Source organism: Eulemur rufifrons, chromosome 19 (genome assembly GCF_041146395.1).
Source record: "Eulemur rufifrons isolate Redbay chromosome 19, OSU_ERuf_1, whole genome shotgun sequence".
NCBI classification, from domain to species: Eukaryota; Metazoa; Chordata; class Mammalia; order Primates; family Lemuridae; genus Eulemur; species Eulemur rufifrons.
In genome coordinates this window covers 84,613,681-84,821,076 of record NC_091001.1, presented here as the reverse complement: position 1 = coordinate 84,821,076, position 207,396 = coordinate 84,613,681, and the positions used below count along the sequence as shown (strand labels likewise).

Here is a 207,396-nt window from a genome sequence, read left to right as displayed (position 1 = left end):
AAAAGAAAGTCTAGTAAAAATTTCCTTCACTCCCAATGCAAACACAAGGTACCATTAATATTTTGGTGTATTTAGTTTTCTATTTATCTGAAAATTCTGATTTTTTATTAATTATATTAATTATTATAACTATATTTAATTAATAATTATAATTTTTGCTTGATATGATTTCAAATTTACAGAATATTTACAAGAAGAGTATATAAATTTCCTGATACTTTTAGCCCAAATGTGCCAACTTAAATATTTCCCATTTGCTATGTCCCTCTCACTCTCCTTTTCTCTTCATACATACGCATGTAAGCACACAATCACAGGCATGTATCTATTTATACATAAATATTTATAATCACACACATGAACATTTTTTTCTGAACCCATTTTATAGCCAGACATATCCTGTCTTTACCTCCAAATGTCTATAAAAATCAAACACTTGAACTCTGTAACAATACATTATCTAACTCATAGCTCATATTTAAATTTTTCCAGTTGTCCCAGTAATGCATTTCATAGTTATTTTTTCCCAGTACAGCATCTAATCTAGATCACAGGTTGCATTTACATATGTTTATTTATTCTTCATCAATCTCAGCTTTTCTTTGTCTTTCTTGACCTTGACGTTTATTAAGAGAACAGGTCTATTATTTTGTAGAATGTCCCTCAGTTTGAGTTTGTCTTATGTTTTATAATGGTTTGGTTTGGGTTCAAAAATACCACAGAAATTATGCCGTGCCCTTCTCACTTCTCACAGCAGAAGGCACATAGTGTCAATTTGTTTCAACGTCAGTACTATAAACTTTGGTCTCCTGGTCAGGTAATGTCTGCAAAGATTCTCCACTCTAGATTATTGTTATGTTTATAATTAATCTGTAATTTATAGGTAGATACTTTTAGACAATATAAATATTAAATATCTTATTCATCATCAAACTTTCATCCATAGATTTTAGCAAATATTAATGATTTTAACTCTATTATTTCTTCTAAAATAATAATATAGTAATCTTTTTTTTTTTTTTTTTTCTGAGGCAGAGTTCTGCTCTGTCCCCTTGGCTAGAGTGCCGTGGCATCAGCCTAGCTCACAGCAACTGCAAACTCCTAGGTTCAAGCAATCCTTCTGCCTCAGCCTCCCAAGTAGCTGGGACTACAGGCATGCGCCACCATGTCCGGCTAATTTTTTCTATATATTTTTAGTTGTCCAGCTAATTTATTTCTATTTTTTAGTAGATATGGGGTCTCGCTCTTGCTCAGGCTGGTCTTGAACTCCTGGGCTCAAACGATCCTCCCGCCTCGGCCTCCCAAAGTGCTAGGATTACAGGCGTGAGCCACCACGCCAGGTGAAAATAATAATACAGTAATCTATTGGTAGAGATTTCTTGTCTTCCCTGTTTATTATGGATTCGTTCATTTATTTACTTGTATTCATATAGACTCATAGATTTCTATTTTATTCATGGAGTTATAATTCATTATTATCAATATTGTTATCATTGTGATGCTCAAGATGCATCAGATTTGGCCAGTGGAAACCTTTGCAATCTTTTTGACTCATTCCCATAATTAGTTGAGGGTGCAAAAATATTCCAGACCCAAGTTGAATTTTCTCTTCCCTAGATTTGGTATCTGTCTTTACTTCCGTGAGTCCTGGGTCCTTTTACTAGAGTAGGGTATTTAAAAACCACAATCTGGAAGGAAAAAATGGCGGATTAGTGGTGACCTGGCTCTCTGCTCCCAGAGTAGGAGCTGAAGAACGCGGACAGCTACACACGAGTGGATCGCTCTCCCACAAGAACAGCATCGTGAATCTGCAGAGAAGCAGCGCGGGACAAGCAGAGCTGGAAATAAAAAAAGGTGAATTGGAGAATAGACCACAAAGTCTGGAGAGTGCGAGATACACAGTAGGGGACAGAGTGAGGGACAGCCGCGCCCATCGGCCGGCCAGGGCACTGCGATCTGACCCACAGGAGGACGACCCTTTCTCCACCGACCTCCACGTCCACTCAGGCAGGGAAGCGCCTGAAGTCAGTGCGAAGTCGTGGCAAGGGATGACAGGCTGTGTGGAGAAGCGACAATAGCGGGAAACATTTTGAACTCTCCAGTGCTCTGTGCTAGGTCCGCACTGGGAGGGGAAGGGGCTGGTCGGAGTGGACACTTCCGCGGTCCACGGGAGGGAGTTTGGAGACAGGCACCGCGCCTCAGGCGGTCACCGGGACCAGAACAAGGGAGGTGAACCATGAAAGGGAGGCTCTGCCCCCGGAAACCACCGAAGATTCGGCTGGCGCAGGGTGGGACGGAGAGTGCAGGACCCTCCACTGGGCTGACGTAAGACTGTGGGTCAGGGAAGCAGGGGGACAACCGGCAGCTCGTTGAGACAGCCTGCCAAACCCAGCACCTGTGGCCCATGAACAGTGGCCTCCACTGCTGGCTCTCTGTGGGTGGGCTGCCACCATTCTGGGGGTCTACAGCCTAGAAACGCTGTGGAGCGTTGCGGTTCTGGGCACCGCCCCTTGCCCAGCCCCGCAGAGCAAGCTCAGGCGAAGTCTCAGGCAACGCTCCTGCCCGGCCTGACAGAGCAGGCCCAGCCCTTTGAGAAGGGGAGAAATGAGAGAAGCCACTTTCTGAACATTCCACCCCTAATCCAGCCGCTTGCCTTTTCACAATGGCAGCACTAACCCTGCCCCTGGAGGTGTGGAGTGAGGAAAGAGGCCACTTTTTGGGCTGAGTCATGCGGGAGCCTCATGCGGCGCCCCTCCCCCCGCAGCCGGGCCACTTGTATTTCCCGCCAAAAGGATAAGCCCCGCCCTTAGGGGAGGGGAGAAACTAAAGAAGACATTTTCTGGGCTGGGGCGTATGGGGGTCTCAGGCAACGCCCCTCTCCCAGCCCTGGGGCAAACTCTGCCCTTGGAGGCAGGGAGAAAGGACAAAAGTCGTTTTCTCTGTGTGACTGGCATGAATCTGTGGGACCTTGGAACTAAGCAAAAGAGGGCAGACTGTTGATTCGGTCCAGCCAGTTGGTTTTGATCATCTGATAAGAACATAACACTAAGGCTCGCCCTTGGCACCCAGGCCGCTGCCAGCTTTGGGGCTTGTGGCCTGGGAAGGAAAATCCTGGCCAGAGTCCTCAGCAATTGCCAATTGACACCCCCCACCTGGAGTTGCCTCGAAAGTATGGTGAAAGAGCCCTGAATAACATACTAGCAGCTCTCCCCTAGCAGCGGATCAAGCAACCACGGAAGGACACGCTCTCAGGCTTGCAGGTACCTGTTTCCCTTATCCCACCTAAAGTGGCAGCAGGGCTTAAGTGACCCTTGGGAATGACAAGACATTTCCCAAAGATGGGGGCCCTTGTATACCTGATTTAGGGGTTTAGAGCCCAGCACAAAGGCATCAGAATACCTTGATAATCGACTTCTCCATGCAAACTACAAGCAACAACAGAGAGGGTAACCCCATAGCTCTGCACAGTGCCTTCCATCTCAAACTATTGGAGGGCAGCGGAGTCACACACACGAGTGATTCACCAACTGGGAGCTTAAGCAAGGGGTCCAAACTCACTAATCTCCTTTGGCAAGAGGTGAAGACAACAGGTCAGAGATAACCCAACAGGCTAAAACACCTCTAAGGCACTACAAGACCAGAGCGCATGTCCCCAGCACTGTCAAGGAACGTCCCTTTGGGGACTTGGAGATAAGGCCTAACCAGCCCCAGCACCCCGAGTTCTCAAACAAATTTGACCTGATCAAATTAAAAAGGAACATGAGGGTTGAGGCTGGCAGAAAGGGTTTTTTTTTGTTGGATAAGAGAGAAACTTTCCTGAGAAATCCATATGTCCCTCCCAGGTTCCCCAGGTAAGAAAGAGGTAAAGAACCTAAAAGTATGAGACATGGACTTGTGTGAAGTTTGTATGTTTTGAATTATCAGTACATGTTTTCCATGACTATTAACATTTATATGGACTCTTCGTAAAAGTACATCTGATTCAGGAACCCTTAGAAGAATTTTTCCTAAATTATGAAGCTGCTCCCCGCCAATATATTTCTATATATTTAATATCTCTATATCTCTGCCTCTATCTATCTATTTGTTGGTTTGCTTTTTTTACGCTGCTGCTATAGTAATAAATTGCTACTTTGAGCTACAATAATATTTTGGGAGCTGAAGAACAGGGGGAACATCAAAAGAACTGATTAAAGCAAACTAAGTGATCACCCTTATGCTTTGGCTTACTTCCCTAGTCTAAATACAGAAAGCAAGTCCTTTAAAGGATGAGAAGTAAAAATATTATGACGAGAGGAAACTTTCCATAGACTCTCTTATCAGCCACATTTTATCTGTTGACTATTTATATCTGTACCCCTTGTAGCATCAAGAAGCTACAGCTTGGGAAAATGAATCCTTTAAAATGTATTTGGATCTGCGAAAAATGATTTTGGTATTTTAATAGGGATTGCATTGAGTCTGCACATCACTTTGGGTAGTACAGATATTTTAGCAATATTGATTCTGCTGACCCATGAGCATGGTATGGTTTTCCACCTGTTTACATTCTCTGCTATTTCCTTTCTCAGTGTTTCATAGTTTTCACTGTAGAGGTCTTTCACCTCCTTAGTTAAATATATTCCTAGGTATTTTATTTTCTTTGTTGCTATTGTGAAGGGTATTGAGTCTTTGATTTGGTTCTCAGTTTGACTGTTGTTGGCGTATAGGAATGCTACTGATTTCTGTACATTGATTTTGTAACCTGAGACTTTGCTGAATTTGTTTATCAATTCCAGTAGTCTCATAGCATAATCTTTGGGGTTCTCCAGATATATGATCATATCGTCAGCAAAGAGTGATAGTTTGACCTCTTCTGCCCTCATTTGGATGCCCTTGATTTGCTTCTCTTGTTTGATTGCTCTGGCTAGGACGTCCAGCTCTATGTTGAATAGAATGAATAGAAACGGTGATAGAGGGCAACCTTGTCTGGTTCCAGTTCTAAACAGGAATACTTTCAAATTTTCCCCATTTAGTATGATTTTGGCTGTGGGTTTGTTATATATGGCTTTAATCATTTTTAGGCAAGTTCTGTTTATGCCTATTTTTTTAAGCATTCTTATCATAAAACAGTGCTGAATTTTGTTGAATGCTTTATCTGCATCTATTGAGAAGGTCATATGGTCTTTGTTTTTGCTTCTATTTATGTGATGAATTACATTTATAGATTTGCTTATGTTGAACCATCCCTGCATAATCGTGATGGATTATTGTTTTGATAAGCACTAGAATTCAGTTTGCTAGGATTTTGTTGAGAATTTTTGCATTTATATTCATAAGGGACATTCGTCTCTAGTTTTCTTTTTTTGTTGCTTCCTTGCCTGGTTTTGGTATCAGAGTGATGTTGGCTTCATAAATCATGTTTGGGAGAATTCCTTCCTTCTTGATACTGTGGAATAATTTCTGCAGGATAGGCCCCAGTTCTTCTTTGTAGGTCTGGTAAAATTTGGGTGTGAAAGAAGGTCTGGGACTATTCTTTTTAGGAAGATTTTTCATTCTACACTTTGTATGGAATCAGAGAAGACCCACATAGCAAAAGCAATCTTAAGCAAAAATAACAAATTGGAAGGCATCAATTTACCAGACTTCAAGCTATACTATAAGGCTAGAGTAACTAAAAAAGCATGGTACTGGTACAAGAATAGAGACATAAACCAATGGAACAGAACTGAGAACCCAGATATAAAATCATCCTCACATAGCCATCTAATCGTAGACAAAGCAGACAAAAACATATAATGGGGAAAAGAATCCTTATTCAATAAATCGTGCTGGGAAAACTGCATAGCCACATGTAGAAGACTGAAACAGGATCCGCATCTCTCACCTCTCACAAAAATCAACTCACGGTGGATAACAGACTTAAACCTAAGGCACGAAACTATAAGAATGCTAGAAGAAAGTGTTGGAAAAACTCTTATAGACATTGGCTTGGGGAAAGAATTTATGAACAAGACCCCAAAGACAATCACAGCAACAACATAATTAAATAAATTGGACCTGATCAAATTAAAAAGCTTCTGCACAGCCAAGCAAACTATCATGAGAGGAAACAGACAACCTACAGAGTGGGAGAAAATACTCACATGCTACACATCTGATAAAGGGCTGATAATTAGTATCTATCTAGAACTAAGGAAAATTAGCAAGAAAAAATCAAACAACTCCATTAAAAAGTGGGCAAAGAACATGAACAGAAACTTTTCAAAAGATGACAGACTAATGGCCAACAAACATATGAAAAAATGCTCAACATCGCTAATCATTAGGGAAATGCAAATCAAAACCACAGTCAGAATGGCTTTTATTCAAAAAGTCCCAAAACAATAAATTTTGGCATGGATGTGGGGAGATATGAACACTCATACACTGCTGGTGGGACTCCAAACTAGCACAACCTCTGTGGAAAGTAATGTGGAGATACCTCAAAGAGCTACAAGTAGAAGTACCATTTGACCCAGCAATCCCATTACTGGGCATCTACCCAAAGGAACAAAAGACATTCTGTATAAAAGACATCTACGCTTGAATGTTTATAGCAGCACATTCACAATTTCAAAGATGTGGAAACAACCCAAGTGTCCATCAATACATGAGAGGATTAATAAAACGTGGTATATGTATACCATGGAGTTCTACTCAAACACAAAAACAATGGTGATCTAGCACCTCTTTTATTATACTGAATAGAGCTCGAGCCCATTCTACTAAGTGAAGTATCACAAGAATTGAAAAACAAGCACCACATGTACTCACCATCAAATCGGTATTAACTGATCAACTCATGTGTTGATCAGTTTGTATACAGTAGTAACACACATATAATGGTAACATTGGGTGTGGAGCAAGTGGGAGTGGGGAGGAGGGGAATGGGTATATTCAAACCTAATGGGTGTGATGCACACCCTCTGGGGGATGGACACACTTGAAGCTCTGATTTGGGGAGGGCAAAGACAATATATGTAACCTAAACCTTTGTACCACTGTAATATGCTGAAATAAAAAAATAAATAAAATAAAATGCATTTGGGGTTTACTCCAACTTGATTTTACACATGGAAACATAGGGAAATTTATCAGGTACAGGCAAAGTAATACCACTACCAAAGTCATAAAAACAACATCTTGCCACAAATGATGAAATATATTTCCCATTTTTATAAAAATATGGTATTACTTATAAATCTTAGTTGTGTCTGGAAAAGAACATTGGGAATAACTCTTTGAGTTTGGATTTTTCTCTGGTCAGAGATGTGAAGTTTCCAATCTGTGTCGACTTTCTCTGAGTCATTATGGTTATACCTGCCATTCGTTATTGTATGCCTGCTAAATTCTCTGCGAGGAACTTAGGAGCAAGTGCTTGTCAGGAGAGTATGCATAGGAGTGATGGAAAAGAAAGATAAAGGAAAGGGAAAAAGAGAAAGGTGGTGGAAGAACAAAATCTATGCCTCCTATATTCTTGATGCTATTTTATTGGAATGATTTTTCATAAAATTTTTTCCATTAATATAAAAATGGAACTGTCCCTAATATGTACAGGCAAAAGGAAGGAACATAGTTTTATTTTATTGTTTTTAGTTAGTCTAAATTTTCCTGGGAGGAATTTTAAACAATTTATGAATATGATTGATAATTTAAAATATTTTTTTAGAAAAGGCAATATTTAAATAGACTAATTTTTTTGTTGTTGAGTTTATAGTTCCTATTTATCATCTGTGTGTTTTACTTTAGCAGAAGTAAAATTGTACTTTTAAAGTCATCCAACACAAGTGTCTATTTACTCTTTGGTTCCCTTCGTTGCTCAAGAAGGGTACTCATTTAGATTCTCTTTTCTTCTTTTCCCACTGCATTTAGAAATTGGCTGGAGTTCTAGCAGGGGAACACCAAAGACTAGGAGATGCTTGGATAATCCTGCAGCTGCAGCTCTGGCATACACCAGGCTGTCTGTCCTTTGAGAATACCTCATTCATATAGAAACGTAGGGGCTTAATAAGACTGACTAAAAGCATGTGGTACAAGGTATAGGGCATTCTGATTCCAGGAGAAAACTAATGTGCTTTATAATAAGGCAACAAAATGCATGCAGAAGAATCTTTAGGTTGTATTTCTATAATAGCTGCTAGGTATCCATTACAGCCAAATGACAAGAGAACAGGTAAAATTCTATGTCATCACTGTCAGTTGTCTCGTATATTAAAAATGAATATAGATCTCAAAGAAGAGAAACTATGACCCCCTCTACTCATAAACCTTAATTGTAGACACCCTTCAATAAGTGTGGTTTAAAAACAGGCGGTATCTCCAGTTTTGGTCATACAATTGAAAGCTTAAAAGAGAGGGACAGAGAAATAGAGAGAGAGAGAGATGAAAAAAGAGAATGAGTTCATAGACAGCTGAGAAACATGAAAGAATAGTTTCTATTAATTACTTAATTTTATACTGAGTAGAAATAAAGGCATTTTACTGAAATTTTTTTTTAACTCATGTCTATCTCTTAGCCTTCTGAGAATTTCACCTTCATTGTCTTAGAAAAAGAACCCGTCAGTTAATTTGGGATCTACTAAGGAGAAGAATTCCCTGAAAAATAGGCCTAAATGTATGCCTTCATTAGAAAGTGGTCTTATTTGAAAATGCCATCCTCACCATCTTTATGATGGGAACCTAAGGAAGAGAAAGGAATAATGAGAATAATCTCAGCAAGATTAGCTGATTGCTTGAAATAACTTTTGTTGCAAATAGCATATTTTTATATCCTCACCAGTCTGTTTTTGTTATTTCTTCAAAATAACAAAAATCTTATTTTCTGAAACGTGAATACCAGATTTCGAAAGTAAAAAGGGGAGAAAATTGTTCAGAAAAAAATGTTACCTTTCCTATACAAATATCTATCTTTCAGCATATCATAAAAAGAATTAAATTTTTGAATATCAAGGAAAAGCAATTAAAAAAAAACATTTTCTCCTTGATTGAAAGCAAGATATTATAAGCAAGTACATTTTACTTCTCCAATGTATAAGAAACACTTTTGTTTTCTGGCATGCCAAAACTCCATTTGTGTATGAATATATAAAATACAAGCATCTAATAAACTCAAGTAACTATCAACAACTTATTAGGAAGGACTTCTTGCTTATATATTTCAAATATGAATTTGTAATTTCCCATATTTCATTATCTTATAACCCAGATTTTCAACTAATCATTTCTGTTAGCTTTCTATCCTTTTTCTTTTTAAAAACTTAACAGATTATTTGAGACAGCAGAACAACGACCATCATAACAGAACTGCTCATAAACAATTATAACACAATGGAGCATTTTTTATATGTTTGCTGGCCGTTATTCTGTCTTCTTCTGAGAAGTTTCTGTTCATGTCCTTTGCCCATTTAATGCACAACATCTCTAATCATTAGAAAAATGCAAATCAAAACCATGATGAGATATCACTTAACTCCAGTGAGATTGGCCTTTATCAAAAAGTCCCAAAACAACAAATGCTGATGAGGATGTGGAGAGATTGGAACACTCTTACACTGCTGGTGGGACTGCAAGTTAGTACAACCCCTGTGGAAAATAATTTCGAGATACCTCAAAGAGCTACAAGTAGAACTACCATTTAATCCAGCAATACCACTATTAGGAATCTACCCAAAGGAACAAAAGTCATTCTATAATAAAGACATCTGCACTCGAATGTTTATGGCAGCACGTTTCACTATAGCAAGGACGTCGAAACAACCCAAGTGTCCATCAATCCATGAGTGGATTAATAAAATATGGTATATGTATACCATGGAATACTACTCAATTACAAAAAACAATGGTGATCTAGCACCTCTTATATTATCCTGGATAGAGCTTGAGTCCATCCTTCAGAGTGAGATATCACAAGAATGGAAAAATAAGTACCACATGTACTCGCCATCAAATTGGCACTTAACTGATCAACACTAAGGTGCTCACACGGTAGTAATATTCACTGGGAGTTGGGGGAGTGGGGGTGGATAAACTCATAACTAATGGATGTGATGAGCATTGTATGGGGGAAGGGCATGCCTCTAATCCTGGCTTGGGTGAGGCAAAATCATAACTTGTAACCAAAACGTTTGTAACCCCATAATATCCTGAAGTTAAAAAAAGACAAAAAAAAAAAAACCCAATTATAGCACAATAGAGACTGTAGTGTATTTTTGAAATATGATTGTGGAAAATGGAATGTACTTCTGCAAAATAAACAGAAGACTATGTGAAAAGGCTGGAAAAAACAGACAGCCTTAGGAATCTTATACAAAAGTAAACGTTTACTCTATGTGGGTGACACAGAAAGACTTCACTTTTACTGACAGCTGTGACAGTGAGATGCTCTATATGCTGCTTGAAGTTTCGAGATCCTGTGATTTTCTAGTGGAAAAGTCCAGAAACTCTTAAGATGGTACCTTTACAATGTGGGGGTGGCAGGTAAAAAGGTGAAAGAAAAAATAGAGAGAGAGGAAAGACCAGTGTATATTTCCACTAAAATTTATGTAAACCCAACTCTGAAGCAGACCAATCCTTAAACATGTGGATTTTATTTTATAATGATGCAAAATCTGCATAGTTGAGGCCCTTGATCACTCACGTATGTAAACCACTTGAAAGGAACCAGTTTTGGACTTTCTCTTGATTTCTTCATTGGGCTTTGTTGTCTTACAGGCAAGGCAGTCGGATGTCACCATGAAAATAACGAAAATAATCTACTGTACCTATCTTTCATGGATGGCTCCTTGTGTCTAAGTTCCAGGGCATGACTGTATTATGAAAGGCCCATTATTTTATAAAGTGCCTGATCAAACTTGTTCCCAAAGGTAGCATCCTTGCATCTAGAAAGGTGTTATAAGTTAGGCTTAGAGTGAGTCAAAGACATTGCTGCGACCTCTAGGCAGACGTAGTCTGTAACAAGAAACATGTTAACTATGAATTTTCTTTATTTAAAAGTGGCATAATTTGAACTTTGTACTTTGTTCCTCAAAGATTAACAGATGAGGTGGCAAATGAATGACCTTGAAAAATGTGTCTCGACTTAGGGGAGTATGCAGTGGACACGTGCAAGAGATAGATGTAGAACGGTTAACATTCAAAGTTTAGATGGATGGCATAACACGTGCCATGAAGAAAGGGAGGCATTGATTTAATGACCACATCCTGGTTCTTATCTATTTCCCTCTGAGTCCTGTGATTAATTAAGGGACCACAACCTGATGAACATTAGTCGAGGTTTTCTCTGACTGATTACTTGAACTTTTTCAACTTTAACAGGTCTTTTCCCCTTACTGATGCTAGGAACATTATTGGGTATGCTTGAGCGTAGAAATGTCTATTTATTACTAAATATGTTAAAGACTATTATAAAGATGAGTGAGAAAAGGAAAAACCTTCAGTGTTCAGCAGTGGTAGTTGTCTTTAAGAATGGCAGATTTTCCCTTAGGAAAGAACTTCACTTTTATTTAGGAAAATGCCTTTTGGAATATGGAAAAGTTGTGCCTTAGGGAATTGTGTAGAGAAAAAAAAAAGAAGAAGAAAAAGAAAGAAAAGAAAAGAAAGGAGAAAGAAAGACCTTGCTCTGCAAAAGCAGGAAATAGTTTGCAGGTTTTGGATATTAGGCCAAAGGATTGGAGGATTTAGGAACTGGAATGAGGAGGATTGGATGAATGGTCTAAAACAGTAATTTTCTACTAGATGCACATTGGAATTAACAAAGGGAACTTAAAAAAATTCATTTCTTGGTTTCATTTCCCAGAGATTCTAATTTATTTAGTCGGAGTGGAGCCTGGATGACATTTTATTTTATTTTATTTTATTTTATTTTTTTATTTCAGGATATTATGGGGGTACAAACATTTTGGTTACAAGTTATGACTTTGCCTCACCTAAGCCAGGATTAGAGTTGTACCCTTCCCCCATACAATGCTCATCACATCCATTTGTTGTGAGTTTATCCACCCCCACCCCCCCAACTCCCAATGAATATTACTACCGTGCGAGCACCTTAGTGTTGATCAGTTAGTGCCAATTTGATGGCAAGTACATGTGATACTTATTTTTCCATTCTTGTGATACCTCACTTCAGAGGATAGGCTCAAGCTCTATCCAGGAAAACATAAGAGGTGCTAGATCACCACTGTTTTTTTGTAATTGAGTAGTATTCCATGGTATACATATACTATATTTTATTAATCCACTCATGGATTGATGGGCACTTGGGTTGTTTCCACATCCTTGCAATAGTGAATTGTGCTGCCGTAAACATTTGAGTGCAGATCATTCTTTACAGATCTAGAAAAAATAATTCTACGCTTTGTATGGAGCCAGAGAAGATCTTGCATAGCCAAAGAAATCTTAAGCAAAAAGAACAAACTGGGAGGTATCAGTCTACCAGACTTCAAGCTTTACTGCAAGGCTATAGTAACTAAAACATCATGGCCCTGACACAAGAACAGAGATGTAGACTTTTGGAACGGGACTGAAAACCCAGAAATGAAACCATCTGCATATTGTCATCTAATCTTTGACAAAGCAAAGATCTGCTTTGTCAATCTTTAACTTGGTAAAATAATCTCTTTTCAATAAATGGTGCTGGGAAAACTGGATAACTACATGCCAAAGATTGAAACTGGATCCTCACCTCTCACCTCTTACAAAAATCAATTCACAATGGATAACAAACTTAAACCTAAGGCATGACACCTTAAGAATCCTAGAAGAAAATGTGGGGAGGACTCTTTCAGACGTTGGCCTAGGCAGAGAATTTATGAAGAAGACCCCCAAAGCAATCACAGACCCAACAAAAATAAATAAATGGATAACAACATATTAAAAAGCATCTCCAGTGACTTCAATTCTCAGCCAGAAGAGAGAATCACTGGAGTGAAGGTGACCATGTCCCCAGATGGGGCTTATGGGTTAAGATAAACAGCAGAAAATTCCCAACATGGGAATAGGAGCTTGATAATATTTAATCATAAATCATTTGCTGTTCTTACTATTCCATCCTAATGTCCTATCTTTGGTGAGTTGTGTTACGTGCAATGATCTTGTATTGATGGGGTTTTGAGGGATGAGAATGAGGGTCCAGTTGTGGTTAGAAGTGGTGCCATAAAGGAGTAGCAACTACCAAGGTGGAAACAATGAACTCCGCAGTAGTCATCATCTATTAGGAACAAGAGCTAATCAGAAGAAGGAAGGATGCTTGATAGGCCTCAGAAATATTGTTAGGGTTCTGAGCTTTCTGACAAATGTAGCATGAGATCTTCGCATTCATTATTTGGAAGTAATTATCTCAAGGGGCCAGAGGATTTGGAGTTAATACCATCAAGAGTCATGGTATTGTACACGTCAAAATTTGTTAAGAGAGGAGATCTCATGTCAAGTGTCCTTACCCTCCACACACATGCAGTCACACACGCACTCCAAAAACAAAAGCAAAGGAACACAAGGAAATTTCGGGAAGTGTTAGATTTGTCTATTACCTTGATTGTGGTGATGGTATCATGAATGTTTGCTTATGTCCAAATTCATCAAATTAAATTTTAAATATTACAGTTCTGTGAATATAAATTATACCTCAATAAAGCTTTTAATATAAGAAGACTCACTTTGTGTTTAATACAATTTTTATGTACCTGTTAGATGTTATCAGCAACCACCTTAACAAATCCTTGTTTGAATCCAGACTTCCACCCTTTTAATAGCTGTGTGATCTCGAGCAGTGAAATTCTCAGTTTTTTCATGTGTAATGTGGGGATAAATTGTGCACTTCAAAAGATTAGACATGATGTCTGCAGGACCAGCATGCTTCTGAGATTAAAATCTGGGCCAGCAGTTTTCCCTTTAAAATTTATCCTGGGGAAATAAACCCATAGGTATGCAAAGGCATATACATAATAAAGTTTTTGGTTCATTGTTTTTAACAGCAACAAATAAGTATTTTAAGTGTTCAATAATAGGAGATATGTTAAATAAATTGTAGGTCAAGCATATGAAGAACTGCTCTGTATTTATTATGAATGATTATGGATACTCATAGTTACTGACAAAATTTCCGTACTGTTTTCCATTTTAGTTTTACATGAAAAAAATTTATGAAACAGTTTAATCCCTTTGTGTGTATCTCTGTGTGTACACATATCTAAAAAATGGAGGATATATGCATAAATGAAAACCTAATAATTTGTCAGTTTTATATCATTTTTCTTTTTTAATTTAATAGGTTAAGGAAGCAGAACAACAAACCTGCAACAAATCATTTGGATATAATTATAACACAATAAATATGGCAGCATATTTTATGAAATGTAATTGGGGAAGATGTCAGTTTCTCTTGGTGATAAAACTTTGATGGGCTTATTTTTTTCTTCTTTTTTTCTATATTTTCTATTTTTAAAAAGAGTGAACATGACTCTGTAGTATTTGCATAAGCAGAAGAAACATTGAAGTATTTGAATTTTTAAAAATAAAATATAAGTTCAATACCTAGCAAGACACCAGACCTCTCAACATATATTTATTGTTCTAATTGCCATAGCTAATTAGTGAGTATGAGGTAATTTACCATCTTGACCAACAGTCTATAGAAGCAATGATGCTGACTTGGCTCATGGATTTTAAGGGTGTGCTAGCAAACTTGTATTACAGCCATAAAATTTGCATTTGCATTTCCTTTGTCTAGAAAAATCATATAAAAAATTTATTGTCCCTGTACTGAAAGCTGTGTAGTTATGATACTTTCCAAATCATCCTCATATTTTTCTATAAGTTATAGATTTTCATGAGGAATCATAATGATATAATTTTCTGACAGGATTGTAAAGGTTGGTATAGTGGGTACAATGCTCTTGGCCATATGGTAATTCATGATCACAGCTCTTTGCCATATCTACTTTGAGAATGAAGCAATTCTCAGTAATCAAGCTGTCAACATTCCAGAAAATGTCAACATCACCCTGAAGGGATGCCCAGTTATCGGGAAGGGCTCCAGAACAACCGTGCAGAGGAGACTTCACCCACATCAAGGTAGAACTCAGTCTCCTTGGAAAGAAAAAGAGGCTTTGGATTGACAAATTGTGGGGGAATAGAAAGTGACTGGCTACTGCTACCACTATTTGTAGTCATGCACAGAATAGGATCAAGGATGTTACACTGGGCTTCCATTACAAGATGAGGTCTGGGTATGCTCACTTACCCATCAAGGTTGTTATCCAGGAGAATAGATCTTTTGTCGAAATATGAAATTTCATGGAAGAAACATATACCTGCAGGGTTCGGATGAGGCCAGGTGTTGATTGTTCAATATCTCAAGCCCAGAAAGATGAGTTCATCCTTGAAGAAAATGACATTGAACTTGTTTCAAATTCAGCTGCTTTGATTCAGCCAGCCACAAGGGTTAAAAATAAAGATATTAGAAGATGTTTGGACATTATCTATGTCTCTGCAAAAGAAACAGTTCAGCAGGCTGATGAGTAAGATCGAAGAATTGTCCAGCTACAGAAACAAGATGCTGCATGATTCCTAAGACCTATTTGTGATATTGAACTGATGCAGTTAAAGACTTCTATTAAAAAAATAATAATAATTCACGATTACAGGTGCCGCATACAGTGTCTGTAGTGCCTGGGTGACATTTTTATGTTTGAGCTGCATGTGTACCCACTGAAGAAACCAGTCTACCAGTCTGCTAAAAATAAATGGAGCCCTTCTCTGCTTATCAGATGGTTGCCACACTCTTCAGAAAATGCATGGGAGAGACAGGAGGCATACTGTCTTTCTTCACTGTAAGGCTAAGGCTTAAGAGGTATAATCTCAGAGAAAGTTGCTGGTTGCTTATTCATCGAGAAAGGGTCTTTTCAGATGTCTGGGCTTGAAGTAGAGGCTCTGCAGTCATAGACAACTTTTCTCAAAACTGCCTCTCTGGGCAGGAGGCCCAATGGCTGATTCATCCTGCATTCATCAAAACAGTAGGGAACCAGAAAAACTCACAACACGGAACCTGTGTCTGAGCCCACATGCTATTTGGGGGTTCAGAGAACACATAGATTCGGGGCTCTGTGTGGGAGCATTTGTTCTGGGGTGGATGATGCACTGACTTCACAATTTCTGGGTTTTCTCGCCTTGAAATAACCAATTGAAAGCTCACTGGGGTAATTCAAAGGATATAAATGAGGAGTCTTCAAATTTGATTGCAAATAATTATCATATGGGAAGCTTTCAAAAGTACAGATTTTACAACTCTAAACGTTGATTTCAGGGCTCAGTGAAGCCTCCCTGAATCCGGTTCTCCTGGGATGGGGCCCAGAGATAATTGTTTTTAATAAGATATCCTACTAATTCTAAGATACACTGAGGTTTGGAAATCATTTCTTAATTTCTTACATAAGTAAGTTAAACATCAATAGAAGAATAAGACAGAAGGGGATGGAGAAACTGAAAAAGAGGGTGTAAGGAGGAGAATAGGAAAAAACATTGCAAAAATAATAACAAGAAAAAGAGACAAATTTTAGACAGAAGGAAACATTGAGCACTGCAGCAAGCAGCTGCCAACTGCGATTTGTACTGGTCTTGAAGAAAGGAACCAGGAGAACAATGTTTCCTAATCCACAGGGGCTGCAATTACTCTTGCATTCGTCATTTGTATACTAAAAGTAAATTAATTGTAATAAGACATTGTCACTGAACAAATGTCTCCTGCTTGGAAAATCAGTGCTTCCGCTCTGTCCCTGCCTTTATGTTCCAGCAGGAGAGCTGAACATTACCGTGGGACAATGCACTATTCTACTGACATTATCTTTTAATTATATCTCCATCACACACAACTTCCAAAGCTTTTCATGAAATATTTCCTAAAAATGTTTGCCTTTAAGAGGAACATGTAAACTTGAAGAGCAGAAATGTTTCAAATCTATGTGACGCAAAGCATCATCTTTATGTCACTAGACTCCCACAGAGGACAGCCAAAGTCATCATTGTGATTTCTATTGAACACAATTGGGTTATAGTACAAAAATACTGGGGAAGAAAAAAAGTGTTTTTGGTATAAAATATATAAGGTATAGAATATAAGATATAGATGTATTCTCAGGTTAAATGTCAAAATGAGAAAAAATATAAGCTGAGCTAAAAATTACTTTTCTAAATATGAGTAGGTAACTCTTTTATAAGACAGAAAATGGATCTATTTTGACGTTCAAATGTTCATTTCTGCTGCAGAAATTTTTATTTTCTTGTACATAAAAACTCTAATTTAAAATCTAGGGCTAACACTGCAAACAACTCTGCCTTTGTTCCTTTCCAAAGAAACAAAACCTTCTGTCCTCTGGGCTTAATAGTCTCTAAGATAAGACAGCAGTGTAGACTTTCCTCATCTATAAAATGGACAAATAATCCCATATATTTAATACCATGAGAGGGATGAGTAAGTTAATATGTATGAAGCATTTGAAGCAATATCTGGCTCTTTTTAAATATTGTACAAGTGTTTATTCTGACTATTATAAAGGATAAGATTCTCCTGAAGCTTTTGAAGCTCCACAATTTTTTTCTCTATATATATTTCCATATTTCTTCCTATAACATTGATTGCCTTGCAGCAGCACATTTTAAGTGACCTAACAGTCTATATAGTAATAGTTAACCATTTGTGTGTCAGAGGTAGTTCCAGAGATCAACAGTCTCTTGTTCTTAATGTCTCCTGGTTCATTTATGCGAAAAGTTGTCAAGTAGAAATCCGGTCATGTCCTTCAGTACGAGAGAAGATTAAAGATAAAAAGGGAAAGCCAAGAGAAGGAGAAAATGGTTTGGGAGGAACACAAAGAAAATGTAGCTCTGCTAAAAGAATAGCTCCCCCATGCTAAGGTTGAGACATCATAGAGTCTCATAGAGGGAGAAGGGGCTTCTCATGCACATCAGTGAAACCAACCATGTCAGCAATGCCAAGACAGTGACAAGATATTGCAACCAAACTACTTTCCTCTCTTAGAGGTTGTAGAATTTCTTTGGCTCTTTCATCATCCTTCACCTGTGCTTTTTTCTTCATTATTGTCCCCTACGTACTGCCCCCAACACCACCCTTTTGACAATATTATCTTACTATCTATAGTACCCATAGACTTTTCTTTTCTTAAGCTGTAGATATATTGTCTAGGCTGAGCCCCTTCCCCTAATTAATTAAACTTGCTGTTTTGTGGCACCAGAGAGTGTCCAGAATACCCATGATTGTGTGTCCCAAATACAACATGAAGAAGGCTGTGTTTCTGGATGACACCTAGTTGTTTCCAAATAATGTATACCTAGCTTCTTTCTGTTTTACCTTAAAAAAAAAGTTAGCATTCTACTGTGATTGATGTTCTATTTCCTTTTGCCATGGCTTCCTTCTCCCATCTGACTTATAAAATTTATGTTAGTTTTATCTCTACCATTTTAAATGTCAGTTGTCTTCTCAAAGAGCATCCTCTTTACTTAATGGCATCAATTATAAGAAAGAAATTTAAGTAATACATATGCATCACAGAGACAGATGCAGAATGAAAGGGAGATAATATATTATTTCAAAGGAGTGATTGCAACTGAACTGAAAGCTTGCTACGTTTTCTTGAAAAGAAGTTACATGAAGAATAATGATAGCACCAAATACGACTTTTATTTTAGCATCTGTTTATTTAAAGTCACCATGTTAATTATAAGGCAGGGGAGCTCCTTCCAGATATTTTATGAAACAAATAAAATGAACAAAGTGCTCAAAGCATCCAGGGAAAGAAAGCTTTATGCTATGTGAAGAAGAATCTGCCAAAGCCCTTGGTCAATCTTTACCATGACATTAAGGTCAGAATTCATTTACAACGTATTATATGAAAGCCACCTCTTGATTTCGCCCACTGTGTCGTACCACCTGATAATCAGTAGGGTCAGAATTCATATCCTGGATCTATTTGTGTATAATTTCCTTTCCATCTGTGTATTACTTAATACTTCCAACTGATCACAATCCTTTTCTGTTTTGAAGTCAATCAGGATTGACAAGCTTTATCTTCTGTTAGTCAAAATAACAGGAAACTAATATAAGGTACACAAAGAAATACATGATTCCCAATGGAAATAACAATGAGCCAAAAATCTGGAGCTAAAATTCAATTTTGACTATGCAAAAATACACATTTGTACACTGTCCAAACAGCCTATTAAAAGGGGATTATGCTGATTATCACCTGATTTCCTGGTCTACACAAATTTAATCTTGATATTTAGACTGTCCTGTTTGTGGCATTTCATAAACCCATGTTTTTTGATTATATATTTAGTGTGGGTTTATGTACAAAACTGTTGTTGAATCCTCTGTGTTGTATATTATCTAAGGTTTATTATCTAAAAACCACATGATTAATGATTTAAACCACTTATTCATTTATTATTCATTCAAGGAACAAATATTTGAAAGCCTAGGTGGTACGTGTCTTTTGGATAGCGGGAAACTAGCTAATAAGAGAGGCAGATCAATCTCATATTTTAGTGAGAAAGGGAATCAACACACTAGTGAACAAATATATAATAGCAGTAAAAATATTTATCTTACTTGATGTCCTGTTAAGCTTCTCTTTCATCAGGTAGTAAGGATTACATGGATTATTGTATTATTAATTTAACTTGATTTTATATTTAATATAATTTATATTTAATTTTATATAATTTAATATTATTCAATATTATAATTATATTAGTTTAAAACTTTTAAGAGGAAGGATGAGATATAAAGAGATAAGGTAGGAAATCAAGAGATCTGAGTTTAACTCTTACTTCTTCAGCTTTTTAATTGTGAGATCTTGTGTTAAACCTCTGTTTTCTCTCTCCATATAAAATTAACTAATACTTGCCTTTTATGTTTCACTGTTTTCAGAAACCAATGAGACCATGTATATGAAGGTTAACATATGTAATTGCTATGGTCTGAATGTTTGTGTCCTCCCATACCTAATCTCCGATGTGAGGGTATTTGGAGAGGAGGCCTCTGGGAGGGGACTAGGTCATCAGAGTGGAGCCCTCATGAGTGGAATTAGTGCCTTTTTAAAAGAAGCCTCAGAAAGATCCCTTTTACCACATGAAGAGATACCCAGAAAATTCAGTCCATGAATCAGAAAGTAACCCCTCACCAGACAGCAAATCTGTCAGCACCTTGATTTCAAACTTCCCAGCCTCCAGAAAGGTGAGAAATAAATTTCTGATGTTTATAAGCCACGAAGTTTACGGTATCTTGTTAAAGCAGTCCAGATAGTCCAAGACAGTAATCTATAAACATGAGACATTAAGGAATCATTGAAATAAATTGAATTAGATTGATTTTATCCCTTATAGCTATGACACATACTTTCCTGGATATATAAGAGCAAATATATTTTATATGTCCTTTATATATATTTTATTCTTTTATAGATATTTTAAAGTGTCACTAAATCTTTTAAAAATAGAATATTAAATTCTAGGATTGGTAAAAAGCTTAAAGATTGTCTACTCTGACACCCAACATCTAAAATCTTATCCATAACTTCCACATAATATATGGCAAGGCTTCAATACCTCCAGTGATGAGGAACTTATAATTTACTAGAATAGTTTATTCTGACCATTACAAACTATGTTAAAATGTCTTCCTAATTTGGAGCTGGAATGTCTCCCAATAACTTCTGACAAATGGATCTAACTTGAAAAGACATGGGGTATGTATGTCTAGGCTGTGCATGAGGGCACTGACTGATGAACAGGGCATTGCTCTGACTATAAACATCAACTATTTGTATGTTTGTTCTGACAATTTTTCTGCCAATGGAAGTAAAATAAATTAAGAAATGCCTTTTTGACATTTTTGGGAAGGTCTGTTTGAGCTATCAGTAACCTTAATTTATCACTTGTAGTCAGCCAGATAAAAGCCCATCGCTCCTCCCTGTGATGACTTTTCAGATATTTTATTCTGTTTAATATAGTTCCAAGAGCCTATATAGATTCTCTCTCTGAAAGGGACTCAGGTTTTATATCTCTCAATCACAAGTTACCCATGTTGGTCAACATAAAAATAAATGTAATAATTGCTAAAAGCATCTAATTGCTTATACAACATTCAGTATCTCCTTTCTGCCATTCTCTTGACTGTGGACCTGCATTGACATTGTAACATGATATTTTGAAGACTTGGATATCAATAAAACACATTAAAATGTAACAGTTTCTTATAAAACTTTTGGTATTACCCAGTTGACACATAAAGGCACTTATAACACTCCTATGTCATCCCCTATAATTTCATGGGTGCTTCCATTGTCTCTTAAGAAATCCAAAATCTTACCTCCTGAAAAATATTTGTATCCAGTGTGTGTATTTGATGTAACTTAGTTCAGTCATATCTTTGAGAAAACTATTGTTTATTAAAACTCAACCTTTCTATACATCTGATTTTAAACAGATGGCTAATGTGGCAAAGTAACGGATTTTTATCTAAAACTTGTAGCATAAATGGAGGAGAGATGGAGCCAGAATAACTAAAAGGTATGGTCATTAACAAATATTTTATTGCTCTCTGCATATCTGTCTTTAACCAATCCAGCTCTAATTTTTGTATCTCTCACCTAGTAATTTCTGAACTTTTTTCTAGTATAGGAGTCATCACTTATAAAACACTTTATGTGTTTGTTAAATAAAGAAATAAGAAAAATAATGTAGTTTTCCCTGCAAACCTTAAAGTAGTTCCAAAATATGTTAATTAAAAGTACAAGTTCACCTTCTTGCCAGACCAATTTCCCGGGGCCAATCACAAATCTTTCGTTTTTCTCTTAAGCCAATCTGGGGCCTAGTCAAGAACCATATTTGGACACATTAACATTTTTAAAATACAAATGGAATTTGTTAATTTACTCAACAAATATTAAGTCTACTCTTTCTAAGTAGGGTTGGTTCCTACATTTGGGAATAGGTAGATAATAAAGCAGAAGAAGAAAATATCAGTTATATAATGGCAGTAGGAAAAATAAAACAGGAAAGTGTGGCAGGGATGGAAGTGATGGTGTTGCATTAAATGGGTGGCCAGGGAAGTTCTCTCTGAGGGGGGCATTTCAAGTGGTTCCCTAAAAGACCCAAAAGACTGTACAGAGTATTCTGGGACCATGAAACAGCTGAAGCACATGAACTGAGAAAAGTAGTCAGTCTCTGTGGGTTCTTCTAGGTGAGGGTGGGGAGGCTGGATTTTATTTATAAATGTGATATGAATTTGTTGGAGCATTTTAAGAGAAAAATTACCTGATCTTATTTTTATTCTAAAAACATTACTCTGGCCACGATGTGATTTTAGATGATGGATAGAGGCAGATAGGAGGTTATGGTAGCAGGGTAGTGGTGCTGGCACTATGAATGGTGGAAAAGAGAGAGCAGAAATAGGGAGGCAAGTTTGGAAGAGATTGTGGGTGTCTGAAATCTAATCTAATGGTGATTGTTCAAGATAGAATTGGACAGAATGAGGGTAAGTTTTAAGGGAAGAGTCAGCAGGGAGTGTGGTGAGGTGAAGAAACGAATAGAATGCTTTAAGTATAAATCCTAGAACTTTGACTTGGGCAAATGAGCAAATACTTGGCCTGGGCAAATGGTGTATTTGATAGGGTTGACAAAGACTGGGAAGGGGGCACGTGTTGGCATGTTAAGTTGAAGCTATCCCTAAGTGATGCAGACAAAACATCCAGTTGATAGTTGGCTATAAGAAACTAGAGTTGAAGGACATTCAGTGAGGAAGACTAGAGGCATAACTTTGAGAGTCACCATCATGGATGAGATTTAATGTCAAGAAAGTGACCAATGAGTCATAGCATATATTTTAATTTTAATGCATCTTTTGCTTTTTATCTTTTGCTCTGTGGTTCTTATTTTATTCCCTCTTCACCCTTTCCTATTTGCTATCTTTTTGAAAAGTTGAGTCTTGACATATTTTTTATTTTGATTTTTTAAAATTTGTAAATAAGATATATATATATACACATATATATATATGGTAAAACAAATGTTTTCATATGAGTGAAAATGCACATGGAGTGAAAAGTAAGTCCCTTTCCTTACCCTGTCCCCTAGTCACTCACTTCCTCTCAGGAAAAGCAATACATTCTCTAGCTTTTGATATTCAATAGGAATGTATTAAATATATTCTGCTATTCCTTTTTTGTTTCACTGGAAAGTAGATTGAAACATTTTCTGCATAGTTCTTATTCTGTGTTGTGCCATTATTTATTTAACTAGTCAATTGAAAGATTTTGTGCTATTTGTATTCTTTTGTTATTCTCCCATTTCTTACATTGTCAGTCTTTTCCTTCTTTATTCTTTCTTTACCTCTAGCTACAATTCCATTTTTTTGGTTCCATTTTATAGCAAACCCCTTTGGAGTTTACTGATCATGATCACTAAAATTCTTTTTCCTTTTCTGTCTCTGTCTTGCTATATTTTATGTGTTTTTGGTTCATTTCTATAATGATTTTATTGCTATCTTCAAGTTTTTTCTGATCCCTATCAACTCAGACGCCTTTGGCTTGCTATGTTCCTTTTCTCTTGTTTGCTTTACAACTCTGCATACATCCCTTTTGCAATCCTTCATGAGCATTATTCACATGTGAATGGAGGCCATCCTATTCTGGCCTGCCTTTGCACATGTAATGGACAGAGAGAGCCAATAGCTTCTAATTGGGCATGTTTTATCAGAACATTTTCTAAATATGTATGCTTGGTCCCCTGCCCTGGAGGCACACACCCCTCTGTCTTTCCTCCAAAAAGAGCATATACCCTAGATGCCAGGTCAACATGTGTTGTATGTCTCATCTGAGTTTCTCAGGGTGACATGTTAGGAGGGGGCTTCAAACAGTTCATAGAAAATGCATACTATGAAAAAACTATGCATGGATTTCAAAATTTTTTACACCAAAATTAACCCATATTACCTTATTATAACATGTCTGAAGAGGATCTAGTTTGAGGCACTAAGCAGGATAAGACATCAGTTTGAAAAAAGCTCCTATCAGGACAACATGAATTCTGCTAAAATTGAGTCAAGAGCAAACATCAAATTTATGGTGAAACTCGGGTGGAAGAATGATGAAATCATTGGTGCTGTATGAAAAATGTACAGAACAACAAATGCCCCTATGAAATCAAAAGTCTACAAATGGATAACTTGTTTTAAGAAGGAAAGAGATGTTGTTGAAGATGAAGCCTACAATTGCTGACCCTCCACATTTCTTTGTAAGGAAATAATTAATCCTGTTTGGGACCTAATTGAATAGGACAATGATTAACAACACAAACATAGTCAACATCATAGACATCTCAATTAGTTAAGCTTACATAATTCTGAGTGAAAAATTAAAGTTGAGCAAACTTTCCACTCGGTGGGTGCCAAAACTCTTTTACATAGATCAGCTGCAGACAACAGCAGAGCTTTCAATGGAAATTTTAAACAAGTGAGATCAAGACCTGGAAGTATTTCTTCAAAGAATTGAAACAGGGCTTTCCCAGTATGATTCTGAAGACAAAACACAATCAAAGCAATGGCTACAAAGAGGTGGAAGTGGTCCAGTCAAAGCAAAAGTGCAACAGTCAAAGAGCAAAGGTTATGGCAACAGCTTTTTAGGATGCTCAAGGCATTTTGCTTATTGACTTCCTGGAGAGCCAAAGAATGACAACACCTGCTTATTATGAGAATGTTTTGAAAAAGATAGCCAAAGCTTTAGCAGAAAAATTCCCAGGAAAGCTTCACCAGATAGTTATTCTTCCATAGGATCTTGCTCTTACTCATTCCTCTTATCAATCAAGGACAATTCTGCAACAGTTTCGATAGGAAATCATTAGGCATCTGCCTTTCAGTACTGATTTGGCTCCTTCTGACTTCTTTTGTTTCCTAATCTTAAAAAGATCTTTAAAGGGCACCCATTTGTCTGCAGTTAATAATGTAAAAAAGACTGCATTGACATGGATAAATTACCAGGGCCCCTCAATTATTTAGGGATGGACTAAATGGCTGGCATCATCACTTACAAAAGTGTCTTGAACATGAGGAAGCTTATGTTGAGAAATAAAGTTTATATTTTTTATTTTTATCTTTTGGTTACATTTTCCATGAACTTTTTGAAGTCCCCTCGAATTTATCTAGATTCAGTTGAATTTTGCTAGTGGATGCAATTTGATTTTTGCTTTTCCTCTCCACCCTGTCTCATCTACAAATTATTTCTTATGCTAGGAGTCATGGCTGGGAACATAAATGAGACATGTTTGGCATTATTTCTTACTCTTCTACTCCCCTGATGCTGCATGATGTAAAATCAAATTTCCAAGTCATTCTTCTGGTCAGCACACATGCTCAAGCTTCAGGATGCTACCATTATTTTTAGAGAAACAAGCACTCTATTTGAGATCTGGAGACACGTTACAGGCTTTTGGTAGCCTTCCTAGATTTAAATGAACTTTGGCAGATAATATTCTTACCTTAGCTCTTTTCTACTTGTTTATTAAAGAGATTTTTAAAAATTTTTGGTTTTATGCTAATATTAGTTATTTTCATAAAAGGAAGAGAATAAAAACTTTTTTCTCTTCAGACTTTTGCTAGTTTTTAATAATCCAGTAACTCTTCAGGAATCCAGATATTGTTTCTCAGCAAATACTCATTTTCTACCGAGCAGAGGAAACACATCAATTTGCTGATTTACTACCTATATAAGTGTACATACTTGCCTCTTCTACAGAATCTATGCTAACATTTTACATGTATCATTTTATTTAATCATTACCTCTTGTAGTGGGGATTGTTATTACTATTATACAAATGAAGAAACTGAGGCTCAAATAAATTAAGTATTCTGAAGTTAGTGAGTGATGGAGCAGTAAGTTGAGCCCAGAATTGACTCAAAATACTATGCTGTATGCACCATTAAATCTTACAAATAAAATTGTATTTTATTGACATTTTATTATTCAATTGATTATTATACAGACAGTTTTCTACTTATTGGTACCTAACACTGGGAAATATTTACATAACATGGTGTATTAAGAAAAATTTTGGCTTTTATTATTATATAAAAAAACTTGTTTGCTTTCATGTAGAGTGATTTGAGAACTGAATAACAAATTTGTGAAAGTGTTTAATTGTGTATTGTATGAAATTATAGTAAGTGTTCAGTAAATATTGATGAGGTTTCTCTTATCAAAATCATTTCAAAAACCATTAATCAAACAAAAATTATCAATTGATTAACTCAGGGTTTTAATAAACACTTTTTAACTGTACTAACAGTGTAGATATCCACCCAGTTTTCCACAAGGGGAAATTTAAAATTGTTTTGACATTTTAAAGTCTTCTCTTTACTTTCTCACATTTCTGCAACACAATCCAAAGTTGCCAAGTCATCTGTTGAGGATAGGAAGCATACCTGGATTTTCAAAATCAGCATGGCATTATAATAGGGATCTTGGGGTTGGATACATGTGGGGCTCAATTCCACATTTGGCATTTATTAATCATTTAAATAAAAAAATACTTCATTTCTTGGAGCTCATTGTAAATAGAAAATTTAAAAATAACTCACAAGATTGATATGAGAATTATATAAAGTGAGGGAAAGTATTTTGCACAAAGTAAGCATTCAACCAGTTTGTACTTCATTTCTATATGCTCACATTTAATCTTTTGCTATACAAACCAATGTTTGTTCTTTTATTAATACTCAATAAACCAATATAATATTTGGGATTTTGCTGTCATGAAATAATAGAACAGGGAATCCTAAAAACTGAGAAAATGTGATACAAGAAACATTTTACTCTGTAAGATATGTCCCAAACACTGTGCATTGTGTATAGAGATTTTGAAACCCTTTGATAAAAATGCAAAGTAAGGAGGCACATATTCAAATACCAATACTTTTCACATACCTATATATTAACCTAGCTAATAATTCAACTGAATTGTCCAATAAGAGATTTCTGAAAGCAGAAGAGAAAAAGAAGATAGCATTAGAAATACTTTTTCTAGAAAAATACAAAATTTACCTAAAACCTTTGAAAGGGCAAATATGAGAACCCTTATCAAACGAAAGTCATTTCACTGCTTGAAGAATTTGTTAATAGGCTTAGCCAAGGAGAAATGAAAGGAAGTATTAATACATATGGGCTTGAAAGAAAACCTGGGAGATAAAGAATGTTTCAATTTTTAATTTAATATTTAAGTAGAAATGATGTCATATTCATAACCCTGGTATGAGAGAAATAAATAATTTCTCAGCTAGCAGAGAATTCTGCAATTTGGGGTTTTGCATTTATAGGTAGTTCAGACGAGAAATGTATAGGGCACAGAGTGACAACATTTAGTCTGCAGGCGTTCCAGTTCTCTTAGCACAAATCCCACATGGATATTGGAGAAAACACCTCCGTTGGATCACCCAGGCAGCTCATACCATTTCTGCACCGGAAAGCCCCTGAGCCACAGTATAGCAGAGGAAAGTTGTATTACATGCAAAGGTTAGCACACTGAAGACATTCCTCATCAAGCAAAAATGCATTTCAATTGCTCAATTACTCATGTTAAAAATCCCCTAATACCATGGATACCTCTCTTGCTGGCATCCTCCATCTGTGGGGTCCATAATATTTGTTACCAGGCTCTTTCTTGCATGTGTCCAGAGCTCATCTCAAGCCTGGATGCAGGACTAGTGTGTTCAGTCACATTGGCCTCCGCTAATGCATCTGCATAGCTCCTGCTCCAGTGTTTCCTCCTAAGTTCAACCTAAGTTCCTTTTCAGCTATCCCGGAAGCCCAGAAATTTCTCTGAGTTATATATTTGCAAGAGAAATATTTACTATCTCATCTGTGATCTGGCTAGGGATGTATAGTTAATGAGAAAATCACTGGGCTTTGAAACCCAACACCTGTCTTTGAGTCCTGACTTTGCTTCTTGCTGCTGTGTGGCCTTGGACAAAACAGCCTTTCTGAACTTGTTTCCTCATCTGAGAAGAGTGTGATTATGCCTATCCTGTAGAATGCTTATGATGACTAAATCAAACAATGCATATGAATGCATTGTGTAGACTACGTATTGTGATATATAAATCAGTTTTCAGGGTTATCATCAGCATAGTTCTTTCAGTGGCCCAAGCCAGGAGGTCCTACCCAATCATCCAGTATCTCCTTTTGAAATTTATTCTATTTGCAATTTAGCCACCTCTGTACACATGAGATTTACTCACTCAAATTTTTTCTTCTTTAGAGCTTTTTAGTGAACTCGGAAGTACCAACTATTAGCAGATAATGAGAGTGAAATTTTGCTCCAGCCCTGGGGTCTTGGTTACTTAGTAGAAAAAATGAGACCAAAAAACTCTTAAATGACTCTTAAATGACTCCTTCTATATCTGAGTCAAACAATACCTATGGGACATTTTTTCCACTTGACTGCTTATGGGTACACATAGTCTCATTTGTTTATGCTACTATGACATCTACCACATGCTATGTCATCACTTTAAGGAAGATTTCAAACCAGGGAGGTCCTATTTCAGGTAAGGCAGTTTGGGTGAAGAAAGGAAAAATCAAGCTGAACTGGAAAGATTAAATACTCAAAGATTAGTTGGCCACTTGGAAGAAGAACCAGGGGTTTGGGAGTGACTACACAAATAAGAACCATAACTGGGAAGTAGTATATTTTACTTTATGTCTCATTCAATATACTTAGAATGGCAATGAATAGAGAGGAAAGAAAAGCTATGGTTTTTATAACTGGATTAGAAAGACTATCGCTCCTTTCAGTCCTCACTATTGTTTGAAGAGGGAAAAATTACATTTGAAGCCTCTTTCTATTTTCGCATCCAAAAATTAACCTACATCCTTTCTTTTATCTTCCCAAATAGATTAGCTTCTATTATTTTTTGTCTTCTACAGTTCTCAGTTTCCAAGTCACAATTCCCATTTTCATATGGTTATATTATATGTTGTTAGATAGAATGAGCTAAATTGGGGCTTTGATTTGGCTTAAGGGCTCACAGAGTAATTCCATTTTATGCTTTTCTTTGTTTAGAGTCCTAAGCCCTGCTGCTTCAGCTCCAGTTGTTTCTCATCATATCCCTGATGTCAATTTGCCATCACTGTCTGAGATGCAAAAGGCTTATTCAGATCCTTATGAAAATTTAAATATTGCTTGTTCTTCTCACCAATTACGATATTCATAATCCCATCTAAAGAGCAATTAAATTTTGTGTAAACTCTGTGTTACAATTTCAGTAACTGTCTGTGAGATGTTTTGTTTTTAGTTTTGTTAGAATTTTGTGTTTTGCTTTTGAGAATTTCCAGGAGCCTTGGCATGCTGCTTCATTTCTCTTTTAGTCCACATATTTAGGTTTCCTTAGTTGCAGAGGGAGTTACAATTATATTATTTAGTATGTTTTTTACACTTTTATGGCTTAATCCAGTCAATTCTTCAGGAATAAAGGTCATATATCCCATTTGTTGTTTTGCCTCAATGACCCAGGTAGTTATAAGCAGCTCTAAAAATCTAGTGGTGTGCAGCCCTTCTGGGAGGTGCTTTTCTAGTGAGGAATACTACCTCAAAGTAAGAACATTCAGACAGCACTGTGCTTATTGGGACATTTAGAGAAATATGAGAAAAAGAAGATCAATATACAAAAGATCAAAACAAACACATTTTTTGGTGAAATATACAAGCACACACACACACATTATTTTCACATCTTTCATTTAGTTGCATCTCTTCTTGATAACCCTGGAAGTCCATTGATTAATTATTTTAATGTTGGACTAGATGTAACCGGTTTGTGATTTTGGCTTAATTTAAATTGACTTGAAAACATACTCTAGAACACTCTTAAACCAATATGTGAAATCATCATAGCACAGTGGTTAAAGTGTAGAGACTGATGGTAGTTCCTCCCCACCTCCTATTTAACTGCTTAATCACTTTTTATCTCGGACAAGTTCTTTAAATGTCTGTGTTTCACTTTCCTCTAACAGTTAGAAAAACACTGGGCACATAGTAAGTGCTCAATAAATATTGGCTGATATCATTATAACAGCAGTTTAATTTCACGTCATTTTTCCTCATGTATGTAACTGTGACTTCATTGTGGCTATGCAATAAAACTATATGCACGAATAATAATCAAATGAAGCACTAAAACTGTTCTTAAGCCTTCTTTAATGACATAAAATTAAATTTTAAACTACTGGTATGTTATCACTCCATGAGAAGGGGGTATTTAGGTTTTTGTGAAAAAAAAATGGGCCACTTAAACTATACAAAGTTAGCTATGGGGTTCTTTAGACATTTCAGTTATATGATGTCTACTTTTGGAATAGTTGAAAGCGAGGTCCGTCAAGATGCCATTTATACAGAAAGATATGCACTAGAATGTAAACGCTAAGGTTAGGGTTCTTGACCCTATTTTTCACTGTCCTATATCAATGACTATAAAATTTCCTGGTACACAAGTGCACATAAACAGGTATTGTGTAACAATACACAGTATCATTAAGACTGTGTACTGGAAAGACCATCAGTGGTTTAAAATATGAGCCACAGATCAAAGTCTTACAGTCAGATGCTCTGCTTTTGAAATCTGCTTCTCAAAGGACCAATTCTAAGTGAAGCACATTCCAAGTGGAGTTTCAGTGGGTGCCCCTAGACAATTGTTAAGTAATGTTTTAACCGCACGTCACTATTTACAAACGACATAACTCTAAAGAATTGATAGCAGTGCCTGGACTTTTTAGCAAGGTCAGGAAAGGAAAATAAATGTCCTCACATTCTAAGAAATAGAATAATAAAAACTAAGGAATGTGGCTATTTTGAGACAGGAAAATAGGAGTGCAAATTGGGAGGAAGGTGTTTACACCAAAAGAAGAAAAAGCAATCAAAGTAGGGGTGGGCATCACAGTAATGGGGTTTCCTGTTGCATGACCACCTTCTTTCAGCCTTTCTCCTCTTGAAATCTGGCTTTCTGCTGTAGAAAAACAAAAGTGTAGAAAATAAGAACCTTAAAAACTTTCCACTGTGTTCTTTTTAGATATGCAATCAAAGGTACAAACAATCTTGGGCAGCAAAATTTCATTAATACTTTTCGTATGGATTTGTAAATACTAATATTTTCTCATTGTCATCTTTTATTTTCCTTTCTGTTCATTACCAAATCCAATCAATCAATAAATTTACCTTAATAGAAAAAAGGGCTTAAAACAAACTTTTTATAGAGAGCCCCAAAACATGTTAAAAAAACCTTATCACTATCACAAATAAGAAGATAAATATATGGAAAAATCATGTTTCTTGTTTATAAAAATAACAAATGTTAAGGAAATATTTCATGTTAATGAGGAAAATATTTAATGTAATTATACATACTGTTTAGAAATCAATTTGAGGATGTGTATGAAAGTCTGAAAAACTACCCTTCTTTTCATTCAGGAAATTCATTTATATTTATCCACATACTAAGGAAATAATCAGGAATGATATCAAAATTTCTTGCACAAAGATAACCATGTTAACCTTATGTTGGCAAATGTTTGAACATAATCTATAACAATTAAATGTATTTATTGGTGGGGCGCGGTGGCTCACGCCTGTTCCTAGCACTCTGGGAGGCCGAGGCGGGTGGGTCGTTTGAGCTCAGGAGTTCGAGACCAGCCTGAGCAAGACCGAGACCTTGTCTCTACTAACAAAAATAGAAAGAAATTATCTGGACAACTAAAATATATATATAAAAAATTAGCCAGGCATGGTGGCGCATGCTTATAGTCCCAGCTACTCAGGAGGCTGAGGCAGTAGGATTGCTTGAGTCCAGGAGTTTGAGGTTGCTGTGAGCTAGGCTAACGCCAGGAAACTCTAGTCAAATTTGTATGCACTTATCTTGAAAATGCTTTTCTTGTTAACTGGAAACACCAGAAATCATAGTTCAGTGTATTATTAGTTGCATTGAAAAAATAGGTAGAAAAAAAATAATAGGCGAGAAATAAATTCTGGAATGTAAAAGCTGTTGACTTCGGGTGACAAGATTAGGAATGATCCACATCTTTGCAATTGTGAATTGTGCTGAGGAGATGGGTAAACTCACACCTAATGGGTGGGGGATGGACACGCTTGAAGCTCTGTCTTGGGTGGGACAAACGCAATATATATAACCTAAATATTTGTGCCCCCGTAATATGCTGAAATAATAATAAAAAAAAAGATTAGGAATGATCATCAAGAGACCACTCCACACAAAAACAGTATAATATGCATTATGTATAATTTTAATGGAATCTTTGCCAAAATGGACCTTATTTTTGGACTGCAAAATAAACCTAAATTTTAAATTATTTAAGTTGTAAAAAAATAACATGTAAAAACTGTTAAATAATAAAATGGAATAAAATTAAAATCAACAGTAGAAATATATCTAGAAAATTTAGAAATATTAGAAACATAATATGCTGAAATAAAAAAAGGAAACAAATAATATATTTGTAAAAAAATTTATAGTTCCAGGAGAAAATAAAAGGGAAAATTAGAGAATATTTGGGACCGGACACAAAAACTCAACTTATCAAAATTTTTGGTATATCGGTAAAGCAGTTATTAAAGGGAAATTTATAGAACATAATGCCTATATTGAAAACCAGGAAATGTTTCAAGTCAATTTTCCAAAGATCTGCCTTAATAAACTAGTTAAAGAAGCTGAATAAAATGCAACATGAGCAGAAGAAAGGATATAATAAAGCTCAGAGTGGAAATTAATGATCTATGAAGCAGAAAAACAATAAAGAATATCTATGAAGCCAAAAGGTGTTCCTTTTTTGCGAAGACCAATAAAATTAATAAACCTCCAGCCAGAGTAATCAGAAGGAAGAAAGAGAGAGAACATAAATTACCAAGATTAAGATTAAGAGAAGTGACATAATTATAGATTCTGCAGATATTTAAAGAAAGACCCAATTAAATGGAGAGATACAGTATGTTCATGGCTCACAAAATTTAACTTACCTGGGCTGTTAAGTCTCCTCAAATGACCAGTAGATTCAATGCAATCCTAATCAAATCAAAGCAAGATTTTTTTTTGTATGAATTAATATGCTGATTCTAAAATTAATATGGAAATGCAAAGTACTTAGCATAATCAAACATTTTAGATAAAAAAAAGTTTGGAGGATTTACAATATCTGATTTCAATCTTCATTATAAAAGTAGAGCAATCAATACAGTATGGTATCAAGATATACACGTAGATCAATTGAGATAAATAGAGATTCCAGAATCATAAAACATCAATTTTTTTTAAGGAGACTGAGTCTTGCTCTGTCACCCAGGCTGGAAGGCAGTGGCACAATCACAGCTCACTGCAACTTCAAGTTCCTAGACTCAAGGTATTCTCCTGCCTCAGCCTCCCAAGAAGCTCAGACTACAGGCATACGCTAGCATGCCCAACTAATTTAAAAAAAAAAAAATTTTATAGAGATGGGGTCTTGCTATGCTGCCTAGACTATTTTTTTTCAATAAAGATGCAAAGGCATTTGGTGGAAAAAGGACAATCTACCTGAAAAGAAGTGAGCACTTATATATTATATTTTGTACTGTATAAAATTATTAACTAAAATAAATCACAGACCTACATGTGAAAGCTAAAATTATAAAACATATTAAAGAAAATAAAGGATATAATATCTGTGACCTTGAATTATGCAAAGATTTCTTAGGCACTAAAAACATGACACATAAATGGCAAAAGTTATACATTAGATTTCATCAAAATAAGAACTTCTGCTCTTCAAAAAAATTCTGCTAAAATAATGAAAAGACAAGCCACAGACCAGAAGTAAATATTTATAAATCATGTATCTGATAAAGAATTTGTATGAAGAATATATATTTTAAAAAATCTCAAAACTTAGTAAGAGGATAAACAATTCAATTTATGAAGTATGTGAAAGATTTGAATGGATACTTCACCAAAGTAGTTACATGGATGGCAAGTAAGCCAAGAAAAGATGCTCAACATCATTAGTCATTTGAAAAATGCAAACTAACATCACGAGATACTACTACACATCCATTTGAATGTCTAAGAAAGATTGACCAAATGTTGCTGAGGATGTGAAGCAACTGGAACTCTCTTTCATTTCTTACGGGACTATAAAATAGCAAAACCACTTTGGGACACATTTGACAGACTTTTACAAAGTTAAATATATCCTCATTTTATTATCCAGTTATTTCACTGTTTAGTATTTACTCAAAAGAAATTAAATATACATCCATGCAGAACAGAAACTTATACTTGAATGTTTATAGCAGCTTTGATTGCAATAGGCAAATATTCAAAAAAATAAAAATGCTCATCAACGAATGAGTAGCAAATTGTGGAACATACATTGAAATAGTATTCTACAATAAAAAGAAATGACCATTTATACATACAACAACATGGATGAATCTCAGAATAATTATAATGATTGAACAAAGCCAGGCAAAAATAGTACATACTATATGAATCCATTTGTATAAAATTCTATAAAATGCAAATTAATTTATATTGATTGAATACAGATGACTGGTTGCCTGCAGATGGAGAGCACGGGGAGGGAAGAGAGAGAGAGATTACAAATGGGCACAAAGAAACTCTCTTGTGTGATGAACACATTCTTTATCTTGATTTGTTATGTTTTTACAGCTGTTTACACATGTTGATCTTATCAAATTGACACTTTAATTAGGAGCAGTATATTGTAATTGAATTATGCCTCAATAAATCTATTTTTTTAAAGAAGACATAATATTCTTGGAAAAGAACAGAGTGAGCTTGTGCTATTCAGACTTTTTATAATGTTACTCTAAATAAAATAGTGTGATATTCCTGTAAAGATAGACAAATAGAGAAGTAGAATAAAATAGAGATCCCAGAAAAAGACCTGAGCATATGTGGAGTCTTCGTTTATAAAAAGAGTGCTACTCCAAAGCTGGGGAAGGAAAGTATTATTCAATAAATCATGATGGGACATTTTATATACATAAAAATAAAAATGAAATTTGGCTCCTATTTCATGTCATACACAAAACTGTCTTTTAAGTAGACCATAAATCAAAACATGAAAGACAAAATAATAGAGTATCTAGAGGATGATACAGGAAAATACCTTCATGACATAAAATAACTAAAATAGCTAGCACATAAGCAAAAACACCAATCAAGATGTTAAGATGAATGAGTTTGCCTATATTAAGATTTTTCATCAAAAGACTCCCTTAAAAGAGTGACAGGGCAAGCTACAGTCTTGGTGAAGAAATTTCAGCACATAAAACATAGATATGTCTAAAAGTAGCTGCAATCTAAAATCAGTAGGAAAAAATAGACAACTATGCAGAAAATGGACAATGACTTGAAGAGGGGCAAGAATAATGAAAAGATGGTCAAGCTCATTGGTAATCAGGGAAATGGAAAATAAAACCACAGTGAGATACCACAAATGCCCCCTAGAATGACTGAAATTTAATAGTAAACACACAATGGGAACTTTCATAAACTGCTGGAAGGGGTGTAAATTGGTACTATTACTTTGGAAAACTAGTTGGCATTTTCTACTGCAGTTGATTATGAATATACTCTATAATTCAGCAATTCCATTTCATAAGGTTTGTGGTCTGCTCAGATCACCTCGTACTGGCTCATGAGAGCCAGCTGTTAAATTTTCAGAAACCTTGCAACCTGACGCTTGGACCAGTGGTGGCTTGAAACTGGTCATAGTGACAGAATTTACATTAGAATTTTGTCGAATGCTGTGAACGAGGGCTCTTCCTCTGCCCCTGGAAAACCAGTGTTTAATATGTGCGCTGAAATACACTTAAAGCGATGTTTGTAGTTGTATTATTTGCAATAGCCTTAACCTGGAAACCACCCAAATGTACATCTAAGACAAAACTGATAAATTGTGGTATATACATACACTGGAATATATTATGGAAATAAAAATGATGAACTACATCTACATTTGGCTTAATAATGATATGATAAAGAGCTGATAATATATCTTAATATGTGCCAGGCTATCTCTTTGTCTCTCTGTCTTTGTCTCTCTCTTTGTCTCTGTCTCTCTCTCCCACTCCTTTCTCTTTTTTAATTCATACTTATGTATGTGTATCTTTAGAAAAAACAATTTAAGATTACATACTAAAACTAACATTATCTTTGTGCGATGGCATATATTATTATTTCCTTTGTTCTTTATACCTTATTTTTTATACCGAAAAAATATTCCTTTATAATCAAGAAAAGAAATAAGATTTTCTTTGTTTTAAAAATAAAAGTAGGGGATGGGGGTCATGGTGGTAGGGACATAATTTTTTTAATTGCTCTATGATATTGATGTAGCTGCTGGATTCAGATGGACTGGATTTGAAATCTGGTGTATGTCTTACAAGATGAGTGATTCTGTACAAGTTATTTTACCTTAATCAGGTTTGTTTCCTCTGTAAAATTGGAATAATGATATCACCTATTTCATAGTTTAAGTGTAAAGATAAAAAAGAGATACACATGTCTAGAATGGTTATCAACCTAGAGTAGGAATACAATATGTTTTATTGGCATGCTTGTGTGTGTTTATTGCCAGCTATTTTAAACAGTTTTTAATGTAATAGAAGGTCCTCTAAAATCTTTTTTGGGGTGTGTGTGTGAAATAAATATGGAACACCTTTGTAATTAATAAGATATCATTGTCATATAGCTAATGGACAATATTAATGAAAATTCAGCTTCAGGATTTGAGGGTTAAAAAAATAGGAGGGTTTATTTGATTAATTTGTATTTGAATTTTTTCAGAGCATTTTCCACCATTTTGTGTCTTTAATTTATTTACCTGCTTTAAATCCTCCAAATGTGTGGCATCATGTTCACTGACACTTACACAGAACTCTCAGAGAAAGAACTGAGACATGTTTTTCTATTAGCTTGGCCACCTTGGATAATTCTCTCCTTTTTCTTTATTTTCTATGGTTTTCTATTCTGAACAGGCACAGCCTGTTGAGTGAGTTTACTATGAAGGGAAACTTACTCATTACCATGTGTGCAATTTAGGTACTATAAGCATAAGTTCTGACTCATTAAATGCCACATCCACGTTTTAACCGAGACAGTGCATTTAACTTTGATTTAGTCAAGCAGTTGTTAATTAAACCTCCTTGATCTTTGTCATAGACACCTCCGACCGGGGGGGATAAATTCTTTGTCATAGAAAGACACCAGGGGGTGCAAGTATTTTTATTATTTTGAAGGATTTACAATTCTTAAATTATGTATAGCACTCCACTAATCACAGTAAAAGAGAAAAAAGCGCTCTAAAATTGTATATGTTTACCTATCCATGTATACCTACCATCAAAATTGGAATTTTGAAATGCTGGCATAGAAGCAGATTTTGGGGGATTAGTGCAGAAAATATGGTTTGAGTTTTTGTTTTATTTTGATTTGCTTTCTGATAACTTGTTTTTGCCCTTAAAAGCAATTAGAGCTTCAGCTACTATGTATATTTTTTCCATTTCAGAGTATTACAGGGGTACAAATGCTTTGGTTACATAAACTGCCTTTGATAGCCACAGATAGCATGCACCACAACCGTTAGGTGTGGATTTACCCATTCCCTCCTCCCCTCTCCCACCTGCCCGACACTGATGAATGTTGCTTCCCATATGTGCACGTCATCAATTAGGACAAATTTAATGGTGAGTACATGTCGTATTTGTTCTTCCATGCTTGTGATACTTCACTTAGAAGAATGGGCTCCAGATGCATCGAGGATAATATAATAGTTCATCTTTTTTATGGTATACATATACCACACTTTGTTAATCCACTCATGTATTGATGGACACTTGGGTTGTAGCCACATCTTTGCAATTGTGAATTGTGCTGCTATAAACATTCACATTCAAATGTGTTTTTTATAGAATGTCTTTTTTTCCTTTGGGTCAATACCCTGTAGTGGGATTGTTGGATTAAATGATAGTTCTACTTTTAGTTCTTTGACATATCTCCATACTACTTTCCATAGAGGTTGTACTAGTTTGCAGTCCCACCAACAGTGTATGACTGTTCCTATCTCTCCACATCCACGCCAACATTTATTGTTTTGGGACTTTTTGACAAAAGCTATTCTCACTGGAGTTAAGTGATAATTTCATTGTGGTTTTGATTTGCATTTCCCTGATGACTAGAGATGTTGAGCATTTTTGCATGTTTCTTGGCCATTAGTTTATCTTCTTTCAACTACTATATTTTAGAGAGTGCAAAATTTCAGAGGATATTCTGATAATAAATTTTTAAAAGAATGAGGTGAGGATGTAAAGAAATTGGAGCCCTCACACACTGTTGGTGGAATGTAAAATTGTTCCACTATTGTGGAAAATAGTTTATGACACATCCAAAGTTAAATAAAGTTACGATGTGATCCTGCAATTCTACTCTAAGACATATACCAAAAAAAAATGAAAACAGATACTCAAAAAAGTACACATGTACATACATCCATAGCAACAGTCTTCACAATAGTCAAGATATGGAATCAACCTAAGTGTCCCTCAACAGATGAATAGATAAAGAATATGTGGTATATATACACAAGGGACTACTATTCAGCCATAAAAAGAACAAAATCCTGTCACTTGTGACAACATGGATAAACCTGAAAGACATGTTAAATGAAATAAGCCAGGCACAGAAAGTCAAAGCGATTTTGCATTTAGCAGTCTAGATTTTTGAACATTTTACTGTTATATATTATTTAAAGACTATCTAGGTATAATCATTTCTGTTTAACCATTTTGTTTAAATTACTACTTGAAGAGTCATGAGAGTACAGTGTTGATCATTTATTTTTCTTTTATTATTCAAATTATTTTAATGCAGAGAATTAGTACAGTTTAATGATTATAAGGCTAGCCTCATGTTCCGGTATATCTGTTCAAATTGAAGTTCTACATCTTATAAGCAGAGTGACTTAGATCAAGTTACTTCAGTTCTTTGTGCCTCAGTTACTCATAAGTAAAATTAAATAATAGTTATATTTATTATAGGGTTGTGATGATTGAATATATATATATATATATAAAGCATTTAGCACAAACAAAAGAACATATATATGAAGGTTAAAAGGAATAATAAAATAAACTGGTTTTGAACAACAAACTGAAAAATAGAGTATTATTAATTTGACATTCCATGTATTAACATTGTCTCACTGCAACACGAGTGTAACTATAACCCCAATTCTGTGTTTTTCTTAATTTTTATTTTAGTTTTGCTAAGGAACACTAGTTTTTTTAAAATTTCAGAATATTCCAGGGGTACTAATGTTTTGATTACATGTTTTGCTTTTGTGAAGTTTGAGTCAAAGTTATGTGTGCCCATCACCAAGGTAGCGTGCATCGTACGTGTTGGGTGTAAATTTACCCATCTGCTCCTCCCTCCCACCTATCTGATTTCCATTGAATTTTATTACCATATGTGCACGTGGGTGTTGATTGATTAGTTCCAATTTAATAGTGAGTACATATGGTGTTTGTTTTTCCATTCTTATGATGCTTTGCTTAGAAGAATGTCTCTAGTTCACAACCCCATAAAAAAGTGGGCAAAGGCATGAACAGAAGCTTTTCAAAAGTAGGCTACTGGCCAATAAACAGGAAAAATGCTCAACGTCTTTAATCCTCAGGGACAGGAACTTTAGTTTTAATTGACCTTTACTATTTAGCTTGTGTATTTGTGAATTGTGTATAAATGGAATACCTCTCTGAGTAATCCTGTCTTGCTTTTGATATCCAATGATATGTTTCTGATGTTCATTCATATTGATGTCTATAGTAGAAAGTTAATTTTCATTGTGTAGTATTTCATTGTGTGCATACACCAAAACCTATTTATCTATTCCCATGTTTATGGTCATTTTGGGTTTTTGTAATTTTGTGTTCAGCAATTCCATAAATAATTTTTACAGATCTCCTGGCAAACATGATTAAGAATTCTCTAAGTTATTTACCTAGAAATAGATTCTGAGTCTTGAATTTGCACATACTTAGCTCCACAAGATAATGGTAAATTATATTTTCCAAATACTATATTAATTTACTCTCCCACCAGCTATATGACAGTTCTTGTTGCTCCACCTCCTAGCTAACATGTGGTATTATCAGACCTTCTTTTCTTTCTTTTATTTTCAAACTGGTTAGTGCAAAATGTCATTTCATTATGACTGAAATTTACATTTCGCAGATTACTAATAAGACAGAACTTTTTTCTCCCATTTTTGCATTGCCCCTGAATATTTCTTCTTCTGCAAACTATTATCTATGTGAAATCAGCATAAAGTTTATATTTGGTCTCCTCTGTTCTTTTAGGTTATATTGATATGTTATAATTTAAGGGGGAACCAAAATAAGAAATTTCTAAGTTACAAAGCAAAGAATAAATTACAAATTTTCCTAAAAACATGCGAAATTTGGATGTGTTGTGGTTATTTTTATTACTGAAGGACTTTTAACTTATGAATAATTTTAGGCATCGGTTTATAGTGTTGAGTTATGACTACCTTATAGTCAGGTGATTATTTGCAGACAAGCTTCTTGAATTGATCATACTTTAATCAACTCTGAATTCTCACAGAGACTGACACATAGCAGCTCAATATAAATATTTTTAAATAAACCAATTGATTCTCTTAATGTAAAAAATGAAGTGCTATGAAAGAATAAACATAAATGAAGTTAAAGTTAAACATTCTTACATAACATCCATCAGTGGGACAGTATTTTTCAAGTTATATAAACACTGCATTTAGAGGGAAGAGCTAATATTACATAATATATGATACCCTGATGAAATATCTTTGTTCAGGAATTTAGATGGATCATTTAACAGTGAATAAAAGACGTAGCTTTTTTCTGGCTTCTCATCATGCCCATTGCAGAATATTTTCTGTGCTGAAAGTAGACAAGAACTTGACTTTAAATAGCACTTTCTATTTTCTAGTATTGTTAAGTACATCCTGAGCAGTGACTTACTGTGATGAGCTTAGAATGACTAGGCAAACAATGAGAGAAGAGACTATTACTTATTTGTACACTAAAATCATTTTATTGAAAGATAGAAAAATGTTAGAACACCAAAATTCATATTTATAGAGCATCCAATTCGCATATTCTCAAGTTTTCTTCTACATGGCATTAATCAACACATAGTAGTATTTGGTTATATTAAAGTCCATCTTTAAAAGTTTCATATTTAAGCAGTATATTAACTATAGTCCATCATTTGATGAAATACAGTTGTTTCTTTATAATTTGATATACTCATCACTCAGAAAAGAGATCTTAGTAATATGCCTTAGCATACAGATCATAGTCATAAATTACAATTTTTTCTACATCTGTTGAAACAATTTCTTTCCAGTATGTTTTATTTCTAGTTTGACAATGACAATTGTGTTTGGTGATTTAGCAAAACACATCAGTTGAATTATCACTTTATATCACCGAAATTCTGAATTGATATTTGATGAATCAATTTTTATATCCTTGCTTTAGTTCCCACAGCTGTATTATGGAAATAATATTAGTTATCTCATAACTTTTTTGAGATGTTTGGAGGATATACACATTAATATTCTTTAAGTATCTGGGAGCTAGGTGTGCAATTCAAGTTCATATAATAAAAGTAAGACAGATTATACTGTTAAAAGCTACAACAAACTGCCAGTGGCTTTTAAACTTGCTGTCACTTCTCAGAAAATTTAAACTGGCGACAAAGAATTTCTTGGCAACTTATAAAGGGAAAACTAATCTTAATGTTTTTCTTCATGAAGGTAGTATTCAATAATAAAAACCAGGCGTTAACCAAACTTTTCCACCATGCTCTAACTGCCAGGAAATAGCTTAAGTGAGGTTTTGCTCTGTTAGTTCTTTTAGAAGACATGAATTTGCTTATAGTTCTGTGGGAACCTTTTTGAGTATAGCCTCTTGCCGGAAGCTCAAAATTATTTAGTGCTGACTGTAATTGCATCTTGGAGGAGGTAACTGACAGCATGTTGACTCGCATTGCCAAAAATAAAGCTTTTAGGTTTCCTGCGAGCACATTTAAATATACTGGTTTTTGCTTGAAGATTATCTAGCCTGCCAAAGAATCCCTTGGTTTTTTAAATAGAAAAATATATTTATAAGTGTGAGGTATTGAAATCTTAAAAAGATTTCCAATAACCTGAAAGCTAGAAAATTAGAAGAATAATAGTTTATAGTAATTCAAAAAGTTTTGATAATGCTAAGATGTTAATTTCCTTTTAGCATCATTCATGACAAATTCTTGTGCAAACAAAAAGTGAAAATTGTCAGAATATTCAGATCTATTCAAATATAAAAATTATGCCAACTTCTTATTTTTGGCACATTACATCCAATATTAATTCCTGCATATTACTAAAAATTATAATGAATTATTTTTCTGGTAACTGATACATTTTTGTCTCCAGAAGTCTATTACTGGTTTATGTAATATCTCTTTGTTATGTTTTGCACTTCATACTACATAGGGAAAAATTAGCATAATTCTTCAGAGTATAGAGCAATGAATTTGTTGTTTTTTATCTTTATTAACAAGGCCAATTGCACCCTAGGAACTGGTAGGAAAATGAATCATCTGTCATCATCACTTTCATGCAAAAGAGTGTATTTCCATCTTAAATTCATTTGTTCAGTCTAGCTATGAGTCATTCCTGGTAATTTTTTGGTGGGTAAGAAGTCACAGGGATAACCTAAGCTTGGAAGCACAATTTTTTCTATAAACCCAGGTCCAGAACTGGAAGATAATCATAAGAGAGCTATGCAGTATTTCTGTACTTTAGATTTATATCAGAACATGAAATTTTAAAATTTTATTTTACTATGTTGGTTCTCTTTACTATCTCAGTGCTATACATAACTTGTGTATAATTGACTACCATAAATAAGTAGAAAACTTTGACATTATGTATTTCCAAATTTTCAAAAAGTATTTCACGAAGTCATCACTAAATTATGCATGGGTTACTTACAAAATAATTTAACCCCATTGTATTGTGTTGTTGTGTGTGTAATTATTCTTTTCTATTGTCCATCAGCCCATTAACTATTCCTACTGTCCATCTGCATGTGATTAAGAAATTTAGTAGCAGAGGCCGGGCGCGGTGGCTCACGCCTGTAATCCTAGCACTCTGGGAGGCCGAGGTGGGCGGATCGTTTGAGCTCAGGAGTTCGAGACCAGCCTGAGCAAGAGCGAGACCCCACCTCTACTAAAAATAGAAAGAAATTATATGGACAGCTAAAAAATATATATAGAAAAAATTAGCCGGGCATGGTGGTGCATGCCTGTAGTCCCAGCTACTCGGGAGGCTGAGACAGGAGGATCACTTGAGCTCAGGAGTTTGAGGTTGCTGTGAGCTAGGCTGACGCCACGGCACTCACTCTAGCCTGGGCAACAGAGTGAGACTCTGTCTCAAAAAAAAAAAAAAAAAGAAATTTAGTAGCAGAAATACTGATAGAATAGCAAGAAAAGCTACAGCAAATAAATTAGTAATACAATCCTAAAGACAAAAGAAATACTATGTATACATTCCTGGCTCTCATCATTTAAAAAATGTGTTGATAATTTTAATTTTAATATTAGTGGAAAATGCCACATGTATGCTCAAAGGAAAACATTACTACTTGATATCAAATCTTTACCCAAACTACAGTGTGGAAATTACTGTTTCAGTGATAATGACTCTAGAAAAAAGTTTGCAAATGAGCATCTGGGTTTTTTCACTTGTAATTAGAATCATTTGGCATCACATTGACACTGCTACATTTTGAGTTTGAGAAACCACGTGACTTGGTGCCTCATAAACTACCTCTGCTGTATGAGTATAAACCAATGATCCCTAACTAGATAGGAATTATAATAAAATGGAAAAAATTATGTTCAAGAATGCAAATAAAATTGGCCCTCCATATGGAAGGTTCTGCATCCAGGCATTCAACCAACCATAGGTAGATCTAAAATATTAGGAAAAATAAACAGATACAAAATAACAATACAGCAATGAAAGTAACACATAATAAAGCAATATAGTATAAAAACTGTTTACATAGCATTTACAGTGTATTAGGTGCTTCAAGTATTCTAGAGATTATATAAAGTATACAGGAAGATGTGTGTAGGTTATATGTAAATAGTAGGCCATTTTATATAAGGGACTTGAACACCTGTGGAGGGTAGCCACAAGGGGCCTGGAACCAATCCCTCAAGGTTATGAGGGAGGTAGGATTACAGTCCTTTTCAGAGGAGAAGCATGATTTAAAATAAAGCTGGTATTATTCTCACTCACTCCTGGTTTCCTAACTTTCCTTCCCTTTACTAAGCAATGTGTCTCAGTGGTTTCAGTTGAGATTCAAAATTATAATCTTCTCCTTGAGGTGAATGATTCAAACTAAGAATATAATTAATTAAATTCATTCATGATCTATTTGGTTCTAACATTCTCCTAAACCTAGTTATTTATTTTTAAGGACATTATTTAAAATGCTTCCAACGATATCAAAAAAATTGAAGGTATCAATACAAAACAGAATCCTCTTGAAAGGTTCAAATAAACAGGGTCATTACATATCATGTTAATCTGACCGTTGCTTATTTTCTGGTGTAATTGCGTGATTTGTAGCCAAAAGTCGTTTTCTATTAGGTATAAACTAAGAAATCACTGGGGTGTATTTTACTAGACTTGCCTTTCTAGAAGAATTGTGAATGATGGTATGTATAATCTAGGCACATAAGCCAGTGAGGAAGTTAACCACACTTAGCTGTTCTTTGCTTTTTCCCCCTAAACAGCTGAAAGAGTATAGACTCTAAGTTCCTGACTACATTTAGTACTGTGTTCATTAATTTTTGTTAAATATATCAATAATTGATATATTTTTATATATCTTTGTGTATATTTACATATATTTAATTATATATATCACATATATAACTATAAAAAGTACTTAAATATTACAAATAAAACTAAAGTCCTCTTTGTCCTGGCATAAAACCCAGTCTTCTTTCATGAGATAAGCACTGTTTGGTTGATATGATATCCTTTCTTACTTCATTTTTTAAAAAATAAATGGTGTCATTCTGTATGTATAATTGGCAGCCTGTATTTTTCACTGAAAAACATCTGTCAGACCTTTATGTAAGAACATGTAAATTGTTCTCATTCTCTTTAAGTATTAATACCAAATAGTATCTGATGGAATAATTTTACTACATTTAACAATTGCTATCTCTGTGGGCAATTTTATTTCTGGTATAAATAACAATGCAATAGATATTCTTGTACATGGGTCATAATTTATGCATATTATTTGTTTTGTTTTCCAAAATGCTACCAAATTGCCTGCCTATTTTTCCTTCATCATGTATCTTGACTACAGCAGTATATGTGAGGATTCTTTCTCCACATATTCACCAACACTTCATATTATTTAACATTTATGTTTGAAAAAATCAAATGAGTGAAAAATGCTAAGAATAACTAATTTGTATTCTCAGTTACTAATGAGATGGAATTTTCCCGACATGTTTATGTCTATGAGTTCTTACCGTTCTGTGAATTGCATTGTCTTTTCTTATTTTAACATTTCTCTTTGATGTTCTGCAGCCTTAATATCATGTGTCTAGTGAAGATTTACTTTTATTTATCATCCTTGATATATTTGGTGCATTTTTAAAATCCAAAGACTATTTCTTACTTTAGTTCTGTACTGTTCCTAATTCTTTTGTCTTCAAACATGTCTTCAACACATGCCCACTTTTCTATTTTTCCAAAACCCCGTTAGAATTATTTTGTAGCTTCAGTTCATCTGCATGTTCCTTACAGGCTCTTTCAAATTTTTATCTCTGTGTTTTTTCTATATAGAATTTTAGGTGACTTCTTCAGAACTGCCTTCTAATTACTAATTCTCTCTTTTTGCTTAGACTATTATTGAATTTAGAAGTGTTTTATTTTTTAAAAATATTTTAAGTTCATAACTTCTAATTGGGTGTTATACATCTCTAATTGATCCTAGTTTTTGTCTTTCTGTGTTTGTACCATACCTTTGCCTGCTTTTGGATGAATATCACTCTTTCATTTATCTCTTATAGCACCTACAAGAAGCCTATTTTAAATTTTTTTTCAAATTGTTCCATAAATATACTTTAATCTGAAGTGAAATTGTGACTCATTTGACATGTTTTTGTGTTTACATTATTTTTTGTACTTCTTTTAATTTATTATACAGTAATTGAATAAAAAACAGATGTACATTCAAAGAATATTTATAAAGCAAATACCCATAAAACCACCACTAAATAAAAAGAAACAGAACTTTAATATCTCTTCCTTTAAATCAGAGTGGAAAAGAAATTTTTTCAAAGTATGTGCAATTATAAAAATGATTTTATATGAATTTGGGATTTTTTTCAAAGCCTGATAAAAAATAATCTTGAAAAATCTTTCACATATGCTTCAGAAAAATAGGTTATCCAGTTCTATGTATGTTTTTAAATTAAACTTTATTAATCTTATTCTTATAAGTCTCTGTCTCTGTCTCTCTCTTTCTCTGCTCTGTTTCTTGCACACTTATCCTCTGACTCTCCCTCTCAAGTTGCTGCTGGTTTTAATCTAAGCCTGTGCCTACTTTAGGATATATTGGTAGACCTAAAGGTTTAGGCAAAAGTTCTTGTTCGACAGATTGTAACCACAGGTTGAAGAACAAGGGTGTCCTAAGGGGAATGTAAGGTAACTTATAAAGTACGGGCTGGACATTCATCACAGATAATATCATAAGGAAATTATGTGGAATAAACTCTGCTGCTTGCATCTGACTGTGGCTTCAGACTTCCATCAGTTGCATTTGTTTATGCCCTCCAGATCCACGGCTAGCTGGGGTAGGGTGGTGCTGAGCCCATACAGACTTGAGGTGGAGCAGGTCATTTGTGATGAGTTTAGCTGAGCCACAAACCTATAACACGTCTCTTACTTTGCACTGTTGCACTATCCTACCTTTTATGCTGCTGGTGATTCATATGAAAACTGCTCCAAGACCTTTAATTGTTAAGGATTAATTTTCCTTGACTCCCTTCTGGTTATCTTAGAGATCTGTTTATTTATTTATTAATTTTTCTACAACTGCAATTTGGAGACCATGGTATGATGCAATTCCACTGCCCAAGAGTACAAAGAGAAGAATTGCACATCTTGGCTGGGGCTGTGGGTAATCGTGGTTGGAGATATCCTTCTTTTTTGTTAATTCATGGTAATTATAATTTTACTTTAAAAAAAATTTGAGGTAAACTCTGTGATTTCGCTTTACTTGGTTATGTGGATGCATCAATGTGCATCCAATTTGTGCATCCACAAAATGAGTGAACTTTTAAAAATCTGCTTTTGTGGCATTCAGTATAAATGTCTGACAATTTCATCTAAATTCTAAAAGGCATGTTGCAAACAGACTTCCAAGAAAGACCTTCAATAACTCTTGCCCTTATATAATTCCCTCATGTGTGATCTGATGGGACATCTCTCCTATGACTACCTCGCATGGCAGGAGGGAGTTTGCAAATGTAAACAAGGTTACTAATCAGTTGACCCAGGCTCTTTAAGATATTGAGGTTATCTGGGTTCAACAAGCCCAAATCGGTGAGTCCTTTAAAAGCCGAAAGTTTTCTGTAGCTGGTGGCAGAAGAGGAAGTCAGAGAGATTCAGGTCATGAAGAACACTTGATGGGGCATTGCTGCTTGAAAGATGGAGGGGCCACATGAGAAGGAATGCAGGTGACACCTAGGAGCCAAAAGTGGCTCCCAACTGGCAATCAGCAAGGAAAAAGGGACCTCAGACCTTCAGCCACAATAAACTCTATTCTCTCAACAGTATGAATAAGCCAGAAATAATTTTTTCCCCAGAGCCTCCAGATAAGAGCCCAGTCTGGCCACGACTTTGATAATGACCTTGTGAAACCCTAAGCAGGGAGCTTTTGAACTGAAGAATTGTGAACTAATAAATGTTTTTTCTTTTTTTTAAGCTGCTAAATTTGTGGTAATTTTTTTTACGAAACAGTGGAAAATGAATACAAGGCACATTCGAGGCAGTCTTCTTGGAAACTTGGAAAGCACACACCTATCCCTGTAGAATTATTTTCATGTCAGAAAGATGCCATGTAGCAGCTCCCCTTTCCACAGTGATCCCATTTACCTCTACTGTTTTCTAATTTCTAATCCCTTTATTGAATCTGTCGAGAACTTCTCTGCCACGTAGCTCTTACTGTCTCCTGTCCTGATCCGCCAACCTCAATTTCCATTAACCATCTGATCAGATTTGCAGCTCACCAGGACCTGGCCCATCATCTTTCTCCTCCCCTTTCCAGACCTGCCCATCACTCTCTCTTGTTTTTTTTTTTTTTTTTTTTCCCCTGTTATCTTACCTCTGCTGAATAAAGGGAACTACTCAGTTTATCTTGTCACATTTCCATAAGTTTCATTTATTTTAGAAATAATCTACTATAATATATACAACACAGCTATAGATATTTAAAGATAATTGCACTGAAGCCCAGCACATATTACTTCTATAAACAAGGCAGAACTTTTAGTTTAAAATAAAACATCTCTAGTGATAAATATATATAGTAAATGTTATTCAATGACAAAACATTTAAATTGTCCAAATTGCTATTTAAAATGCTCCATGAGACACATGCCACCATCATTCCCTATGTCTGTGTTATTTCATTCCATAGTTTTTTTTTTTTTAAATGAAGCAAACATCATATTCTGTGAAAATGTTTCTAAGTGGGAAGACAGTGTAATTAAAGTAAAGCAAGAAAATAGTAATTTAACACATCTATGAACTCTTTCTTTCCCTTTCCTCCAATAAAATCTAGATCATTGTTTAAACAGGAAATACAGATTTATAAAGATCACAAACAGACATATGGGAAAGGAAGAAAAGAAGTTTAGAGAAGAAAATATTTTTCTTTACTATCAAAAACTTGTCTTGCCAAGTCTGGAGCATTAATTCTTAAAGGAAACAATAAAATGTTTGATGAATAAACAGGTATATGGAAAAAGTGACTTTTCTGACAGCGAACTCATTTTTAAAATATTTGTATAAATGTGGACACAATATACACCATTCTGGTGATGGGTACACTAAAAGTCCTGATTTCAGCATTAAACAATTCATCCATGTTACACAAAATATTTGTAACCCCTAAATCTATGGAAATAAAAACATTTATGAGTAACAAGGTTTATTTCATGCATCTTTGATTCTTTAAAATTGATTCAATCTTATTCACACTCGGGTAAGTGTGGAAATGTGGCTCATTTAAAGTACAGTAAGGCATAACTATGTTACACAAATAATATCCATTTATTCTCTGTTTTCCATGATGATAATATTGTTGGAGTCCCAGAATAGTACAGATGAGACACTAGTAGAAATATTTCATAGGAATGCACACTACCATTCTAATTTCTCTCCAATATGTCCTGTACTGTCCCAGCACCAATCTGCAATAAAAATTTACAAGGACAGACTGTGTTGCCAGAATGGTACTTGGGAAGGAAATTTAGACATATGAAGCACAATGTGTTTGGAACAAAGATATTTTGCAAAATCATTTTAGTTGGTATCAGAAATGAGACAAATTGACAAACTTATTAGAAAGCTTTCCATCTTAGAACTATTGATTATTGAAGTTGGAGACTTTAAAATCATTAAGATGTCACCTCCCGTATGGAAGGCAATCTAAATTACACACAGCAGACCTACAAGACAAATTCTTCAAGTTCAAACTAATGTATCATTTCATACATACCGAAATAGCTTTGTAATATATGTTAACAGTTTTTTTCAAAATAATAAGCACATTCTCCTAAGCCAGGCAACATTAATGAGAAAAGTTTGGTGTGCCTACAACTGCATAAAAATGGAGCAGAAGCCATCTAGAAATCTATAAAAACTAAATTATGTATTAACTGCATTTATTCAGCATGTCATCAGGCACCCAGGAGATTACATGGGTAGTTCTGTCACCATGAATTTAAAAATTTCACATAACGTGAATGTGTGTTTTATTTTCCCCTTAGATTAAAAACTCATGAGAACAAAGGTCAGTTGATTCAGTTTTGTTTGGACACAAAACTCAAGGGCTGTGTGTGTGTGTGTTTATGTTACTTTTGTAGATCTTTAATTATTTGATAAGTTTTTTACCATAAGTTATGAATATGATTGGAATGTATTTCTGTAATTCTCTTGGTGTAGTCTCAGGATGAAATGAAAGCCCAGTAAGTAATTTTATTGTTATATGTGCTATTGTTTTTGTTGTTAGTTGTAGTTTTAGAGGCTGAAAAATAATATTAATTAATAAAAGTTTGCCATTCTTTATGTTTGGGCAACAGTCAAGCTTTTACATAGAAAGTAGTCTAACTGAATAAATTTATTGGGGATTTTCCTGTTTATTGACACATGCATAGCAACTTTTCTAAAATCTATTTGTGTCTCTTCTTTAGCCACATCTGATGTTGATAGACATAGGGATAGTTTCCTCAATTCAGGGCTAATTTATTTCTCTTTTAATTAGAAGTGAATAAAAGTAAATAGAAGATTTCTGTTCCTAAGGAGTTTATAGTCCAGTGGAAAAGACAAATAATTTAATGTATTATTAAGCAAAAAATGAACATTTACCTTGGGGCCCTTTAATTTTAGTGCATGGTGGCTAAAATTTGAGTCTGAGTTTTGGGTAAAAGAAATAATTTTCTACATGGTTAAATATTATTGCACTAATTTTATAATTCTTCATTGTTATTTCTTTTTTATCTAGGAACCTTTCCTTGATAAATTGAGAATAAATATCTTTACCTCTTTTAGACTTTGCATTCACTTTTAAAGTGCATCAAACTTCTTTTAGCAAAAACTGTCTAATTTTTAGGAAGATGATGGCATTTAATGATAAACTCCTAATATATCACCAATTATTCTAAAGGAAATGCTACTGGAAGAAATTTTGATTCAAATTAAGAAAAGAACATTTTTATCATTAGAGCTATTCAACAATAAAGTTAACTGTCTTAAGTTTATAATCCCATAGGTAAGTGTATTCAAATATAGGCTAGATGATTTCTGCCAAGGGGAAAAAATATCAAGAAAAAAGGAGTGGTCAACTGTCAAATATTTCAGATAGTTTAAGTAAGACAATAACAGGAAATGGTCTTTTGTATATAGGAACCTAGAGGTCATTGCACATTTTTCTTAGGGCCATTTCAGTGAAGAGGTTATATAATTTTAATGAAAGTACTGAAACTGAACATTGGTCAGTATGAACTAATTTATGTATCCATCTTCAATTCACTTTGAATAAAGTGTACTTTAAAACAAAGTTTGCTCTGTAGCTCAAGAATTGGCTGGCAAAATACCTCAAATAATGCAGTTTACCACATAGGGAACACTGTTAACATACCAATAGTCTACTGTTTACACTACATTTATACCATTAGTCAAGAGTTTGCTTATATGAAACTAAAAGTTACTGAATCTCTACCTTTAATATAGGATGGCAATATCTGCCATTTTAGAGTTATAAAAATTAAGTGACTTATCAAAGGTCAAATAATACTAGCCTACTAATACTAGTAGCATTTCCCTTCAATTAAGTAGGACAATTAAGCACTCCTTTTTAAAATTTCTATTACTTTATTTTATTTATATATATTTTTTTTCTTTCAGGATACTATGGGAGTATAAATATTTTGGTTACATAAATTGCTCTAGTACTGGTTGAGTCAAAGTTATAAGTGTGTCTATCACCCAGATAGTGTGCATTGTACCCTCCCTCTCCCACCCGCTTGATTTCCGATGAATGCTATTTCCATATGTGCACATAAGTGTTAATCGATTAGTGCCGATTTAATGGTGAGTACATGTGGTGTTTGTTTTTTCATTCTTGTGATACTTTGCTTAGAAGGATGGTCTCCAGTTCCATCCAGGTTAATACAAGAGGTATTAATTAACCATTTTTAATAGCTGAGTAGTACTTCATGGTATGCATACACGACATTTTATTAATCCACTCATGTACTGATGGACACTTGGGTTATTTACACTTCTTTGCAATTCCAAAATGTGCTGCTGTAAACATTCGAATGCAGGTGTCTTTTTATAGAATATCTTTTTTTCCTTTGGGTAAATACCCAGTAATGGGATTGCTGGATCAAGCAGTAGTTCTACTTTTAGTTTTTTGAGGTATCTCCATACTACTGTCCATAGTAGTTATACTAGTTTGTAGTCCCACCAGCAGTGTATGAGTGTTCCTTCCTATCTCTTCACATACATGCCAGAATTTGTTGTTTTGGAACTTTTGATAAAAGCCATTCTCACTGGAGTTGAGTGATATCACATTGTGGTTTTGATTTGCATGTCCCTGATGATTAGAGATGTAAGCATTTTTTCATGATAGTTTCTTTGGCTGTGTAGAAGCTTTTTAATTTGATCAGGTCCCATTTGTTTATTTTTGGTGCAGCTGTGATTGCTTTGGGGGTCTTCTGCATAAATTATTTTCTTAGACCAATGTCTATAATAGTTTTTCCAATATTTTCTTCTAGAATTCTTGTAGTTTTATGCCTTAGATTTAAGTCTGTTATCCATTGTGAGTTGATTTTTGTAAGAGGTGAGAGGTGTGGATCCTGTTTCAATCTTCTACATGTGGCTATCCAATTTTCCCAGCACCATTTATTAAATAGGGAATCCTTTCCCTAATGTATATTTTTGTCTGCTTTGTCAAAGATCAGATGGCAGTATGATGATTGTTTTATATCTACATAGAGAACTATGAAACACTGAGGAAGGAAATAGCAGAGGATATAAAGATGTGGAAAAGCATACCATGCTCATGAATCAGCAGAATCAACATTGTTAAAATGTCTACCTCCCAAAAATAATCTACAGATTCAATACAATCCCTATTAAAATAGCAACATCATTTTTTACAGATCTAGGAAAAATAATTCTACACTTCATATGAAATCAGAGAAGACCCTGTATAGACAAAACAACCTTAAGCAAAGAACATATTGGGAAGCATCAATTTACCAGACTTCAAGCTATACTGCAAGACTATAGTAATCAAAACAGTATGGTTCTGGCACAAGAACAGAGACATAGACCAATGGATCAGAACAGAGAACCCAGATATAAAATACCCCCTTAAATAAATTACTTGAAATATACTTCCCTCATTCACTAAACACGTATTGAGTATACAGTATATGCCACATACACAGTTCACTTTTCTATAATACAAGGTAAACCACCACTTCTTTCAACATTTCTTCTTAATTCTTGGTTTCCACCCATGGTCATCCACCTTTGGATGACAAATTCCAATTCTCAATACTTGTGGTCCCATGTTCCAAAATCATTTAAACATAAGAATGGGGATTATTTTCCAGAGTTGGAACAAGATAGGTAATGGCCAAAGCTTCTGTAGAAGATTCTATTGGATCACATAATCTTAAATTTCTGTTGAATGAAATATAGGAGTATTTTCTTTGTGGTAGGAACAAATAGACTGCATGTATGTCTCAGGAATCCAAAATCCATCTCTCTAAATGGCAAGGTGTGCTGATATAACTTCTCCTCAAAACTAATGGTGTAAAATGAAGGACAAAAAGCCCACCATGCTGAGGTCCTCTGATCTAGCAGATTATCTTTTACACAAAGGGAATGCATGTGTGTGTTTCCATGAAGAACAGGGAAACAATGGGATGCTGCATCCACTAGCTTGTTTTCTTTCATCTCTTTTATGTCCTCTGCATTGCTTATTTGTTGAATCAGTTTTAATTGAGTCTGGAGTCATCCTTGCACTCTTCCCACCAGAACGAGACTTTGCAGTCTAACCTAACTCATATCCATAAGATAAAGTGAAGATGTGTTTTCTAAAATTACTAGGCTAATATGTCAACTTGCACTAGGTTAACTTTTTTCTTTGAGCCAAAGTTTCTCACTGTTAAAGACGCTATTTTAGGAGAAGAGAATGCATTGTCAGCATCAACTAGAACACTCCTTATGTTGGCATCCTATTTTTCTTTTAATAAGAATTTAAAGCAGTTGAGTCCCCAATGCCAATCTCAAAGTTGGTGAAGCACAAAGAACAGAAAATTTGAGTGCCTTATGTTGAGCCTTATGGCAACATCTTAGCGATCAGGTTAACTAAGATTTTCAAATTTGTCTCAATCATCCATTCTCATAAACCACTAGGGACTAATGCAAACTGAAGAGGCAGTTGTGGAAGTTTCTGAGGACAATGGCTTCATCTGTCAAGCAACACATAGTTGGTCCACAAATAACAGAGCTCTGTATCAACATCTGTTTTTTTTCCCCCAAATGTTATAAACAATTAGCAAAGACAGCAGGTAGCACTCTTTATCACTGTCATAGTTGTTGAAAGTAAGATAGTATGAATTGATATTAGAGTAAATGTCATTGAGATAGAAAAGGAATAGCTGTGTCATTATAGGAGATTTCAGAGAATAGAGCTTGGGTTCATGGATAGAAATTGTGAGAAGACATATTTCAGTTCAGTGTAGAACATACTTTCTGTGAGATCAGGATCTTGCTACATAAGGGCATGCTTTAAGTATGAGCTTGGTCACCACTGTGATTTATAGAGAGATTTCTGTAGTGTATTAAAGGTTGAAATACAAAATCTTGCAAGGAACTTTCAACTCTAGAATTTAAGGAGTTTATGCCTGTCATTTAATTTATTAATACTATACGAATAAAATTAAGAGCTAACATTGTATATCTGGCATCTTTAAATGCTCAACTTCTAAATAGACCAGATACTCAAAGGAGGTAAAAGATAAAGTCCCATCTATGCCAATTAACATAAAATATTCTTTTATTAATTGTAATGTTTTTTGTATATTGGTTGTGTTTTTACTAGAGAGTCACGAGTTTTCTATTAAAAATGTGTGTGTATTTGTGTATATGTAAGTGGTTTTGGAAAAAAGCTGGTTTAATTTTTTTCTTTTTTTATGGTTTATTATACTTATTTTCCTTGACATTACTTTTGCTGAAATATCTAAGAAAATATTAAATAATAGTTACAAGAAGGAATTATCCTTGCTTAATTCCTGATTTTAAATAGAAGTATTTTTGTGCCTCATCATCAATGTGTAATATTTATTATATTTTAATAAGTAGTTTTGTCATATTTATATAGTTTCCTTCTTTTTTATTTTTATTAGGAATTATTGCTGGATTTTAACAAATTATTTTTTTGCATCCATTTGCATGATTGTATTTTTTCTCTTATTTTGCATGATATATTTAATAAATTGTATTTATCAATTTTTTGTTATTTCACTCATTCACATTCCTGGAGTTAATGCTCCCTATCCGTTATTGTAGAGATCTGTGGATACTTTGCAGGTCTCTATTTGAAGTTCTTAAAAATAATTTCTGCATCTTTATTCATAAAAGGTTAGTATATAGCATTATTTTTACTGTAATAGATTTTATTTATAAATATATATTGGCATTATGAAATAAACTGGGAAGGTTTCATTTGCCTTTGACTAGAAGAGTTTGGAAAATTTGGGGATTATCTGTTATTTAAAAGTCAACTAAAAATTCAGTTGTGAACATATCTGGTCCTCATCTCTTTTCCAATGTTTAGAACTTTGATTCTCTCTCCAAATTTTTCAGGTAAATTGTCATAGTCAAGCTTTTTCACTTCCTGAGTTAATTTTGATAATGTATATGTTGCTAGGAAATTATCTATTTTCTTAATATTTTCAAATAGATGTGTAGGTAATGTTTTCCTCTAGTACTATTAATTTTGCCAGTATCTGTTATGCCTTTAAAACATATTTACAGACTTGCCTATTTGGCTGTCTATTTCCTTAATCAGTTCTTTAGGAGGTTTGTATATTTAACATATTTAATTCAAATATTCAAAGATCCAGTTTTTAATTTACTTGCCCTTTTTCTATTTATTTTAGTTCTTATCTATAAATTTCCTCTTGTTAATTTATTTTGACTTTTAGATATTATTTTTTTATTTTTCCTTGCTACTAAAGGAAACCTCTGTAGATGAAGCATGAGCCATGATTTATTCTTTTAATTAATTTATAGATACTTTAAAATTTCACATTTGATTTGACTCAAAGGTTATCAAAATATTTCTCAATTTCTAAGTAGTTAAGACTTTAATACTTTAAAAATTATTTACTTTGTTTCTATTTTGTTCTACAGTGTAAAAAGAGAAAGTCTGTCAGGAAACTAGAAATGAAAATATGAGTCTTGTTTAACTATAGAACAAAATGGAAACAATTTCATCTGCAAAAGTGCGATGTTTAGTGTGTTCCTGATAGTACAGCATTTTATTTACTTCTGAGAAAGACTCATGGAGGCATGAAACAATGTGGAAGTCAGCATATTCATGCCACCACCCCCCACTTATATCCTCATGGATGCTACATTTCCTCATTTTATTGAAACCTTTTGGTCTGTTTGTATAGTTGTTTGTTTTTTCTTTTCACCTGTGTATTTGGTAAAGGACTTATGGGCGTGGGAGTGGGTAAATGAATCACAAATGTAATGACAACCTTAAGTCTTCAATATATGGAAAATTACAAATATGATTAAAGTTCCTTTTAACCATATCTCACTATATTATACTTTCAAACACAAGAAAAATGCTAATTGTTCTCATGGGTATATATGATGTAGATTTTCCGAGTGTTATTAATATACCTCTCCCAGTTCAATTACTAACTCAAATTGTGCACATTCTTTTTCTAGTCACTTACTCTTCCCTGTGGGAGGGCCTGGTTATTTGTAGAATACAGATAGAAAACAGTAGAATACAGTGCTATTTTTCCTAACTCAAAGGTATTCAAGTCCCAATCCATTTAAGGAATTAGAAAAATAAATCCTATGCATGAAATAGTAAAAAATCGTTTACTTTGAATTTATTTTATTGGATTATAAGAAGGCAAAATGCTCTATAAAATCTTTACTTAAAGTTTATCAAGATTTAATCTCCACATAAAATTCTTTTTTTATTTTATATATATATATATTTTAAATTTCAGAATATTACAGGGGTACAGATATTTAGGTTACATATATTGCCTTTGCCCCGCCTGAGTCAGAGCTACAAGCGCGTCCATCCCCCAGACAGACAGTGCGCACAGCACCCAATATTTGCATGCTGCACATCCAATAAAGGGCTGATAACTAGAATCTACGTAGAAGTCAGGAAAATCCACCTAAAATTCTTGTTTCTCAAAGTACCGGTCTTGCTTACAGGAGCCCGTGTCCACCACATGAGGTCATTCAGAACGGTAGACTGAGCGCATATCTTTGATTTGTTGAAGGAGTAAGATCCACCTTGCTTCTGGCTTTCTGTTCCTGAAAATCACTCCGCTGATTTCCTGCTAAAACTTAGTTTAAAATTCCAACACTCTTTTAGAATCTACAGTGATCCAAACTCTGTCTATTGCTGGATTTTTGCACATTTCCACATCTTTTGACAAGTTGCTTTATCTTTCTGTGGCTGACAGAGAGATGGGTTTTTCATCAGTAGACCTACTTCATTCAGTAGGCCAGTCCTGTAGTGAGGCCTAAGCACGTGTGTAGCATCTGTTACTAGGAGGATCCTTTCTGGAAGAGAAAGGAAACATTTCTTTGTACCTATTTTGGTAATTGTTTATTTTCTTCATTCTTGGCTATCAATCTTCTCAGTTTGTGGTGATATTGAAGCGAGATGCAATTAACTGGAAATTTTTATTATACTCTCAGACAAGTCTCTTTCTGAACTCAATTTTTTTCCAGGCAGATGTTGATTTTACTATCTCTGTACTTCATGAGTCTGTGATTTTGATAAATGAGGTGGAAAAAAACTCATAAGCAAAATAAATTTCCTTATTATTATATCATGTTTCATCATAAGGCCAAAAAATACACAAAAACTTAAGGGTTTCTTTTGCCTTAAGATTTTAAACATGGACACAGTTCCCTTGAGAATAAGTGATTTTGATGGGATTCTATTTTTTCTTATATCTGTGTTTTTTAAATCCTGTGGATCCAGTAATTACTTTTTGAAGAAGAAAGGTTATTTCAGATGTTACTTTTTTAAACCACTTTTGCACTGTATATTTCGTATATAATGCTTTATTTTTAAAAATTTTTCAAAATATCAAATATTTGGCCCAGTTCATGTACATTCTGACTCAGAAGACCTTGCCCTGTGACAATAATAAACTGCATTGATAAAAGGACTTGCAGCAAGCTTAAAAAAACACTGCCATGTGGTTAACCTGACCTGGTTTTATTTGATCTGAGGTTTCCCAAAGTAATACAATACATGTTTTGATATGATTAAGAGAGAATAAAGGCTTATTCCTGATTTAGATCCAGATCATGTGGAAGACTTAAAATTAGGGGAGGTGGACAGATAAGCCATGTTCTGGGAGACCATAATAAAATCTTTGAAATCTTTGGATTCTGGCATCATAATTTTCCATCTTTTTGCCTAGTTTTCTGAGATTTTCTTTTCTGAGATTTTCTTTTTTTTTTTTTTTTTTTTTTTTTTTTGAGACAGAGTCTCACTCTGTTGCCCAGGCTAGAGTGAGTGCCGTGGCGTCAGCCTAGCTCACAGCAACCTCAAACTCCTGAGCTCAAGCGATCCTCCTGTCTCAGCCTCCCGAGTAGCTGGGACTACAGGCATGTGCCACCATGCCCGGCTAATTTTTTTTTATATATATTTTTAGCTGTCCATATAATTTCTTTCTATTTTTAGTAGAGATGGGGTCTCGCTCTTGCTCAGGCTGATCTCGAACTCCTGAGCTCAAACGATCCGCCCACCTCGGCCTCCCAGAGTGCTAGGATTACAGGCGTGAGCCACCGCGCCCGGCCCTGAGATTTTCAAAAGTAGCTGCTCTTGTATTACAATTATGCAGCTTCCTTCCACTTCTGTAATTCTCATTAGCAAATTCCTTTACAGTTTGCATCTGTAAATAACCTACATAGCCAATTAAATAGTGATATATTTATATAATGAGTGCTATAATGATTAAAATTATTACATCTCTATCTTAAGATTATAGATTATTATTTTATTCATTGTAAATGTTTATATTTCTCAAATTCTTGAAAAACAGCACGTACTATTTTTGTGATCAGAAAAACATGGCATTTTGAAATGCACTTCCTGAGAAAGATAGAACTTAACTTGTTTCCAAATATTCATATTTTCAAATGGTATTTAAAGGAATATATGAGAAAATAATTTGCAATTAATAAGTTAAAAAGTAATTTAATTGGCTTATAAATTATTCTGAAGCTAGTTTCAAAAAGTAATTATTAAGTATATATGTATGTAAACAATTTTTCTTAACATTACAGGAATAATCTAATATTTTCCAAAGAAAATTGTATAAATCTTTTTCAAAAACAAAGTATTATCATAAAATCTTCATAAAGCAGCATGTTTATAAGCAGAACCAATCCTATCTGCACTTGTTTCAAAATCATGTATCCTCATTGGTTAAAAAATAACAGTCCATGCCATTTGTTATCTATCTGTACCTAAATTATGTTTCCACAGTACTATCATCTCAAATGGTCTCCTGCCACTGCCTTTCAATCCTATCACATTTCCCAGTCAATTCACTCCAGGATCATAATCCAATAAATTAGATACCAATAATATAGAAGATACCATTTCTTACCTTCTTATCTCTCCTTAAAATGCTAACACTTCCAGCCTCTCTCCTCATTCTTACACAATGACTTATTTCATTGAGCAAATAGAAGCTATAGGAAGACAATTTCTTGGCCGGGCGCGGTGGCTCACGCCTGTAATCCTAGCACTCTGGGAGGCCGAGGCGGGTGGATTGCTCAAGGTCAGGAGTTCGAGACCAGCCTGAGCGAGACCCCATCTCTACTAAAAATAGAAAGACATTATATGGACAACTAAAAATCTATATAGACAAAATTAGCCGGGCATAGTGGCGCATGCCTGTAGTCCCAGCTACTCGGGAGGCTGAGGCAGTAGGATCGCTTAAGCCGAGGAGTCTGAGGTTGCTGTGAGCTAAGCTGACGCCACGGCACTCACTCTAGCCTTGGCAACAAAAGTGAGACGCTGTCTCAACAAAAAAAAAAAAAAAAGGAAGACAATTTCTTGTTCTTACTACTACCAAATCCTTTTGTGGTCTGCATTGTCATTCTCTATTTTCCTTCTCTAATAATATTAATAGAATCATCTGTAGCAGATGTGTAAACAAAAAAAAACAAAAAACAAAACAAAAAAATATTAATAGATACATTCTCTTTCCTCCTTTCTACTTATCACCTATTGGATCCCATCTTTTTGGATACACAAATATTTCTTTTGCAATTATTCATTCCCTTTCCATACAAATCATGATTACTCCCTCTTTGCAGGATTGTTTTCATTAAAAACAATCAGGAATGATTTTCATCTTTATATGCCTGGAGGACAAATTTCCAGGAAAACTACCCCATTTCTCTCTGGAAGAGAAAAAATAGTTTATGTAACTAAAGTACAGGTTAAATGCTTTATTCACTTCATGCACATCGGAGAGCATCTGGAGATCAGGTAAGTCCCTGAGTCAAAGCCAGATTTTACAAGGGGTAGATAAGAGAGGGGGATACGTGAATTGGCTCAGGTAGCAGTTTTCAACTCTTATTGTTACGAAACTTGCTATTGGGAGGGTAGAGGGTGTTCTAGTTTTTCATTCCTCCTTCTTGGGATTGTTGGCGCATTGACATCCCAATAACTGTCAGAACAATTTTTTCTAAGAGCTGTTTTGATAAGCCTGTAGTTGGCTGTTCAGACAAGGTCCAAGGTAAAAATAGCAAAAATGGTGGAAAGGGAACACAAAACAAACCAGGGCATGAGATCCAGGGTTGAAGCAAGGAAAACTGGGAACACTTTATCATGTCTGTTTTAATCCTTTATGCTCTTTTTCCCTTTATAGAAAAATTCCATGAATTCATTTTTCTTACTCTTTATTGTCTTTACTGTCTCATCTCCCATTTTTATTAAATTAATCAAGTTTTCTTCCCCAATAGTCCAGTGAAAACCCTCTTACTAATGTCTTCAGTGAAGACCATCTTATTAAATCCAACGTGAAACACAGAGTTTTTATCGTACCAAAGTTTTCAACATCACCTAATGGGGTACAATTTCTGAGTTGTTAAAAGAGTAAGATCTCTCTGACAGGTGATTTTAGTTCAATTTAAATAGACACAATGAACCAAAATACATCTTTAAGTCACTAATAATCTCATTATTGCTAAATTCAATGGTGAATTCTCAGTCCTCATCTCACTTGATGTACTTAATACTTGCTACACTTACTCAGTTGATCACAATCTGCTTCTTGAAATACTTTTTCCATCTGTTTTCCAAAACTCCTCACCATCATGGTTTTCCTGACTATTTCCTGGACTGACTAACCAGCTATTTTTTCTCATTTCTTTTAGCATCTCTACCTTTTCTTTCTGACCTTTACATGTTGTAGAGCTCCAAGGCTCAAATTTTTTCTTCTTAATCTCCTGTTTTCTCTCACTTCCTAGATGATCTTGCCAAGTGCTATGGTTTTAAATAAAAATCTATGTGCTCATGACTCAGTTATATCCCTAGTCCCCAAATTGACCTTGATTCCAGACACAAGACTTTCTCCTCTTCTTCAGAGGGTAGGGGCTCTATCTGCTGCACAGCTATGTTTTCAATGTCTGGAATAGTGCCTGGTATAAGGTATGTGTTCTATAAATTTTTGTTAAATAAATTATGGAATGAATCTTCTGTTATTTCTCCAGCACACAACCTATTATCCATTCATAACAGTTTAATTGTGAAGTGTTCTACCTCTTACTCCAGGATAATAATTCTCAACTATTTCTTCTGAGAAGTCTTCTGCATCCTTCTCCAAACATGGGTCAAAATTAACTGATCATTCTTCTGCCATTCCACACTACTTTGCATATATCCATGATATAATAATTAGATTGAACAACTTTATACTAGTCACTGGTGTATATATATTTCATGTACCTTTTTATTTTTCCTACCACCTAACACTGTGCTTGGCATGTTGTAGATGCAATACCATTTTTGTTAAGTGATAAATACCATTTTCTTCAGTTTGCATGATCAGAACTGAAATCTGTTTTAAAATTTCTTAAAGTTTCTTCTTTTCCTGGTTTATCATTGCACTGATCTAGTTCTCTCTGCAGATCCCACAGCCGATTATTTTAAATTTATTTTATAAGACATTTGTAATATCATCCTATTGGCCATAAGAGTCCTGCAACAGCCATTTATATCTTTTAGTAAGAGAAGAATAACATATTTGTCTTGGGTTCAATCCTGATTTCAAGGCTTTTTAGGTAGTAGTAATCACAGATATCAAAATCCAATATAAATGTAAGTTTGGAGGTTTTACTTCTTTGTAAATACAAATTAATTTTTTTTTTTTTTTTGGTTGCATGGTGTATTATTCGGTAGCAAGTGTTGTCTCCCTTCTGGAAACAGATAAAATAGTATAAAATAGGATATACCTTGAATGGGAGATGGTTTAAAATTTTGGGCAAATGGGACATAATGTATTATATGGGAAAATGCTCATAAACAAAGCTAAAGAAAAAAATACATACATAAAATTATTTTTCCAGTATCAATTCAATCATATTTATGTGTTTGTACATATGTAGAAATATATGGATTGGTCCTGGGAAGTGATTTTTATTTTTATATATTTTTCTATATTTTTTCTTTTTTTGTATTTTCACATTTCATCTAATCTTATTATATGTTTTCTTATAAAATATATTAATCTAAAACAAAATAGGAAATACAGAGTTTCCAAATCTTTAAGACAACTATTAATATTAATTGTTTGATTTTATTATTAAAGTTTGCATTTTCATTTAGCAACTTTTCTCCTGCTTCTGAAAAGCAGTATAAATAACAGAGCATAGTAATTGAAGCAATACCTAACAGAAAATCCACTGAATCAGATGACCTGATTTTGGTCCTCACCCTGTCACACATTATGTAATTTAGAAGGGACTAGGCCGGGCGTGGTGGCTCACGCCTGTAATCCTAGCACTCTGGGAGGCCGAGGTGGGCGGATCGTTTGAGCTCAGGAGTTCGAGACCAGCCTGAGCAAGAGCGAGACCCCACCTCTACTAAAAATAGAAAGAAATTATATGGACAGCTAAAAATATATATAGAAAAAATTAGCCGGGCATGGTGGCGCATGCCTGTAGTCCCAGCTACTCGGGAGGCTGAGACAGGAGGATCGCTTGAGCTCAGGAGTTTGAGGTTGCTGTGAGCCAGGCTGACGCCACGGCACTCACTCTAGCCTGGGCAACAGAGTGAGACTCTGTCTCAAAAAAAAAAAAAAAAAAAAAAAAAGAAGGGACTTCACCTTTCTGGTTATCATTTTCTTCATCTCAGAACTGAGAAGGTTGGGGCCGATGACCTAAAAATCCTGTTCTCAGGGACCTAGGAATTCATTATGTAAAGGCTGATCTGAGAACTATTGTACCAAGTGGTTGACACACATAAAAAAAAAAAAGACTAATTTCATGTATTTCTGGGTGCCGTTTGAAAGAATCCTCTCAAATCTCTGAAATTTAGAAGATATCTAATTCTACAAACTGCAGTGTGATAAACATGGCAGAGCTCCATATCGATTTTGAATCTTTTGTGGGGGATTTCTCATTTCAGAGTTTCTTGCGAGAACCAACTCCTATTGGCATATCTTTCCTATACCCATATATGCTTCAATTATTATTCTGAGTGTTCCTAGGTGCAAGCTACAATTAAAATATGTGTGGGAGGACATTAAATTTTGGACACCAAAAAAAATGTAATTTCAAACGCTTTTCTTAAAAGAGAGAAAGAAAAGAATCCTAAAACATTTTTATAAAATGGGTTGCCTTGGGAATGTGGAAGTCGCACAATGTGCCAAATTGTGTGTGAATACAGTAAGACAGGACACAATGGATAAGTGCTCATCTTAAGAGGCAGCTGGAGGAATTGTGAGAGTGCCCGAGGAAGATGTAAACCTCTAGGCAGCTGACACCTTTGGACAAATACAGTGTGTGGGAGAGATGTACATTAATGAATGTGTGTGCAAGGCAGACTCTGTAAAAAGCTATTTTATCATGGGCTAAATCCAGCTATTTTTACTAAAATTGCTACTTTGATTTGTTCTTCTGAGATTTTTCTGCCTGATTATCTCCTCCTCTGGGAATTTACCTTCTGAGAGAAGAAGGGAGGGTAAGCTCTTTGAGAAAGCAAAGAGACAGAAAACAATAGAACTGAGATTCAGTGCGTGGAGAAAGGAAGAGGATGCTAAGTACCTCTGGTAGGGCGGTGAAGTAGGCTGCTGCCCACCCACTGCCTCCAGAAACACATCAGCTAAAACCAGGGCTCAGCTTTAATAATAGCTTTAATAATAATAGTATTTATAAAACATATCTCCCTAAAGAACTCAAAGTGCTTCCCACTCACAATCTTATTGTGCCCAGCTACTCTACCGCGGTCAGGCAGAAAGCCTAACTAAGAGAGTTTCAGCTTTGAGAACCATTGTTCATTTATTGCTGTAGAGCGAGAAGCACAGAGATGCAGGGAGCACACAGAAGAGTTTTAACACCTTCCTCCCCTCAATGAACTTGTTTCCTTACAGCTTGCCATTTTTCCTCCCCTCATGTGCAAAAGCAAACAAAACTCCACAAATCCTTTCTAAAATTTTGTACTAATTTTGCAACTTTGAAACCAAGTTTTAGTTGTTTCTCAGTCTTTTTTCTCCCCTTTTCAATGTAACTTCTTCTTTTCCTGGGTGTAATTATCCACTTACCTTTTATTTTTTTATTTTTTTTATTTCAGCTTATTATGGGGGATACAAAAGTTCAGGTTACATACGTTGCCCATGTACTGCCTGTCCCCCCAAGTCAAAGCTCCAGGCGTGTCCGTTCTCCAGACAGTGCGCATTGCACTCACCATGTAGGTATATACCCTTGCCTTTTAAATGGCCTTTGATACACAACTGTGCTCTACAGACTCTGTGTTTAAAAAAATCACTCAGATTTTAATTTTAGTTTTAAATATCATGATTCTCATCTATCCTATGCCATATAGACCACCTTTCAAGCATGAGGGATGGATAGAATCAAAGAAAAAAATTAATCTTGAAAAATTTCATAATAACCATGAGCAGTACCAATAATTCAGGTATGAGCATGACCTTTGAGTTCTTTTTCAATATTCACACAATATTAAAAATAGTCCCATATATATATTTTTGCTATCCATCCTCTGATAGTCATTATCATGCTGCAATATTTCTTTGAAATTCAACTTAAATCTGCTTATTTTCTCCTACTGAAGTGTACTTTCCCTCTTTTGTCTGCCAACCTTGGAAGTGTGAAATTTAGGACTACCAAAGATAAGAATTAGTTCAGTGACTCATTTTCCAAGTTTTCCAAATATGCAGCCAGGCATGAATACATTCAATGAAGATAGTTGACTAATAGGTTATGAGTATAAGGTGATTTACTCTTTTTTTTTTAATTTAGCATGTATATGCATTTTAATGAGGGGGGTACTAACAATGGGTGGTTTGGAAAAGAATCATGACACTATGGGACACTTGCTAATAGTTTTATTTGTTTTGAGCTTTCATTTGTTCACAAGGAGATGAAACATGGAAGAACATGTTGACTAAACCAGATTTGAAAATTTGTCCACTCACAAATAGCTAGTGCCTGTTACCTGTTTTCGAATTATGTATTTTTCTACAAATATGATTTGTTTATATCAAAATGCAAATACTATCTGTCTAAATAAAGGAAACGTCATTTTGGAATTAGAAAAGGTTTTGAAGAGCTCATCAAATGGCCTAATTTTATGGAAATTTAAATGCTTTGCACAGAAAATTACTTTTGTGATAGAAATTTCTACCTTACCACATGCCCAGCTTCCCTACCCCCTCAATATTCTGTCGTTCACACAACCACAGGAATGTTGGTGTGTAAACATACAGTTACATAACATATCACGCCCTATGACATCCTTGGAAATTTTATAACACACCCAGTATTTGTTTCTGCACATTTTCTTGGATGCTTTTCAGAAGTCGCTGCTAGAGCCAAAGTTGTCCTTGTCTTCAGAAAGACCTCGATCTGTGTTCAATAAATACTCATCTAAATGTGAGCATGATTTTTTTTATTCTAATACCCATTTCCTTGAATCAATCTGGATGGAAAAGAAAAGTGAACAAAATTGTTCCAATATGTATAAACACTGTCAACTTCATGTGGAAAATCTTATTTAAAAACCCTGAAGCCATATTTTTGGTGAAAAAAAAGAGGGAGCAGATGTATCAAAATTCTTTCATCTTGATTATTATGTTAGAAAATATCAGTAGCTTATTTTTTAACTAGAGCTTTGAATCATGATTATTTACTTGGGATTAGAAGACTATATTTTCAGAGTTTCAGAAAGAAAAATAGTTGTTTCTTTTCTTGAATATGATACACGATATTCAATGTGATTTTCCAAACAAGATCACAATAATTTCTTGGCTTTCATCACATTAATATGTCTATATCAATAATAACAGGTTGTTTCCAGAAAGTGTTTTTCAAAACAGCAGGGCTTTTTTTAAATACTTGCTTTGCTAATAACTTAAGATAATACCTATATTACCACTGCTTTCTTTTTTTTTTATTTCAGAATATTATGGGAGTACAAAACATTTTGGTTATGTATAATGCCTTAGCCTCACCCAAGCCAGGGCTACAAGTGTGCCCTTCCCCCAAACCTTGTAGAAAGTAATTTGGAGATATTTCAAAGAGCTAAAAATAGAAATACCATTTGATCCAGCAATGCCACTACTAGACATCTACCCAAAGTGAAAAAAGACATTCTATAATAAAGACATCTGCACTCGAATGTTTATGGCGGCACAATTCACAATTGCAAAGTTGTGGAAACAACCCAAGTGCCCATCAATACATGAGTGGATTAATAAAATGTGGTATATGTATACCATGGAGTTCTACTCATCCACAAAAAACAATGGTGAACTAGCACCCCTTATACTACCACTACTTTCTTATCTACTTTCCCCCCTTTTTCATGGATTCATGACATACAGCAAGATGAAATTTTTATTAATCATTTTTTCACTGTCGCTGTATCTCTGTCACTTTCTCTTTTCATATATATGTATAATGTATGCATTATATGCAGATATACCTATAATTGTTTAATTACATTATATCTTAAATATATTTATTGTATCATATTATTGAATTATTCAAGAATAATAAAAATAATTTTAATTTTCTTGTCCAAAAAGAACCACCTCTTTTCAAATTATGACCACTTTGGGGATAAAAGATTGTAAGAAACTTCTATGGGGACAATGTTTATTGATAGAACCTCTTAATTATAATTAAAAAAATTAGAGAAGGAGTGATTCATTCACCATAACTTGGATCATATATTCCAGTATTTCTGTAAGTGGCAGATATTTGATAAGTTATATTTGATGGAATTAGAAAATAATTTTAATCAAACTTTACCTACCACTAAATCACTGATTGTACTGCTATTTTCTTGTAATGAATATAAAATTTTTTGCACTATTTAAGTATTTTATTGCATTATTTGGATGTGTATTTAAGAAATTATAGTTTTAAAAACTCCATGTGCCTTTGGTGATCTGTTGCACATCACGTTGCATGTCTGACAATATTAGTAAGAGGAATATTTATTGAGAGCATTTTAAATCAGAGCACTGTAGGTCCTCTAAACTGATACAGAACTAAAGGATTATCAAGTCCAACATTTTCAATTTAAAGATAAGAAAACTGAGATCAACAGAGGCATGCAGGCAATAAGTGATAGAACAAGACCTAGAATTAAGGTCTTCAGAATAGAAATTAAGAACATTGATCTGATTATTAAAAAAGTGAAGTACTTATCATGTTATCAAAAAAACTCTTAGTTTTTCTTCATTTTGGGGCTAATCTAGATTTCACATAAGTGTATGGTATCTGTTTTTAAGGACTTATGGTTTTATCAGAAATTGTTAAAGATGTTAAAAATAAAAACACACAAAACTGTCAAATTGAATAGTAACACTCTGAACCTGTACACACAATTTTCCACCATTTCACCTTCTTAGTTATTCTTGTAGAAATTTATACATGTACATACCACCACATATTTTGTATGTTGTTCTTTTTTTTTTTTTTACTTAGTATCATTTAAAATACAATGATTTGTGTGGATATATTATTACATATACTTTATTGTACATTTGTTCAGAATGGAATTCTAGGCTTATTCATAATGGTTCTCCTAATATTTTTAGTATAGTATTCTTTGTAAATTATTTGTGCAATAGGTTCCATAAAATTAAGAAGTAGACTGATGAGATGCTTATGAACCAGATGAATGAAGTTGGAATTCAAGGCAACTGGGGGGAATAGTTGGAACTGTTAAATCAAGGTAGTAGGATCCAAAATATCTTCAGTGGGCCAGACAAATGTCAATTTTCATTGTCTGAAATGAGTGAATACATGAGAGATGCATCTCTGGCAGCACCATGGAGAGCTCTATGGTTTGCCCAGGCTTCCGCTGCATACATTTGGGTTAACTTCACCCTTCTAAAATTAGACTCCACAGATTTAAAGGTTCTCCAGCAAAATAATGGAATTACTGGGTCTACTGAAAAAGGTAACAAATCCAGGAGTCTTTTCTTAAACTTTAGGGATTGCTCTGGAAATCACTCATGTTTGAAGAATTCATGTAAAATCTTTTAGGGAGATGGAGAGAGGCATTAGGATGTAAGTAAACCTATTTAAAGCCTTAAGACTCTGTGTGTATGTGTGAGCATGTGTGCATGCGTGTGGGTGTGTATGTGTACACGTAGTTTTTATTTAGACAGAACATTCAAACAGCCCATAATATACTAAATAGCAACTTATATATCTAAATATACAAAATTGAGTAGTATAAAGTTGATGTTACATATTGCTTGTTAAGATTTTTAAGTACGCTTTTTTTTTTAGTTTGAAAGCGATGAGTTAAATTTATTTTGTACTGTTGGAAAAAATTTATGTTATGAGATATTTGTATGTGTGCCAGATCTTCGATACGCCTTACAGGTAGCTACACCTCCTACCTTACATGGAGCTACACTCCCCTTTGGTCCCCAAAAAAGCAGAGAATTTTTGCTAGAAAAAGCTCTGCACAACTTTTTAAAAAACATATCTCCACTTGCACCAGAAATAATTCTTACTTCTCCCTTTCTGTTACGGAGATATATACCATGCCAGAAAACATAAAGAACTTGAAGAATGTGGATGTCAGCTTTCGTTACACATGACCTTCATTCCTGGGTGCTCAGTAAATGACTTGCTCAAACTTTCAATGCACAGAATATTTAGTGAGAATCTGCTGTAATAATATTTGGGAATAACACACCAATCTTCTAGCTGGGGGTGACAATTATATTAAATATAATTTAATTATATTTAATATAATATATTTATTATATTATATTAAATATTTATTGTGTACTAGGCACTGTACAAGACATGCTCACTTTATTACAACCTTGTGAGTATTGAACTTTATTCAAAGTGTGATGAAAGCCATTGAAGAATTTTAAGAAGGAGAATAATATGATTAGAAGTTGTTAGTTTAGTGCTTAATGGTATGAGACCTAGAGTTAGAAGTACTGGTTGTTTAATTTGGGTAGCTACTTGGTTCAGCTTTTACATGGTTCAGCTTCCACGTGTGTAAAATGGTATCTAATAATAATGTTGTTCTGAGGAATAATTTTAAAAAGTACAATACATGCAACATTATTTCTCACATAATAAACTCTACACAAGTATTTACTATCAGAATATAATCTAAATTTTAATATATAATTTGGACAGCAATGTAGAACGTAGATTGCATAGGAAAGAGTGAAGCAGACAGACCAGTTAGAAAACCATTGTAGTAGCTCAATTCCAGATGATGGTAACTTGGAAGCATAGGAAGGAGAGAAAAATTGAACAGACTGCAAATACATTTTGAATGATAGTCCACAGAGCTTGCTTATAAATTAGGGGTTAAGGGAAGAAAAGAGAGGAATCCAGGTTGACTACTACATTTTTGGCTGCAGAAACTGTGAATACTGGCATCATTCTCTGAGATAGGAAGGACTGAAGAAAGAAAAGATTTTAGGGAGAAATAAAACTTCCTTTTGGACATAATAATGTTGATATGCCCATTAGGCATCCAAAAGGAGTTAAAACCACCACACAGAGATTTCAATTGTGAAAATACAGGTTCACTGAACAAAAGCATTGAATGTGTTCAGATTTCAGAAAAAAATGTTAGAAGTCACTTTTAAAAATTTTTATCTCTGTGTGTACTTACAAGTTTTTGCAGTGGGATAAAAAAATGAGAATGTTTACTTAACCTCATAATTAAAAATAATATTTATAGTTTTTAAAAACAGTGTGCCTCTATAAAAAGCTTAGTAAGAATCATTTACATCAGCTACTATTTTCTGACCTTAATTAATTTTCACAGGAATAATTGTTTCATGATTTAGTGACTATTTAATGAATGTATGAAGCAAATAAATAATATGAAAGGTCTTAATGCATATAAAAGAATATATACTACCAATTTATTACTGATGGAGGAATTACTGTCTTATTCTCTTTGGTTTTCGGGAGTGTAAGAACAATAAGAACAAGAGAAAAAAGGCTGACTTCCATTCTTAAAGGCAACATTAACATTCTGATATTATTATATTTTCTTTCTCAAGAGGAACTTACATGCTTCTTTTTTTTTTTTGGAAAATGGGATATAGAAATAGGATAGAAAGATTATGATTGTGCTAATACTAATCATAAAGTCATGTACTAAGCACCTTTATAATTTATAATTTGAATTCTCCCAATTACTTAAATACTTTTATTTTCCCCCATTTTATAGCTAAGAGAACTGTGGCTCAAATACCTTGATGGAATTGTGTAAGACTAGTAACATTAGCGATTCAAACCAAGGACTCTTGGACTCTAAGACTTGAGGTCTCCCTTACTAATCCTAACAATTTATTTTTGTCTTAGAACCTGTTGTTTTAGAAGATCAGGTGTGTTGTTCCTGGTTCTTCCTTCAAGATCAGTTCTCCCAAAAAGTTTCTTTGCTCAACTCATATCATTTTATCTCGTTGGCCTACCTACAACAGAATACAACCACTAGTTCTTCATTTATTCAAAAGTTTCTGTTCATTATGGAGGGGCTGATTTTATTCTTAAAACTTGATATGCAAAGAGACTTTAAAAATACCTCCAAATATCATCTTTATAAAGTTTTTAATATTTGGAAAATTTTTAAATTCCCTATATATTTCAATATATCAATATTTCCTTTGTGGAAGGCCATGAGACAAGAATAAATGTGGGTGTGTGGATCTGCGTTTCAGCAAGACGATGGGTAATAAGGTGAAACCTTGAGTTTTGATATGCTCCTGCTCCCAGCCACTCACCTCAAATGTAGTGATGGAAGATTTTGCACTCCTGGGCTGGTGCATTTCCTAGTTTGGGCCAGCATTATTGCACATTGAGCTGCAGATACATGTCCCTGAGAAACCAGTGGAAAGCAGGCAGGGCTACATTCACAGACTCTTACCTTGAACTGAATCCAAACAAGCCGGGGTTCTGTTCTAGCTCATCCTTTCTCATGTTTGTCTTTTTAAAGAATATTTATAAAACAGATACCTGAAGATTATATAAATAATCACTCCTGTTATTCTTTGGCACTTTCATAGCTTTATTTTTTAGACGTTACATTGTTAATATTTCTGGAATATTTTACAGTAGAAGAATCTAACTTTTTTCTTCAATGGTTAGACGATTGTTCCAACATAATTTATTGATAAAATGATTCTTTTGTCCTTGTATATGAAATAATTTTATTTAATTATAAATCTGTATTTACTTTCGCAATCATGGTGGACTTTCTATTCTTTCCCATTGCTCTGCTTGATGCACATTGTATCTTTACCATAATATGTGGATTGTTATAGTTTTAATAAATGTTAGGACAAATACAATCTTTTAAAAAATTTGTAAGATCTTAATTGACATATACTGGGCTCTTTATTAAAAGAGCATAGATTTTTAACTACTGTTGTCTTCAAATATTAACTTGTTTTCTTGGTTATATGCTCATTTTCACTAAGCCAAAGTTGGCAGAAACACATGAGGTTCTTTGTGTTAATTCCTATTCAAATACTCTCCAGGTATATCCATAAGTAGTTTTAAAATATTCTGGTTTAGGTTAAAGTGCATTGCCTACTAAAGCACAAATAAGATATTATTATGACTCATTATTTATTGAATTATGTTCCATAGCCAGCATAATGGAAATCACATTTTTCAATGATGATTTCCACCTTGCAGATTTTAGGATAGCTTCCCTTTCATCTCATATGTACCTAGATGTAGAAACAAACACAACAAAAATGTGTGAAATAAATTGTTGCAGTTAGATTTTAGTAATAATTTTATGAGTCACTTTAATGGCACAGCACTTAATACAGTTCTAAAATCTACTGACTAGATATGCAAACAAGTTCTGCCTCTATATAGAAAGAAAAATGAACTTATTGCCAATTGGCCTACAGATAATTTTCAGGTACTTATTGATGATATTTTGGTCCTGAAAAGTTCAGTAGAATAAGATATACAAGGGTTTACATTTTTACTCCTTATATCTTGAACAATTGTCTTAATCTCTTAGCCTAATTTTGGTCTTCAAAAAATGAGGACAGGTATAGCCCATCCATACCGTTACTAGTGGAGCATAAATGAGAAAATACAAGTGAAAAGGGGAGCACATAATAGATTCTCATCACTCACAAGTTAGGTTTCTTCACACACCTTCCCATTCTCTCTAGCAATGCATATAGATGAAATTGTAGTACTGTTTACAATTCTAAGATACTCAGCTTACTAGTTTGCATTAGAGAATGTCAATGAGTCTTTCCAAGGTACAGGGTTGTGCCTCCAAAATGCTGTGAAGTAGGTAAAATTTGTCTCCATTTCCTGCTGTATTTCACAATTCCCTGCCTCACAGGAATTCAACCTCTTTCCCCCTCCTCAAGCACACACTGGGGATCTCTCTTCTCCATCCCTACTCCATCCAGATGGATGCCGGTGAGAACAGGACTTAGAGATGCCTTCATTGTCTGGCATATTGACATTCTTATAGGGATGAAGTTGTCGTGGGTATCTATCTTCAACTGATGTCTATTATTCCCAATGGACCTCAGCTTCCTCATTATTAGAAAAAAATGCATACAGAGCTGAGGGTGTGGGTTGGAGATATGATTACATTATGTTTCATTAGCTTAATGGTAAAATACCCAGACGTAAAATATGATTATTTAAAAACATTAGGAAGGAATGTAGAAAACTTATCATGCTATATTAACTTATCATTGCAATTAATAAAATGTGCTATCACTTCCTTAATATCTATATTCTTCACGAGATCATAACCTCTTAAGAGGCAAGGTTTGCGTCTGTTTAACTCACAATTTTAATTCCCTAAATCAGACATGTAGGCACAAAATAAACATTTGTGAAATGAATAAGTGTGCTTATAGATATATTAGATGTAAATATGTACAACTAGTAAAACAATATAAAAAAATAAAAATAATGTGGATGATGGATGCTTTGATCTTTTCACAAAATTTAAACTTGTATTTTTTAAAGATAGTGAAATATGGGGTAAAATCTAAAATCTATTCCAGCTTTAAAGTACTAGATTGACACATTTTGGAGGATAGAGGTCTCTTTCAGCCACCTCTAAAATCACTTTGCTGATAATTACACCAAAAGCTTGTCTTCATAGAGAAAACGTGGCTTCATGCACCACTGCCAGAGCTGTCCTCCAAGAAACCAGCGGGAGACCCAGAGACCCACCTTGCAACCCTGAGGATGCACTTTTCCCCAGTTGTTTCCATTCTGGGCTTACAATTCTAATCGTTTTTCATATGTCAACATCTTCAAAACTTCAGCCTTTCTGTTTCTTACCATTAAGCCTCTGCTGATGCAATCTGCTTGACATTTTATGTGGCAATAAAATGAGCAAATTTAGATGGCCATTAATTCATTTTAAAAGTTGAGGAGTGCCAGGGAGAACACTTATTTCTGTCTCATTTGGTATGTTGTTTAAGCTCAGGAATTTCTTGAATGCTTCTACAGTAACATATCACCAAAAAAGGGAAGAAGCATTCGTGGAAGCCTTGCCCCATGCCATGAATTACTGGCCTTGTAAAAACTGTTGATTCTTTGAAATTAGGTTAAAGTTCACAAAGAGTTTGTCATTCTTACTTTAGAAAACTGCTTAACAAGTAAACAACATCCAAAGATAAGAAAATTTATTAAGAAAAAGCATTTATGAATATGTAAGATTGGTTCTTAACCATATTATAGTAAAATAGTTTCTCTTTTCTACAGGTGTCTGAGTCAAAGATCATTTTTTCCTAGGTAATTCATTCCAGTGTGTTAAAAGTTGTGTTTTTTTTTTTTTTTTTCAGAATTGTTACCGATAGCCATTTCTTCTAAATACATACTATTATAAAAAGTAAGATCATATGACAATAAGATACTGAGTAAAATGATGAATTTAAACTGAATTTGAAATTAAATTGTGTCTCATTTAAAAGAAAAATACACTTTGAGAGGCCAAGGCGAGAGGATCACTTGAGGCCAGGAGTTTGAGACCAGCCTGAGCAACAGAGTGAGACCCTGTCTCTACAAAACAGATTTAAAAATTAGCCAGGCATGGTGGCATGTGTCTGCCTCCCTGTTACTTGGGGAGGCTAAGCAGGAGGATCACTTGAGCACAGGTGTTGGATGTTGCAGTGAGCTATGATGAAACCTCTGCACTCTAGGCTGGGCAACACAGGCAGACACTGTCAAAAAAGAAAAAAAAGTCAATTTAGGGTTTATCAAATAATGACATTATCTTCAATATTATAGTTATAAAACTACAGAGTGAAGTTATTCTGGGAAAAATTTACTTAAAAAGTGAGCATTTTTTACTTAATGGATCACTATTAAATGATTGACATATGACAGTTATGACAAGAACTTGGTTTTATGGCTACTATATACTTATATTGACAAGTTTGTGATTTTTTTACTCTACTTTGCACTAAGTGTGTACAATCTTCCCTGTAGGGAAGAGTTTGTTTGTGGTCTATCAAATAATTTTCCCCTCTATTTCTTAAAATTCAGAAGGCAGTTTAAAAAACAAAAGAAAGATACTGCAGTAAGAGAGAAATATGGCATATCTAAGTAGGTTGGTGTGACAAATATGTAATTATACTCAGAATAAAAATCACTTTACTACTTTTAATTTAGAGAAAGTATATTGGTGAAGGAATTCAATTATTGGTATGTTATGAGAACATTTTAGAGGTTAATAACCACAACATACCCTATCTATATTTCCTAACTGTGTATAGAATTATAAAAACAAGTTGAACAAACAAAATAAAAAAAATTATTCCTTTTATTTTTATAAATGGGTCACTCGAGAGTAAGCAAGTTCCATTTAAGATCTCTAAAATCTTTGTTGCTTAAAAAGTTATTAAACAAATATTTGCAAAGTGTCTACTTTTTAATTACACCTCTTCCCTATGAAAACATTTATATAAGATTGTTCAGTCAGTACCACTTTGATGCTTCAAAGTATTATTTTTCCATAATAATCATAGAACTAGAAAGACTCTAATTTAAAAAAAATTATTTTTATTTACAATTTTTGTTAGTATTACATTAAAAAATCAGAAAGTGAATTTTATTTTTTTAACTTGAATTGGTATCACATTAATTGGATGTGGGGGAAGTGATTTACATCTTCACTGTAAACTTTACATTTAAGTGATTTATTGTTTCAAAAGTGGATTTTAATCTATAGTGTCTTATACATTTTAATATCCACCTTAAAATATGTCTTATGGCCAGGTGTGGTGGCTCATGCCTATAATCCTAGAACTTTGGGAGGCCAAGGCAAGAGGATTGCTTGATGCCAGGAGTTCGAGACCAGCCTGAATAACAGTGAAACTCAGTCTCTCAAAAAAAAAAAAAGAAAAGAAAAATTAGCCAGCATGGTTCCACCATCTGAGGAGGGTGAGGCAGAAGGACCACTTGAGCCCAGAGTTTGAGCAATGATGACCCCACCGTACTCTCTAGCTGGGGTGACAGAGTGAGACTCTGTCTGAAAAAAAAATTTTTTTTGAAAAAAGATATGTCTTAATATAGGAATGAGAGTGTATGGTTTTACATTTTTCTTTTGCTCCACATGACAAATTCAAATATTCCTTTAAAAGAAACAGAAGAGTAAGCTAGGTGGTAAAAAGGTCTAGGTAAAGTTGGGAAAAATAGGGGAAAAAACAAACAACGTAAAACAAAAATCTCAGGATGAGATGGAAATAATTAGTTCAAAAGAACATTAAATACATGCTGCAGTGGACTGCTGTGGTCAGAATCCCCATCTCATGGACCACATCCATAAGCGAAGTTCTATATTGACCTGCACCTGCTGGGCTGAAAGGCAGCAGTTGAGTGTTTTCTCTGTGTGGCCTCTGGTTCTCAGGACAGGCTGGTGTTGTATTGGCAACTTTGCCAAATTATGCTGCTAGAAGAACCTTCTCAGTATTTGAGAGATGAATTATGAACCCCTTTATTCCCCACAGATAACAATTATGAGTGAAATGTGCTATACAACACAAATGCAGAAGTTTCTAAAGGAGGTCACCTTAACAATTTTAGTATAATAAAATAAGGTTTAAGTTTATTATGTATCAGAGATGACTAAAAGAGGACACTTATTTATCAGATAATTTAGTGAGACTTAGAGATGATCCTCCACAGATGACTGATTTTATCTAGAATAGTTCTACAAGCCCACATTTGTTTTTTTTTATTTTTTTTTTATTTTTTTATTTGAGACAGAGTCTCACTCTGTTGCCCAGGCTAGAGTGAGTGCCGTGGCGTCAGCCTAGCTCACAGCAACCTCAAACTCCTGAGCTCAAGCGATCCTCCTGTCTCAGCCTCCCGAGTAGCTGGGACTACAGGCATGCACCACCATGCCTGGCTAATTTTTTCTATATATATTTTTAGCTGTCCATATAATTTCTTTCTATTTTTAGTAGAGATGGGGTCTTGCTCTTGCTCAGGCTGGTCTCGAACTCCTGAGCTCAAACGATCCGCCCACCTCGGCCTCCCAGAGTGCTAGGATTACAGGCGTGAGCCACTGCGCCCGGCCTACAAGCCCACATTTGAAATACCAGGTTTTGTTTGTTAAGTAAAGTCTTTATTACACTATCATTTGAAAGGTATATAGGGACAAAACTAGAATTACACCAGGCAGATTTTAAGTATTTTCTTCTAAAATGGATCTTATTTTATGGCCAAAAGATAGCTGTGAAATAGACATTCCTGTGTTCATTGAGGGTGAATCTCTGGCCTGGGGATGCCTTATAAGGTTTGCAGCCAAGAAAGTCAAAGTGAGAGCATAGACAAGAAGTCTGATTTCCAGATAAGTGTGCGTGTGTGTGTGTGTGTGTGTGTGTGCTTATGGCTGTGAATGTGTGACACAGAGAGAGAAAAAGAGAGAGAGTATGCAAAAGCTAGGGAGAGAAAATGATCCCAAGTGCTTATTTGCACATATTTTGTGACAACAAAAAGAGAGGAAGGGGAAAAATAAGGAGAAATTAGACAAAAATGAGTGTTTTAGCCTCAATACAAAGTAGAACTGGAAACATAACAGAAAATAGAAGCAACTTTTCCTGCCATATCTGTAATCACAGCTGAAAAGAGATACTATCAGTCTTACAACACATGGTAAGCTTCAAAAAAGAGAGGCATTCAGGGCTGACCTAGTTCCCAAAGAAGGATAGCAAAGAAAATATTCACCAAAAATACATGCAGCCTCATTTCCTTGAGGCGTTAATCTGAGAAGGGATTTCTGAAGACCCTAAGCTAATCATACTGACTTGCCAAATGTGGCTGATTATCTATGTGCCAGACCACTGCAAGCCCAAGTTACCATTTTGGTATATTTTAACACTTGGCATTTTTTCCTAGTCATGCTTTGTTGTTCATGTTAATCACATTGGCAAAGCTAATGTTGAATATTGCGATTTGGAGGACTCCTTATTTTATTATTTAAGATTTTTTAGTTCGTGGTTCAGGTTTTATTCTATGTCCAGGGAACACGATGACCCTGTAGTTTTAATTTTATTTCCTTTGGCCTTTGCTCTATTTTGGCTGTGAGGCATTTTCATCTTCATGATCTGTAATAATTCCTGGTCTGGAAATGAGTTATTCTCATCAAATATCATCCATGCAAAAGAATAGCAGGTAAGTTATTTTCAGCAATAAGGTTAAACTTAGATAATTCTCCCTATTAACTTTGCTCCCTAATTATGCTTTCTTCTATGGTGATAGGTCAGTGGGGTTAGGGGTGGTGAGAAAGGAAGGAGAAAAGAAGAGAAAGAAGAGAAATGGTCTCCAATATTTTCAGTTATGGAGGAGAACATTTCCAAATATATAATCTATACATTTTAATGATAATTTAAGGTATTATGCTACAGTATATTTAATTTAAATTGATTGCAATTGGTAAAATTGGTTGCTATTTAAATTTATAGAATAAGAACTCTCAATTTGAAAGGCTATTTTACGTTAAAGTATATCAGGCCATAATAAATAACACAGAATTGAGACATTGGCGTTGAATAGTTAATAATCACATAGACTTAAGAATAAAGGGAAGTATATTTTAAGAATGGTGTGCCCTGCAAATATTCTAATGTGGGCTATTATATTTTCCAAATTTGGAATAGAAAAAACACAGAATTAAGAGGTGCTTGAGCTAAGAACACATAGAAAGTGCACGTGTAATTAATGAATTAAGTTATCAAAATCTTCCTATGTAGTGAGTTCAAGTCACCCCTTCTAGATTTCTCTGGCATTCTATAATACACTTTACTCATAAAAATCTCATGAGATGATAGAATTTAGCTTACAAAAATTTGGTATGTTCTGGTGACTTCTATATATGGGATTTTGATGATCTCAGATACAAGTACAAATTAATAATCTGATACATATTAGAGAAAAAAATTTAGATTTCTCTATTTCTACCTTTTCTCGGCACATAGCTTGGAGTTGCCAGTGTTTATTGTGAACTTAATTGTCTACTTTAGAAATCTGTCAAGTTCCTTGAAAGCAGGGACTATATCTAAGTCAGACTGTATCTCTCACACCAAATGAAAACGTGAATTCCAAGTACAGGAACAGCATGTTTTCATCCAAATATGTCCCATATTCCAGTTCTCTGTGTGTCTAGGAATAAACGCAGATTTTTCAGCATTAATTAATAATGGATTTTAAATGTCCCAAAAAAATGATATAAGAAAAAGATAAATTAGCTTGGTTTGTGTTATCAGATCTCTATTCCTCAGGAAATACTTAAACTCATCTGCAATTCTCAAGACTCTGAACTGGCATACTCAGGTAGTAAGCAAGTGTAAGACAGTAAGAAAATAAGAAAAACATTCTCACGGCCTCTTCTGAAAAATTAGCACACATCTTCATCTTCCTCCACCTCGGTTAATTATTCCTCACTCTTTCTAGTTCCAGAGAAGCAGATGAAATGTACTTTATTAATATACAAAGGTATATGAATGAATCATTTACAAGAAATGGTCAAAATCACTTCATGTGATATTCAAAGGGAAACTTGAACAAGTATATGATCAGGTACATATATTCTTCACATATATACACAGACACACATACCTAAATTATATTACTTACTAATAAATAATTAAAATATTAAAAAGCATTTATATATTGATTATATGCATAATACATGAGATACTATTTGCCAATCAAGAAATAAATTACTAAACACTGAGTTAACATTATATGCATTTTTGAGACATTTTTGTCAATAATGAATATCTCTGATAGACATAATTTTAATATCACATTATGACATTGCTATTCAACTTCTCCCTTGAATAAATGTATACATATATACATATTATTTAAAAACTATCATTATCTTTCATAGTAAACAAATTCCAAAGTTTATGGTTTTGGTGTGAATTTAATATATTTAAGTAAAAATACTAAGATTTCATTTCATTTAAGAAGAGATTGCATTCTATTTCCAGCCCTCTCTTTTGTACCTAAAGGAGAGACAGCTCCTTTAGGTAGGCAGCTCTATGATTTAAATTAATCTTTGATATATCACAATAAAATCCATATTAACAGCAGCTGAGATGAGTTACTTATTCATTCATAGCACTACTGAGCTAATCATATGATTTTACTCCTTTACTATATTGCAATGGGGAATGTCATAATATATTTACATATGTTGAACCACAGTTGCTTCTCTGGTATAAACACAACTTGTTTACATTGTATTTTTAAAAGTGTTACCGAATTTTCTTTGCGAACATTTTATTGAATATTTTTTGCAGCTATCCTCATAGGTAAAATCTCATGGCTGTGATATTCTTTCCCATGCTATTCTTGTCTGAGTCAAGCATATATGAGCTTTATAAACAAAGTAATATTTGGTGTTCTATTCTCTGTAAACATTCAAATTTTTAGGCTGGAACAAAAGTGGCAATAAAGAGAAATAGGTAGATTTAGAAGTGGATTCTTGAAAAAATGAAATTGAATAACTTATAGCCCCATCACAAGAAAATTTTTAAAAGACTAATATATTTATATTCCAAAGACAATCCAAGAAAGGAATACTAAGAAAATAAGGGCATAACCAGAAATTAATAACTTAGAACTCTAAAAAACAATATTTAAGTTCAGCAAAATGAAAAACATGTTCTTTGAAATTGTTTAACACTTATGCACACATATGGAAATAACACTCATCACAAAGATGTGGAAACAACCCAAGTGCCCATCAATACATGAGTGTATTAATAAAATGTGCTAGATGTATACCATGGAGTTCTACTCAGTCACAAAAAACAATGGTGATACGGCACCTCTCATATTATCATGGATAGAGCTCGGACCCATTCTACTAAGTGAAGTATTCCAAGAATGGAAAAAAAAGCACCACATGTACTCACAATCAAATTGGTATTAACTGATCAACACTTAAGTGCACATATAGTAATAACATTCATCGGGTGTCAGGCAGATGGGAGGGGGAAGGAGGGTATGGTTATACAGATACCTAATGGGTGAGGTGTGCACCGTCTGGGGGATGGACATGCTTGAAGCTCTCACTCAGGTGGGGCAAGGGCAATATATGGAACCTAAACATTTGTACCCCCATGATATGCTGAAATAAAAAAAATTTAAAAAAACACTCATTGGAAATTAAGCAGGTGGGAGGGGGTGGAGGGGATGGAGAAATTCACATCTAATGGGTACAGTGCACACTATCTGGGTGATGGACACACTTATAACTTTAACTCAAATGGTACAAAAGCAATTTATGTCACCAAAACATTTGTACCCCCGTAATATTCTGAAGTAAAGTTAAAAAAAACACCTCTAGCAGAATTGATAATATAATTAAAAAGGAATGAGATATATTAATAATTAAGCAGTCTTAGAAATAAGCAATGGACCTTAGCTGTACCTACAACAAAAAATTAAATAATGAGAAATTAACAAAGTTTGTGCAAATGAGTTTGAAAGTTGGGTGAAATTAAGAACTTCCTTGACAAAAATGTAGCCTTAAAACTCATTCAAGAAGATGTGGAAAGCACAAATAGTACTATCATCATTAAAGACATGGAATAACACTTATATACTTATACAAACAGACACACAGACAAATACACATGTATACAATCTTTATAGTTTTTGAGGGTTTAATGCTGCTGATTTTTGTCTCTGCTAATATTGACTTATATAGTTTGTTTCACTGTATATTTTAAGTCTTTGTATTCTGAACTCATTAGTTGCCCTGGATTCCTGTGCAAGTTAGGTTGAGAATCTCTTTTTCAGATCAATTTTGTATTTGCTTTGCCGATGCACTAGAGAAATTATGAGTCACAAAGAAATTCATTGTTATTAACTTTTCTTGTTAGGGTTTCCTAAACTGTATGAATGGGATGCAGTTAAACTGGAATTCTAGATGAGGCCAAGTGTATATATAAAAATTTTTGTATTTTAAGTTGCAAAGTTAAAGTATAAATAGGAAATAAATATATTAAATGTGCCAATTTTTTTTTCTAATTCACCATCTTACTGAAGATGCAGCCTTCCCTTCTCATTCTTGCTAGGTTATTTAAATGGTATGAGTTCACTCTTTAAACCAGTGGGGTGCTAGATAAAACTAGCTTACACTGGCTGTGTCAGCAGACTTTCCCCATTTTCTAGTTTGTGACATCAGATTGGTAGCCAGAAATCACCCCTAGTAGTAGTACTTTCACCAAATAAATTAGCAGATGCTAAAAATCAGGACTTTTCCCCTCCCCAAGATATCCTATTGTTAAAACAGCAAACCGTATCTTCAACCCAATGTAAGGGAAGGTGCAAAATTATGAATTTTCTAAGAGATTATTTTTTTCTTACCCAGAGTCCAAGAAGAAACAGACAAGTTGCTATGTTATTACCTCATGAGTGGTAGTAAATTACTCTTGTTCACATTTCTGTTTAAGTTGCAGCCTTTGATTGTCCCAGGCTTCAAGAAGTTATCACTCCTTGCCTCTTTGTTAACACAAAGCCTCATTTCTTTTTCTTGTACAACTCTTAAAACCCTCTTGAACATTCCTCTGTAATAAAAAACTACCCTCAGGACAACCAAGACATCCACTTCAGCTAATTGCTCTGTTTTCCAATTTCTTCTTTAATTTTAACCCCTGGGAATTCCCTTTTCAAACTTAACTATGTATTTTAAAGTCAATATTAATATGGTTCTTCCAGCATTTTCTAGCAGTTTGGTAGCAAGAAGGTTTTTAGTTTATCCAGTCCACAAAACTGCTGTAAATAGTAGCCTTCATCCATTTTTAAATTATAAAAGTTTTGATAATGTTACAAAAAAGCGTGGAAAATAAAAAGCAATATGATAAATGAAACTCTACTGTAATTTTTATTTTGAAGTTAGCAGCTCCTGTACTTTATTACATGTTAGGTGCCCAAAGGCAGTTAAAAATTTATTTGACCATGAAAACTATTATGTTCTGCATATTTGAGATGCATTTGTCAGGCTTATGTCTATTTTATTTATTAAATTTCACTGACTGACATTTGTAAAGTTTTGCTTTCACTTTTGCATATGAAATTTCTACGTAGCAATTACACAGCCATAATATTTTGCAGTTATTTTTAGTGCTCTCAGTATTATAAGAAAGTTTCCACTCCTGGATTTGCAATGCTTTACAAAAAGGTTGTATCATGATTATTTCACTCTTTCATTATTGTTGGATATTCAAGTTGCTTTCAATTTTTTTTTTTTTTTTTTTTTTTTTGAGACAGGGTTTCGCTCTGCTACCCAGGATAGAGTGCAGTGACATCATCATAGCTCACTGTAACCTCAAACTCCTGGGCTCAAGCAATCCTCCTGCCTCAGCCTCCCAAAGTGCTAGGATGACAGGTGTGAGCCACCTCACCCATCCTCAACTTTTTAATACTACAAAAAACTAAACCAAAACAAACTTATGCCCATGAATTCCATGTGTAGATCAGATCTTAGAATACTTTTTAAGTAATGATTCTTATACCATCTTATTAATGTGATAGCGGGAGCCTCTCTGTCTTCCTGGAAGCAGTAAGTTACAAGAAGTGAGAAATTCTAATGACTGTATTATTCTAAGTTGCTGGGCCTTCTTCCTTTTTTTAGAAGAGAAAAGACTTTTGAGTTCCTTGTGGTCATCAAGTACCCATAAAATAAACTTCCTTTTATTTTTCAATCCAACTCTGGCCTCTGCTGTCCTGGTAAAAATAAACTCTACCATTTGTGAACAGCATTTCCTCCCATCCCTAGGATAACCTGGCTAAAGCAAATTGAGGTAATTGAAGCTGAGAGTACAAAAAGAGAGCTTGCTAGGGGAAGATAACTGTGTCTGAAAAAGGATCAAGAAGCCATTGCCTGAGAAGAGTGAAAGGAGTGATCATTTTCAGCCTGGAAGAGAATAAGAGAGATTTCCCAGCTTTTTTTTTTTTTTAAATAGATGTGCTACCAGGTGTGAGCGGCATGTTTCAGAAGGAACACTTTTATTGAACTATGAGTTCAGAAAATGGTATTTAAGTTCCTTTCAACTTCATAATTTTATAAATACAGAAAGTGCAAGGATCCACTGGTTCCATTGTGATTGTCAAAACATGGGGTACAACTTAGTTGATCACATGGTCACAGTAGCCCATCATGTCTACCTCTGTGCCACAGAGGTGTTTCCAGCAGGAATAGAAAGTGACAGTAGGCTAGAATCAATCTTCCTAAGGACTCTCCCTCAATCCTGCTATTAATAATTCCTTCGTTATCCAGCTAGCCCTAGTTTGGGGAAAAACATCAATTAATACCTTCTGAGATTTTTTTTGCCATTACAACCTCTTCTTTCTCCTATCCCCATAGTGATTACAAAATTTTCCAAAGAGTGTTTTCTAGTAAATATTAGGAACTTCTATACACCATGAATAGCTATATGAAGGTCATTAATGCTAATTTGAACAGGACTGGAAAAATATCTCTTTAATCTGCTTATATTCATGACTATCTTTTTTAATACACTTATATAAATGACTCAAAAGCAGAAAGACAATTTCAAGTTTACTCAAAAGCAGAAAAACAATTTCAATTTTACCTTCCCTTTCTAGGAGCACCACTAATCACTCTCTGGGATTGGAAAGATTCTCTCCCATTAACTTTAGGTTCACAGCTTGGCAAAGAATTTGAGAGTCTTAGTAAAATGCAGAATCTGATTTAGCAGGTGTGCGGGGTAAGGAGGACTGAGATTTTGTATTTCTAACAAGCTCTCAGGTGATGTAGATCCTTCTGGTCCAAGGATCTGTATCTTTTGGAGAAACAAAGCTGCCATATTTCTGTCAATTGGCAAATATACAGATGCTAGTGAACTCTTACCCAGAAATTTAAACTATGGTGACATTATAAGGATTCCAATTGTGAAGAACATATTATTAATAAATCCGACTCTTCTGCTGTGATCAACTCCTGACATAGTTATAGGCATTAGCATATGTGTGTTCAAATCAAGATCAAAAGTTTTGTGGAAACAGTTCCTGCCACTCTGAGATTCAACCTCTGCTATGTGTCAACATTCTATTAAATGTTCAGATTATTAAATATGGTGGAGGAGGGATTGATTATTCATAGGGATTATTTTGATGATACTAAATTGTCAAATGACAATAGGTTATTCTTATTGTTATAGAAACATTTCAATTAATTCAGTAATTCATTAATGAGTAACCACTCTGGACTATGCATTATGCTGAGTCTTAAAAAAATGTAAATAAACTAAAGTCTTCAGAGACACAGGACTCACACACAATTAGTCTATCAACTATTGTTGCATAGCCCTAATACTCAGTGGCTTAAAATAAAAAACATTTATTTTGTTCATAATACATGATCAATAATTTAGATGGTTCAATGGGACATTGCTACGAACTGAGAAAAAAACATAGTGTAGATGGGGCTCAGTTGAGCAATTCTTCTGGTCACAGCTGGCACCATGTGCACGTGTGGTCAGCTGCAAGATGGCCAAATGGCTCTGCTTATGGGGGTTGGCTGGATACTACGTGGAACAATGGAGATAATTGAACTATGTCTCTCATCTTGTAGGATTGCCCTGGCTCATTCCACACAGTACCTCAGCAGCGTTTCAGGAAAGATAGAGGAAAAGTGAAGGCCTCTTCAAACCTGGATTCAGAAATGTTACAAGGTCAGTCCAGAATCAAATTATAGATAACTAGGGTCTACGTTTTGATAGGAGCATCTGTGAAGTTATACTGCTAAGGGGAGGGAAAGAAATGATTACAGACATTTTCATAAACAATCTATCACAAATAAATTTTCAACTAAATTTGCTGCAAGTCCTGAAGACTTGTTCTATCACTTTTTGGTATATCTCTGGGGCATGTAGAAAAACCTTCTTTAGCCTGGTAAATTGAGTACACAATTATTGTTAGAAATTCACTATGGGAAAGATGATGAAACAACTTACGTCATGAGACCGATACAAACAATTAGCTAGACCAACTTGGATTCACTTTTCTGAATTAAACGTTGACAACATGATTATGGATAAAAATGAGGACCAGCTAGTTTTCACCTGCCAAGAAAACATATCACGAGGATATGTGTAATTTTAATACTAGGTAATTGACTACTGTTGTTCAAATTCCCATTTGACTAACTCACCTGGAGAACTCAATTTCTTTAAATTATTGATTAATGATTTTTATTTTATTGGTACGTTGTTAAATTACCTGAGTCTTAAATTAGAGAATTGGCTATTGGTTAATTATATAACCAAAGGAGGAAGCTGTCTCTAGTTTCTATACTTTAGGAGAAAAGGCAGCAAAATGTATGCAAAAGACACAAATACACATTTTTTGAAGACTGTAACAATTTTAATTAAGCCTCTTTATGATAAGGTTGAGTTAGAAATATCTCTGAATTTTTCTATTAATGTGTAACTTAATTATATAATTAATTAGAATATTTTATATGGAATGAGATAAGACTATTCAAACAGAAATTGCTTAAATATGCTTGCAAATGCACAGTGTTGTGTAAGTTCAAATCACATTGTTTTCTTTCTTAGGATAGCTCAAGCATACATGAAACTAACAGAACAGATTGCTAATTTTTTTGAAGGAATAAAACTCATGTAATAGATAATATGCAAAATATTAAGGAACATATGTGCTTACCCAGTGGGCCCAATTACAACACTGTAGTTTCATTTCCCAGGAAGAAAATAAAATACGTATTTCCACTGAAGTTCATATTTTTGACCTTGCCTTTTTCTAGACTCTAGAGAGACCATTACTTGTTTAACTTTATTAAAGATAGTTTCCTAAAATTGGTGGATGTAATTTTTTGTCTGTTTGAAATGGCACCACTTACAGAATCTGCGTCTTACAGTGATGCCAGTTACATATTGGTACTGACAGATCTTGGCAGAGAGCAATTGCAAATGTTGGTCTCAAGAAACTGTTAAGTTTCCCTACTCTGGTGTTGCTACTTATCTTTATTGAGTCCTCTCAAGGGCATGTGTCTGCGAAATACAAGCCGTGATTCTCCTCTGTTTAGATTACATTTGTTAGTCATTTTCATGACGATAAATTTATTTGTAGCTACGTCATTTTCGTAACTAACATGACTTATTTGTATTTGTTAAGCTAACAAATTAATATTCAAATATATTAGCTTTAAAATTTATTTGAAAAGCTAGTGTTGACGAATTGTTATACACTCTGTGCTTCTTTTCAAGTCCTCTCTGGTTGCTCCTTCGGTTGCTTTGTCAATTTGAAGCCAAGCAATGCACCTCAGTATATTTGCACGCTGTCTGAACACAACCCATACAAATCCTGAAAATCACATGATTCTTTCAAATGATGAAAAAAATTGAGAAACAACAAAGTGAGTTATGTATTGAGATTGGATACCTTGCTCTCCTCACACAATACCATCACTCTCAATTTTCACAAGTTTCAACTTCTTGGTTAACTTAATATTTTAAAGACTTGCAAAACTATTTTCTACTCAGCCATCCTTATTATTTCTTTATATGAAAATATTCCTTTGTCACGGGTGACTGGATCAGTAGAAGAAACAACTGGCATAGAGAGACCCAACGGAGTCAAAATCAAATCATTACAATTTCAGGGTGCCAACCAACCTTAGAATGTCCTTGAGTTAACATGAGTAAAATACTATGTTCCAAACAGCCCCAGGATATTAAAATGGAACAAGAGCTATCAAATTGAGGCCAAAATCTTTTTTTGTCATTCCCTAATGACCTGACTTACATGTTTAAAACTAAGAATTCATTTAATGAAAGAACTGGATTCCAGAAAAGTTTTTGTAAACCACATACCTTTTAAATAGTTCCTTTTTATATTTAATTGCATTTTAAAACAACAAAGGAAAAGATTTTTATCTCTGAATGTCATAAGATTATGTAAACAAAAATGCAGAAAAGGTATTTAATAAAAAATAATAAATTTTTGATGATATATTGACTATAGTTCTCAATAGATGGCCATATTCATAAGAATAGCTGTAGTAACAATTATATTTCTTTCAAAACACAACAAGATAAAAATACTGAAAGCAAAACATTGTATAAGATAGGGAACTCTGACTGTTCTATATCTTTTTTTTTCAATGTAGAGATGGTAATCTTTAACGCTTTAGGGATTTGAGGAAATTTATTACTAATCTCAAGGAATCTTAACATCTTAGAGTTTACATCTATCTAAACAATGGGCATAGTGGAAAGAGCAATGTTTAGGAATCAATCTGAAAATTATACTGGCCTATGACCTTAGACAATTAACCTTGTTGAGCCTCAATTTTCCTGTGTTTAAAATAAAGAGAATGGTATCTCAAACTGCCTTATGTGTTAGGTATTATACCTGGAGAATTTGTAAAACTGGAGATTCCAGGCATATCCCCAGTATTTATGATCTCGTGGTTCTGATGGTAATGGTCTGCACCACTTTGAGAAATACTGCTCAGATGAAGGTGAAGTACTAAAGAAATTTAATGTGGGAAAAGCACGATTGGCTTTCCACGCTGTAAAGATTAATGCCGGAAGGACAGGAGATATATTGGGGGCAGAATGATAGATTTGATAGGGAAGTTAGGTAGTACTATAAAAGGGAGATAATGAGAGCCTTTACTAGGGCAGCAGTGGAAGTGAATAGAAAGTAGGAAATGAGTATTTAAAATATTTAAAACCAAGAATTGACAGATGATAAGGCTTAGGAACAGAATTTATATAAAAAAGCAAGAAAGAGGGTGGAATGTATGATTACTCACAGGCATCTGATTTGGGAAATTCTGCAGAAGAAATTGTCAGCAAAAAGATGAGTTCTAAATAAGGTTCAGCTTCACCTCAGCATCAGTTGTATGTATCCATCTGCATCTCAGGAGAGGAGGGTACCCAAGGACACTGATTTGAAAACTATCAATATATGTGTTACAATTGGATTTCACAATGAAAATCAGGAAGAAATGATGAGGAGGTGGAAATTATGAAAACTGAAAGAGGAGAGAATTTCAAGAAATAAGTGTGCAATTGTCATAAATGACCAAAGTGGCTGAGCAAAATATTTTGAAGTCTACAGTTTAAAAGTCATTGATGAACTTAGTGAGAGAGTGAATGGGAGGAAATCTAAATTTTGTGAATTGGCACTGAAAGGGAAGATTAGAGGTTGCATGTCTACAGCTAGGAATGAGGGCTCTTTGTACACACACACACACATCCCTTCTGTTGCCTATCATAAAAAATCACTTTTTCTTTGCATACATGTGATAAACTGAAGTATGAAGAATGCAAATCGTATGAAGGAAAGAAAATTAGAATAGTGGAGAATAATTCAATAAATATTTGTTTAAAAAGTTAATAGACTTGCAAAATCAGTTTGATATATTTCAAAAGAAAGGTAATACCATAATAATTTAAAATCTTATTTTAAAGGCTCACATCCCCATTTTCTATTCCTGTAAAATAAAGACCACAAAACCTTGCTGGTTTCAGGTATATAAGCAGATGTCTTCTACAATTACTTTAGTACTTTCAGAAATTTTTAGAAAACTAATAATTTGGAATGATATGTTTCAAATGTCTCAGCAAGAACAAACATAAATGCTCAGAATGTCTTCAGAACATTAATGCCTAAGCCTCAGCAAACTTGAGCATGATATAAGATTTTCACATTTTGACTCTGGTTCACTATCATGTACTTCATTCAGCAAGCTTTACTTTTCTGTCTGGATCCTTCTAACTTCTGGAGGATAGAGAGAAATTCAGTTTATGAATTTTCCAACACATCCCTATGTTTTAATAATAGATTACATCCCAAAAAGACTTATGGAAGTACTAATAGAAATATGAGATACAATTTTAATTTTAAATTTTCTAGTAGATACATTAAAAGGCAAAACACATTAAACCCAAACAAAACTAATTTTAATAATATATTTTATCACAGTATATCTAAAATATTGTTTCAACATGGAATCAATATAAAAATAATTAATGAGATATTTTACCTTATCTTTTTCTGTACATCTTCAAAATCTGATGTGCACTTTATACAGCACACCTTCATTCAGATTATCCACATTTCAAGTGCTCAATTCCTACTTGTGGCTAATGGCTGCCATATTGATCTTGCAAGGTTAGAATATTTATTGCACAGACTGTGTCTTTTATACATAACCTGAACAAAATTGTATAATTGCATAATTAATTTTCACTCACATTAAAATGATTCTTTTCTGTTATTTTACTGTAAAACACCCCAGTGTGAATAGCTTAATGTGAGAAATGTAGCTTTCAATAAAACATTGATTATTACAAAAATAGTCATTTAGCATCTATGAGGTACTATACTTTTGTTGGGGGTTTGAGATATAGGGATAAATAACACAAATGTACTTGTAAAAAAATCCATTCAAGCAAAGAAGATAAAACCTATGCATAATACTTTATTTGCATGGAGGAAATTTAAAGTTGTATTTAGTAAGTCATTGCTTCCAAAATAACAAATTAGAAGTTTAGGCCCAAGTGCATTGAACATTCAGCAAAGAACAGGCCCAAATTTGGAAGAGTTAGAATAATGTTTGTGAAGATGATAGACCTTGAACTAGGCTTTAAAGTATGGATGAGATATGGTTTGGCAGAAAATAGAGAGAAGGAAAATTTAGATTCAAGAAATAAAACTAATAAAATCATAGAAATGAGGATGAGTATGACATTGAAGAGGAACAGGAAATCAATCAGTTGCCTGAAGTGGTAGGCTGATGAAAGAAAAATATGATATAAAAATTGGTAGAGGCTTGGAAAAAATAGGCATTTTTCCTTGCCTTGAATGGAAACATATTATAGTACTGTTGATGAAAAACTATTCAGAAAATTATAATGTGGGAATTTTCATGCACTGTTGCCTTGAATAACTGTTAGATGGAAAAATCCCATGCCAAAGGCGATATACTTCAACACACATAAAAACCATTCAGGAGTCTGGAGCTCAGCAGGCGGCACCTCCATATTTATCCCATCTCCTTTAGTTTTATCTTATTCTATGAAGATAACCAAGAGATTTTAGAATAATATTCCATAGCATCCACTCTCTAGAGGACAATTTGTTACTTCATAACAAGACCTGAATAATTCTCCTTAACTTTTAATTAAACATTTCCACTTCTAGCATTTTGTGATAAGAAAATAACCAGAGAGATCCACACTGAAGAATGTATAGACATATTCACTGCGTTTATAACATTAACAAATTTGAAACACTTATCCAATATTTAGTTATTAATTAAATATATTTTGGTCCACTATTACTATGTTCTATTGTGAAAATAAATATCAAATTTTAAAATATTATTGCATTATAAGAGATTTACTCATGACTTAATTCTTAACTTTTATTGAAATGTAGGTACATAAAATTGCACTAATCATAAGGACACAATTGAACGAATTTTTGCAATATTAAAACACTCATGTAACCAGTGTTCACATTAACAAATAAAAAACACCAGCTCACCAGAAGCTTTTCTTATGTTTCCTTTACCCTCATTTCTAACAGCATACATTATTTTTTTCTTCTTTTTCAAGTATTTCTAACAGCAATCATACAGAATGTACCTTTTTGTGTCTGACTTTTTGCTCAATATTATGTTTGGCAGATTTCAACCATGTTATTGCATGTGGCTTATTTTCTTAATTATTAATGTCAAAGATATTCAGGATGTTTTCAGTTTAAGCTATTAGGAATAGTGCTGTAAGGAACTATTTTTTAATTAATTCATGTTTTGTCATGAACTACATGTGTGTGTTCTGTTTCACTGGTTGCTGGACATATGAGTAGAAATGAAATTGCTAAGTCATAGGGTATGAATAGCTTCAGCTTGTGTAGCTATTGACATTAGTTTTTCAAAGTGATTGTGCCAATGTTATTTATTCTCACTAGCAGTGCATAAGAGGCTTAGTCATTCCATTTCCTTATATACATTTGATCTTATCTGAAATTTTCGCTTAAATGATTTTGGTGGGTAGGAACTAGCATTGTACTTTGTTTTTATTTTGAAATTCTCCTAATGGCTAATCAAGTTGATCTCCTTTTTAATAATTTTGTTAGCCATTACAAAATCAGTCATGTGAATTTGGTCAAGTCCTTTGTCCACTTTTCTATTGAAATGTTTGCTTTTTTTCTTACTGATCTATATATTCTGAATGAATTTTTTGTTGGATATATGCATCACAATTTTTTTTCCTTCTGGCATTTGTCTTTTCACTTTAATGGTATTCTTTTGAATCAATGATTCAGGATTGAATGATTGAAAGTACTCACAAGACTTTTAGGATTTAATAAAGGTTATGGTAGGGTAAGTAGAAATTTGTTAACTTTCAGGTTCTATATTCAGATCTATAAATATAACATTGAGACAGACAAATTTCTTACCCTCATGGAACTTATATTCCAGTCGGTAAAAGAGAGGCAAATGTATAAGCAAAGGAGTATACAAACTATCAGATAATGATATGTATAATGGAGAAAAATAATGTATGGCAATGGGAATAAAGGCATGTTTGCTGTGGTGGGAGGGAGAGAAAGAAGTAAAAGGAGGCTCTTTGATAAGATGACGTTTCAGTAGAAACCTTAAGGGCAAGAAATGCAGCTATATGTAAGAAGGTTTGTCTAGGCAGAATAAATAGAAACTGCAAATATTCATGCAAGAGTATGCATGGAATTTTTAAAGAAAAACAAGTGTGGTTGGAATAGAATTAGCTGGGGTAGGGTGGGGTGGAGGAGAATCATAGGAAATAAGCTGAGAGGGATAGCAAAGATCTAGATCATGTAAGACATAGTAGTCATGGTAACAGCTAATTGGGATGGAAAAATCATTGTAGTGTGTTAAACAGAAGAGTGACATGATTAGACATATGTTTTGAAAGGAGTACTCTGGCTGCTGTTTTGAGAATAGATTTTAGGAGGGCAATGGTGGGAGCAAATTGTTAATCTAGGATGGTTCAGTGATAATTCAGGGGAGAAATATGATGTTTTAGATCCAGCAGTGTTGGTACAGATATATTTTAAAGACAGAACATTTATGGCTTGACGATGAATTAGAATCACTTAAGGGAACTGTCAATGGTGACTAATAGGTTGTGCTGTGTTCCATCCATTACTGGAAGCATGGAGTTACCATTCCTGAGATAGGAAAGGTTGTGGGATGAGGATGTTTTAGGAAGATGCACTAGTTGGCAGAAATTAGGAGATTGGCATTTTGGGGTATGTTAAGCTTGAGATGACTTTTAGTCATCCAACTGAGGATGTGACTAGGAAGTTGTATATATGAGTTTTAAGGTTAGGGCTAGTATTTAATCTAAAGTTATAAATTTGAGAATCATCCTCCCCTATATAGAATTTAAAATTATAAAACCATGTAAGAACAACCAAAGAATGAGGAGACACAGGAGAAAGAAGCAGCCTATGGTCTGAACTCTGGGGCACCATAGTTTAAATGTAGAGTAGATAAGAAGGAGCCTAAAATGCTAACAAAGGCTGCCAATGGAGTGTGTGTGTGTGGGTGTGAGTGTATGTGTATGTGTGTGAGCGTGCGCACGCACACGTGTGTGTGACACAGACAGAAATATATCTAATTGAAAAAAGTATTTCAAGAAAGATGGAATGATCAACTGCTTGAAGTACTATTGATAGACTAGATAAAATCTGGGGACTGACCATTGGCTTTGGCAACATGAGCAACAAGGAACGTGAGCTCCTTCAAGTGTGAGGGCGAAATGTTGATTGGAATGGATGCAAGAGAAATGGAGGAGGGAAACTGAAGACCATTTCTTCTGAGGTGTTTTGTTATAAAGAAGAGGAGAACCAGCAAGTAGTAACTAGAGTGGATGTGATCTGATAAACGATCCATTAGAAGGAAAATGATTTTGTAGAAGAGTGAGGTGGTGGAACCGATGGAGTAAACTAGATACATCAGTAAGCCAAGTCTGAAGTCCAATTTTTTGGGATCTATAAACATTTTTGGTCAAATGAATAATTAATGGATTTGGTCTCACATTTAATACTGCACACCAAAGCCTGAAAATGCTCTTTCAGATATATGCCACTGGTTATATCTAAAGTGGCTCGCAAATGTATTGCTGGCTCAGGACAAAACCATCAAGGCTACCACAACTTTTAAAAAAATTTGGGTGTATGTGCTCTTCCTGGCTATTTGAAATATAAAATACAGTATAAACTCACACAGATAAAACCACATTAAATGTGTTTTTAAACTTTGTTGACCTGTAGGATTATTTGTAAGGCACTTAATTTTGAAGGGAATATATATCCTTATGAAAATGATATCTGACTTCAACTGAAACTTCCATGTCTATACTGGAGCCATGTTGTAAAATTTCCTGGTAACATCTTAAATTTTAGTTCACATAAGACTTAGTTAGAAAAGTTAAAGTAGTTAAGGAGTGAAGAATTTTTGTCACATTCTCAAAAAAGACAATTTTCATTAAGGGTTCTCTAGCTGACACAAGTGATTTTTTCTGCTTTAAATTCATGGGGAAAAATAGAAGGAAAGTCTGAGAATTAGGAGGATTAATTGAAGAGTAAGAAAAGTTCTACGACTTTACCAGATAAGCTATAAATTTAAAATTATAAAAGTTGACTAGAAATATCTTTATAATAACCAAAATTTAGAGAATTTATCTCCTAAATTCAGGAAATTCTTATTTCCAAAGAATAATTTATATACTATTAATATTTATATTAATTTAGTGTGGATTAGAAGGACTGTATTTTTTAGTTTCCTTTAAAATTTCTTTCTTGTATAGAAAGGTTCTAAAATATATTTTAAAATGATTCTGAAATCATCATTTTTTTATCTTTTTCTCATTGTGATACAATTATTCTGGCTTGTATCTATGGTGGAGTCTTCCGTGTTTCTGCAGGACACACAGAACTTTTCTCACCTGTCATGTCTCATAATTTATAATAGTTAATATTTCACGAAAACACAGATGTTTCTTCCTTTTTGTTTGTCTTTTATATGTATTACATTTTATTAAAGAGTTTTGTTTTTAGTGTTGCTACACTTAATACTTTGAAGAAAACATTTCATGGATGATATGATGAAGTGGATGAATGGCTCTGATCTCTAAAATTTTTAACACATCTTTGGCAGAAATGTAGTCACTCATTCATAGGATGCTAAACACCATTCACTTGGTGGATGATTAATTCTGATTATAGGAAGAGTACCAAGAGGGAAATAAGTGAATAAAGACATTTATAATTATAAGAAGGCAATAACTCAAAAGCGATTCCCTTATCTCTCTCTAGTCACCAGTACAGTTGCTGCCAGACTAAAATAAGTTTCCATGTCCTGTATTATTTATCTGTAGCATTTGTCACAGCCATTATTTGTATACCTTCAGAGAAATGACATTTCCTAAACTTCATTGAGATTATGGCATTAAATCAAATCAAAGAATAGAATATATCTAGTTTATAGGACAATTACAATGACTAAAATTTTGGAGTCCTACCTACCAAAACTAAAAACTTTATTTTTCTTTTACATTTATTTGTCTATCCATGCAACTACATATTTCACAAAATTTAATAGGAATCTAATCTGTACCAGGCACTGTTCTGTTCTAAGTCTTGGGAGTATAGCAAGTAATAGAACAGACAAATATCTATCCCCGCACAGAGCACACATTCTGGGGATAGGGATGTAGAAAAATTGTCAAAAAAGTTAAAATACAATATGTCATATATGGTAAGTGCTATGTCAAGGGAAGGGAAGAGAAGAAAGGAGTGTCATAATTGGGCAAAGATAGGTATTATCTCGAATGCCCTTAGAAACAAAGGAGGAATAAATTCTTGGGAGTGAAAGATAACCTGAGATTAGTCCTAATAGCCTCCAGGTGGACAGTGTAGATGAGGCTTTAAGTGCTGGGGAAAGAAAAGAGCAACTATTTTGCTAGAGACTGGAATAGTTCTGAGAGTGGCCTTTTCTCTCTTACCAGAGATACAGAGGACAGGAAATCAAGTTCTCCTACTTTGAGCATAAAGAGTTTCTTAGCCTCCTCTTGACTTCTGTGAGGGAACGTAGTGGGAAGAACAATATATTTTCTAATATCCAGACTGTTTTCTCATCATTTCTATAATCCTTCCTTCTACTCACTATTTTCTGTTCTGCGCATAAGGAGTTCATCTCTGCTGTAAATTCTTCATAAATATTAGAGCTCTAGGGGCATATGAGCTTTTGGCTCTTGAGGTGACATATACTCGATGCAATCAAAATCCCCAGGTTAACATATCTGTGGAGGAAACTTGTCCCAGTCACTGGAGGAAGAAGAGTCTCAGGAGGTAAATCAAGTGAAAAACTTTTAGAAAACTGTTCCCGAACCCCAAAAAAGGGTCCAGCCTAGGTCTTGTCGCTCCTCACGCAAAAAGTTAATTAATGAGACAAGGATGATTGCCAAGGAAGAAGGAATTTTAATGTGAAAGATGTCTGCTGGAAGAACATGAGAAATAGTCTCAAATCTGTTTCCTTGACCGACTAAAGGCTTTTATAGTGGGTTGTGGAATACAGGTCAGTTTGCATGGGGTGTGAAGTCATGGGTCTTCAGGAGGGCTGATTGGAGAGTCAGCTGTTGGTGGAGGATGGTTGGTCCTGGGGAGAGGCTAGTTAAGTCTGGTTGTTAGTCTTGGCTGGTAAAGTCTGAGGGAGGGGGTCATTTTGCAAGGCTGATTGTAAAATCATCGATACCATTTACACAAATATGTGCTGCAGTTTGGAAAGAGAATATGATAGTCACATATATACAAACTATTTCCTGCTCGCCATTCCAGGTTCAAAACACATGTTCTGGTTTTCTATTCCTTCATAGAAAACCATCCTAAAAATTAGTAGAGTAAACCAATAACAATTTCATTATATTTTCCATTATGTGGGTCAGACAGGAGGCAGGGCACAGTGGGGATGGCTCATTTTGGCTCTGTGATGACTGGCACCACCTCATTTGTGGCGCCTTTATCATCTGGATATAGCTGAGATGACTCAACTAGAGCCTAATGTCTGGGGCTTCAGACTGGGCTTTTGGATGTGGTCATCAGTTCTTCTCCACATTTTATCTGCTTGCCAGGCAGGTGACCTTCTCCAAGCCTCTTCCTCATGTGTCTGCGTTGGGCTTTCTCATATCATGGCAGTGCCAGGGTAGTCAGAAATCTCACATAGAAACTGCTTCTGGAGTGAGCATTCCAAGAGTAGGAAGTAGAGGTTGCCTGTCTCTTAAAGATAGGCTTGAAAATTAGTGCAGCATCATTTCCTTTTATTCTATTCATAACAGTACTTGCTAAACCTACCTAGATTCAAGGAGAGAGAACCAACCTCTCAAACAGAGCATTGTCAAAGAATTTATGGCCACATCAGAACTGCAATTTTTGATCCCCTAGTAGTTAGGTGGGTCCTGTGACTGGCTCTGGTCAATGAGTTGTGAATAGAATGGCCTGTATCCTTTCCAAGCTAGGGCATTTATCCCCAATTTAAGACCCTTCAAAAATCCCTTTCCCTTAGCACAAAACCTGATAATGTTTGAGATATTAAGCTGTGTCCCATCCCAAATGAAGAGACATGGAGCAGAGGTGTTAGCCATCCTAAAGGACGTGTGCTGTGTGTAAGATAAGAACCTTATTATTCTAAGATACTAAGATGTGGGATTTGTCTGTAAGTGTACAATAACTTAGTCCATACTGACACATACACAGCCTTTGCATCTGTTTCCTTGATTATGTGCTGTAACTATTGAGATATGCTAACTTTATTATCAGATAAGAAGCTCCAATCTGGGAACATATTTACATCTGGGAACATTTATTCAAGGAGAATTATTATTGCTTCCTAAACATACCACATATGGCAGAACAACCAGAGAATGATTCAAATATTTATTCTATCCTCTTTTAGAGCTAAGCAGAGAAAAATTGTTTTGGACAGTATTTATTTTTCCCTGAATAGATAAAGCAGAATTCATCTTTATTAAATTTTACTTGTTCTCTTCACATTGCCATATTTCTGTCAATGTCTGATAATTCATTTTTCTTCTCTTTTCATTTTTTCCCATTTATTTTACCTACTTAAGTTTATTTAGTGCAGAAATCAATTTCCAATGTTTCATATTTCAGGTTAGCGTCATGTACTTTATAGGAACTGTAAATGACAGGGAAGTTACTTAGGATTTACATTTAAAGGTTATTTGGTCAAATAAGAATAAAATGCCACTTTTATGCTTTAAGTATTTAATTTCAGAGGGGAAAAGTGTACAATGGCCTTTCTTTCCACATTTTTGCAGCTAAGCATTTTATAGAGAATTCATTAAAATTGTACACTCTGACCTTTAGGTAGAAGGGGCACCCACTAGATGGCAACACTCATTGGATTTGCATAGTTTAAGTGTCCTAAATTTGCAATTCTTAGAGCAGAAATGAGAAACTAAGGAGTAAGCCCGGGCCTCAAATCCCAAATAAGGCAGGACATGTCCCCAGCAAATGCTTTATATTCACATAGCAACCGGGAGAATGTTCAGGATGAGGTTTATCAGATTGGTCAAGCATGGTAGGAATAGAAAGCTTGAATTGCAAGATTATAGAATGTCAAAATTAAAATTTGCAAGTCACATTTCCACCCAAATCATATATTCATTTCATATTTCTGAGTGATGATCATATAGGACCTTACTGAATTCTCACGTGACAGAAGCAGTTCATTGCATGTATGGGAAGCTTCAGGAATGAGAAAGTGCTATTTCACAGAACTATAATCATCATATGGAAGAGTGTACTGATTGATTCTACTGTGGGCATACAGGTAACAACCACACAAATCAATAGATAAAATGCTGTCAGAACACAAAAGATGCACGTGTCATTTCCAATAACACTCCATCCCTCACCTCTAGAGGTAATTACAATCCTCTCTGGGAATGTAAGAATTTCCTTGTTTTTATCGTTTTACCACATACATATGCATTCACAAACAATGTGTTAGTTTTACCTATTTTTGAACTTCATTTAAATGGAATAATTCTACTTGTACTGTTTTATGTCTTGCCATTTTTACTCTATAGTTGTAAGATTCGAGCATGTTGTTGTGTAGTACTATAGTAGTTTGTTCATTTCGAGTGCTTTTCAGTATGACTTTGTATGAACATACCATAATTTGTTCTTTCTTCTCTAAAGCCAGTAAACATTCCTTCTTTTTTTGTGTGGCCACTCAGTTTATTATTAATGCTCTTGAATTATATATAATTTTCCCCTTTAATCTTTTCTTTTTAATTATTTTGAGTCATAATAGTTGTATATTTATGGGGTACATGTGATGTTTTGATACAGGCATACAATGTGCAGTAATTAAATCAGGGTAATTGGGGTATGTATCACTTCAAGCATTTATCATTTCCTTCTGTTAGGAACATTCCAATTCCACTCTTTCAGTTATTTAAAAATATGCCATAATTTATTGCTGACTATAGTCACCCTGTTGTGCTATCAAATACTAGATCTTATTCATTTTATCTAAGTATATTTTTGTACCCATTAACTATCCCCACCTCCTTGCTACCCCTCCTATCTGCTGGTAACCATGATTCTACTCTATCTCCATGAGTTCAATTGTTTTAACTTTTATGTCCTACATATGAGTAAGAACATTCAAAATTTGTCTTTCTGTGCTTGACTTATTTCACTTAATATAATGTCCTTCAGTTCCATTCATGTTCTTGCAAATGACAGGATTTCATTCATTTTTATGGCTAAATAATATTCTATTTTGTATATGTATCACATTTTCATTATACATTCATCAATTGATGGACACTTGATTCCCAATCTTGTCAGTAAGTATTCTTGTACAAGTGTTATTAACATGTAAGTATATTCATTTCTTTAGGATATAAAACCAGGGGTGAAATTTCTCTATCATAGGATATATGCATCCTGAATTTTACTAATAATGCCAAAATGTTCTCTAAAGTAATTATTCCAATCTACAGTCCTACCAGCAATGTATGAAAGTTCCTTTTGTTCCACATCCTCTCCAACATTTGTACTATCAGATTTAAAATTTTCACTCAATATGATGAGTGTGATTTTAATTTGCATGCCTCTGGTGATTATTGAAGTTGAGCATATTTTCATGTTAATTGGCTATTTTAATTTTCTTTTTTGTAATATGTCTCATTCTTTCTTCCATATAAAAGGACTTTAAAATGAGGTCAACTTTCATTTGTTTACAAAGTCTACTTTTCAGTTCTTTAGTGTTCATTAAATTATATAGTTTTTTAGATAACTTCTGCTATACGTACTTTAAATTGGCCCCTTCCTTATTATAGTACAGCACTGAGAACAAAACTCAATATTCTTTATGTGATCTGAACAATGCAGGATAAATCATAGTTCTAGTCCCCTTAATCTGAGGACTACTATATTTCTATTATTAAACTTAGATTGGCATTAGTAATCTTAGCAGTTCTGTTAGCATGTTATAATTTATCCCACAGCATTGAAAGCCAGTGTTCTTTTGAGCTTGGTAACATTCTTATAGAGTGATCTGAACAGGTGGGTTAATTTCTCCAATTCACCAAGGTCAATTAATGGTTGTCATAACCTACCTACACATTGAATGCATTTGCTTTTCCCCTTTATTGGAGAAATCTATCTGAGGCATGGGTATTTCTTCCCCTTGGTCGAGAAGAGGAGTCAGTTAGGAGTAATAATTTATATTCTGACAAGCAAAATTTGAGCAAATTTTAACAGGAAGGTAATTGAGTCCTGATGTGAATTTTTTCATGAGATAATGTTTTATATGCCAAAAAGTCAAGCATTTTATGTAGAAATGATTACAATGACTAAGGGAATGATGTTTTGATTCTCAATGAATATGTTACAATAACATTGATAAAACATGTTTCATGGGATGTAATTATAAACAACTTAATTTTCAATTCCCATCCTTGTTTTAAGTTTATTCTGTAGGGCTAAACCCTACACCCGCCCTAGTAAAATTCAGTAGAGTGCCATGATTTTTGTGTTATTTTCAGGAATTGACAATAATGTATAAAATTAATATATTCACCAATACAATAGTCAACCTTTAACTTTCCTGATTACTACTTAAGTCACGACCTGATCTTACCACCAGGGAGAAAGGGATGCAGGTGGCATTTACTCTCTTTCTCCATTTCAGGATTTATCTCTTCTCCCACAACTTCCCAACAGTGTTTTCTGACCCTTCCAGGATCCGCAAGTGAGAAGAGATGAGAGAAGAAAATAGGCAGAAAAAGTTCCTACTCGGCTTGTGTTATTGTGAATGACTATAATGCTCTGAGCTTTGCAAGTATTTCCAGCTGACACTGTCTTGTGCAACACTTTCATGAGTTCTTCCAAGAGTTCTCTCTTGCCAGGCATCCCTCCCCTGCAGTTTCCAGGATGCAGAGGATACTGTCTACTGATTGGCTGCTTTGTGGTGCACTTTCCCCTCTTTCTATTAGGTTCACCCCACTCCCTTGGACAAATTTCCTTTAAGGAGTTTCCAGTTGGAATTTTCTTTTGTGCATATAACCCATCTCTGGAGTATTCACCTTTAGCTCAACATTAGGGCTACAGGTGCTAAACTGTTACCTCACTCTCAGGTGAAAATATGCCTCAACCAACCTTTTAACTGCCAAGACATAAATTAGACCAATACACTCTGTCCATCAAACTCTGCATGTGTCCCATAAAATCCTTTTTCCTAGTCTTTCCTAGCTTTTCCTTGAGGCGAAGGGCATACACTCTTCCTTCCTTCCACTTTGGAATGAAGCTCATGGCACCCTAACAACTCTCTCTGTCTGAGAATTCTTTGTTAACCACTAGACCCCTGACCCCTTTCTACTCTTAAGATGGTTGAAGGAGGATTCTTCTTTGGAGTGAGGTACAGAATATTTTACATTTTCTACAAAAATACAATTAAATAAATTTATTTAAACAGAAATAAAAGCATATTGTATGCTTCATTCTTTTATCCAACTAATATTTACTGAGATCTGTTACATAAGGCACTGTTTTAGTAACTGGGATCACACTTTGAAAATAAAACCAAAACAAAATTTTGTGTCATCATGGAGCCATGTTCCAATTTGAACAGAGAAATAACAAGATAAATGAGTAATGTAGATAACATGGTAAATGATGATATATGCTAAGATAAGAAAATGTTAATGAGAGAAACATAAAAAAATATAAAAAAAACTCAGTGGCAGGGTTGTAATTTTGGATAGAGTGACCAGGGAATATTTCAGGAGAGGCTGATGTTTGAACAAAGACCTGCAGAAGGTGAAGGAATAGCCATGCAGGTGTTCATGTGAAGAGGATTCCAGGAAAAGGGGTCAGATATGGCAACTGCCCTGAAGTGGGAGCACATCTGACCTTCACAAGAGAAGCAGGAAGACCAGTGTGATTAGAAGGGAATGATCCAAAGGAAGAGTAGCAGGAGATGAGTTCAAAGAGGAAAGTAGGGGAAGAGGGTTAGACTGTTTAGGGCCTGAAGGTCATTGGGAGGACATTGGCTTTTGGACAAGTACAATTTGGGACCATTAGAGTGTTTTGAATGGAAGAAAGACATCCTTTGGGCTATAGCTTAGTAGGAGTATTCTTCCATGTGCAGAATGGACTATGGGATGTGGGAGGGAGCAATGGCAGAAGTCAGAGACCATTTAGGAGGATACTGCAACCATCCAAACAAGAGATGACAGTGTCTTGAAAAGAGTTATTAATGGCAGAAATGATAAGAGATAGTCAGAATTTAGATCTCTTTTGAAGAAAAGCTGACAGGAATTGCTGATGAACTGGATAAAGATTTGAAAAGCAGTGAAACAAATTAGAAATATTTTACCCCAAGATACAGCATTTTGACGTGCTGAACTGACTGAATAAGCCTCAAGTCCACCCCTCCACTATTGCCACTGCCCTCAAAAGCTAGAATTTCTTTATTTGTCTAAAGATCCAGACCCTAGTAATCCTTTATTGCCCCTCAACAGAATTCCTCTTTTGCCCCCTCCCATAACCCATTTAGTCAGAAATGCATATAAGTTTCTCAACCCTGTTGGGGAGTTGAATCTTCATACTGAGGGTTCTCTTGAATACACGTTAAAGAATTTGTATTTTTTCCTTCCTAGTAACCAATCTGCCTCATATCAGTGATTTTTCAGTGAAATTTTATGGTGCCAGGTGCCTTTGCTCCCTATAGTTTGGTGAACCTTTGAGGGGCCAAGGGCCTTTGATCCCTATAGCAGAGATAAGTCAAGGATGATACAGGTTTTACCCTGAGAAATTGGAAGAGAAGACATCATTTCTTGAGTTAAAAAAGACTGAGGGAGAAGCACATTGGAAGGGAATATTAGGGATTTAGTTTTGGACATGTTTAGTTTGAGATATCATTAGTATTTATCACCTTGGTTAGAGATATCTGATAAGCATTTGGTTATGAAATCTGAGGTTTAGGGGAGACATCCAGGTTGACGACATAAATTATCTCTCTATTAAATTGAGGGTACATAGTACCATTTCTAATATCATTCCTAAAATTATACCACTTAGTTAAATTAAAAAAATAAGATTTTTGAAAATTGTGTGCACACATGTGCACACAATTTGTTCTTTTATGAAATCTATATACAGTCATAAATATACGTAAGTGGTGGCTAAACAATAGTATTTGGCCTTTGCTGGATTGTTGTAGCACTTTCTGAAAAAGAAATTGTTCCCAGAGTAGGAGTGTACAACACACCACTTTTTCTGAATGTCATTTTGGCCACCACTATTTCTTCATTTATTTCTACATAGCAATCACTATTCTAGTCCATGTAAATCATGGCTATTGATAAATTGAAAACACCTGTTGAAGCTAGTCTTCTCCTCAGGCAACTTGTACTCTCTTGTGAAGGACCTGTGCTGTCTGCATCAAAGTACAAACTGTTCCCTCAGGAGAATGGTGATTACAGGAAGAAATAACATTCACAAAATTATATGCTTGAAAAAGTGAAACAATATAACCAATATCTAAGAGAAGCACAAATCTGTCTACACTTTTCACACATCGATAGATGTGAAATAATTATATCTTTTGAAATCATAGAATTTCAGAGTTCAGAGTAACATTAAAGGTCTTTTAGGCCATAAATAAGGAGACGTTTTTGCTTTTGTGAGAAGGAAAATGATTTTCCCAAGTTCTCAGAATTGGTTTCCAGCTGAGTTAAGAGATAGTCTCCTTCTGGTTTTCCAAGCCAGTACTTTTAAACTATACCTCAATGAATACACCAAATAATTTTCTGTCTCAAAATTCCAAACTCTGGGATTAAGGGAAAAAATCAGTACTTAGGGTTTAGGACTTTTTACCAATGGAGTCTAAAATAGTACTGGCATATAGTACACACATGGAACATTATGGTAGAAATTTATTTCTTCTTGATAGAGTTGTACAAAAATCAGGATATAAGCTGATTAAGTTAGAGGAAGGTAAAATGAACTACCTAGAAGAAAAGATGAATAAATTATACACATATAGCCCTTATAGATGGTAAATATAAAGGAAAAGAGAAGTTGCTACTTTATTTAGCGGAACAGACCTATTCCATCTACTGTATCCCAGGACCTGGGTTCTTTGACCAATTTTTAAACCAAGGAATGTCTCTCTCAAGGACTTGCATGCCATCCCTTTAAAATATAATCACCAAGCAATATAGCTTCCCTATCTCCTAGTTTCTGTGTGACAGTAGAAACCTAACTTCTAGGTACTTTACTCCAAGACATAAAACCACCTCCTTTCATAAAGATATGAGAAACTTGACTTTTCCTTTCAGCAAGGCCAAGCAGCACACACAGAGGGCCTATGATTTCTCCCTGCCCAACTCTTTTAAAATCCTGTCCTTTTTTTCAGGGAGTTGGGCTCAGACTGAGTCCGGACATCTCTCCACTGTTACAACAGCTTTGAATAAAGTCTTCCTTACCTGTTTGTCTTGGTGCATTTTTTGGCATTTATTTTTCCATATACCTTTGAATCAATATGACAGAAACTTTATAAATAATGCCCTCACTGTACTTCTCAGCTAATCAGTTAATTGTGGTAAGATACCAATTTTGATGGATAAATTATTGATAGTGATGTAGACTTAGAGAAAATTTAGCCATCTAAATTAGCCATCTCTTTGTTGATCATACTTTTATTTGTAATTATTCGTAGAAAGATGTCTGGAAAGACATTTTTGGTGTCTGCTTCTTGAGATAAATTTAGGGAGAATAAATGGGTTTGGACATGAGGAAGGAAACCTTATTTTCATTTTGTATGTTTTGGTACTGGTTGAATTGTTTAAATTCTTTTATATTTATTCAATTCATTTAAAGTTTTTCATCAAAGGAAATTACCATATGGAGATATTTCTCCCCCACCCTTATTTTTCCATGATAGCATTCAGAATTAAAAAATAATAAATGTTATGTAATATTGAAATATAAAAAGAAACATGCTACATTAAGAAAAAAATTCTGTATTTTCTTTCTGTATCTTCCCCTTACAAATGTTTTCTTTGAGGCAAAGTAGTGATGAATTGGATTCTAGATAAATGTTACAATATCAATGGACCACACCAATATATAGTATTTTTAAAAATTAGTAATGGTGCTATCTATATCCATTGTATTCTTCCTATGCTCGAGGTCAAAAGGACAATTATAAAGGTGAATGGCCTTTTATGGAATGATTTAATAGTGGTCTCTAACAATCTTGAGCTCAGTAGAACCCAAGGTTTATTTGCATTATGTAACCTTGTGTGTTTTGATTTTAGACAACCACAGTTTGTCACTTTTGTACCTACTAAAGATACTTATTTACGTCCATGTGATGACATTTTGCAAAAACAGTACAATGGGAGTCCATTTGCTATTATAAGTAAAGTTCACTTTGAAGGTTTCTGTAACAAATTTTCTACTCTTTAGGGTGCACACACTTGCTTTTTTGTCTGATATTTTTCCCAGTCATTTTTAGTGAAAGTATCCACTAGATGGTTCTCCTAGTCTAGTCTAACCATAATTGTTTTTCTTATTATCATAATGGTTATTATCACAATTATCATTATTGTCATTAGAATCATATTTTCTCAGGAGATTTCTTGACATTTTACAAAGTCAAATTCTTAACTATAATATTTTGTAATATTTCACTTCTCCTTCCCCCATGCCTCAAGGAAGTTACATTAAAACTTTCTTAGACATCAAATTCATGCTTTATTTCTCCAAAAGCTTATAATGAAAAAGAGAGAAAACAATACTTGCCTGGATGGAAAAAAGAAAAAGAATAAAGGAATATTAATGGTACAAACTATATATTGTCCTTACTAAGTAGTACATGATTTTACAAAGAATAAGTATTAGATAAATAATTTTTGAAAGAAGGTAAGCAAAACTAGGAATGAAAAACCAGGTTATATTTCTCTTAAAGGAGGAGTTGATTTATACTGCAAACTTTTCCAATAAATTCTAAGAGAGGAGTAAGATATATAAAAGGCCAAAAGAGACTATCTTTTATTATTTGTTTTTTGGGAGGAGATCACTTTTGTCACAAAATTGTCATATTGAGTGCTATGTATGTTTACTTAGGAAATAAAGTAATTCATATACTAAGTATTTACTTCTTTTTAAGTTATTTCTGTAAATAGTGCAGGGGTTTGTGTGTATAACAAGGTCATAAGTAGAAAATTTGTACTGAGACACAGAGATGTACTGGCCAGCAAATACTATGGTGCTGTCTAAAGTAACTTATGTCAGTAGAGCAGAGAATTGTGCTTTGGAAGCACCCACACCCCTTCCCCTCTGATGGTAGGTCAAAGCTGCTTAAAATCCAGGAATCAATCTCATGGGATCCTTTAAAATTTTGCTCAAGCAAAATAGAAGAGTGAAGGGCCACCAACAGGAGAAAGTGTTTGGCATGGGCTTTGGGAAACCCAGAACAGAGAGAGGAAAGGGCACACAGAACTTGCTTGCCCTGTCAATAGAGGTGTAGCTGGAGGGGCCAGCAGGGTAGTCTCCACGGAGCTAAAAAAAACTTCCTAAGAAAGAGTATGCTTTGAAAATGTGCCTTTCCCCAGGAATTAAATGACATCTTCTAGTCTTACCAGTCACATATGACCTTTTTTATGTGCTTTTCTGCCTCTTCTTCTATCTTTTCCATTCTAGCAGAGCGGAAATCTTGCTGGCCGACTGCAGGAGGAAGGGCGAGGAATGCCACATTGCCTTCTCTCACTGCAAGCAGGCAGCTCTCAGCAGAGCCCCACTGCAGAAGGGAAAAGATTGAACTCAACAAGTTCAGAATTCTGATTATTTTATGGCACTGGAGATTCTATTTACTGAATTTAGATTACATTTAGTAAAGCTAATTGAATGTAGAATTACTTATTACCTGTGAATACCCAAAAAAGCACATGAGACTGCCTGGGCTGGAAAAAACCTGAGCTCCCTATTTCTTTCCCATTAGCTGTGTTAAAGAAACAGTAGGAGACAACCATCAATTTGCTTTTATGATTGCATCACGTGAAACTGATTTCTCCACATGCTGTTATAAATACACATACAAATGCAGAAATGGAATTAGCTTGCCCTTTGGAATTAGCTGGAATTCAGATCCACTTAATACATCTCCCAAGGAGAAGCAGCTGGTTTCACTAGCTGGCAGGTTATCCAGTTTTCCCTTTCATGGTACTTCTGATAGAAACTGAAATCTTTAGCCAATCACAATATCTAGGTACAAAAAGACCCGTATTTAGGAAGCTGGGGTCTTATTATTTAAAACTCCATTGGGTAACTTCCTGAAAGAGTTTCCAGTATGACAATTCCAGAGGGAGAATCTGAGTGGCCAACTGGAGACCATGTTTTGAAAGAGTAGTCACGGGCCATCTATATATCATTGGTTAAAATTCATATTTCAGGGTCCCCTGATAAGACCCTGTAAGTAAGTCTGTAAGTAGGGCTGTGTATGCTTATCAAGCTGTCCTGGAGATACTTAAGCATACAAAGCAGCCAAAAGCTATTGAACTGGTAGAAATCTCTGCTGCTTTCATTAATCTCTAGGCCAAATGGATTAAATATCATTCTTCCAGAATTTGTTGAGCGAGAAATGACAGCGGTGGAACTCCTTTGAATGTTGTCCATAATTCTTCATATAAAAGTGACTTTTGGTTCAAATTGTTCAAAGATGATTTTTTTTCTTCTTTTGTTGCTCCTTTTTATTTTGAATTCATTTTCAGTATAAATTCTCATCAAATAAAGGACAAAGGCATGTGGGTAGAGTCACAATTTTCTTGGTGTCCTTAGCAATTCCTTAGACAGAACAGATAAAATGATCTTTTTAGGTTACCATGAGCTACAGAGACACAGAGAATATGAGCTTCACATTGAGTAGCAGTTCTTGAAAGAGAGTTGAACACCATCTTACAACTTGATTCTTAAATTCTAGGTCACTGCAATAGCCCATGGGGGCTAAGTTCCTTTTAAATTACAAATAAGATTATTGCTCATTCAAACATTTCTTGATCTTCACAATTCTCTACAATATAACCTATTCAGTGTTTTCAAAATGCAGGAAGAATCAATAGATTTGTTGTTGTTGTTAGATTGGCCATAGTTTTCTTTTCCCCAATTCTGCTGAGCTAAAATATAAAATAGGTAAAATATATTGGCTAAGGGACACCATTTTAGAAAAATGACTAGGCTCCAAGAAATTTAATTAATATATTATTTTTCTTCATTTTTTTAATTTAAACTCATTGATTTGCTGTATTTTTTTTACTGAGTCTCATACCTTTCCATCTGAGGCAAAGAGAAAATACGATGGGTCAAGTATGACAAAAAGCGGTGGTGCTATATGTGAAAGTCAGAAACCGTTAGCTGTTGTACCAGTTTTCTCCATTTTACTTAAAAAGCTAGTGTGTATAATGTGTGTGTGTGTGTTTAGATGTTGTTATTGTTGTTGGGTTTTACGGTTTAATAACACCTTTTTCATTTTATTTTCTTGAGTTTAGTCCAAAAAAGTTCAAAAGGGAAACTGTGACTAGATATGTGATTTGAAAAAAAAAGATATGTAATTTGGATACAAACTTTGAGCTCTTGACCAAATATTTTCACATAAAAATATTACATAAGCCAGGCATATATTCAAATAATACATATTGACTGTCCACTACAAACACAGTGTCCAATGCTTTTACACAATGCCCAGGACAAAGTAAGCATTATATAAATATCTAGTATTTTTAGGTTTTAAATATTTATATTATGTCATTTAAGCTCTTTTTGTTTTTTTATATTATACTGAGCTAAAATTGAGATGTATAATAACCTGCATATAATTAAGTTACGAAATCTGTTTTGATATATATGTATGTGCATGTGTCTATATATATGGAAAACCATCACTGCTATCAAGATAATGAACATACTCAGCAATTCTAAAGTTCTCCTATGTTCCTTTATAATTTCTCCCTCTTACCTCTCCCCTATCTAGCTATCCAGAGGCAATCACAGATCTGCTTTCCGCAACTATAGTTTTCTCTGCTTTTAAAATAATTTTATATAAATGAGATTATTGAGATCTCTCTTTTTTTAAGGGATTAAGGGTTTTTTTCATTTAGCATAATCAATAGTACATTTCTTTTTATCATTAGATAGTATTCCATTGTATGGTGCTATGGACTTAATGTTTGCGTTCCCACAAAATCCATTTGTTGAAGGTCTTGGGAGGTAATTAGAGTTATATTAGGTCATGAGGGTAGAGTCTTTATGATGGTATTAATGCCCTTATTAAGGAAAGAAGAGGCATGAGATCTCTCTCTGTCTCTGTCTCTCCATGTGCATACTCCAAGGAAAGGCCATGTGAGGACACAATGAAAACAGGGGTATTGGCAAGCCAGGAAGATAGCCTTCACCAAAAAACAAACTTATGGGCACTTTGATCTTGGACTTCCCACTCTCCAAAGCTGTGAAAATTAAATATTTTTTGTTTAAGCTTCCCACTTTATGTTATTTTGTTATGATAGCCTTGAACTGAGAATTTGTTCATTAATTTGCCTGCTAACAGACATGTGAAATATTTATAATATTTTTATTTTATTTATTAAAATAAATATTTTTATTTTTTTTCTATTATTTTATTTATTTATTATTAACAATAACAATGCTATGATCATTTAGGTGCCAGTCTTCACATAGGCATATGTGTTCATTTCTGTTGAGTAAATACAAGAGGAATGATTGAGTCATAAACATTGCCAAGTTGTTTCCCAAAGTGGTGGAAATCCAGTGTATTTTTCAACTCAGACATTTTATTTCTCATACCCAGAAGTTTGATTTGGATCTTTCAGACATCTTGCATATCTCTATTTGACATGCTTAATCTACCTTCTTGAACATACGGCATAGAGTCATAATAATTCCTTTAATCTCATTATCTGGAATTTCTGTCATCTGTATCATTCCTGGGTTTGTTTCTGTGATGATTTTTTTCTCCTTATAATGGACTGCATTTTCCTCCTGTTTCATACCTGAGAATTCTTGATTGGATATAACACATTGTAAACTTGTTGCATATTTGGTACTTCCTATAAATTCTTGAGCTTTGGTGTTGAACAAAGTTAATTTCTTTTTAAACAGTTGATTCTATTTAAACAGTTGAAGCTGTCTTTTGACTAATTCTAAAATTGAATTATAAGGGTTTTTACTCTGGCTGGAGGAACAGGAACTGTTGGTCCTGTGTAAGACTCCTGGATTGTTTCCTCCGTTACTTTTGTAGAGTTCTTTCCTAGCCCTCTGGTATTTTTATCACATGCATGTGCTCACCAGTACTCAACTGAAGCCCAGAAGGACACTCTTGGCAGATCTACAGTCTCTTAATCTGCCCTGCAAACTCTAGCCACATTGGCTTCCCTAGACACCCAGCTTTGTCTCTTCAACTTACAGAGATTGCCAAGTTTTGCCATATTCCTCCTTCCCTGTGCTATGGCCTGGAAATTATCCCTACGGAGTAAGATGGGGCAATCACAGGGCTTACCTTGCTTGATTTCCTTCTCTTAAGAATTACAATCCTGCACTATTTAATGTACAATGTCTAGAAACCACTATTTTTATGTAGTTTTTTCTTTTTGTTGTGTATGTGTTCTGTGTCAACACCTTTGATTGATATGTTGTTGTTTTGCTGCCTGTTTTATGCATTTTCCATGACATGGCAAGTGCTATTTAGAGAAGATGTGAGTTAGAAGTTTTGACACAAGTGTCTAAAAAAAAAAATTTTTTTAATCCCTTTGCATCCTGTTTCCCACGTTTATATTTTCATTTTAGTTTTTATAACTTTTTCTTAGGGTAGAATTTTCTTATCATATTTATATTGGCTAATGTCTTATTTTATTTCTACATAAATGCAACTGAATCAGCTATAACTTTAATATAGGCTTATTATTTCAGTTATCAAGATTAATGAATACTAGTTTGTGCATCTTGAGTCTAATGACTGATAAGAATATTTTTACCGCTGTGATTATTATTTAGTATCATTGGTCAACCATACCTTTTCATGGTTAGTGGCTATTTTACATCATTCATGTAGAATCACAATCTTTTTATTAGCTTTTCAAGAACCCAGGATTAATATTCCTTAATCAGATTCCTGCTGACAAGAACTGATCTGCCTCAGACACTGTTAGACTATTTTCTTGAATCTTGTCTAATTGTATTTAATGGTTATGATAATCAACAACTACCAAATTTTCTGGGTTTTTAATACCAACTATAATTAAATTAAATGTAATAGTAATATACAAACCATTTTTATAAATATATCATACTCCTGTATTTGGAGAAGTTTTATCCAGTAAATCACCTCTATGATACATGATGGGGAATTACAAAAAATACCTTTGCACAGCTAACATAGAGCTTTATTTAAAATGTCTTTTTACTGAAGCACCTTTATACAATAGCACATACACTTTCCTATTAAGAAAGAATCACGTGCTTTCCCTCAAATTGCATTGCTTTTAATATGGGACTATTTCTAGAAATTGTTTTTTAAAAAATTTTCTGAGCTTATTAGAAAAAAATAGAAGTTAAGACATTTACTAAAGACAGGTACTAGAACATAGTCTTCAGTAGGTTAAAAGTCTATCTTCAAAGAAAATGAGTGTCTTTCTGTGATAAGACACAAAGAACACATTCCCACATGAGTCTCTCAGATTCCAAAAGCTGTTATGCTGTGGACTTAATAGAGGCAGCTAAAGAGAAGGCGAAATCATATAAACTAGATGAAAGGGTGGCTGGACTTCACAATGTATTTTACATCATATATTTAAACTATGTTAAATGAAACAAGATACAAGGGCATTCTGCAGTGACTGAGAAGCAGCCTTATTCAACATGTGAAAGAATGTTTTAAATGTACCGTAATGAGGCAGAGGTGGGCTTGCCAGACAAAATACTGGATATCTACCCAGGTAAATTTGAATTTTAGATAACAACAAATACTTTTTATTTGAATATTGCCTAGGGCCTTAACCAAAGGGAAAAAACTGTTTAAAATTCAAATTAAACTGTAATCCCTTTTTAAACAAATTCACTTCATGTGGCAACCTGAGAAGAGGAGTCCAAAAGAATTATGATTTGCCAATAAACCATCTTACTCCTTTCAATAGTCCTGTGGGAAAAAGAGATAGGAGGGTGCTTATTGATCATAGATAACCAAAGAGCCATTGTTGGGCCAGGATCATGAGAACATTTTAATCTTTCTTTTCAGAGGGTTTATATCTGAGCAAATACATACAAATGCTTGAAAATTTACTTAATAGTATATTTATAATTGCTATGTTCTGAATGTTAATGTCTCCCCCAAATGCATATTTTGAAACCTAACCCCCAAGATGATGGCATTAGGAAGTAGGGCCTTTGGGAGGTTTTTAGGTTATGAGAACTTTACCCTAATGAATGGGATGAGTGTCCTTTAAAAGATTCCCCAGAGAAATCCCTCACTCCTTTTGCCATATGAAGTTAGAGTCATAAAACAGCTCTCTATGAAAAACCAAGTCCGCACCGGACACCACATTTGCTGTCACCTGGATCTTGTTCTTCCTAGCCTCTTGAACTGTGAGGAATAAATTTCTGTTGTTTGTAAGATACCCAGTCTATGGTATTTTGTTATAACAACCTGAAGAGACTAAGGCAATAATCCAGATAGAATTTAAGGTTGGTACTATAAAGTGGCAATTCGACCAAGCATGTATTGTAGAATTTTACGCACCCTGAATATCCCAATCAAGCCTAGGAATGTGGTGATTCCTTAGGTACAGCTGGTACAGCTGTGCCTTTGGGGTGACCACACTGCTGGCACCGCTGCACACACAGCCTTTATTGCCTTTCCTAATCCAGAGAGTAAAGGCTTAATGATGGCCTGGCTCCCGTTCCCCTTCTCTAGAGGTGAAAAACACCGCCAGAATGAAGCTGAGACATGCTGAAAATGACGGTGGCTTGAGATAGCTCACATTTAAAGATATTGCAGCCTGTTTGTTCTTTCTATTCTCTTGTTATTTTATCTTGGGAAAGCAGTTCTTCAGTGAAAATGGTAGCGAGCCACCTACAAACTGGGAAAATCTTATGTGTTCCGGAAGAAAATAATTCTAGCTTTACCTCTTTCTTTAACAGAGGTAACTCTTAATAATCATATGCACTCCCTATTCTCCTTTATCTTGATGGATGCATAGCAGCTGTGTGATCTTGTTATTCTTTTTTTTTTTTTTTTTGAGACAAAGTCTCACTCTGTTGCCTGGGCTAGAGTGCAGTGGCATCAGTCTAGCTCACAGCAACCTCAAACTCCTGGGCTCAAGTGATCCTCCTGCCTCAGCCTCCTGAGTAGGTGAAACTACCATGCCCAGATAATTTTTTCTATTTTTAGTAGAGACGAGGTCTCAATCTTGCACAGGCTAGTCTCGAACTCCTGACCTCAAGTGATCTTCCTGCCTCAGCTTCCCAGACTGCTAGCATTACAGGCATGAGCCACTGCACCCGGCCAATCTTGTCATTCTTGCACACATGGCAAAGGAACCCAAAGAAGTTCAGTTAAGTCCAGATCCCTTCATGTTGATGGCTGATTTTGAAATATAGAAGTTGTCAAGGGCTCATAAAGAGATGCTCTGAGGTATATGTACAGTGCATTTATAGTAGCAAACAGCTTTATTCTGCTTCTCTTTATAATGGTCCCTCCAACCAATTCTCATCATCTCTGTTTCTGTCATATGATGTTGGTGTCCAGAACAGCAGTGGGCTATGTATAATAAAAGTATAGAATAAAAAATGTCTTCAGACTTACATAAGTCTATGAAAAAAATGTGAAGCATTTGAGGGACTATGTTGTGGCTCTCTGTGAGGCCCGAGGATGATGAAATCTTTGAAGTTACTGGAAGCTAAGACAGTATTTGTATTTTTTTAAATGCACAAGACTTCAATGAGTCTTTGAAATTAAATTAAATAAGAAAAGCTACTTCAACTCCTCCTTCTTGCCTAGTCTTTAAACACACACATGCATGAGCTGCCAATAAACACACACACAATAGTTTTTTTATTGACTGAACATTATGAGCATTTGTAATTGTCTGCTGTTTATTTTTGCACTGAGGCCTGACACATAAAATGCTGGTAAAAATTTTGATCAAAAGCTTAGGGTTCGTAATGCTGGAAAAACCCACAGTAAAAGTGAGCACTCAAATTTTGTATCTGCTTCCCAAGAAATAAACAAATAGCACTCTGTTTGATGTTACAGAGGAGACATAATCATAAAACAAAGAGAAACTTCTTATCCAAAAAATAAACTAACTGGAAAATGTTTCTCATTTGTAAACTCCATGGTTAACTCTGAATTTATGCTATTTTACAGGCTTAACTTTTGTTTTTTATACAATCATCAATCTGTTTAAGAATAGTCTTACTATGGGTCAAATGGAGTCCCTATAGACATCTGTACAAGTTAGAATTGCCTTCAGTAGCATATAATGCAAAACGCAAACTAAAGAGGATTCAAAATGATAGAAGCTTAATTTTGTCTCACAGAAATTGTGAAGAAAAGAATTGCAGGGTTCGTATGGCAGCTTCGCTGACATTGGCAAATAATGTCCTTTTTATCTTTCTATTCTGCCCTCCTTTGCACATGTGTTTTATGCTTGAGGTTGCCTCATGGTACAAGAAGACAATTTTAGTTCCAGATAATACAACTGTATTCCAGGAAGGAAGAATGAAAAACCAGGGAGGGCTAACGGGGCAAATCTCTCACTTTAACCAGGTTTCCCATAGACCCTATTTGATGGCTTCTGCTTGTATTTCATTGGAAGCAAAGACTGAGAAATGCAATTTTTTATTCAGTTATTTCGTTGAACTAGATAGAATCATGATATATTAGTAAAAAGAAGTGGAAAACAAATATTAGGTGAGAAACTAGCAATCTCTGCTTTTGCATTAATTTACTGCTATGTAATACTTATGTAAAACATATTTATTTTATGTTTTTCTAGTACCTAACTCCTAGTAGATTTTAGGAGGTGACCATCATAACATAACTTAGACCTCATAATAGGTAACTCCAATATAGCATTCTATGTGCCGGGCTAATGTTCTAAATGTTTCATGTATTTAATCTGCAAAACAACTCCAGGATATATGCACAGGTGACTTTTGAACAACGTGGTTTTAAACCGTGCAGGTCCACTTGTAAGTGGATTTGCTTCCACCTCTGCCACCCCTGAGATGGCAAGACTAACCTGTCCTCTTCCTCCTCCTCCTCAGCCTACTCAATGTGAAGATGATGAGGATTAAGTCCTTTATGATGACCTATTTTCACTTAATATACAGTAATTATATTTTCTCTTTCTCATGATGTTCTTCATAATATTTCCTTTTCTCTAGCTAACTTTATTGTAAGAATACAACAGATGATAAATATAACACACAAAATGTGTAGTGCCAAGGTCCATGTGTACACATTTCACAGTGCAATAGTATTAGAATGCTTGTTTCTCCCACCCGTGAGTGGATGAAAATTTATTAGGGTGTCTTCTAAAGTTTGGCCAACAAATATTGGCAATACTGCACTGAAGTAGAATATTTGTGAGAAAACAAAAAGTTTACCTTTTTCATTAACAGACATCAAAAGGTAGTTTTGAGTAGAATTGGAATAGTTATGAGCAAAGTGTTCTCAATGGAAAATAATAATCAAACCATCTGACTCTAAAAAATAATGCAATTATCTTTGGTACTCCAGCATCTTTAGGCTCTCGCCTCCTTTTTTAATATCTCTCTTGATACTAAAAAGTTCTTCCTTTCCTGTCACCTAAAGAAAATGACTGATAAATGTATTTAAACTAAAGTTTTTGGTACTAATTACTTTTTCTGAAATAATTTGCATTTAAAAAGATAATCTGCAGAGAAAAGGCAATGAGTAAGGGAAACAAACTACATGTGACATGTTGAAACTTAAGCATGGAGAAAGGTAATGTGGGGGATAGGAGAGTCTTCTAGTGTTTTAGTTGTGCTATAATACTTTCTTGCAAAGCTAGCCGTGATCATAATGATAATGCCGTCGGTCCATGTTGTATCCTGGAAAATGAAATTGTCAAGGTAAGAGCTTGGAGATGTGGTGTGACAGAGGTGGGGATTCACGAAATAAAGTCTTTCCAACTCGTTGGAAACAAGCTTATTTTCAATTAAAAAAAATGGTTATTAGAGATCAAAAGAAAAAAAAACAAGGGCAACTCTAGAGGACTGCCTGTAATTCAGTCTATGTTTTTTAGTAATTCATTCCCACATCTCTCTGAATAGTTATGTATACACTTGAAGGACACAGTAAAACATTCAAAAGTAAGAACTCAAAAAGATTATACATTTTCTGGAGTTTGTGTTTGGTAGCATATAGATGAATACAATTCTAAAAGTTTAAAATCTGATTCTATATATTTCAAGAATCCCACATGAGCTATTCTATTTGACTTGTTTTCTATAAGGAGTGTATATTTGGTTTCTAAAACTGTAAATCATTAAGAGAGTTTTATTGTAGGATGTTATTATGCATATTATGGTACCGCACGAGATCATTGGGGACCCATTTATGATATTTTCCTCTGTGAATTGGTTAGGATTTTCAAATATAATAGAAGTGACCAAATAACCAGCGTGATCCTTGCAATTTAAAGTGATTAAGTATTTTAGATTTTTTTGAATCCTAAAATTAAAAGTCACTTTGTAAGTAGTGAAACTATTTAAACGAAAGTATGATATTTTCTATTTTTGGTGAGTATTTTAAATTACTGTACTGTATTATGCAGGGCTAATTCTAAATTTTGACCAAAAGCTGTGTTTTATGGACAAATGGAGCAATAAAGATCAATATCCAGTTGGCCATATAAGATTGCAGCAGTGCCCATAACCTCACCCAGACATGTCATAGAATTGGTATGCTTGTTCTGTTTTATGCCTGGTATTCCAGCTTTAAATTTCAAGTGCATTTTAATTTAGACAATGAACAGCATGGTCATCCTATTAATAAATACCATGGTGAATCAAGGCAGTCCTCTGTTCATTAAGATTTAAGTTTATTAGTCAAACAAATGAGGTAGGTTAATAATCTTCCCATTTATTTTGGTTTAAGACCTCCATAAGTAGTGAAACACTGTCAAAGATCCCAGTGAGTCACGCTATCAACTTCCACTCCAGCTCTGTTACCTTGTACTATAATCCTGCCTACTTTTCCCCTGCCAGTTAACTACACTTACCAGGACTTTGTCATTCTCAGATAGCAATATCCACAAAGAAGTAAGAGAAGTTATTTCAATTACAGCATTTTTCACTTTCATCTATAGTTATTATAAATTTTTCAAGGGTGCTTGTGCCATTCTCCTAAAGAAGGTCTTCCGGGCCAACTTATGAGATGTAATTATGAACTGAGCTAGCAGGTGGCACATGAAAAATCTACCCTAATATCTAATCTGCTATATGATGAGGGCACAAAAAGTATTTTAAACCAAAATACAATCTAGCACTCTCCTGCAGTTATTTTGGCCTGTAAATTTTCCTTTCCTTGATTTGTCACTGTAATTGGCCTCTGTGGCGTGCTGGAATCTGATACTAAATATAGTTCTGATGAAAATTAGATAGCAGTGGTCGAGCAAGACAATAAGGTGACTTATGAGGTCGTTTCGGCTCTCCAATAAATATGCGCCTGTTTAGGAGATGAGGGACTATTTGGCTAGCTGTGTCGAGTCTTTGGAATCTGGGCATTTTGAATACTTGCACTTGTGAAATCATTCAAATAATAAACTCTGCTTTTGGGAGTTATTATTTTCTTCATCATCAACTTTCACATAAGGGACATAGTGAGTCTGTGGATATAATCTATTTTGTTATTCAGCACCTCACAGGATAAGATTTTGTCTATATTAGCCCTCTAGATAATATAAGAAAGAAATTAATTTAGAAGAAGCATCAACATTTCCTGGTTTTCTGATTGTACTTTGAGCCAAGAATTTAAAGCCCTGGATCTGTTAGTTTATTCCTCATGCTATTTAGTATTGTTAGATACAGGCGGTTTCACCATCTCTTAATATGCTGTGGCTATCAGCGTGCTATGAAAGCTACCATTTAATTTGGAAAGGTTGTACATTTACAGGTGAAATTTTTAGTAATCCTTTCAACCCTGGACACCATGAACTATTATTAACAATATGCCATTACACAGCAGAAAGAAGATATTTCTTGCTTTTAAACCAACCATGTCAGAGAACCAATCCATTTCCTGTCCCATCTCACTTGCAATCACTTGTGGTACCAAATACTTTACTAATAAATACTTGGTTTCAGATTTTTTTTTAAAAAAAAAAACCTCTAGCAATTTTAAGCAGAAGAATATTTGATATGGGAAAATGGGTATTTATAAAATTATTGGCTGTCCTAGAGAAGCAAGTTTCAGGCTGTGCCTTCAAAATTATTCTTAGAACAGCACTTCAGAACCAGGCCACCAATGGTAATTTAGTCTTTGCCAGAAGCAGGCAATTGCCATCCCAATTTTTGGTTCCAGGATCACAGTACCTTAGATGCATACAAGGATCAGGAAACTGGAATTGTTGACTTAAGCTGCGCTGCTACAACCAGAAGAATGGTGCCTCTCATTTTACCACCTTTTGCAGTCACATCTGTAACTCTGCAAGAAAGTCTGAGAAATCTTATAATTTGAGTCTCAATAAAGGAAGGAGCTTAAGAATAAATGTTGCAAAGAAGCCAAGCCTCTACATGTATGGCATTATTCTATTGTGTTTTCTTTTTTGTTATTTCTATTGAGAAGCTTGTTTTAACTTATTACTCTTCCTTTTTAGATAAAAAAATAAAATTGGTTTCTAGTTTCACTAATGTCTTCTCTTTGTGTTTGGTGTGCTGCAGTTTCATTGTACCATATCTAGGTGTGGATTAATTTTTATTCATTCTACTTAAGACTTGTTATGATTCCTGAATATAAGGAGTTATGTACTTCAATAATTCTTAAAAATTCTTGGCCGGGCGTGGTGGCTCACGCCTGTAATCCTAGCACTCTGGGAGGCCGAGGTGGGCGGATCGTTTGAGCTCAGGAGTTCGAGACCAGCCTGAGCAAGAGCGAGACCCCATCTCTACTAAAAATAGAAAGAAATTATATGGACAGCTAAAAATATATATAGAAAAAAATTAGCCGGGCATGGTGGTGCATGCCTGTAGTCCCAGCTACTTGGGAGGCTGAGACAGGAGGATCGCTTCAGCTCAGGAGTTTGAGGTTGCTGTGAGCTAGGCTGACGCCACGGCACTCACTCTAGCCTGGGCAACAGAGTGAGACTCTGTCTCAAAAAAAAAAAAAAAAATTCTCATTAAATTATGTTTGTGTTTTATTTCACTTATAGGCATGTGTTACCTCACATAGTCACTCAGGTATCTCCTGAAACTTCTGTCAAATATAAATGTATATAGATGACTTTCTTATATCCATTATCTCTTAACCTATCAATTTCTGTATAATTTTCTCCCATATATCAACCAGATAACTAATAATCTCAGCAGCATCTAATTTGCTGTGCAGTTCATCCACTGATTTATTTTATTTCACTGCATACATTATTTATAACTTGAAGTTCCATTTTGGTCTGTGCAAGACTGGCAGGAGTTTTTCCACAGCACCATATTATTGCCTCTTTTAATATAGAATGCAACTATTTTAAGTAAACATAGAATAATTCTCTGCTGGTTCTGCTATCTGAAAATCCTTAGAGAGTATAGTGATTTAAATGATGGGTGGCCACCAAAAAAGACATGTTCATGTCCCAATCTCTGGAACCTGCCAATGTTATTTTGTTTGAAAAAAGGCTGTTTGCAGATATACTTAAGTTAAGGATCTCAAGATAAAGGGATTGCCCTGGATTATTTGGATGGGTTCTAAACCCAGTTACTAGTGTTCTTACACGAGACACAGAGAAGAGAGATACAGAGAGAGGATGAGATGAGAGAGGTAGAGTGGAGTGATGCAGCCAAAAGCCAAGGAGTGCTAACAGCTTTGGAAGCCAAAAAAGGCAAGGGACAGTCTCCTCTGGAACCTCTGGAAGAAGCACAGTCCTGCCTACAACTTCAGACTTCTGGACTCCAGAACTGGGAGGGAATAAATTTCTGTTGTTCTGAGCCATAAATTTAATGGTAATTTTATACAGCAACCCTGGGAAATTAATACAGAATGTAATCTTTTTTGTTTGTTTGTTTCTCCCTATGCTTACGCATGGTTGATTGGTTCCTCCTGTACGTTGTACTTTTGGATTGTGAGCTCTTGTTTGGTAAGAATTTTGTGTAGCTTGGCTTGAAAATATGTTCCTTTTTAAAGAATATACACTTAACTATTCCAGAATCCTAGGGACTACCACTAGCCTTGATCTTCACTTTTTTTTTTTTTTTTGAGGACCATAGGCCACATCTTGAACTCCTACATTGGCCTAAAACCCACTTTCATCATTTATAGAGACTAGGACCTTTCCACCTCCACCCTAGATCTGCTCTCTTCTGCATGAGAGCTAAATACTCTAGCTGTAGCTAAAGTTTTGTGTCCCCTCTTTGTTTTTAATCTCTGGTAATTCTTTACTCTTATGCAAGAGCAATTATAATTTTTAAAGGACTTAAGGTATTTAAACCAGTATTTCTCAGTAACTTGTGGCATGAAATGTAACAGCCAGGATACACGTTTGGCTTAAGTTTGTAACAGAAACCCAACTGTTGTGCATTCCATATAAGTACTATTTCATTAAATAAGTTTGTAACAGAGACCCAAAAAAATAAAATTGCAATTTCCTGGTTTTAACTTTGCACTATAGTTATGCAAGATGTCAGCACTGGGGAAAAATGACTGAAGGGTTTATGGGATTTCTTTATATTAATTTGTACAACTGTGTGTGAATCTACAATTATCTCAAAATAAAACACTTAAAAAATTAAAAAATAATATTGGCTAAACGACATGAGTTTTTCTTTTTCAGGTAAGAGAAAAGTTAAGTCCAGGTGAAGGTAGCTTCAGGTTTTATACTTATCTAGGACTTGAGCTGTTTTTAGCTTTCTGCTCTATAATTTCTGTACTATAGCCTTTGGCCTCAAGTTCCAAATTGTACTTCGGTTAATGTATTCATTTTCCCAGAGCAGATTGGAGGTAGGGAGGAATAAAGGCATGCCTTTCCTTTCAAAGATACATCCCCAAAGTTGCATATATTATTCTCTCTCACTTTATATGTCAGATGTTATTATATGCCTATGCTTCCTGGAGGGTGCCGGAGAATTGTAGCCTATATTTGAGCAGCCAGTTTCTGCCATGAGAGTTTCCAGGTTATGTTGTCTGTATATTATCTAATACAAAAATCACTGCTAGCTTCTTTTTGTTATAGAAAATTACAGAGAGCGAATGCTCTTGGACCATAGATACATGTCTGTTTCAAAACAAAAACTAGAGTTCTATCATGTAAATCAAGATTCTGAAATAATATCTATAAAATAAAATTATACATTTGGTAGGTTATTAGGAAGCATGAAACTGCCATCTATAGAATTACTAAATCATATTTATAATTTATTGTAAATAATTTATAGGAACAAGATTTCGGAGTTAAAATACTTGCCAGTAAAATTAAGGAGGAGGTGAATCTGACAGTGGAGATGAGAACTACCCTGAACCTCCCTTCTCTCTGCTTGGTGTGCAGAAGCTTATGACAAAGTATACTTGATCAATCAGAAAATCTTTTCACAGATGTGCAGAAGCTGACTAATTCTCTACTTTGGAGGAAGATAGTTACTTAAATATCCTGGCCTTTTTCTTTACTGGCACAATTTGCATCTTCATTGTCAGGAACGAGTTCAAGTCTATGACAGCTGATAGTATCGCTAATGTCACTCTGCCCTACATGACAGTCTTCCACCCTCTCAGTCTCTTCCTGCCCCACATATCGCCTAACATGTTTTATTAAAATTATGTTCCTATTTTAGGAGAGAAGGTACCTACTCTTAATTCATTTCTCTCTCTCTCTCTTGCACGTATATGAACACACAGCTAATTAGCACTTGCCTCTTCTTTAACTTTATAATGAAATTGTAGCAGCCACTCATTTGTCAAGGTAGGAGAGCTTATAGATAGGTTAAAATAAAGTACATTTTCTTTGTCAACACTACACTTTCCTATTCGACAGATGATTATTTATAAACAAACCATTCTGTTTACCATACACCACACCGTTGAGGCATTTCATGGTTTGGAATAAGATGTTTTCACTTTAAGACTAATTTCTATTAAGATGGCATATTGTTCAATTTTCACCACAGTTGCTGTGAATTATTATGTATTTGGAGTGCACCACATTCTAAATATTGCACAGAACACACACCTAGCTAGCATTATTATGCTTTTTCAGGGAATGTTGTACTAAGACACCTGGAAAATCTCACAGGAAAGTTGTTACATAAAATCTAGACTGTTATTACAGTAAATATATTTATATTTTTCTGACCTAGAATGGTAATAGTATGAACTCAAAAAGTTTCTCCAACTCTCGGGAAGCTCAGTCTGAACTAGAAAAGGTCTAGGTATAGAATATTTTTAAAGAATACAAAATGCATACAGAATACATTATCCAGAAACTGTGCTTCCTTTAAAAAAAAGAAATTTGTATTTTGTTTCTAACATATTTATAGTTGCTTATAAATAATTTGCACCATTTCTAATACATTTTGTCAAACATCTGAGCACCAGGTGACTGTGAGGTCTTTCACAACGGAAACTCTGACTGCATTGTTTCTGTGATTTTTAACATTTCCATGCCTCTGGGGCTTAGTACAGCATCAAATCACTCAACAGGTGGTCATCATTTGTAATGCCAGACACATCCTCCTTCATTTCATTTATGCTATTTTGTTTGTTTTATTTATATAGTTCAGAAGTAAATCATATTTTGCCCTCTTTACATGAATGAAAAAGTATAATTTAATGAGACACAACAGGTATTAATATATTGTGAATACAATATATTATCTGAGTTGGGGAAAATTGAAAATAATATTTTTTGGTTTATTAAATTCCCTTTTTATAGATCCTTCTTTATAATTATACCTTAACTGTAAAGGGAAAATCTCGGAAATGGAAAGTTGTATCAAAGAGGACCTTAATATGCTCTTTAAACTTCTGAAATTTGGTTTAGGGAGATAGAGAAAAATATGGAAGGGAAAATAACGTATCTATGAGTTAAAAATATATGAAAAAAGTCTTATATTTTGAGATTTCAGAGGAATTATTCTATTTAGCAAGTATTTAATGCATACTTTCTTAAAACTTGGGGATAATTCAAATGTAAATAAGACAAGAACCCTCTCTTTGTGTAAGAGGAGAGAGAGAATTCACACACTATCATATATGAAGCAACTGGAGACTTACTAGAAGTACAAATGAAATTTTGTGGTAGTTAAAAGAATCAAGCATTATTTTTTAAAATAGAGATAACTCCATGGAAGATGGGGCATTTGGGATAGAGCTTAAAGGATGAGCAAAAATTAATGTGACTATATAGTTAAAAATGAAATTTCTGCAATGTATTTTTTAATAAAAATACTAAATGAGGCAGTATATACATAATTACCAGAGACTTTTGACAAAATCTTTAGTAAAAGAACTTTGCATGCATGCTCCAGAAAAATCACACCAATCAAAATCCTAAAAGCTTTAAAATACTATATTGTGTATATAATATTGTGCTTTGGAAATCAAGGTTTGTTTTATAAAGAAAGAAACCTTCTTTCTCCATGGGACCTTAGCAATCCATCCTATCATTCACTATGGTAACTGAAAGGAAACAATAGTTGACAGCAAAATTTGGCATCCTGGGGACAGTAAAGAGCTAGTAGGTGTATTTTATTTCCCTGTTGGAGGTGGTCTTTCCTAAGAGCTAATTCAGTTATCGTTCCCTTTCAAATGAATTTGTTACACATGTTTTAAAAAATCGGCATGTGTTACAGGGGTGGGAAACCTGCAGCCGTGGGGCCACATGTGGCCTTCTGGATCCTTAAGTGCAGCCTTTTGACTGAATCCAAATTTTACAGAATAAATCCCTTTATTAAAAGAGGTGCAGCAGAGCTTGTCTCGTTTGGTGTTTAAAAAAGAACAATCTTGAAATCAGAATGCTGCAGGTTTTTGCAATTTCTCAAAAGAAACTCATTAGTTATTGGAGCCATTGCTTAATCTACCTTTGTCTTAAACATGACTTCAATTCAAACATCATCTCATCATCTCAAACATGGCTACATGCCTTCTGACTAGTGCATGGGAAGGAGTAACATGAACAAATCTTTCTCCTTATTAGCTAAGTAAAAGAAATTCTTTGACGATTTACCCAGAAATTAATATGTTTTGCAATTGGCAATATTCTGTTTTAAAGGTTGTACTAAATATACTCTACACATTTGATGTTTTAAAATGACTAAATATACATTTAAAAATAATTCCATTGGATGAGGAAAAAAAACTCAGAAATGCGCTCTCAGGACTGGCCATCTTTTATTTTAATAGAAAATTTACCCATGTGATTAAAATATTATTTTATTTGATCATTTTAAGTCTCACTGACTTGATTGCATGCATGAACTATGTCCCCTATTAGTAGTCTAAATTATTTTTCTTTAGACTACTAGATACTATACATATATTTGTATCAGTTACAAAAATAAGAATTAGAAGTCATCGCATTTATACATATATTTCTATCAGTTAGAAAAATAAGAATTGGAAGTCATTGCATTTTCATCTAGGTAAATTCTAGGTATGATGTTTCCAAATTATGAAAATACAGTTTCATACTTTCCTTTAAAAACTAGCTACTCTTTTATAAAATAATTTTGGGCTCATTTTTTAAGAAAAACAATTTACAATTTTAGTAGCACTTTAGATTTTACAATACAATTTCACGTGTTTTGTTTATAGTTAAAATAATATTAAAAATCTGAAAATGTTAGTGAAATTTTAAGTTTTATACCTCAGGAAATATACAATGAAGTATATAAATGGGTAAATGGAAATGATGTATATAACATTCTCCACTGGTACACAAAAAATTTTATATATTATTTACAAGAGAAGAATGACTTACAAGGGAGAATGATAAAATAATTGTGGCAAAATTAAAAAATGGTGAATCTATGTAAAGAGTATATGGGAGTTATTTTTACTATTCTGCCTCTTTTCTGTAAGTTTGCAATTATTTTAAGATCAAATTAACAAAAGATAGCAGAAGATAAATATAATATATGGGGTTCAGCCTTCCATTTAGAGATGAGTAAACTGAGGGACAGATCAGAAAAGCAATGCATTTAAAGTCATGAGGAGCAGCAGTGATAGAACCAGGAATGGAATATAGCTGTTCTGATTTAGAGTAAAGAGCTCTTGCACTACTTTAAGCTTTGTCTACCCAACAATTGTCAGAGTAAGATAGAGAAGGTACAATTATTCCCATTTACAGATAGGAAATACAGGCTGAGATGGGTTAAATTGCTCTACTTAGGTCATATAATTAGTGGTAGAGTAAGAATTCTCACCCTAGTTCCGTATGATTTGATTCGAGTTCCAGTATGTTTTCCATTATGTAATGAATGAGAGTATGCATATATGGGATTGCATGCTGCTGCTTAAAATCAGGATAAAATATACAGTTAAGAAAAATTTCAGGTTTTTTGTTGTTGCTGTTAAAAGGTACTGATATATACAAACATAACAGAACACAATACATTATCATAATATTCCCTGAAGCTAACCAGCAATAGAATTAAGGTCAGATTATTTGTGTTTTGTATTGTTCACGGCATGAATAAAAATTCACTGCCTATTGATGTTGAAGGAAAGTAACAAAGATTAAAACTGAAGCCACCTAATTACAAATCCTAATTTTTAATTCATTTGAATTAATTCCACTCCAATATTTAATTTGTTTTGACTTATGTGACTCAGAGGGGAATACTCAAAGAAGTGGAATAAAAACTTTGTATTATGGAAAGGATTTTCTCATTGCTCTGAGTTTAAAGAGAACAATCTCCGTTGTTTTTATTTTATGTTGGAAGAGTAGTCATCTTCTGGAATCAAATTCCATCAGATACATTTTGCATTTCTCTCTTTAGCATAAGGTTCCCCATCATTGCATTTTCAAGTCATTCTCTCACCCTGCATTTTAACCACAGAGTCAAATAAAACCTATTTATGATCTTTGAGGACAATTATATTTGAATTCCTCATATATTCCTAGTATATAATAGATGCTTAATAAATGTTTATGAAATTACAAACATTATAAGTATGCATTACATATATATGCACACACAAACATACATATATGTGTATACACATACATACACATATGAGTGAGCACATTGGGGAATTTAGAGTAAGGTGGCAATCCTACTAGAAATTCGTTGAAATAATCAACATTTTGTCTTAAAGGGAAAATTTTGCATGAGCACCAGTAACTAGTCAAAAAAATAGAGAATTCTGCTAAGTACAGTTTCAACCAATCAAAAAAGACATCTAGGGCTAACTGACACAAGCTTTCAGATATAGGAAAACCTCACTCAAAAACCTCACTATTGGTCTCTAATCTGGAGTGGTGAAAATAGAAAACATTTACACGTGTTTTGCCTTACCACAAATGTTTTAAAAGATTGGACTAAGATGATTATATTAGTAAGGAGTGAACAGGAGCTCATATAAGTGAAAATCACTAAAGTAGCTTAAACAAAATGAAACGATTTCTTCTTTAAAATAGTCTATAAACATTCGAGTGCAGATGTCTCTATCAAAGAATGTTTTTTTCCCCTTTGGATAGATGCCTAATAGTGGGTGGTAGAGGGGTGGGGTGGGGGGTAAACTCACAGCTAATGGAAACGGGGCACACTGTATGGGGGAAGGTCACGCTTGTAGCCCTGGCTTGAGTGAGGCAAATGCATTTTATGTAACCACAATGTTTGTACCCCTATAATATCCTGAATTTAAAAAAAAAAAAAAAAGAAGTCTCCAAGTAAGAAGTCCAGGAATCGGCATGAGGATTCCATGGTGTCAGCAACGAACACGTTCAATTCTTTCTGCTCGCCCTTCCTAAACACGTGCAAGATCCCCTCCTGGCGTACGATGGCTTCTGGAGACTTGGTCATCCTATTTGCACTTGGACCAATAAAAGAAGGAAACACAGAAAAGAACAAGGTTGAAACCGTGACTCAGGATTAAAGAATTTAAGTAGCAAAATTCCTTGAGCTTGTTTTGCGGGACAGTGGTGAAGACAACCAGTGAAGAAGAGAAAGGTCTGTGACAGTCCCCTCCGTTTGCCACGGAGTTGGCTGACGTGCTGAGATCGTTGAAACCGTCAGGGCTGACTGGAGTCTGTGCAGAATAGACTCGCTCACCTGTTGAATGACCGCTTGACATCAGAGGGCCGAAAACCCCACCCTCAGATCTTGCTAAGGCCACTGTTTTTTGAACGCGCAACCCAAGCAGCTCGAATGCCGGGCCGAGTGCATGCCCATCTTCCAAACCCCTTCCGTGACAGCCAATCACGGCCCAGCCCGAAACCCCACCCCCAAGTTCTCTCCCTTAAATCAATGACTGTAATATTATTATGTGAAGACAGATTTGAGACTGAGTCCTGCCTCTTTGTTTTGGCTGCCTGACAATAAACTTTTCTCGCTGCAAAAACCTGGCGCTTCAGTGTTTGGCCTTCCGTTGCACGCGGGCAAACGGATCTGGTTCGGTCCAGTTACAAGGTGACCCTTCTATCTAGGTCAATTCCTTTAAACCAAGCATCCTGAAAGTATACACAGCATTTTCTCATATACTTCCTTGGCCCGGACTCAGTCATTTGGCCACATCTAACTTTAAGAGAGGCTAGAAAATGCTGTATTTTATTCACATGTTACTGTACTCTGTTAAAATGCAGGTAATAGTTACTAAGAAGACAAATTTCTTTCTTTTTTTCGAGACACATCCGTGAGACCGGTTTGCCTTATATGTATATCAATTGTCTTTTAGCAAGCTTTTATTGTTAGCAGAAGCTAGAAAAATAAAACTATAAACTAAATTTCTAATATCCCCTAATATCAGAATTCTGAATATGATTTAGATTCACCAGTAAGATTCATTTTCATAAGACTTTAGTTCATGATTAAATTGCCTAGGAAGAGATACAGGATTAAGGTCTCTATTTTGCTGCTGTTAAAAACTAATCTGAGATGATATGGTTCTGTACTCACCAGAGTATTCTACAGCCTGGCTCAATTAATGCTAGCCATTAATACTATTGACTTTAAAATGCTAGGAAAAGTGCAAAACCACTTTTATAATATTGATATATTTCAAAGAACAGAGAAAATCATTGCAAGATTCAAACACTTAAAATGTTATTACTTATATGAGTATTTTAATGTAAGAAAAGACCAAAGTATCATTATACAGCATTCACGTTTCAGTGTAACTTTGAGGAGTCGTCTTTGGCCTTCTAATGTGAAAGCAGAAGTGCTGAAGTGAGGCACTATAAGCCTCATGCCCAGGAATCCTGAGAGATTTGAGAGCTTGAGAAAGACTTTTACTGTAAGTTCTGCCAAATAGTATTTGGACCAAAGGCCCGAATGCTGAAAAACTCCTAAAATACTATTTACAGGTTGAAAAATTTTCTGGCCTTCCAGAATGGACAGAATACTTGCGCTAGCTGTTCCCTGTACTTGGAGTGCTTTTCTCTTAAATATTTGCATGGGCCATTCCCCTCATCTCCTTGACACCCTTACTCAAATATCACTTTAGTAACATGTACCCTAACCATCATATGTAAAATTGTAATTCCCATCCAGTTAGGTTTTCCACATTCCGCTTTGTTTCCTAAGCACTTAGCACCTCCTTACACATGAAATAATTTAATCATTTAATATATTTTTGTCTTTTCCCCTTTACTGGGATTAAACATCTCTCAGAGTAAGGAAATTTATCTTTTTTTTAAATTCATATATCACCAGTTTCTAGCACATTGTAGGTATTTAGTAAGTGTCTGTTGAATTAAAGAAGAATGAATGAAGAGTCTGGCCAATACTAAACATTTTAGAGCAAGAAAGAAGAAAATAAGTTTACACTTTAAGAAAAGAAGGCGTATGCATGCAGTAAACAGACTTTATCATATGCCTAGAACAGCATAGTACTTTTTATTATGCTGCTTCTTGCAGTGTAATGAACTTCCAGTTGTATCACCGAACTTGACTATTCCATTTCTTTTCACATTTCTTTATAAAATCATTAGTTGAATTTACTCCGATTATAGAAGACAATGCAATGGTTATTTTTCAAAGTAGGCTGAACGTAAAAGTAGCAAAGTTGCTTGGAGAAAAGAAAGTTGTAGTTTGAATTGACAATAATTAAAACGGAATGACCTCTAAGCCTAGGGAAGGACATTTTGAAAAAGATGATCAATAGATAACATTTTCCTGCCATTCCAGTGCTGCTGTTTATATAAATGTACACATTACAAGGCAGTACAAGGAACTGGACTGATTTGAGACATTCTAATTAGTAGTTCAACATACAAAATAGAGAGAACAGCTTTCAATACCTCTTGAAATGTCCCTGCAATACTGTTCACTCATTTATTACTGCTTCAGGCCGTCATTTTGCCTGCAAAAAGAAGTTTAAGGTTGTGCCAGAGCAAAGGGTTGTGATCATTGCTTAGATTTCATTTGATAGCTACAACAGACAGGAAATCTGTTACGGAGACAGCATCTGCATGATACCTGCTGTTATATTTTTCCCCTGAAGAATCTGGAAGGAGCTATTTTGAGTACCTGACATAATGTTTACCATGGGATTTCTGGAAGAAGAAACTTTATGGATGAATAAGATAATTAAACATTTCATTTAGACTGATGGGAAAAATAAGAGTTGCCAAATCCATTCAGTCCTTTATTGTCTTTTTCTATCTTCTCTGAACTCCTGATAATACATCAATACATGTCTTTGTAAGTACATATTTAATAATGGATAATATTTATATTTCATACCAATCATGGCCTTCTGACAACCAAATATCTCATTTCCTAATTGTTACACAAAATAAGAATCTACAATTTAACTTTTTGGGCAAACAGATAATGTTTTAACATTTTAAATTTGATTATTTTAAAATTATATTAAAAATCTAAAAGTACATAGGTGGCTAAGGAGTAATAAAGCCACCTGGCCATTTGTAGTTTCTAATTACAGTAATAATTTCATAGGTAAGAGTGCTTGTTTTTATCAGATGTCCAAATTTAAACATTAAAAACTATATTTGTAATTCACACATTTATGGAGATTTTAATATATTGTGGATATTAATTGCTATGAACTTCTGAAAAACATATCAATCAAAATGTCTCTCATTAACAGAAAGTAAAGAAGATTTCTCCTCTGAACATACGAAATTTTTTTCTTCCAAATTATTTATATAAATTGCAAAAGCTTTTTACTAATGCAGAGATATAGCGTAATAAATAATTTTGCTGTGTGTTTGTCCGTATGTGCTTTACTTCCAGGAAATGATTGCATTATCTTTTTTTTGGACTAGAGAATCAGCATTGCATCTGGTTTAAGCATGTACATAAATCCATTTGCATATTCATTTAGTCAGCAAATAAAGTACATTAAGAATCAGACTTAATGGCAGAATTTTTTTTAAAATCTCAATAGTACTATTTGCTAATTGACTCAATGATTTTGACCATTGTAACAGTCAACTTCACGACTTCAATGGCCATTGTCAATGTAATATGCTTCATTTGCTTCCAACAAAAGTTTAGATTGTTTTATATTAACTATTTAATTTTTTTAAAAGTGATTTAAAAAACACTTTCATACTATTAGGGAGGCCATGATTGAATCAGATCAAAATTTAAAGCACAGCACCATTAAATACCAAAACATGCAACGATGATTCTTTGTTTTACCCCATATTTGGAAGAATGCCAGGTTATTGGTGATAAAAAGGTAATAGTTCTCTAACATAAAATAGCATTATTTTTCTTTTGGATAGCTCAGTTTGATTGGTATAACTTTTTTATGTCACAAGCATTGCTTTTGCCTAAAATTTATTTTTATTTATTTTTCATCATTGCCTTTGTTATGGTAATAGACAGGAATAGATTTATCTTGAATGATATGAAATGATCAAAATATGGAAAGTTGATTTTAAGAGAAAAGTTAATGAATTTTCCAAGAAAAGACTGAATATTTTAATACAATATTTAAATACTGAATATAAAATAGATTTTTTTTTCCATTTCATCTTATTGTTATGGGGGATACAGAATTGCAGGTTACATACGTTGCCCCTGTACCGCCTTTCCCCTCAAGTCAGAGCTCCAGGCGTGTCTGTTCCCCAGATAGTGCGTGTTGCACCCATCATGTAGGTATATATCCCTCCCTTCCCCACCCCCCCCTTCCCGAGTCAGCACCTTCAAGCGTTACCATTCCCCAAACGGTGCGCAATGCACTCATTGTGCAGGCATACACCCATCCCCTCCCCCACCTCTCACCTCAGTCTGATATCCGATTGGTGTTGTTCCCAGATGTGTATTTAGGTGATGTTCAGGGAAACCAATTTTCTAGTGGGTACATGTGATGCTTGTTTTTCCATTCTTGGGATACTTCACTTAATAGAATGGGTTCCAACTCTCTCCAGGAGAACCATAGAGATGTCGTATCTTCATTATTCCTTATAGCTGAGTAATATTCCATGGTATACATATACCACAGCTTACTAATCCAATCATGTATTGATGGGCATTTGGGTTGTTTCCACATCTTTGCTATTGTGAATTGTGCTGCTATAAACATTCGGGTACATGTGTCTTTGTTACAGAATGACCTTTTTTCCTTTGGGTATATGCCCAGTAATGGGATTGCTGGGTCAAATGGCAGATCTACTTGAATCTGTTGAAGATACCTCCATAATGCTTTCCACAGGGGTTGCACTAGTTTGCAGTCCCACCAGCAGTGTATGAGTGTTCTTGTCTCTCCACACCCACGCCAACATGTGTTGATTTGGGTTTTTTTGATAAAGGCCATTCTCACTGGGGTTAAGTGATATCTCATTTTGGTTTTGATTTGCATTTCTCTGATGATTAGGGATGTTGAGCATTTTTTCATATGTTTGTTAGCCATTCTTATATCTTCTTTTGAGAAGTTTCTATTCATGTCATTTGCCCACTTTTTGATAGGGTTACTTGATTTTTTCTTGCTGATTTTCCTGAGTTCTAAATAGATTCTTGTTATCAGTCCTTTATCTGATGTGTAGTATGCAAAAATTTTTTCCCATTCTGTAGGTGGTCTGTTTATTCTCGTGACTGTTTCTTTCGCTGTGCAGAAGCTTTTTAATTTAATCATGTCCCATTCATTTATTTTTGTTGCTGCTGTGATTGCCTTGGGGGTCTTCTTCATAAATTCTTTGCCTAGGCCAATGTCTGTAAGAGTCTTTCCTACATTTTCTTCTAGAATTCTGATTGTATCACGCCTAAGGTTTAAGTCTGTTATCCACCGTGATTTGATTTTTGTGAGAGGTGAAAGCTGTGGGTCCTGTTTCAGTCTTCTACAAGTGGCTAACCAATTCTCCCAGCACCATTTATTGAATAGGGATTCTTGTCCCCAGAGTATATTCTTTCCGGCTTTGTCAAAAATTAGGTGACTATATGAGGATGGTTCTATATTTGGATTTTCTGTTGTGTTCCACTGGTCTGTGTCCCTGCACTTGTTCCAATACCAGGCTGTTTTAAGAACCACGGCCTTGTAGTATAGTTTGAGGTCTAGCAAATTAATACCTCCCATTTTGTTTTTGTTGCTTAAAATTGCTTTTGCTATACGGGGTCTTCTTTGATTCCATACAAAGTGTATAATTATTTTCTCTACGTCTGTAAAGAATGATGTTGGTAATTTAATAGGGATTGCATTGAATCTGTAGATCACTTTGGGTAGTATAGACATTTTAACAATGTTGATTCTTCCGATCCACGAGCATGGTATATTTTTCCATCTATTTGCAAGTTCTGCTATTTCTTTTCTCAGTGTTTCATAGTTTTCCTTATAGAGGTCCTTTACCTCTTAATTAGGTATATACTAGAAACAGCAATAAAAAACCTTCCCAAAAAGAAAAGTCCTGGTCCAGATGGGTTCACACCTGAATTTTACCATACATACAAAGAAGAACTGGTGCCCATCCTACATAAACTATTCTCCAATATTGAGAAGGATGGAATTCTCCCCAACACGTTCTACCAAGCCAATATAACATTGATACCAAAACCTGGAAAGGACACAACAAAAATAGAGAACTACAGACCAATTTCTCTCATGAATATAGATGCAAAAATTTTCAATAAAATACTAGCAAATCGAATCCAAGTACTTATCAAAAAAGTAGCCCACCACAACCAAGTGGGCTTCATCCCAGAGATGCAGGGGTGGTTCAACATATGTAAATCTATAAATGTAATTCACCACATAAATAGAAGCAAAAACAAAAACCATATGATACTCTCATTAGATGCATAAAAAGCATTTGACAAAATTCAACACCCTTTTATGATAAAAACGCTTAACAAAATAGGCACTGATGGAACCTACCTAAAAATGATACAAGCCATATATGACAAACCCACAGCCAACATCATTCTGAATGGAGAAAAATTGAAAGCACTCCCACTTAGAACTGGAACCAGACAGGGCTGCCCATTGTCTCCATTACTTTTCAACATAGTATTGGAAGTCCTTGTGAGAGCTATCAGGCAAGAGAGCAGAATCAAGGGAGTCCAAATAGGGAAGGAAGAGATCAAACTCTCACTTTTTGCTGATGATATGATGTTATATCTGGAAAACCCCCAGGATTCAACCATGAGACTCCTGGAATTGATTAACGAATATAGCAAAGTCTCAGGCTACAAAATTAATGTACACAAATCAGAGGCATTTATATATGCCAATAACAGTCAATTGGAAAACCAAATTAAAGACTCAATACCCTTCAAAATAGCAATAAAATAGATTTTACAATAAAGTTGCCTGACTATACCATGCTTGAACTCCAAAGCTTGATTTAAAACTATTACTTAAAATAAAGCCTGAAGGATTTTGATTGGGAAAAGGAGTTAGTGAATGTCTCAACTTCCAGGAATTACTTAAGACACTGAGACTTTCTTGCTATCAGAGCCACTTTGAAATAATAAACTAATAAACACTAAATACCTCCTTGATTTACCTAGGCCAGGAAATATGGTTCTTCATGTTTGATTTTCTTTCCCAAATCTAGAATATAATCTATAATCAGTAGAATTAATATTTTTCCTGGTAATTGAGCATTGAGACTGATGGGTAAAATAAAAGTTGCCAAATCCATTTGATCACCTACCTTATGACCTCTGTGCTCCTGGGAATAAACCAACACATGTATTTGTAAAGTATATTTAATGACTGAAAGCATTTACCCTAACCTTCTATGTACAAATTAAGACAAATTATTTATAGGCCATGTATTTACATCCATGAGGATTTGCCCTAAATATTCCTTTTTATGCCATTTCATTGTTCAAAACCTTTATTATATGTTTCTATTTTTAAAGCCAAGCAAAGAAACACATGAAAATTGGTATATTACGGTGCTCACTTAAATATTCGTGTTTTTCACTTTTTTTTTTTTTTTTGTCAGCATAGATCTCATAAGATTTTTCCTGCGATATGGACCTGTATTATAAAGTTGTGAGCACATGATCTTTTTCTTCCCTATAGTTTTCCTCATATTTAGTGGATATGGTAGTTCTTCAGCCTCACTTGTAATGTTTCCTGCAGATACTAGGCACACTATGTCTTATAAATACAGGTTAAACTAATCAACCACTGTCTTCTTGTGCCTCTGTCTCTATAAACACATTATATTGCCTCTTTGTACCTTTGCCAGAAAAAAAAAAAGAAAATAAATAATATCTACCACCTTCTCTCTTCAAGAGTATTATAAGAGTTAATAAGTATGCAAAACTTTCAGAGAAAGATATAGTGTTTAGAGCTGTGTGGAACAAAACACTTGTACATAAATACAATATATCACTTTTATAAGATTTCCTAGCAACCTAATGAAATGAATCCAATGCACTATACTAACATATTTCTTACTTGGGCTACATCCAACTCACCAAACACAATTAGGACATGAAATTTTTGTTGTTACCATAAACCAGAATAGCCTGCTACTCTGTATAATGTTAAGCCCATTGTAGAAAATTCTAGAAGGTCTTCATCATAATATGATTTCATGGGGATGATTTTTTTTTTTTTTTTTAAGAAATAGGGTCTCACTCTGTCACCCAGGCTGGAGTGGAGTGGTGTGATCATAGCTGATAGCAGCCTCGAACTCCTGGGCTTAAGCCATCCTCCCATCTCATCCTGCCAAGTAGCTAGGGCTACAGGTTCTCGCCACCATATCTGGCTAATTTTAAAAAATTTTTTTTAGAGATAGGGTCTTGCTATACTGCCCAGGCTGGTCTCAAACTCCTGGTCTCAAGTGATCCTGCTGCCTTGGCCTCCCTAAACACTGGGATTACAGTCGTGAGCCACCACTCCTGGATTCTCCCTGGGGATGATTTTAGCACAAGGTTCCAATGTGTAATTTAGGACTCCAGACACAAAGTGCTTTGTGTTTCTTTTTTGATTTCAGTTTTGGCTATAGTTAGTCTTAAAAAAAAAAATTCAAGTTGAATGAAGTGTTTCATACATATCTTACCAATGACTCAATCAAGTTTCATAAATTTTCTCTTTCCTTTCTAAAACTGTTATGCCCCTACAATCTTATTTTTCTCCTTCCTTTTAATTTCAAACTTGCGAAAGAGTAGTCTTCACCTTTCACTTTTATTTCCTTTCTGACCACTCTCAGTTTAAAAAGAGATATACCCTTGTTTTTGCACTCTCTAATTTTTTCTGGAAAGTCACCAATAACATTAGAGATAAATCCAGAATTTTCTTACTGTTCATTTGTTTGTTTGTTTGTTTTACTGTCCTCACTCTCTTTCTGATGTCTTGGATGCATTTTATATTATTGGTTCCAATGTGCTTCTTGATATATTCTCCTTCTTTATCTTCTTTTATCTTTACGTTTTTCCACTTAGTTCTCACTATCTTTCTCTACCCCTCATATTTTCTGTTACATACATATGTTAGCATTTTGAGTAACACCTTCACAGAAGGCTTAAAAATTCTACCTGCCCAAATTAGGACAAAAATTATTTATAGACCATGTCTTTTTATCCATGAGGATTTGCCTTAAATATTCCTTTGATTATGCCAGTCCTCTGTTCAAAAACTTCCTTGAACTTCATTATATCTTCTTATTTACAAAGTGTAGCTGAGTACATGGTACATAGTAGGCATTCAAGAAATGTTTGTTGGCTGTTCCAAGTGCAGTAGTGTTTACAATAATAATAATTGATCACAACACATACCAAAAAGTTTGTTAAATACATGGACATTCGTCTGATTCCCAAGCCTATACTATTAACATTTCTGTTTTTGTGTTGCTTGTTCCATTTGGTATCTCAAACTTTATACCAGTATCATGATACACCAGAAAACTGCATTCTATGAATAAATCCCTTTTGTGGATAGCAGTTAAGTATTTTTCTTTACTTCAATTAAGCTGGAGCCTGTCTCAGAGGTGAGATAACTGGTGACAGAGCCTTCTGAATCAATCCCTCTTCCAAATGAGTCAATGCAAGGCGCCTCTGCATATGCTCCCGGCTCTCTGCTGTCCCCTAGTGGTTATAGGTTATATTCCCCGACCCAGAGTGTAATAACTAAGTGAAGAGTCCTAATGAAGATCTAGAATGTTCTGTACCACTGGATTTGCATTGACTGAGCTAAGTAGTAAAAAGAATTGGTGTGGCCTATCGTTAAAAGACCAAATCAGGATCATTATATCCTTGGAACCCCATTAGTGTTCCTTTCATTGCCATTCAAGGAAAGGTGCTTAGAGGCCACAACCTCCATATCACCCCTTGGTCTTTCAACAGATACGACTCTCTGTGTGTTTCAAGACTTCAGTCATCCTTATCCAAATTATACCTTTTGAACAAGGTGTAATTTCAATGGCTTAAATTATCGATGGTTTAGCACATTCATATTCCCCCTGAAAGGGGAACATGTAAATATGCAGGGCCTAGGATGGCAGGAGTGGGAAGAAAAACTCACGGAGGCTGGGCACATGCCTATAATCCTAGCACTCCAGGAGGCCCAGGCAGGAGGATCACTTGAGTTTAGGGGTTTGAGACTAGCCTAAGCAAGAGCAAGACCCCTTCTCTACGAAAAATAGAAAAAAAAAAAAATTAGCTGGGCATGGTGGTGCACACCTATAGTCCTAGCTCCTCAGGAGGCTGAGGCAGGAGGATTGCTTGAGTCCAAGAGTTTGAGGTTGCTGTGAGCTAGGCTGACGGCACTGCACTGTAGCCTGGGCGACAGAGCAAGACTCTGTCTCAAGAAAAAAAAAAAAAAAAAAGGGAGAGAGAGAGAGTGAGAGAGGGAGGGAGGGAGAGCAATAAGAAAAAAAAAAGAAAAAGAAAAAGGAAAAACTCATGGAACCAGTATTTACATGGGACTGAGCAGCAGAATCATCTCAAAATCTCTTAAACTAATACACTGGTGAAATTATTACTCATTAGGAGACATGGCTTCAAGAATGGCTTTAAGAATGATTAAATTTTAAGCTGTGTGTCATGGAAAGATTAAGAAACTCTCACTCTCCCCTTCTCCTTTTGTTCTAGTACACATATATGCCAGGTAAGGAAAGTATATTAAATTCTGATGTTTTTTCCTATAAATAAAAAAAATGGAGACAAGTCTTAATCCTCTATAACTCAGTTACTGTGAGATTAACTATCATCGACCTTACTTGTTTTGTAAATTATATTGTTTTATGCAAACAGAAGGGAGTAATGGAGTGATTATCTACAACAACATTTTTGCTTATAACCATTTAGGCAACTTACATTTCCTTCAACTTGTGGTTGTGAGGAACTTGATTCGATGAGAGATTGTGACATTCTTAGTTACTTGACGCCTTATTATTGAGTTATAACAGTTCTTCGTGTATTCTGGATACAAAGTTTTATATAAATAAAATGTTTATATATATAATGTTTTTCCCATTCTGTAGCTGACTCATTATTGTCTTAATAGTGGCTTTGTACTAGAAAAAGGCTTTAATTTTGATGAAGATTATTTTATCAAATATTTCTTTTTTGGATTTTGCTTTTGGTACAATGAGAAATTTTTGCTTATACAAGGTTGTAAATATTTTCTTCTAGATTTTTTTTTTTTATGTTTTGCATGTAATCCTTGATTCCTTTCAAGTTAATTGAAGAATGTGGTGTGAGGTAAAGTTCAATGTTCATATTATTTCATACTATTTTGTACTGGTATCTAATTGTTACAGCACTAAATGTTGAGAACAACTTTTCATCACAAATTACCATGGCCATGTCTGTTGAAAATCAATGGACCATATATGCATAGTCTCTGATTAGACCCTCTATTCTCTTTCATTGATTTGCATGTCTACCCTTCATTAATACCTACCTCTATAGTAAGACATGATTATAGGTAGTGTAAATCCTCTACAGCCATCAGAAGCCATGTTAGGAAGTAATAATCTGTTTTAGGGTTTCTGATTTACCAAGATGTTCTGGGAAAACTTGCCTTCTCACAGCTTCACATTCCTTAACTGAAAATTTAACATAGACCCCCCTCCAATAGGTGGTTGGATGTAACTGGTTAAAAATAATCTCAAAAATGTTTTCCAAAATCAACAGAAGCTTTAAAAAATATTTTAAGGGTAGATAATGGTGTATGTGTGCATGTGTGTGAGTATGTGTTTAAGAAAAGGTCTATATTGGACAATAGCAAACTACCTTTTTTGCACAGGTTTTACATCGTTATTGTTACATTGTCATCCTGTTTTCAAATAATAAAATGTAAAATGCCATTTTCTCCTACCAACTGTAGCTTCTAATCAATATATTTCTCTCTTCTCAGCACATACCTGATTGTATTTAGATTGTATTTTAAAATAAAACAGCTATTAAAATAATAAAGCTTTTATAAAATATAAATAGTGGAAAAGAAGAAAGACATGTAAGAAATTCAGTTTGCTGCTAAAATTCCAAAGGCCTGCGGGGCCATGAGAGTGTGAGAGCTTTTAAAGTTATTAAATGCTACGAATGTCCTCATAAGTTTCATATAAAAATAAAACAATTGTATAAATAAATGTTCTATAGCAAGGATTTTTTTGTTGTTGTTATTTGATCTTTTGAAGAAGTGGAAATGAGATTGTGTGTTTTTCAGCTTACATGACATACACAATTCCTTGTTCTTTAAATTATTAAAACTATAAGGCAAAAGTTACCCTTGAATTTTCAATTTTCTTCATACATTTACAAAACAATTTGTTTTTTTTAGTGAAATGTAATCTAAATATGTTCAATATACTCCCCTAAGGGTTAGGAATATCAACTATACACAATATATGATTTGTCCTTATTTGTATTATCAAGACTATATGACCTTTTCATTTCTCCAGTATTTCAAGTATAGAACTTAACTGCAGTTAACACCGTTTTTGAAAAATCTTGAGTCTTAATATTTCCAAACTAGAATTAAGTTTTAAAACACAAACTCTACATTCCATACTTGGTTATAATGTAGCAAAGATGAAGTCCAGCAGAAATTTAACCTCATTTCAAGCACATACTGAATATGGAGGTCGGAGACTTTATTACTGCCATGAATTAATGCGGTTTAAATGTTGCAAAATTAAGTGATATTGCAACAAAGTAAAAAGTGGAAAGGCAGTCAAACTCTCTTTTAATCGTTAAGCCTCTCATTGGATGTTTAAGAGTTAATGTAAATATGAGCACGGTGCACGTGTAAATATAGAATAGATTTCAGCAGAGAAAGAGATAAGGTAGTTTTCACTTCAAAGTAAGGGCAAGGGCTAAAAAGGCTTGGTCAACCAACATTCTAGTCATAATTTTTCCTCAACATTCTTTTTCTCCTCTTCCTTTTACTGTCTTATTAATGGTTGTTTTTCCTTGCTTTTGCTGATACTATTGAACATTATCAGCTGCTTGGATATATGTGGTGCAGGTCTCTGTGACTAAAGCGAATGACAGAAAAATAGGATGCTAATTGGCAGCATTATGGAAGAGAATTAAGACTCAGAAACATGCATGTATATGAGTGTATGTGTAAGAATATGAGTTACTGCAGATGGCCAAATTTGTCTGAGGCTGACCAAATGTGACTGTTGCAGAAATAGGGGAAAACAGAAAAGTCCAGATTTTATGGGAGAGGTTAACTAGTGAATTAAAACATGGAAATGAATGACAAGGAAAAAGAGAAATATGTTACTTCTTGGTGAATGTTGAGCCATTTAGTAAATGTCTTAAGAATCTCTTCATTGAGGATTGAACTGTATCACACCTAACTCCATGATTTAAAAATGAAAGAAAATTGGGCATTTCCAAGGGAGGATTCTATGTGATATAGAAAACACCAGTGACACAGAACTTTAATGTCCCTGTATGAGATTTGGTTTCTTATTTATTGATGGGAACAAATAATTATTGTGTCAATAAATATATACTGGTAATATACTTAGTGAATCATATAATCACTGTCAATTTTATATATATATATATAATTTAATATGTATATGTTAACTAAATTAATATTAATTTGAATATTAAAACTGGCAAACTAATCAGTAATGATTTTTATTACTATTTCATGTCAGACTTTTGGGGCCTAATATATGCAGAGATGTTTTTCTGGAGAATATATTTGTTTTAATTTATCTTTATCTCCTTATTCATTTCTCTTATGATCAACTAAAAAGGGATTTTCTTACAAAGCGAGTAGTTGGAGTGAGACAGTGTCTCCAGATTGAAAGGGAACACTATGGAGCTGGAATTTGAAGTTTTAACATCATCGGGAATCAGAGTCAAGTGGTTAACCAGTGATTATGTTCTACACAAGAAATATTCTCTGGTTTAGAAGTCTTAAAACAGGGGCCGATGTATAGATTTGTCAAAATAAAATTACTGAATAGTAGTTATAGGACTCTGACTTTAGAGACTTATAGACCACATATGCAACTTAGGATATACTTGTAAAAATCTAACCACAATACAATAGTATGTTTAAAGACAGTAATTCCTTTTTAGGTATTATGATAGATTTAGTTACCTTTTGAAAAATGGATTGATTTAACTATTTGTGAGCTTTCAGGGAAAAGAAATGTTGCTAAATGGAGGCCATATATTGCAAATATCATCTAGCCAGTTTGTTGTCTAACAAGTTGAATTCTTATAAATGATCTGCTTGCATATTTGCTTTTATTGCATAGTCTTCCAATATGCATATTAGATCAGTAGATGATATACATAGTAAATTCTTCTGTAACTATATAAAAGAATTCTGCACATGTATGTGTTTGCAATTATATATGAAAGTCAAAGTAAAGTGTCTTTCACATAAGAGAAATAAAATACCTTCATAACACTTGCTTAAAAACATGACAGCCATTAGAGAAAGAGAGGATTTAGCTAGTTAATTAAAGCAGGTGTTGAATTGACCTGACAGCAACACAACTGGAGGATCATTTAGCCCAGCCTCCTCTCTGCCAGAGGAACAATCACGATCTAGATAAAAATGGCAACCTGGCAAAAGTAAAATGCGGTCTTCTAACTCACAGACTAATTTCATTCTGCATATACCATGTTACCTAATGATCACAGATACTCTAGAGTTATTGTGAATCCTGACTTCTAGAGTTGAGAGCCATCAGTGGACATATGTGAGATATGACCCCATGGTGCAGAGAACTCCTGCTTCATCACATACAAAACTTGCCACATTGGGCAAAATACAATAATGAGATTTGAAGTGAGCTATGTTATCTTCCTAGCAGAGAATTAAAATTTAATTTTGAATTAAGTAGGAAATTACAGTGCAAAGACATCCAGCATTAGCATTTGCTTAGCTTAAACAAACAACTCTTAAAGTTAAGTAATTTATTAGTTCAGCTATTTTAAAATATCAGTAAAGCAGCTAAAAGTTTTACTAGCTGTTAGCAAATAAAAGCCAAGGAGGCTTTTTTTTAAAAAAAGTATCTGTTTTATAATTATTATCCAATATTGAAATCTTCCAGGGGAGAGATGATGAGGTCTAGAGGGTAAACCATTCTTAGGAAATAGTAATACAACACAGGCAGAAAGTACAAGACTTTAGGACAGCTCCATGCCCTACCCAAAGATTCCTTGAGGTGTCTTGTTTAAGTTGATTGGTATTTAGAGTGCAGCCCAGGGATTTTCAAATTACAGCTTGCATCCCACCAGTGCTATGTGAAATTAATTTGGTGGGTCACAACCAGCGTTTTAAAAATGAAATAGACTAGGAAATATAAAAGGGCATCACATGTACTAGGAAGAGTACTGTTTTGTGAAACTTTTGTTTCAGTTGTACATATGTGCATGTGATGTTCATATGTGTTTTTTACAGTGGGAAACTATCAAACAAGTTTGAAAAACACACACATAGCTGTTACGTGAAATAGAAGTGAAAGGTGGAATGATGTAGAGTCCAGTTAAATTGAAATTAATCCTTCAAAGATGCCAGTGAGACCTCCAAGTAAATAAAATATTTGTCCCCTTTATACTGGACTTCAGGTGCAGAATGTTAAGTTAATTCTCCTCCTTGATTCGTAACACATTACCATTACCATCCTGAGGGGAATTTTTTTTGAGGTTTTATTTTATTTTTAATTGACAAATAACAATTGTATATATTTATGGGGTAAAATGTGTTGTTTTTATACATGTATGCATTGTGTAAGGATCAAATCAGGCTAATTAACATTTATTTCACCTCAAATATTCATCATTTCTTTGTGGTGAGAATATTTAAAATCCTCTCTTTCAGCTATTTTGAAATATACAGTACATTATTATTAACCGTACTCAACATGCTGTGCAATTGAACACCAGAAATTATTCCTCCTATCTGTTAGGCAGCACGAGCTGCCTCTCAGTGGAGGTTTTTCCAGGTTCTTGGTGATAGTTGGAAGAAAAGAATTTCAGGATGCAACACGTAAGTCAAGCAAACAGCTTTTGTTTTATTGAAAGTGAAAGTGGACTCTCAGAGAGAGCAGGCAGGCTGGAAAGGAACAGCTGCCCTGGGAGGATGTGGTTTTTAGTCTTTGAAGTCTTACTAATTGAGAGGAGGGATATTCAAGGCTAAGGGGTTGGCTTTACTTACTAATAATCTGAGTAATAATTCCTAGAATTGGGTTCCCTCCCATTTTCATACTTTACAGTTCTGAAAGAACTGTCATGGCAATTTCAAGGGTAGAGAAATTTTAAAACCACAATGTAAATGATATAGTAATTAGCCAAAGTTCATATAAGGGGAAAGAGATAGTTGACAAACCAGTTGAAGCTGATTCTTGCCTGTGGTTCTCAGTCCCCCTTAATTAGCTTCTGTCTGAGGGTCGTTTACTTTAACACCAGCACCTAATCTTTAAGCTTTGGCATCAGTCTCAGACCTGTCTCCTACTCTAACGTATCTATCTGAAATTTTGTTCTGGTTGACCAACATCTCCCTTTTCCCACCCACTCACCACCTCCCAACCTCTGGTAACCACAGTTCTACCGTCTATTTTCATGAGGTTGACTTTTTTAGGTTTTGCATATAAGTAAGATCATATGGTATTTATTTCTCTGTGCCTCGCTTACTCCCATAACATAAAGTCTTCTAGATTCATCTATGTTGTCACAAATGACAAAATTTCTTGGTTTTTTTAAAAGACTGAATAGTATTCCCTTACATATGTATAGCACATTTTTAAATCCATACATCTGTTGATGGATACTTAGGTTATTTCCGTATCTTGGCTATTGTGAATAATTCTGCATGGGAATGGGAATGAAGCATGGGAATGAAGATATCTCTTTGACATACTGGTTTTAATTCCTTTGTGTATATGCCCAGTAGTGGGATTACTAAATCATATGGTAAATCTATTTTTAGTTCTTTGAGGAACTTCCATACTGTTTTTCAAAATGACAAAATTCCACCAACAGTGCATATGTATTTCCTTTTCTCCCATTCTCACTAACACTTATCTCTTTTCTTATTGATAATAGCCAATCTAAGTGGTATGATATCTCAGTGTGATTTTAATTTGCATTTCTGTGATGATTAGAGATGTTGAGCATTTTTTCCAAATCTGTTGGCCATTTGCATGTCTTCTTTTGAGAAATGTCTATTCAAGCCCTTTGCCCATTTAAAAAAATGGCAGTGTTTCCTTGTTTTTGAGTAATTTGAGTTCCTTGTATATTCTGGATCTTAGCCCCTTATCTGATGTATGATTTGTAGATTTTCTCCCAATATATGGGTTGTCTCTTCACTATATTAGTTGTGTCCTTTGGTACAGAAGCTTTTTAATTTGATATAATCCCATTTGTCTACTTTTGTTTTTGTTGCCTGTGCTTTTGGGGTCATGTACAAAAAATCATTGCTCAGGACAATGTCATGAAGCTTTTGTCCTATGTTTTCTTCTAGTAGTTTTATAGTTTCACATATTACATTTAAGTCTTTAATCCATTTTGAGTTGATTTTTGTGTAAGGGGTAAGATAAGTTCCTTCTTCTGCATATAGATATCCAGTCTTCCCAACATCATTTATTAAAGAAACTGCCCTTTCCCAATTGTGTATTTTTGACACCCTTGTCAAAGATCATTTGACCCTAGATACATGGGTTTATTTCTGGGCTCTCTATAAGATTTCATTGATCAATGTATCTGTTTTTATGATAGTACCATACTGTTTCATTACTACAGCTTTGTAATATATTTTGAAATGCAGTAGTGTGATGACTCCAGCTTTCCTCTTTTTGGGTAAGATTCAGAGGCTTTAACAAAAAGAGAAAATAAAGGAAATATGGGAAACAATATATAAATATTATATTCAGCTAGATAATAAATAATTGACCATAATGTAAATTTAGATAGGAACTTATTAAAATGTTAATTTTATTTTTCTTTAAATTCTTACCCCGAATTTGTATCCCAATTTCTTACAATTTTGGACTATAAGTGTACTCACAATTATGTTGCTGATCATGTAGTTTCTTAGGGAAGAAAATACATGTACTACAGAGTGATCAATACTATAAGAGACCAGTGAATTGCCAAGTCCATAATACTTAACAAGGCAACAGCATCATCTGATTAGCATTTTAAAAGGAATAATAAAGAATATCTATGGTTTCTCAGATTCCTACTGTGGGTCAAATGCATTATGTACATTACATGAAATGCACTAAAAAGCATGGTTAAATATCGGGTAAGAAATTATTTCTTCTGCTATGCTGAAATAAGAAAAAAGAAACAAACAAAAAAAAGAAATTATTTCTTCTGATGAACAGGTGAGAAAATCAGAGAGGTTTAGGTAATTTTCTCAAGACTTTTTAAGACAGGATTCAGAATCAGACTTTTCTGTCTTTCAAACCTGTATTTTTGGTTGCATGTAAATTCAGACATTTATGCAAAGTTACAGAGAAGTTATTATCAAACATACGGACAAACAACTGCTATTTTCCATGGTGTTATAATTCATTTAAATAAACCTTCCCTGAATTATTATTATTATTTTTTTTGCCTTTTTTTAACTCTAAATCCATGACAGATCAGTAATGCCAGATTTATATAGTTTATTTAATAAATTCCTATATGGAGATTACTATGTATCAGTAACTGTTCTAAATTCTTTAGGAATATTCATTCATATAATCTTCATAACAGTCCTATGAGCAGACACTATTATTATCTTCATTTGACAGATGAGATAACTGAAGCACCGAGAAGTTTAGCAATTTATCTAAGATTACACACCTAGTAAATGGCAGAGCTGAATGTTGAGCCTAAGCAGTCTGGTTGAAGTCAGTGCTATTATCGTTCACTAATCCACTTCATGAATTCACCTGGTAAATTTAAATGGTGGGTCTCAAAAGTCACCTAATATCTATTTTCCTTATTCGCTTTCTCTTGTACCTGAAATTATCCTTTTGATGTGTGTTTGGTTTAAGACACTGAAAGCAACTAATGGGCAAACTTCACTACCACTTCTATCATTTCCCAAATTTGTTCTGAGAAACTGCAGTTCCTGAAAATGTATAGCAAGTTAAGATTTCCCTAGTTATACCCATATGAGCAATGCTACAAAATTTACCCCACGTTTGGAAATTCACAGTGCAAAATTGTTGCAATAATTAAAGCCCCTGTACTCTGTGCAATCCAGGGTTTTCCAGATTAGAGTATGAAAATACTAAAAACATTTAGAACGTTGATGGATATATGTATGGGTAATGCCTCATAATGGTATGAATTTAGGATTTGGGGTTGAACAATGTAGGTCCAATTCCTGGACATTTGGAAAAAACAACAAAAAAGTAAACAAAAAGCGACTGTTCAAAGTCTCAGTTTTCTCATATGTAAAACAGGAACCCAAACAGGCCTTTACTGGAAAGGTATCTTGGGTCACAACATAACTCATTTACTTGGGAATCTTACGTCTCATGCAGACTACTACCAAAATGTTCACAGACTGGTTTCAGCTGTTTTAATTCCAACAATAAATTATTTTTAATATTTCTAAACCTTCCTCAACACTCATGCCAAAAGGGAAAATTTCCTCTCCTCTTCAAGAAACTTTAACAAGTCTTGACACCCACTAAGCTTCAGAAATTGTAAGAATCTATTTGACTTGGTTGTTGTAGATGATTTGAGAGTTGAAAATCCATTTACATACCATGGTTAGTTGGGTCTGGACTGTAATTGCAAAAAATTTCTTTGTGAGAAAATTACACCAAACATCAAAAGCTCCAATTTTATTTATTTTTAAATCTTTGTGCTCTCTTCTCAGAAGGCATTAACATTATTCTCCTCAGCACTCATTTCTGCGGTTGACATTTCTTTAAATTCTAAGCCTACCAGGTCACCTTGAGAACTGCTCACCAGCAGAGATATTTTTTCCCAAAGAAATTTATCCCATGGTGACAGCAAAATGCCACTATCCTCAAAGCCAAATTCTTTAAACAAAACAAAACAAAGCAATCTTTTTGATTTCTACTCTTACTGTGAGCCTGATGGACTTGGTCTCCAGACACCAACTGTTTCTCCTCTTCTTTTTATCCTCTTTTTACTACATTGCGCATGTCACTAAATTCACTACCATGAAAGATAGAGAAAAGTCATGATTTTCCAAGTGAATTTTCAAGCAGCTACAGAAACTTTAGGCAAAATAACAGTTTCTTGATTCATCATCGAGATTCTGAATCACAAATCAAATGTATATAGTAAGCCAATATAGTCTGCAACAAAACTGCTAGAACATAATGGGAAATGGATGACATGAAAGGAAGGGAAAACAGTGCTTTATTTTTGGTCATTAACTTGGGAACAGATGATAAGCACACCCTGCTAGTCTTGCTCCCATTCATTCTTTTTCTTTCTGTTTCTATTTTCTCCCCCCATCCCCTTCACCAAGTAGAGGGTAGAGGGGAGGAAATTTTTCAGTGAATGGTGTACATAACATGGAGGCTAAAAGAGCACCCTAATCCTTTGTGTTTTTCCTCTTCATGCATTCTGCGTCTAGCTCAAGTTCAAATCTTTGCTAAGCCAAATGATATCCACAGGGAATGTTTTAAATGGGTATATTTCAAACTGGCTATTGTGTATGTATTGGGGAGAAGGTAGAGACTCTCTACCATGGCACAATGCCCTGAGTCGACAATTTAAGATTCGAGAAACAATAAGCAATTACTTTTATATTATAAACAAATATAATTTATAATGAAGTTACATAAAATTGCAATGGCTTTTTAAAAGAAAATTTCTTGACATTTCACACTACATAGGCCTAGTGAAAGTTAATACCATGTGTTGTTAAAAGTTCAGACATTCATATCAGATAAATCTTGCTCTACCACTTCATAGCTGTTTCATCTTAGAAAAGCTCTCCAAGCTTCATTTTTTCCCACATAAAAGATGCAAATAAAAATAACACCTACTTCATAAAAGTTTTGTCAGTATTTTTTTTTATTTCATCTTATTATGGGGGATACAGAATTTCAGGTTACATACGTTGCCCATGTACCGGCTGTCCCCCCAAGTCAAAGCTCCAGGCGTGTCCGTTCCCCAGACAGTGCGCGTTGCACCCATCATGTAGGTATATATCCAAGTTTTGTCAGTATTAAATGAGAAAAAGCACAAAGACTTGCATATAGTAAGCAGACAATATATTTATTAAAATTGCCATTTTCCCTCAGACTTCTGTCCTTAAGTAATTACTCTCCTCTGACATTTAGGTTGCTATTGTTTAGGTGGATAGGTTAAACAAACTCAGTTCGTTGGCCGATGAAGTCTGACGGCACAAAGTTAGTTATTTAGGATGAAGAAATCTAGAGATCTTAGGTACAGCATGATGAGTATAGTTAACAATACTATATCAAATACTGGAAATTTGCTTAGAGAGTAGATTTCAGGTGGTCTCACCATGCACACAAAAAAAGAAACTATGTGAGGGGATAGATACGTTAACTTGTTTGCCTGTAGTAATCATTTCACTATATATATACACACACTATATATATAAACACATTGTTCACCTTAAATATATACATTTTTATTAAAAATTGTTTTTAAATGATTAGGGCACTAAGGGCAGCCTTTTGGGTCACTTACTGGCATAGAAACTTTCAGGGAGGAATGAATGCAGATTTCCTATCCTGCTAAGTTATTTATAGGAGTTCCTCAAGATAAATCATTCTCCTGGTTTCTACCTGTTCTTCTAGCCTTTGGGAGATCCCAAAGGATAGCAAAGACATCCTGATAGAAAAATAATTGTACACTATTATGTTTTGTGGAATGTGCAATGGCTAATCTGTTATGCCGAGTTAGCTTGTAATGAAGATCTTCCCAAAAAATGTTATGAAATGCCTTAGCTTGTCTGATGAACCTGATAATGTTAAATGTTTTATGCCCCATCCATAGTCAAATCACTGAGGAGCAGGATTGAAATCAAGATCAACAAATACCATGAAAAGCAACCATGCAAAGTGTTCAGTTTTTATTTTGTAAACCACACAAACAAGCAGAAAAACAAAGCAATTTGGAGTGGGAAGGTGCCCTAAAGCAAACATTTTTTGCCATAAAGCAAAAATTTCCTAATGTTCCCGGAGAAAAGAATCCTGCCCCCACAGTGGGCTATGACATACGTATATATTCTGATGGTGGCATGCCTGATCATGGGCTGGCAATGGGGGTAGAAATAAAATTATAGAGTAATCTCAATGTGCTTTTTTCCACACAGAAATTTAAATCACGCCTAGTTTAGTACATTTTATTACATTTTAGATTCTTTCAAAAATCTAAACTAAGTGCAGTCTCTTGTACCTTGTTAATATTTTCTTATCTGTTTATAGGCTTATTGGAAATGCCAGAAACTGTTGTTGATGCCTGGTAAATTCTTAAACTAAGAGAACCATGAAGTCAAGGTCTATTAAAATACTGTAAGGAAACCCTTGTGCCTATGAAATTTACATTCCAATGTGCTGATCGCATTCCTTTTCTTAATGAAGAAACATTTCCACTCAAGAGTTCTCACAAGAGCAGGACTATAAATTTAACAGGCACGAACTTGAAATGTCTCCTCTTGAAACTAGTGAATGTAAAATATATCACTTGATGTTTGCATAAAATAGAGTCCATGTTTCACTATCCTTTCTAATGGAGAATGGCGAAGACAAGAAAATACAGAGCTGAAGATTTTTAAAGTGTGTATATTCAATATTAAAATTGTTTCGAATGAGGGTACCGAATTCATAAGACCTGAATGAAATCATGAGAACTCACTGTAAAGGTCTGATTCTTTAGAATGAATATCTTTATCCTGTTTTTGTTTATTTGCCTGATTTCTCAAACCTGGGGATAAAAATTGTTTTCAAAGTACTATAAGAAGAAAAAAAATGAGCACACGCGCTCTCTCTCCCTATCTCCCTTTTTATTAAGTACTTGTTCACATTTTTGTTTAGGACTGAAAGATGATTGTTCTAACCTAAAACGCATCTCTATCAATTTTTGGAAGAAATAAGCCATTTTTCTTATGTTAGGGCATTGATCTTCTACTTAACACTTTAGTAAGACTTTATTTTATGCTGCTTTACAATTGTAAAACATTTTAACATGTACGTTCTCAGGTCATCCTCAAAGCAATATGAAAATAGGATGGGCAAATTTTGTTTTCTTTTGTTTTTCACCAGAAATATTGAGACAGAAAGGACGGAAGCCACAGCCAGACACATTCAGACACAACCACCTGGCAAAATCCAAAGGGTCTAACTTCTAGCTTACTGCTTTTCCCACTACACCACATGTTCCTTTCTTCTCTATATGTTCACCTTTGTCTAATTGGTAACAACCAATATCTTGTATATCATTCAGGATCTCTTCCAATCTAGCCTAAACCTATTGTTTTAACTTTATTTCTCAACATTGTTTTGAACCATCTAGTTTAGTCAAAAGGGCCTACTATCCCACAACCATCCACTGCTTCTCCCTGTCTTTAGCTACACCTGGAATGTCATCATTCTGCTCCCACACCCAGCCAGATCTCCTCTGTCCTCCCACGCCCACACATTACCAGGTCCCTACATCCCACCGCAGAACTTTTATAAACACCTCTCAGCAACAGATTTCTCTCTTCTCTGGACTTTCTTGATGTACTATTTGTTCTGCTCATTCTTCACTTAGTAGACATTTCCTTTTAGGTTTCTTGTTGTGTAGGGATTTATGATGGTATTTATCTGAGTACTTGTGCCCAAACATAAGTAACTTCTCCCTTTCAAAAACATTACACCTTTCTTTGCTGAAAAGAATATGAATTATACCATACTTCTTAAGATGATGATTTTCCCGGGGTAACTGATTCTCGATACATGTTAAAAGAAAGAATGCAAATATCAACAAAACAGACAAATAAAACTCAAAAGCAAAATTTGCTACACAAAATTATATTCTGGTAAACCAACTAATATTCTTGATTTCCTAGCACATTTGTAGTGTTCAGTTAAATATATGTAATTGTTGACATCATAGGTATTTTGGGAAATCTATTTAATATAACTTATAATAGGTGACTTAAATCAACATTGAGATATATAAGTATAGTTATTGAGAACCCTTTTCCATAAAAGTTATCTGATAAGTATTAAGCATCATTGTACACAGAATCATGCTACTTACCCACCATTTTCAAAGTTGTCCACATCCTAATCCCCAGAAGCATGAATGTGTTACTTTGATATGATTAGTGAACATGGCAAAAGGGACTTTCCATATGTGATTAAGAATCTTCAAATAAGGAGATTATTCTGGATTATCTAGGTGGGCCCAATGAAATCACAAGAGTCATTACAGAAATATAAAAGACGTCAGTGGATCAAAGTTTGAACAAGTAGAGGTGACAATGGAACCAGACGTTGGAGTAATGTGCTTTGAAGATGGAGGAAGGGACCACTAGCCAAGTAATGTATATGGCCTCTGGAAAGTAGAAAAGGCAAGAAAATAGATTGTCCATTGAAGTCTCCAGAAGGAACACAGCCATTCTATCATCTGAATTTTAAAATCCTGAATTGTAAGAGATTAACTTGGTGTTATTCTAAGCCATTCTGTTTGTGGTAATTTGTTAGGACAGCAATAGCAAACTAATACAAACATAATGAAGATATTTTCTTTAACGTCAAGTCAAGTTAAAACTTAAATTATTGATGTAGAAATGTTTTCTCTCCATAAGATTGGGTCATTATTGTGTGGGTCACTGACATTGAGACCCTGATACTCTGAGCATGAATTACTCTCTGCTAAATCTGAATAACATGCTCAGACTTAATATTTCAGTTGCTCCTTAAATGTACAAAAACAGATGTAACTTAAAACACATGATGATTTCCAGATCAATTTCAGCATCACTGAAGAGCACTCATAACTAAACTGCAATTTGGGTTCACTTGGTTTATGTTCATCTCATAAGCTCAGTGAAACATAAGGTACCTCTCCTTGTTACTGATTAAATGCGGTCCACTGATTATGTGGTCATGGACTTAGCAGCAATTATGTTTGGTATTTCTCATTGGTTTCTTTCCACATAGCTATTATTATTATATGAGTTCTCTTGGAGCTGATAAGAAAATACCTAATTAATGACTGGCCCTCCATTTTCCTTGTGATTTTATGCTTACCAGATTTTCTCAGGGAATCAACAGTGATAAAACTCGAAACAAAACAAAACAAACCAGACACGCTTAACAGTGGAGGTCCTGCTGAAAAACTTAGCCTTATAATTTAAGCAAGCTTTCCTCTCTTCCCAAAGAAAACATATTCTAGTATGTGGTCTTCTTCCCTGTTGAATAATTAGTCCCTCTCAAGTTAAATAAATTGGGCACATTTAAACAATGGGCTATTAGTCACATAGAAATGGAATTGTAGATACAAATATATTGACACAACATGGATAAATGTTCCTGATAGATAGTTTAAGTAATGAAAACCAAATTGCAAAGCAGTCTGTAGAACAGCAATTCCTAATCTTTTACATTTCAAGATTCCTTTACATGGAAGACAATAAAGATATTTTATATAGATTTTATCTATTGAACATTATTAGAAATTAAAACTGAGAAATATTTAACATTTATTAAATCATTTAAAACAAGAAAGAGGTCATTGCATATTTTCATTAGTAACATATTTTGTAAAAGTAATTATATTTTCCAAAACAACAATTTAGTGAGAATGGCAGCACTGTTTTGCATTTTGCAAGTCTTTTTAATGTCTTTCTTAACAAAGGGCCCCTAGATTCCCATATCTTTTTCTGCCTACTGGCCTTAGAAATTTCACTCTATATCTGTGAGAGAATGAGCATGAAAAAGGCAAATAATGTTTTAGTATCATGATAAAAATAGTTTTGATGCTACAAACTCCCAAAGAGGATCTTGGAGACCCCCAGAGGTCTTTAGATCATACTTTCAAAACTGTGTGCTGTAAGTGTCTGTATATTTACATGCATCTACACCTTTATATACGTATATCAGTATCAATCTAGCTTCTATTTCCTTAGAAAAAGTTTGGAAAGAATTTTGATTTCACCTAACAATAATAATAATAATAATAATGATGATACCACAGTGTAGTTACAATAATATTTATAGTTAACATTTTGAGTGCTTACTATATTCCAGGCACTGGGATAAATACTTAAAATGATTAATTGTTAAATCCTTACAAAAGTCCTGTGTGGTATGTAATCCATTGTAAGTGAGGAAACCTATTTTACAAGAGAGGAAACAGATGAGGGTAAGTACTTGTAATATAGTAAATGGTAGATTTTACTCTAGCAGGATTTTACTCTAACATGTCTTACTCTGGAACCCATGTTAAATGTTGTAATTATAAGAGAAAAATTAGTTAATAGAGCATTTAAGCATGTGTGTGTGTGTGTGTGTGTGTGTGTATGCGTGCTTGTGTGGGGAGCGGTGTATTCTTGTATACTTCTGAGTCTTCGTCTCTTTGCAAATAGAAGCCATATGAGGGCAGAAAAATGCACCAAATTAATGACATTCCAAATTGTAAGCAAATCCATATTGGTGTTTTTTCTTAATAAGTTGTTTTTCTTTCCATCAATCTGGAAACATTTTTGCTCTTTTATACCATGAGTGAAAAAGCTCTATATTTTAAGAAAGTAAAAATGACTCAAATATTTATTTACTTTTTCTAAAGAAGAATTTTTAAATTCCTACAGCAAAAGGATATAAATACACCAATGAACACCTTTTATATGATTCATTATAAAATGTTATTTGTGTCTGTCTTTCCAATAAGAATTTTGGCTTGGAAAATCTTTGTTATATTTTTTATTTTTTCAAAATTTTTTCCACAAAATTGATCAATTCAATAATTGATTCTTCAGTCATTTTGAATATGTTATTATAGACTTTTGAGTACATATAAATAAGCTTTCAAATAAGAATGTCAGTGATTAGAGTCTACAATTAACATTAGAAAACAGATTTGACTTTAAATCAGTTCTAAATTTTGAGTCTAAATCAATAGTTCATGTACCCCTCAATAAATGGTATATATGCCAGATGTATATGTGTTTATGCATTTTTCTGGGAGATATATATGCTATATACATATGTGTATACACACACATATATGTATTATCAGGTTTATAAAGGGATCAGTGATCTAAAAAGATAAAAATTATTCCCTTGATCAAAATTCAATCTATCATTAAAAGAAATGTATCTAAGTTACTTTAAATAGTGCAATTACTTACTTTATGTCATTATCAAGGCTACAATATTCCCTTGGAGGAAAAAAACCACAAAAAAACTTTTCATCTCACCTGAATTAAAAAAAAAAACCTTTCAGAAATAATTACAAATATTTATAATAGTTAACTTCTCAATTGATATAAAAAAATATTCATTACAGCAGGTTATTTTATCAAAATAAAGAAACAGTGAAAATAATGAAATGAAAATCTAAACAGCTGGTTTTGTTAAAACAACAAAAGTTTGAATTGATAGCTAAATATATAAGGATATTTGAGATAAATTTTTATTTTAATTTTAAATAAATTATATTTTCCATCATGTAATGACATTTGGAAATGTTACAATCAGAGAATATTTTACAAGTCTTTCCTCTGACTAGGACTCATCATGAATGAAATATTTGAGTTTGTTATCAATCCCCTTATTTCGTTGCTAAAAATAATGATTAGTTTTATGTTGGTAAATGTTTTGATATAATTTTGAAACAAAAATGATCTTTCAAGGTGTTTATAGAAACATCTTGCCTTTAAAAGAAGTTTCCTTTTTTTCAAATCTGCAAGGTGAAGTTGGAGATAAACACATAACTTTTTAATCCAGTTTAAACTTTGATATGATGAGTATAGCATTTGCGTAGTCTGTTAAGGTTTGTTTAAAAAAGGAGAATGGAAAATGTAGGAACCTACTATTTTAACCTCATTTTTACTAATATCTACTGCATTTGTTCCCATAGATTAATTTTACCTTCATTATTCTGATAGAGGCAAAGATACCCAATAATAATTTCCCATCAGCTTTCTTGCATTCCTTCCCTGCCACCCTTCCCCACCGATTGAATGTGGCATGGACACTCAATCACACTCCAAATTATAGAGAGTGCAAGGGATGAGGAATAGAAACCTATGGCTTGATGAATTACCAATATACTATCTGCTCTGAAATAACCTAGAGTTAGACAAAATTCATTCACTTGCATCCAGGTAGATTCATGTCTCAAGTTACTACCTAGTTGTACCACTCAATCATATAATTATAGACCTATTTTCCAGTGAGAGATGATAATTATTTTAATTTGGAAATTGTCACTGAAAGTTACTTCAACAAATAATTCAGGGCTACTGGGGTTACAGACTTTGTACTCTCATTTCCTTGTTCTCAATGAAATTTCCTTTGTGAGTTATTGTGGTAGTAACCCAGATTTCAATTATTATTGAACTATATTTCATTGTTAAATGTTATACAAATGGTATTCCATGAATCTTCATACTGTAAAAAATGTAGAAGTATTGACATTTATGCCTGGACTTGAGCTCCTCTCATTGATTTGAAGATGATGTTGTAGAAATGATACACTATCAATTATTTTTTCATTACAATTATGTTTAAAAATATGCATTGTACATCTGTAGTAACAGCCTTTTCAATCTAAAACTGCATTAGGGTTTTTGTTTGCCACTAGTAGACCCTGAACTTGTTATAGGAACAAAAAAAAGGTATTGATCAAGACTGCTCTGAAGTCCAGGGATAGAGTTGGCACCAAAGACTTGAGGACCTTGAATAATGTCATCGGGAATCTTTCTCTTTCAGACTCTTGTTTATGTATTTGTGTATGGGCTATTTTCTCTCTTTTTGACAGGATGAGAGAAGGGGAGGGAGGAATGAGCCTGTGATGGCTACAGGCTTGAAAAACTCAATGTTTTCCATCACATAAGAGAGAAGAGTTTTTTCTCATCCAGATTTCATGCGTAAAGCATTGTGGTGGGCATTCAGGAGTCTTATAGCCCATTGCTGGATAATAATTGTACCCGGAGGGATAACATTCCATCTGGCAGCCCACCAACTCCACATGGGTTGCAGGAAGTCATGCTGCAACAGAATCTATCAGAACCACCGTGTATGGAAATTGTGTCTTGCTCGTAAGCAAGCCCTACTTGTTCAGGCTTTCTTGTAGCTTCTTAAACATTAGCGCTGTATTCTTTCCAGCCCACTCTTTTTCCTGGATGTGTAGGGAGCCAATTGTGTTACCTTGAAAAGCCTTTTCAAACTGGCTCGCTGCAATGTCTTTACTTCCATTATACAATTACTTCTTCTCCTTCATGTGCGTTTTCTCTATGTGCTTAGAAACAAGTGAAAAAAGAAAACCCACAAAACCCACTTCCTTTTCTAAGTTTATCGTAATTCTTAATTATTCTGCAAGGATTACTCCAAGGAATATTTGAAAAGCCTAAAAGTGGTAGATACTTCAAAATATTTCCTAAGAGATAAGCGAGAGATAAAATATTGGGTCAGAAATCTGAAAATCATACTTTCACTTGTGTAAAAATCTTTGAGGAGGTTAACTTTTTGTACATGGTATAATTGAGGGTTTAGTCATTTTATATCAGTTTCCTGTGTTAGCAGAGTACAGCCCCATTCAATCTCTCTGTTTTCCTATCATTTATTAGTAAACATATTTTACAACAATGATAATAATGGTAATGATAAGAAAAAAATGTTGCAGTTAGGAAAAAAGCAAGATTATAAAGAATCAGTTCATGAGATTGTGAAGGCTGAAAAGTACCAAGATTTGCAAGGTGAGTCAACAAGCTAGAGACCTAGGAGTGCCAATGATGTACAGTTCAAAGCCGGCAGGCTAAAGACCCAGAACTACAGTTTGAGCCCAAAGGCAGGAAAAAGCCAACATCCCAGTTAGAAAGCAATCAGGCAAAAGTAATTCTCCTTTATACTCGGATGTGTTGGCCTTTTTGTTCTATTTAGGTCTTTAACTGATTGGCTGAGGTCCACTCATATTATGAAGGGCAATTTTCTTTACTGTCTACAGATTTAAATGTTAATCTCATCTGAAAAATAAAACCACTCTCATAAAAATACCCAAATAATATTTGACCAAATCCCTTGTGTTCTGGTCAAGTTGACACATAAAATTAATCATCACATTATATTATATATATCCAGGATCTTTGATTTCCTTTCTATAAAGTGGGGATGATTTCTCACCTTCAATAGTCTGAGTTTCCAAATAGAGTTTGCCAGACTAGTTGGAAAAGTAATGTTAAAAAGTACTAAATGTTTTCTAAAAAACCAATAACCTCAAACATTTCAGAGCCTCATCTGTTGCAGACTTCCTGCATCCAATAATCACAGAAGGCTCATGCCTATTTAGGATAGAAAATAGTTGTCCTTAGCCTGGTAATTCATACTACTTAGTACAAAGACTTACTCTTATAAACTTGACTCTACTAGCTTACAGCTTTGAGATCCCTTTCCTAGTCAGAAGCTTTTTATCTCCAGCAGAACTGTGTCATCTGTTCTCTTTCTCCTTTATTAATAAATGTATAAAATTCAGAGTTACAAGAGAAATTCAAAGGATCACATACAGATTCTCTGAGAAGGGTCGCCCTTCTAAACAAAGATGCCTGGAGCTATTTTGGAAATTATGCTTGGGGCATCACTCTTATGCATTTTTAAAAAGCAGATATTTTCCTGTATCAATCTATCTATAAAGTGAATTTTGATTTGAAGAAATAAAGGTTTTTAAAAATTGTTTCACTGATGACAAAGATAAATGAGAAAAAAATATTTTATCGTAGCCAATGAGCCCACTGCGTTTTTTAAATTTTTTTTTTTTACAGTTTTTTTTTTTTTTTTTATTTCATCTTGTTATGGGGGATACAGAATTGCAGGTTACATACGTTGCTCCTGTACCGCCTTTCCCCCCAAGTCAGAGCTCCAGGCGTGTCTGTTCCCCAGGTCGTGCGCATTGCACCCATCATGTAGGTATATATCCCTCCCTTCCCCACCCCCCCTTCCCGAGTCAGCACCTTCAAGTGTTACCACTCCCCAAACGGTGCGCAATGCACTCATTGTGTAGGCATACCCCCATCCCCTCCCCCACCCCCCACCTCAGTCTGATATCGATTGGTGTCGTTCCAAGATTTGTATTTAGGTGATGATCAGGGAAACCAATTTTCTGGTGAGTACATGTGGTGCTTATTTTTCCATTCTTGGGATACTTCACTTAATAGAATGGGTTCCAACTCTCTCCAGGAGAACCATAGAGATGTCGTATCTTCATTATTCCTTATAGCTGAGTAATATTCCATGGTATACATATACCACAGCTTACTAATCCAATCATGTATTGATGGGCATTTGGGTTGTTTCCACATCTTTGCTATTGTGAATTGTGCTGCTATAAACATTCGGGTACATGTGTCTTTGTTACAGAATGACCTTTTTTCCTTTGGGTATATGCCCAGTAATGGGATTGCTGGGTCAAATGGCAGGTCTACTTGAATCTGTTTAAGATACCTCCATAATGCTTTCCACAGGGGTTGCACTAGTTTGCAATCCCACCAGCAGTGTATGAGTGTTCCTGTCTCTCCACACCCACGTCAACATGTGTTGTTTTGGGTTTTTTTGATAAAGGCCATGAATAGAAACTTCTCAAAAGAAGATATAAGAATGGCTAACAAACATATGAAAAAATGCTCAACATCCCTAATCATCAGAGAAATGCAAATCAAAACCACAATGAGATATCACTTAACTCCAATTTTTTTTTTAATTTTAGCATATTACAGGGTGAAAATGCACAATCACGATTAAATCAATGAATTAATTGATTGTTAATTATTTAATTCACAATTAATTCTTTTATTTGTTTTCTTAAATTTTTTTTCATTTCAGCATATTACGGGAGTACAAATGTTTAGGTTACATATATTGCCTTTGCCCCACCTGAGTCAGAGCTTCAAGCATGTCCATCCCCCAGATGGTGCGCACTGCAACCATTAGTTGTGTATATTGCCATCGCCTCCCCCACCCCGCCCATCTGCCCGACACCCAATGAATGTTATTACTATGTGTGCACTTAGGTGTTGATCAGTTAATACCAAGTTGATGGTGAGTACATGGGATGTTTGTTTTTCCAGTCTTGTGATACATCACGCAGTAGAATGGGCTCTAGCTCTACCCAGGATAATACAAGAGATGGTAGATCACCATTGTTTGTTGTGGCTGAGTAGAACTCCATGGTATACATATAGCACATTTTATTAATCCATTCATGTGTTGATGGGCACTTGGGTTGTTTCCACATCTTTGCAATTGTGAATTGTGCGGCTATAAACATTCTAGTGCAAATGATTGTTTCAAAGAATGTCTGTTTTTCCTTTGGGTAGATGCCCAGTAATGGGATTGCTGGATCAAATGTTAGTTCTACTTGTAGCTCTTTGAGGTATCTCCATATTACTTTCCACAGAGGTTGTACTAGTTTGCAGTCCCATGAGAAGTGTGTGAGTGTCCCTATCTCTCCGCATCCATGCCAAAATTTATTGTTTTGTGACTTGTTGATAAAAGCCATTCTCACTGGAGTTAAGCAGGATCACTGTGTTTTTTGCATTGTTCTTACATAATTTATTAAAGGTAATGCTTTCTTGCAACATGTTAGCATTTAAAGATTGATGTTCATCAGTTTATATTCAAAGACAACATAACTTTAATTGGATATTGTCATTTTATTACTACAGGCATATTATAGCATCCTCTAGAGCCACATTTTGCTTTCTATATAAAAGATGTTTTGTTTAATTCATAATTCTGCTATGAATTTGGCAATTTGGGGCTCTCTTTCTATTCCCACAATAATAGATTTTTTATATAGAATTTTATGCTTCTAAAATGCTTTATTTTGAATGCTCAAAAGTGATGAGATGAACTCAAAAATGTGGTTTATAGAAAACAAAAGCATGTGAGAATCGGGACACAGATATCAGCTTTATCCTGAACTCCTCAGAGCTGCCCATTCTTAAACAGCTATGAACAGATGTGTAGCTCTCTACCATAAACATTGCAATGAATAGAAATTATCCTATTGCATTATATTCCGTATATTTAATCTAATAATCTGGCAAATGATTTGCCCTCGCTTCTTGTTGCTTTGAGCCAAATATACATTATCTTTCAAACTGCATTTCGCAGAATAGATCACTAAATAAAAGGTCAGCCTGACTTGAATCGTGTAAGCTGCTAATTTGTTTGCCACTTCATAGTTATCATGTAATGGAAATTTACTGACTTTTCAGAAACAAATTCATAAGAAAAACATAAGAAGGAAATGTTTAAATGTTTGTCACAGAATAAAGATCAAAATAACCTGGACAAATTGTACCTTTTAGTTGAAATTGATAAGAGGAACTTGATTGCACAGAAGCTTATATGAAAACCTGGGTGTTTGTTGCTTTTGTAGGACATTTTCTGTTGCTATGAATTAGCAACCCAAGGTGACCCTATGATTTGGGCAAAAATGAGATAAGTCAGGTTGGAGGTTCTTTAATAAACAACTCTTTTAAAAACATGTGGTCCTCTGTTTGCTTTCAGATATTATAACCAAAGCCAGATACGTTTCTTAACCATAGTGTTTGAGCCTATGACATAGCCTAGGAATTTTTTCTTGCTGTTGGTCAGACTGGCCTTAGTTGTACTGCCTAACACCTAGGCTCAGACGGACACCCATACATTGGGCAATGTGAAAACATAGGTTAGGTGATGAGGCAAAATAGTCTACTCTTTGTTCTAGGCTGAACCTACCTGCATCTTCTCAATGAGTCATGATAGCTTTTTCAGATGGAGAATGCTTAATTAACATAGGTGCTTTGGAGCTGGGCTTGCTATTCCTGGGCCCCAATCTTATTTCTGCTATATCTACTTCCTCGTCTCTGTTGACACTAACCAGCGGGGATAGAGTTCTAGCTTTTCTAACACTGAATTTATACAAATGACCATATTCTCAGTCAACTTGGATTATAGATTATATTCAGAAAAGGCCTCTAACAAAGCAGTGTTTTCTTCCATCTCTGATCTCAGAATGGTCAGCTTTGGCGCAAGCATTCATTCTGGCAGCATGTCATTAAGGCTGCAAAAGTAGCCAACAACATGTAGCATACCAAAACTCTTCTGCCAAATATCTTAATGTTGTAGCCGTTCAGCACATGCTCTGCTAATCAAGAAATTGTAAACCATAGTTTGAGAAAAAAGTTAACTTAATAGCAAAGATTACTAAGTTTTTAAACCCAGGAAGCTCATTTTACTGTCCCCTCCTAACTGTATCTCATTCCACATTTAGGACCTTGTTACACATTACACTTCTCTTCCTTGAATCATATTCTGTTATTAGAATATTTTCATTTCTAATTAAAAGAAAAATCAACTCCAGTCTTTAAAATAATAAAAGGATTTATTTATTTTTATTATCTTGAAAGGTCTAGAGGCAGTCATATAAACTTCAGGTATAATTTGATCAGAGTTCTGAACTCTATTTCTTGTTGACTATTTAGCTCTCTGCTCTCGTCTCTGTGTTTCCTTTATGATTACAAAAGTTATATGCAGTTCCAGGCCTCACACTGATAGATGCACCGACATTGTCTAGAAAGAGAGAGAGAGAGCGAGCGCAGGAGCAAGTGCGCTTGTTTCTGAGAATAACCGGAGAATAAGCTGAGAGTCATTTTGAATGGAATGGTGTAAGTCACATGCTTACCTCTGAGCTTATCAGTCTTCCTTAACTTAAGCCACACTCTGTTCCCCTTCAACATCTCCGGAATGAAATGAATCTCCAGAAGATAGGTGGGTTTACTGGAAGGATGGAAGGTTAGGCAGTCCAGGGGCAACCTATAAACGTTCACATCATTAGTGGAGACCGAGAGACAATATCTGTACGATAGGAGCCTGTGCACCACATTATATGAGGGCTAGCTGAGTATTAGGGACATGGTAAATCTATAGACATTTTAAAAGGCATTTTAAAGACATTTTTCCCACTTTTTACGGTTCCCTTTCTTAAGTTCCTATATATTTACTATAATGGGAACCAAATCTGTGGGTGAGTTTCTAATTATTTCTCTTCTGAGCTTCACCCCCTGATGAGATCCTAATGACCAGTGAACTATTCTCAATCAGGCAGCAGAATAAGAAAAAGGCACAATAAATTTCTTGGCTAACACAATTAATGAATGATCCTGGAGACCAGATCTCACCAATGCATTTACAATATCACTATGGAGATTCATTAAAAAAAAAGGTTTTAAATGAATATTGCAATATCTTGTGTAAGGGAATGAATGCTCCACATGGTGATACTTATAAATTAGCAATGAAACCTAGAATGGTGACTTGAGACTTTTTGTTTCTAGTTCATTGGGATATGCTAAAATAAGCCTCTGGCAAATCAGGTTTAACTACAAGAGGAATCCCTCAACGCACTGAAATTGTATATCTCTAGGTGATTAGTGTTTCCTAGGAGAGATAATGTCTTAGAGGGAAGGTACACTTCTCATCAGTGGCCTCTCTGAAGAGACCCTCGAGCCTCCAGATTCCCACAACCACCGCTGCACGCTGCCCTTTCAAGCTCTTGGAGGTTACCAGTCCTGGGAAAGGCATGCTCCCTTATGGTTCCCCTATAGCACATCCAAAATTTTATAAATAAACCCTTCGTTAAACTCTTTCTCAGATTATTCAATTTAAGCATGCTATTCCTGCTGAGACCTTGACTAGTAAAGTTGGTTTGGTAGTAAAACTCACTTAAAATTCTGGCTTCAAGATTTACTAGCTATATAATCTTGAGCAAGTTACTTAGCCTTTTTGTCAACTGCTTTGTCTGAAAACAAAAATGGTTAAAATTTCCTCACTATAATGGAATGAGAATTAAATGAGGTTATATGGGTAAAATGTTTGACATACTATTTCATGCATGAGTATTTAATTTCTTTCCTTTCATTCTTACTCGTTTATATGATTGGCATGTCACAAAGAAATGATGAGTCAAGAAAGATTTTTTTCAAGGAAAGGAAAGTTTCAAAGACCTCTTTATCCTCCACTACGATTATGAATACTGTTAGATAATTCTTTGGATATTTACTCCAAACTAATTGTTTTATTACATCTAATCTCAATCATTAAAAGTCTAAGATTGTATGTTTATATGTATAGTGTGCATATGTATGTGCAGCAAGAGAGGATATGTTTGAGTGTGTGTGACATATGTTTATATTGCAAAAAGAAAGCTTTTATAACAGTTCAAACAAAAAGAAAAACAGAGTGAAAAACAATAGTTTTTCTTTGCTCCAAATCCTTCAGCTTTCCTCTTCGTAGGTCACTATTGTTAAACTCCAGTGCATGCACACAAACACACATATTCACAAAAGTAAAACCCTATATTCTTTTGTTGTTTTAGTATGAGAGGTATATGAATAAGATCCTACCAAATAAATTGCTACATGTTGCTTTTTTCACTGGATAATTATTTTTTTCCTCTTATAAAACATAAATAATTTCAAATTGTTATAGTATTCCATAAAATGGATGTATCATAATATATATTATATTCCTCTAGATACCTATTTCCACAATTTTTCACTGATAAAGCATGCTGTATAATATAGCTTTCTGCAAATATATAATATTCTACAGTGCAAATTACTAGAAGAATTCTTGGGTAAAAGGATATGCATACTGTAATTTTTGATTGACATTTCCAAATAGTCTTTTTAAATTTTTCTTAAATTATACTTCTAATCCTGGTGTAGTGATGTGCTAATGTTCCCATATTGTTCTTGAATCATAAATATAATCCGTATTTTAATTTGTATCTATTTGAGTGAACAATGGCATTTTGTTGCTTTAAATTGCATTTGATTATTTTGATATATTTATGGACTAATTTTATTTCTTCTTTTATATAATGCATATTAATATCCTTTTCCTCATTTTTGGACAATAGTGATATTTACATTGATTTATAGGGGAATTTTACATGTTATGAATAAGTATTTGTTCATTGTCTATGTTGCAAAACTTTCTCAGCCTATTGATTAGTTTGTCTTTTAATTGTTTTTTGTATCTTTTGGTGCTTAAGTTTTAAATTCTTATATATTCAGATTCATTGATCTTTTGCTAGACTTCTGAGTAACATATTTTGTTTATGAAGTCATTCCCTGAACAGCATTTTAAAATTTTTTCCTATATAAATTCACTTTGGAGCTTTAACATAATTTCTTAAAAACAATTCTGTAGCCTTTACTATTTTCTGTTATGTCTAGTGAAAGAATGATATAGTCAGAAAAACAACAGACTAAGAGTCTCTGTGCTGATATATAACAGATCTTTGAAAATATTTATTAAATAAATGGAATATGATGTGCTCTATTGCAAAGCAGCCAAGAATTTATTAGCCTTTAAATTGGTATGACCTTGATAAATTATTTCATGTATGTATTGTTTATTTTGAAATTATTCATATCTTGATTTTAAAATATGATTTTCCAGTTAAACTCTTTGCTCAGAAACAGTTTTTCATAAATCTCTAGTGTGGAAAAAAAGACAAAAATGGAGGTTATCCAAAGCAAATGAGTGTAACAAATGGAAAATATCAGAGCTCTCACTTCCATTTCCTTTTTCAACTCCTAAACAGTCTCTAAGGTATCTTTGTAGAAACTGCTGACCTCCTCAGAGGCCACTGTGAAATTACCTGTTTCAAATTAGTGACCTGCAAAGTCAGTACTAAGGGTGATCTATTGGGGTTTGGGAAGAAAATATTAGAACTTCCATTTATATCAAACATCAACAATGTGATTTTAATCTTTTTGTATGCACTTTATATATAATGCACTTTATATATAAATACAGAATACAGATACATAATATATGCATTTAAATATGCATATATTGGGATGTATAATTTTTTAAGTCAGTTCTAGATCTAAAGTTATAAGAATCTATATATTTGAATAACTGCTATATCCCCATTTCTGTGTTAAGTGCTATAAAATTAAAGAAACAAAAAATATATGTTTAATAATATATATTCTCTGCAGTGAAGGATCCCATATATAATAAGGAAAATAATTTTTCCTATCTGAAAACACTAAATCTAATGCCCCAGCTGATCTGACAGGAAGCAGAGCTTATGCAGTGACGCAAGTGATGGGGAGTGGCTGTAAATACCTGTACATACCTTGCTTGCCCGCTGCTCACCTCCTGCTGTGTGGCCTGGTTCCTAATAGGCCATGGACCAGTACCAGTCCGTGGGGCCCGGGGCGGGGGGGTGGGTTGGGGGGTTGGGGACTGTAGATCTAGAGGATCAACTGAAACTGCGGACCTCCATGCTCCAAATATTCAAATGCTTTCCAACAAAAAGCAAACATAACAAAGTCATTAAAAGGTTAATTGACTTTAAAATTAACAAATAGTTTTTATTTTTTGAAATTGTCAAGTATATAGTAGTTAGATTTTTACAAAACAATGTACATTTTTAAGTATATCTAATTGAAGTTTCTTGAATGCAGTCTTATTTGATTACAGCTAAATTAATATGGCTTTCCAACATGAAAAGGTTCCTTACCCCTGGTCTAACTAGTAGTTATGCTCATTGTAAATTATAGATGTATCTACACCTGTGACTATGAGGTCAAAGTTATATAAAAATGTTAATATCTTATATGACACTCAACTGCTAAAATTTCTCAAATAAACCAGAAATCTAGACTTAATGGCATAAGGCAGGAGAGAATTTCAAAAATAAGGACTTCTTGAAGAAAATGCTTTTTGTGTTTAAATGAGCTTGCATTCAACTCCTTATGTGCCTCCTTAATAAACCAGTGAGAGGAGTTTCTGGTTCTATTATTCTCAGTTGCTATGACTGCAATTGAAGTTCACTGGTAGGCAGCTTCATAAATGTCTGTTGCTGGTGAACTCATAAAATCATGTGGCATACAAACAATATTATCAGCTGGGATAGCTCATGTTCTGGAGGAAGACAGAGTTGAATATACATTAGGTTCTATAATAATTTCAATTTTGCCATTAATTTGAAATGAGAAAATATCCATTTCTATCTTTGTGTCTCTGGATGCTTTCCCATTTGCTTGTCTGATTTATCTCTGAATAAGCATTCTGGCTTTATTTGTCACCAACTTACTCCATCCCTAATACAATTAAAATGTCAAATATTATTAATTTTAGTCATAAAAGTGACATACTTGAGGCTAGATTGCTTCTTGAGGACACTGGTGTAAGTGATGAACTCTACTCAGGCACTATTTTTAGAATTTTGATTATTACCAATTCTGATTGAGTTGCACAACAAATTTTTACTATAATTTTTGAGATAGCCTACCCCATTTGGGACGCTTGCTATATTAATGTAACTTGAGAGTTCCTAGAGACAACTGATTTTATTTGAGAAGAACAAACCCCACATTATGGCTTTTATGGAGTTCATTAAACAAAACAGTAAGTGCAAATACTCAATGAGTTGGATAAATGAATATTTGTCAAGTGCCTTTTATTTGAGCACTCTTCTTGCTAAATCTTCACATTCATCATTGCTATATATATGTAGCATGATATTAGCATTAACTACATGTCCTTTTTCTTAAGGATTTTGGTATTAATAAATTTAAGAAGGACAAAATTATTACCCCAACCTTGTCTTTCCTATAGGAAGAAAAGAGGCTTTCATTTTACTCCCATAAGGGAACTCACTCCATTCAGTGACCACTCCCCGACCAGCATTCATTAGTAACATAAAATAAAGTCTGATATCCATGAGATTGTAGGGACGAGGGAGTGAAAGTATTGCACTGAAGTCGGCAGCAAGCCTGTTGGATAGCCTGATTTATGTCTAGACGTGAAAGCAAAACACTTGAGCTGCCTACCCCCTTACACTGAGAAGGTTAATAAGATTCTTTTAAACTATTTGTGCTGAATACTTTTTCTAATAAGTATATGGATATAATATAATTGTACTCTTTACAAAATAGTTCAATAATTTATTTTAAAAAGATGATTCATGGTACTCCAAAGGCAGTATAGATTGAGAATGCAAACAAGTTTCAATGTGTAGCATATACATTTTCTTGTTTTCTACTGTCACCGTGTCTGTGTGACTGTATTGGGGAAGTCTTCAACTGAGGTTCTTTGAGAATATAAGGCTTGGGATACATCGCACTCCCATTCATTCTGACATAAATAAAATAAAATAAAATGAGATCTTATTTTAACAGACTTGTTTTCAATTGTTAAAGAACCAGGAAGTGGGTTGTAATCTCCCAACCTCAGTTGTGAAAAATGAGTCAGTACCAAGGAAGTGTCTATTTTGCTCCTGCCTGGTGTCTTTGTTGTTGTTTCTATTTTTGTTGTTGTTTTTCCATTATTTGTCTAGTCGACTTCTTGAATTGGTTTTGACCACTAATTATGGAGACTACTCCATTATTTAAATTATGGAGACTACTCCATTATTCATCTTAAAATAGATATGCCTGCTGCATTTGCATTGCTCAACTATTTATCCGTTTCTCTATTGAGCTATCAATCACAGTATGTATGTATGGAGATTAGGACACGTGGTAATATACATAGGTAATACAGTCTGTAGACATGTGTGATGCTACCATTGCATAACCACCTTGCTGTGATGAAAAAGGTATTATAGGTAGCTCTAGATCTGAGGGAACAAGAACATCTAGTTAGATTGAATGTTACTTGGAAAGCCTCCCCTCTTTTTACAAATAGTTTGAATTGCTACACCTTCCCGCTCCTTTGCCCCCTGCAGTCTCTTAGTTTTCTTCCTCTCCCATCCATTACTCTCAGTCTAAACCATATGTAGTTGCTTCCAAGGGATGTTTCTGCTTCTGCTTTTACCCTTTAATGTGTGCTGCACTGGAAACTTGGAATCTTCCATTATTAAGCTGCCATGGTCTTGAAGTACTGCTGAAATGTTGGTAACTTTATTGAATAACTACGGAACATACCTTGGACATTTTAAACACATATTGAATATTTACACATTTGCAGATTTGTTATAGATGTATTTATCTTGTATGCTTACCCCTCACTATGTGGATATATTGCATATTTTTAAAAATAAGAAAATGCTGTTTATAGCAAATTTGAATGGAAAATTGCGTAATTTATTTTTAACTTATCTAAGTTTAGTATTTTTACTGGGTTTCTTAGATACTATCAACATTTATTAACTCAAAAATATTAACAAAGGACATACTGTTATTATGCTTTATGGTTCCACTGAAAATAATTATGAGAACACATGCAATTATATTAAAATGAAAACCCCTAGGAGATATTAATGACTGCTACAGAGCACAATATGAATTAAATTCTGGGGCAAGGTCTTCCTGTGAGGAACGGGTTGGAAGAAATTATTTGAAGGCAACTAGTAGGGGTATTGTAAACTTTTCATAGCATGAATTGTTCATATCCTATAGTGTTTAAATGTTTCTGAAAAGTAACATTTTGTCCAAAATTTTAAGCTGGAATTAAGGGACCATTTGGAAGCATGAGTTTGTAAAGGATTCTGGTTGCAAATGGCTGAATGTACACTTAATTGACAGCTTGTTTTTTATTAATTTAAAAGTTTTTTAGGACGCTAAACATAGTGTAACAGGAGAAGCATGATTGTATTGTTATGTTTGGCATCAAAGCAACTGTAGTTGCTTGCTGTCATTGGAACACAGTATATTGATTATGAAATTATTTAAATAAAACTTACATGCACTCAGTGGCAGAATAGAAAGGACAGAAAGAAAGAGTCAGTAAACTTCAAGATAAAACAATAGATATTAACACAATCTGAACAACAGAGAGAAATAGACTGCACAGATAAAACCATTTCAGGGACAAATGAGACTATACCAAAAATACAATATGTGTGTCTCATCAGAATCCCAGAAAGAGAGCTGTAAAAGGGTTGGGTTGAAAAAGTATTGGGAAAAAAAGAGTGACTTAAAGTTTTCTAATAATCGCAGAAAACCTAAACCAACAAATTAAGAAAACTGAGTGGATCCCAAACAACATAAACCCAAAATACCCACCCCAAGACACCTCGTAGTCAAAATTCTGAAGACCAAACACAAAGAAAGTTTTGAAAAAAGCCCTGGAGAACTGACACAATAACGACAGGGGAAAAGCAATTGGAATGACAGTGGATTTCTAAATAGAAATCAATCCTAGAAACCAGAAGGAAGTGGTGCAACTGCTGAAGAAAAAAACAAACAAAAAAAAAACAAGATTTCCAACCCCAAATTCTATTTTGTTCAGGAACACACACATCATACCAATGTCAAATCCCTGGTTTTGATATTGTGCTATACTTAAGATAGAACAATTGGGGGAAACTGGGTAAGGTGTGAATGAAAAATATGATATCTCTGCAACTTCCTATGAATTTATAACTGTTTCAAATTTTTAAATTTTTACAGTTTAACCAGTTAGATTCAGAATCAAATTTAGTTTTAGAGGTACTGTCACCACATCTTTATGGCATCAACCTCTCTGATTGTCAGAAATCCAGTTCCAAATCTTCTGTACTTTCTTCAGTGTCCCACCCCACCCATATTTCTAAGAAAAAAATTGTTTTTTGCTTTACCATTAAGGAAGATTAGACATGATTGGCCTCCTAGCTTTTTGTTACCAAGACTGATGTCCAGCTGAAAGTCTAAAGTCTAGCTGATAAAAATTGCTCTTATAAATTACTGATTTTTTAGAAATGTATATTTGGACAAGTGCTAATCTTTGCATAGCCACTTTAATTGTATTTTTAAAATAGAGTAGATTTGAATTAGCCATAGCTATTCCCAACTTGATAATTTTAGAAAGTGGCAATATTTAGTATAAATTCAGCACTATAAATGTGCAAGTTTCTTTTTAATAGTGGATTATTTAATACTGCTCCTGGAAAATACTATATTGATATGTCATAACCAGCTTGCAGCAAAATTGTAGCTGAAATTCTGTGCAGCTATGGTAGCTTCTCTGTAGACCACAGGAGCTCTTCTTAAGACCAATTTTTACATTGAGAGGTGGTCCTCAAGTCACCTAAAAAAGATTTTTAAAGCATCTCTTGGAGAGAAGGCACACCAAAAGAAAAACCAGTGACAAGAAGAATCACAAAAGAGCTTTTAATGGGAAAGTGGATTTCTGAATGTTAAAAACAAAATCTCAGTTTGAAAGCTGGAAAATGAAAATAAATGCTTTTCTGATCTTAGATGTGTTTTCTAACCTCATAGGCTAGAGTACTTAGTGGATCATTGCATTAAGGAGCCAATTTCCTTATAAATATGAAACTGAATTAAGAACCTCACATGCAAAAAACTCGGCCCAAATACATCAACGAAGAATATTTGCTCCTTCACCCCAGTCTATGTAATTTTATCTAATGAAGGTGTTAGTACATGTATTACTATTATGGTAGAACCCAAATGAAGAATATGTAATTCCAGTTACATTCTGATTTAATGAAGTGGAGGAAACAATTGGTACATCTATTTTGAAATACATTTTGGAGAATGCTATATATTTTTATCATCACTTGGAAGTCAAGAACAAACAGCTTATGTGAGCTTAATGAATTTTTTAAATGGTCCAGGAGTAAAGCATTTTTGACTGATATATATTTATGTTTAGCAAATATATACAGAGAGATGCTTAAAGTCCTTAGATCAAAGGAGTGACCATTAAAATAAATGTTGAGAATAAGACATGATTTCTTAAGACAAAATTCTAGTGAAAATAGCACAGTTAGGAAACTTGACTCCTTTGGCTCCTTTTAAATATTTGATCTTTTTCATTTATTGAGGAAAGAAATCAGCAACATATTTAGGACATATTTTAAAACTACATCCAAATGTAGTAACAGGGTTGAAATATTTTTCAAAGCCAAATGGCAAACAAAGGAAGGAGTGGGAAAAAATTTGACACTATCTTTCAAGTTAAAATACTGTATTGTGCCATTGAGCTGTCATATGAGAAATGCATTACTGAATGTACTCTTTTCTGAGCAATTGCTTTATTTCTGGGGACATATTTGATATACACATACATAAAACTATCTGTAGAGTGTTAGGAGATACTTGCAGGCAAGTCCGTACACTGGCACTGAGGTTTCTCTTCTCATAGAAATCAGATAGTATTAACACTCAAACTATGCCTCACGTTCATTTTTAGTCAGTAAAAATTGTGTTTAATGTGTTAATACATAGACATAGTTTAGGAATCAAACAATAGAATGTATAATGCAAAATACACATCTACTGACACTACCCTTCCACAGCCAAGTTTTATACCCCAAAGAAGCAATAATTTTATTTAGTTTACTTTCATTTTCTAAATAACATGAGTAAAATGCTTTTTCTTGCTTTTTCCCTTCCAGCTGTAGGTGTTATAAACTGACTTCCTGATCAGAAGATGGGAGTTCAGCTGTCTTACCCGTGCTCCCTAATCCCCTTCCCCTTCTCATGATATAGTTATTTTACTTTTTTTGTTTAAATAAATATCAGTATTTAGAATTTTAAAATGAACTAATTTTCACAGCTGAGGCATATTATTTGTTAACTTCATTTTTGCGTAACATTTAAATTCATTTTTCTATTTTAGTTATAATGCCTTTTTTTATTTTCCTTTTCTACACAGTGATCAATAATTTCCAAACTCTTTGAGTCTGCTAAATGTACTTTAATCAAAAAGCATAAGAATAGCATATTCAAAAACTAATTAAAACTTTATAAAAAACTTAAAAGTAATGGATAAAACAACAAAACCCTTTGAATAAAACAAGGGGAAATCTTTGTGATTTTGGATGTGGCAATAGTTTCTTAGATATGACCCCAAAAGTATGTGACAAAAAAGAAAAATAGGTAAATTACACTTCATCAAAATTTAACAATTTTGTACTTCAAAGGACACCATAAGTGAAAAAAATCAACCTAATGAATGACAAAAGATATTTGCATTGTATATATGTGATAAGAGACTTGTTTTCAGAATATATAAAAAAATCTCACTTGAGACCAGGAGTTTGAGACCAGCCTGAGCAACCTAGAGAGACTTCTCTACAAAAAAACAGAAAAATTAATCAGGCATGGTGGCGCACACCTGTAGTCTCGAGAGGCTGAGACAGGCAAATCATTTGAGCCCAGGAGTTTGAGGTTACAGTGAGCTATGGTGATGCCACTGCGCTCTAGCCTGGGCAACAGAGTGAGAGCCTGTCTCAACAACAGCAACAACAACAACAAAATCTTACAACTCAATAATAAAAAGACCAATAATGCAATTTTTAAAATTAGCAAAGGATGTGAATAGATTATGCTTCAAAGAAGATACGTAAATTTTCAATAAGTACATAAAAATATGTTTAACATCATTACTTATCAGGGAAACGCAAATCTAAATCACACTGAGATACAGTTTCATACTCTGTAGGATAGCTGTAATCTAAAAGATAGACAATAGCAAACATTGGTGTGATGCAGAAAAATTAGAATTCTCATTTACTGCTTATGGGAATGTAAAATGGTGTACTCACATTGGAAAACAGTCTTGCAGTTTCTAGTTTCTCAAAAGTTAAACATAAAGTTCTCATTTGACCCAGCAACTCTACTCCAAGAGAAATGAAAATATATGTAAACAAAAATTTATACACAAGTGTTCATAAAAAGACCATTAGTAACAATCAAAATATGGAAATAATCCAAATCTTCATCAACAGATGAATGCACTAACAAAATGTAATATACCCATACAATGGAATATTATTCAGCCATAAAAAGGAATGAAATTCTGAAACATGCTACAACATAGATAAACCTTGAAAACATTGCCCTGAGTGCAAGAATTCAATCACAAAAGACCACAGATTGTATGATTCAGTTTGTCTGAAATATTCAGAACAGGCAAATATACAGAGAGAGATTTTTGGTTGCCTAAGGTTAGGATGGGTAGAAGGATTGAGGGGTTGTGGCTATAGGGTGTGTTTTTGGGGAGATGAAAATGTTCTAATATTGATTCTGGTTATAGTTGCACAACTTTATATTTAAAAGTGTGACTGTTTAAATTGTATGGCATGTGAATTATTTATTAATAAAGCTCTTAAAAAAGTGAATTAGAAACATATTTTCTGGAGAATTATGTCTTCCAGTTTGCACTAGAGGTTCTCTAGGCCAGACACTAAGCCTTCATTCTGGAACTTCTCTTTACTGTTACTCTGGGTATTTCCTTCTTGTCTATCTTGAACTAAACCTCCTATTTCTTGGACCCTAGCTCTTCCTCTTTTGACATTTCCTCCATTGTTTTGCTGGAGCACGATTGCTAAGAGATTGCTGAGAATGAGTATATGAAAAGTACATTTGTAAAACATTTGTATATCTTTAAAAAGTGTTCATTTTAGCCTGATACTGAATGGATGATTTAGCTGAGAATAAAATTATAGATTGGATGCCATTTTGATGCAAAATTTTGAAAATATTGGGCCACTGTATTTCAGTTTTCAGTGATATGGCTGAAAATTTTAATTTTGATTTTTGATCCTGTGTATGTTATTTTTCTTCCTTCTCTGAAAACTCAGAGTCTTCTCTTCATTCCTGGTATTGAAAAATACGATGCTTTGCCGGCATCTGTGTTTTGTCATTCATTGTTCTGATTATTCTGGCCCTTTCTTGGCCCTTTCTATACAAAAAATATGTCCTTCAATTCTGGGAAATATACTTGTAATTCTCCTTTGATGTTTATTCTCAATAATAACCTATCATTGTTAGGACATTTTAACTTAGTAGAAGTGAAATGTAAGAAAAACAATTAACTGGAACATGAACATGCTATCTAATAAAAATCTAGGTAAAAGTGGGGCATGGTGGTACTTTCCTGTAGTCCCACCTACTTGGGAGGCTGAGGTGGGAAGATTGCTGGATCCTAGGAGTTGGAGGCCAGCTTAGGCAACATAGCAAGTCCCTTGTCTCCAAAAAAAAAAAAAAAAAATCTAGATATAGATTCCTTGGTGAAACTACAAATAATTTCATCCCTTTCTTCAAAATGTCTGTGGATGTTGTAAGTTTGAGAAGTATAGCCATAACCAGAGTTTCACTTTTTTCTAGGAATTACAATGACCTTTAAATAAAAGACACGATATTGTTTTGCACTTGACTTGTGACAAGAATTAAGTCTGAATTTTAATAGTGACTATTTCTCACTGAGAATGTTCTCAGAACCTAAAATTAACATGCGTGATGGGCATAACCTCAGATATAAATTAAATTCTTGTCTAATTCCTAATATGACTAGCAAGTACATGTCATGGAGTTACTGAATCTCAACAAGGGATTCTAAAATGCCAGCGGCTGAGCCCTATATTTTGTGCTGCTTAAACAGAGGCTCAAATTCTCCCTATGTGAGTAGCATCTGATAATAGCACACCTGGCTGACATTCTATTAAGCCACAAATGTTCCTTTGCTTTTTTTCTTGTTGACCTCATTTGCATCTTGTATAAGAAGCAAAAGGTTCAAATCTTATTTGTCTCAAGGTTTAAAAAATACTCTAAAATCCAACTAACAAGGAACTCCAAATAGCCCAAAGAGAATTTGAGATTTAGAAATTATTCTGGTTATTTTGTCATCGTACACACACACACACACACCCCCCAGATCCTTCAGGTCAAATTCTAGCCCTTCTAGAGCCTCCTTCTGTGATAACTTCTCAGACAATTTGAAGGTCCACTGGAGATTTGGCTTGCTCCTATATGGGCCCAGAATTTGGAGTAAAGGTGGGAAACCAGGAAGAAGTCGGGATGCTGCTGAATGCTTCCAGTTTTCCCACAAAGGGCAAGTAATATGCAACAATTTAGTATTTCAGAGCACTTGGAATAATTTGTTTTAACCTCATTACTGGACCAATGTGCAGTACTAGATGTAAAATGTAACAAATTACATTATTGCATCAGAAAGAAACACAGGCCATTATGCTCTTCCCAAATAGTAGTTATGTGTGGTCTATTTTTCTTAAAAGCAATGACATATGAGATTCTGACTCTATTTTTTCTTGTAGAGTGGATCCTATCTGTAAGAATCAATTAGAAATCAATGGGACCTTGCTGGTTTATGGCAAAGACCAATGAATTCAGGCTTCTGACTTTGTTAACCATAAGGCATGCTGCTGTGAATTTGGGATATAATAAACTATATTTTTTGTTGTCATAAGCTTTTGAGCACTCTTCAGCTTTTGCAGTCACTGAGAATGTTGGCAACAAAAAATCTTGAGATAGACACCTGTCACAGAAGACCTTGTTGCTGGCCTGCACTAACTGATGTCCAATATTCTGTATGCGGTCCTGCTGCTATAATAATATATATTATTTATTATATTTTCAAAAACAAACCTTGTGATTACTGGGCTTATATTGATATACTATGCTCTGATAAACTATACAGAGAAGAATAAACACAGAATAGCAGTTGAACAACATTAGACTGTAAAAAGACATGAATCACTACAAAAAAAAAAAATCCTCTAACACAAATCACTAAAAAAACAAGCAGCTTTTACTTGTTTTACAAATGTAATGTCTGGGGACAGAGGACACAATGGCTTTTGTGAAAAGTAAAATAAAATGTAGTTCCATTTGAGATCTCATTACCACTTGTCCTCTGCAGCTGCTCAAAACATATTCAGTACCTGGATATTGTCAGGTCTTCACTATAGCAATCAGAGGGGCAAAATTGTGTTATTTTTGAATATGAGTTCCATTGTGGAACTAATGCAGCACAGACAGATCAGAATATCAAGGAAGTGTTTGGGAAGGATGTGGCTAATGAATGATGATGGTTTGAGATGTTCCATTGTGGTGATTTTAATATTGAAAATAAGCCACGTGGGAGACCTGAGACCAAGGTAGATAATGGTGAGCTGAAAGCTGTAGTGGAAGCGAATCCATCTCAACCTACATGTGAATTAGCAGCAAGGTATGATGTTACTATTCTTGAATGATATTGGACCATTTGAAACAAATTGGCAAGGTATGGAAGCTGGATAGATGGGTTCCACATTAAGTGAATGAGTATCAGAAGAGAAATCGTCTGGAAGTTTGCCTTTCTTTGTTGTCACAACTTAAAGGTGAACCGTTTCTACACTGTATTGTTACATGTGATGAAAAATGGATTCTTTTTGACAATCTCAAGCATTTGGCACAATGGTTGGATAAAGATGAAGTTCCAAAACACAATCCCAAATCGAATATTCATCAAAAAAAGCTAATAGTGTCTGTTTGGTAGTCCAGCACTGGTATTATCCACCACAGCTTCATGAAACCTGGTCAGTTGATTACAGAGGATGTCTACTGCAACTGCCTAGATGAAATGAGGATGCTTGCAATTAAGCAGCTCAAATTGATCAATAGAGACAGGCCAATCCTCTTGCAAGACAACGCTTGACCACATGTCGCACAAATAACACTGCTCAAACTACACAGAAGTTGGACTTGGAAACTCTCTGTCATCCTCTGTATTGGCCAGACCTTGCACCAACTGACTGCCACTTCCAGGCTTTGGACCACTTCTTGCAAGGAAAAATATTCAAATCTCAACAAGCTGTGGAAAATGCCTTTCACAATTTCATCTTCACTTGCTCTCCAGGTTTCTTTGCTTCTGGAATAAACAAGCTATTGTTAAGATGGCAAAGCTGTCGATAGTTTAGGTGCATACTTTGATTAATCATACTGCTTCCTGTTTGAGGTATAATAAACTAAACTTTTGATTCAAAATTGGACATTTCATATTTAATTACTTAATATTTATTGATATGATGATTTGCCTAGAAATATCAAAGAAGCAAACTGAAAATATTAAAACTAATTAGAGAATTCAGAAAAAAATGGCTGTAGAAGAGATCAATAATCAAAAATAAACAGAGTTTGTTTATAGTTCTTAGTAGTTGATATGTACACTTTTGTTGGCATGGCATCTATTTCTTCCACTTTTAGAATCCTTTCCTCAGTTTTACTTTGCCATAGTATTCCAGTCCTCCAGGTGTTTTGGAGTAGCCTGTCCCAATCTCTGCTCTGGCATCATGGGTCAAACCTGGCCAATCACAATGCTCTATCTACCTGCCAAGGTTTTTAGTTACTATTGGACTGTTGGGGAAGAGATACTCACTTCAGCTGGTTTTGCTCTGCTGATGGGCTATCTCCCTGAAGCTATTGACGGAAGTTTTACTATGGAAAGCAGAAAGCCTGACTGAAAAGATGGCACAGAGGAAAACAGGTACAAGTGATGAGAGATTTTGAGTCCTGTTGTCACTGTTTGAATACTGATTCCAACTTTTCAAAATAAGTCAGTAAGTTTCTTATTTTTGCTTAGGCCATTTTGAGAGGAGGTTGTGTCACTAACAACTGAAAGATCCTCATTATTGTGAAACAGTACATATCATAAAACATAAGGGAAAATAAAAATGTCTTCATTCACATAAACAAAACATTTAATATTAATTCACTGTGTAATAAGCAATATATGTTCATATATTATGAGTAATAAGCAACATACATTATATAATTCTCATATAATTATAAACATATATGTGTATGTATGTGTAAGAATTTTACAGAGAAAATAAAAATACTTTATTAAAATTTTAAAAGAAGACCAAAGTGAACAGATAGAACAGGTTTTGGGTGAGATGAGACCCAAGATGTCCATTATCACACACTAAATCGTTCAGTGTTCCCATGCAGAGAACAAAATTTATCCTTGCCATTTTAAGTAGAAAGGGGTTTACATAGGATAATAAATGACTCACAGTATACTAGAACAGACCATAGGATAAACTTCCAGGGATGATTTATAAACCCATACCAGGGGGCTAGGGAAAAAGGTAACTGTCACAAACCAGAGATTTCTTGACTAATTGGGAAAGTACTTCACAAAATTCTGCCTCCAGAACCTTTTCACTTTTGATTACTGCCTTTCCTTCTTAACTCAGTTATAATTCAGGTTTGTAGGAATGCATTTGATTGGCAGAACTTAATCTGCACTGGCACCCTAGTGGCCAAGGACACTGAGAATTACGCCGTTAGTTTTCTAATCTCTGTAGTGCAGTTAAGTCTACTAGAAAGAGGTTGGAATGTGTGTTTAGTATAAATCATTTATTTGGGATGCAATAATATTTTTTATACACTTAAAAAATTGATATTATGACTATATGGTGCATGATAAGAATGGCCTTTCTAGTCCTGCGAAAAGATTAGACTATTCAGTAAATTGTATTGGTACAATTGATTATACTAATTAAATGCAAAAGTGCATGCTTTGTAATTGGAGCAGAGAAGCATTTAAAAAAAAAAAAAAAACGGCCATAATGAAAGAAAAAATGAATATACTTAAATATATCAGAAGTTTTAAAAATTTTGACATAGTAGCTTGATCAAAATTCAATTTCAAATGAAGACTAGGAGAAATCAGTTTTCCCAAATATAACGGACATAGGGTTATTATCCAGAACACACAGAGGCTATTCTCAGTTAATTCTAAAAGCAGACAATTCCATGGGAAAATTACCAAAGGATATGAACATTCAATTCTGAGATGGCTAATAACACATGAAAAGCATATTCATCTCAATGATGACCACACAAATATATATTATAACCATCAGAAGCTATTTAAAACCCATTAAAAAGTCAAGAAATTAATAAATTAGACAATACCAAGTATTGATAGAGAGGCATAGCAACAGAAACATCCATATACTGCTGTTGAGGGTGTAAACTGATACCAACATATTGGAGATCAACATGGCAACATTTGCCAACTTTGAAGATTGCATATATACATGAATTCAACCATTTCAACCAGAAGTATATATTATATTCTAGAGAAACTCTTATTCATGTCATGAAGAAGCTTCTACAGAAAAGTTATTTGCAGTAGCATTTAAAATTATACACAAATTAAATGTTTACCTATATGACAGAGGTTCAGTAAGAGTACAACCTTAAATTTGAATAGTATACATAATTTAAGAGGAATGATAAATATGTGCATTTATTGAAATGGAACATCTTCAGGCATAGTGTGGGTGTGAAAAACACTAGTTACAAAACAGTATAATGCCATTAGTTTAAAATAATTTAAAATCTATACATTTAAAAGCATATAGCCTGTATTGCTGAGCCTGAGAATATCTCTAGAATGGTACTTAACTGCACTTAACAGATCTGTAATACCTGTCACTCTCTAGAATGTAAATTTCATGAAGACAGACATCATACATTATTCAACTTTGTCTCTACCCGCACTCAGAAAAATGCCCGACACATAGAAGTTTCTCAAAAATGTTTGTAAATATCTAAATGAAAGACACTGTTATTGGCTCATCACCAACCTGTTAATATCTGCTGCTATCTTGGAAGATAAACTTAGAACTTGGGGTAAGAATGGGTAGTAGTGGCCCATTACTTCAATTAACACTGAGTGGCATCTGAATATGACATTCCTCCTGATATTTAAAGCAACTGTTGTGTATAGAATGAGTTTGAAACATTATTTATTAGCCACCTTAATTCTGGGATTCATGTGCACAAGGGCATTTGTTATTTGTTGTGTCTTGACTAATAAGGCTGTCTTAACTTGTACATGTTGCTGAGATTTAAATATCTAAGATGGACTCGAAAGCCTGTTGAAGGCATCGCTTCTTTTTTTTTTTTTTTTTTGAGACAGAGTCCCACTCTGTTGCCCAGGCTAGAGTGAGTGCCGTGGCGTCAGCCTAGCTCACAGCAACCTCAAACTCCTGGGCTCAAGCGATCCTCCTGTCTCAGCCTTCCGAGTAGCTGGGACTACAGGCATGCACCACCATGCCCGGCTAATTTTTTCTATATATATTTTTAGCTGTCCATATAATTTCTTTCTATTTTTAGTAGAAATGGGGTCTCGCTCTTGCTCAGGCTGGTCTCGAACTCCTGAGCTCAAACGATCCGCCCACCTCGGCCTCCCAGAGTGCTAGGATTACAGGCGTGAGCCACCATGCCCGGCCGGCATCTCTTCTTATACTGTACACATGTGCAATGAGTTACTGTTCTTCTGTTCTGGTACACCTTTCCATGATACAATTGAAAGCGACCTTGTATGAGGCATCCATAAATAAAGCTATTCAATAGCACTGTTTGACTGAACCTTACTTGCCCTTATGAAACCAAGGGAATATCTCAGTGAGTTTATACCGGTACACACCATAAAAGTGAAAAAAACAACATAATGTAAATACTATTTATAAGCACTCTCTGACTCCAGAGCAAGTGAGATCTTTACATTAATAACAAGGTTAAAAGGACACAGACAATGCAAACTGATGTTCAGAATGTTTATTGATCTGTACAGATCCTGGACAGGAATATTTGGTAAAAAACACAATTTTTTGATGTTTCAAAGGTATGAATAACTGTCCTGAAAAGTTCAAACCCAGAGGGGGACCAGGATTGGCAGCAGCTAAGGGATAGGGTAAGGTTGGTTTGTGCTGCAGAAAATGCTGGCAATGGATGAGGCAGGAGGTGGTTTCAGGGAAGCAGACATACTTTCATTAACTCTGAGCTAAAGAGGTTGGCAGCAGCTATATCATAGAGATCATAGAGGGCCTTGAGTGATCAGGTATGAGTTTCATTGTAAAGGATAAAGTAAAACTTAAAATAGCTTCAAATTACATTTTTATGCACTCATAAAGATTACTTGGTAGCAGTATTGGAAATAATTTAGAGAAGACATGGATTTGAGACAAAAAGATTAAGTTAGATGGCCATTTCAGAGAGGAGTTTATTACCATAGTTTAGGCAACAGGTGTTGATAACTTGAACTAAAACAAAGACAGAATATATTAAGAAAATGAAATAAACTGAAGACATAAAAATAAGTACAATTCAGAGATTTGTATAACTGAGTAGATATATAGAGAGAAATGAATGCAAAAGGGGGACTAAGGAAATTTATAGGTTTTTGACTTGGGTGATGAGGTGGGGTTCGGCTGGAAAGGAAATAATGAATCCTATATTTTACTCCTAGAATCAGTTATCTGTGGAGCATCTACATGGATAGACAAAGGTGTCTATTTGGAAGTCATACGTATCTCAGCAAAAGCTAAAGTTTTAGATGTGAATGATACAACTTAAAGGTTATATAAGGAGGAAGAGCTTTCTGTCAAGACTTGATCCTTGCAGTGCATCAATATTTAAGAGAAGAATAAGAACTTGGGAAGAAGTCTGATGCAAAACTGCCAAAGAAGTAGGAGGAGTAGGAGAAAAACCAGGAGTGAGTAGAATTTTAAATGATAAAGGAGAACACAAAATAAACAAGGGTGTAGTTGATATTAACATTGAAAAGTGTCACAAAAAAGTGTGCATATAATGATGAGAAAGAAAAAGGAAAAACATATACTAAGATACAGAAAACTGATTATTGGATGTCACAGAATTGCACTCATGGAAATCGCTAAGAATATTTGCCAAAAGTTTAAGCGGAATGATGAGACAGAAAATAGATTGTAGTGGTTTACGGTATTAATGGCAAACAAGGCATTGGAGAGTGACATAATAAACTAGATTAAATTAGTATTATATTTCAGAATAGCTAGAAGTTTTCAAATGTTCTCAGCATAAAGCAATGATAAATGTTTCAGGTGAATCATGTCCCAAGTACCCTGATTTGATCAGTATATGTTATATGCTTGCATCAAAATATAACATGTACTCCATGAATATGTACAATTATTATGTATCAATAAAAAATTTAAAAAATTAAAAAAAACTAGTCATCCATGAAGCTTGATTGTGAATGGAAAGAGAGATATGGACTGAGACATAGGAGGAAATAAAGAAAAAAAATTTTCAAACTACATTTATTTATTTTTAGAAGCATCAAATATGCATAGGATATAAAATTTAAGAGGTACAAATGATTGTATAGGGAAAATTAGGTAAATCACTTACCTCAATTTCATCCATTAATTTCTTTTACCCAGAGTTAACCTTGTTATTAATTTCTTTCTTGTATATCTTCCAGAATAAGTGTTTGTATATTTATACGTTTGTATATGTGTGTATGTCTTCATATTTATTTTATCACAAATGGTAGCACACCACACAAGCTATATTGTACTTTTCTTGTTACAATTAGCAGTACATCTTCAATATTGTTCTATATTAGCACATATCAACCTGCTTTGGAGCTTTTGATGACTGCTTGATTTTCAATGGTATACATGTTTAAATAATTTACAAAGGTAAATAAATATTAAATAATTTAAATAATGTTTATCTTTGCAGTTATCGTTTGAATTTCTCTTGTTATTAATGAATTCAAGCATTTTGTATGCCTACGGACTGTATGTAGTAAATTTTCTTTAAGTTATTATTGATTGATTTTCTTTTCTAAGTGATATTTTGTGTTCTATGTATACTAAGGAAATTATCTTTCTACAAATATTCCAAATATTTTTTGTTTGTAACTGTAACTGTATTGAATCTGTGTAATCCTTTATTTCTTTGGACAATGTCTATTGACTCCTTACTATGATTAAATTTGTGTGTTTTCACTACCTCCCCACTCCATCAAGTTTTAATTGATACTATTTTTCTTGGTATTTAACTTTCAGTTTTCTGAAAACTTATACCTTTAATATATCATTCGTAAGATTTGAAGCAAAATGCTGCCTCCAAAGAAGTCTACGTTGGTAGAAACATCTGAGAATGTTCTTGATTGCTGATGGCTAGGATGGCAGCACATGCCAAGCCATTCAACAGGGCTTTTGCTAATGGCCATGGTCTGACCTTTCTTCAGTAGCTTGATCTCAGGAAAAGTCAGTGGTTGTGTAACTGTTGTGTTTTCCTAAATGGCTACAGTCTGTAGTGTACCATTGTTTCCATCAGTGCTTCTTAACCTTCACTTGGTGTAGTGCTGTCTTTTTTATAACATGTATGGGTGATATAACTTACCAGAATACATAATTTAAAAATATGATGCAATGTTTAGAGGTAATTTATAACAAAATGGATTTTAAAAAATCTGTAATTTTTTCTTAAAAAAATCAGATCAATATACCCACACTATATATATTCTACCTTCTCCCTATCTTCCCTTTAAGGATAAATTTTTTTAAATTTATTTTTTCATTCTTTCTTTTCTTAAATTTTTAATTATTATGGGTACATAATAGTTGTGTATGTTTATAGAGTACATGTGATGTTTTGACACAGGCATACAATGTGAATTAATCAAATCAGGGTAATTGGAGTATCCTTCACCTCAGGCATTTAACATTTCTTTCTGTTAGGAACTTTCCAGTTCTACTCTTTTGGTTATTTTAAAGTATTCCCTAACTTATTGTTCATTATAGTCACTTTGTTGTCCTATCAAATATTGTTCATTCTACATAACTATATTTTTGCACCCATTAACCATCCCCACTTTATCCTCTATTCCCCACTACCCTCCCCAGCTCTGATAATCATTGTACTCTGTCTCCATGAGAGCAATTGTTTTTAATATTTAGCTTCCACATATGAGTGAGAACACATGAGATTTGTTTCTCTATGCTTGGCTTATTTTACTTAACATGGTATTTTCCAACGTCAACCACATTATTGCAAATGGCAGGATTTCATTCTTTTTTGTGGCTATGTAATATTCCACTGTGTATATGTATCACAATTTCTTTAACCATTTATCCCTTGATGGACACTTAGGTTGAGTCTAAATCTTAACTATTGCAAACAGTGCTGCAGTAAACATGGGAGTACAGATATCTTTTTGATATACTGAATTCCCCTCGTTTAGATATACACCCAGCAGTGGGATTGCTGGCTTGGGTTTTTTGAGGAACCTCCATACTCTTCTCTATAGTGCTTGCACTAATTTACTTTCTCACCAACAGTTTACAAGGGTTCCTCCTTCTCCACATGCTCACTGCATTTGTCATTGCCTGTCTTTTAATAAAGGCCATTTTAACTGGGGTGAGATGATATCTCATTGTAGTTTTAATTTATCTTTCTCTGATGACTAATGATGTTGAGTGTTTTTTTTTTCATGTACCTGTAAACCATTTGTATGTCTGCTTCTGAGAAATGTCTATTCAGATCCTATGCCCATTTTTAATTGGATTATTTGATTTTTTTTCCTATTGAGATGTTGTACCTCCTTATATATTCTAGTTATTAATCCTTGTCAGATGAATAGTTTGAAAATATTTTCTCCCATTCTGTGGGTTGTCTCTTAACTTTGATGATTGTTTCCTTTGATGAGCCGAAGCTTTTTAGCTTGATATGATCCCATTTGTCCAATTTTTCTTTGGTTGCCTGTGCCTTGGGGATATTACTCAAGAAGTCCTTGGTTAGACCAATGTCCTGAGGCATTTCCCCAATGTTTTCTTTTAGTAGTTTCGTAGTTTTAGGTCTTAGATTTAAGTCTTTCATCCATTTTGATTTGATTTTTGTATATGGTGAGAGATAAGGGTATAGTTTCATTCTTCTGTGTGTGGATACCTGTTTTTCCCAGCATCATTTATTGAAGAGACTGAAGGACAAATTTTTTTATGTTTGGCGATACTGAAGCACTTTTCTATCTAAAGGGTTAAAACTGTAGAAGTAAATTTTTGCCAAAAGAAAAATTTTAAAACAGGAAGTGGAAGATTGATAGGGAAACTTCCCTTTGGTGGCAGAAAGAGTAAGAATCCAAGGCAAGGGCAGAGAGGTTAGAGATGAACAGGATGCAAGATACTTCAACTTCTGGAACAGTAGGACAAAAAGTATAAATATTAGGTTTAGGTGCAGATAACCTCTTACGTGGATGGAAAGTAAATGGTAGTTTTCACATAGTGGTTACATTTTCTGAATGGAGCCAAATTATCAATTGACAGAGCATAGAAAGAATGTAGGAAAAATTAGAAAAACAGTGAGTGTAGTTATAATAGCTGGGGTTTTGAACTATTTATCTAGCACTGGTGAAGCCAATTGGCCTCTACAGAGAATAATATTTATAAATGGATAAATGCAAATAAATATATTAATAAATGAAACTAATTATATTAAAATTCAGTTAAAATTTTTTTAATTTGTGACATTGTAATATGTGTGCTTTTTAATTAATACATTAAATTAGAAGTACTTGGCAATGGTTCTAATAACTACCATAATATTCAAGAAATGGAAAGATAGGTTATATTTAAACTACCTAAAAAAACTAAATGGTAAGTGAAAATACCTGTAATTTCTATTGGTGGCAACATCACAGAAATTCTTGATATTACCATTGTACATTCTTAATTTTAAAAATGCTAAATATCAGTTAAATGTTGTTATTTAAAATGAAGATGTAAGATTTTTTCTATCCACACTTTAGCCCTCTGAATTCTAAGAATCCCTGATTGAGAAATATATAAAGGGTTTCCAATAAATAAAAAATGTTGTCGGAGATAATAAATTTGGAATGGTGTTAGTTCTTGCAATTGCATGATTTTCTACATTTATGTCTAGCCATCCGGGTAGGTAGAAGAATGTCTGATCCTATCTTGTCTCTGTTCTACACCTATGAAGAAAAACTTGTAATTCATTAACAGGGTGGAATCAAACAGACTTTAGTTTTAAGAACTAGACATAGCCAGCAGACCTAAAGCTACAATTTGTATGTCCTTGCTATGGAAGGCCAGCAAGGAATTTCCTTAATGGCTGATCTGTGGCAACAGTTCTTCATAGGTGCCTGAGGCCTTTTCCTTCTCTTTTGCATAAAGAGTTGAGGGAGTGATCCTGAGATTATTTTCTTTTTGCATATGTGATGTTTCATTTTTTGTTGTTGCTTTCAAGATTTCTCTTTGTCTTTGACTTTCAGCATATTTTATAAGCTGTGTCTTGAAGAGTAATTTTCCTTTACTTCTTTGAACATATTTATAATAGATACTCTGAATTTGTTGTTAAATCTGACATCCGGTCACTCTTATAGGGAGTTCTGTTGTTTACTTTTTTTTCTAGTTTAGAGATCATACGCTCCTATTTCTTTTTTTTCTTCTTTTTTTTGTTGAAAACTGGACATTTCAGATAATATGTTGAAGCAACTTTGTGTATGGTTTGTTTTCCCTTCCATGGTTTGTTAGTGCTGTTGATGTGTTGATTTATGTAGTGAGTAGCTGATGATTTCAGCGTAGTCCATTTCCCCTTACTGTGAAGCCTATGCTATTACCCATCAGAGGGTAGAGCATGGGGTGTGTGCCTATCACCTGGAGATAATAGTGCTTTTACCAGAGTTCTCTTTTCCTTTCCCACATCCAGCCCTGAAATCTCACTAATTGATAGTCAATTGCTTTATTGTTTTCAACAATGCTCAGGGTCATAACTTGCTCTAAATTCTCATCCATTTTAATTTGAGATCTTTTACATGAAGTTTTAAAGTCAGTGTTTGAGGTTTCTCTGACTCCAGGAGGGCTCTTATTATCTGTTTCTTTTTCTAATTCCCTTTGGCAAATTAGCTGACCTATGGCTGAGCTTATATCTCTAATGAAGCTACCAGTCTCCCCTTAATTGCTTTACATCACAACCTTTATTGTTTTGAAGGTGCCCTTAGGGCTTCAATATCCCCATATTGTTTTTCAAATAAGTCCATCTCTTCAGGAATTATTTTGCAACTCTGTTTTATGGCCTGTCTTTCCCTGTCAACCTAAAATAACCAAAAGGGTCCAAATCTAATTTAAAGAGAGTTTATTCAAGCACAAAGTATGAGGATGGACCACCCAGAAACACCAACTCTAAAGGACTGGGGTCAGCATTCCTAAGTAGAAAAATTAAGATTTCATTCATATAGACAGAGACAGAAGAATGTTTAGCAGAATTACAACATTATTCATACAAGTCTGGCACATACGTACAGCAATTTGATTGGTTATAGGCAGCATTTCTTTTTGGGAAGGGTACATTTAGCATTGTTTTTTTACAAAGGGTGTAATACTCATGGGTTTTCTGTCATCTGGTCTAAGCAAAACAGAGCAACAAAGGAAAAGTTAATTTTCAACAAGAGTCATTAATTATAATAAGAAGGCAGTAGGTTTTTGTCCCTGACATTATTTAATTCTCTCTAGTCATTATACAGAACAAGAAAAATAAGAAAATGAGTTAATCTATAATCTGAGAACAGAAGTTGTAACCATATGTGACTCAGATCATAGTCACATCTCTCCTAAGACTTAAAGTGATTTGGAGAATTCCAACAGCTTTTAAATTTTATTTATTTTCACACATTCCTGATCAAAGCCTCTGAGCCTTAGCTCCAGATCTGGGGGCAAGGATACTGGTATGGTGTCCTCTGTGTGAGATTTCTGCTTTAGGAGAAGTGCACTCAGGAGGGGGTTGATAGCCTCTTAATCTCTGCTCGCCCTTCTCAGCATAAAGCCTCTTCCTTATGATTGAATGTTACAAATGAGATGGGGTGAGGATAGTTGGGTCCCCAGAATTCTCAGTGTGTTATGTCCAATGCAGAATTAGCTTCTATGTCAGGTAACTAGTGGGCAGGATGAGAAATGATGTCCTCCCTGTCATGAGAAGATACTATAGCTCTAAATTGGAGACGAAGGAAGTGGGAGCCCTGTTTTCTTGACTACACTCACCTGGACTGGAGTTTCTGTCATTCTGGCATAGAAGCTAGAAAAAGGCAGTGGGTTGTAGTTCATATGCCATGACTATTACTGTCCTTATTGAGTGTTAGCAGATTTTCAATTGCTTGTTGTAGCAGAGGATTGGAGGCCAACTAGCAGCCAATCACTGGGGAATGGATAAGCAAAATATTGTTGATGTGTACTATGGGATATAACATGGTTGTTAGAATTAAGCAACTGGTTGTATGCCAAACTTATGGATAAATCTTGGAAACCCTGCCAAGTGGAAATAAAAACTGGATAAGATTCATGGCAAAATGACATTCATTTAAATGTAAAAATATTCATAAAATAATATCACATATTTTGCAAAGATGAATAAACATTGAAGGACATATATTAAACACCATAGAATAGGAGTATATGGGGGAAGAAAAGAAAAAGGGATCTGAAAGTAAGAGGTAAAAGAAAATAAACCTAGAGATAATGGGTCATGAACTGAGGTGTATGCTTAACTCAATTAGTTGTGCCTGAAGTCCATCCCCAAAAACAAAAAGAGAAACCAACTGAATTATGTTAAAGAAAATAACTATTTGTTGCATGAGACATCAGATATGTCATTCATTTATTTGATGAATAGTTTTTTAGTGTGTTCTGTGTGTTCTACTGTCCTAAATGCTTAGAACACAGAGGTGAATAACATGCAGAGTCCCAGCTCCCATGATACTTAGTTTCCTGGAGGTGATAGAGAATAACCAAGTACAACCCTCACTAACTAACTGAATTTAATATATAATCACTAAACAATTGAAGCTATGATGTTACAAGTATTGCTGAACGCAAGTTTGTCTCTCCACCACCTAAGAACCAAACACAAGAGGCTAGAGTTGGTGAAGGAATGGTGGTTTACTGAAGTACTGGCAGCCTGAGGAGATGGCGGAGGACTATCTCATCTCAAAGACCAGCTCATCTTCTCTGACCACTGAACAACTTATCAAGGGAAGGGGTTCATGGCAGAACAAGCTTTGTGCAAGTCGTCATGAGTTGCTCCACGGTTATCAGCAAACAATGGGTCATTTGGTGGATCTTGTCATCAGCAGCATGTGGTTGGCATGTTCTGGACTCTTGATGCTGTTTTTCCTTGAGGAAAAGTATCATTTTCTAATCTGGTGCCCAGCAGCCATGTAAGCAAACAGCAGGTTAATTCTAAACTTTTATGATGCAACAAACCAAAAGCATACTGGAAGCAAAATGGCTTCCCTTTAGGTAGCCTAGCAATATAGTCTGAATGGCCTTTGGGGGTCACTTACACAAGTGCTGGGGAGAAAAACAAAGTAGAATAAAAGCAGAGAGAGTAATGGGTTAAGGAGTATTTTAAGTCTTTGCGACTCAAAGTGCAGTGTGCTCCAGAGACCATCAGCATAAGCATCACCTAGGAACTTAACTCTCCCCTCCCTTTAGACCTACGGAACCGGAACCAGCATCTGCATATTAAATAGAAACCCAGGTGACTCACAGGCATGTTAACCTTTGAGAAATATTGTTTTAAACAAAGTAGTCAGGAATTACCTTTGAGGAGTTGATATTTGACAGGAGGCCTGAATATCATGCATATGTGTGGGGGATGGGGGATAGGAGGGCAGGTGTGGTGGGGTGTTACATTCCAGGCAGAGAAGAGGAAGTTCTACTGAAGTCTCATGATGAGTGTTAGTTTAACTCTTTTAAGAGAAGAGTGTAACTGTCAGTTTGTCCAGAATGGGAAAGAAAGAAGAAGAGTTGTAATATATAATTCAAGTTTTGTTACTAAAAAAAATATATATATGTATGTATAGTTTTCAAACAAGTTACTTGCATGTATAGACATTTAATTTGTTGTATCTTTTATTGTATTTCAATACAATAATTCTGGCTATGTGGTGGTTACTCAAACATTTTCATCATTCTAATATATAGTTCTTTTCATTACAAAACAAAATTGAATCATGATTTATTGTGTGCATAATTCAGCAGGATTCTTAATCATTTTTATTTCCTCAAGCACTTCTAAAGTGATAATACATGGAAAAAAAGGCATGGTTCCATGATGTTTGTTAACTATAGTCAGCAAAGGAGCAGAATCTAAACCCAAAACTCTGAATCCTTTCCAGCAACAGATTATTACTTCTTTCATGTGGTATTTTTTTTTTATTATAAAGATTTAACACAGTTGCTTACTTTTTAATAGCTATCTCATTATTAAAAGGAAGCAGTTGGAACTATGGAAAATAGTAAACTGAACTCCAGAACCAATGAATAATAAACATCATTGGCTTCAAGACGAGCCAATGATGCCAACCAAGCAAAAAATCATTTAAAAATATTGCAAACTACATGTTAATAACAAATGCTAGCTGGCTCTGTTAAAACTTGCCATATGCCTTCAAAATATGCAATGAAGTAATTCCTCTTTTGTTGGTATTAAATTAACCTAAGCATTTTAATATTGACACAGTCTTAAATATATATCCACACAAATATGCACATGTATATGCCCTTTCTTAAAACTAAGTTCAATTGCTCTTTATTCTCATTCTCTCTCTCTCTCTCTCTGTGTGTGTGTGTATGTATATATATGTGTATATATATATAAACATGCTGAAACTATCAGTTCATCTTTTTTTTTTTTTTATTATTATATATATATTTTTTTTCAATTTAGTTTTACAGAATCAAAGAGTCTAACAGTATATCTTGTTAGATACAGTATGTCCTCATAATGCATACATTATTTCTTGTACAATGATATGAAATAATATGGGAAATATTCATGATAAATTATTAAGTGAACAGTGCAAGTTAAAAACAATAGTTTCATATTTTTTCCCCATCCCCCCTTTCCCGAGTCAGCACCTTCAAGTGTTACCACTCCCCAAACGGTGTGCAATGCACTCGTTGTGTAGGCATACCCCCATCCCCTCCCCCACCCCCCACCTCAGTCTGATGTCCAATTGGTGTCATTCCCAGATTTGTATTTAGGTGATGATCAGGGAAACCAATTTTCTGGTGAGTACATGTGATGCTTGTTTTTCCATTCTTGGGATACTTCACTTAATATAATGGGTTCCAACTCTCTCCAGGAGAACCATAGAGATGTCGTATCTTCATCATTCCTTATAGCTGAGTAATATTCCATGGTATACATATACCACAGCTTACTAATCCAATCATGTATTGATGGGCATTTGGGTTGTTTCCACATCTTTGCTATTGTGAATTGTGCTGCTATAAACATTTGGGTACACGTGCCTTTGTTATAGAATGACCTTTTTTCCTTTGGGTATATGCCCAGTAATGGGATTGCTGGGTCAAATGGTAGGTCTACTTGAATCTGTTGAAGATACCTCCATAATGCTTTCCACAGGGGTTGCACTAGTTTGCAGTCCCACCAGCAGTGTATGAGTGTTCCTGTCTCTCCACACCCACGCCAACATGTGTTGTTTTGGGTTTTTTTGATAAAGGCCATTCTCACTGGGGTTAAGTGATATCTCATTGTGGTTTTGATTTGCATTTCCCTGATGATTAGAGATGTTGAACACTTTTTCATATGTTTGTTAGCCATTTTTATATCTTCTTTTGAAAAATTTCTATTCATGTCCTTTGCCCACTTTTTGATAGGGTTGCTTGATTTTTTCTTGCTGATTTTCCTGAGTTCTAAATAGATTCTTGTTATCAGTCCTTTATCTGATGTGTAGTATGCAAAAATTTTTTCCCATTCTGTAGGTGGTCTGTTTATTCTCTGGACTGTTTCTTTGGCTGTGCAGAAGCTTTTTAATTTAATCATGTCCCATTCATTTATTTTTGTTGCTGCTGTGATTGCCTTGGGGGTCTTCTTCATAAATTCTTTGCCTAGGCCAATGTCTGTAAGAGTCTTTCCTACATTTTCTTCTAGAATTCTGATTGTATCACGCCTAAGGTTTAAGTCTGTTATCCACCGTGATTTGATTTTTGTGAGAGGTGAAAGCTGTGGGTCCTGTTTCAGTCTTCTACAGGTGGCTAACCAATTCTCCCAGCACCATTTGTTGAATAGGGATTCTTGTCCCCGGAGTATATTCTTTCCCGCTTTGTCAAAAATTAGGTGACTATATGAGGATGGTTCTATATTTGGATTTTCTGTTGTGTTCCACTGGTCTGTGTCCCTGCACTTGTGCCAATACCAGGCTGTTTTAAGAACCACGGCCTTGTAGTATAGTTTGAGGTCTGGCAAATTAATACCTCCCATTTTGTTTTTATTGCTTAAAATTGCTTTTGCTATACGGGGTCTTGTTTGATTCCATACAAATTGTATAATTATTTTCTCTATGTCTGTAAAGAATGATGTTGGTAATTTAATAGGGATTGCATTGAATTTGTAGATCACTTTGGGTAGTATAGACATTTTAACAATGTTGATTCTTCCGATCCACGAGCATGGTATATTTTTCCATCTATTTGCAAGTTCTGCTATTTCTTTTCGCAGTGTTTCATAGTTTTCCTTATAGAGGTCCTTTACCTCTTTAGTTAGATATATACCTAGATATTTTATTTTCTTTGTTGCTATTTTGAAGGGTATTGAGTCTTTAATTTGGTTTTCCGATTGACTGTTATTGGCATATATAAATGCCTCTGATTTGTGTATATTAATTTTGTAGCCTGAGACTTTGCTGTATTCGTTAATCAATTCCAGGAGTCTCTTGGTTGAATCCTGGGGGTTTTCCAGATATAACATCATATCATCAGCAAAAAGTGAGAGTTTGATCTCTTCCTTCCCTATTTGGACTCCCTTGATTTTGCTCTCTTGCCTGATAGCTCTCGCAAGGACTTCCAATACTATGTTGAAAAGTAATGGAGACAATGGGCAGCCCTGTCTGGTTCCAGTTCTAAGTGGGAGTGCTTTCAGTTTTTCCCCATTCAGTATGATGTTGGCTGTGGGTTTGTCATATATGGCTTGTATCATTTTTAGGTAGGTTCCATCAATGCCTATTTTGTTAAGCGTTTTTATCATAAAAGGGTGTTGAATTTTGTCAAATGCTTTTTCTGCATCTAATGAGAGTATCATATGATTTTTGTTTTTGCTTCTATTTATGTGGTGAATTACATTTATAGATTTACGTATGTTGAACCACCCCTGCATCTCGGGGATGAAGCCCACTTGGTCGTGGTGGATTACTTTTTTGATAAGTACTTGGATTCGATTTGCTAGTATTTTATTGAAAATTTTTGCATCTATATTCATGAGGGAAATTGGTCTGTAGTTCTCTATTTTTGTTGAGTCCTTTCCAGGCTTTGGTATTAATGTTATATTGGCTTGGTAGAACGTGTTGGGGAGAACTCCATCCTTCTCAATATTGGAGAATAGTTTATGTAGGATGGGCACCAGTTCTTCTTTGTATGTATGGTAAAATTCAGGTGTGAACCCATCTGGACCAGGGCTTTTCTTTTTGGGAAGGTTTTTTATTGCTGTTTCGATTTCAGTTCTTGATATTGGTCTGTTCAGGTACTCTATTTCTTCCTGGTTGAGCCTGGGAAGACTATGTGTCTCTAAAAATTTGTCCATTTCCTCCACGTTCTCCAGTTTGTGTGCATAAAGATTTTTGTAGAATTCATAGATGATATCTTGTATCTCTGTAACATCAGTTGTGATTTCTCCTTTCATGTTCCTAATGGAGGTTATTAGAGATTTTACTTTTGTGCTCTTGGTTAGTCTAGCCAGAGGTGTGTCTATTTTGTTTATCTTTTCAAAGAACCAACTTTTTGTTTTATTAATTTCCCTTATAGTTTCTTTGTTGTCCTTTTCATTTAGTTCTGATTTGATCTTAGTAATTTCTCGCCTTCTGCTGGGTTTGGGATCGTTCTGTTCTTCTTTCTCCAGCTCTTTGAGTCTATTCGTTAGGTTGTCTATTTGCATGTTTTCTGTCTTTTTGATATAGGCATTTATGGATATGAATTTTCCTCTCAGGACTGCTTTAGCTGCATCCCATAGATTTTGATAAGTTGTATCTCCATTGTCATTTAATTCAAAGAAATTTTTGATTTCCATCTTGATTTCTTCTTTTATAGAATAATTATTCAGGAGAAGGTTATTTAGCTTCCATGACTTTGAGTAAGAGTGAGGGTTTCTGTTTGTGATCATTGTTACTTTTATTCCGCTGTGATCTGAGAAGATGCATGGTATAATTTCTATTTTTTTGAATTTTTGAAGACATGATTTATGTCCTAGGACATGGTCAATCTTAGAGAATGTCCTGTGAGCTGATGAGAAGAATGTATATTCTGTGGACTTTGGGTAGAATGTCCTATAGATGTCAGCCATGCCCATTTGTTCTAGCATTCTATTTAGGTCCATTATGTCTTTGTTTATTTTCTGTTTAGAGGATCTGTCCTGTACTGTCAGTGGGGTGTTAAAGTCTCCAGCTATTACAGTATTATTATCTATCATCTGGTTCAGATCTAGTAGGGTTTGCTTTATGAATCTAGGTGCACCTAGGTTGGGTGCATATATATTGAGTATAGTCATGGCTTCTTGTTGAATTGTGCCCTTGACCAGTATGTAGTAGCCATTTTTGTCTTTTATTATTTTTGTTGGTTTGAAAGCTAAGTTATTGGAAATTAAGATTGCCACACCAGCTTTCTTTTCGTTACCATTTGCTTGAAATACCGATTTCCATCCTTTTACTTTCAGTCTAAATGCATCTTTGCTCGTTAGGTGGGTTTCTTGGAGACAGCAGATACTTGGCTTGTGCTTTTTTATCCATTGGGACAGTCTATGTCTCTTGAGCGGGGAATTCAAGCCATTCACATTTATTGAGAAAACTGATAAGTGAGACGGATTTTTGTTCAGCTTGTTGGGTAGAACTTCATTGCAATGTTTTCTCTCCTGAGCCATTGTGGTATCTGGAATTTGATCTTTAGCTCTTGAGTAGTTTTACATTCGTGGATCTTTCTTGTGCTGGTCCGTGTGTAACTCTCTTTTGAGTACTTCTTGCAGGGCTGGTCTTGTCTTGGTGAATTCCCTCAACCTTTGTTTATCTGAGAATGTCTTGATTTCTCCTTCGTATAGAAAACTTAGCTTAGCTGGGTACAAGATTCTAGGCTGGGCATTATTCTGTTTCAGAAGCGTGAAAATGGGGCCCCAACCTCTTCTTGCTTGTAAGGTTTCAGCTGAGAAATCTGGCGTAATTCTGATGGATTTTCCTTTGTAAGTTACCTGTTTCTTTCTCCTTACAGCTCGGAGAAGGGATTCTTTAGTGGATATTTTGGTCAGCCTGATGACTACGTGGCGTGGTGTTTTCCTATTTGCTATGAATCTCCCAGGGGTCCTTTGAGCTTCTTGAATCTGTATGTCTAGAGTATTGGCAAGGCCTGGAAAATTTTCCTCGATTATGTCTTCAAATAGCTTGTCCAACCCTTGCTTATTGTCTTCTTCACCCTCAGGGATGCCAATAACTCTCAAGTTAGGTTTCTTCACATAATCCCACATTTCTTGAAGACTCAGATCATTTCTCTTACTTTTTTGATCTATCTCTGTGACTGACTTATTTAGTTGAAAGGAGTTATCTTCAATTTCTGAAATTCTTTCCTCTGTTTGATCTACCCTGCTTTTGAGACTTTCCACAGTGTTTTGTAGCTCTCTGAGTGAATTCTTCATTTCTAGGAGTTCAGTTTGGTTTTTCTTCAATATTTCAATTTCTTTAGTGAATTTTTCCTCCAAATCCTGAATTTTTTTTGCATTTTCCTTGTGTTGTCTGTCCATTGATTCTTGTATATTATTTAGCTTGTTTATGATCCATAATTGGAATTCTTCCTGTGACATGTTGGTGTTTTGAGTCTGGTTTGTGTCAAATGGTTGAGAGCCGGTATTTCTCTTTGGGGGTGAGCTTTCTGTTTGATTCTTTGTGCTTCCTGTGTTTTTTCGCTGGGCCCTTCCCATCTAGATTAATCGTTGGATCTTTACTTATAGATTTAGTCTGGTTAACAGCACTCTCTGTGCTCTATTCTTAGGCTGTGGAGTAGTCTAGGTATATTGCTTCCTTTGGCAAGAGGGGAAGACTGTTGTGAATTGTTTAGAAATTTTTCTATTTCAGTTGGGGGACTGCTTCTGATGGGTCCAATCCTAGAGGATTGGAGTGATCCAAGACTGCTTTGGTGAGTTAGGACACTGTGTTGTAGTCTTTCAGAGGGCAGGCAGGGTCCACACTAGTAGTGGGCCAAAATTCTCTTTGTTTGTTTGTTTCCCTTTGGTTCTTCCTCTATAGGGGTGGTTTCTGTCTCTATCTGCAGGAAAAATACTAGTTGTGGGGAGTGGATGGTGCCCTCGCTCGCTCAGCGCCCCATTTGCCGCAACTCCCACAGGCAAAAGTCTGCCTTGGCCCAATGTCCCCAGGGACCAGGCTCCACACTCTCGCTTCTGGAGAAGTAGTCAATGTTTAGATGTGGGTGGGGACCCTATATAAGGTCTGTGGACCTGGGGAGGGGGCCGTCCAGGGAGCCTCTTGGCACCCTATTGCTCCGCAGTGACTTGGCTGTGGGCCCCAAGGTGGCTATTGCGCGCCCGTAGATCGCCGGCGTTGGGAGTGACTACTCAGGTTCCGGTATGTACCAGAGCCAGGGGCCTGGCCCGTTCCCAAGCTCAGCGTGGGTTCCCAGTTAGAAGGCAAAAAGAGAGAAGAAATAAGGAAAAAGAAAAAAGAAAAGAAAAGAAAAGAAAAAAAAAGAAGTGAAAAGAAAGAACAGAAGGAGAAGAAAAGGAAAGAGAAAAGAAAAGGAGAAGAGAAGAGGAAAAAAAGAAAAAATAAATAAAAAAAAAAAATAAATAAAAAAAAAAAATAAAAAAAAAACAAAGACAAAAACAAAAACTAAACTAACAAATAACACAAAGAGACCTAACCCAGAAACAGCGAAAACACAAACACAAAAGAACAAAAACAGAGCTACACATCACCACAGCGCATCGCTAAACGAAGGGATACACAATTCTGAAGTATACAGTTCAGCGGCTCATTGATCGTGTTTTTGCGCCTTAGCGCAGCTCCGCCCCTTCACGCCCGCTCCGTTGGTTCCGGAGCGGCAACTCAGTGTTTATTTTAAGTCTTAGCGCAGCTCCGCCCCTTCACGCCCGCTCCGTTGGTTCCGGAGCGGCAACTCAGTGTTTATTTTAAGTCTTAGCGCAGCTCCGCCCCTTCACGCCGGCTCCGTTGGTTCCGGAGCGGCAACTCAGTGTTTATTTTAAGTCTTAGCGCAGCTCCGCCCCTTCACGCCGGCTCCGTTGGTTCCGGAGCGGCAACTCAGTGTTTATTTTAAGTCTTAGCGCAGCTCCGCCCCTTCACGCCCGCTCCGTTGGTTCCGGAGCGGCAACTCAGTGTTTATTTTAAGTCTTAGCGCAGCTCCGCCCCTTCACGCCCGCTCCGTTGGTTCCGGAGCGGCAACTCAGTGTTTATTTTAAGTCTTAGCGCAGCTCCGCCCCTTCACGCCCGCTCCATTGGTTCCGGAGCGGCAACTCAGTGTTTATTTTAAGTCTTAGCGCAGCTCCGCCCCTTCACGCCGGCTCCGTTGGTTCCGGAGCGGCAACTCAGTGTTTATTTTAAGTCTTAGCGCAGCTCCGCCCCTTCACGCCCGCTCCGTTGGTTCCGGAGCGGCAACTCAGTGTTTATTTTAAGTCTTAGCGCAGCTCCGCCCCTTCACGCCGGCTCCGTTGGTTCTGGAGCGGCAACTCAGTGTTTATTTTAAGTCTTAGCGCAGCTCCGCCCCTTCACGCCCGCTCCGTTGGTTCCGGAGCGGCAACTCAGTGTTTATTTTAAGTCTTAGCGCAGCTCCGCCCCTTCACGCCCGCTCCGTTGGTTCCGGAGCGGCAACTCAGTGTTTATTTTAAGTCTTAGCGCGGCTCCGCCCCTTCACTCCCGCTCCGTTGGTTCCGGAGCGGCAACTCAGTGTTTATTTTAAGTCTTAGCGCAGCTCCGCCCCTTCACGCCGAGTGCCGCCGGCGGAGATGGCGCGGGCCCAGAGACCAGCGGTGGGCGCCGGGGAGAGAGAGCTGCTGGGCACCTTATGGCTCCCGAGCGGTTCCGACTTTGCTTTCAAGATGGCGCCCGCAGCGCTCCGGGGTCGGAGGGGGACCGGCTCCCCGGCAGGCAGAGACCAGGGACCGCCGCTGCCGGGGGGTTTGGCGGGCAAAGCCGCCGGGGGCCACCGGCTGAAGAACCACCGACAAAAGTAGCGCAGAGGTACAGTGCAATTCGCTGATCGGGGATTGATCTTGCCCCTCCCCCCTGGCACAGGTCCGTCCCTTCTCGCTAAGGACTGTCTCAGCCGAGACTTCCCAGGTTCCAAGCTATTCTCCCGAAAAAGCCTCCTGTCTGCAATGCCCTACGTCTCGCTCGGAGATTCTGCTCTGGCTTGCGAGGGGGTCTCCAAGCAATTGGGGGTGGAGGTCAGTGAGGAGCGCAAGCCGCTTTTCCTAAAGACTGCCCCCGCCCCACCTGGGGGCGGGCGCAGCCGCCTGCGCTCCGCTGGCTACTGTCTGTTCCGCGCCTTCCGCAGAGTTCCGCGATCTTAATTTCTGTTCACCTCAGACCTCACTTGCTCTGTTTGTCCCACGCTGATTCTCCGTGGATTCACACCGCTGTTCCTGTGTGGGAGCGGTCCTCTAGCGTTGTGGCAGGTCCGGATCCACGGTTCGTCACCGGAGCGCAGATCCAAGCAGTCACCGCCACTCCGCCATCTTCCACTATCAGTTCATCTTCCTGCTGTACACACATGGGCTCCAACTCTGTGGCAAGCAGCCCTTCATGGCATGACTCAGCATTTTCATCGGGCTGGTAGCTCTCTCCACAATCTTCTGTCTCCTGTGATCTGATATGATGAAAGTCTGCAACATAATCCCCTGGATCCACAACATCATCACCTCAGAAGTCTATGATACCTATGCTTCCCCTTCCAAAGTCTTCAGCGTGTCATTCAAGATCAGCTCCAAGATCAACTCCAAAGTCAGTTCCAAGGTCAGCTCCAAGATAGCAGAGAAGGGTAAGGCTGAACCTGAGCAAAATTTGAGGAAGAGGTTGCTGACCTGAGCCCTTGGCCCACCTTGACTCATCCAACCTCATCCCTCATGCCCAGGCCTGCCACCTACTGGGCCATCTCACTGTACCCACCTTGGAAGCGCAGCCTGTCACTCAACCCAGGCCTTATTTTGGATTTGCTTAAATTTTCACTTCACATTCAGTCACAAATAAAGGCTCATTTCAAGACAGAAATAAATAAATACATAAATAAATAAATGTAGTCTGTTTCCTGTACTTTCATTCTCTTATTGGTATCTTCTAATGATCAGAAGTTTTCTTTTAAAGAAGTCAACTATACCATTTTTTCTCTCACGATCAGGAATATTTGTGTCCTTCTTAAGAAATTACATATATTTTTTTTCTTTCAGTTTTTTTCCTGGATATAAATTTCCATTATAATGGAATTATGTTTGAGTGTCCCAGGAACCATTTATGATTAACCCCAACCTCTTCTAATCACTTCTTAAAAGTTCATACCTTAGCACTCAGGTTTCAGTTTTCATCTCTGCAGTTTATTTTCCTGTAAGAATTTTACTTGACATATAATCTCCAGACACATAATTTGTTTTCTCTAGTAGACACAGAATCTAGGATTTTACAGTTGGCATGAACTCTTCTGATATGTAGACTTTATTTCTTTTTATTTTTTCTTTTATTTGAATTCTTATACATAGACCAAACCTCAATTTTTCAATGAATCTTTACATATGTAGCCATGGTCAAGACCAAGATATAATGTATTTCATTCAGGTTTGCCCTTTAGTTTCTCCCAGCCAATTCTCATCACTACTGTTCTTACTTCTGTCATGATCAACTAATTTTGCTTGTTCTTGAAATTCATATAAATAGAAACAAAGAATATTCCCTTTTGGGGCTTATACATTTTATTCCAAATAAAACTTTTTAGATCAATCTATGTTGTTGCATGTAGCAGCAGTTTTTAAAAAAATTACTAGGTGGTATTATGTTGTAAAAATAAACCACAAATTGTGTATCTATTCTAGTGTGCAAGAAACATTGGTTGTTTCCAAATTTTTGGCTATTGTAAATAAGCTTGTGTGCATATTTTCAGATATAACTTTTGGTGGTCATACACACATTTATTTGGATGTATACAAAGGAGGCGTACAATGGCTGGATAGGGCATGCAGTTTGCTTAGTAACTAATAACAAACAATTTTCTGAAGTGTGCGTACGAATTTACACTTCCTCCAAGTGTGGTATTTATAGTTGCTCAACCTCTTTAAGATCACTTGAAAGTTTCTATCTTTTTTCATTGTAACTATTCTGGTAGCTGTATAGTGTTATTTGATTTTAGTTTAATTTGCTTATCTCTGATGACTAATGTTCATCTTTTCATATGCTCATTGGCATTTAGATATCTACTTGTTAAAATAACTTTACTGTTTTTGCCTATTTTTTTTTGTAGCGTTGCTTGGCTTTTCCTTTGATACAAGTTCTACAACAAATAGAAGACTAAATATTCTTCTAGTCTGACTTTCATTTTCATTCTCTTATTGGTATATTAAAATGAACAAAAGTTTTTCAACTTAACAAAATCAACTATTTCATTTTTTCTCTAATAACTAGAACTTTGTATGTCCTAATTAAGAAATCATTTCCCAAACAATGAAAATATAAATGTTTGAGGTGACGGATATCCCAATTACTCTGATTTAATCATTATACATTGTATACAAGTATCAAAATGTCACATGTACCCTCAAAATATATATAACGATTATATGTCAATTTTGAAAAAAGAAATCATTGTCAAAGGCAAGATTATGGAATATTGTATATGTATTTTTCTGGAGTCTTTATGTTTTATCTTTTGAATTTAGTTTTATATCCATTTAAAATTTACTTTTTGTATGGTGTGACATAAAGGATCAAGGGTCAATTTTTTGTTTTCCTCAGATATCCAATGGATCCAGCACCATTTATTGAAAGGATCATTCCTTTCCCCACTGGTTTATGGGGGTGCCTTTTAATCAAATTAGGTGTATGTGCATATTTTGTGTATATGATATTCAATTTTGTTTCATTGGTCTGCATGTATATCCTTTGACCAATACTACAATATTATTGTAGCTACATAATAAATCTTGATATCTAGCAGTTTAAAACCTCCAATTATTCTTCAAGAATGGCTAGTCTATTCTATACCCTTTGTGCTTTCATGTAAGCATAGACTATATATGCTTATCAATTTCTCCTGCAAACATCTGCTGGGATTTTGATGAGGGTTGCACTGAATTTAAAAAGTTGTATAAGATCAAATTAATGGTACAGATGTTGTAGATACTATATTATAAATTTATTTACATGAATAAATTTATGTAAATCAATTTGAAAATATTTGTGAAATAAACAAATTCAGAAAAATTCAACTGATCCAAACTATCTGAGAAGTTACAGAAAGTCTAAATAATCCAAATCTAATCTAACATTGATTAACAGTTAAAAATGTCCCATAGGTGCAACTCCACGCCCACACAAATTTGATGATGAGTTCTATTAATCAATCCTACACTTGTATTTCAGAATATAGAAAAAAGGAAATATTTTTTCAATTTATTTTATGAGGCTAGCATAACCTTGATACCAAAATTCAAAAGGGACAGTAGGTAATGGAAAATTACAGGACAAATTTACTCATGGATATAAAGGCAGACACCCTTAACAAAATATTAGCCTGAAAAGACAATTAATAAAATTATAATACAGCAGGACCTATATTGAGATTATTTAAGAAGCACAAGGTTGAATTAGCATAAGAAGCTCAATGTATTTATCATACTAAAGATTAAAGTAGAATAGTGTTATGATCATCTCAGTACATGCACAAAGAGTATGTGATAAAATTCAACATCAGTTCATGGTTAATAATGAGATAAAGAAGAATACTTTGCCATTTAAGAGGAATTCCTTAATTTGGTAAAGCTACAAAAGTCTGACAAAATTAAAACTCTATCATGATGTTGAAAGTATTATCTCTAAGATTAGGGACAAGACATTGATGCCTATTGTCATCATTTTGATTTACTATTAGTGAAGTAGCCAAATCACTAATGTGGGAAAGATAAGTACACGCATAAATAAAATAAAAGGACTAGAAAACAAGACATTAAACTCTCATTATTTGTGTATAATATGATTGTCTACCTAGAGAGTCAATAAATTTATGTATGTATTTGTGCATGTATCTATTTACATTATTAGAATTAATAAGATAATTCAACTACTTCTAGATACAAAATCAGTGTATGAAATTCAATTGCATTTCAAAATACTATCAGTAAACAATTTTTAAATGCAATAAAATGTATGCTTTTATAATGCAATAAGATTCTGAAGTACCTAGAAATAAATCTAACGAAGAACAGGAAAGGACTTTGAGGAGAAAATCAACTGCCTGACAAACAATTTTTTTAAATCCAAATAAATAGTGAGATTTACTGTGTATCTTTGCTGTAACATTCAATACCGTAGACATATCAATACACTTTAAGTGGAAAATTTAAATATATATGAACATATGAATATTCAATATAATTCTACCTCAATTTCCAGAAGTTTTTCTTTTTCCTGCTCCTTGACAAAGTGATTCTAAAATCTATTCGGGAATAAAAGATCTATTAAAAGACAAGCACTCTCAAAACTCTCAGAAAAGAGATTGTCTCAAGAGGCATTAAGAATTATTCTAAAGCTAAAATAATTAAGACACTATACAATGGGGACAGAGTTAAAGAAACTAATAGAATACAGTAGAGACTTTAGACATAGACCCATCTATATATAGCAGTTTAATTTATGATAGGGTTAGCAAATTTAATGAGAAAAAGGCATTTAAATAACTGCTGCTGAGACAATTAAGCATCCATATTGAAAAAAATAGCTTCATCCTTCACATCACTTTCAAACCATCATCCCTAGATGGATTGTAAATATAAAAACTTCAGAAGGTAATATAGAATGCTATCTTTATAACATCATGGTAAGAAAGGATTCCCTAATTAAATACAGACAAATGGAAAGCTTAATCCAAAAGAAAAAAAATTGTAAATTTGAATGCATTAAAATTAAAAATATTTGTCTAGCAAAAATGTTACTAAGTGAAAATGCAAGCCACAAATCTAGTAGCCTATATTTGCCATGCCTATAACTGAGCACTATTTTGTATCTAAAACACATATAAACCAATAAAAATAGGCAACAAAAATAAATAGAAACATTACAGAAAAAGAGAGCATGTGTCAAAAATTATTCAATCTATCATAATTTTTTAAATAACCACAAATTAAAAGTAGAATTAGATAGTTTTTAATGCATAAAAGACAAAAAATTTAAGTTTAAAATTTTAAAATTATCAATTATTAATAGAACGTGGAATAATTAATGTTCTTAAAAATTTAAATTGCTATTTCCACTTGAAAATAATTTAATATATCTTTTAAAGTTAGCCCTTCATATGCTACATGAGCTTGTTTTTTTCACTATTAGGAAACTCTTGCACCCAGACAAATGTACAAGAATGCTTAACAAAGCCTTTTAATAGTAAAACAAATCTAAACAAAACAAAAAAGGGGCAAAAGAGCAAATAAATGACACTTTTATGCATTGACATAAATTAATTTTGGACAATGTGAAATGGAAGAAGATGCTCATAATTAACATACTATTGTTTTGTTTATATAAATTAAAAACAGATAAAATTATATAACATTCCAAGGATATATGCACATGTAGCTACGGTAATAAAAAGAAAAATTCCAGACAGTTATAGAATCTGAGCGAAGGGGAGGATACAGTAACCATGGGCCACATGGGTCTTTTGGTATTTTGCTACTATTGAATTTCCTGGATTGGATAGTCACTAAACATAAAATTGTTCTTTAAACTACATATACTATGCTATGTAGATATTATATACACTATTTTAAAATTGTGTCTTTTCACATTCATAATCATGCAAAAAACATGACAAAAATAATGATATACTGTAACTTTTTAAATAAAGTTTATGTGTCTCAAGAGGACTTAGCAATTAATAAGCTTTATATGAAGTGATCACATAGGGATTGGGAAGATTCCTCAAATGTCAATGTCTGTGTTTCTTTTGTGTCTTTTTCTAATGTCAGATATTTTTCCAGAGAAGAATTAATTCAGTTTATAGCCCAGTGTCTTAACGTCCAGCTGGCAGTACTGTAATGCTGAGTAAGAGAAGAGAATTGGACATGAGAAAGCAGCCTCTCAACTGAATCTCCTTTTTCAGTGCACCCCTGAGACTTGGGGCCTTAATTCAGAGCCTCTCTGATTTAATTTCTCCAATAAATAAACCCCATTAATTAATTTTTTATTGTGGTAAAAAAACACATAAAGTTTACTATGTTAGCTATTTTTAAGTGTACAGATCAGTAGTGTTAAGTATATTCACACTGTTGTGCAACAGATCTCCAGAATTTTTCATCTTGCAACATGGAGACTCTACAGCCATTAAACCATGACTCTAGGTCTCCCCTCTCCCCAGCCCCTGCTAGCTACTATCTGCATGTTCCTATGAATTTGATTATTTTACAGACTCCTTTAGATGTAAATATAATTGTACAGTATTTGTCTTTTTGTGTCTGTCTGGCTTATTTACCAAGTAATTATTTTAGATGTTTGATTGTTTTAAATTAAACTTTTAATTTTGAGATAATTATAATAGATTCACATGCTGTTGTAAATTATTAGTAATAAAGCAAGATCCTATGCCCTTTACCCACATATTTTCAATGGTAACTACCTAGAAAACCATGTAAAATATCACAACCAAGATATCAGCATCAACCCAGTCAAGATACAGCACATTTCCATTATCACAGGCAACACATATGTTGCTCATTTATTGCCACACCCACTTTCCTCATACCCAACCCTTTCCTTAGCTCTTATCAGTCACTAATCTGTTCTCTATCACCTTATTTTGTTATTTGAAGAAATGTTATGGACATGGAATTGTAAAGTATGCAAACTTTAAGTACTGCTTTTTTTTTTTTCTTGTCAAATGTTCATTCTCTGGACATTTATCCAATTCATTGCATGTACAAAGTATATGTGTTCTTTTTTATTTCTGGGACATATTCAATGGTATAAATATACCAGTTTATTTAATCATTCAATCATTGTATTTCATCTGAGTTGTTTTCAGTTTTTGGCCATTATGAATAAAGCTGCTATAAGCATTCATGTACATATTCTTGTGAGAACATTAGTTTTCATTTCTATGAGAAAAATGTCCAAGAGTACAATTGCTGAGTCTCCTAGTAAATGTATGTTTAAGAAACTATCCAACTATTTTCCAGGGTGCCTGTAACGTTGTACATTCCCCTGCAAAGCATGAGTGACCCAGTTGTTCTGCATCCTTGTCAAATTTTGGTTTAGTCACTATCTTTTATTTCCTCTCTTCTGATAGGTGTGCAGAAATATCTCATTGTGTTTTTAATTTTTATTTCTCTAATGGTTTATGATACTGGATTTCTTTCCATGCATTAACTTAGCATCTATACATTTTCTTTGGTGAAATGTTTCTTCACATCTTTTGCACAGGTTCTAAATGGATTGTTGAATTTTCAGAGTTCTTTCTATGTTCTAGATATTAGCTTTTTGTCAAATATGTGGTTTGCAAATATTTTCTTCCAGTCTGTACTTTTTCTTTTCATCCCCTTCAGTCATCTGTATTTGTGTAGAGGGATTGTAAAGTAGGAGTCTAACTTCTACTTATAAAATCTTCTAATCAGTATTTCTGTTTTTGCCTTAACTCCTCATTCATAAGAAAGTGTGTATCTACAATTACTAAACATTTCTGCTGTTCCAAGGCATAAATTGGTTGATTATTGTTGGTTGTCTCCCACTGAAACCTTCAATTTTATCTCTCTCTTGTCTGCTCAGTAGTTATCACTCATTCATCTTTTTTTCCCACTGCAGAATCTTCTAAGTGTCACAGACATCTCATTCCTCTTTCTTTTTTTCTATTTTAATGGATTTTTCTTTTTCTTTTTTTCTTTTGGGGTAGGGTTAGAGTCAGTGAAGGTCAGGTTTAGGGGTTATGGGTTAGAGCTAGGGTGTAAGGGTTAGGGTTAGGGGTAGTGGTCAATGG

At 34.7% G+C, this 207,396-nt stretch overlaps 1 long non-coding RNA gene and 1 pseudogene across 1 annotated transcript; both read left to right on the top strand.

The window, feature by feature from the left end:
- The first annotated feature begins 3,110 nt into the window (after positions 1-3,110).
- Positions 3,111-200,124, top strand: LOC138400171 (uncharacterized). The gene is made up of 3 exons (XR_011236221.1): positions 3,111-3,260; positions 86,141-86,240; positions 199,926-200,124. It is a non-coding gene; the product is annotated as an uncharacterized lncRNA (long non-coding RNA).
- LOC138400071 (large ribosomal subunit protein uL6 pseudogene) lies at positions 14,928-15,537 on the top strand (annotated as a pseudogene).
- Positions 200,125-207,396: the final 7,272 nt, after the last annotated feature.